General features: G+C 42.7%; 2 protein-coding genes across 3 annotated transcripts; both read right to left on the bottom strand.

The window, feature by feature from the left end:
• Positions 1-11,146: 11,146 nt before the first annotated feature.
• On the bottom strand, positions 11,147-140,132 carry SRGAP1 (SLIT-ROBO Rho GTPase activating protein 1). 2 transcript variants are annotated; one of them, XM_088522928.1, is made up of 22 exons: positions 140,033-140,132; positions 80,347-80,542; positions 78,519-78,681; positions 70,004-70,066; positions 59,048-59,230; positions 58,532-58,660; positions 50,797-51,018; positions 49,954-50,055; positions 46,982-47,179; positions 46,778-46,862; positions 42,372-42,399; positions 40,123-40,225; positions 36,870-36,930; positions 36,649-36,726; positions 34,975-35,109; positions 25,673-25,778; positions 22,931-23,155; positions 22,177-22,256; positions 15,169-15,349; positions 14,442-14,576; positions 13,966-14,311; positions 11,147-11,999 (listed from the first exon to the last, which is right to left on the bottom strand). In XM_088522928.1, exons 1-22 carry the CDS (start codon positions 140,097-140,099, stop codon positions 11,622-11,624), a joined length of 3,264 nt encoding a protein of 1,087 aa, XP_088379054.1. In that variant the 5' UTR covers positions 140,100-140,132; the 3' UTR covers positions 11,147-11,621. The 2 variants fall into 2 exon arrangements, with proteins under 2 accessions (XP_088379054.1, XP_088379053.1); XM_088522927.1 differs by lacking the exon at positions 40,123-40,225 and adding an exon at positions 39,591-39,624.
• Positions 140,133-176,982: 36,850 nt separating this feature from the next.
• Positions 176,983-179,865, bottom strand: RXYLT1 (ribitol xylosyltransferase 1). Its single transcript, XM_010211624.2, has 3 exons — positions 179,551-179,865; positions 178,515-178,685; positions 176,983-177,632 (listed from the first exon to the last, which is right to left on the bottom strand). Exons 2-3 carry the CDS (start codon positions 178,646-178,648, stop codon positions 177,215-177,217), a joined length of 552 nt encoding a protein of 183 aa, XP_010209926.2. The 5' UTR covers positions 178,649-178,685; positions 179,551-179,865; the 3' UTR covers positions 176,983-177,214.
• Positions 179,866-243,586: the final 63,721 nt, after the last annotated feature.

The raw sequence follows: 243,586 nt of genomic DNA, 5'->3' as shown, positions 1-243,586 counted from the left end.
GCCTTGCAGCACAGCATTTTTTGCCTACCTTATCAGTCTTACTAATGATAAAACAAACAAACAAACAAAAACTGTCGAAACTGTGAATAACTGTGGAATTTATAACTTGGGCATAGATCAGAAGATTTACGCCCAGACTTGCTGAGTATTTCCTGCCTCTGTCTTGCAAAGAAAAGGCAAGCTGGGCACCAGCATATCTTGAGAACGGTGAATCCAACTGTTTTCAGCTCCTGAAAAACTGTAAAGCTCATTGAGATGAGAGGTCATGTCTGAGGTCATGCTACAACTTCTTACAGCCAAAGCTTTTCACAGAATTACAGGACTTGCAAGCCCTCTGGTGAATGTATTTGTGTTTTATGACTGCCGAGAGGGCTTTCCAGTGGTGTCAAGCTATCAGATACAGACAGAAACTCCTTTTTAGGAAAGGGAAAGTTTGAGAAAAGCATTTGTTTGCAAGAACAATAAATGGCTCAGAAGCTTGTTCTTTTGGTAGAAGGAGGCTTTATGAAACTGCTGCAGATTCTTTAATGAAAAGCCCTGATGAATTAATGTTTATGTTAGAGATTTTCCTAAGATGTTCACCAAACTATCAGAGTTATTGGATGAGTGGGGGCAATATTAGGGAATAGTCAAACTCCTCTGGTCTCTTCACCACCGGTTCCTTAGCCGGCAAGGTGCACCAGGACAGCCTGCAGTACGCAGCAAAGGGCAGCAAAGCACTGCTGAAACCCATTGGCTTTGCTGCCCACATAAAAAGTCAAGCAAAAGACCACATGTTCCCAAGATGTTGCCATGAACCTACCAAAAACTGCTGCTCATGGAAAGTGCCAAGAAAATGCAGGAGAGAGGAGCCCATTCCCATGTGAAGGAAACTAGGTTACCTTCAAGCTGATGCGACGCCAGGAAACACGAGCTGTGTTAAAGAGAATTTCAGCTCGTGGCATTTTCCCCTTGGACACGTAGTACACAAATGAGGGTATATCCATGAAACACCTGGGGAGCGCGATCCCTCTTCCATGTCTGTTGACTAAGGAAAGGAAATCAGGGGTTTTACCCAAGCTGTGCGAGTGATTCACGAGGGCCTCAGGAGGAGCCTGCTGCCTTCTGTCTGCCAGATCTGGGGTCAGAGGAGTGTGAAACCCTCCCGTCTGTGCCAGAGCACAGCTCAGCTACTGTCCTTGTCCCCGCAGGGAGCCGAGAGCAGCGGGTGGCGCAAAGTGCGGCAGAAAGGGAAGATGTTGCTGCAGTTGGATCAAGTGGCTACTGGAAAAGTAAAGGGCTATTTCTCTATAAAATGTGCTAAGCGCTCACTGAAGGATAGTTAATGTGAACACATTCTTAAAAAAATAGTATCAGAACAGTAACATCTAAAATGCCAGTGGCTGTAGGAGATGTACAGATCATGAATGATTTACAATAAGAACGTAAAAGAACTGAGTTTGCCTTGTTTTTTCATGGCTTGTGTGACTTACGGGAACCAGGTAGGTAGGAGCTCGAGGTAGCCAACAGATAAGACTCTTGAGGTTGGGGCAAGACTTGCCACTAACACTAATGGACTTTTATGAAAACCTCCATTTATTTGACTTATCTGTTGCTATTTCAGTGGTTAAATTTGTTCTCCTCAGGGGCCAGCTTAGGAAGGGAGGTGTGCGCTTCTGGAGGAAAGGAAAACATTTGTGTTTCACTTCTCACGTTGCTGAATTAAGCTTCCCTAAATAAAACAAGCAGTTGCTAAATTTTTCATCTGCCTCTCTCAAACAGTAGCTCTTAGTCTTTACCTTCTCCTTTGCAGTCTTAAATATTATTTTAATTGCCATATTTGCTAATCGACAGCCAAGTCTGGGACTTGGTGTTTCTCCCAGGATCCTAAAAATTTCAGCTGGGCTGAAATGTTGTAAAGGTATTTTATAGAATTGACCAATTTTTCTGTAAGGTGTTACCTCATCAGGAAATGCCGATTTTTGAAAACTACAACATTTCTTGAACACATGTCTCTTAATAGTATTTCACTCTAGAAAGAGCATAGAAAAGTATTCTGCTTATGTTAAAATGGGCTTGTTTTGAACAAATTGTTATAGTGAAGTGCATTTATCTTATAAAAGTGAAAGAATTATAACCAAGTGTTTCAGCTTTATAAAAAAGTCATTTAGGTTGCAGAGGCTTTCTTCCATTTTTGTTACATGAAATATATTGAACTTCGCAGAATTTGCTGTGAAAAGGGAAAAGTTGGCTTTGATGTCTCTCTCTGCATTGCTTAGTATGTTGTTTTATGTCTTGTGTTACTGAGGTATTCAACTGTGCAAGAATTTATTTTCAGTTTGTGGTTGACCTTTTGATTGCTTAAATTTATTTATTTGCTGTATGATATCTCAACAGTGCAGCCTTCTGTAATTTATAGTTTGGATATAAAACTCTTCAGCAAAGACGCAATGTAGAGTTAATGTCTACTATATAGGATGGAACATGCAGTTGTAAATCTGCAGTGTCTGTGGAAAGATTGTGGGGCTGCTGACTTGGTGTTTTTGAGCGAGGGTGGCCAAATAGTTAGCCAAATTTTAGTAGAAACAAGTCCTGACTTGTTTCTGATTGTTGTACAGTTTATTTTGTGGTGTTTCTGCATTATGAAAACCCACATGGTGTATTTCAGAGCACAAGCTGGTGGGCTAAGTCCTACGTTTTCATATGGGCACGTGTAGGAGCTTTCCTCTCGCTCAGGGGTGCAGCGCAGCTGGAGCCAAAGCTCCAACATCTGCATTCATGAAATCCGCATTCAGCCCTTCTTCGGAGGCAGCCCTACAGAAAACCCATGCAAATGGTGAACAACTATCATGATTGCAGCATGAATTTTTAATAATTCTGATGCCCTCAGGCACAGGCTAGAGCTTAAAATAAATTTCTTTATAATTCATACTCTAGATCCTGCATGTAACAACACGTGAAGGGAGCTAAGGTTTCCAAAGGACTGTTTACTTTGGCTTCAGCAGGGTTGCTTTGAAAACAGTCACCTCAGAACATGTGTATGCAGAAATGTGAGCTCTGCGGTGGGGTGAGGGGATTCATTTTGGAGACCTTTTCTCTGCTGCTCTCTGTCCACAGTTTTGTCTCCTTCTTGATTAAGACTTTAGTCCACAAGAGACTCCCTTCTCCCAAACCTCCTGAATATAGCCCTTTCTGCAGGAGTTTTTTTCCTTCTGATAAACTTTTCTGCACGGTGGGCATCACTCTCTGCCCTTGGAGACTTGTCCCGGCCGCTTCCTTCCCGAGCAGCTCCAGGCCGTGGTTGATCTGGGCTTAGGAAGTGAGTCACGAACCAGCAATGGGGCACACGAGTCTAAGGGAGATGCAAAAGGGAGTAAACCTTTGCCTTACAGCTTCACTTCCTCTCCTGTCCCCACTCAGCCCTGGCTGGGCTCTTTCTTCCCTTTCCAAAATGTCGTGTGTTCAGTCACAGTTCACCCTTTGCTTTTTATCTGTGCTATCACTTCATTTTCTCTTCCAGTTTTTCTTCTGTGTGTTTTTTTTTTTCCCCTTCATTCTTCGCTCCTTGCTTTATCGTTTTCTTGCCACAAGGGACTCTCTGCCTCCTGCCCCTCTGCTTTCTACTTGACCTCTCCAGCCCTCCCAGCAGGGCTTTCTCCTCCTCTTTTCGGGAAGAGGTAGAAGAGTAGTGGCTCCTTTTTAAAAAACTTTTTCTTCTCTTTTTTTTTTTGAATTTTCTTTTTCCTCCGTTGATGGCCTCCCAGGACGTGGAGGAGCCTGGCTCCCTGGGGAAGCTGCTGGTGGCAGGACCTGCCTGCAGGACCTTCAGCCATGCACCTCTGCACCATGGCACGAGCCCCTTTGCACAGCCTGATCCGATTTCAAGCCGTGCAGCGAGTGAGGGGCGAGACAAAAAACAGGCGGCCCATGGGCTGCAGTGCCCACGCAGCTAGAGGGTCACCAGAAAAGCCCCATGGTCCATGGCAGGCACCACCATCACACTCCTTTGTGCATCGCCAGCCCCAAGCAATCATAGCCTGGAGTCCGTGCCTTGAATCATGGGCACAAAAAATTTGTTCTGGAAGCTTCTGTATATCTGGAATGCAAGTGTTGCTTTTCATCTGAATCATGGCATTTCTTCCATCCTGATCTTTCAAGTGTCAAAATGTCAGAAGACGCCGAGTTTGAAACATCCTGCATCTTCCTCGGGCTGTTGCTGCTTCCTTCCCCTCGTCCTTGTGTCTGGGAGCGACCGTGGACATCCCTGGGAAGGAAACCCTGGAGCGAACCCGCCCTGTGCATGCAGGGAGCAGATCAGCCTCCCTTCACCCTGGGGGACGCGGGAGGACGGGGAAGGGCAAGGCCAGCAGCAGCTCCGGGTGGCGGCCGGTCCCTGGGCACTGGCTCTGCCTTCGCGCTGCCTCCTTAGAAAGCGGCTTCTCCCCCCAGCCTTTCTGTTTCCCGTCTGTCTTTCCCTGAGAGGAAATGTGGAGATTAAGAAGGAAAAATCCTAAGCCGCAGCGGAATAAAGCAGCAGTTATAGAGGAGTGGCTTTCCACAGACTTTGGCTTTTCCAGCCCAAATAAGTGTGTCCTGTGCACCTTGTATGAAGTTGCATTTGTGGAGTTTCTTCTTTTTCTCTGCTAATACCTATACATCTTACTGTGCTCTTTTTTGCTTGTGTATGGGTTTGGAGGGACAGACATCATCCTGTGAGATACAGCATAAATCTCTGCGTCTAACAAATCTACTGGGGAGAGGCAGAGCTACTAAAAATAGTTACACTGCACCAGCAGTAGACGTCTACGCAGCATTTGGGTGCTTTATGAATGATGCCGAGAAGAACCGAGTTCTGACATCTTAATGACCATGAGTCAAGTCCTATTCTCAATTACGGCTTATTTTTACCACTCCAACAGAGTAACCAGGGCTACTGTCCTGTCACCAGCGCTCTTGCCATCATCTTAAGAGCATCCTTTATCCCGGTCCTTCCTCACTTAATATTTGCCTTTTGCAGAGTGGGATGCCTGTATCTATTAAATGCTGCTTGGTGTTTCTTCACCATAGTTTATGGCTGCAAAGGTGATTGATAGACATAAAGAAAAACATTTCCAAGGGATAGGATTGAATTACCAATGCTGGAGGAGCGGGAGCACCTATCTTACTGGAGCACTATCTTGACAGAAGTTATGAACAAATCAGATGATTATCCTTGACTCTTGCTCACTGTAGGACAAGCCACACTGAAAAATACTCCTGCACATAAACTTAATGACAAAGAAGTGATTTATATTTTCCTTTGCAAAATTGTACTGCCTTGTTCCGGGAGGCTTCCTGCCGTACACAAATGTGGGTTTTCTGGCGAGTGTTTTTACTTGATGCTGGGATCCTTCCTTTAACCAGCCGAGACAGAGCTGCTCCCGGTGCTTTGAGCGAGCAGATGTCTCACACGCAGGGGCAACCGGAGCCGCTGCGGGCGCTGGAGGCTCCCGCGCGGGGGCTCAGCAAAGGAGAAGAGCCGCGGGGACAGCTCTGCCCGCGGTGGCTTCACGGGGATGTCACAGGTCCGGGCGAGCGAGGGGCTCAGGACAGGGAGCGGGCTGGCTGCCGCCGCATCCCAATCCCGGTTCATTCCTGGTGATCTTGCAGCGCTGGAGATGGGTGCGTGCGAGACCCGCGTCTCCGTTAATTTGCAGCAGCAGCTGGCGGCGGCTGGGAGTTGTGTCATTCCCAAGACAGCCGCTCATTTATTGTCTCGAAAAATTGAAATATTGAGGGAAAAATGCAATAGCTGCAGGAGCAGCCTCCTCATCAAAATTTTATTTAACTAAAAATGACAAGCACATTGCCTGTAACTGGATTATTCTATGAATAACATTGCTGGGTATATTCATGAAAAAGTTGCGTTTACTGTAGAGTGACAGTAAATATACCTGATATTATAGGTGGAACTGCATATAGGCAGTGTATGCAAAAATCATATGCAAATACTTGGGACTACTGATATACCTCTCAAATAGAAAAAAGTACAAACTCTGAAACAGCAATTACCAATAGCAATAACCTCTAACCAGAAAATCAAGTTATTCCTACAGAGGTCAAAACTGAGACTTCATATTACACTACAGGCACAAAATAAACTTAGTTTTCTATAGGAAAGCTTGTAAATTGACAACTGCTTCCCTGCACATATAAATTGCATGCACTGTATGAATCCTGTGCACTGAAATATAATTACCCATTGATAAACACAGATAGGAGCGACATTTAGGTCTACAGGACATGAGAAATGTAATTTTCCCCTAAGCTTCTAGTGTTTAATAAAGTACTGTCATCATGATTTATATATTTAATTTTAGAAGGAAAATGGAAGATTGGTAGCCTCTGACTGGCAGTGTTTTGGTCTCTGCTTGTAACCTTTTATATAAACCTATTTCGTTCACAATAAATTCAGCCTAACCATAACCTAAGTATTATGTTGTGTTTAATGAAGAAAAAAAAAAAAAAGGTCTTGACAATAGATCTGAAATGAAGTTTGCACAAGTTCTTGGAGCAACAGTCAAGAAAAGCCAATAACAATAACAGTACCTGTCAAGGTACTGCTCAAATGTGAAAGCATTGGTAGACAATTATTGTATATTCACCTTGCTGATTTTTAAGTGTCGTGTTGGTGTGCCTTGGTGATCAGGGAACATAAGAGGTAGCAAACAAAAACAATTAAAAATGAACCTAAAAGTGAATCATTTTCCAATATTCAGCATGATTTCTTAGTCAAAGTTGGGAGGGAATTTTAGATGTTTTCTGCCTTTGGCACGCTTAAAATGCATAGCTCATAAGTGCAGTAACCACCTCTGTACTAATGCTATTTCACTGCAATCAAAAAGTCCCTATTAGAAAAATGACTATTTCAATGGCTGTTTTATTCCCCCATAGAGCTCAGTTGGTCTCGGTGATTTGCCTCTCCTGGCAAGTCATTCAGTCAGACAGAGGGAAATTACTTTTTTTATGTTTCATGGTCACTGTTTATAGATTCAAATGTGCGATGCTGAAAATGCGCACAGGAGATATTAAGCGAGAAATCAATATGCTCCATGGAATTAAGACCAGACAGTGCTTGGTTTTGGTTTACCCATGCGGCCGTGCTGAGCGTAGACAGTATCGATTTCCCTCACCACAGGTGTGTGACCTCCTTTCAACGGCATAAATTTTTATTTCGTTGTATTTTAGACTTGTATTTGTTTCACTGGGTACTTTGCCCTGTTATTCTGTTGCTACACTCTGGGAAGCAATCAATACAGTTTGTTAATTAAAAATGGAAAAAGAAGGAAAAAAAAGGAGTTATGGCATATATGTGTTGAGAAAGGTGTGAGGAAGAAGCCCCTGACTGTCTGATTCAGTTGTGCCAAGTTTTGAGGACCAGGTGCTCAACTAAATGCCGAATTCTGCACATCCCCATCCGGGACACGGACCTGCTGGCTCTAATGGCAGGCAGGAGTTTGCCCTGGGACCAGGATCCATGTGCTGGGGCAGTGGAGTCAGTCAGGGGCAAAGAGAAGTCCCTGATTTGCAGTTTTCCTCACCCAAGTAGCCACTACTTGAATCAAATGACCATGGCTCCTTCCGGGCAGGCCAGGGGCAATTCCCCATGGAACAGGAATTCAAAACCCGCCCCCAAGTGCCTGAGTTTTCCTTACCCCTTTGAAAGGGAACTCATGCGGGGTGGAGCAGGGCCGTGTCCCTGAGCTGGCGTGGGGCTCAGAGCAGTAATTTTCGGAGAGGTGACCTGCCTAGTTTCACCTTGAGAGCTAAGCACACCCTTTTCACTGCTGCTATTGGCTTTCATTGCTGATCGTATTCTGTTCAGTTAATACATTTCACTCAGGAAAACAAATCATCCCCTTTGCTTTTCTAAGGGCTTGTAAAGTCAATGGGTCCCTATTCACCTGCCAAAACCTTTGGCTGCTGCTGTCAAAGCTAGGCTTTTTTTTTTTTCCTACAAAAACTGGAAGCAAATTAAAAAGTCATCTAAACTTAAATATCAGGTTAACCATCAGGCAGCTACTCTTTTTCTCATGTTTTCTCATTTATTTTAAAATTGATTGAAGGCTGCCCAGAAGCCTCTGTCCCCGCCACTGTATGGGCTGACAGCAGAAATTAGGTTACGCTTGCTCGGGAGTCCTGCAGGACCTTGAATGAAGGGTGACCTTTGCCTTGCCTGCCTCCATTTCGTAGGCTGCTTTTGTGCAGCAGAGGACAAGAAGAAACGCCTAAAGTAGGTCACTGGCCCCTGAAGCACAAAGGCTGTCACCACGGCCTGAGGGACGAGCCCACAAGCTGCTGAGGCCCGCAAGGACTTTCGCGGCCACCCAACGCTTCACCGCGGGTGCCGGCAGCGGGGCAGGCGGGAGTGCTGCGGGCCGATGCCCTGTGCTGCCCCCACAGCGGGGTCGTCTCCTTGGCCCCCTGGCCAGGAGATACCACAAGGCAGGGGTCGCTTGACAACCCGACCTTTTATCTGCCGCCCCTCATTGCTTTCTTAAAGCAAGGATTGGAAACCTTTATCCACGCTGGTTTTCTTCCCCCAAAGCCCTTGGCTGACTGAAAAAAATAACTTATTCCCTCTATGGCTCTTTTCCATAGTATTCCCAGGTTGAAAAGAAACTCTTCTGAAGGCAGGTCCAGCTGGGTGGGGGTATCCCAAACCACAGAAATCGCCTTTGACAGCACTGGGTTTGTGGCCGACCATTTGCTATGTTTTGGTCAGTACTGGGAGAGCGCCCTGGCTTTGCTGGGGCAGTGGCGTGCGCGTTGGCTCCGTTATTTGGGTCTACTGCAGACAATCTGTGCCTGTGACCCTTCCTCCGTCCAGCCCTCCCAGGTTTCCCCATCAAAACTACACTCACAGACAGAACTAGCTTCTTTATTATAAAGATACACTATGAGGAACAAACCTGAATGTATACGGAAGCTTGTAATGGTACATGCCAAAATGTACAGTACTATACATAAAAGTGCATTGTCACAACAGATTAACAGTACATTTCTCTTCCAGAGCCGTGAACTTTCTGTGTTGGTATTTGTTCTTTGCGAGTGGAAGGAATGCAATGGGAATGCAGCCATACAAGAACAGGGAAGGGTGCAATGGAAATGCAACAGTACAAGAGCAAGGCTAAAGCTCCTCTAAAATTTAAAGGCACTTTCACATGTACATACTACAGATGTACATTGACACAATTAGGTAACAGTCAACAAGCAGGAAGCTACCAGTACTGCAATTTATCAAACTTGACAGTAAAGGACAATACTGATTTCATTAGGTGTGCAGGAGTTACCCTTTAGTACGCCTGTAGTTGGATCAGTCTTTCCTGTTACATATCCACTTACTATACTTTTAAGTAGCTATAATAACCATCAAACTACACATTTAACTGTGTGAATGCACTAAGTGGATGCATTCACTAAATGCACTGTTTCTAATATTTTCTTTTGCTAAACAATTTCTAATATAAGCATTATGGAGTCCAGTACAGTTATTTAAACATACAAAATTCCCTATGTAATTTAAAGATACAGGTATCCATCTCAATTATGCCAGGTAAGTTATTTTAAAAATGCTAGACTAAAACTGCACGTAAGTGAAAGCTGAAATTCCAGTTTGTTCCACCGATTCTAGCAGACCTGGGAACTACTCGAAAACCTTTTCTGAGCGAGCGGTCAGCCCTAGGGACGAGCGTTGCTCTGCGCCGTGTGTCCCCACACGCGGCGTTACCGCTGGACGGCACAGCCCGGAGGGACGCAGCGGCGACGCGAGCGCAGCCATCCCGCCCACGCCGGCACCGTCAGCGTGTCGGGACTCGCTGAGCGGTGGAGCACGGCCCAAGCAGCCCACAAGGCACCCGGTGCAGCTGCAGCCACCGTGGCGGGGTTGCAAGTACCGGGAAGAGCGGGAGCAGCCCGGGGATGCAGTTCATGGGATGCTTCTCACACCACGGGCCTCGCATTACCTATCTACAGAGCGTAAACCAGAGCAGGAACAAGCAGCTCCTAAATAACGACAGGAAATTGCTCCTGCCACCTTGGTAATTATGTTGATCCAGTTTTGTGGCTACTCTTCCCCTCCCTAATTCAATTGCTTATGTATAGTGAGTGGTACAACTTAGAGTTTTCCACTGATGAGATTTCAAAATAATTAGTAATTTGAGGAAAGACAGGTCTTAAAGCGAGTTGTGCTCCTGTAGGTAGACCTCAACTGATTTTTCCTCCCCCTCTTCTTCAATTAAATTTATTTTATGGACTGGATGTTGGCAAATACAGTTCACAGAAATAATAGTATGGCTTCGTGTTGTAATGTGCAAAACAGCTGTACACTTACTTCACATGTAACAAAAGTTAACAGCAGAGCGCCAAGCAAAGCTGACAGTCCTCACTCACACACAGACATGAGACAGGAATCGCCTTTCGTCAATAAAAGGGAGAAAAAAAAGGCATGGAAAACTTTAGTCAGCCTGAATCTAGGTGGCAGAAAACCAGCCGTGCGTCCAGCGCCTGACCCCGCGCAGCCGGCAGGAGGGAGCCCTTCTTCAGAGAGGCGCCTCCTGCCGCCTCAGCGCTGCGGAGGCAACGAGCGCTGCCTGCGCCGGGTCACACGGGCCGCGGCGCTAGGCCAGCCCCAAGCGACCCGACTGCCCCGCTCACATGGCGGCTCGGGTCGGACGCTGCGCAGGGAAGGAGCGGGGCCCTGTGCCGAATTTCCGTGCGGCTGATCCTCCCGATCTCCTACGGACCTGCCAACGGGACCAACGCGCTCGCACGCGCTCCAGAGCCCGCCTCACTCGGCTGTGAACTTTAAATGGATTCAGCTCCTGTGGAAAATGTGGTATCAGGGAAGGAAATTTCCACGTTCATGAAAAAGGTACACTACTACAGGGGACAGCAAAAGCAGCTTCTTCACACTATCCTGGAGATATGCTTTGCCTACGGCTGGGAATGATGCTTTTTATTGGTGAGAGTAATGTGGTCTCCCTATCTATTTAGCACTTGTCTCTAGTAAGATTGCCAAAAACGATGCTAAAACTCGGTGCCAGTTTTGAGTGTGTGAGGGTTTTCTTTTGGTGTGTTTTAAATTAGAAAATGTGGCCTGGGATAAATTAGACCTTCCACAGCGGCCACTTAATCCTCACATGCTAGATTTCAGTTCTCACTAACCTAGTTGAGACTTGGTTTGGTGACCTAGAAATAAGAGGTTCCATGTCCCTTACGCTCCCCCCACCCCTCAGTTTTGTGCAGGATCCCTTATTATGTACCTATAGTAAGACTGTGAAATATGGTACAACGTGGCAAGCTAGTTGTGATCCGTGTTGGTTTTATTACAAATGGTGCAGCATTAAGTTTTCAAGTAAGTCTATGTTTGTATTTTAAAATGATGCACAATTGTCCAGTTTTGTTTTTAATTGAAACCATACAAAATACAAATGCCCATGTTAATGTAGCTAGTTTCAGACAATACATTCAAAAACACAGAAAAACAAAGCCTCTCCAGTTATAAACATGAACAAATGATGTTATGGAACCCTGACTTCTCTCGTTGAGCCATTCCTCTCCCTAGCATAGCTCAGCCGTGCGCTGCGGGTAGCTGAGCTTTTTTACATTGTGCAAGATTTGTCTGCTGGCCCCTGGGAAGGAGGGGCAGGTCCTATGCTAGGATTAGTTTTTGGAAGAACAATAGGTTTAGGCCTAAGAGCAGGAGGTTTCAGCTGCACTCCCATTCTAGGGGCCACCATGGGCTTGAACGTGCTCATGGTGTCACTGGAAGAACTCGTGCTCCGGCGGATCTGGGGCTCGGAGCTCCGCAGCACGACGCTGTGCAGCGGGCTCAGGGACTCCGTGGAGGTGGCCGGCGTGGGGGTGGTTTTCATCTGCTCCAGGGTGTCCAGCACCACGTCGGGGGCATGCTTGGCCGAGCTCTGCCGCTCCAGCTCGCGCAGCTCGTTGAGCGCCGTGTTCATGGTCTCCTCGATGTCCTGGTGAGAGCACAGGGAGAGCGGCATGTCAGGACACTCGCAAGGGGCACAAGGCGCAGGAGGAGGGAGCTGGAAACGCCCCAGTTGAAATGCCATCCATCTCCTCTTTAATGCACACTATAGCGTTAGAGCCAACTACAGCGTTCCTCTTTAATGCATATTACAGCATTAGAGCCAATTTCCACCAGATTCATTTAAGAAAAACTGTAGCTGGCACGATGGCAGCTTTGGCTCAACATTATATTATTATTTTTTTCCTCTTTACCTGATGCTTGAGTGTCAAAATTCAGCTATAATGAAACAAACCCATTTTACTAAGCGTCTGTTAAGAGAATGGACATTTGCTTAGCAGCATCTTTTTTTTTTTTTTTCAATTCTGATGATTTCTGTTACTCTTGGGTACTAATAACTGTTAAGATTTTACTCCGTTTGCTAACTCTTAGTTGGCTGCACCCCTCATATAGAGTCCCTTGGGTGTTCGGGATCAATAATCTCTCACAGAGGTGATAAAATTGGTTGTCTAAGGAAATGAAGCTCGTGTGTCTGTCAAGCCCTCTCTGTTTCTCTCTGTTAAATTTTAAGAAGAAAAAAACTACAAGACATTTTTCAATGAGGTCACCTAAGGAATTATTTTTCCTATCAGTAATTCTGATACAAATGCTAAAAGAATGAGCCAAGATTGATTTTCTACTTTTAGTGGTACTGAGATATGGTTAAACACTTAAATGGGGTTAAATATCCCTGCTTGCTCACAGTAACTTTCATGTAGGTTAATCAAAATTCAAGTTCTCTCACTGCCAAATAATCACTAGTCTAGGCATGAAAAACATCAGCTTCAGCCAAACAGCACTGTGTGTAGTTCAAGGAAAGTAAATAAATAACTTAGAGTAAAAGAAAACAGTAATAATGTTTACATTTTCTAATTCTCCAATATGTTGTTCAACTTGCTGAACCAGCCATGACAGCCCCTTCTATCCCTCATTAGAAGCAGAGTTTGAAAGCAAGCATTATCAGTACATTAAATTTTTAAAGCATGAATGACAGCTCTGTAGCAGAAATACTTTCATAATCACATTGTACCTTCAGGATGCCCTTAGTAATCATGTTATACTACCTAGTCAAAATTGAGTTTTGAAGACAGTGATATCTATTTGCTCAAGACCTGTTACCAGCTTTGTACAAGAGAACAATCTCATGATTTAGTGCTCTCTATTCCACCCTTCCCAACCTTTCCCTACCAGGAAAGAGATCGGTGACTGTTCCCACAGGAATAAGAGGACCCATGACTTAGGTAGGTGTATGTGCTCTAGGTGTCCCTGTTTGAGCGGGGAGGTTGGACTAGATGATCTCCAGAGGGCCCTTCCAACCTCAGCCATTCTGGGATTCTGTGTGATTCTGTGTGACTTCTTGCCCCTTGTGTTCCCAGGCACAAATATAAGCATTAAATCAGCAAAACGATATGAAACTTAGGCCTGAAATAGAAATCTGTGTTTTCAATCAAAAAGGTCAGTGCTAGCCAGTCACAGCACTTTTCTGTATACTGTAACACTATAAATAGTGAAAATAAAGTAAAATAATTGAACACTAATTATGCAAGTTAGATTAGGCCAGCTTTCATCAGAGGACGGAGGTTTACATAACTGTTGTAATCATATATTCTCCTAGTGTTCCAGTGGCAGAGGCAATTTCATTACAGTGTAACGGGAAATAATTTCTTTTTATTATTTCTGTAATGTCTATTCCCCCTTGTGCTTCTTCCACCCAGGATGCCTTAATGCATCGCCTTTCCCATGTTCTCTGTTTAGAAAGCTAAGTAAAATATTCCACACACATCCTCCTACCAGTGCACTTTTTCCAAGAAAATCCGTATGTGCTCTGGGCTACGCTGTTTACTGAGACTTGCTTCTCAGAAAAGCAGAGTGACAAAAAAAAAAAGAAAGAAAGAAAAAAGGAAATAGACACCAACCTGAGCTATTGACTCTGGATCCAGTGGTTTGTGGTCATTGAAGCCTGTGTATTGACCAGACGACGTAGATCTTCTAATTGGAGGCGAATCAATCTTCTTCAGCGAGTCGTGCCTGCTGATGTTGGTGAGGCTGCCGTGGCCAGGCCGGCGCCTCCGCTCAGGGCTGTCTGCGTTGAGGCTGCGGTTCTGCAGGAGGGCTCGGGGGCTGCAGTGGCTCGCCAGGTTGGGGGATCCCAACTCCAGGGATGAATTGGAGAGCGGGTGTGGTGGGTGCACGGGGCAGTGGCCATCGCTGCTTCTGCCGGGACGTCTCAGAGGCGGCGGCGGTTCTGATCTCTTTCTTTGCCTGCCCAAACGGAGAAGTGCTCATTGGGTAAGTTGCCATGACCCACCATAAACACATGAAGAAGTAACTGCTGTGTTACTTGAGAGGTGAGCTCTGAGTACTGCTGCAAACCTGTTCTGCTCAAGCTTACCTGCCTGAATACACATCGGAGTGACGGTCAGTGGGAGAGTTCATGTCCTTTGATGATGACTTATCCTCAGTGATTGGCCCACTGCTGGCTTCACTGTCTGCTTTCTGGCTCAGGGTATCTGAGAAGGTATCGTCCCTGAACAAAACACACATGGTGAGGTGAGGAGTGAGTTAGGTGTGACAGAGATCATCTCAGCACTCACAGCTTTAATCCCCATAAGAAACAAAAAGCAGGAATGTTGTGATGCACTGTAGTCCCTTCTTGTCTCCAACATTTGTTGGTAATCCTTCTGTTTACTGAGTTCTTTCCATTTTGACTGTAATTTTCAGTAAGCAAGAACTTTGTCGTCTTTGGCAAAGCACATGCTTAATACTATAAAACAAAAAAAGTTCAGGGCTGCATTTCTCCAATCCCTGTTATTCTGAAGTTAAAAGTCAGCAATTGCTAAAAAGAGATAGTCTAACTAAAATAGGTGCAACAGCAGCTGCCTGCTGATGTGCTGGGAACACATCCATAAAGAAAGCAGCTTAGCCTCGCAGTAGCTTTTGGTTAAGAGCTGTCAATTCAAAGCAATAAAGACAGAAACAGCCTGTTTAGAGGCAAACCTATCTAAACCCTTAACCTCTCCAAGCCTTCAAAGCATGTTCAATTTGGGAATTACTTTGTTAACAGCTTCCGTATGTTTTTATACCCCACCAAGAACATTGTCACACTGGACACTGCTTACATATCCTGCACCACTATGTACTGGTGAGGAACAAGGCCATCAATCCCGTTGTGCCTGCCTTCCCACCAGTCTTCGGATGCTCGGTGATACAAAAGAAGGGAAGCTCCTTTTTTGAAAGACAGCTCTCGTGCAGATCTTCCAACGTAGTCAAACTTGGCTATAGCTTCTATAGGCTCGCACTCTGGGAGGGGGGAGGTAAAAAGAAGGGTATCAGATTCCAGATAGGCTTATCTGCTCCTTTTGGTTTCACAAAACTCACATATCACTTTCACTCAGCACTCATTAAGACACAGAAGTGACAGCGATCAGCTGAGCTAAGGCAGACTTCGGGCAGTGGTTATAATACGTCCCGTACAGAGAAATACAGTCAGCCTGAGCCCAGCTGGGCAACGCCTGGGTTGCTCTGGAAGCTTGAGAGAACCGAACAGAGCTGCGATGGCGACTGCAACGGCTGGGGCACGAGGGGCCCTCTGCCGCCTCACGCGCCGGCTCATGCACGTCTGGGGCAGGGGATGGAGGCGACGGAACAGAGACCTCTGACAGTACCAGCACATTCGGGTGGATAGACAGCGACCTGAGGAAGCAACGTGTGGCCCAGCAGAAGTAAGAGCAGCGCCTTTTAGCTGCTGCAGTGGTAGGAGTCATGAGGAGGGATGTGCTACCTAACCGGGCTGCGCTGACAGCTCTCATATCCTAAAACTATGAAATTTCTGTCTTTTATGTGATGACAGTGCAGACCCAGTGAAAACCTCTTATTTTAAACAATGCTGAGCTGAGTACTTGAATACGTGTAAGCTTCTCCTGATGCTCTCTTGGGTAAGGAAACAGATCCAGACCGCCTAAAGACGACTCCTACGCAAGGGCAGTCCCTGTGTGGCCTGAAATTGCTTAAGGCACTGCTGGCTGTTCCAGCATCCCACGTTCCTCTGGTTTCTTCTGGGGAGCTCAATATTTTTTGAAGTCAAACATTGCTTACAGCAGACCTAGCCTGTTTCCACACAGTGTGGAAAAGCCTTTCCACCAAGAAATAATAAAAGAATTTTTTTTTTGAAGGCCTGTCTTTCAAGGATGAAACTAAACCCACATTTTCTTCCCTCAGTATTTTTGTAAATTCAGGCTTACACTGGTAAAGGATGCCAGCTTGCAAATTGATGTCAGTGAAGGGCCCCTGCTGAACATCTCCTTGCAGGTAGCATCAGAGCTGTCAGAATATCCCCTTGACATCAGTGAAGCAGCTGTGATTTTAACAACATCTATCTTCTGCACAAAACCAAATGCACCTGAGCTCCAATAGATTCAAACTTGTCATCACTGTCCCAAAACATAAAGAAAAACCTGCAAAATACTAGTTTAAAAATCACACACTTTGTTGATCTGAATAACTCAAAGTAGAGCCCCCTGAAATGACAAATTTCTTTACGTAATTAGAGCAATATTTAGATGGAAATTAACATCTGGGCTAATGACTAGCATAGCAGCTTCCTGTCTGGTGCAAATTAAAATCGCTGAGGCTGTAATTCCCCAGAGAGCCAGACTTATAATAAAAAACCCCTGTCCCTTTATGACAACATTTTGCGCAGGAATGTCTTTTTAAAATTAACCTCATCCTGCAGCATGAAAACATAATGATCGCACCTTTGGTGAGGTTATAGTTTGCAGCTGTTTTTTAATAACTTGCCCAGCCTGCAGAAGGCTGCGCTGTGGTTTGCTGCTGTGCGGTCAGGTTAAGAACTGTCGCTGACAAACTGCAGCCCATTTTGGTCAGTCAGCTGTTGCAAAAACAGGATATCTCCAGAGATGGCACATAGTGGTGTTTTTGGAAAATCGGGAGAATTTTAATGCTGGTACATGCAACAGTGGTATATTCTAAAATATGATCATGGTTTCATTTCTGGAGAATATATCTAAAACATATTTCTGACAGAAAGCATAGATGTGACAAAGTGAGAAGAGGCATGGAAAGAGATGCCATCTGAAGAGAAAGTAGATTAAACATGCCTCTTTATCTTGCATCACACCATAAGAAAATGACATTAAATCAAATGGCAATAATATAAGCTGATAAAAGGAAATGCCGCTTTTGCAAACATCACACATGTAGCTTGTGGAATTCATTATTAGAAAACACTACTGATCTCAGGCAGAATTCAGAAGAGGACTTAGACACTTGTGTGCACAGACATTTGCATTAGATGTAAATTAGGGCTTATGAAAGAGTGGAAGCACAAGCTCCCAGGTTTCAGAGCCCAAGTCACCCACTAATGGGTAGGAATTAAAAATGCAAGCAAAGAAATAACAAAACCCCCTCTACCACAAGCAGGCAAATGCCTAAGTGCCTGCATGTGTTTTTCACGGACCTTCTCTGAAGCTAACTGATAATGTTTATGGACACTGGACTGACTGATAAACCCTACACTGAAAAGCTATGGAATTTCCTGTTTGCACATTGGTTTTAACAGATGATAGAGTATCACACGCGTGCACACAGGTCTGAATCTTTTTGTTTGCAATTTAATGAACAAAACTAGGAATAGTTCCATCCCCCTTGGTGGAATTACAGTAATGTAAGAGCAGTACAAGGTAAGAGTCTGTTCTTTGCGTTCTCCCATGTCCTGTGCCTCACTGTAGATTTCAAGACTTACTCAGCTGCCTCAAGGAAGCTGCCCATTGGAAACAGCTGTATGAGCTGGTAACGTACTGATAACGGACGTGACTTCTGAGACATATTTGTTAGATTTCCTGGGTAATAAACCCTACTTCCTCAAGGAGCAAACCTTGGTACCTCTCACACAGTCTTCTTAATAGAAGTTCAAATATAAATTCAGAAGGATTTTATTACTTTTAAAGGGACCTTTTGCTTGGTTGGGTGCTACTTTTACATGGACAACTCCTTCCTATCACAAACAGTATTCTGATTTTATTTCTTAAATACTAATTCACCTCTCTACAAGTCAAACTTGAATAGTTAAAACCAAAATAGTATGACAGTCACTCCCAGTAACAAATGCACTTTGAAAAGCTAAGCCATTTAATACCAAGGTTACTGAATGACAGACAAGCATTTTTCACAGAAGCAAAGGTGATGAAAGGTGAAATTTGGTAGCTTAGTCTCAGATTCTGCATGAAACTGAACTGTAATGTCTAGCAGTAAAATTGACAGCTTGGAAGGAAACATAATTGCATTTCTCTGCCCATACCCGAGGGCATTTGACTACAATGTCAAGAAGTACTTGATGACATATATGATCTCACCAGCTATCATCCCTGGTGTTTCAAGCAGGGATGTCCAAGTGCAAATCTAGGACAAACTGAAGAACGTTGGGAAAAGCTTCAGGGACTCTGTTCTCACTTTTTTACTCATTCCCAATTCTGTTAATATTTTTACTATATCTGGAGGCACATTTCCGTGCCTTGTGCTTACAAGCCCAGGTTCGATGGCAGGTAGGTCTGTGCAGAGCCACCAGCTCAGTGTGCACAAACAGAGGTGCCGCTTTCACACCTAGGACCAGAGGGCTGGATGTGGGACCAGATGGCTCCCTGCAAAGGAGGTGCTGGCTGCACCCCAGGAGCTCAGGGAGGAGGGGAGGCCACCCCTGCGCTTCTGCGAGGTGGTGGCACCTGCCCTTGCTCGGTGCTTCCTCAGAGACCCTGTGTGCGCCCTGCCTGCCTGGAAAACTCTGTGTGCTGAGTTCCCTGGGAATGCAGTGGCTCCTGATGGGTTTAGCCGCTTCTGCTCCCTGCCCAAGAACACTGGGGCTTGGCAATTTTGAGGTCTGGTTCTCAAGACAGCAGTTCCCTGACTAGGGAACAACACAAGCAAAGAAACGGTGCCAGGTGTCAAAAGAGCAGAATTTGCCAAAATGTTGATCCCAGCATGAACTACTAAAAAGCAGTAAAAGTAGCACATGCTGGGGACACAACAGCAGCCTAAAACCTTACATGGACCTGTAATTTTTGCTTTCAGCAGAAAAACTGTCTCATTTTCCCCCCCTTATTTTTGACATATCTATGAACTGTATTATACTAATGGTATGTATGTTTTTCCAGCAGAAATAACCCATCTGTTTAACTTCCTCAGGAAATTCTCTCTTACTTCCTTTGGAAACAAACCCGTTTTCATATGCCTCCAATGAGAATAAAAAATCTCCAGTAACTTAAAGAAAATATTCTAAAAACTGCTTGAGCAAGACATAAATAATATCTAATACTCTTTGAATCCTTACATAAGGGACATTATCAGGTAAGGATTTTCAGCAGCAAAATTAGATATAAATAAATTTATTTGTGCCTCAGCTTGAGTCCAAATGGTCTAAACCTCACAAATTCAATTTAATTTCATTCAATGTCATAAGACATTATAGCGAAACATGCCTCTTTTTCCCTTTTTCTTCCCTCTTTTCCTTCCAGCCCTTCCAGTGATCAAGAGAAATATACAAACATGAGAATAGCCTTAGGGAGGAAAAAAAAAAGATGTTTAATAGGTATAAAATTTGGCAGTTATATTTATATGCTCAGTTGTAAGCCCCAATCTTCTTTTCCACGAGCTTCCAGGTTTTACTTCTGCTGACGTACTCTGCTCTTTTTTTAATTGAAAAAAAATCTGTTTGGTTTGCAATTTGTAATTAAACATACCTAGTTCTGCTCAGCCACACACTAGAGGTGGGTTTATTCTAGTAGGCACAGAGTGACTCACTTGCAGTTTACCTTTATATAGCAGATAGCTCTTATAGCCACAAAAACTAAAGCAGAGGAACAAATCCTTTAGCTTTTGACCACGGTTTCTGGATTATGTTTCAATAATGTAGTAGTGGGGTTAGCAACCTGGTCTTGGGAACGTCTAGGACACTGTAGCATAAAGTGAATCAGATTTTTCTACATTAAAATTCCTGCATTTATAGAATCTGCTTCACCTATCTCCTAACAGAGCGAAATCACCACGTATCCGATCAATGCCACCAAGCTCAGAATGACAGTGCTGGGCCTCCCTTTCTCTCTCCCCACATATTACTGGCACTGATGCATCGAACCCATGATCAATGAATCAATCATATTAAAATGCCAAAATGCCCTACACCCTTTAGCAGAAGCTTTCTCTTTGTCTGCCCAGGTCAGTCGGTGGCTCTCATGAGATTCAATATTCAAGCTGTAAAATTATCACCTCGTCTCATATCAGACACCATGAATATTTTATGGAAGGAATTGTCCAAGGGACAGGCACATGAATATACATGCAAAGAGATGGTGAATGCATTTCATTTAATGCAAGTGTCTGTAGCCTACATTAGAAAAACATCCTATTATAATGGAAAGTCTTTATCAATGGAAAGAAAAAAAAGGATTAGAGCTTGCAGGCTGAGAAGGGAAAGCGAACGCTGGTTTGTATGCGATCCAGGCTTCGTCTCCGCAACAGTATTTCCCTAAATCACAAATATTTCTGTGCTAACCACTATTTCACTGTAAACACAACTGCCTGCTTCCTTTCAGAACCAAATTCATTAAAAAGGTGTGATTGGGCAACTACAATTAAACTGCTAGGCAATCTGGTGAACAAAAGAACCCAACACCTTCTGAGTAATTCAGTCTTTCACCAGAGAGGCCCCTTACAAGTCAACTTCCCCATGCGGAGTTCAGGCATGGGGAGATGGATACCCTGGGTGTAAGACAAACTACTCTCATATCCCGAGTTTTGCCACCAGCCTGGGCATGGCTGCGCACACAAACGCACCCCTTTCCGACGGCTGCATCAAGAGGCTCTGCCTGCCCCTGCTCGGCTGCATCAAGAGGCTCTGCCTGCCCCTGCTCGCTGCAGCAGGGAGGACGGGACGGGCGACCCGGCCCTGCTGGCCCCTCTCCGTGACAAAGCAGGCAGTGGAACAATGGGTGACATTGTTCTGTGCGCAACGGGACCAGCACAGCCAGCTCGCCTATAGGTGCCCCTTCCTTTTGCCCTTTCTATGGCAAGCCTCCCAGCTCCTCTCTGGTGTTGCTTTTGACATCCTTTTACTTTTTTTTTTAGAGTATTTTGCTCCCCTGCTGCTGTAGCTCTTTCCCCCTGCTCCCTCCCTTTCCGTCTCCTCCTCTTCCTCCTACGCATCCTCCACGGTGGACAAGGAGCAGCTTTTGCTCCTGCTGCTTCTCAGTGCACATGTGCTGGACACTGCGGTCTGGGCTGTGGTGCCCACATACTCGGTGAGCTCACATGGCAGTTCTTCTCTGCAGGGTGCAGTATTTTGCAATCTTGATCTCTAACTAGCTACTAAATGACAGGAAACGTGTCAGTATTTAACAGTTTTGACACCTCTTTACATCTGTTCATTTGACTGAAGCTGGCCAATGAGTTCAGAAGTTCCCCAGTGAGATATCTGAGGGATGACCCAATCGACATAACCCAAAGTCAAATAAACCGTATTTATTTAGGAGATCTGGCTCAAAAGAATTAACCTAATAACGATGCATCAGCTTCTTTATAGCTACTTCCCCCCACCGCATCCTGAATTGTCAGAGTGAATGAAGTTAATGTTTATAGGGAAGGCCTATTCTTCAGAACTCTTACTGATGGGGTATCAAGCTTTTCAACATCTATAAACCCTTAGGAAGGCATAGCTTTCAAATTTGGAACTGCATGTGGCATACAGAGTAGCAATTACCTCTTAGTTAAAATATTCAAAGACACACTTTTGATAAGTTTAGCTTTTTCATAGAACAGAGAAAAGATCACCAAAAATGAAACACTATATCAGAAAATAGTATATGCTGACTGAAACAGTCTCTCTCTTGCCCTTCCTATGACTGGGCAAACCAGGAGAGGACAAGGAAACAGCTGGCCAAACACAGATAGATCAGAGCGAAAAAGCACACAAACAGGATTAAAAACAGTGGCTTTGCTACAGAACAGCCAGTCAAAAATCCTCTTCTCTCAAGTAACACACAATGAAGAAAGGAAGCAGATCTCCTGCATGAAACACCTGTAAAACTTCTATCAAAGGCACAATAAAGCCACAGACATACCGTCTTCGCTGGTGTGGGGCTCTGTACTAGCATCCTGGTCCACTTCCTCTAAGGTACCATGTTCACTGTATGGACTGTCACTGAAGAGAAACAAAAGGTTGAGCAGAAGGAGAAGCCACGGCATGAAATGGGTGCTTCAGAGGGCGTTAAACCTCAGTCACCGTCCTTCCCAGGCCTCAAGGGCAACTGAGTTTTTTTCACAAATATCCAGTATGTCACCCCTCCGTGCCATTATTTAACATTATCATTATAATGTCATAAAGTTATTTGAAAAGTAATTCTTGTGCCCTACGACAAATATATAATTACTGAAGAAGTCAACATACTTGTCCTTCAGATAGCAACTTCCTTCATATCAGAACTTTCCGGACTTTTCATTTAAGAGAACTGTGTGCAAGTGGCTAAAAGTGGAGAGGAGCAAGGGGAAGAGTCCTGCATCTGCCACAAGCTGGAACTGGTTAGGGCAGTTCACCTCTATGAGCCTCCTGTCTGGCTGTGCACTCTGTGCACCTGGCAGCCCACTTGCCTCTGCCTGAGAGCTCCCTCCACAAAACCTTGCAGGTAACATCCTGTGATCATTGTAACTGCCTCTTCTTCATTTGTTTTACAATTGACACTTCCCTTATGAACCTAAGTACTCTTCTTATTTACCTTCGTACTTCTATAGCTTGAGAAAATCATTATAGATCACAAGAGTCAACTGGAAAATCTGAAGGTTTTGTTAAGAAGATAGAAGGATAATACTCAGACTTACCAGTAGTCATCTCCAGCCATACATTTTTCATACACTGGGCCATCGAGTTCCTTAGCATCTGGAAAAATAGCTTCATGATGGATGATGATAGTTTTTATTATTTCATTTACATGTGCCTGACAAGACACCTGGTCTTGTATGTCTGGAACAGGCATCAGTGTTGGCCCAAAACAAATGGCCAGGTTGTACGGATCCATCATGTTTTCATCACTGTACTGTGAAAGGCTGTTATAACAGAAAAAAAAAAAAAAAAAAGAAAATTTGACTTATTCACTGCAACTAACCTTATTCTGAAAACTGGAGAAATTTTAATTTCCTCACGAGATTTCCCATTCTTCTTGACATTTACTCCAGCACAACATAACAAAAACCAAAAAATATATATATATATATATATATAAATTATGAAGTGAGCTATATAAATTACAAAGTGAGCTTCTGGTATGTAATGTACGTGTGTGCACATATGTGCTTCTGCACTGCTGTGTTTAGCATACACTGAGCTAATGGGCTAATGAAAAATGCATCAGCTGCTACTGCTTCTGTCTCATCAGGGCTTATCCTCAAAGGCCCAAGTGGAGTGGATCCTAAATGGGTTTACGTACTTACCAGTTCTCTTTAGACCTTGATGCATCTTTCCCATCCACTGGCTATAAAACTTAGGCAGATTGAATTGTCCTCTGGAGGTAACTCAGTTCCTGGATCTTATAAAGCCTCTTGTGACTTCTAGTTTCTGTTTTTATCAAGCAACCTAAAATCCCTGAGCACCTTGTCTTCTGCCCAGAAAATTCCATGGGAGGTTCATCTTGGAATCACCCGAACAAAAGACTTAGTTTTATTAAACAATTTCTGTATGCTTTTCTTTCCCCCCAGAAAAATCAGTATTATCAGTTATCAACTTGCTTTTTGAATGAAAAGTCGCTCTTTATTCCTCTACTTCAAATTTCTCATAAGAGACTCTCGCTTTTGATTGTATCTGTGCAGAGCCAGACAAACATAAACTGAATCCCTTGGACACCCTTTACCTCAGTACTGTTCTGCGCCCTGAAGCATTAGTATGTTTGCTTGTGCTTAAATACAGCAATATCTTCCCTTTAGAAGGGGAATTTTGGAGAGAGTTTGTCACATACAACAAACACAAGCTGAAGAAGTAAACATTCTAAATGTGTTAACTGGAGACATCCTGTTCTTACAGATTTATAAAGGTGTTTCTGTTTCATCCTTTATATACACAAGGTAGTGCCACAAGGAGGATAGATAGTGACGACTGTCATGGTGAAACATGAGCAGTCCTGCTGGTGGCTGGAACGTCACCATTCCTCAGGGGCCACGGCTGGGCTGACACCATTTAACACATTCATGAACAACCTGGCCAGGGGCTGGCAGGCACGTGCAGATGGCACCACATTGCAGGAGGCAACAGGCATGCTGAAGGACATGGTCACTGCTCAGAGCAACCTTAACAGGACAGGGCAATGGGCTAATGGGAACTTCAGCAAATTCATCAAGGATGAAGGCAAAGCCCTGTGTCTGGGGCAGAATAACTGCATGAGTTACCCCAGTCCGGAACTGACTAGCTGGGTAGCAGCTCCCAAGGGAAAGCAGTGGGGTCCTGCTACACAACAACCTGGACGTGATTCAGGACATTCTCCCTAGCAGCAATGAAGCCTAATTGTGTTCCTAACCAATTTAGGAAGAACATAGCCCAGCAGCTCAAGGGAAGGGATTATGCCCCTCCACTTGGCACTCACATAGATATATTTGGGATGCTGTGTCTAGTTCTGGGCCTCCAGTACAAGAAAAATTAATAAACTGCGTAGAGTCCAGAGAAGGACCACTGAGGGGGTTAGGAAGCTGAAGCACAATGAGTACAAAAGAGGGAGAGGGAATTTAGCTGCAACCTTCAACTACCTAAAGGGGAGGCGTAGGCCAGATAGAGCAAGACTCTTTTCGGAGGTGCTCAGCAAAAGGATGAGAGGGAACAGACACAAGCTGCAGCAAGGGAGATCCCTACTGGAAACAGGGAAAAAAATCTTCACATTGGAACAGACTGTCCAGAGAGGCTGTGGATTTTTTGGAGAAAGCTTGACCTGAGAAATCCTTGAGCAACTCGATATAACTTTTGAAGTTTTAAGCAGGAAACAGAAGTCTACTTGCTTGCATATCCTTTTTTCAGAAGTTGCCTTGCTTTTATATCATGAAAATCCAACTAGTTTGTATCAAAACATACATACATGGGGCATTCTCCTTAATTGTAGACCCATTATTAGAAAATACAAGCAGAAACATGGAGTCTCTCTCTGGCTGAACTTGGCGTCAAGTAAATAGCTTGCAGTGCCTATGTTGCTTGCATTTATTATTTATTTTTCCCATCAGGATATTAAAATCATCTTGGGATGGGAAAAAATTCTACTTCTAAATTATGTGAATTGTTTTTAATGTAACTACAGTTTGTGTATGTTATTTTTCTTGCTTTACTGGATTTCACTTCCACTCTCCATTTCAGACAACACTTTAATCTGTCTTCTTAGAACTTTACCCAGTTTGGGACGAATGGAATTCTAATCTGCATGAAAACTGTTTTACTTCTACTTTCTTTGCCAAATAAAATATTATCTTTTGTGTTCAGTGAAGCTTCAGTGTAAATTCTCCACTGAGTATGAGTAAACACAACAAATCCTGATACCCACAGAGGGAGGTAGATAAAAGGTACAGTATCTTGAGGAATTCTAAAGCACTTACTGGTTGAGGAAGGCAAAGAGGTATCTCATCACTATAAGGACCGACCTGGGCAAAGTAAGGAGGAGTTTGCGGATGTGAAGAGCCCTCTCACAGAGATTGTCTATTCCTGTAAAACATAAGAAGATACTTTAAATTATCTTTCCCATTATGGTCCAAAACAGCATTCAGTCAGTTCACTCAAATGGCATTTGTCTCTTTAGTATTACGTGTCCCTGCCAGCACCTTCTCATTTGGGGCAATTAAAAAAAAAAAGAAGCCCTAAAAGTCCCATCCCTCTCATTGAAATCATATGCACTTTAAAAGTAATAAATTCAAACACACCGTGCAGATCTGCTGAAGTCAAATTCTCTCCCACCTGCTACACAGCTCATAAAGCCACAGTATTAGTACAAAAGTAATCTGAAGGAACCAGGAACAGAAGTTTGTCCTCAATTTCAGACACAGATTCATTCTCTTTATTTGAATGTGGATATTGGAAATAACACTCCACTCACTAAGGTTCTCTAATCAGTATTTTTTATCACCTCTCCATTTGTAATTCCAATAATAGCAAAGCAGCCAAAAGACTTTATGTTTTTCAACATGTAAACAACAAATCCAAAGGTCACATGTACCTTCCCCACCAAAATTCTTCTGAGGTGAGCAAAACAAAGTCAGCTGAAAAAAAAGTCACTTTCTAATGTAGAATAAGAAGGATAAATTATTTTTTCTTGTGTTGGTCAGAAGCATGTGCTACAAGTGCAGGCAAGGATGGGGAAAGAAGACAAACTATCTTCCAGAACAACCGGTCTCTGAAGTTTCTAATCAGTGTGTTTTCTATGTAATTTAACACTGCTAGAAACAATCTATAATGTCAGCAATGCTCCTTATGTCAACAAGAAAGAATGCTGTAATTAACGTCATGTAGGGAAAATCTTACTAGACTACAGCAGACGTAGTTGCTCTGAAATGGATGTTCAAAAATTTGGAAATGAGAAAGAAGAGCTGATGCCAATCACCGATAAGCCATTTGTATTAAAAATGTGACATTTAACAGTAGACACTTAAAATAATTGCTCACATAAAAATGTGTTAACTGTAAACAGAGCTCCTCCTGCTTATTTGTGCTTTTTTTTTTCTATGCCTGTTTCCTACAAATCAGCACATATTTGTAGATGCAAAATGTGTGTTGTTCTTTCTCAGAGGAACAACTGGTCTCCAGTAATGAGTATTTTTCTACCATGACCTGAGCATAAGCAGAACATCTCAGCTGAGAGACATTTATTGCAGCAGCAGCAACATGAAACTCTTGCAGAAAGAGAAAAAAAACTATTCTACTGGGGGGCTGAATGCTGGAATAGCAGCATTGGTGAGCCCTGCATCAGGGCTTATATGGGAAAAGACGGCTGCCAGGCTGTATAATTTATAACCTAATGAGCCCATATGAACCGAGACTCTGGCACTGCACTTCTTTAAGCAGAGTATGGGACTTGAAACTTACTTTAATGTTTCTGCTGAGCTGTATGAGCCCGAAGGAGGCATTTCTGGTCCCTGGTTGCGGCCAGCAGTCTGTGACAGGGATGTGCCGGCCTGGGAGCGGTTTGCACCGCCAGGACGTGCAGAGCGATGGCCATCCTCTCCCTCTCTTTCCCCTGGGAATCAGGGATGGGGCAGCACCACAGAGCCTCCCTGCTCCCCGCAGTGCAGCCCAAGACCGTCTCAGCCTGCTAAGCCAAACTGCCTCATGCAGCCTTCAAACCCCTTCTGCCATCCAAGAGCTCCCGCTACTGCTGCTGGTGCCTTCTCTCCTGCGGTTCCCCCCAGCCAGCCGCGCTGTGTATCTCTGTACACAGAGCTATAGGTTGGGATGCTTTTCAGCCTACATGTATGTGTGCAGGTGGGTTTTCTGTGGAAGGTCTAAAGAGGTGTCAGTCACTTCGTTAGGCTCTTGGTGCCAGCACAGTGTGAGGCTCAGCTCGTCTCTAGCCTTCCAGCGCTGCACCCTGGATTTGGGAAGCTGGGGAGCAGCTGTGACACAGCACCAGCGCCTGCCCGATGCATGAAAGCCTCTCCTGGCTAACACGCTGTGCTGCGGCCCTGCCTCTGCCAGGCGGTCTGAGAAACCTTCACTGCCCTAAACCAGGACAGGTTTCACCCTAGCTGAACTCAAACCAGAGCTGAACCAAGAAACGGACTGGTTCAAGCCCCAGGTGGTTCCAGCAGCTCCTTCCAGGAACGTGCTGACTATCTGGGTACAAGAGCTTTGTCTAAAATAATAACCCAAACCAGGACAGGGCACAGCCTTGAACACTGATGCAGTCACCATGCTGGGGCACCTCTGCTCCGGGCCAGCTACAGCTCTCCCAGGCAATACTCAGGGGGATGCATGAGCCTGGAGCGAGCCCCAGGAGGAAGCCTGGACGAGGCAGGGACACAGAGCCTGGCTCTATGTCCTTGTGTAAAACCAGCTGTGCCAGCAGAGCCATAACCAGCACGGGCAGGTCATGTCTACAACAAAGCTGTTGCAAGCTATATGTACTAGAATGAGGTGTGTGTATTTCTAATACCTTCCTGCTAACCCAGTCCCAGCTTCCATGAAAGCTTCTTTATTGAAAATCCAAACCACTGCCAAGTGGTAAATTTGGCTGCTTTCCATACTATTCCAAAAGGCTTGTTTTACTTTCTCAGCACTGGTCTGTTTTAAGGGAGATAGGTAATAACATTTTTTATTTGCCTGTTGCTTTTAAATGAGGAGCCAAATTTTATAGCTGCAGGTATGTGCGCGGTGCATGTGTGTTTGTGGATATGTAGGAAAGCAGGAACGAATGCCGGGAAATATTTCTGCATCCAGGCGGGAAGAATGTGTTAGCTCTGCTGCTTCCCACACAAAGGAACTGAAGGCATCGCCGGGCCTCCATGGCCTTTCCCATGCTGGTATGTGAAGGTTAGCTGCATCTTCCCTTCTGGTAGAGACCCTCTTTTTATTTCTCTGATTTTTAAGAACTGTAACTAGCCCTACCTCAATGCTCAGTGAGGTATTTCCCATTTTTCAGCTGTGAAATCTGATGTACTGATGCCTATGCCTTGCCTAAATAATGCAATTAGCTGCTAAACAGAAATGGAGAACAGGGAATCCGAGCACTTGTTCATTACTCTAATGATAAATGAGGCTTCCATCCTCAGACACAAGCAATTGGATAAGCTTATGGCAAAGCCAAGCACGCTAAGAGCTAATGCACATTCTCTGATTGTGCAGGGAGGCGGGGAAGGAGATCCCATGTGAAGGACACAGGGATATAACCACAAATCAACGCTATCATCAGGCAAATATTGCAAATGGAGAAGGCTATTTTGTAGCCTCCATTCTGTAGCTTTGGAGCCCATCTGATACTGCTGCATTCCAGACCTGTCTCAGCCAAGGGGAACAAACTCGCCACTACGAGAGTTTCCTACCAGTCAGAAGGAAAAAAGTTTCAAATTGGGAACTCTCTGTGCTCTGCTGAAAACTACAGTGCAGCCCCCCAAAACACAAAAGAATAGCTGTGAGGCAAAAGGAGAGAAGGAAAAAAGGTCAGGTTGGTTCTGGGGTTTCATGATTAAGGCACTGGGCTGGAGACCTGGTTCCCAGAACTATTACCTCATTTGCATCAGACAGTAATTTAATGTACTTCCAAATAACTTAAGGAGCTTGGTCTTCTATGTACCCACAAAATCATCTAGACATCTAACATCAAAGGTGTTTTGGATCTAGGGAACATTCACCAGCTACTATGAAACATGAAAAAACAGGGGTTTGGTGGGACTCTCCAGATTTATTAGTCCACCTTTTTCACCTGCCTCTTCACCTCTATCACCTCTGAGAGAAGTCTGTCCAACCTGTCCATAAATCCTTCAAAGCCTCTCCAAGACAATCTGTTCTAGTGCAACCTCACCTTGCTCTTGGAAATTTTTTATTTAATGGTTCTTCCAAGGACGTTCTCTCCAATTGGTCCTTGTGCTTAAAATGGACAAATAAATCCATCTGAGACTCACGCTGTTGCCTCAGTGAAGGAATTCCTTACGAGCTCCCTGTTCCATTGCCAGCCATTGGCGTGAGTGAGAGAGGTGTAAATCTGGCTACTCAAGCCTTACACGAAAGATGTGAGTCTCACCTTCCCAGGAAGATGAGCACTGGCACTTGCTCCAGAGGCCTTTGCCTACTACAGTCAGTGAACATGCACTTTTCTCTTCCTTGAGAAAGAGCACATTTTAACTGCCCATTGAATCACCACGAGGCTTTATCAAACAGACTCTAAAGTGAAAAGATGAACAATCTGCTTCAGAAGAGTACAGAAAGTCAGAGAAGGAGGAAACACAATTACTACCAGAAAACCCCAAACATAAATAAAACAAGATTAAATTATAAATGAAGACAGGGATATATTCATGCTAAAGTACATTAAGAAAACATAAGGCAAATTGATGTTTAATTAAGTAATAATCCTGAAGTAGTGGAGCATCTAACAGGCAATAAATATTCAAATACATAAACTCAAAGCATTGGTGACTGAGAACAAAAGACATTTGCAAGAGAGCAATTGCCGGTGGCTCTCAAATGTTTTGGGCCAACTGAGCAGCTACATGTCTTTGTCATTAAAGGTTGGTTAGAATGCTATAAAAGCATTTTTTTAACTGCACTGTCCTGTTCACCATCTTGGCCCTACACATATCCTTGCCTGTGCTGGTGGTGAGAGGCGGGTATCCCATGAGGAGAGAAGTAGTCAGAGGTCAGAAATCAAACACGCAAATTCCGGTTTACATCTCTTCTACCATCCTGTTAACATCTTTCGTTGGCCCATCTCAAAAGGAGCAAAAGAAAGGAAGACATTTTGCAAGGGGGAGATATTACTGATCAGCCCATGTAGGAGGAGAAACCTGGTGTCAGCACTGAATTAACTGGGCTAACGCAACAGCCAGTGCTGGGCTGTGCTAGCGAAGCACAACCCCAGGCAAGAGCAGCATGGAAGGAGAGCAAGAAATCAGCATATATAAGGGTGAACTTAAGCCTCTCTCCACTTTTAGATAAATCTCATCCAAATCAAAGGTGTATATATATATGTATTTTAACTCAGCAATGCACTTATGGCCCTGTGAGATCTATTTAAGAAGACATTACAGATGGGCAAAGACAACCGTCTCCGCTATTACTTGGGGAAGGGAAACAGCTGTAATGATTGTGCTGAAACATCTTTGGGAAGAGTTGACAATTCACAATACAGTTTTTGTTTTTTTAAACTTTTTAAATAATGGGCCACAGACTGGAAAAACAACAAGATAATTTCTTGACATAAGATATTTATATCTGTAGAGAAATGAAAACTGCTGACTGCAAAGGATCAAAACGATGAAAGGGAAAAAAACCAAGTTTTTATCCATCCTGTTGTGTTAGTATATCAAATTAAAGGCAAGGGAGATGACAGCAAGAAGAATTATAATGACCTAAACAGTAGCTGAATTGTCTGGATAGCTTAGGTGTGTCTGGGGCTGCATCGCACAGCTGTGTATGTAAAACTCAAGTGTAATTCAGATATATAAGAACTCACACTGAGAGAGAAGTGCTCATGCAGGGAGGATGAAACATGGGGAGCCTTGAGGACACGACTTCAGGACCCTCTGCCTGCACATGCAACTCCTGTTCCAAACATCTCGCTTCTGTGTGGGGCAACCAGCTATAACTGGAGGGCAGAAAAGAAGCACAGCACAATTCTCCTCCTTCCCCTGTGTTTTACCCTCTGGACTATTCTGTGCTGCTGTCAGCAACAAGAGCCACGCTTTTTGCTGAGAATACAGAATTGTGGCTGTGTGATGCACAGAAACCCATAATGAGATGGAGTTTTCACATGTTGTCCTACCTTGCGTGCCTCCTCTGGAGCCACTATAATTTGATTCCAATTTTATCTAAAACATATTATAAACCCAAACAGAATAACAATGTTCTCATGAGTCTAATACAAATTACCCTAAAAGTCACAGTCATTTTGTACTGTTTCCAATGTACAAAGGGGAGAGCATTAAGTCACAATGCTCTATTTCATTTGAAAGTATATGCATAAATGCAAAGGAATTCCTCAGTGCAGCCATTGAGGAAAGGTTCGTTTTACAGCAGTAGCCTCAATTATGCTTGACATCCATAGCTAAGTACTTCTGTTTCAAGGGTTTTTTACACTAGCACCATTACATTCACATATAAAATGTGTGACATTCTGCCCTTTTATAACTTTACATGAACATTAACTTTAGGAATTTGTTTTTTCTGTTCCCCCTCTTTTATAAAAATTTCTGCCAACGTTAACAAAAATGCACTGGCAAATTTGGTCCAACAAGCTGAAGAGGTTTATTCCTTTCCTTACTGTTTTATCAGAAAACTAATGCAACAAGAATTGGAGTATTCACACCCGCTTAGTTAAAACCACTAGAGCTTTCTGGTCTTTGCATACTGAGCTGTGACATACAGAATTTACAGTGACTTTTCTTCTCATAGAGGAAATGCAGCCAGTGCCTGCTGCCATTAATATGAAGGACCATATGAAGGAACTATTTAGTGTAGCAGGGTCACATGAGCACAGAAAAAGGCACTAACGCAGCGATGACAGGCTCAAAGTCTGCACTGGGACAAAAGTCTTGCCTAGCCTGTCTTCCCCTTTGCAGGACGTACAGAGTGATGAGGGCAAAAGACGGCAACGGACCCTAGTCTTCAAGACAAGACAGTTCAATTTAGACTGAACCGTTCCAGGTCCTGTATGCGGAAATGCCTGTTATTTTTTCCTTTCACAGGAGCGCCTCGTTCCCCGCAGCAGCGGAGGGGTCAGTGGGGCACCCAGGGCTGGCGGGCTCCGCGGCACTGCAGGTGCAGCGCGCTGGCCGGCGCGGGACACGAGAGCTGCTGCCTCCTCGTCCTGCAGCACGCTCAGAACCCACCCTGTGCCTACAGAAAATGAAGCCATGCCAGCACGCCCCAAAAGATGCCCCTTTTTGTCCCGATAGAATCCAATCTTCTCCATCCACTGAAGGAAGCATTGACAGGACTTTCAGTGCAGCCCTATAGAGAGTGTTGTGGAAACCCAACCAAACAACAGCCTCAAAGGAAAAAAAAGTTTAAAAACAGGATCAGATGGCAACAAGTCATTTCCCAATAACTGTCCCATTCTAAAATGTATCTGGGAAAAGCAGTGCTTTGCTCAAGACTATTGCTTATGACTGATTTCAGTTCTACTGGATGATGCTGCTATAAACACAGGTTGTCAATTCCCCTTATGCAACAAATTAATCTACATCCTATCCTGAACTTGCAAAACTTTGACCTCTTCTAAGGAAACCACAACCCAGTGCTAGAGATCTGGTATTCATTGTCACTTTTCTTAAAATTTCTTTGTAACAAATGAACATTTTGGATAACTGAATGGGACCCTCCGGAGAGGCTGGCTAATCCTTTGTGTACAACCTCTGCCTCTGCTCCAAATATCTCAGTCTGTCTTAAGAAGCACTAATGGTCAACGGAAACATTTTGAAATCATGTAGGTTCCTCTTCTTCAAAAGGCTGTTTGGGGCAGATATTTTCCGTCTCCTAAGCCCTCACATGTGCAGTCTCTGTAAGCTGAATGCTCACTCTTGGCATTTCCCAATTCTATTTAAAGCCATCCAGCACAAGTGGAGGAATCTGCAAGTAGGGGGGCAATACTACCTCCACATATAAGACTACCAGTCCTCTTGTTCCTAATGGTTTGTCAAAATAAGAATCCCACAAAGAGATCTAAAGGGCAGAATCTGACAGCAGAAATTTTGAAAAGGAAACCTGGCACACATATGTAATGATTAAAGTGATTAATCATTTTAACAGTTTATCCAAGGATAAACTGCTTATCTGTCAACTGAAGCCATTGAATCAATATTTTTTTTTTCATCGGATGGTGCTTTAATTCACTCACAAGATAACTCCCATAAAGCAGTGCAGGAATGATTATGTAAAGTTCCAGCATCCCTATCATGCAGAAAATCAAACTCAGCCAGAGTGATCCCTCTTCAGCTTTCATTTTTACCTGACTCTCAGACATCTGCTGCGCTGTGGCACAGCAGGTACCTGAAGGTGAATCCTGGCTTCCTATGGACACCGTGTCCCCCTTGGGTATCATCCCTTGTGTGGGATCAGACCACTAGCCTGCAGTTCTGAGGTCCTTCTCAGCACTACTGGGCCTGTAAACAGTGACAGCTGCAGAAAACTGCCAGGGTCTGTCCTGACAGCCCCAACACGTGGTGCACAGAGATGGCTGCAGCGACGCAGACCCGTAACGTCCGTGCTGAATCCCTGCAGCCCTCCCCACACGGAAGGAGAGGGCACACGCGGGTCTCCACGCGGCCTGCGCGGACACGGCGCGCACATCCCTGCATCCCTGCTCTCCTCTGCCAGGGCAGCTCTCTGCAGAGCGCCCGCCCTCGCGCGCGTCCCCAGAGCCCTCGGCACCTGCGCGACGGCCTCCTGCTCCTTTCGGCTGGAGACAGCGATTCCCAAGGAAAGGGTTCTAAGGAGGAAATTATTCCACAAAGTCAGCAGCTCTGCCTACATCTGATGGACCCGCAGGAAACAGTGAAGCTATTGATTGCTGGCTTGGCCTCAGCCCTCCGCAGGCATCTGCAGGCATCTGGGCCCTGGAAGGGGGTTTGTGCATTCCAGTGCAACTCAGCCATCCGCTGGCACCTTCCTCAATTCCTACAACCCCCCGTGCCCAGCTGCAACCAGCAGCAGCAACAGACCGGCACGCTGCTCCCGCGGAGCATCCTGCTCCCATGGCCTCGGTGCAGAGCAGGCTCTTGCACCCCGTGGTGCCTGTGCCCAAGAGTCGTCCCAGCAGCTGGACATGGGGGTTTAAGCTACAGCCCAGAACCACACAGTGTCCAACAGTCAGTTACTTATTCACCAGCACTGACTGCAAGCTGCAGGGCATGAAAACCTTTGTGCAAAGTCACATACTCGCTTTGCACGGTCATCACTTCATCCCCCTCCGTCTGCCCCAGCGGGCCGAACAAAACAGCAACGCGTGTCAATTTAACCATCTCGGCTACACCAGGAGATGTTCTTCCTGCTGGGCTAAACAAAGACGTGTACTGTGCATTAATCCTACTGGAAAAAGGCAATGACCACAGCTGCGAGGATGACTAATAACTGACCCAGACTGTTGCGGATGGCAAATTGTCTCAGAAAAATCGGTGAAGTTAGCTCTTTTTCCAGGCAGCTACTGTATATGTGAAAATACAATTCTAAGGAGAAAGAAATAAGAATTTCTACTTACTGATACAAGAAATAAGATCATTAAATCTTTCCTTAGGAAAGACAGGATTTTCCAGCCCTCGGAAATAGAGCTTCAGTACTCCAGCAACTGAGTTAATGTCATGGTTACTTTGGTCATCTGCCAAAGGATTTTCACCTAAAAAAAGTAAATAAAACAAGTAAAACACACATACAGGAGAATTCTTGCATGCAACATTTGTATAAGGGAATGACATTTTGGGGTTTTTTTTTGCTTGTACTGTGTGGGAGGTGGCAATACAAGCATTCGAGTAAGATAACAAACATTGATCTAGAAATCTCAGCCTGTGATTAAACTGAAATAGCAGAGTGAAAAAAGGTTTCTTTAAATGACATAACCTAGTGATCTCTTAGACCCTGAAGTTCCCACAGTGCATTTCTGGACATGTAATGATTTGTCATTACTAAAATAAAGAGCAAATGTTCTTAACTGAAGAGGACTTCTGGGATTATTCTTTGGGACCTTACATAAAGCAAATGGAATAAAATAACTCTTCAAACAGCAAAAAAAACCTTTCAAACTGCAAATTTTTCTACATTCATTCTAAAAAAGCCCATAACATTCAGAAATATGTTCAACAGTTTTGTGGTACAATGTAGGGAAACTGAAACCCTCAAGTCCATGACTGGACTATGTGTATTTTAGAGACTTGATCTTCATTTTGAAGCACTTTGAAACGTGGACATCTTCCAGACTCATGCTACCTAGGAGAAGTAGTTAACAATAAAGCAAATTTAAAAATAAATAGAGAGCGTGGCTTCACTTAGCATGTAAAAAAAGCTGCCTCATGTATTTTGTCAAGGACTAGATCAGGTTTAACAACCTACATAACTAATACAAGGGAGAAAAACCTTGTATGTATTTTTTCATGGTATCAGTCACAAGACTTATTGCTCCAAGGGTTTTTCCATTAGCAGACAATCTGCAAAAGATCTGGAAATTAAAACCCAGGTTCTAAAATCCAAGGAAGAGGACATAAAACTGAAAAACAACGTAATGGGTATTGTTTAAACACAATTAGAGGATTCCTGGATTGTGGCTGCACTAGCAGAGCAATCCTAGGCTTGGTGTTGCCAGTTATTCGTGCTTAAAAAGCTATTTTCACTTCCTGGTATCTCTCCCATGATTCCGTCTCTGGTGTTGAAGCTCCTTCAGGAATGAAACCCGTGGCTGAACACGGACATGGCTCTTTCCCAAGCTGTGACTGCACTGACCGTGATGCTGCTTTGGCAGAGGGACTCCGAAGTCGCCGCTCATATTCCACAAGATCACATATCAGCAGTCTCAAATTGCACTAAGTAGTCTCTTGAATCTAATTAAAAAGATAATCTTTCCTTTCTGAAGATCTTCAAAGTACAATACAGACAAAACTATGCCTTGCAGTTTACCATGAACAAAATAATGAAGTTTGCAGTTAAGTCAAGAGCTGTATGCCTTGGCTACACAAAGGGTAGAACATAACCTCAAGCTCCTGAGACATTACAAGGGGAAAATCAATTACATTACACTTTATTAGGAATATGATGGTGCAAAGTTTTAGATGCAGTACACAAAGTGCACGGCAAATCACTTAGAAAGCCAAGAGGGCAATTAGAATTTAACAGATTTTTTAAGTGTCAGATATTAAGGTGCTTGAATATCTGAAAATGCAATTACCTCTCTCAAATGAATTTTTAATATCATTGACTTCCACCTGGGAACCAGACACTCTAAAAATTCCTTGATGCTGAAGACCTGAAGCAAAGATGGGGAAGAGTGGTGAGAAATGAATCTATTTTAGAAATCAGCTAATTTGACAAAGCTGTAGCAGTAAATGCCAAAGACACACAAAATAGCCAGGGGATCAAAGAAATGTCACAAAGTGTTTTAGAGCTCACCATATAAATTGATAAATCTGATACAACTTTCCACAATGAGAGGAATGACTTGTCCTGAATCCTGGAAAGACAGAAGCAGAAACGTGTACTGCAAACTTGAAAGAGGAAACTTCCCTACCCTACACTGAATGGGAAAATTAGTTTTCTTATCAATCCAGATGGACATACAGTGCTGACAAAAAAAACCCACAACACCAAAGAAAGTATTTCTAACAGAATTCTCTTCCTATTAGAGGGAGGGGGAGAAGGAAGAGGTGAAAAGAAAGGATTAATGTTCTTAATGAAAAACAGTGAATCAGGAAATCTGCAGCCTTCATTCTCTGTCTCTACCACTGTATCTGCCTGACACTGTATGTGACACCTAAGCTCATGCATTCAGCTTAGACTTCGGAAGCCAAATGAGTTAAAGCAGTGAACTTTTCTTTTGAATTTAATGTTAATGATAATAGTCCATCATGAAGATGACCTTTCTGATCTGATTCATCTAACTTACCTTTCTTCTCCTGGCAGGGAAAGTCTTACATGCTAAGGGCCTAATTCATGGGGATGATGGGAGGAGGGGGGAGAAATGTGCTGACAAAAAAACAGGTGACACTGCTAAAAAGAGGTGTTTTAATGTAAGAAATGCTTGCAGTGGTAGGGGCATGAGTTAAGCATACACTGATTTTCACTGAATGATTAGCCTTTTTTTTAAAGCACCTTTTTTTTTTTTTTTTTTTTTTTTCCAAAAGAACTTCCATAGTATTTTGGATGTATGTTGGGCACTTCAAGAAACAATGTTTTACCCAACGCACATTAATAACTCTCAGTCATCAAATATCTATTAGAGACACAAACCACATGATTAAAAATTATTTAGCAAAGCTAGTGCTTATGCTAGAAAAAAACACTTTTTCATAAATAATAGGCACCTTGAAAATTCTTGTCTTGAAAGCTATAATTTTTCTTTCCAAGTTGAATTTCAAATATGTAAGCACTCAGAGAAGTGATTAATTCATCTGTAAGTTTAATATAAAACCAGTCCATACTACAAAATTATGAATTTGAAAAGTACCTTGTAACTCAAAACATGCTTTTTCACTTATAAACTAGTCCTTCATTTTCATGCCGATTTACACGAATGGGAGGATGATGAATTAAGCCCAAGCAGAGAGGCCAACTATTTTTATATGTTTGAAAAAATAACACACACCGAAGCCCTGAAGCAATGCACTTCCTGAGATAACTTAACCCCTGATCTTCTGTGTGCTCCATGTTGCTTTAGTGGGGCTTATGGAAGACTGGGTTGGTAACTAGATTATTTAAATTGTGGCTTGATTGTTTGTCGTTTAAATCTAAACCTAACAAAAATTGCTTAGCCAAAGTCAATAATATCTGGACCAAAAATTTCCATTTGGGTTGTGTCTTGATTCAGTATCAGTTGAATAAAAAAAAGAAAAGGAAAAAAAGGTCAACTTTTAAACCAGGAATTTTGTCATCTTTACATACCCTGAACCCTCTGACATCCAAAAACCCTCCCCAAAATATTAGAACACATGCACAACATGCACTTGCATCTCCTGTTAGTACTGATTCATGCAGAGGGAGTAGAACCTCTGAGAAGATAGTTTGCAGTAAGAAATTACCAAAAAGAAAATTGCTCTCATCTGTTCAAAGCTATGCACTGATTTATAGCTAGCCAAGTCTCTTCAGTAATCTAAACCACCAGCTTTGGGTTTTGGATCTAATGACAGGGACATAGTCTGAAGTAACAATCTGCGTGGGTGAGATGTCGAGAACACAGACCCTGCTGCTGCTGTGAATTTAATCTGATGTAATTAGCCAACAATCAGTCATTTACCAGTGAGTATTTTGATGCAAAAATGTAATGCAAAGCAATGTGGTGCAATGCTGGATTTTAGTAGCTGTCATCCTTCCATTCCTGTCAGAAGGACTCATCCCTATGAAGAATGACACGATCTTTGGCCACAGAGGGTTTCTAGAGCTTCTGGGCAGGATGCTCTCCACTCGCAAGCCAGCTCACACCTCTGCTGCCAGGGAGAACCCTTCTCAAGGAGAGAGAACACAATGAGGTAGCGTTTCTTCCCACATCATTTGTGCTTCTCTAATAACGGGATTTTTGTTGTGGGAGTTTCTGTTTCTTTGCTTACTTTCATCTTTTAGCAGGAAATTGCTTATGATATTCATCTCTTGCACCATGGTTTGCAGCACTGCATAACAACAATCGTTTTTCACAGTTTTACTGAGGCTGGCTGCAAACTCCTTTCAAAGACAACTAAACTGGTATGGTGCCACAGAAAACAGAACATGGTTCTGCAAATACTTGCTGCCAGCAACACTTCACAGCAAGAAAAAAAAAAATCTATGGAACATGCAAATCCAGTTCACAGAGCTTACAGCTAGGATTCAGTCACTTAATTTGTAAATGTATTGTTACATACTTTTTGAAGATTTTTTTCTCCTTTAACATAGTATTCTGATCACAGGAACACTAATTGACTGTGGTGAGCAGGTGCTTGTTAGATAATAAGGATACATCCATCCTTTAAGACTTCAATCACTCCACAGTCATGCTCTGGCTCAGTTTTGCCTGCTACAGTCATATACTCGTTCCTTAATGCAAACTTCTCCTTTCAGCTCAATGAAAGAACTAACGCTGAGCCAGGCGTGAATGCAACCCGACAGCGAGGCGGGGAGGGTTCTCTTTTCACCACACTATACCTGGTGTCTTGTGTGAGAGTTCCTCCGGCCCCGGCTAGAAGCATTATTAGAAATAAAAGTAGGAACAAGAAGAAGATAGTAAATACAGAAAAGATACAAGAACCAGAATAGTGGTGATCACAATTTCACACAATATAATAAATTCCCAAAGTCACAGGAAATCTAGAGCTGGATATCAAACCTGCTTCTCCACAGACTTTGAATACCGAATGTAACTGAAATGGCAAGCAGGATGTTGCACTAAGCTGTGGGATACACTGCTGTTTCCTAGATCTAAATGAAGCTGCGGTCCCTAAATAAACCCAGGTTGCCAAAACTATCTCTACTTGATTAACAAAATCGTAGTGAGTCTAATGTGAGAAACAAAACCTCGGCTTTCCCTCTGACTTCAGGAAGTATTATATTGATCAACTGGGAAAGAAAGAGCCCCAGGACAGACTCAAACATAATGATCTGCCTCAGGCCATATGAGGTCTTGACCATTATAGTAAGAGGTGTTGAGATCAGCCACTCCGGTGGCTGGTGCCAGTACCTTAACGAATGTCTCCAAATCACCATTAAACAACTTAGCACTATACTGTGATCGGGGTCTGGGCTTCCTGTGTTTCTGGGGCTTAGGGGGAAGATTTGGAGGCCTAAGGGAAGGGAATATAATTACTGAGCAAGGTATAATTAAGTCACACAATAAAACGAAACGTCTGCAAGCTCATGGCAAAACAACAGAACATTGTAAAGGGAGAAATAACCACAGTACTTCACAAGCAAAGACATTCCATCAAATTCAAGCGTAATAGTGATTAGAGAACCCTTCCATTAAAAGTACACTCCTTATGGATAACTATGACATTCCTGGTGAATCCCTGGTATGTTGTTTTATCATATACATTTTTTCCCAAACGCTGCACAACTGGAATGGCCTTTTGCTGTTGCTGTCATGCACAAAACATGCAGCACCCCTGGGCTCCCCGCTGCCCGCCGGGGCAGAGCCCAGGGCCTTCGGAGCACCTCCTCCACCAGGCAGGAGGGCTGCTTCATGCTGGAGAAGCTCAAATGCAAAGTAAAGCTGCTCAGCACACTCCTCGGAGGCTTCCAGAACAAACTGTCTGCATCCCCAGCTAGAGCCAATAAGGTTGAAGAGCTCTAGCCTTTCACATTCAATCATCAACATCTTTACACAAGAACATAAACACTTTGCAAATTAGCTAAAAGAATTTTTAAAAAGTCATCAATGTAAAACAAACAAAACCAGCACAACTCCCAAAAAAACACACAGAACTTTGGTCTGCAAAATGTTTATCTAGTATGTTACACGTTACACATGTCATAACTATGACTGAAAGAGATTACAGAAAACAAATATTCTTCTCTAAGTGGTGATTTATTTTGTGAAGAGTGTGGCATTTTGCATGCCAACAGTTTCCCTAATTCCCCTGCATCAGCAGTCCAATGTTTCTATGCCTCTTCTAGGATTCAGCAAAAAAAAATCAATGATTTTGGAGGATGGGGTAAGGAACAATACTTCAAAAACATTACAGTGGTGGGAATCTGGCCCATCATTATAATACCTACATCTCTTCCCTTCTATATTTTCACTTTGGCTCTGAAGAACATTTCCATTTGCTTGGCTCGCAAACGGGAACCCAAGCTGAACGGTGGGGCAGGAACGGGGGCAGCGGTGCTGAGGAGGGGACAGGCTGGGCCTGCTCCTTCAAGGCTTCTTTCCAGACCTTTAGAGCTGTGAGGAGACGGATGCTAAGATGGCTTCAGGCTGTTCCCTCACTTCACTAGTGTAAAACACTACCTGGGTACCCCATTTTCCTCCAGCTGCTTGCAGAAGAGGGAATTCAGGATGCTTTGAACCTGATGTGTCACCTGCTGTGAGGTCAAGAAATAACTTTTTCTTGTTAGGTATAGGCTTGGTGACCTCCATAGGTACCCGGTAGCATCCAGGGGCAAGTTAAGTGTACAGGCACATTAATTGCCAGCAATAAGGATGAATACTCTGATTTGCCACCAATTTTCAGTTGGAATTGTGTAAGGGAAGAGGGTGACAAAGTCCAGTGGACAGAGTCAAAATGGACTAGGGACCTATAGAAGGAGGGGAGCTCTGCAGTCTTTGTAGAGATGTTGCCAGGATAGAGGGACCAGGCAGAAAACACAGTATGAAACCATGTAATCTAGAACACAGAGCAAGAGTTGGACACAAACTTCTTGGCTGTGAGGGCAACATTATTATTTTTCTTTTAACTCAGAGTTGATGGATGGGACAGGGAATTCCAAAGGAGAAAGGGAAGGCATTGAACTGGGATGGGTGGAAGGTAAAAGGAAGGGAGGAGTGAGCCGAGGGCAGCGGGGCTGGATGCTCCTGCTGCCTGGAGGACGGAGGGTGGTGCCTGTAGCTGTGACGGCCACAAGTGGCAACTGCAGACCCGAGGGGTGGCCGTTGTCCCACACTGTGACGCTGCCGGCGCTGCACTGTGGCAGTGAGCCCGTCTGTATTGGCGTGGGGATGCAAGCTCACAGGAATAGCACTAAAAAAACTAAAAAGTATGTAAAAAAGTATGCACTGCACTAAGCAGTGTGATACAACACTCCCTCCCTGCCAGTCTGGGAATATACAGACCTGTTAAAATGCCAAATATGTTGACATTGGTAGAGGCAGGTTATTCAGTGTTAACTTAAAGATATATACCCATAAGAATTTGGGTTCTAAAATTTTCAGTTCCTCAAATTTTATTACATGCATAGCTCTCTAAAGCAAGTCAAATAAAAAGGCCTTACCTTGTTGTCATGTATTCAGCTCTGTGACCTAAAAAGAGTTCAATGAACAGGAAACAATCATGTGTAGAATTTGGAAATAAATACATTTTTAATATGTAAATTATGCTCAACAATTTTTATTTAACCCCAGCTTTCGGGTACTAGCAAAAAGGAACAATTATACAACAAACAGAGCTGTGCAATTATCTACCCTCTCCACAGTCCCATTTAAAATCCAACGCGTGCAGGAAGCGACCCCTCAGAAGCCTGCCCATAGGCTGAAGAGGCACTTGATGCTGTGAGCAATTCGAAGCACAGCTCCAAAGGGCTTCCACTGCCTACGCTCCTGTACTTAATGGCCAGGTCAGTATGGAAATAGAGATGTGTCAAGACAAGACTGCATTTCTGCATGTGCCTAAACCTGTTCAGTGCCAAAAGTGGGGAGCTCTGGGCACCAATGGCTTGCTAACAAAAGACTCCCTCTTCTCTTTTGGCTGCATATCACATGAAAAAAATTACAATGCTATCATTTGGAAGTTATGCAACACAGACTTAAGAAGAGTGACGACTGCAGAGCATTGTAGAGAAGCAAACATTGTCCTCCAGAAAGGTTCCTGGTAACCTTTGTGAACCAGTGAGTCAGGCATGTGCACTATGGAAACACACAATAACCAAAAGCAAAATAATGAAACAGCAGGAAGGTCATGATATGGTAAGTTCCAACCAGTCTAGTATCCCCAAGGGGTCTATTAGATGGGTCTAGATCATGCTCTATTAATTTATTAGAATTCTTTGAATTTGTCAGTAAAACAGTGGATAAAGGCAATTCAGTTGGATTAACTTATGCAGATTTTCAAAGACCCCTGACAAATTTCTTCACATGGGGCTACTAAAGTAACTAAACACGCATGGACTGAGTGGCAAAATATTATCGTTGATCAAAAACAAGACAAAAGGGAAACTAAGTGGAATTAATCCATGTTTTCATCACGCCAGATATAGCAGTCATTCATTTGAGCCTCCCCATTATGTCCTCCTACATGAAGCATTTATTAATGTCGTAGAGAGATCACAGCAGCAAGGGAGGCAGAAAATTGTGCAGATGACTAAAATATTTGCATCAAGTTCTGACAAAACTGTGAAGCACTTCACAGGAGTTTAATCAAATTAGGAAACAAGACAAAAAACAGCGCAGGAAATTCAGTATTGACAAGCTCAAATAAAAAATATGGGGAAGAAATAAACACTTATGCAGTTAACAACTACAGATAACAATATTGACTCAGAAAATCACTCTGAGCATCGTTTGGACTACGTGTGAGTAGACCACTCTGTTTCAAAGTTCAGGCAAAAAAAAGCATTATCAGACATCAGGCTGCAAAAAGAGTGAAAATCAAAGTGGTATGCAAAACATAACATCGTTATGTGGCAATATCCAGTTGCGCCTGAAATACTGGACTGCACTGAATACCCTCATCTGAAAATACATCTTGCAGTAGCAGAAGGGTGTGGAACTGCAAATGGTGACACAAAGAACAAGGTTTGGGAAGAAAATCTGGCATTAGTAAGACACGTAAAGACTGATGACATTTATTTTAGAGAGGTGAAAAGAGGGAACAAGAGTATGTAAAATCTATGTCCTGGAGATGCTAAGTCAGCAACTTCTTTCTCCCTACTCAAAAAAACCAAACCAAAACAAAACAAAAAAAACAAGGGAAATTCACTGAGATGAAGAATCTCAATTATGAATGCTGGGAAAACATAGGAAAGATGTTAAGAATTCCAGGTTTGGGGTTTAACTACACCTCTGATACGTAGGAGAGCAGGGCAAGACTTATCTGGAAAAACAACAACTTATTTTACAACTTCCTGTTAGCTTTCTTACCTTTCCCCTTGCCTTGTTTAACAGATGAGCTTCAGGTTTGAATTAATATGGCAATCCGTGTGTTTCCTATGTATACATCACTGAGAACAATCCTGACTGCCAGGTATCCAACATATTTCACAGAAATCCTGTTCCCTGCTTGCTAATGCTGTCCTCTGGACGATGACTCTGTCCACACCTTCCCTGATGCTTCTGAGAACCTCAGCTGAGCAGTTCTGAACAGGGAGGCCGGCTCAATGCCCCCTGCTCATGTCACTTGGCCCCCCAGTGACGGCACAGCCCGCTGGCCGCTGTCAGTCGCGCCGCCGGGGACGGTGAGGCCCAGCGAGGGCCTCGCTCATATTTAAGTCATGAGGAAGGACTGCGTAACCCTTAACCTCGCGCCCCACAGCTTGAGCTTACCTCATCCTGCACAGCAAGAGGGGAGAGATGATGAGATAAAAGCAAGAGAGGGTGCCAAAGAACAACCTCACAGATCAGCAACCCCTTCCTGCCCTTTCTCTTCTCTCTGTTCTCCCCCATGTTATTTAATACAACACCCTCTGTTATTTGATGCGTTGTTGTCTTGTTGACATGAAAGGCTCCAAAAGGCATTTTGAGGGAGCCAGGGTTAAGATCATTTCCTATAAATTCATTTCTATACCAGCTACAGCAGTAATGTTCTTAATTCCACTGCAAAAGTACTCTTTCAGCCATCTCCATTTGAGGCATGCACAGAATCCAGGTCTTCCTTCTGAGGCATGTACATTGCAATGCAAGACACACTTTCTCAATAAAACGGGATATTTGAACTTTTTAACCTGCAAGAATGATGGCTTTTGCTTCAAATCTCCAATCTGAAAATGTATGCATACATTTGGGGCATCATTTCTATGTGCCACGGTGTGATGACACAACAACCATTTGCAAAAACAAAGGGCAAAAGAGATCAACGCCCTTGGGTCAAAGGGAACTCCTCAAGCAGAAGGGTCCAAACCTGCCTGAGCATGGCAGAATAACCTGGACCCTGATGGCAGTTTAGCACTTTGGTCATCCTGCTGAGAAGTTTTTCTTTGATTTTCCTTTGCTACACTTCTCCCTTTGTTTTTTTCCAAACATGCATTAGGAGAAGGATTCTGTTGCTTTTTTTTTTCCCCTTCACTCCATGAAAATGTATTTTACTGGGCTTCCAAATAACAAACATTTATTTTATTTTTCCAAATATGTTTTCTGTAAATATTTGGAGGAAAAAAATTCCTTAGTTTTGGCTAACATAACTGCATGTTGTTTTGTGGGACTAAACTGCTGAACACATACATTTAAAACAGAACCCTAGTATATGAAAACTTCTACCAAAAAGGAGACAATGCAGTAAGTTGCTTAAAAGCAGTTATCAACTTCTAGAGTCCAGCCTTTTAGCAAAACACTCTTTATTTCTCATCCCCCAACTGCAGTCACTCTCTGGACTTGGGCTTTGAGTCACAGAAATGTTAACGGCTGTTTAGGCACCTCCACAACTGGATTTGTAGAACTGTCTTTTGCATTGCACGTAAGAAAAGACTTGATTAACAACAGGTTTTTGGCAGTAAAAAGAAAATAAATTGCCATATCCTATTGCTCTTGAAAGAACAAGTCTGCTTTCTTTAATCTGAACTTTGAATTACATACAGTCCTTAATCTTCAGGAGGGGTTTTTTACTCTGTTGTGTAACTCACTTCCTCTCAAGACTGTAACACACTGTGTGGCTACTCCTTAAGGCAAGTATGAATCTGCTTCTCCTCTGGGTCCATGAGGAAGTGCCTGGCGAGAACACTGGTGAGAGACTAGCTGGAACTGTATATAGGGGCTGATTCATTACTGTCATAACGCAGCTTCAGTTCATTTAATCACGGACATCTAAGTCAGCTTATGGACAATGGATAAGATAAAAAAAAAAAAAGTTTTGCATGAAACAACAGTAATCAAGCTTCTACTCATTCTGTAAGTAAACACTCTGCAGAATCCCACCATTAGTGAGGTTAGGTTTTCACCTGTTACCTTCATAAATACTCCATTGAGGAGTTAGGCTGCAAGAAGGACATTCAAATATGCACGTCAGGAAAGCTGCAGTAGCAAATCCAGTATGAGAGACTGGTCCTGAATAACTTGCCATGTTAAAATAATCACTTTCTTCACCTCTTAAAATAAGACCTGAAGACAACGGGAATCGCTGGGAAGAGCGAAGTATTTGGCACAGCTCTGAAGTCAACCTACACAGACTATGTCAGCTCTCATTTCAGAATTGAGATTTTTCACTCAATAGCTCCATTTCCAGATAGAGTCACTTGTCTAATTGTCTAAATGTTTGCACAGTGGATATGACTGTCTGTGGAGGAAATAAAATCAATTTGTAGTACATAGTCTTACCACTGCACCAAAACTATGACTGGTAAAAAAAAAAAAAAAAAAAAAAAAAGCAGGCCTCTGCTTACTGGACAGGTAAGCTTTAATTTTCCCCTTCAAACATTTGAAATATTCACTATATAACCTCAAATCATTTTTCACTTTATTGTGAGATATTTACCTTCTCCAAGTGTCCTCTGCAGCAAGTCGTGCTTTGCTTGAAGCTTTGTGATGAGATTACTGCCTTCCAGATACTCTCTGAATTTCTGTAGAGACGAAGACCAAGCTATTATTATGTATGTGACCTAAATTCCAGGAACTTCTGCACAACATTCACTTCAGGTGTTTGGCCTGTGTCACACGGACGAGGAAGCAACCAACATACCATGAAATAGAATTGCTCAGTTTCCTGCTGGTTAGCTCTTCTTTTTGCAATGCTGGGCTTACTCAGGTACGTCTCCGAGACCGTGGACTTCACCGACTCGGTCGAGCGGCTGTGCTGGAAACATTCTGACACATCGTAGTCCTCAATGGTAACCATGTCTTGGATTGTCTGCAAGGTGGCCTCCGTGGTTTTTTTAACCTGGTGGCAAAAGGCACAGTTTATCAAATGGGAAGATGAATAGATACTAGTACAGCTTAGAACAAAAGCTCTTTACTCAAATGAATCCTCTGGCACACTTTCCTACTGTGATGTGTTAATTTGAAAAGTGAGGTCCACTAGAACATATATATGTTCTCTCTCTCTATATATATATCTGAAGAATAACATTAGTAGATATTATGTTTAGTTCTCTGCTTTACTGTGGTGCAGCCCCCAAACACGGGTGTACTCTTGTGTTGTCTGTATGGTAGTCTCAGGCACTTGTATCTTGAAATGAGAATCAGAGAGAAATGTGGCATGATTCAATTCCGGTCCCTGTGACTTGGGACAACGAGCAATATGGATACGCTGCTCTGAATGGTCAAACCTCCAGGTGAGAGCGTGGCTGAACAGAGGTACAGCTGAGGATGTGGCTGTATGTTCTTCCATGGGAAAAACCCAGGTGTGTAGTGGTGTTTAGCCAGCAGAAGTGCAGCTGGAGGAGTAGGTTGGAGAAAGAGCAGTTTGCATCTCTTCCTATGGGTTGTGGAGCATGGACACTCACAGCGGAAACCAGGGCACAGAGGCAGCATCTCCACAGCACAGTAAAAGTAACTGTCAAGATCCACAAGGATGTGATTTACCTCCAAGCTCTGCTGGAAGGGTCTCTGGCAGAGAGACTCACAGAATTATATGCACTTCCGCACATGCCTCCAGCACAGGATCGGCTCCTTCTCATGCCTGTCAGCATCTCTCCTCCATGCCCTTGCGCTCAAATGTCAAAAACTCTTTCTCTTTCCTTGTGCGTTTGTCACCTTCCACCTCCTTGAGCTATTTTTCTGAATTTAGGTAGTTTTAAAAGGACTAGTTTACATGTCTAATGGACGTTAGCATTTGAGCTAGGCACTCATGACATAAAACAGAATGAGAAAAATTCTAATCTAAAAAGGTACGCCAAAAAACCAAGGAAATAACTTCTGTATTTTAACATAGGAATGGGTTCTCATTTAAATGGAGAACCTTTTACACTACCTTAAATTGGATAAAAGTGCAATTTGTGCCCACTATACAGCCTGCCTTTGCTGCCAGAATAGAGAACAGCATAGCTTTTCTGTTCTTTATAAAGAAAAGAGCACTTTACTAGGTGAGTTATTCCCATGATAGGCATTCACTACTGCCATTTATAAATAGCTCTAGCTGACAGCATAACAGATTTTGACTCAGCTAACACAAAAGATGGTCCGAGTTCCTTTGCCCTTCAGAAGTAGCAATTTGAGGATGGAGGCACAGAAGACAGTAACTCGGTGGCTTTTTTATCACAAAGCTTCAAAATATATTCTCTAGCAAGCATTCACTGTAATTCCTGTCAAATATAGAATTCTGTATGGTGACCATATGGACAGTAAATGATGGACTTTCTAAATGTCTATATTCAGGTGAGGATCTACCTTCCCTTGAAAGGAGACTACGGAAATTCAGTGCTTTGGATAAGTAAGTAAAGTACCCACACAGATACTCATACAGTATCTGAGGATAGTTGGTTATATCAGGATTTTTGTTGAGGTCTATGTACATCGTTCAAGAACGAACTAAACAACTTGCAAGACTTCCAGAAACTTAGACCCTGGTGACACTTTATGTCGCTTGCCAAATGCCCTTTCTTTTAGCATCTCAGGACAAGTCTCCACATCCAACACATTTACTCATTTGTAGCAAGCTGGGGTAGGAGTAATTTTATCCTGCTCCATGCACATCTATCTGATGCACGTTTAATCTTCTAACAGAGAGCTGAATATGTAAAAAAGGTATTTGCAGAATCTAAGGCTTTCCATATTTATCAGGTCTACAAAGGTGGCTGCAACAGGAGGCTCTACATTGACAGTGACCTTCACGGTTCAGTTCTAAGCTAGCAGAAACAGGTTTCAAGCAGTACAGCTTGCTGATGGACACACGAATGAATGAAGGAAAAAATCATCCTGTTTCAACTCTTCTCCGCTCAGTGGTTTCCTAAAACTGGACTGAGCAGCTGTGAGGAAAATACAGTAATTTCAACAATCCGAAAAAGAATTAACACTTGATTGTACGCAACCAAACATTACACGGTTTTACAAAGTACATATTGTTTAGAATATAAGAGCTTCCTTTAAAATTCAACTTATTATACAATATATATGTGTTAAACGAATACAAGAGTTAGCTAAAAAAGACTAAGCTTTTTTCTCTGAGTCAAAATATATTTACAGAACTGGTTTATTTTCCCAGAATTGAACTGACAAATAAAAGTTTGAACACACAGTAAAAAAAAAAAAAAAAAAAAAAAAAAAAAAAAAAGGCAGACTGCAGTATAAAAGCATGCAAATATACATATGTTTTCATCATTTGAAAATGAAAGATCTCAAATCTTTCCTGAAAGAACAGAGGCTATGTGAAACCAACATATGTTGGTGTTTTGTTCTGGTTCTATTCTATGCATGACTTGGGCAAACAAAGCCACACTTACTGCATGCCAAATCCCGCACTGATTTACATCCCCTGAAATGCCTCCAACTATCAGGAAAGGCAAGGGTGTATAAAGAGCTTTTTCTTATATACTTCCAGCTTAGCATATTTGCCAGTATTTGGTTTGCAAAATTAAAATAGCTCACACAGATTGAAGCCATTTTACTATCCTTTATATCTTCTGCCCAGGCAGAAAGCACTGCAGCATCCTGCAGTGTCCGACGCGCCGCTGAAAACTGTGTCCAGAGCACAGCTGGGGCAGACAAGGATCTTACCTCCTCGTTTTCGATCTTGAGCGTGGCCAGTCGCGACTGCAGCTGCTGATACCTCAGCATAAGCTCTGCTTGCACAGGTTGCTGGGCAGTGACCTGACAAACCTAACAAAGAATCAAAAAGGCCATAAGAGGCAAAGAAAAAAAAAATCCACGGTCTTGGGTTGCTCTTTGTAAAACTAGGTGAGTTCCTATCAAAGCTATTAAAATGTAACAAAGCAGACAATGAAATCTGTCTATATACATTTAAAGCACTTAAATGTTACAAGATAGGGAACTACATACCACATCCTATGACTACAGAGCACAGCCTTATTGTATGGCTGCTTTGTAATGAAAACCCTGTAGCTACCTTTAATAAAGATATACACAGGTGATTCTGTATTCTGTTTTATACAGGCACTTGGCACAGCAGAAGACGATGATAATGTGGGAGGAGGAAGGGGAAAAGGCTGCATTTCCCTGAGCGCAATTTGGAGCAGCTCTGCAGCTGCTCTTGAGTCGCTCCCACAACCTCTGCTGGGGCTGGGGCAGGTAGTGAAGATATTAGTCACTGCTTACACCAGTACGGGGCTGGCCATGGGTTGGCCAGCAGTGTGTTTATGGGGCAAGGCAGAATGGAGTGAAACATAGCTGAAATTCTCAAGCAGCTCAGTAGCTGCTGCCAGTTTTGCGAAACCTTGTTGCTGATCCGTTTGCTTTTGGGTAGCTTTTACCAAACTCCTTGTAGAAGGATAACATCTATATCCTGCTGAAAATAAATCAAATTTCAGGCCTGGGAAAGCTTCTTTATATACAGACACACAGTCACCACAGGGTTTCCTGCATTTGTCACTAACTACAGACCTCATCACCCATATGAGACTGGAACTCGAATTTCACCGGTGGACAAAAGGCAGTGGGGTACATTTCCATGAATCTCTGCTTGTCACTTCGTGGCTCCAAGCTGTCAACTGCATTTTCAATGATGTCCAGGCCCTCGTGCCTGGAGGTCTCAAGGTTATACTCTGCAGAGAGGTAAGTTCTCAGCGCTCTGTTCAGACTCGCGTGGTATCCAAGATCACAACACTAATAACACAGCAGAGGAAGAAAAAAATAAACTAAAAGGCAGGAACTCCATACTAATACCTCAAACCACAAGTTATCATTATAATTTTCTGTCCACACTTTTTAAATCTTCAAAATATTTTACAAAATACTTTGTAAATAAAAATGCAATATTGGCATCAAGATGTAAGTGTCTTAGTATCCTCATTCTATTGACAGAAAAAGAGAAGTGAAGATCCATGGATGAGCTCAGAAGACAGATCAGATACACAAGTATGGAAATGCAGGTACATTTGCATGTAAGGTACAGATGTGCAACTACCACATTTACATGAGAAGGTCTGGGGCTCTGCAGAGAAGTGGCATTTTCAATACTGTTGGCATAGATAAGCCTTGGATCATGTATTAAACCCTGTCTGAGAGACCACTACCATCTAAGTCAATAGTAGCACCAAACTGAAACCGTTCCTGCCTGTGCCTAAACAAAAAACCAAAACCAAAAGGCCTCACTAGTCTCTCTTGTTAGTGACCCATATAGGAAGCTTTTTGCTTTAGTGAGAATGGCTTAACATCCTTCCCCTGATAGTACAATGTATTGGCTGTAAACACTTTATTCCCCTTGCTCTGACAGAGCCAGCAATGTACATCATGTTACTAAATGCAGGAAGTCATAATTTATGATTTCTTTCTAGGGGTGAGCATAACACTGAAATGTATGAGAAATCTAATTGACATCTAATTGGTAAAATGTAAAGTTGTGCGTGTTCTTGAATTTTAAACACCCCTTGGTTTGCATTATTCATAAGCTGTTAATATTTCAGAGGAACAGCTGTATATATTCTCAAAATGTCACAGCAGGAGTGTACCCAGTGATTGTTTTCTTAATTTCCCCCCACATTGTGCAGGGAACAGCATCCTCGGGGGCTGCTTGGGGAGCTTCTTCCCTCCCCACCAAGGCAGGACGACCACAGGCCCCTCTCACCCAGCACCCGCCTGCTGCTCTGCTCACAGTTGCACACAAAACATTTCTTTTTCAACAGTGCTTTGAGGCTTGACCCAACCTGGCTCACAGCGACCCAACACCTATGGGGAGAAGAGCTCCTACGTTCTCCCTCTAAGTTTCTCCTAAGTATCTCCTTCTAACCCTCTCTCTTCTAAGCTTCAATGGGGAGAGAAACAACCTACTCGCATCTTGCCTTACGTTTAACACATTAAACACCAGTGATCAAGCTGCCCTTTTTAGTCTGACGACGGAGGGCTGTTCTATCCACAACACTGACAACAAAACTATGTTCATCAGCAGTGGCTTTCAGCCTTGGAGGGTACTGCAGGTCAGTGCTGCTGATGGGAATGTCCACCCAAATACAGCTCTTGAACCAGTTAAAATCTACCAGAGAAGAAAAAAGGGGAAAAAAATAGATGTCATGTTCTATCAAATGCACACAGCTTAACCTCTCTCTTTTGCATTTATACAATGGAAATTTGTTTTACACTTACTAAAACGATCACTCAACCTCTATACTTAAGCACATCCATATTTCAAAGCTCTCCAGCCTAAAAAAAAATAAAATTGTTTGCACATGTTTCTACAAGAAAAACTCTCTCGGTGTTTTTCTCTTGTTCCATGTCAAGTCAGATCTCACATTTAATTCACTATCTTGGATGAAAAAGACAGACTAAAAGTGATGATAAGAAAGTGCATCAGGACAGCTGTTTCACTTCATGTGCATTAGCTTTGGAAAGACCTCACAGAAGATTAAACAGAGAGGAAATAAGAAACAGAGGGCCACACTTGGTTTGGAGCGGCCAAGTATCCGTGTGTTAAAAACTCCGGGCATCTAGAGCCTGAATTTTGGACCAGAGAACAAACAGAAGCCGATTGATTTCAGTGATGGATACACGGGTTCTCATGCAGCTTTTTGGCAGGTGGAAATAAGGGGTTGCTGCCTTTCTGCTGTGACTCTGTCAAGAACTTCACTGCTTAACCCTTAATCCACGCTGTGGCTGTCACCTGCCCGTGACTGAAAGGCATGGGCATCATTTGTAGGCAATGACAGCAGTGCAGGGTGACACTGCTTCTCAGCCAGGCACGAGGACTCTCCAGAGAAAGCAGAATATCTTGCCAGAAGAAGGCATTTCTTAGTAATCTTAAAGCCTGTAAAGGAAACAGGAACTAAACCCAGAGGCCTCAGCAAATGCCTTGACCACAATGGCTCTTTGAAGGGAATTTAAAATGCTTGAATTTGGATTTTTGCTTCAAGATTATATGTAGAAATAAAATCTGTTTTAATAGCAAAAGATAAGAACTCCTAACCATATTATAACTCTTGCTTCTGCAGGAATATAATTCTCTTTCTCCAAAATTTGCAGGCCTGCAAATTCTTAACCTGAGAATGGGTCTGTTACCACCTCATGGCTACTCAGCGAGGAGGAGGGCCCTGTTTAATCTGTGATAGGCAAGTAGGAGATGATAGGAAAATGGAGACAGCACTTGGGGCATTTATCCATTTTAGGACCGAAATCAGAATTCAGGGCCCCTAAATTGCTGTCCCCACAACATGCAGTCTGGCCAGGCGGGGAACACAGGAAAAACAGCTCCAGAGCCTCAGGTTCACAAGAAGCACCCACGCACACGCACACGCGCGCACACCTGCATGATTTCCAGGGAAACTTTGTACATCCAGAAGATTTGTAAGGTGCAAATGAGAAACCAAACTTCTAGCCAAAACAAATATGAATCTGTGAGGTTCATTCATCAGCACATTCTGGCTACAGCTTGGATGCCTAATGAAATCTGCTGTCTATCCACGGGCTGGGAGATGAGATGTCAGGTGGCGCAGTAAGACTCGCAAGATGAAAAATGAGAGAGTGAAGTCATGGCCTATGTGTTTTATTGCATTTCAAGCTTCATAAAGACTTTTGGTTGGGCAAAGTAGAGGGAGATGAGTGATGCATTTGGGATATGTGTGAAAAATTAATTTTGTAATTTGCATTTTATTCTTATTTGGAATTAAATCTGAAGCAGTCTCAAGAGCATTTACTGTCTTTATTGCACCCCAGAGTCTATTTAGGCTTGAACAAAAAAAAAAAAAAAAAAAAAAAAGAAAACCTGCAGTGCTTAGCACAGAGCTTCAACCAAACAACCAAGCTGCTCATTTCATCTCATGAATAATAATAAAATTGTAATGCCAGCAGAAAGAGAAATTCATAAAAAAAAGTGCTAACCTCTAATAAGTCACTTTCTAATCATCCCTGTTACACTGACATCAACATTTAAATCAAAGGGACCTGGCTGTATATACCATATTTATGAGAACTTACGTAATAAAGATTGTGAGCTGCATACACTTTAGCTGGGTTTTAAGCTTGATTCTATGAAAGATTAACAAAGCACCTTAGAGAATAACTTAAGCTCACAACAGCTAGATGTTCTCCAGCTTCTCACCACACAAAGCATTACTGCAGCCTGCAAAATTTAGAGGGTCAGAAATACCACTCTAACAAAGATCAACACATAAATATTGTATTCATTCAGCAGCAGAACTACTGTCAAATTTCTTTTGATCACAACTTCTGAGCATTTACCTTCAGATCATGAATACATGGTAAGTCTGAAAAAGGGTCTCTGCCTTCCTCTTGTGCCCAGATAAATCTAGTAATCTCAATTACACAGAAACCTTCAAATAACTGAATTATAATGTGCCCCATATGGTCAGATGTTGTTAATAACAAGCAGATTAGCAAGGCTGTGCACTCCACCACTCTTCTGAAAGCAATGATTTTCAAATAATTTTCTACATACTATATGAAGATTATTTAATTTAGTTAAAAACATTCTTCACTAATTTTTTGTTGATGCGAATAAAGAAAAAAATAATTCTGCCCTTCACTTGAACTGGAGCCTGCTATATATTCAACAGAGAATAAATATCCCATTTAACAGAAAATTCAAATTCCCCTGCTACAAATATGCAGAGGACAGAAATAGACTATACATCAAACCATGTTTATCCCACTACTTCTTGGTAAAGGTTGGTCCAAAACCTCAGCTCACCAAGCACATTAAAACATCCAGCTAAGACTGCAGGAATATTTTTTATTTTGCTTTTATCACAAGGGTTTAGATTATGACCAACACATCATCATTTTAAATCAAAAGCACTGAGCTTTGTTAATGAAATGAATGAATTGAACAGTTCAAATGAAGTTCAGCTTATGAACTGCAATTCAGGATTTTCCATAGTGGCCTGACAAATCCAGCTGCAGTGGGATCCAAATGAAAAAACTATAAACATCTGTTTGTTACAAAAATATCTCATGATCCTCTCCAATATTGTTGCAAACACAGGCAAGTACATTGCACAGCTTACTGCACTCCTCCCTACATGTTCTGCATTCTCACCAGACATCTTTATCAATAAAACACGGGAACTATTCAGCTGAAAGTGTTAGAGACTGGAGCATCTCTGCAGTGCGGAGAGGCTGAGGGAGCTGGTCCTGTTTTGCCCAAGGAAGAGAAGGCTGAGAGGGAATGTTACCAGTGTGTATAAATGCCTCAAGGGAGGGTGTCAAGAGGATGGGACCAGACTCTTTTCAGTGGCCAGAGATAGGACAAGAGAGAGTGGCCACAAACTGAAGCACAGGAAGTTCCACCTGAATTTGAGGAAGAACTTCTTTTCTGTGAGGGTGACAGAGCACTGGAACAGGCTGCCCAGAGAGGTTGTGGAGTCTCCTTCTCTGGAGATCTCCCAAATGTGCCTCGATGCCACCCTGTGCCATGTGCTCTAGGTGTCCCTGCTGGAGCAGGGGAGTTGGACTAGATGGTCTCTTAGAGGTCCCTTCCAACCTCAACCATTCTGTGATTCTGGGATAAGCAAAAAGAGAAAGATTAGGAAAGCACAGAAAGGAAGGCAGCTGGGGACAAAGCGCAGAAGGTAAAGAAGGAAATCACCACCCCCACTCTGAGAACTCAAGCCTGTACCATTCCATTAACAGATTCACAAAATGAATCTGGCGTGTTGCAACATATGGTCAGTGGGAAGCGTGTCTCACATTCCAATGATATAAGCCCCCAAATTTGCCAAGACTCTAGGATTTACAAAAACTGTTTCCTTTGTCAAGTAGTAAACACGCTGTCTAGATACCAGTGCTTTCACAGAATATTCTGATTAAATACAACTGCCTGAAAGACACTTCATTTAAACAATTCCACAATTGGATTAAGTTGGCTCTGAAGCAAATTCTGATTACACATGTTTACAGCCAGCTTGTACAAAAATGTGATTTCTAGATCTTCCATTTAAATTCCTCAGAGTCATTTCTAAAGCCATTTTGCCAAAAGAATTTGTTATTGCCTATGTTAATCCACTGCTTGAAAAAAAGCACTCTAAGTAGTTATCCTTTTCTTGCACTACTGCATTTTGTAGAACTTACACTTCCAATAGAAAATAGCAGCTATAAATTCCTAGTCTTCGTGGCTGTGCAAATACCTTTTTTAAGCACTAATTCCACTGAGTTTTGTCTTGTATATACAGGCATGGAGAGCTTGGCTTCGGCTTCTCCTCACGGTTCTTTAAGAGGCTTCGGGGCCTTGGCTCCTCCTGCCAGCTCTCCCTGCTATGGCAAACTCCGTGGACGTTAGGGATGTCTAAAACAGCCTGAGACTGCTTTGACCAAGGAAAAACACAAACTGGAGACAACTCATCTCAGCAAAAATGTGAGTCACAAAACAGTAGACAGGAGAAAAGACCCAATCAACATCTTTCTGAAGGGGAGACCTCTGAAGGGGTGTTGTAGCTGGGAACAGAGGGAAAGAACAGCTTTCCCTTTCCCTTTCCCTTTCCCTTTCCCTTTCCCTTTCCCTTTCCCTTTCCCTTTCCCTTTCCCTTTCCCTTTCCCTTTCCTTTCCTTTCCTTTCCTTTCCTTTCCTTTCCCACTAGAAATCATGATGAAGCCTTTATCAGACATGCCTCATCTAAAAGCTACAAAACCAACAGCCTTTAAGCAACATCCACAAAAATTAGCTGATAGGTAGGGACAACTTCTCACTTGCGTGTTACCTAGCAGCTATGGCCACTTGTCCTTAGGTTTCTGCCCTAATTATCTATCAGAAGCCTGGTAAATGTTGCCTGGGCAGGACAAATGGGTGGAGCAGGATGTGCAAATGTTTGGATGTAGATTGGACAGGGATTGTATATAGTAGAGTAAGCCAGGAGAAATCAGAAGAGACAAAGCAGTGACAGATACAGAGGAAAAGGGGATGCTGAGATAGGGACAGCAAGAAATACTGAAAACACAGAAAATCATATTGCTACCTCACATGAGAAAGAAACAAGAAAAAAGGGGAGAAAAAAATGTGGAGGGAAAAATTGCAAGGAAAAAGAAAAAAAAAACACAACAAAAGCAAGCAAAATTTTGTAAGTTATAAGAAAAAATGACCAAGAAAAATGATTCTCAGTATTTCAATAAAATACAATAAAACAGACTTATGCAGCTGTTTTAGTTCATTCCCCTCAGTAAGTACTTTTTTATTTATTTATTAAGGTTTTCTTCTCCAGCCAAAAGAAGAGAGAAATTCTTGTCAAATGCTGCATTTATGCTATATAGCAAACCACAGCTTAGTTAGTTTGCCTTTGTGATGAACATCCCACCAGCGCAAAAGAAATGATTGTAAGGGAATGTTTACTGTTGTAAACAACAAATGCCACTGCCGCAGTAGAAAGCATTGCAGTATCCAGCGTTTCATACTCAGGATGAACCCACTGCCTTATTTAACACTACATCACTATTCACTGAATATTATTGAACCAGTGTTTATTATCTCCATATTTTCTGTATCAAAAGAGGTCAGCCTAAAAAGAGAGCATGGGACATGGCTGACCGTGGGAGATTCTCTCCGTTCCATCAATAACAGAGATTCTGCAGACCAAACACTGCTGAAGTCAACATCACTGTATCACCTCAGTCTCCTAAGATATCTTCACAGTAATAACTTACTGAAAATCGGTAACAAGTTCTCTTCACAATATAGAATACTGGATCGATTCTATCTATTTTGCAAACTACATGCAACAGGAATAAAAAGCAGCGTATTTTTGAATGACTGACTGAATAAAAACAAATGATTTTGAAGACAAACAGTAAATGCCTTATTTTGAGTTAAATACCATGAATATATGCCGTTTTAAGAAGTTTATCTTGTAAAAAAATCCCCTTTTTTACTGTGGAAATCCTTTTAAAGTATACAATGGAAATGTCTACTTTTGGTGTTGCTACTGTCAGATTTTCTTTTGCCACTTCAAGAAGAAACATAATGTTCTAACGTTAAAGCAGTAGGTTCAGCATCCTATTGACACCTTGTTTTGTGAAATATAAAGCTTAAAAGAAAACGTCCTAGTTATATTATAGAACATTACAGATGATAAGCATACTGTAGGAACTCATATCGCTAGTGTTCCCTTTGAAAATGAAAAGCAAAATAAAAATGCATAATATTTTTGGACAGAACAAACATAAAAACAAATGTGTTACTTACATCAATTAAATCCGAAAGGTCATGAATATAATACTTGAAAACAGAAGCATTGGTTGCTTCAAGGGTGAGCAGGTATTCATTCCGGGCCTTAATAGATTTCAGCTTGTTTTCAGAATATTTTGCTTGACGCTAGGAAGGAGATTGTATATTAATGAATTTGAGCTACTTGATTTTTGATAGATACCAAAAACAGTAACAATTCAAGCACGTATTCCTATTATCAAGAAAGATCCTTAACGGTCAGCTTGTTATATATATAATAAATAGACTACAAAGAGGTAACTTAGTACTTTATTTCAAATCATATAATAAGAATTCTACTAGGAAGCAAGTATTCCCCTCTCTGAACTGAAAATAAATCAAGTTTTCTGTAACTCATGAAGATTATTATGTTTTCTTTTTTTTTTTTTTTTAATTTTATTTCCCATCTGGACTCCTCTATCTAATATCAGGCTAAAGAATTTCAGAAACATGTTGAATTTACTTCAAATGAAGCAAAACAAAAACACTGTTTACTTTTTCCTTCATTTTTTCAATCTTCTTTACAGAGCTCCGTCTCTGGTGCCTTTCTTCTAGTCGAATATGAAAGACAGGGTCTCCTGACCTCCCAATCTGTTTTTCTTCTTGCTTCTCTGCCTCCTTCAGCTTGCTTTCTGCACTGATGCTCTCTGCATGATACATGTGGTAAGTTTTCATGACCTGCAGAAGACAGAGTCAAAAGAGAGTTGAGGGAAAATGAGGATACAAGGGTACCTACACAAAAAGAACAGAGTCTTTGAGTAAAACAGTCTTATAAGCACAGATCTTATCTAAATTTCTTTGCCAACACAGACTGAAGACTTCTGGTTCCATTTTCTTTTCCAGTTTATTTAATTGTATCCCAACAGCTAACTGCAAGCCTATAGACTTTATCTACATGACTGACTTTGTATGACTGCCTATGCATGATGCCAGAATTACCTAGTCTGTTTATAGACAAGTGTTTACATATGTAACACTCGGAATGTTCAGAGTGCTTTACCAATCGTTATGAATAAAGAAAGATGATGGACAATGAGCAATAACGTAAGCATACAGGCTTGTATTCTGCGTCATTTCTTCTGAGAAGGTCCTTGTGTTGCAGAAATATTTTGGTGGGTGATTTAGCCACAAGATAGCAATTGTTTCAGTTGAAATCAGGTAATATCTTTGGGGAATTTTTTTTCATTGCCTGGATAGGAAAGAACAAATCCTTGTCATTAAACCTCAGGCTTTTGTCTCTGAATGAAAACTTGAAACACGAGCAACAATATTAAATCTAGGCAGTGGCTTATCTCTCTGACTTCTTCCGTCTTAAGCAAACAGTTTGGCCGTGCCCCAGTTGAAAGCAACAGGCCCCCGTTAGCACGGAGGGAAGGGGAAGGCCGCAGGGAGAATAGGCAGCTTTAGTGTGGGAACACATGCCCAGTCAGCGGACCGGCAGTCAGGGGCTGGGGAAGCTGCTGCTTCCCGCCGCGCAGCCAGCGGATGGGGCAGCGCCGCGGGAGGGCTGATGAGTAACCAGCAAAGACGCTTCCCCCTTCCCATGCAGCGCCAAGTTACTGCCTTTATCTCCCCCTGCACACGCTGCTTCTGCAGCCAGGAGGGCTCAGCTGCAGCCACACGTCTGTGCGGACAACATGAGAGGGGCTGGTGCAGCCGCGGCCTCCCCTTCTTGTCAAACAGGGCCAGGCTCAGCCCCAGCCTCCATGGTGTGGGGATACAGCCACCAACGAGCCATGCCCGCTGGTGCCACAGAAACTCCCTTCCCGCCTTCCCCAGCGTTGGCCTTTTAAATCTTTTTGAGATCCAAACAAGAAACAAAGCAGGGAGGACTCTTCAAGTGGGCAGCCGGGCCCCCCTCTCCTCTTGACATGGTGCCAGAGGGCTCTCCCAGCAGATGCTCTCTTTGGACCTCGGCCACACGAACCACGAGCACCCCCTCCGAGGGCCATGGCCAGAAGGGAGGTCTATGGGCTGCCCTGCTGCAGCGGAGCTGTGGGCCACTGCTTCCAGAGACAGAGTAGCCTGGGGGGATGCACTGAGCTATCCCCTGGGGAGCATCCACAGACAGGTGCCACCGAGGGGACACGGCAGCGGCATGGAGTAAATCAGTCTTGGTGGCGACAGCTCAGGCAAGGCCTACGAGGGGCCCACACGGACTGGCTACCTGCCATGGTGGATACCAGCTGACGAGAGGGATGTGCAAAGTGCTGTGCAGCTGAAAGGAAGAAGGTTTTAGAGAGCTACAATTCTGCATAACGCACCTGCGTATGTTGCTGTGTAACACGGATGGTCTTGATATTAAAAATAAAACAGGCAACTCTTCAATGACTTCCCAAGTTAAGATAACAAAGTTGGAGCTCCGCACCAGAAAGAGTGCTCTTACTTCTATTTTTGCCAACATTTATAGCTCTCTGCTGAAATTCCAAACTGGGGAGCAGGGACTAGCGTTGCTGTTGTGCTTAGTTTATAGCCCAGTGCTCTGAGGCCCAGCCGAAGTGAAGACCTTTCTGTTCTAGGTCTGCTTACGCCCACAAGAAGCAGGCAGTGCCCTGAACAGCATCACAGTCTCAGCAGAAGAGGCCAAAATGAAGATTAAACAAGCTCACCTGGGACAGAGCGTGGGTCTGCAGACTGCAGATCTACACTGGTTTTGGTTTAACCAAATTGCATGTTCAGCTTCCTATATCCTGTACTATTTCCTTTACTACGAAAAGCATTTTTAGAGTTGTGCCCAGAAAATCCTACTTAGAGAATCCACATAGAAAGGATTATTTAGAAGAAATGGACTTTTTAAAGAATTGATTTACAAAACAAACCTGAAAAGGCACAACAGGTGATATAGCTCTATTAAAGTTGATGGGAAAAAGAAATTAATACCAAGAGCTGTGTCCTTCTCTTTTGTCTTCTTACTGCTTAAGTGCTTACTTCTTAAGTGCTTTTCTACAGGAGTCTGCAGTTGTTTTGCTCACCCCTCCTTTTTTAATTTTTATTTATTTCTATTCATTTTCTATTTATTTATTGTTCCAAATTCATCTCCAGAGTAAGAACTGAGACTCCTTAGCAGATGGGACAAGGCTAATCTGTCTGTCTTCCCAGCTAGGTACTTAACTCTGTTTTTCTGCCTGCAGGGAGTTTTTCTGCCTCCAGGCTGTATCCTGGATTTTCCCAACACACCTCAAAGCATCTAACAGCAGTGGTGAAGCAAGGATCTGCTCTGTGTGGCAAGGCAGTAGCCACAGGAGTTTTTGAAGCATTTTCTTCTGAGCATAATGGAGCCCAGCTGCCTTGGCACAAATCCCACTGAGGAAAGGAGCACGAGTGCCTCCCTACCGGCTCCCTCCCCGCTGCCAAACCCACATCACCAAAAAGTCTCTCTCTGCCTTGTGGTACATGCTACCAAATTCAGTGTCTCCCACTGACCCCCACAAACCCCAGTTTTGTGAGAGAATGAATGACACGGGAAGGTTCCCTGTGAAGAACTGAGAAGTCTACCTAAAACTCCTCTTCCCAAAATGCTCGTGCTATAGATGACTCTTAAAGAAGACAAAAATTGAAAAAGATGCCCTTCTAGATGTACCACGAGGCTTGGTCAATAGGCAGAGCTTGTCCTGCTTGAGCCACGCTCAAGATAGTAGTTCAGAAATTAATGCACAGTGCAGTCATTAGTCTGTACATTTGACTCTTGTCCAGTTTGTCATGTTGATAGCACTTCTTATCTCATGCACTAGTGACATCATTATTTTGCAAGCCTTTGGGGAAAAAAGGCCACAGCTCCACTCTTTTTTCAAGATTTGTCAGTGTTTTTAAGAACTGATATAGCAGTAGACAGACACATGCAGAAAATAAACGAGAATAAGTATTCCAAGTATTGCAGTGCATGTTTTCTCAATAAATTAGCCTATAATTTACATTCTAAATTACATATATGACTCTTTATTCTTAATATTATGTCATCCTTTGTCCCAGGGGTTCTTAAAAGACTGTTAAATACCGCAAAAGACAGTGACAAATCTTGCCTAATTCTCATAGATAGATTTGTAGGAATCATTCTGAGATTCACAGATTTTGGGTCTGTGAATATGTAAACAATCCACAGAACTATTATTCAAACTACAAATAACTGGATGAAAGGAGCAATACTCCTCTTCAAATTCCTGCCAAACTGTTGAATTGATGGACTATCCTGTGAGAGTATCCATCACTGTGCTGACTTTAATTAGTCCCCAAAGTGGTTATTGATCAACCATCAAGTATTCACTGCAAAGAGAGAGCAAGGTCGTAATTTTGCAGCTGGTGAACTGTCAACATGACGGATCTGCTGCACTTCTCTGTAGTGAACAGGCATCGTTCAATCCATACTACTCCCTCTTAAAATTAAACAATGACATTACCTCCTACTAATTTAGCACGTTTGCTACCAAAGCTCCAATGACATAAAATACATACTTCTGACAGACAACAAAACGAGGCTACAAGCAGTTGAAAAAGATTATGCTACCCCAATCCCATGCCCTCCTGCTCCCAGGGGATGGACTGTGCACAGAGACTCCTCACACAGAGCTGAAGACCCAGCATCATTTGCAACAGCTCCACAAGTAGGCGAAGGGCAGGACACCGCGCGCACAGCACAGGGAAGGGCACGCGAGAGGCAGCCCTCGGATAACTGTTGTATTTAAACCCACAATAGTTATCTGGGCAAATCCATCAAGCAGACAGCAATGAGTGATGCCCTTTTGTGGGGGAAGAGAGAGGCAGCGTTCCTGTAACGAGACTCTAGTTTTCGTTTTCAGAGCTCTAATGTGAACTTCTGTTTTAGAGAACTTCTCAACTCAAAACACTAAAATTTCACTTCAAAGTTAAAGTATATTGAAATTATCACATGCTGCCCACAGGAGCTTTATTTTTTTACTGAATAATTAATATTTTTTTCACAGTGTTTCTCAGGAAATAGACATTTAATGGAACAGCAGTTCATCTCTGCTGCAATTATTGTGTTTGAATTTTTTCAGAATTGTCTCAGAATTCTAAGTGGTGAGTTTTTACCAGAAACTGCAATTGCATGAGGTTCAATAAATCAGGTTAGTTGGTACTTTTCCCAAGAATTATGTAAAATCTTATGCCAATTTCACTGCCTCACTGGCTGCTAGCAGTTAAGTAGGCTCAGCACTATATATTTTCCTAAGTCTCTTCAGATCCAAACCAACCTCTGATGTGGTTCCAGGAATTGTCACTGATATATTATTACCAATACAGAATTACTGATCTCACCATCCTCAGATCTCTGGTGCTGCAGTAAATTAGGCTAAAGTCTTCTATAAAGTATCCAGATTCTGTGTTACTTCAGCAAAGAAAGAAGGAAATTTGGCAACAACTACTTTGCAAAATTAAACAGCCAAGATTTTTAATGACTAAGATAAGGCAATGGAAAATGCAAGTGGCACAGCTGCCCTAGTCTTATTTAATATCAAATTGTTTGCTTTGGACTGTTCCTACTTTTTCATTTTTTCAGCAAGCCTTAGATTTATATTGCTTGTGAAAAGTGTGATACCACGTACTGTAATTTGGAAAGCCAAATGGGAGACGTGAAAACATATTTTTATGACACTTGAAAAATTCCTGCTCCTTGATATTCACCATTTTTATTATTTTTTTTCTCATGGTCAATCTCTGCAAGAGGGAGCACCCGAGAGAGAAAGAAAAAAAAAAAAAAAGGCAAACAGATGTTCCAAGTCCTTAACAGGTCTGTCACTTAAACCATTCTTCAGCTGCCTTAGATTAGGTTTGATAGTGGAAATTAGATCACAGATGTTTGCAGTCCTGCATGATATGGTGAAAGAGCAGGGCCTTCCAGAGCAGTAACCAGCAGTTGTTCCCTTTGGCAACTTGAAGGCTCAAGGAATATTACAAGGCTGTATTATATGCAGAGGATGGTTTCAAGCCCCTCTTTCCCTAAAGCAGGGGCTGGAGACTTTGGGTGAGCTGCCTGCAGGCAGATAGGTACTTTTTAGATGTCTAAATGCCAATAAATATTGCAGCTGATTTACACTGGTATTTTTACTCACTGAACCCTTCGCAGTCCTTTCTCACTCCTCAGCAGTCTAGTGGGCTGCAGCTCTGGAGCAACCCCAAATTAGGCAGCTGCATTTGTGATCAGCTGCCTTTTATTCCACTGTCACCTCTAGAAGTGGCTGGTCTATTTTTGTTTCCTTGTGAAGTAAAAATGAAAGCTTAAAACCATTCATGATAAATAAGAAGGAATTTGTAGGACTGAGCAAAGAGGGAGAGCAAGAAAGACATAATCAGCTCTCCATCAGTGATCCTCTAACACATCATCTTATTAAAAGCATCTTCATTCCGTGACTTCAGGTGGATGTGTAAAACCACTGAGTTAGGTAAGTATAACATATTTCACTTATTAGAGCATTTGTACCAGTCCAGACACCACCGCCCTGGCCGGACAGCCTGTCACCGCAAGCTGCTATGAAGTGGTGGCTACTCCTGGGGTGGCTCTGCCCAGTGCTCATGACACCAACCTCACCACGACGGCTAAAAACCATCGTGTTTTTAACCTTTATACTGTCACCTTCCCTGCTTGGCACTCTTCACTTCTTGTCCCCGCCCTAATCCTTTGATTACTCCCTGTTTTTCCTGAGTCCCTCTCCTGAAGGAGGAACTGGTGAGAGGCAGCTCTCCCTCAAAACAAAGCAAAACAGGAGGAGTAGCTGTTGGATACCTGAGGAAATTCCTCAGAGATCTCTTTTACAAGTATTTGCCAGTTTCCCCTCCAACACTTGCAAATTTTGTTTGTCCAGAAAGCACAGGTGAAGTTAGTTGACAGCCACATTCCAGCAAGGGCATCTTAGGAGGAGAGTCTATTCACACATCCTCCCCCAGTCTTTTTACTTTAAATGGAGTTGGGAAAACAACTGGTGAAAAAAGTGACTTTTTAGCCAAAATCTGCAGAATTAGTAAAGTTAATCTAAGAAAGTCATCTTAAGTCTCTTGGAGAAAAAGTAATGTTTTGTTTTAAAATACTCAGACTTTTCTGTCTAAAAAAAATCCTCCTCCCACCCCCTTTTTTTAAAATACCCATCTATCTGAGTCTTCTAATTCAGAAACACTTTGAAATGCTCCATTTTGATACCTATTACATCTAACATGCAATGAGCTTTCTAAATCAGCTCACAAAAAATATCCACTCAACCCTCCAGGCATTTTTGGATTGATTAGTGTATGTGTGTGTATATTTATATGTATGTATGTGTGTATATATAGATATTTTTTGAATTGCCAGGAAATAACCTCTTCTCTGAGACCCCCCCACAAATAATCAGGCTTCCCTCCTCCCATCTCTGCTCGCTCCAAACCTGTGCCGAGCTCTAGTTCCAACAGTTTATATCCTTCTGTAAAACATGGGATTAATTACTAGTCTACACAGACTGAAAGAGTACTGGGGAGAGGAGCAAGAGATGAATGCAGCAGCTGGGATGCTGCAAACTTGAAAATAGTGATTGGCTGGCATGGCCATGGAGAAGCCATGCATAATTAAAAGTACTTGCCACTTATAATTTGCTGAACTTGCAAAGATACAGACTGAAGCTTAGCTATTTAATTATTTTTAGAATGATCTTTTGAATCATAATGTAAGTACTGGTGCCTAAAATACTGAGAACCGAAAATAAAATCTTAAATAAATAAAGTCTTAAAATCTTAAGTATGAATTTCACTAATCACTCAACTAACATGTAGAAAAGATATAAGAATATTTAACACAATGCGTGAAAAACCTCCTCTATGAAAAAGGATAAAAAATGAAAAATGCAGGTTTCCCTTACAGAATTCTGAACAGATCATTCCAGCAAAATAAGGCTTTTTGACTCAAGAGTTCTTGGAAAATCTTTGGGAGCCTTGATTCATCTGCTTCTGCTTTTATTTTTACAGCAATTCTGTTTATGATGCATAATTTTAATTAGGATGGCCCAAGCCAAAATCAACACAAGCCAAGGTATTTCCTAGGGAATAAATGAAAACCTCTGGTACAAATCTCCTGTTTTCATAATACTTTCTAGTAATGAAATACGAAAAGGAAGAAATTACGAAAAGTATAAGTAAGTAGAAAGGTCTAAGCAGACAACATTTTTAAAGAACTGTAGGAATTTAATAGTCCAGAGCGTGTCTTTTTTTCTTCTTTTTTTTGATATTTCATTGCAGTTCTGAGCACACTGAACAAGGAGCCAAATCATTTTGTATTTGCTCTCTCTCAGAAGACTGAAGTTCAAACTTTCACAAGCTTAATAATACCCTTGAGCAGAAAGAGGTTTTTTTAATTGCAAACCTTAGTAATGCACTTCCAATGGAAGGTGGAAAGTCTCTTCAGTGTTTTCTCTTGTTGTTCTTCTGGAACAGGTTCATCTTTGCAAAATCTATGGCACTATCTATAGACCTGAACAGTTTGATCTAAAACTTTCAAAACTAATGAACATACCTCCCTATAAGTAGGCTAAAAGGGATTTTCTGAGGCAGAAGTGCAAAACTAATTTTCAGCAATGAATTTCAAAATCATTTGTTTCTGGCATCTTAGATGACAGAAGCCAAAGACATCTGATCTAGCAAATAAAATCTGCAGTTTCTTTACGTTTACTCCAAAAGGTAGGTTCTCATTATTTTTGCTTCTTGCTTGAAATGATTCAGTTCTTTCATTCTCTTCAATCTACTTGTAAACACAACTGTTTGTTTGTTTGAATTCTGGAAGAATTCAATTTTACCTCAATTCATCTCAATCTTATTGACCTTTCTTGTAAGATGAGCAATGCTGCCATAAGAAGTAAACAGATTATTAAACTCTTCATCCATACACTCAGTTCATCAAAAACCTTTCTTCTCATTTACAGGCTTCAAATGTACCTAAACTCCAGCGAAGTTTCACATTTTGAGAGCTATGCTACATGATAGCACCATTGATTTAAAAAACACAGAATGGAGCAATAGAGAGAGGCCTCTCAAAATGAGTATATCATTCATTGATTTGAAACTCTTTTCAAAAAGAAGGTAAATTTCTTTTGGACACTACAACTTACTTACAATAGTAAAATGGAAATCAATGTTACTGTTTTTTTGCTTTTTTACCATAAGTCATGGGGCAAACAGAAAGATTATTTCTCCTTCTTTGTAAATGATTAAAATCAAGAACCATATCTACTTTTAGCAACTGCGGTCTTCCCCGTAAACATTAAATATTACACAGAACTAAAAGCCTAGGCATGTGACTTACCCATCTGTCCAGACATCTTCTTATGTAAACACACATTTATATTACATAGAAATGCTGATGATCATTCTAAAGATGCCAGCAGCGGAAGAAACACATTTTTGTATCCCTCTGACACTTTATTTAGAGCGCGGCCCCCGTTAGCCAAACGTGGCCCTTCCCAGCTGACCAAGTCCCTGGCAATCAGGGAAGAGCCGGACAGCAGAGTTTATGGTGCGGGTGGTTGCTTACATCTGGTCAGGTGAAGACTTCTCATCTCCACACATCAGACCTCCAGGGATTATAACTAGAATTCAGATTGCAAGCTGTTTTAGGCACTGCAGATGCCTAAAAATTAGGTGAAATGAATTCCATTTTTAGCATATCATGTTGGGAAATCTTCCACATCAGTAACTAAACTCAATCTGTACTTGCTGTACTTCATAAAGTCCAATAATCTTCTCATTTTACAAAAATCCTCAAAGCTTAAATGCTGAGAAAGGAGTTCACTGGAAGCCCTAACATGGAAGTTAAAATCTCAGTAAGCTTCTTGAGCCACCAGTGGAAAGAGATAACAGTAATGGAAAAAAGGGGGAAAAAAGGGGAAAATACTAAAGCCCAGGCCTGAAAAGTTTCATGGGTGATTCAGCAAAGTATTTCAACACATGCTTTAACATTTTCCTATCCTGGGAGCACAGAAACTAATTCTGTGCCTTGCCAGGCATGGGGGTTATGTAACTATTTAATTGGAACAAGACTGTATCCTGAGGGCTTGCTCAGCACTGCAGCCCCATTTGTGCAATGGCTCCTGCGGGCTCAGACCCACCGCGTTCGTGTGAGTCGTCTGAGGCCGTCCCTGCTTTGCAGAAGCTGATCCCATCTGATACCCCTGAGATATCCCTGAGGTTCCACTGACTGCAGCCTCAGCCCACCGCGTTTTGCAGTGCCACACTCTAGAACACCAGCTAGGCTGGAAAAAAAATCCCCAAAGACGAGCTCTGCAGAACTTCTTTAAGTATGTTTTGGGAATCTGCATCCACGCCTACACAGGGCAGGCAGACAGGTCAAAAGTGCTTTACACCTCTGGAAGTTTTTTCACCTAAGTGGTTCTCAAGTTTAAATGCTCTCCAACCCATCTACTGATGGTGCCTATCTTCCCGAGGTCAAAAGGAAAAACAGACAAGATGCACAAAGATCATATTTGACCAGGCTAAGAGAGCTAGTCTCTGATAATCGTCCAAAATTTCTTCTTCAAAAATCAAATAACTTTTTATTTTTCATATAAATATATACATTTTTTTTCTGTTCCTCCAAAAGCGGTTATGGAAAGAAGCAGTCTAGAGATTGTTGGATAGGGTACTGGAAAGTGGGATGCCTGGAATCTTCAAGAGGGGAAAGACAATTTAATCAGCAATGTAACCAGCAATTTAGTCAACACTTTCATAGGAAGCAAATGTCACCAGTTCCTCCTCATTCTATAGCTACCTGCTTTGTACCTTCTCAGAATAAGCTGTTTGAGCCTCTCAAACAAACAAACAAACGAACAAAGATTTTAGGTAGGTAAGATTCATCACTGTTTTAACACACTGTGTAAAGTTACCAAGAGGCAAAGAAAAGCTCTGACCTATTCTACCACTAGAATTTCCTGCAAGCTTCCAGCAGCTTGCCAGGATGCTCCCATTACTTTTGCTTGATCTCTCCGCACTCAGAAGGCCTCCCCGGTCCTCTGCTTTATTTGCTTGTTGTCGTCATTGTTTCGTTTTTCTCAGTATTTACTACTTCTAGTCAGTGAGTGGGGAGCACACATAACTAACAGTTTGGCACTACAGGACTGGACTTGCAAGAACCTATGATTTTTGCTGCATATATTTCTCTAGTCAAGCCAAGCAGATGGCAGCATGGGTAAAAACAAGGCACAAAAGGGATAAGCTTTGCTCTGGTAAGGAAACTTTTAATGAATTAGCTTAGCACAGACTGGGGGAAAACCCGTGGAAAGGTAGCAAGCAATCCTGAAAGCATTAGGATTTATGTTTTGAACAAATAGATAGTGTTTCCAGCTTTATGCAAGCTTGGCCTTGCATAAAAAGACAAAAATCGGTATCTCCACTGGCGGTAACTTGCTAGATAAAAGGATACTTAAAAGTTTATAGGACAGGTCTGACATGGGATTTGTACGAGAGAAGCTAAGTTACTGTACTTACTGTGTAAAGCTCGTTAAGAACTTTCATTAAGTCCTCATGCAGCTGAAATGCAATTTCTTTGCTCTGTAATTAAAAAGGAATAATTAGAAATAAACACAGAAATCACAACATACTTTTGCATCTATGAAGTATTCATTGCTTTTAATACTAGCTAGTGAATGCAACGGCGCTCACCAGGACACCGTTCCGTCAGAATTCCAGTGCATGAAAGCTATGGATTCAGGGATGCAGAGGCAGATGGACAACAGCTAGACTGAGAACTTCCACAGGGAAACCCAGAAGTTATATTACAGTGTGATTCCCAGGAAGCATCAGGAAACCAAGTGCCAACAGAAGGGCTGAGCTTTAGGATTAATATTATAAGCTGTTTTAATGGCAGGAATTCTTTACTGTTTTACAATTGCTGTGACACACACATAAACATAACCCCCGGCAGTGCAATATTCCAGCAGGATAACCTTCCCGATGTTTTATCTAGAATAGTTTTTGTTTCTCAGCACAAGTGACTACCTAAATATTTATGCGAGAAATAATTGTGGCTCCTCTCTGAAACAGCCATCTGCAAAATAACCCGCCGAGCGGGTTGCTGCTGCTGCAGCAGCCTGCTTCACTTTTCTGGACTGTGGCTTTCCTTTCCTTCTGACCCAGAAACAAGAAATGCTTGGCAGTGGTTATTAAAGAAAGTAAGTATGTCAAAATCGGACTATTTAATTGGAGTCTCATTCAAATATATTCCTTTGTTAGCTGTCCATAACAGTTCAATCAGTTGAAATTTGTGGCAATGGTGCAAGAGCTGAAGGCATTTGCACCACATCCTTTGGAAAACAACTATAGAATAAGGCTATAGGACTGGGCAGACAGCCTGGATATATTTCTTCTTATCACCATAACATCTAATCATGCTGAAAATGTCTTTTTCTTTTTTAGTGAATAAATTGATAATTAGCCCAGCTCCTTAAAATAATAATAATAATAACAACTTCCTAATAGATAATGGTCTTAACTGTGAAAAGTACTTTTTATTTGTACAAAAGCCAAAGAAAAATGAAAGAAAAATCTGCTGGGGCAACCCCTCTCCAAAGCCACTAACACACAGTTGGCCAGCACTAAAACACCTGCAGGAATGGGGGTTTCTGCACGAGGATTCCCAGCACAACACCCACATGCGAGGAGGAAACACACGGCACTTCCTGACACTTCACCTTCCCGGAGGACAACACACACACACTAGCTGAAACAGGCAACTTTGCATAAGGAGCCCCTGCTCCTGCTGTCCTACCTGAAAGTCCGGGCAATATTTTGAGAAGCTTGCCATACCATTGATCAGCAATTACTTCGATCCTTATATTTTTTAACTGACAAGAAGCTAGAAAGGTAAGATAAAAAAGGACTCATGCTTTTACTGCCAAGAGCATCAGCCTCAGCAAGGCACAGTAAGGCAGATGCTCTGAAGGAGAGTTACACCTGTCTGCTACACAACTTCCTGAATTCTTCATACTGCAGAGTTTGGTATTTTTTAACAGGTATGCTCGATTAGAAGTGTTTAGCCAACAAGGTTTACTACTTCCGTTTCTTGGCAAATATCAGGTGATCTTCATCTAGTATTATAATAATTACAGACAGAAAGTCTTATGCATGACAAAAGTGCTTGTAAAGAAACAGGATGGGAAAGGAATTGTGAAGTTGCAATCTGCTATAGGGAACACAGGAAGCTTTAACAAAAATTCTGAACTGCTTTTCATTTCCTTATATTGGCAGCCTGCCTTTTACCAGCTGTGGAGCTCCGACATCTCCTCAAAGAACCAAGAAAGGGGCTGCCTGCTTTCTCCTGGGTGGCTGATTCGATAGTGCTGAACATGAGCACTCTTTTTTTTTAATTACTGTAGCGGAAAGAGAGACAAATTGCACAAATAAGATGGTATACATTAAGACTGGAGGATGAAACCATGTATGGATGGAAACAATTAGAGATTAACTCCAACTCCAAACAGCCCATCCCTTTCAAGCGGCAGTCATTGCTGCCTCAAAGTTGGTAAGAACTCAAATAAATACCACAATGCTGAGCTTAAAACAGCATGCTTTAATCTGGTAGTGCAAAAAGCTTGTTTTGGATGGGAAACAGAAAGGCCCAGCCAGCCTTTATTTGTATCCCCTGCGCACTGTGTTGTAAGCAAAGCGCACAGCGGTTCTTCGAAAGACTCACCTTTCCTTTCTGCCCTTTAGTGTGACTTAATGCAAGCAGATACTGGATGAGCAAAGGACTAGGTTGAAAAGCCCCCTTTTCTAGGACATTCTCCTCCTTGCTTCTGTAGAGCTTTGTCCAGCACTGAAGCAGCCCAGCCCTAGGGATTTAGTTCTGGCTACCACACATGCACACTCTTCTTCAGGCATCACATGGATCAAGGATAAATTTGAAGGTGAAGGGAACAGATAACAACAGAGCGAAAAAAAAAGATGTTTTAATGAAAGGAAGATAGATTCTAACGAAATAAAAAGAAAAGCAAGAAGGTGACCATCAAAAAGAGTAAAAAGCAGGAAGACACAATCTAGCAGTTCCATATGATCACAGAGGAATAATCTTTCCACCAGCTCCCAGGAGCACTCCGACCTGCAGAGGGAAGCTTGTAAGGGAGCCTGCAGGGATGTATGATGTGTCAGTCTCTGTCTTCTTCTGATAAAAGATTTTGTGGCAATTCTCTGATAAAAATCAGGAAATTTGGTTAAGCTTAGAGAGCAATACAAAATGGATTTACTTTCAAGAACCAACACCTTTTACATTAGCATTTAAGATCAAGAAATACCGACTCCAGTGGCAAGCAGTACAGCTTTTAGTGTGTAATCTATATCCTGTCTGAGCACCCAACAAGAAATGCACTTATTTTCAGTGGTTAATGGCTCTCCCTATATCTTGTTTATGCTACCTACGCCCTGCAGCCATTCAGCATGTTTGAATGCAGTGCCTTGCTAGAAGCCTTTCCTCAGGGTTGCCCAACAACAGCAAAAAGATCCAGCACCTACTGCCCTGGAGCTAAGTTAATAGCTCTGTTCAGGCCATTAAAACCTTGGAAACAATCACAGAGACGCTTCTTTATTTACTGCTTCCTGGAGAAATTATTATTACCCTATTAATCTAAAGAAATAGGACCACAGCAAAAAATGGGTCAGAGTATATGTAAACCTTTGCTAAAAATACGATATTGGTTTTTCATTTAGTTCAAAGCATTAAGAGACAGCTTGAAAAAAATGCCTCAATAAACATAAAAGTTGCAAATTTATTTCCCCTAAATTAATGGTAGGTCACGCCTGTGCAACGGACACCAATAAGTGTACCTAGTAACAGCTTTTTGGTACGTGCTCAGCTTTCAACATATCAGCAGTCCAATTGATGTTATCTAGATTTATATTTACAGATTAACATCCGAGAAACTTAAAATTTTACTCAACTTCAACAGCCTTCACTAACGTTTGTAGGATTTTTTCCATCTATTTTACTTAGACCATAATTGGGCATCAAACCTTTCTGATTTGTCTTTTTTAACTGAAAAACAGAGTCAGTTAAGTTCTTCCTGGAACACTTCAGTGTCTATTAAGCACACACAAAGCTACTATCAGTTATATTATTTAGGAAAAAAATCTATGACTAATTCTTTTAAATGAGTCTGCTGTTTGTCCCTGGGGGGAGTTGTATTTAAGTTTCTTTTCTAAAAAAACCCACTGACATAACTAACCTACAGTAAAATTTTGTACCAGATTTGTCAGCTTATACCAACAAACAGTTTGCTACCTTTTTAACCTAAATGGCTTAAGAAAATAATGAAAGAAATCCCTATATATTCTCCAATCTTTATCATTTTAAAACAGATTTGGCAGGCAGTCACATTCACTGTTAATAGCCAGATTATGGAACTAAAATATTTATTGTGCTTGGCTTCTCCAGCGTCTTTTACCGTAAACACTGGAAGATATGTTCATTTTGCCTCATTAGGGTTTCTGTCCAAAGAAAATACGTTTTTATAAATTATAAATATACAAATCTGCCTAAGGATTTTGTGGGTATGTGTTTATGTAGTTGATTATTAATGCTGGGGTAGCCAGAATCACTGCATGAAATGTTCTGCATGCTACTTTTCCCTTCTGCTTGACATTTTTCCTTATTGCTTTATTCTTTAATTGTCCCCATGAGGCCATCTACCCCATCTGCCTGAAGAAACAGGCAAGGATGCAAGGTTTGAACTCTGCTACTTTATGTTTGCAATTTTCTGTGCAGCATGGAGGCCACGCATGATCAGCAATCTGTACTGCTTTTATATGCCAGCAACTGAAGAGACGCGCTAGTGCCAGTCTGCAAGTCTGAGGCCTGACATGGCATATCAGGCAAATGCCACAAAATCTTTGAACTAGATCCTATTTTTGTCCTGCATTTAGTATATTTAAACAGTAGCAGGTTCCTAACCCCTGGAGAAAGAATATCTGAGCTCCTGGGTCTACAAAAATGAGGAATATCCAAATGGTAGGTGGACTGGCCTAGAGAGGCAAACCCTATACAATCAGGTTCATGAATACAATATCTCTTGATCCATCAGAAAATTTAAATTAGAATGCAGAAGGGCCATTTCAACAAAACAAAATTAATCCAAATGTTAAGACAGATGTGTAAACACACACACATACACACACATCTGAGAGGAGGAATCAGAATGAGAGGGTATTTCATGGGTCAGGACGAGCGCCCGGTGAGGAAGCGCAAGGTGCAGAGCCCGCGGTCCCTCACAGCCGTGCGAGGCTCCCCTCAGCCCCTCGCTGGGAACCACACACGTCTTTTCAGAAGGGCCGCAGAGAGGATCCTGGCTCTGAGCTTTGCCACACAGCAGAGCTGTGCGCAGCAGAAGGAGCAAAGCCACCCTCTGCTGCTGAGCACAGCCAGCAAACGAGGAAGCTGATCCCTTCCTTGCCACGCTTCAACCGGAGCTGGGCTTGGGGTGGCACAGAAAGACTTGTCCTCTGGAGAATGTCGGCCTCGACACCCAGATCTGGGGATCTCACAGGAAGGGAGAGAATAAAAAAGAGGGTGCGGAAAGAACCAAAGAAGCTCAGAGCGACTTTCCTGCTGCCTGCATCTGCCTAGGGACTGTGGGGCAACCTGCCCCCCAACGCTCTCCCTTTCTTCAGGGAGTTCACAGCAGGACCCACGCAGCCAGCAAGGCCGTCCCACAGTCGTCCTCAGGCTTGAAAGGGATGTGAAGCATTGCTGAAAATGCAGAAGCAGCTGCTGCAAGACGCAGGCAGGACTATAACAAGGGGTTAATAGTGATGCTTAAAACTGTTAGGTTAAAAAACTGATAGACATGTATTTAATAATCTAGTTATTGAATATAGAAAAGCTTGTTTGGAAATTACTTAGAAAAATACCAAGAGCTCCTAAGTGAAATGCTGTGAGTGCTAGAGGGAGTGCAGATGTATGTAGGTATGGATGGATGGATGGATGTAGGTATGGATGGATGGATGCATGGACGGATGGATGTCATAGTCTTGACCACAGACATCATTATGGCTGCATCATTATGGCTGCACTTGTCAGTGTTTACTTTTGAAATCTAGGTATTACTACTGTTCCTGTTATTGATAGTTATCATTTAAAAAAGAGAGTACATATTCTACAGAGCAGTACAACCAGAATGGCTGCAAAGAACAATACTTTGGTGTAGAAATATCATTGGATATAATTTATTTTCTTTAATCTCAAACCTCTGAACAGTGAATAAATCCCACGTACTTTCATAGTGATGACACCCACTGAGACTGATTACTTTTTCTCTTACAGAATTTTATTCCAAATCCAATCTTCTAAAAACCTAACCTAGGGAAAGTGATTGAAACTCCTGGATATTTACAGTTCTCTAACAAATTCTATGTAATTTTCTTCAGTGGGAATACAAATTTGCTGGAGGAGAATATGGATGTTACCTTCTCCACTTCAAGTGTGCCTTCTCTGCAGACAAGCTGCAGTATATAACACATGCACTTGTGCACCTAATCGCTTTCCATTCCCTGGTGTATGCCCATTAAGCAGTTCGGAGATGGCCCGTAATGCACTTTTGCATCTTGCTCATCACATCTGACAGAAATTATGGCTGAAGCTGCCCGTTTGGACTGAACAGAGATGCAGGGGGCTTATGTTCTTCATTAATAAAGTAAGACAGCTTGCTAACAGCTTCGCTGCCCGCATAGGTCTCGTTTTTCTCCCTGTCCAGCTAGTTCATCTCACTCCATACCCCGCTTCCTTTTTACCCAGAGGAAGAACTCGGGGTTCACCATCATCAGGGCATGATCCATTCTGCACCTGGGAGCTGGCAGCAGCAGATCACCCCACCAGGACTCTATAGCAAGCACTACAGCAAAGATTGTGTTGGCTGGAGCTCAATGGGAAGAGGAACATTCTCCAGTGAACATTAATTTGTGTCACATTAAAGGCCTAAAAATAAGTGCTCACAATTAATATAGGTAAAGGACCACTGCCACATCCATGCTGTGTGCTTGGAAAGCTCCTACACTCTACTTCAAGGGGTCATGCATCTTCCAGCCACCCTTCCCCTCTTATTATTTGGCCTTGCTCAGATAGATCCCTGTCTACAGGCTTAGCTCTGCCTTTGCTCCAAGCTAATTAACAGCTGCTTGATCTGACAGTGTCACTCTGAGCACAAGCTAACAAATGGAAATGGAAACTAATGGAAAGTCTGGGATCTGGGCTCCACTAATGTGAGCTTCAGGTTAGGCACAGCAGTACTCCCTCTGTTTCCCTTTTCTTCTTTCCTCTGTGGAAGATCCAAGTTAGGAATGAGGAAAAAAAAAAAAAAAAAAAAAAAAAAAACGAAGTTCTTCATGAAGCTTTGCCAGAAGGAGAACATTTGAAATGCTACATGTTGCTGGACATCGTATAGGAGAAAGAAACAACTTTGTCAGAAGGCTGTGAAACCGTGGTCCCTATTAAAGTGTTGACAAAATAATCCACATTTTTTCCCCTTCTGAAATGGAAACTGCAGTAATCCCCATTAATTAATTATGAGTGGATAAAGAAGGGGACATACTTGTCCATGGAAAAGTTTATCCAGATATTTTTATCCAGTGTGTTCAGCAACAGTGCAAGCAAAGTAAGACTTCCAATATAAACAGTCTGAACTGTGCTGCAAGGGGATAGGCTAGTCCAATAATGTATATGCAGAAAAGAAGAGACTTCTGAGATAGCTAGGCCCTCACCAGCTGAAAAACTAGTCAGCTTCAATAATGCGAGATCCCTACTGGCCCAGCCAAGCCTGGGAACTCAGCACATCATAGACTGTACTGGGGCATGTTCAAACAGCCTTTCCCATTATCTTTTCAACCTCTACGATAATCTTCCTTATTAGTAAGTTTAGCTGTTTTTGAACTACAGCTTTATGCATTGGATATATATAATGTGAACAAATTATTACAGATTGAGAAACTATGAATTTAAATTCTATTGCTATCAAAGGTTTTCATGCACAGCAACAGATTTGATCAATGTTTTTACTTCTTTTCTTCCAAGTAGGGCCTCTGCACTCCCTAGATGATTCTTGTCCCTACCCCATTGGTATTTGTCTAGGACTGTGGTCAGGTGGATGTGAAATCAGCTCCTTATTTGAAAAGCATTGACCAGGTACCCTTGCACCATTTAGTCAGAGACTGTATATGCTTTAACCTTTATACATTTGGGATTCATTTCCGTAATAAATATGATGTTTACCCATGAGCAGTTCACTGTGACTGATGGTCCCCCATGTATATTCTATTTTTATTTCAGAACATTGTAACAACAACAGCTGTAAATACATTACGTAGATAGCAAACTAAGGCTCCCTCAGAACTCCTGCTTAACCAACGGGGCACACAGCCATGCTGTGTGACACATAAAAGACATGCACAAGGACAATCATGTGCAGAGACAAGGTTTAAATGACCTAATAGCAGTAGCTATGTTATCAAAAATACACATTCATATGCAGTATGGTGAAAGAAGGAAAATGGTTTTAGGAAAACCACAGTAGATGGCTACTATCTTCACACCAACTCATTACAAGGAATACCTTTACTTTGGCCTGAATCAGAGTTTCCTCGTGACAGAGTTATAACCAAATACTGTTTCTACTGTTTTAATAAATTATTAATAGAACATTACTATTTTGGGGAGACCTAGGTTAAAACTTTTTCTTTTCTGCATGGGTAGACAAACATCCTTTTGAGATAACAGGACTTTTTCCTTGCCTCTTGGAAATTTCCCATTCAACTGTTCAGGTCAGCAGCATATTCAGCAGGTTCACAAGCATTTCAGCACTAAAGGTTTGCTCCATGAGAATGGTCATGAAGGATTTATAAGTGTACTAAAACAGCTTTTATGCTACGTGTTCTGAATCTTCCTTTCAAATGCAACCAGTTAAGACAGTTTGGTCTCCCCCAGGCCCATTACCAGCCCCACTGGAGGTCTGAGGGCAGGCATTACCTTCTTGAACATCCTGGTGGAGTCCTCGCTGATCTGCATGAAGCGCATGATCACGTTGTTCAGGTAGATATCACTCAGCGTCGCGTGGTCTTTGCTTTCCCTTCTTACTTGGTTCAGGAGTAAGTACCAGCAATTCACCGGCGATAAGAGATTCTGATCTCTCCTGAGGAGGAGATACAAATATGTATCACACGCAGAAATGGAGAAGTTACATAATGAACACAAACAGCCTCTGACATTTACAGATAACTCATTATGTAATGAGCTTGGTAGGAGCCCAAAGTTTACACTATAATATATAAAACTACTCAGTTTTATATATTAAAGAAAAAAGGCTTAGACAAATCTGTCAGAACCAACAGCAAAAATCCAATGAACAGCCTGCCAGTACACACACGCACACACACACACACACTAGAAGTCAAGTCTTCCTGCCTTTGCTCATGCCAGCAGTCACAGCATAATCAATATTCTCACTCTTGTTAACAGAGTATGCTAGATTTGGACTTCTGTTTCTCAACAGCCCACCTATTCATGCTTTAAGACACATTTTACAAATCCCATGAGGCGCAGGTATAAAAGAGGAGAAAAAGGACAAGAATTCAGAACACTACAACTAGGCTGACAGTTTTAGAAAAGGCCCTGCCACAAAGCTCACGGATGGACTATATATAAATATTCAAAAGCTAAAAAGGCCACTGCTGAGAGAGTAACATTAATTCTTTTTTTGAAATTAGAAATAAATAAGGGCCACAGACACATTTCAAATTCTTCATGAACAAAATTGTAAGTGTGCTTGTCCATCAAAAAGCTGTTTCACTGTAGTTTTTTTTTTATACATAACTGCTATAAAATTACAAGGAAATGTCACAAGCATACGTATTTTGTGATCAGCATTCATAAATTCTATGCTAGGTGCTGCAAGGCACCAACGTTTTAATTACAGGACAAAGAGGAGGATGGGACTTTTTCCACAGTGGTCCAGTCCTGCATTTTCTTTGCAGACTTTGTGGGTTGTAGGCCCATTCCAAGTGCAAAGCCATATTCACAGACATCTTATGTCTTCTTACAACTTCTTATAACTTATTTATGTCTTTTACACACAGCAAAATAAAAATACATACATCTCGACAACTGAGAGTTCAACATTTAGAATTAGAGTAGAATTAGAAGTGAATTTAGAGTAGAACACTAAACGCGCAGTGGAAAAAGCACTTATTTTTCAGTTTTATACATAGATAGTATTGTTTTATACACCTAAATATAACAGCGCTGGGCAAATATGTTAATTAATCAGTTCAAGTCAGAAAAATAACGAGCACTATGTCAGCAAGTAATGCATTTGAAGCATTTTTAAAAAATGTGCTGTTTACCCTTTCTGACAGATACCACCCAACTGCATCTGTTTTGCACAGAAGTTCCTACACCATGAAAGGGATACATCCAATTCTTAGCAAACATAGTATCTACATCTCTACTTGTAGAAACAAGAGGGATCAAGCAGCAGCACACAATCACATGCAGCAACTAATCTGAATTCCATCTCAACACCTTTTTTTTTTTTTGCCAATAATTCTGGCCTTTTTTTGCAAGGGTGAGTGGCCTTCGTTTAGGCCCAATCAAATTTTGTCAGTCATACTGCAGCCGACCACGTACAGCCTTGCAGCCCACCTGGGCCCTTGCATGTCCCCTACAGGCTGGCTGTGCTTTGGGGTGGTTTATACTCTGCTTGGTGGGTAAAGGATAATACAGAAGCAGCGATGCGCCAGTAGCAGAGCACAGCACAGCACTGGCTATCGTGGGTGCACGGGAGGGCAATGCCTCTTACTTGTACTGCTGGTGGTCCTTTGTACTTCTTGTTTTGGCCATGAATCTCTCTGCCAGTTTTTCCAGGTTCCGGGAATACTCCATCTCTATTTCCGACTTCTTGCGGAAGAAATCCTGTAGATCTTGAAGAAGTTGCACTCTCATTTCAGTCTGCTGCTCCAGGCATTTTTGCTGCTCGATGAGTTGAGCTCGGATCTCTAAAAAAGACACATGCAACTCAAGTCAGTAAAAGCAAGTGAGGACTGAGTGTAATCAGGCACAACTACAAATGCTTCAGAGCACTTCAGCCTCTGCGACAGCACGAGCTGGATCCAATCTTGGGTCCAGTGGCGGGAGGCAGCAAGGGCAGTAGCTCATGGGTCTGCAGTACATGGAACCCCAGAAGGGTTGAGGTTGGCAGGGACCTCTAGAGATCATCTGGTCCAACCCCCCTGCTCCAGCAGAGACACCTAGAGCACATGGCACAGGGTGGCATCCAGGCGGGTTTGGAAGATCTCCAGAGAAGGAGATTCCACAACGTCTCTGGGCAGCCTGTTCCAGGGCTCAGCAGCCATGACCTGTTCCCATGCCAGGCCAGGGCATCGTTCCCCGCTCACCGTGTCCCTCTCTCAAAGCGCCACGTGAAGAGCGCAAGACTCTGCGAGGCTCCCGTGAGCAGAGGTCCTGCCTCCCCTTTCCTCTCCCATCCTCCTCCTCGCCTATGGCACTGGGACAACATCTGGCTCGGAGATGTCTCCTTGCACTTGAGCTGTTAGGGCAGCAGCTCCTTCCTCTCTGCTGGAGAAGGGCAGGCCAAGGGAGCGCTCCTGGGGCCAGGCTGCCTGTGGCCGTCGCGCTGCCACGTGCCTCACGCTTGTCGGTGTCAGCACATACAGCATCTAACTAACTCTGCAATAACCTCTGCGGGCATCGCCCACCATCGTGGCGCACAGAGTAAACTCCACTTCTGCCCCAGCTCTACCAGAGGGCAAACTGGTACATTATACCTCTCTGCACTAATACTTTACAGTGAATTTAGAGGAAAAGGCACATGTGTATACAGAGATACCAAAATATTTGCACAAGATTCCAGAGACTATGATATGTCTATAAAGATAAAACACAGTCAATTTAGAAGAGAATATACACTCGCAATGATCACACACAGAAAAGCCTCCAGATTGCTTACCACTGTATTGCATACTGTTTGCCATATGTGCAACTACTATGTGGGGGGGATTTTTTTATCACTTTTGATTCTTCAGTGTTAAGTAGAACCTCACATTGTGGGAACCCTTCGACTAAAAATGATCTCCCTAGTTCTTTTAAGGGACTGGTTCATTGGAGCATTACTAGCTGCCCATGCACACTGCAACAAGCACTGTGCTATGGTAGCATAAGCAGTTTACAATCAGAATATATATAAATATTTTTAAAACTGTGTTACACTATAACAAGGACTTTTGGAGAACAAGCCAATAAAGCAGAGGTGATGCCAATGTAAAGGCAAAAATGTTGTAGAGTTTTGCTTGATATTTAATGATGTAACCATGCTGATGGTAAACAGAGTGGAAATCTCAGCTGCCTCTCTGGACTGAAACAATAAAGTGTTCTAAAAACCACCACTAACACACATTATGGGGAACTGCAAACCAATGAGTAGTAATAGCATTGCAAAAACATTAGACTACAGCTAGAAAATAAGGCACCCTTATTCACCTTGAAGGAGCGATGAAGGCTGAGGTTTAGTCTGCTGGGATTCAAACATCTAAACAAATAAGCTCGGGTGAGCACTGAAAACTGTTAAGGCAATATATTTTACAGGAGGAGGGAGACACTGCAGTGTTTTCTTCCAGATCTCCTCTGAGCTACCAGCTGCTGCGTTAATCATTAATGAGACCATCCTCTTTTTATAGTCTGGGAGGTGAACCAAAAAATTCACGGTTTGGTTTTCATTTCATTTCAGATCAGCTCCTTGGAAAAGAACCCTGCCTCCAGCAAGGATGAGCCACTGTAACACAGCGCTGTATCCGTGACATTCATGTACACAGAAGAGAAAATCACATTGGAGCTGGAAGGTTATTAGCAGAAAGAGAAACCCAAGAATGGGTTCTTGGATGCTCACTCCTTGTAACACTTGTAATCACGGAAAAGCCCCGCTTAAGGAAACCAGTTGTGCAGATTCACTGATTAGAAGCAGCTATTCGGCACGAAAGCAGGAATTTTGACTAAATAAAAATGCAGGTACAATCTCCCTCTGCTTTGGTCCTCTCCCATTCCCATTACAGATATTCCACCAGTGATTTTAAAAGTAAAACTCTGCAGACAACTACATTCTGAATATTTTGTAGGTCAGTGGATCTTGCTGCTATAATTCTTCCTTTTTAGGCAGGTTTTTACCATAGCAACAGGAAAGAGAAAGATCTTAGAAACTGGAATGTATGAATAGAGATAAAAAAACAATTGATCAACCAGGGAGGACAGATGCAATATCAGACATGATGTTGGCTTTCTAATGCTGCGGATTTGTAGTGGACAGGACTGGTTCCCTTCCAACTTGTGCGTACACAAAAAATTGGGGCATGATCTCTGAATGCTGCCAGTGGCTGAAATCTCCACCTGGGTAAGGTGGCACGTCAGGGACTGTGAGGCTGGGGCCCGAGACACAGGTTGCCCAAGTGAGTCTGTACTGCCTGAGCTGCAGCAAGGAGAGGGAATGGGCCAGCTCCAGGGGGCTGCCCACCAAAGCAGGAAAAGGGAGATGGACATCCCCGCCTACCAGCACCCAGAGCCTTTTCAGGGGAGACTTCAACAGAGTTGTTCTCCTGATCATTCAAGTCCTTGAACGATCAAGTCCGTCCTCTCCTGTTCTTTTGAATTTCTCTCTTGTTTCTCTAGTATCATGTATTGGCAGGCTGGGGAGATGGCAATGAATAAGATCAGCAAATTTTATTTTCACTTTTTGATCAGAGAAAGCTGTGGATTTTTTTTTTTTAATATCCTGGCATAACAGCCAGCCAGCCTGAGTGGCTGTGTATCACAAATAACTGTCCAAGTACTTTTAATTAGCATAAGTTTTCCATTACTTACTGTTATGGAAAACTTCATCAGCACAGCAGTATCTATCTTCTTTAATCAATCCACATAGGCAATTTCCCTAGAGCTACAAAGAGCTACGTGGAATATTGCTGTATTTTATTCTAAGAAATAAATAGCCAAGAGGCTGGGAGGGTGCCAGTTTAAAAACTAGTGGAGCCCAAACTCTGTGCAGATACACAGAGCAGGTGCAGCAGGCACGAGCAGCGTGACTGTCCTTGCGCTGTGCTGCAGGCCCGTTTAAGCACAAAGCTGAACCCATACCAGCCGTAAGGGACAACGGCATTCTCCTGTGCTGCTCTGTGGGGTGGCTGATGTGAAATAACTGCCGGGATGTTATGTGCCAGGAACAGGCATGTTTAAACAATGGGTGAACTAACATCATCTCATTCCTTGTATAGCAACTTTGAGTTGTAATCACAGCTTTTCCAGCCAAGCACGGGTTCAAAGGGAATCCCATCCATTTACGGTGCTGCTTAAATACGCTGAATTTGCATCCAGTGAAAAATGCCCTCCTCTCGCCAAGCTTTGCACAGTGACCAAAGCCAGGAAGCAGCTAACGTGGCTGCCATTAAACCAACCACCTCTGAGTAGAAGTTTTATTGCTAAAGATTACCATATTAAAAAGTATTTCAAATTTATGCCCTCATTGACATCATCTTCAAGAATTATGTCCTTCCAGATACCACCTCTAATCTTTCAACAGCTCTTTCTTCCCCTCTGACAAGAGGTTAAGGCAGTGTACTAAGAACAACAAAAGGAGACAAGATTATGGCTGTTCTGAGAGCTAAGCACAGAACAGATGACGCTGAATTACTGACCTCATCTAAATCATAACCAGAAATAACCTTGCCACGGTTAGCTCTTTGCGCACAGGGTAGTGTTACAAGGCCGCCTCGCGCGGCCCCGCAGCGCGGTGCCTAGCTGGGCCCGCGCACGCTGCGTGCGCCACGCGCTGCGCAACACACGGCCACCGCCCCGGCCGCCATCAGCAACGGGCAAACCCGCCGCCTGCTCTGCTGGAGCTCCCTGGGGAGCCTCTCCCGACCTCAGCTGGATGCCTCGAAAATGCCCAGCATAAAGCGAATTCATGCTTGGGCCCATCCAGTGGCTGGCGCTGGCGCTGTATGAGGAGCACTGCCCATTGCAGCACTGCAGCTCTGCAGCCCCTGACCCTGGTCACACATGGTCGCAGTGTCTTCACGCACAGCACGTGCCCGTGCCATGTCTTGCCAGCTCTCAGGTTTCTTCCCAACCCCTGTGGACCCAGGCTCTCAAAGGCGCGGACGCTGGACGCTTTGCGGAGCAGTTTCCCTGAGGATGGCGGGTCCGTCAATGGGGCTGCTCCTTGGAGCTGGTGGCCCTCGCGCGCCTTCTCCTGCTCGGCTCAGCCGGGCCCCTCTCCCCGCGCAGGCAGCAGCGTTGCCCGCCTCCCTCCCGCCGCTCGCCCCATCTATATTTAAGCAACGATTAAAATACACAAGCGAGGCAGCCACATTAATCCAGCAGTATTAGTGCATAAGGGCACAAAGAGCCCCAGGGCCTGCTAACAATTATGAAAGCGAGTAGCTCCTCCGAACTATACGACGGTACAAACAGGCTGTCATAGACACACATTTGTTTTTACAGGTCTTTATTTGCTCCGAAACTTCAGTCAAAGCAATATCACCTACACATCTTTAAGCACACATTTCCTAAAAAAAATAAAAATTCAGATTACTTTTAAAACATTCAAAAATGTCTTACCAAAAGCACTAAGGTCACTAGACCTTATTGTTCTTACATTTATGATATCCAGATTATATTTACATAAGAAAAGATTGAGATCTTAAATTCAGTGTAGATATCATCATAGCATAACTGACATGCACTTAAAAATAAACAGATCCTGGAGTACTATTCGTCTATAGCTCTTCCCTAGATATGATCTTGTAAGATTTTCACTCCCAAATCTATTACTTAGCATGAAACTGCCTCACATCTTAATCAGTTGCTAGAAGTTGGGATGCTCCATCAAGGGACTGGTCTTTCCAATTTATCCTAGTCTTAGGTCTTCCTAAGAACTTGCTTTAGACCTGTACTTGAGATGGGCAGAACTTTGATCTAGCCCAGGCCGGCTGGTCAAGACCTGCAGGCTGTTGTCGGCACTGCCTGTATTTAGTAAAGGTGTTCCCCATTCCCGTGCAAGACCAACCAGGTAACTTCATTTATACAGCTAGATCTTCACCTAGATTTTGTGCTTCGGGAAAGAGCTTAGCACCAGCTCACTAAAAGCATCATCAACAACAGAACAGTAGCAGGGCATCCTTGAGAGGGTTTTAGTCCCAAAGAAAATTTAGATCCTAACTCTTAGTAACCCCTAGGATCGGGGGATTCCAAACATTCCTGGAACGTTTTCATGTCTCCTAGCAGACAAAAAGGCAAGGATTATGAGAAGTATCAGCCTTGTGCTGGTGCTTCACATTGTGCCGATACTCCTCTAGGAAATGCAGAGCTACCAAGGTCATCATACAGGACATGTTTTTGTTTCTCAGAGCCATGACTAGAAAGCTGTCACCGAGTTTCAGTGGCAATTAAGAGGGAAGCCTTGTGCTTGGCCGGGAGACTGGCTTACGCTCTGTTCCAGATTCTCCCTGCCATTTTCTAGGACCAAAGGCACTTCAATAGCCAGGAAATTCCAACAGCCGGACAGCTGGCAGGAGATGCTGAGGATCTCGCAGGCTGCCGGAGAAATGCCTTTAAATAGATCACTAGCCTGTTCACTCTCAGTCATACGCACATACGAAGGGTGGCTAATATACACAGTTTGAAGGTGATACTGTCAGGCTTTTGAAGACGAGCCTTTTGTGAACCTACTATTTCCTAGTGAATTTTACTCAGGACATTCAGCATATGGCTTATGCGTGCTCCCACTTGACAAAGTGAACCCTCCCCAGAGCACACCTCCGCTCTGAATTTATTGTATGGCTGCATGCCATTTCCCAGAGAATTTATTTCAGGATTCCTGTTTGTTTGGGTTCTCCTTGGGCCACCGTTGAGGCTGCCTTGTGTAGACCATGGCTACAGGCTGTAACAGCCTGTAGAAGTGGAAAGGGAAACAAGAATCATTTCTGGCAAATGAAAGGCCATTCGAACAGAAGAGGTCAATGAATCTAAAGTCCCAGTTGATATATGTACTCTCTTCCCTTTTCACAACTGTGAATCTAATTAATTCAAGCACTTCACTATGCAAAAAAAGAGTCTCTCTGTAGTCACGAGAAGGAACCATTTTCACCATGAGGAACATGTCCCTTTAATCGTCCCGCTAAAGCAATGAAAACAGATAAGGAATGAATTATCTCCTCAGTACAATGGCAGATGTAGTTTTATACATTAAGTAATATTATTTTAGTCCTAATTCCACCAGCCACAGCCTCAGCAACACACACACCCCCAACCACAATCACAAACGGGGGGGCTCCCAGTGGCTGGGATCCAAAAGGACGGGGAAGGGAAGGGGACTGAATTAAGGCACCTTCCAGTTCCTGCTGGAACGCAAGGACATGTTTGGAAGAGCCAAGAAAGCCTCTATACGCAGCCGAAGAAGCTTTTCTTCTTCTTGTTCTGGGGCTAAGGCCCCCCCGCCATGCACAGCCGCAGCTCCCTTGGCTGCTGCAGCGGCAGCGCTCCAAGGGCCGCGCTCCTCCCACCGCGCGGCCTCATGAACCTCGCACAGCAGCACCTGCCCTTGGCCACTGGCTGCCGCTCGGGCCTGCAGGACAAAAACTTCCACCCCGCAGAGGAGAAAGGCAGAACTTGCTTGTGGTCAGCAGCCAAACCCCGGCTCGTGCCAGAGCAGCCGTGAGCGGGCAGAGGAGCGCGACGCACAGGCCCTTCCTCGTGCTCACGGGCTGCCACAGGGAGCAGCCAAGCTCCGCTCTCGGCCTCCCGCCGTGGGAGCAGGCGCTCTCCTGCAGTCCAAGTGCCCCATGTCCACATGTACAAACCAGCTCTGCAAAACCGCAGGCACACAGAAGAAAAGCGAAGAAGCCACATCAAACAAGCCCCCAAGCACATGTCAAAAGAACAAAACAAACAAGAAATTATGCCAGTCACGGCATTCATGGCAAAGGCCTGTAGCCTCAGGGGGAAATTAAGAAAAAGAGATAGACAAGGAGTGTGTGGGCACCTTTGTGTGCCAAGCAGACAGGTTATAGAACAGTAGGTGTCTAAAAACTCACTTAGACCATCTAAACCGTCAAGATCTGCTTGACAACTTATTTTGAGGCTTCCAAGGTGTTTAGACCTTGCAAGTTTTTCTTATGCTTGCTCAAGATGCTGTAAGATTTCCCTTGAGGCTTAAAGTTTGGGCTCAAAAGAAAATAAAATAATAAAAAACAACAAACTCAAATCTTTCTCTCCTTACCAAAGAGGTACCTACCAGTGGAATAGAAAAATGACTCAAAACTCTCCATGGAGTAAATCTTTGCAGCATTCTACAAGAAAAAACATGCCCATTCCAGGCCACAGATTTCTATACATCTATTATTTAATTTGATTATTATAGCCTGCGGTGACTGCTCTAATCACTAGATGAGATCTACCCTTCTTTCTGCATGCTTTCCACACAGGAAAATTCTTTCTTTAACTCTCTAACTCTTCAAACAGAATCCAGCTGTTTTATATTCTATGCTGTATTTTCCTCTTACACACTGTACTTGCTCTTCAGCATAAATTGTAAATTCTACCTTTTAATGTTATTTCAGCTATACCTCTTCATAAACTAGAGCAAAAGAACCTCTCTATTTCTAGAGCACTAAACCAGTTACAGAACTAACTGATGGCCAAACTCACATTTGTCAGCAAATTCATGTCAGCAGAAGAACAAGACTTTAAAGCTAAATTCTGATTTCCATGCAATCAAGAGAGATCTGTCTCTAACTTTACCCATGCTGGGATGCCAACCGTACTGTTCATTGAAGCCTTCATCTTCAGCTTACACTCATCTAATGGACCCGGTGCTACCAAAGGAGGCAGCCTGGTGCCCTCCTGGGCCCTTCATGCCATCCTTCCAGATCGTGTCCCCATCCTCGAGTTTCTGCAGACGGAACCGCTAATCCATAGGGGCTGGAGGAGGTGTTTTCTGCCAGTTATGCTTCAGAAGCATAGGCAGGACAAGGGAGGGAGAGGGAGGTGCAGCTCAGGTGCCCTTGCCAGTGCCATTATAGACCAGCTTCAATCTCATTCAAAATCTCACCAGAAGTCGTTGGCTACGGCGAGTATTACCTGCCTTGCAGAAGCCTGCACTGGTCAATGAAATACTAAGTTGCAGCAGGCTTATCGGGTGCATTACTCTTTGAAGAGGCTAATTAAACTAAAGGGAACCATTCCCACCCGACACTTATCATGTAAGTCTGGCAATTCTGCCAGCAGTAATTACCAACTCATAACATGATCGCTGCAAAGTCCCTAGTTCTGTTGTGACACTTCTTTTCCTCCTCCTGACACTGCTAAAGCACCTCCCTGCATGCTTTTGTGTTGGCTATGAAATGCAGGGCCAGGCAGGCGAGGGACGCGGGGATCTCGGCACGCGGGAACGCGGATCCGGCCGCTGGGACTGAGGGAGGAACTCGGCCGTGCGAGCGGCGGCGAAGGACACCCTGGCATCTTCTATGTCCTGAAGCAAACACACCTTTGCTGTACAGACTGGGGCATCTTACTGCTCTTAAATTGCTGTATGTGGTTTGTAAATTAAATCTGGTTATAAGATGCCAAATTTTGGATGTTAATCCATTTTGCTGCTCTTCATAGACAAATTGCTGGGTAGTTTATTCTCTCTACATGAATAACATGTATGAACACTTGGAACTTTCAAAAAAAATGCTCCGTATTTTCACAGAAACTGTCTGCTTATGAATCCACTATCTCATTATTACTGAATACATAACATTTGGTGTTATTTTTTTCAGTTACTAGACTGATTTCTGCTTGCTTTGCATCTTATTACTTTCTTTTAAAGCCTGAATAGACTCGTGCATACAGTTAGGGAGCGTCATAACTCACAGTGCATTGTTTATAAAGCTATTTACCTGTGTAGTAAAACGCAATATAGCACAAGCCATCACTGAGCCTTTGCCAGGGCAAAAATGACTGTGGAAGTGCAAAGGATGTGTGAACTGAATCTTAGCTGCTGGATGTATGCACATTCATAGACCTTGGGATCTTCATCATAAACTTGCTCCTGAAATGACTTTCATTACACAACCTCAGTCTTGCCATGGAGTACTCCAGTATAATCTTTCCGTCCTCCTTATATACATATTTGGTGACTGCTATATCAGCTTTAGCAACTTCCCAGTAAGAAGCAGGAAAAAGGAGGAAATTGTAAGGAAGACAGAAGAGGCTGGAGTCCTTCTTTTTTTTCTAATTTGCATGTAGGAGACAGCAGTCTGAGCTTGCAGGAAATTATGAAGTGCTGGAGAACCTCTGTATCTTGCCCGACAGTCTTTAATTATCTCAACGTGACAGATTTAGGCCCACTTTTTGCACCTCTTTCTTTCTAGCAGCTAGCAATTATTTTAGCATTTTTATTAACTTATTCCTCCTCTAATTAAATTTAGATGGAAAAAAAATCTAAAGCCGATTTCAGATTTTTGTAATTGCTATGATTTTACACAATAATATCCAAGCACCAGGTTAGAAAAGAAGATCTATAGCCAAAGTTCTCAGTTACCCTGGAAATAATTCAAAGTAACTCCACCCTTTAAAACGCCAATCATAAAGGCCCTTTCTTCTCCCTACTCCCCTAGGTCACAAGAGTTTATTTTCTTGAAAAACACAATATGACAATGTAGAGAATGTTTGACACACATGTGCCTTGCTGAGACCAAGCCTCGCTGGCGCTTTCCCCACATCACACCAGCCTCCGAGCAAACATGGATCCTTCAGCTCAGGCCATGCAGAACCCCCACGACACACGGCTGCAACCACGATTTGTTTTTATTAAGCTCTGCTTCCATAAACCCCTTCATTCTTAATACTTTAGATGGACAGATGACAAGTAAAATTGGCTTGGGGTTTTTTCTGTAAGTTAAGTGTTGCAGGTTTTGTCTTATCTTGACCCCCCCAAAAATTATTCTGACCCTTCGGCAGGTTATCCGGCTGCTAAAATTAGAATTATGTTGGTGACAGTGCAACACATAACAGCAGGGTGACAACAAAAGCAAAGCAAACCAAAGTCACTATCTCTGTATGATCAGATGTGCTGCTCACGGTTTCTTGTTCTTTGCTTACCACCACTGTGATAAGACCCTGGAGTTAATAACTACAGAAGATGTCCTCCCTGTGTGCCACTAAAAGGACTCTTCACGCATGCACCATCTTTAAGAACTCTGTAAAGCATTTTTAGTTCGACCCAGACGCCTCCACATACCATAAATACGACTAGACATTTGACCCAGCCATGACTTTCAGTGACAGCTTTTTAAATTCCAAGGTAAAGTCACACTCCAGCTAAGGACGAAAAGGAAACCACAATTTGGGCTCTGCGTGCCAAGGTTTTACCAACGTGCCCTTCCCACCCAACCTGCCTAACACACCTTGACCAGTGTTCCTTTATCTTTGAATCATCTAACTCTGTTTTAATGATTAAGAATCACAGATATCTCTCTCTGGTGATGAAATGACAACCTTTTTGTCACTATGATGATGATCCTTTTCCCCAAGACAAACAGCTGTGCCACTGGGAGGCCTTTAATGCTTTGTCCCAGCCCGACGCTGTTCACTCACCTGAGCGAATCTTCCGCGCTACGGAAGGTCCTGCCCTGTGTCCTTGTAAGCAAAGCGGGGCCAAGACCCCACGCAGGGTACGGCCCCGAAACGGCCGCGATCTCAGCCCTCCCTGCCCCAAGCTGAGACAAGGCTGGGCTCTGCCAGGCCGGTTTTCAAGCGTGTGATTCCCATATGGCCAAGCTCCATGCTCCTAGCATAGACTCATTTCGTGGTTTCATATGCTAAACTTGGAGCAGAAAAAACGGGTATTTTCACTAATTAAAAAACGCCCAATAACAACTATGATGATGCAAAAACTTTTGCATGTGGGAATCGTACCAACATAAGATCATAATTGAGGTGCTGGTTAAATACAACCATCAAACAAGAAATAATCTCTTGCTATTCACAGCCAGGTATTTTTATGTCACTGAATTAATAAGATGATATAAATTTTGCCAAGCTTCAAATATATTTGCCTATGCACTGCTCTGATTTGCTCAAAGATATAATTTCTAAGTGAGAAAACAAAGCTTCTACCTCAAAGAAAGGTTTTCCGACAAGTCCAAACTCCGTTACTCAGAGTTCCAACTTCCACTAACAGCAGCTGGGAGAAAAACCCAAATCCTTTACTGTCACAGAGAAGATTCTTTGTTCCATCTTCATGCTATGGGGAAGCATAAATTGGATTGTGGACCACATTTAATTAAATCTAGCCTCAGTTGCTACAGTAGGATGAGAAGAAGGGCCCCCTGAGGTTCCCGCTAATGGGGATAGAAAGAAAAAACCAGGCTGCACTCTTGGACACTGTTTGTGTGTAACCCCTGCTCACCCACCCAACAGTAAGATGAAGAACAGTGACTGTGAATACGGGTGTCTGCCAATCTTGGGGTAAAATTCATCTGCGTATTCCCACTCCTGAAAACAATCTTCAATCTGTTGGAAATTAAAACATTCACCCACATCATTTTAAGGAGATGAAAACATCAGAGCCAGCAAAATCTGAAGCTGATGATTTGTAGGACTCACTATCTGCATTCTCTTCCAGCAATAACTCACTAGTTTAAGTCTATTGTGCAAATTGTCTCTTTTCAAGAGGCATATGGATGGTTATGGTTTCCAGCAGAGTCCTAATGACTGCACTATGGAAGTAGAGGCATCAAGAACAGCTGTTGCGAACAGATGTTTTCCACTTAGGACATTTTCAGTAAAAGACCAAGGGAAGAATCCTTCATGTGCTACTTAGTTCAGTGGCGTATAAAAGAAAGTAAAAAATGTATTATTGCCTACGTTATTAGGTGGTTCAACTTGGAGGTGCCTGTTTTGGTAGCAAAACCCTTGCAGCGGTGAAGGAGGTGAAGGAAATCCAAATACTGCAGGTTGCAATGGGCAGGGAAACTGATCTTCTAGGCCATTTCTGTAGGTAAATTAAACTGTATCTGAGCCCCTGAATTTTCATATGTATAAACTGTTAAGTTTGAGCCTGAAAACTGTATGATATTGGTAAAACATATAAATTTTAAACAATAAAGTCTTAGACAAAGTAGTCCTATCCAGAAGCTCTAAGATATTTTTTTTTCATTTATTTTTCACATATATTTTCTTGCAATTCAAGTCATGGGGAAGTAGCATAAGATAAATGGGACATGCTGAAAGGGCTTTGAATATCACTTGTTCTATTTTGAACAATTTTGTATCTATTTTGTATCTATTTCGAAGGAACAAAATTCTGATAGGATAAAAAAAAAATAGAGCTTCTCTTTCTTCCTATAATGTAAAGCAAAGATTGTGAGTAGATAATGCGTGAGTCCTACAGATAATGCGTGAGCCCTCAGATAATGCGTGAGTCCTACAAGTCGATTCACTCATGCTCTATCGGATAAAAATTCATTCCTTGTCTGTAAAACCCAATTTCATCCCAATTTAGCATTGGTTTTGATCCATCAGAAAACAAATGGCTTGATATGTGACTCCGTAACATCCCCAGGCCGCTGCACGGGAGCCAGCTAAGATCACCAGTAACGGGAGGTCCTCTTCCTGTCCCCAGACAGAAGTATATTTGCTGAAACATGAGTATTTGTTAACATAACGGAAACTTCCTGAGGAGATGCAACCCGAGGTTTCTTCTCCTAAGGCGGGATTCATGGAATTGCTGCGGCCGGAGCGGCGGGTAGGAGCCTGGCAGGTGGCTGACACGACAGGCCGCAGAGCTCTGTTTTGGTGCCCAAATGTGCCTAGTTTTTGAAAGCCATTTAATTCCCACTCTTTAAAATTCCCTCTATACTGACCCCCTTTTTAAGCCATTTTACATCCTGAAGATAAGCAAGTATCAAAGCAGCCACGCCAGTAAATCAGATACAAAGACCTGGCCGCAGGCCAGCTTGTTTGGAAACATTTTCTAGCAGACCTACAGGCATTTCTCACTCGAGCCTGTTTAGCTGCTGGAGCTGCTCGGAGTGGGTGTACAGCCACCCAGAACGGTAGAGTTTCCGACTGAAGCAACATGAGTAAACAAATGATTGAAGACCTACATCATGTCCCTTGAGTAAGAATTACATCTGCAACTGTTTACTCTTTCAAATAATTATTTGTTCCTAAAAAGCTGAATAAATGATTAAAGCTATGTATAAACATTGTATTTTGATAGAAACATATCAACTACCAATTTTAGGTTAGGTCATTTCCATTTTGAACCTGGAGAGCCCTTCACTCTCTCAGGAACATCCCTCCTCTCCCTCAGGCAGGCCGCCTGCCTGAGCTGTGCCCAGGCCTCGGAGAGGTCCCGGGGCACCCCGGCCCCGAGCTGTGTGGGGCAGCCCGGCCTGCTCCGCTGCAGCCTCCCTGGTCCGTGGGGCCGGGCTGCTCTGCAGCAGCCTCCCTGGCCCATGGGCCTGGCCTGCTCCGCTGCAGCCTCCCTGGTCCGTGGGGCCGGCCTGCTCCGCTGCAGCCTCCCTGGCCCACGGGCCCGGCCTGCTCCACTGCAGCCTCCCTGGCCCACGGGCCCGGCCTGCTCCGCTGCAGCCTCCCTGGTCCGTGGGGCACGCAGCACAGATACGGCAGGGCAGGCTGGAGCAGGGTGCAGGGCAGGAGGAGACGCGCTCGGGGCACAGCGCAGCCTATATGGTGCCGTGGGCAGAGCAGACAGAGATAATTTAAACAAAACAAGTCCACCTAAGCAAAACAAAAAGCCCCTAAGCTTTTCAGTTCAAGAAAAGGCAACAAATATCTGCTTCTAAAGCACCTAATTATTTTAATTAAAACTTCTCTGTTCAGCAAAGTTCCAGTGTTTTGATTTACTAATGCTTACAATCGAGGTATAAACAGAAGTCATTCCCACTCCCTGCAGGAGAGGCATTCAGATTTTTAAGCATGACATTGACCAGCATGCTTTAGGTAGAAATTTTAGAATTTAAGTCTCCAAATAAACAAATAGCAAAAAACACTGAACAACTGCGGCCACCTCAGCAGCCCCCATTCAAGAGCTTAGCGGATCCTCTCTGGATGCAGGGAAAGAGACGCTGCAAGCACCTTAAGTGCTTGGGGGCAAAAGAAATCCTTTCATTACGTATTTACGCTGACACTAGACAGACATGCAAAAAGCTGATTTGCAGGGCGCTTCCTCTCTATTTACCAATATGTTTTACTTAGCACGCATATGCTCACTCTGTATTCCCATATGTTTTGGGGCTTTCAAAAAATAAATCAGTAGGAGTGGAATGACTTGCTCCATTGCAAGAAACTTACATGAGAAATATTTTGGAGCAGTAGAAGAGGATAGAAACCCTACTTGATGAACTCGTAAGAAAATTTTTATCCTTCAATACATAAAGTCTTCAGCAGAAATGCAGAACAAGGTCTGCAATGCTAAGGGCACTCCTTACTAAAGCTGTAAACATCTAAATACTGGTGTGCTAGTTAAGAAAGAATAGAGTAAAGGTGAGGTCAACTCAAGGCCGTATCTTTTCTGAATAAAGCAAGCCAGAATATTGCATGCTTTTCAATAGGAGACATGTTTTGTTAAGGCCCGGTCAAGGAAGTCATTTATAGCTCACAGCAACAGCTGTATTGATTACATGAACTAATGGACAGTCACGCTTGCTCGTGTGTGTTACATAATGGTGAGCTTTCTATCAGCCACGAACATATAAACCTCAAACTACAGCTGGGAAAATGCTGCACGTACAGAAAAACATAGGGTTTTTTGTGCTGCATTAAGTGCACGACACAGATGCGGACTAGGCAGAGGCCGTATGGCCAAGGCCAAATACAACATCTCGGAAACAGGAATTTTATCCTCAGCTTTCATGAAACCTGTGTGTGACTGAAGGCCATGTTGCTTTAAATGCTTCTGTGACTGCTGTCATGCAATTTATTTACCCTAGTCATTTTTTTTGAATCTGCAATTTTTTATTAAGGAAAAGGTGGGCTGTTTTGCTGGGTTTTTTTTAAATAAATGGTTGGGCTTTTCAGTACAAAATTTGGACTGTTAAAAAGAAACCTAAAGCAGGCCATGACCTGCTTTTATGTTGCTTAAAAAAGTAGCTCTTTTAAGCTATGAAAAAGCATTACCTTTTGATAATGTTGTCTGTGAGTGGTCACAGGGAGCAAAGGCAAAATTTCGGCTTCTTAGGACTGCATTTGGCCATGTTTTCTTTACCACGTACCACTGACCATAGTTAAAAATCCAGTTCAACTCAGAGAGCAGCAGGGAAGCAAAACAAAGCTCTGAGCCAAAAAGAGCAATGCTGGGGAAGATGAGCCTGGCTTTTCCTTCTGAAACCAAGGCTTAAAAAATGCTCTGAGAAAGAGAAAAAAAACATACAGTAGAAAGAAAACGCAGCAGCTGTCCTATCTACCATATGTAGCAGCAAAACCCAGAGTTATTCATAATATTATAAAACCCAACTGCTATAAGCTATGAGGAACCTGAAGCCTGTCATTACACCTGTGGCTAAATGGCAATCTGTCTGACTTTGCAAACTGCAGAAAGAGGCAACTTAAACTGACCTAAACGGGATTAACAAAACACACCTGTGCTAACATGTGTGTTATGCCTGTTCAGACCACTGATTTAGCTATAAATCAATCCAGCCAAAAAGATTATCCTTCAGATCAGCTCTCTGAACAGGCACGTTGCAGTCCCCGCCCTGCCAGTGCCAGCGGGAAGAGAATCCCAGAACCACAGGATGGTTGACGCTGGAAGGGACCTCTGGAGATCATCTAGTCCAACCCCCCTGCTCCAGCAGGGACACCTAGAGCAGGTGGCACAGGGTGGCATCCAGGCGGGTTTGGAAGATCTCCAGAGAAGGAGACTCCACAACCTCTCTGGGCAGCCTGTTCCAGAGCTCGGTCACCCAAGGTGTTGTCTGGGTCCAGCTCCTGGAAGAGAAGGCAGGAACATCTCAGGTGGACTGAGAGAGTCGCTCTGTATCAGGCTGATCTGTCCACGTCAGTTCTCTTAGACAGAGGTACGCTACCTGGTTGGCCCAGGAAAGCTTGTCTCCCACACTACCACCCTTCACCAGGACATAAGATTCTTTTGGCCAGTTTTGCAGAGCAGCAGCAGAACTTCATGTGCTCTGATGTGCTCCCTGAGGAGCAACTCGCCTTTCCACTGCTGATGGAAGGAATCTACACAGCAGTCTCCCAGCGCTGAGTTCAGCAGGACAAACTGGTCTCCAGACCAAGGAACATACTCCAATATAATACTACATAGATTTGATGTTTTAAGTATTTGAAAGTCTCAGAGCACATCTGCAGTTTTTCTGAAAAAGCAAGAAAGACCTACTGTAAAATAGGCAAAATATACTGCCCTGGGGCCCCATTTCTGCACCGAAGTGAAATTAGAATGAGCATCATCCAGGTGGTATGAATGAAACCTTTTCCAAAAAATGTTTAATGACTATAAAACATTAGTCCTTGGCTAATCCACTTTTGCATTGGCAAACAGATCAGGAAGATGTGAAGGTCTGGCTAGCTGCAAACGGAGCCCTCTCCCCTGCCTTGGTGCTGGGAGTTGTTCACGATAGGACAGTAAACACCCCCCCCCAGATTCCCTGTGAGGAGCAGCTGCTGCACACAGCAGCAGGGGCACACAGACAAAAACCCACTGCAGTAGCTTATACAAGTGGTAACGTGCTTTAGGAAAAAAGGGTAGAGAAAACCTGCCCTTGCCCTGTGTGATGCATTTGTCATCTGATCAGATGGGATGTTATTTCCTGCACTGCCTGGCAAAGGTGCTGTCTTATCCGTCAACTGGGCTCTAAGCAATCCAGTGAAGTACTTTTTAGGATACACTTCTATAAAAGTGACACACCAACTCCGTGGTAGGAGGAATGGTGCTAGTGCCAAGGGCTCACTCTCTTCTAGTTCAAATTCTACTGCACTGGGGTAATTTCTATTATTATTAGCCACAAAGTGCAATGGGTATTGCACTGGAGTAAAAATGAGCGTGTAGAGCATTATCAAGAAGGATGAAGGACTCTGTTGCCCAAAGCCTGCAGCGCACACAACCACCTATTTCACCCTGTTTCCTGAGAAAGAATTTTCTTTTGATTCTGTGTATCAGACTGTCATTGAACACATCCACCTCACTAATGGATTTTCAGTGGCATAGAGGAGGAATCCATAGGATGCCATGATTCAGGAGAGCAGGTGTTAGATGTACACATCTCAGATGCCCACCACGGCAGCGAAGGTCAGGACCCTAATCCTTTGCTTAGCGAACCAAGACAGGAGGCCTCCAGCAGGAATTCAGAGGAGGTAAAATAAAGAGTATCTCCTCCCTTACCTTTGTGCAAGTTACTCACTTTCAAGGGGCACAAGACTTGTGCTGAGGGATTGATAGAGCAATGCTGAGAGTTCGCAGGAATGCAAAGAAACTGCATCACAGAGGAAGCCAGGGAGGAAATGGCATTTCATATAACTGGTTCTTCCCAGGTACATTAAGCCAGAGGCATGGAGATGTCAGGATGTTATTCACTGGTGAGGACAAGGGAATACGTTATCCTGTAGATCAGGTTATTTTTACTGGGGAGGAAGAAGAGCCTCCTGAAGGGACCCGGCCCTCGGAACTGTCAGTCCCAGCGAGGGAGGACTCCCTTCGAGGGCACTGCCCGGCTTGTCCCTCGCGTGCAGGAGCCACGCGCCACGCTCAGCCCATGCACCAGCGCGCGCAAGGGCCAGAGTGGCCAGGCAGGAGCTCGGCCAGGCCGCCAGCTGGCGGCAAGTCCCAGGCTCCACAGAGACACCCCGCTCCCCTCTGCAGCCTGGGGGCTGCAGCAGCCGCGCTCCCCTCTCGCTGTCAGGGCGCTCCCCTCAACTCAACCTCCTCTGCGCTACAAAGAGGGCCTGCGATGTATGCTCATGCCCCAAGACAACTGCAGATCCGAGAGTTTCGCAGAAGATACTCAGCAACATTATGGACTAGAGGAAGAAACTTTAAGTTCAGATGTTGGAATGCTGACACGAAAAAGTCCTATGAACTCCCAGAAGCTTATTAGTTAGGAAGGAGTGAGTTACGGCAATTAAATAATAAACAAAAACAAAAATCTCCTTGTTCAAAGGGACTTAGAACTATAAAGCAAGTGCATCAGAGAGGAAATGCTATAGCAAAACCAGTCACAAGAACAAAGCAAGGATTTGTCTCAGGAGGAAGGAACTATAATTATTATAAATGTCATATCAAGTGCAATTGATAACTTCCACCAAACAAATACACCGGAGGGATTCTACAAGGAGCTGAATCCTGCATTAATCCTTTCCAGGTGTAAGATGATAGCTAAAAAACACACTAATCACAAGCCCATAACCATGGCAGAGTGAGCTCTAATGGGAAGATAATCTTCCCAGAATTGCCTCTTTGCAAACCTCAGCTGCTCTGTCTCATCTTTTCCTCATCATCATTAATCCTAAGGACACACCACCAGCTTCCACTCTAACCAGTTTCCAAGGCATCGGAGTTGCCCAGGTGAACATGTGTGATTTCAACCTGTTTTTTCTGCTGCCATGTTTGACACCCCTCAAGGAATCAATGCTATAGAAGAGAGGAGGGGAGCTAGTCACCTGTGAAGTGCTCCAAGAGAATGAGAAACATTTTCCCTTCTACCCTTTTTTGCTGTTTCCCCTAAGCACTGCTGTTCCCAGGGAAGTGTCCTCACCTTGCGTTGGCTGCTGGTACTCAAAGCAGTGAGTGTCATGGAGCCCACAACACGTGATGGGACACCACAGCTCCCACTCACAGTTATTCCTTCTACCCCTTGGTCCTCTGTTTCCTGTGCTCCAAAGACAGGCCTGTCTTTCTTTCCCAAAGCTGCCTCTCAGTCCGTTTCTGCCTCTCCTGTCACACGCTATCAGGGGGGCCAAGACTCATCTGCCTCCTGTCAGTGCATCACACTGTTCCCCTCTCACCTTCAGAAATGCCTCCTTCTCCCTCATTTTCTCCTGCTTGGCTCTCCTGGGTTGTTGAGCATGGAGAGAGAGTGGGAGAAAAACTTACACACCCCATTGCTTCCTGCCTTCATGCTGGCAGGGAGGAAGGAGGAGACAACAGTGTCTCTCCTCTTGTTGCCATCACCCGCTGAGGGAAGTATGGTGTTGCCATATGCACCACATATGCTGCCATAGGAGAGGAAGGGTGTTGCAAGGATGAAAGGTGTTGAGAGGATCGGAGTATCGTCATTCATTCACCTGACCTTAATGAAGTTGGGCACACAGGCCTTAACAGGTTATCATACATTTAGGATGACGAGCAGCTAATGGAAAAATGCAACACGAGACAGCGCTGTGCCCTCATGGCGAGAGGGTCCCCCGGCTGCTCCGGAGCGGGGCTGCAGGGGAGGCCAGCGCTGCAGAGCTGGGTCCGCTCTGGGCCTCCGGTACAACAGAGCGACAGGCCTGCGGGAACGAACCCAGGGAGGGACACCAGGGTGATCGGGATCGGCGCGTCTCTCATATGAGGAGATGCTGAGAGAATTGCGCCTGATTAGCCTGAAGAAGAGAAGGCTCAAGGTGGATCTTCTTAGTGCTTATACACAAGTGATGGGAGGGTGTAAAGAAGACAGGATCAAACTCTTCTCAGGGGTGCCCAGTGACAGGGTAAAAGGCAATGGGCACAAGCTGAAACACAGAAAACTCCTTGAACACAAGAAAACACTTTTTCACTGTGAGGGTGGCTGAGCACTTGAACAGGTTGACTAGAGAGACAGCTGAGCCTTCATCCTTGGAGGTGTCCAAAACCTGACTGGGCATGACCTTGCATAAGCTGATCTAGTTGGACCCAGACGTCCTGTTCGAGGCCAACTATTCCCTGACTTTGTGAATCTCACTGTCAGAGTTTGCTACCCGTTCTCCTTCCGCAACTCCTCTTCCCCTCCATGACTCTGGTCTGTTCTCCTGTGGCTGACACAGGCTTTCAGGTTATGGATGTTTGGCTGTCACAGAAATAGCCCTTAGTAAACAAACCACAGCCAATAATACACTGCACTTGTACAGTGCCTTTATCCTGTACATCTTAACGTTGTATAAAGCAAGGCAGCTATTGTCACGCCGGTGCTGCAGCAGGGGAGCCAGGACAGATGAGGGCAGAACGGCTGCGATGCCACAATTCCAAGGCAGGAAAGAAAAGGGAAGTCCAGAGGAAATGGCCGAGTAGCCGGACAAAGAAGAGCTCCCAGTGAAAGCAGCGTCAGACACCCACGCGTCACCTCCGCCCAGCTGGGCCCTGACCACGTGGAGACACGCTGGGAGACACAATGTGCATGGCTGGTCGTAACGGAAATCCAGGAAGAGAGGCCTATTCTGGTGCACAAAGTCTATGGGACATATAGCAACATACTACTACTTTTAAAATAGCTTGCTTGAAAGCCTTGGAGCAGATTTGTATACTAATAACTTCTTCCTGATATTAGTAAAGAAAGCATTTTGTTCCAAGGATTAAGAAGCCCATTTCTAGTATTCAAGTATGTAGACACCTGTATGTAGACTGAAGAAAGGCAATTGCAGGGACCGCTGCCTTCAGCGTGCAGAACAGATTTCAGGCTGGCAGCCAAGACTATACAGATGCTTTGGAACACTAAGAGGTTGCTTTATCATTTTTTGTTTCCTGTATGAAAAGGACCATCTTTCCCTGGAAGTAGTAGATACATACATCAGTGAGGTGAAAAACAGCAGCTAAAGCCAATTTCTTGTTTAGAAATAAAATTCATTATTAAACCATCCTTCTGAAACTTGGCAACTTTTTTGAAGATACTCAGTGCAATAACTGCATTTAACAGAGTGGAGGAAATATTGCACAAAATCTCTTGGTTAAAATTCAAATCCTCAAAGTTGAATAAACCAAGCCTTCAGATAATACATTGTAGAAAACCAGAAAAGACTTCACTCTTAAGTCCTTCATGAGCCTGCAATCTCTTTTTTACATCTAGTTACTCATCTGCACCTCCATTTCGTTCCTCCTTACTCAATGAACTTCATCATGCCCAAATTCCTTTACCACACTGCAGGTCACCTGTCTACTGCCAAGGGACTGTCAGTCTTATTTCATCTATTCCTCACATCCCATATGACTGCAATTCCCTGAGCCTGTGTCTCTGTAGTGCTTTTACACAGCCCAAGCCCGTGTGGGAGAACTGGCCACCCAGCCTCTATGACTCAGCTAGTGACAGAAGAACCTTGTGTGACCGACTGACAATTTAAGTGCCTCTAAAATATAAGGCTATATCCTCATTGTCTTCTAAGAAAAAAACAAAACCACAACAAACAAACAAACAACCCGTATTAGCTTCAAATGAAAAACATACTTCTCTGATGACAAGTCCGCCTGGTGATGTGCCCTGTGCCAGGCTGGGAAGGTGTCCCGATGTCATTATACTTGGTCCTAAAAGTGGTTTTGGAGAAATAAACTGCCTGTTTACTCCCTTTCAAGCCTGTTGCGTCTGTGCATCCTAAAATGCATTGGTATTTTTCTACTATAAGAGTATATAATAATAGAAATTATCATACAAACTCAACTCCACTTCAATGCCACTATTTTTCAGAAGGGCTTCACACTCTAGGGCCCATTGCACTTCAGCAGGAATGCCCCAGGAACGCACGAAAGCCGAGATGGTTGAAAATACATTGGGATAGGTTTTCTATTTGAAAATCTCAGCCTCACTGAATAAATCCTGGGAGCAGGCTGGTTTGATTCCGATTTTATATCTTTCAAGCGTTATGTCAATTTTTGACTAGTTGTGCAAGGATCTTGTTCAGTCAATACACTGCAAAGCAAAATTACCTGCAGTGTGGCCACTTGTTCCTACAGACACAGCAGGATGAAGAAGGAACCCCCGGACCAACCCTCTCCTGCCTCCCCCCCGCAAGCAGGATTTTAGTCTCCTTTATAATAAAACTTGGATCAACCTCCAATCTCAAATTTTAGAGGCATGACACTGAATAAGCTCCATCTCTTTTAGAGTTATTTCATTTACACCTGCAGATGTGACATCCCAATCCTGCACATCTTTATGGCAGTACTTGCCTTAACCTGTGCCTGTGCAGAGGAAAGCAGAGCTGTCCTAAGTCTTGATAATTTTAAAGGAGAGACATGTTCACTCTAATTTCTTTAAAGGAAGGTGACCTGGATTTCCTGAGGGAAAATCAGTCAAACACCCTTCTCCACACAGCCTATTGACAAGAAATGGTTTACATTTGGAAACATTTACATTGGATTTGAATGGTTTACCCTACACATTTCCTTCCAACACTATTAGTTGTTATTAGCGTCCTTCCAACACTATCAGTTATGTTATTCAGTGTTTGCCCTCTTCCCTTCTCCCTTCTTAGAAAAGCTAGCAGGTTTCCCATATTTTTTTAGCATATAAATTTTGGGAAACATCTGTAGCTTCTCTACAGCTAAAACTATCATACAGCACACGGACAGACGGCTTCACGAAAGGTAAAGCTAAAAGATATTGCTAATGCTCCAGAAGCGTGGTGGTTTTATGGCTGTACAACTTGCCACTACAAAATGAAGACATTTAATACCCTTGAGCCGATATATTTTCAGGTGCCTAGAGCATTAGCGTGCCTGAAGGATTCCGGTCCGGTTTGGATAATTAGCAGCGTGCAGGACTTCGTAAGAGGCCGGTTAAGAGAGAGTGTGAGGGGAAACACTTGTGGTGAGAGGTGCAGAACTTTCCGAGCTCGCAGGCAGCTGGGGAGAATCAAGCAAGAGGCGAGGAGAGCGCGACCTGCTCGGAGCCGCGCTCGGACACGCGCGGGGCGACAGGGCCCAGCGGAGCTGCTGCCGGGTGCCCAGCTCAGGGCCGGCCCCCTGTAAAACTTCAAATGTGAAGAAGCTCGTTCTCTTCTATAGCTTTTTTTTCTCTGGCTTTTTACTTAGATCACATTAAGTGATTTAATTTCATTCCTGGAGCACAAATTTGAACCATTTAAATGTTTAGCAGGCTTGGTGTTGAAGGGTTTACGGTTGGACTCGATGATCTTGAAGGTCTTTTCCAACCATAACGATTCCGTGATTCCGTGATCCTGATCTTTTCTTTTAATGGCAGCAGAAGTTTTGGTAGCAGCAAGGCCACGCAGTGCTGAATGACACTGGGTGTCCCCGGTCTCCTCCGCGCTCAGTCACCAGAGGTGACTCTACGGTTAAGGGGAAGTGCTGTGGGCTCTGGGGGAACAAGCCAGTTTTAGATCTTTTTCCAGGAAGTAAATGCTGTGGAAGACGTGACTGAGAACCAAAGCCAGGATCTTAATTAAAAAGCCTTTGGGCCTTTCACCCCAGGGTAGTCCAGCCTCTGCATTATCAGCATTTTGCTACTAGCATTTCCTCTGGAGGACAGAGTGGTCCTATTCGTAGATCAGTGTGATCACTTGAGTTTAAAAACATAAAATGTACTTTTCAGACAAAGAAAAGAAGAGACTGTAAATGCAAACCTGCTGAATGCTGCCCATCTGGAGTGTGATATTTGCTCGTGTACGACTTATGTTTTACCATAATACACTTACAGAAATTAAAATCTATTTTTAAGCCACTGCTGTTGCAACCAGACCGTATCAGCTCCTACCCAAACACAGGGTTCAGTACGGACAAGAACCAGCCTTTCAGTAAGTTAATGTTGTAGCCAAAACTAGACCGACACTAGGACGCCACATTCCCTGGCAACCATTAAATATTCATACGCACTGTTAATATATTGCACCTGGAAGCAACAATCACAGCCCCAATCCAGAGTAAAATTGCATTTTTTCCAGCCAAGTGAAAATAATGTACAGTTGCTGCTACGATAACAGGTCTAATCATTTCCTTAGGCTGTCTCCATTCTCCGTATGTTGGCTGTGCATAATTCATAGGTTGTGCCATATGCTGTCTGAGGCAAGTGTCCCTGTAATTGTTCATGGTTCTGCTCAAAGGCTCGTCTTCATAAATTACATTGTGATATATCTGACATCGAAAAAATAAACAGGGAAAACGATTCGGCACAACATAATCTGCTTAAAGTTTACCACTTAGTCATTTGTTGAACGCTCAAGTGATTAACTCCCTGAAGTACCTCAGTTTTTCAGTGCACACAGGCTGCTTCTGCTGGCACGGATTTCAAAGGCGAGAAACAATTTAGCTGGCTCTCAAAACAGCATCTCGGTCCAGCAAGCCCTTACACACATGGGTAGGCTTCTCAGGGCGTGATCATCCAAATTAGGATTATTCACTTGAGTAAAAAATGGCAGGATTAGGTTTTGGATCATGAATGGCCTTGCAGCTAAAGGAAAAAAAAAAACCTGCAAAACTCAAGTTTCCTGTTTCCTGATGGACCTCTAAGCTCTCCGTCCTGTGTACTGTGACTCCCAGCTGGCCTCGCAACAGCATCTCTAATAATTTTTATGCAAGTAACGTTAAAAAGATAAGCAGCTGTGGAGCAAAGACTGGTCAAAACAACAGGATGACAAAAAACAGGATCTCCCAGGAGAGTAGCATTGTTCAAAGAGGGGAAGCAAACGGGGAAAAGTGCAGGCAAGGCAGGAGAAAAGGAAAAAATAAAAGCCAAAGTGATGAAACCTGTTTGCTTTTGTCTCCTGCCTGCACAGGCTTTCTGATAGCTGGTAAAAGATGAGCTATTTAGCACATCCCTCAGCTGGCACAGTAGTAAAACCTCCCTCCTGAAGCCGGCCACACATATTTTAGAAACTTGTAGGAAAATCCTGCCCTTCGGAGAGCTGACCCTTCGACCAGCTGAAATGTGCCCAGGAGTTCGCGGGGTGCTGGGGAGCAGAGGGCCAGCAGCTACGTGGGCAGCGCAGCAGGATCTCGTGGTACATGTTTCCGTGGAAAAACAGGTTAAAAAGCCCAGGGCTAAAGGGAATACAAACATGCATGTTCCTCTTACACTGAGAGAAAGAAGCAGCCACGGAAAAGACATGCAGCTCTGCGTATTTAAGACAGGTCCTCAAAATATCAACATAATTGCTAGTAAGTTCCAGTATATGGAGGAGGTCAGAAAACCAGTCTGAAATTAAACTGCGAAGTGATGCACATTTTCTAACCCATAATCTATGTCTCATGTTCACAGCAGCAGTGTCACCAAAACCCCCCAGCAGTCACCATAACAAAAAGTTTCGTGCATAATACACGAATTCCTCAAGCAGCCTCTACCCCGCGAGGAGCCACACGTTTCCAGCAGGAGCAAGGCCGCGCGGCCGGCTCGGAACCAGCACCACAGGCGCTTGGGGTCCCCCTGCGAGGAGCCGGGGCTGCAGGAAGCCCTGCTCACGCCGACCCCAAACCTGCCCTCGGAGCATCTAAGCCTCCCAGAGCCTTCATGTGCACGAGAACATTTGGAAGATGCAAGGTTGGCACCGCAGAGATGCAGGGGTCAGTATAATTCCAGTGCATCATTTCTTCAATATTTCAACTTGCTCATTTCAAGAATGGCTACATTTCTTGCCTGTGCTTAGTTGCTGGTGGTTTTGTGTTTTCTGTTAAAAACAAAGCTATGAATTATTTACTAGATTTAAAATGCCAAGTTCAGAAGACACAAGGAATGCTAAGGCCATGACAAGCAGAATGCACAGATCACAGCTCGTTAAAGATACAGTTTTGCATAAATGAAACTAACACACGTTCTGCTGGTGACTTGGCTGAAGAAGCATCAACTCCTTCACTTACAGGACTACAAGCTCTTTCAGAGCAGGTTTTCAGTGGATTTGGTAGGATATTTCTGTTCAAGGTTAATTTTTTAAACAATATTTGCTTAATAATTTAAATAAAACTATGCTATTCCTTAATCATAAAAGCTCCTATAAACTCCTGCAGCCCCACTGCACTAAGTGATATGCAAATACATGGCAGACAACACTGTCCCACAGCTCCCCACCATCAAGATGACAAAGAAAACACCTCCCCTGCTTTGCAATGTGGGAGCAGAATGAAGGGAGACAGGGATGTGTTCAGAACATTAAGGAAAGCTGAGGAAGGAATCCAGATCTGCAGAGGTCTGACGGAAAGGACTTAACCACAAGATGATGTCTTCTTCCAGCTGTGGTCAGGAGCAAACTGAGGTTTTGCCTTGCTGCTCTAAGAAACGCTTGGCATTTTTCACTCTGCATTGCTAACTAACCATTTTTTAATTGTATCCCACTCATTACTTGAAGTTATTGTGAATCACTTGTAAGGAGTTCAACTCAAACTGGCTGAATGCCTCATTAAATTCCTCCCTACTTACCATTAGCATTTTATACATTTCACTGCGATTTGGTCATGTTCTGTTCCAGCTGCGAATGTTTAAGCTTTTGTTCCGAATGGCTTGTTTTAATGGCTATGAATGTCCTTTTTGCTGGAGATGGGAAGCAGTTTACCCTCAGAGGCAGGTTTTAGAAAGTCCCAGTAGGTGCACGGAGATGGCTCTTTGTTTGGTTGAAGATAGAGCTGCTGCTTATTTTGCAAGCTACCTATAAAGAAAGACACGTCATGTGGCCTGACTGCTCCAACACACTTAATAGAAGCTCCATGATATCGGGCCATATTTCGCCCCTGGTGGAACTGCTCGATATGTCAGCCATGATTCAAAAGAAGGATGATGCCAGCTGTCATGGAAAGAGAAGTGACATAGAATAAAGCTGTGAATACAATAAAAGTTGCTGTGCTAAAAGAAAAACAAATAGCCAAGGCACTGCTGCATATGCAGGTTACAGAGAGCACATGCCCCATCACTAATAGAAGTTATTGTACTTCTCAAGGCCTACGCTCAGCAGGGCTGTGGGAAGAGCAAACATGGAGGCGACACAGCGGGTCCCCAGGTCAGTCCATGCAGGTACAGGGCTGCCAGACAAGAGGCCTTGCAGCTAGCGGCTGCCAGGAGCTGGCTTCCTCAGCCTCCAGCGGGTGCAAATCCTGCCTCGCAAGAGAGCTGCCACGAGCGGGCCCAAGACCTTGCAGACAGGGCAGCAGCACCTCGCTACGGAGGCAGGACGGAACCAAGAGAGCAAAGAGGGAAGCTCCGAGGACGGATCTGAGTCACCCAATGTTGGCTAAACATCTGGCAAGCAGACACTATGTTTAAACCATTTTATTGTTCCTAAGCTAAGGCCTATTTTGTATATATTTTTGTCTAAATCTAGCAAGTCCTCACTCCAAAAAAGAACAAAATTACACAGCGTAGGGAATAAACGAGGCCTGCTGAAGTGACCACAATCTGTATTTAGTGACCTGCAGCCCGGGGTACGCCCAGGAGCGGGAGGGTTTCCCCCTCGCTCCCCGAGGCAGCCCTGGGGCCTCCAGCTCCGGCAAGGCCTCCAGCTCCGGCGGGGCCTCCAGCTCGGGCGGGGCCTCCAGCTCCGGCAGGGCCTCCAGCTCCCACGGGGCCTCCAGCTCCGGCGGGGCCTCCAGCTCCGGCGGGGCCTCCAGCTCCGGCAGGGCCTCCAGCCCCGGCGGGGCCTCCAGCTCCGGCAGGGCCTCCAGCTCCGGCAGGGCCTCCAGCCCCGGCGGGGCCTCCAGCTCCCGCGGGGCCTCCAGCTCCGGCGGGGCCTCCAGCCCCGGCGGGGCCTGGCGTGCGGCCCCAAGCGCCAGGGGCTGCGTCCGTGCACAGGAACCGCGACGGCGCCGCGAGGCCGCTGCGGCCACGCGCCCAGCGCCAGCGCAGGGCAGCAGCCACGCTCTGCAGTAGCACCTCCCGCAGGCTGGACCGGCATGGAAACGGACCTGCTGCGAACACGTGTGCCTATGAGCCGCCCAGCAAGGCCCCACCGCAGGCCTAGGGCAGAGCAGCGGTGACACTCAGTTTGTAAGTCCCAACCAAACCGATCCTCAAACCCAAAGCCATTCCAGCTGTTGTCAGCACTTGGAACATGCAAATCATCGGTTAAGTAATTTATAATGTTTATCAGTGATTCAATAAGATGACACTATAAGTCCAGTCCTTTTGCAAATTCAGAATTACTGTGCTTTCCCTGTTAAGAACCAAGGAAGCACAGAATCAAATACTTAAAAGGAGAAGATAACGAATCGACCCAATTCTTTCCATCTTGAAAATCACTGAATCTTACAGACCAGGCAAACAAAGTGACAGCTTACAAGCAAATTAGTGAAATGAAAGATTTATTTCCCTATGTTCTGTGAGCCTGTCATCTCACAGGACATACTTCCATTAACAACAGCAAAAATAATTTTTCAAAAAAAGTCTCTTAAGTCATAAGCATTTCCACCTATTATTAAGGGCAAAGTGTATTCCTGTGCAATGCTGCATTCTTTTCAAGACCCTGTTATTTTGAATCCAAAATACAAAGCGGTGTACGATGTATTTCACAGCAAATGCCATGACGTTTATTTGCTTAGAATGGGCAGGAGTACCATTACCAGAGGGTATTATAGACATTTTTTGAAGTCACAGAAAAATACATATCCTGCCCTTGTGTGTATTACAGTTCTGCCATAAAAATCCAAGCCAAAGCAACCAACCAATCCCCCCATCCAAACTCCTGTGTTTGCTGACAACAGACCACACTGCTGTCTTAGTGGCTCCCTATTAGCGGAAATTTTTAAGGAAGCCACTACTGTGGGATCTGCTTTACTCTAGAATTTAATTCATAGAGCCCCACAGAACAAACCCCGACGACTTTCGCGCAGGGCTCCTCGGGTCGCAGGCTAGCGAGGCCGCTGACCGTACAGCTGCTGCGTCTTTCAGCTACTGCTACGTTGCATCAATACAAGCCAGATCTGCAGACCGAGGCTACGATCCAAAGGGAATTATTTGTAAACGTTACGTAAGCACGAGCTGCTGGCTGCACGGCTTCGTTTTTGTTTATCCGCACAAATTAAAAAGCGTGGTCATGCGTACGTTAATCAATAGCAGAGAACAGCTATCCCCACTTCTTAGGCCACATGGCCTATTTATTGCTCTCAATTTAAAAGGCAGCAATAAAAAGGCCACAAAAGAGAAGATATGTCAGACGAACGGAGGGCTGTGACGAGATGGAGAGCAAGCCACAGCATATGACTTCCATCAGGATGCTTTTCCCACATCCCAAGCGAAATATTGGCAGAAGTTACGGATGAATCTCAAGTCAACAATACATTTTAAAACTCACTATGTAACAGAGCAAAGTACTGGACACTGCAAAGCACACCTGAAAAAATGGGGGCAACTAACAGGTTTGAAACTTTAGATGCAAAGCTACTCTCTTTCAAGAATGCACTGTGAGAAAATAAATGGCAAAGCTCTGATAATTCCCACTATTCCCAGTGCTTTTACCAAAATGGGCCACTGGAACCAGCAGTCACTCTCCAGCAAATCCTGGAAAACCATCCACAAATGTGCTTAATACACACTTGGAATTTGCACTTTTGTACTTAGTATTTGCTATAGCATCATGAAAGATTTCCTCCCAATTTGCAAGCTAAGAACAAAAAACAAGCACGCATACGCACAGACACCACATCCTTTGGCACATCTCTAAGCTTTGCATCAAACGACTTTGCTTCCTGATACACGAAACAGAAATCCATCAAGATGCAGATGTTATCGAAACTACAGTCTAAGTTCCAGAAGAAAAATACACTGTATTTGTAGAGGAGGCCATTTACATATTAAAAAAGTAAAGATTCTTTAAGTCTGTGGACATAATTACCATGCGGAAAACTAGGCACGAACCCAGTGTCCATCATTTTTCACAGCCAGTTCGTATCCTCGCAGCTCACTCTGAGGTTTGACATCGTTAAGATGCCAACTCCATTCTAGCCTTGCTGGTGCTCTGCGCCTGCGTAACTTGTTTTCAGAAATGCAGGTCTCCTCTTCAGACTCAGTCATTCTAATTCCACCTCCCTCCCTCTGCCCCAGCTCCATTGTGCACTCCAGCTATTTACAACGTTCAGTTGTGGGGGGAAAGGCTTCGAGGTCCGAAACCCGGTTAATCGGGATGGAATTTCTCGTGGTGCTCACATCTGACCTCAGGAGCTTTCAGGATCACATTGGTCTCCTTGGTGATAGTTGCTACCATCACTTTCAGTATTTGGCATGAGTAGCACTGAAAAAGACATTTTGGGTGCCTTCACATGGTTGTATTCATTTTTAGTGCTGCTCTTACATCTACAAAACAAGTTGCAAAATTCTTTTCACTTTTTTTTTTTTTTAATTCCCTCAGGAATCTAAGGGTTGAATTTGCATTCAGTTGCCACAACGAGCCATTTGAAAAGTGTCCTGCATGAAAGAGCTTTCAAAACCTTCCCTCTAAGCAACGAGCTGGAGAAGGACCTGGTGCTTTTGGTGGCTACAGGTGAGGATATCCTGTCACTTTCAAATATTCCAGCAAGATAAACACATCAGGGCACCAAATTAAAGCCATGGAGCTCTGCCCACCAACTTCATACATAAGGATTTTATTACATGCCTCTCTTGAAGTGTCTGACCAACCTGAGCTACACTGTTCACAAGGCCGCAGTAAATCCTGCCATTTGATACTTCTTCCTTTCTGCTAATTTGAAAATACCAATGTACTTTATGTTTTCAGAAATGTAAGTCTCCAACCACTAAAATCCTTCTTCATAAGCTTGAGAAGGCACATCTCATTTAACAGTATTTCACATTGTGAGTGCATTAAGGTTCTGTTGTCAGTGTTGGAGCATGTTTGATTCTACACAGTACATTTTCAGCAATTAAGCCTAACTGAACTGATACTTCAGAAACATCAGCAGGACAGTTCCCTATAACAATTCCTCTTGTCCGTTTTGCCTGTGTTTGTGGCTTCGCCAAAGGAAGCCCATATTTAATATCTGAAAAGCACACAAAACAGAATTCAGACATTCATATTCTGCTTCTTGGTATGGAAGGAAAGAAAAAGGAACCAGCTATTAAGAAATGGCAGCAATTTCAAAAAAAAACCCCATAATCAATAGACCACTGAGTGGTCACTAAGTATGATAGAGCCTAGGCTGAAGTTCTTCTGTCTGAGAGGAAAGGGGGAGGTCCGGGCTGGCCCAGTACCCAAGCTGCAGGCTACCTGGAGAAGTCTCCATTCAGCCTGAACGACATCAGAGATTCGTTGCCTCAAGAGATTAGGAAAAACAAAAAGCAGCCTAGTGCTCAGACCTAGGTCTTCAGCAAATGAAAACCTTCACTGGGTAACATACCTCTTTTTATGGAGTCCCCATTTATTTTAGGAAGAAAACTCATTTTTAAGTAAAGTTTCTAAAGGAAGTCATTCCCTCTCCCAGCCAGACCCTGCCAGACCCAAGAACTCCAGGGAAGGTGAGACACTGCCAGCAAGAAGGCGGAGGAAAAGGACATCAAAACTGTTCTTTGACTGACAGTGGGGGCTTTCACACGGTGGAAGGGAACTATGAGGCAGGATCTGGTCTGCTGGGTTTTGGTTAGATACTAGCTACACTTTTGCATAGTAATGTCCACAAGAAATAATTTACTACAGAGCAAATCTTTTCCAGTGTCAAGAACACGGATTTATCTTGTATGATAGAGAAAGGAAGATATTTCTGAAGAATCAACTGACTGATATTTTTCCAGTGCCTGGCAAAAATAGCGAAAACACTTTCCATTCCAACTTCAATTAAAAATATTACGCAATGACATTTTAATATCAAGACTTCAGGTAAGAGTCAAAGTTCACAAAGTCCTCTTCACCTCCATAAGCCATCAAAGCTCCTTCCACCAGGTTGTTTCTGTTTTGTTTTTTTTTCCTCCCTCTTAATCCTGATTTTGTGTGTCCTAAAGAGACTACAATAGGCGTCTTTATCCTTTTAAAGAAGAGAAACTAAACATGGTCCGAAAGCCAAATAAAAAAAAGAATCGATGCAAGAAGACATGAAAGCCTGCTGTGAGGAACTATAGGAAAAGTTTCACAGTCTGATACTGAAACAGTTTTGGGGATTTTTGCTTTCCAAATTTGCTTAGAAATTCCTGTAGCTTTTTAACTTATGTAGCAACAAAGCAGAGATCCAGAAGGAGAAAGAATATTGGTGTAACAAGAGGTCATGTTGCTTTGTGGTACACGCACAACTTTCTGTCTAGATATCTAGTGATGCTCCAGGAGGCCTCCTGGAAAGGCAGGTGCTAAGCTACAGACATCCCCATACCCAGGCATGCGCAGCCAGGGCATCAGGTGCCTCTCTCATACAATCAAAAAATTACTTGCAAACTGTTTTACAGGCAACTGTTAGTTAGAACTGGGATGCAGTGGTGAAAGCGGCATTAGAAAGGAAACTATGCGGGTCTACTTGAGCAAGCACACAAAGAGCAGTAGCTGGGCGGGGAATTAGCAGCTGTTTTCATTGGCAGTAGAAATAAAGACTCAGTGAAAATGCAGAGAAAATACCAAGTATTGACCCGAAGTGTTAACCCAATGAAGTCCTGAAATCCTTTATGAGGTGCTTCCACATCAAAGATTTACTATTCTGCAGTGTAGCTTTTCCTATTCAGGATATGTGCTACACACACATTATGATGGAAGTAAAAGAGAATACCCCTTTCCTCGCTTCATCTAATTCTACAAGATACCCTCCAATTTTAATTCTGGCAATACAGGCTTACGAATCCCTGTGAACCAATTCATGGACATTCTCCTAGCTAACAAGGCAGGCTGTATTTTACCTGTGTGTAATTCCTTCATTTGCAGATAACCATGCCAGGGCACCCACCACAGGCTGGCAGGAGGAAGGAACTCCCGAACAAGGCAGCAGGGTGGCCTCCATCAGACTGACTTCTCCAGCCTCCACTGAGACTTCTTCTGCCCTCCAAGAAGAGGGAGGAAAAAAAAAAAAAAAAAAAACAAGGACAACTGGAACTGCCTTCATTAATGTGCCTTCTGGTGTCCTCGCTGCAGGCGTTACGAACGTCGTGGCTCAGGAAGCTAGGAAGAGCAGCAGAAGAGGGGCCGTCCCCTCCAGTCCTTCGTGCCCGCAGCCCTGCACACAGCAGGGCGCTGATGCTGCCAGGTTACAACACAGCTCTTGAGCATGCCTGATTTAGGCTGGTTTTTTTTTTTTTTTTTTAACTGGTTTTCTGGTTTACCACTCATGCAGTAAAAGCAGACCACGTGCATTTAAAATGCAAGCCTCACACCTGCAATATATCCATGTATTTAAAGCCAACACCAAAAGGAAGTGTGGTTAGGGTCTCTGAGCAAGCAGCATGCCACACAGGAAGGACCTCGTGTGAATGTGCAGGCCAATGCTTTATTCCCAACCCGCAGATGCAGAGCTGTTCTTGGCAGTTCCTGCATTAAGCAGCACTGAAAGAAAAGCCTATAAACAGAGGAAGGGGCAGTGGTGTCTTCCCTAGATGAATTCAGTGCATGTGGAAAGCAATATACTGCAGGATTTCCTTCCAAGCTGACAGAGCAAGGGCTTGCCATACTTGCTAACCACAAATCATCTCTTTAAAAATATTTTACTTCATCAAAGGCATTTACAGAGCACAGTTACCACTATGGAAATCACTATTTTCATATCAATTCGGAAATAGCTGGAAAGCTGTGCTAAAGTCAAATTTTAATTAATGGGAAAACCGTGTTTCCCACTGCTTACAGATTTCCACAGGAAGCCTCAAACAGAAGTCCAAGAACCAGAAATTTAAGAGTGATCAACTTGTGTCCCTCTTAGTGCAGCCCAATTTTAATTAAATGTAAAGGTTCAGAATATGTAGGATAAATACCTGATAACTTTCCTACGGACCATGTAAAATCCCTTACTAGGACGAGGCTGAGTCGAGCAGACTTATCTGTACTGGATTTTAACTCTGGTTGAGCTGAGCAAATCCATAAAGATTGTTCAGAAAAGGAAATTTATCTGATCAGTAGAAGTGTGCTTCCTTAGTGAAGCTTGTAAATGATGCCAAAACTAGTAAGATCCTGGGAAGAATGGAGAAAACTTTACTCTTATTAATGAAGTGCTTTTGGGATTTACTATGAGTTGCCAAACTGTTCCTGCTGAACCAGGAGCACCGATGGCCTTGCCTGGACTGAACAGCACATGCTACTGCCATCATCCAGAGCGGAACACCCAATACAGTGGGAAATCCAAACGTGAACAGAGCACATGGCTGCCACTCTGAAAGGCTGTGACACCTTCAGTTCTGAGTAATGTTTACTTTTAAAAGTTATGCTACTTTTGCCTTTCCCAAAATGTTTTAAAATAAAACAAACAAAAAAAATATCAAAAAACAAGTCTCCTCTTTGTGAACTATCCCAATTCCAATAATAAGTAGCATGCCTGTTAAAACGGTTATCCAGAGAGGATCTGGGAATGGGGGACGTCAGAGAGAGGAAAAAAATTGTTCCAAAGTGTATTTAAATTCTGCCTTATTTAACAGATCATCCAGTCAAGTAGAAATGCTCTGATCTACAAGTTGTGTTTGGTCCTACGTACCCATCTGCCTGTAGTGGCTCCAGGGTACTGTTCTCTCAAGATAAATATACCCCTGAAATGTATGTAAAATGGCACAGAAGGAAGTCCTCATGCAAGAGACATACAAAAACAAGCCCTTAACAAGGTGGCCTCTTGAGAGTTTACTGAGATGAAAGATGATTCAATTGGTTAAACAAGAGAGATGAGATTCAAGTGCTCCCAGAGTAATTTTAAAATAGAAATCTTGATTTAATTGATCAAGTAAAAATTAACTGCTGAGATGTAGTAGAGAAACAGCCAATGTGCTGGGTTGGTACATGTATGTGCTAAAAAGGGAGTTGAGTCCATCTATATCATATAGGCCCTTTGCATATGGCTTTTGTGACAGGGAAGGATGGCAGCACCCGGCTAGGAATACGCTGGAATAAAATGAAGAAGTACAGAGACTCTACTGAGCAGGAGAAATGTTCATGTGCCACAAGATGACATTTTCTCCTGTTGAACAAAGCTCTTTAGGATGGACAAATATCAGAGTTACTGAGAGAAGCAGAATCATTCCAGGTATAATAAAACATTTACTCCCTAGAAAAGAACTTGCACCGGGCCCAGGCAAATCCAAATAGCAAATAAATAAGTAAAAATCACTCACATCTTTGGATTCAAAGCAGACACTATCCGTGCTAGAGCGCCCCGCTTTACACCCAGCAGGACACGAGGAAACAGCCTCTCCCCCGCTCCCTGGAGACCTGCTGCAGGCCGGGGTTTGTTTAGGCAGGAGGAGGAAGGAGCGCCTGGGCGCAGCGCTCGGCTCCCGCAATGCTGCGCAGGACGCAGGACGCAGGACGCTCGGCTCCCGCAATGCTGCGCAGGACGCCCGGCTCCCGCAGCACCCCGCAGGACGCTCGGCTCCTGCAGCACCCCGCAGGACGCTCGGCTCCCACAGCACTGCGCAGGACGCTCGGCTCCCGCACCACCCCGCAGGACGCTCAGCTCCCGCAGGCCGCGCAGGACGCTCGGCTCCCACGGCACCCCGCAGGACGCCCGGCTCCCGCAGCACCGCGCAGGACACTCAGCTGCCGCCAGCGCGGCCGCGGCGCCGGCGTCGCCCATCAGCAGCAAAGGGGACGCGACTCCGCATTTTGAAATATTGTAAAGACTAAGTTTAATTTGAGGAAAAACAAGTATCTTTAATCCTCGAGCTTCAGCAATGCTTTCAGACTCAAAATTCAAGTGTTCCTTTGTGTCTTTCATGTAGCTGATCAATAGCTTAATTCACGCTGATTAGAGAAAGAAGTTTAACACCAAAAGCCCCTGAAGTCTAATGCAGCATTTTCTCTTTCCAAACCCCTCAGCGAGGCAGAATTCTTAATTACTGTAACATATATACTCATAATCTTCAGGAGTTCACCCATGCACAACTATTCTTTCACACGAGTTTAAAAATACAGTAAAGCTTCCATGCAGCTGATTGTATTAAAGGGAAACAACTTGGTCTTGCAGTCCTCTTGGCATCACAACGTACCCATTAGCAACTGCTGATTTAAGCTTTTACCAGTGGCTGCAGCCCTATCAATTCATGACGCTGACCTCTATTTTTCTGAATGAATTAAGAGGAAGAGAAAAACGTGGCTTCCACTGAGCTTCCATTCCAGCACAGGAAATCCTGTGTGGTTAGATACAGTATGTGTCATGCTCAGAGATTTCATTCTGCTCCCCTTTAAAAGCCAACACTAGCAGCATGTCACAGGAAATTCTTCCTTATTTTCAGTAGTTCATAGGACAAGGCTTCTTTGGAAACAAGGTCAGCATGAATAGAGCATTGCTTCCTTATCACTGCTAAGCAGCTGTGTTGAGGATGCAGGACACAACACTGCACCGTGGCCCTGAATACCTCTTTTCATAAACTTTAAGCATATTCAGCTCAAGCGCTTGGAAGCTCCTTTGTGCTTTTTGATTTTGAGATTTTTATATTGCACAATATCCAGAAATGTTTCTTTAAAAAATGTGATGAGTTAACATAAGGGTTAATCTCTGTCTAAATAATAATAATAAGGTCTATGTTAGACTGCTTTCCAACAGATAGCACTGTGCAGCACGGAGGAGAAAGAAAGGAGTTCTTGGTTGAGTCTAGGTGAGGAAAGACAAACTCAGAACTCCTGGGCCATCCATTTGCATCTCCCAACTCCAGCACTTCTCCGTAATTTGAAGCCTTTTACTCTGTGCTACTCCTAGGCTTGAGGTAAAGCTCCAGTTGTAATTAGTCCTTAACTTAATAAGCTACTTAGGAAGGAATCATACACTTAGGGAGAGTGAAAGTAAATTCCAGGTTTTTCCTGATATAAAGCACTAACTTCTAATTCAAGCCACTGATTTTCCCCAGTCTTTGTATCAGACTCAGAGTTAACTAGGCGACAGCAACAACACGGTGAGAATACTGTGAGTTAGACTCCAAATTATACTCTGCTGAGTAAGGTTTAGCTAATTTCCCTCCAAAGACGCCTTAAAAGGCTTGCAGAGATAATAATAGCAGCACCTGAAATATCTGCATCTTTTTCCACGTTTTTGAAAGCGAGCCATGGGAGGTGGGGAACAGGCTTTAAGAGCAGCAGCAGTTGCTCTGCCAGAGACGTGCAGGCAACGGGAGAGCAGCAGCTATCTCGGAGCTGCAGGAGTGGGTGAACGCCAAAGCAGCAGGGCTTCATGGAGCAGCCAAAAACGATTCTCACAGGTAAAATACGCAGCAGGAGGAGACACAAAGCAATACAGAGCACCCAACCTGCGGGCCGGGCTGGCACCAGGGCTGCTGAAGCAGCTCCCGCTGCCCCGACACTTGCCCAGGCCTCCTCCAAGCCTCGGTGTGGCAGCAGGACTGAAAGATGGCACGAGTGTCACTGCCAACGCTCTCATTGCACATCTTCAAGGTCTGCAGTCTGCAGCCCACACACAGGTTTCTGAACCACCTTTGGGGCTTGTGAAGTCTTGCTTGGCTCGTGTATGTTTTATGTCTCAGCTATTGGTTTGGAACTTGAGAAACCATAGGGAACAACTTCTGTCCGAGTCACACCGCACAAGTTACACAGACATCATCAACACAGACCCACTCCAAGAAATAAAGAGGGGAAAAAGTGTCAGGAACGCCCCAAGCTCCCCACCTTAAAAACAGATCAGCTTCCAGGAATGATTCCTGGCAAACTGTAATGACTGACATTATGTTTGTTTAGGAGGTATTTGCATGCAGTGTACTACAAAACAGAGAGGGGAGGATTCATACAGGAACTGGCACTAAGCAAGGCAGCAGAAAGCACCATGATAGAAGCAAGAGGGCATTGACTGAAGCCATCAGGAATGACCAGCTGTGCAAGTGTCCTGCCTACAGGTCAGTGCCAAATTCCTTGTAGTTCACAGCCATGAAAACCGTCAATATTCATCTCTTCTTTGGCAACAAGTTTCACTCTGTAGACTCCCTTGTTAACAGCATAATCCATGCAGAAAAAGTTTGGAAGTTCTGGGACCAGTCAGAGCCATCCCCCTGCAAATGATTTTCACCTTACAGGAAAAATAATCCTCTTTTTCAGTTCCTTCCTTGGCAAAAAAAATGTTTAGTTCTAGCCACTGTCATCCTGAAATCATGGAGGTCCTCAAGGGGGCTCAAAAATCCCACTGTGGCACATGAAAACCTTCCGCTCAATATGGGTGACAAGGCAGAAAATTAAATCTCACTATTAAAGCAAGAATTCTAAGTTATGGGGTGAATCATTCAACTAGTCTCCATGGAGGGCTGGTATTTCCTGTCCAGGAACAAGCCTACATTTCATCTCTGTGGTCACCTGAATTTTTGAAGCTTCCTTGCCAGAGGTAAACCAATCTGTTAGAGACCACAAGGCTCCCATACAAAAATCAGCTTTATGGCTTCTTATCGTTCTTCCAGGCAAGAACTGTTCCAGCCTTACAGGAACCTTCACTGGGCTGCTGACAAACTCACAGCTCAGCTCTATGGGGGCCCTCACCTCAACGGAGTAGAAACGGAGCAAAACAGTAGCTAGGACTAGACTTCAGAAGAAGCAGTTTATTTAAAGACAAAACCTTATCAACAAACACAAGGAAAACATATTCACGCTGTCAATAAGAAGGACTTGGAAGACTGACTTACCAGCTCCAAAACCTTACATTTTTCTAGCACAAAGAATATGGCATTCTGCCTTTATTAAAGTTACATAACTCAAATAGCGAGAAACTGAATTCCTTCGATTTACACAAGGACACTTTAACATTTGAGGATTAAACATGGAAAACAGCAATTAATGCTCCCAATGTTTTTAACAGTATACAGTCGAAGAGATTTTCCTCTAATGGCATTACAAAACAGAAGCATGCCTTGTTTAGCACATTAACAAGCTTGCATTTACTGCTGTCAGCATTAAGCCTCCCAGTACAGCAGTCATCCATATAATCAATGAAAAATAGCTTGCGAAATGCCACTCTGATATTAGTCAGACGGAATTATTCACCCAAGGAAAGATCTCCAAGTTTAGGAATAAGAAGAGCATTTTTAGCATGGAAACTGGTTTGTCAACAGCTATTCTTCCCCTGCACAAAACCTTCAGCAATGCCAGCTCAAAGCAACAGTAGACTCATTTACTGGCGGGAAAAAATGTGCCCCTTTGTACCACCAGTTTTGTGCCCTTTCAATAGCAGTGCCGGTGGCAGACTGGTGTGGACAATTGCAGTGACCATCTGGGACTAGGAGATGCTTTGGTTGCTGCAACACTAACTTAGGTTCAACGCCGCCACATCTTGCCCTGCTGCGTCTTTTATATTGCTCTGAAAAAACCTTCATGAAAATGGCTACATTCAAGGCTGAATAAAAGGAGGTCTCTGCAGGCTCGACCCTAAGTTGACACAATGGCACCATAACGCCACTGCCGTTGTAACAACGCGACAGATGTGGGTCGGGCTCCTTTCATCTCTAGCTGTGATGGATAGTTTGCAATTTAAGGACAAGACGGGGAATGTTTCCATTTTCACATAGCTTGTAGGCTTCGATTTGCAGGGGTTTGCCGGGATGTTTTTGTTCACAGGGAAATCCTTACAGAGCCTGTCCTTAGTGTGCCACTGACCTCGGGACATTCTTGTCCTCCGCGCATCCTGCAGACTGTGCACCTCTTGCAGGGCAACACTGACTTAAAGTGTTTACTGAGGAATATTCTTAGTTAACGAAAGAGGTTAATTCACAAAATCTTTAATGTCAGTATAGATTTTACCAGCTATGCACTAATATCTTCTCGGTTGCTTCAATTATGTAATCTAAGTTGCATTAAATTTACTCAAGTACCTCAATTAATCCATCTTAAACACATGTGTTTACATCTTCAGCACATGTTCTATTTGGATGAAGGTGAGGAAGTAACTTTAGACGAAGGGTCAGGGGAAAAATCTTCTGAACTATACAGATCATTGAAGAGCAGTCACAAGGGTCTTACATACAATATATTTTTTTCTTGGTTCTCTCCTCCTTGGAAAGATAAAGAGCAGTTGCAAGAACTACTCAACTGCAGCACAGCCAGATGTCTTAGAGTTGCCCCTGTGTGACGAGCATCCAGAGAAGCAATACAGAGAAAGGGAGCCCTAAAAGCAGGACACCGATTCATTGATAAACTCCCCTAAGTTTGCAGGCAACCTCCTTGTGCGTGGGGACGGAGGGCAAAAGGTTGGCAGACTATTGATTCAAGACACAGAAAGGCATCAAGAAAGCTTCCTGGGTCTTTCTTCACTGGGCAAATAAGAAGTGCCATCTTGCACCAAAAACCCCTTCCAGACTGAAGGTAAGCTTCAAGCCAGCTGCTAGAAGACCCAGGCAATCTTTAACCAAGTCATGTCATGGAAACATATTTACATTTCTTTTTCAAATAATATTATTAAAAAAATCTTCATTTTTTAGAAAGCCCTAAGGCCTTCTCAGAAAACTAGAAGCCCTCTTACATTTGCAGCTCCTGGTCTTCATGGGCAACCTCAGCCATTCCAGTATTTGCTAGAAGGGCAACCCAGCAGGCTTCTGGAGTGCGTCAATGAGCCCTTCCTGACCCAGAGGATCCCAGAGCAGATAAGGGGAGATGCTCTGTTGGACTTCATCCTTACAAACATGGAAGAACTTGTTGGAGAGAAGTAAGTTGGGGCAGCCTTGGCTACAGTAACTATGAGATGGAGTTCAGGATCCTGAAAGGAGGCAACAACACAAATAGCAGGGTCACGACCCTGGATTTCAGAAGGGCAGAACTATGGCCTATTCAGAGATTTGCTCGGAAGAATCCCATGAGACACTGTCCTGGAAAGTAGAGGGTCCAGGACACCTAGTTGATTTTCACAGCCAGATGGCTGTGCTGCCATTAAGAGGGATCTCAAAAGGCTGGAGAAATGGTCCTACGGGAGTCTCGTGAAGGGAAATGCAAAGGGAAATGCAAAGGGAAATGCAAAATCCTGCACCTGGAGAGCAATAATCCCAGGCACCAGTACAGGCTGGGGGACAACTAGCTGGAAAACAGACTTGCAGACCAACTCCTGGGGGTCCTGGAAGAGACTGAGTTGAACATGAGCCCACAATACACCTCAGCAGTGCCGAAGGCCAACAGTGCTCTGGCGGACTGTACTAGGAGAAGCATTGCCAGCAGATGAAGAGCACCTCTGCTCAGCACAGGTGAGGTTACGCTGGAACCCCTGTGTCCAGCTCTGCAGAAAAGCAGCCTCCAGGAGAATCCTGTCAACATGTATGAATAACTGATGGAGGGGAGTGGCAAAACTCTCCACAATGATGCCCAAGGAGAGGACAAGAGGCAACATGTGTAAACTAGATATCCATTCCAACATAAGAAGACACTTCTTGAGTGGTCAAAACTGGAACAGGGTGCCCAGGCAGGTTGTGGAGTCTCATCTCCATCCTTGGAGATAATTCAAAATCTGACTGGGCAGCTTGCTCTACCTCACTCCATTTTGAGTTAGGAGGGTTGGACTAGACAAACTGCAGAAGCCCCTTCCATCCTCAGCCATTCTGTGCTTCTGAATCTGATTCTAATTCTGTCCTTCTAGTACAGCTAGAAGGACAACTGTGGAAGACATTTTAAAATTTCCATTCTCAACTAACTGGTATTGCCTTTATAAGAAGTTATTGTTCTAATCCGTGTGACAAAGGACGAATAATGGTCAAGTCAGGCAACAAGAAAAGTTATCTAGTAGCACACTCCATAAACACTACATCCCTGCTTCTCTTTCCTGCTAACAGCTCCCACATACCAGAGAAGGTTTTTCCAAGGGGAAAGACAGCAATAGCTCTCTTCTGCAAGTTAATTATTTGCATGAGATGCAGCACAGGGATGTAAGATACAGCTCAGGGCAAGAGATTTAAAGAAACTCCAAGCATATTGCTACTGTGAAGCACCCCAATGCAGTTCCACAAGTAAAGACACACTGGGTTCAGCACTTGAACTGGAGTTTAACACAATTCTTTAATGCAAAGGGATATGCTTCTCCTCTCCAAAAGCCTGACTGAAAGTTCACTGCAGTCAATACCAGGTCTCCACTGAAGTCAGGGAGTTTTGAGTAGGTCCTATAAAGATATACTGTGGATTTTGCCTTGGAAAGCACTCTCTTGATAGAGAAGGGGAGGAGGCTGGGAAATGCATGAAGAGATAGGTAATCAGGGAAATGGACTATCTCAAGGCACGTTCAAGAGCTTTTCTGCCCAAATACATAAAACCAATCATTCCCTAGACAACAGCCCTCCTCTGACATTGTTAGATTTGGCATCTAAACTGGAGAGGACAGGCACAGGACAGATGGCCAAAGCTTCCTCACATTCATCTTTTTAAGGTGTTCCTTAAAAAAGAAAACAGAAAACTCATTTAAACCAGGAGATTATTCCATCATCTAATTGCATGCAATAAGCCAGTAAACATTAGATAAGGAAATAAAAACTGCTTCAGCTTTGCAGTGTCTCCCCTTTGGGGACACAGGAGACACCAGTTTTTGCCAGAGGTCATTTCAAAGAGAATTTAAGAAACCCTTGAACCTACTAAATATTATTCCCTAGGGGTCCCAGTTTTATAATTTATTGCATGCTGGCAATTTTCTGAGCCTGCGCAGAAGGTTATTGACTTCAAGACCTCAGCAACACAGAGCAATGTGTACTCTGCGACAGACCAGAAAAGATTTATTGTCATTTTTCATGTTTAAAGGAAATGCTGCATTGTATTTAGCTCATATAAACCAAGCACAAAGATGAGTAAGGAGGGATGCAATAACAATGCATGCACAGACATTAAAGAAATACGATAAACAGACTGCTATTAATTTTACTCTGCAATATAGATATTTCCTCTATTAAAAATTAAGTCAATGAAAACACAAATCCAAACACCGAGTAAGTTGAAGACTACTTCCTTAAAATATTTTTGCTAAGGGATGAAGAGAAGGGAATCTTATTTTAAGAGCTTCCCAAGCAAAAATTACTGGCTTATTATAAACTCAGCACTTAACTTTGTAAACAGATGTGCTTCTTCCGAAGTACCTCCACCCCAACCATTGTTGTATTTATTTATCTGATTTAATGCAAGTTTCTCTTACACAAAACAGAAAAGAATGCAACTGAAACTCCTATCCTAATTAAAGGTTTCTTTGTTCTATTATGAACGTTTCTTGACTGCTCAGTAATACTGCCCAAAAGAACAATAATCTCTAATTCCCACAAGGGAATAGAGTCCAGCAGGAGCTCTGGGTAGCTATAACAAACTTGCCTGCAGAAAAATACCATTTAAAAATATTTATTAGTCCAAAAGGATTACTTTTTTTTTTCTCCTTTAATCGCTCTGCACTATGCTCTGCACCAGCTCATCTTTACCTCTCTAGTATTTTGTACACCTACAGGTGAGTGTGCTTGCAGTACCAGCAAGCACACCAGGCTCATCAGGTTTGAGCTGTGGGGAGGCTGGAAGCAGAGACCATCCGGGTTCCTCGGGAAGAGCTGCAGCGTAAGAACACACCACCCGACTGGCACTAGCACTCAGAGACTCCTCCAGCAACGGCTGCATTTCTCAGAGATCACCACAGTTGGTTAATGATGAGAGGACATGGCACGGAGAATGGCAGCTTTCAGACAGGGCAGATCTTGCATACAGGGATAAAAATGACTAAGGACTTCGCTCCATTCAAATCAAAAGCAAAACTCACTTTTTCAACCCAGCTTTTCAAAGGCAACCTGCCCACACGAGCCTGTAGCTCACGGAGATATTTATCTTCCAGAACAATGAGGAAACAAGAGACGCTGTTTGTAAATCTAGTAGTTGGGAGCCACTGCACACAACAGTGACAGGGCTCCATATATCTTCCTGGTGTTAAATATCTGCAGATACCTACTGAAACAGTGGTGCACAGTGCTGTTAGGGGACACGATATAAGCGCTTTAGGAGGCTGCCAAAGGAAACAGCTTTCAATTCTTCTGTCTCCTGACCAAGCACGTTCCTTCTCACACGTTCCAGGCATGATCAGGCAACAGGCACATATGTATTCAGTGACAAGATGCCATTTGCAAGCGATTTCCAGCACATATGTTCCAATTATATGGCATATATTTTAGGTCAAATGATAACAGTATATCTAGTTGCTTCAGAAGGAGGGGTTGAAAGGCCATGAGAAAGGGGAATATAAGGCAGCAAGGAGGAGAGAAGAGGGGAGAAGAGATGGGAGGGGAGAGGGGAAGAGAAACAAGTAATAACTTGGCCCACTGCTTACCCCAACATCCTCCCTGGGTTGGCTCTGTGAATAGAGACTATTCTGACAAACTGGGTCTGGTCTGTGGTCCACAACTTCGACTACAGAGCAGCATGATTATGGATTCACGGGCTTATATAAAAAATAAAAATCATCACAACCTGGTTAGCGATGCCTATCACACACATAGACAATGTTTAGCAACACTGTTCTGTCATCAAAGTACTCTGTGTATGAAAGTGTCTAGGGAAATAGCATTTTACATCTATAAAGCAGTTCAGCAAACTTCTTTTAAACATGAGTACAAGGGTTTATAATAGTCACACAGCTTTTGTTTGCCATGCAAGAATCATTGTGCTCCTTCGCTCTTCTATGGAAACCTCATTCCATCAATATTGCAATTTCACAGCTAAACATATTAATAGGGTCATAAATATTCAGATTATGTAATAACGATAGTGAAAGCAGCTGATAAAATGCTGTTAACATTCATTTACAGCAGCTGGGAAGTCCCTGCCAAATGTTGCTTTACATAACCGGTCGTGATGCTCTGACTGCATTAAGCTTTCTGATCACTCTTCCTTTATCTGCTATGATTTTGAACACAATATTTGAGACAGCAGAAAAAAAAACTCACTCTCCAGTGGATTTAAAAGTCCTTTCATATACACAAGCATTTCAAAGGTTTAAAAGATTAAATATCAAAAATGGCCCTACAGTTACTATGTCTATACTTTTGCATTTCAAAGTGCAGACATGAAAGTGACACTCACATCATTTATCTCTATTAGTTCAACAATTCATTGCCTCCAAAAAGTCTTAAAATGAGTTTATTACAAGCTTTACTTAAGGCATATGCTCACATGATGAAAACAGCATTCTATAAATTTAAAACATCTCCAGCAGTTTTCAAAAAGAGAAATCTTGAACGGTCTTGATTCCATAACACATGTGCAGAATCCTGACAGCAATCTAAATTAATTTTTATCTTCAGCCTTGGATCTGAATGCTTTGTTTCAGTGCCTTTTCTGTTGCAGTTACTTGGCTTCTGTATAAGTTCCCTCGAGCCAGGACTCCCAAAGCACAGTCAGATCCCAGGAAGCTCTCAAGAGAGCATCAGTCTGGCGCGTGGACGCTGCGAATGGGTCAGAGCATTTTACTGTAAGTGATGAGTCACAGCTTGATTCATTTGCTTTGCATATTTCCATGCCAAAATTAAGCCCAATCCTGCAAACATTTATGGAGATTAGCAACCCCAGGAAGGTTAAGAGCCCGGGTGAGGTCAACAAATTCATGTGTGTAGAGTAAACACGGCTGTGCGTAACGGGACCCGCACGGCAGCCACTATACTGCTGATAAAAGCAATACCACTTTCATTCAGCCCTGCACTCCTGCATTCGTTAGCAACTATTCAGAGCAGTGAATACATCACAAAGCCTAATGCTTTAACTGTCTGCAAGGCTACAGCAATAGGTCTGGGGTTCTTCCTGCAGCCAAGGCTCATGAGAGAGCACTGACATGTCCACATGCGCTGGACCTCAGCTGTGCTGGGCAGCTCGGGCCCCTGCCTGGCAGTGCGGGCAGTGAGTGCCTCAGCACGTGGGAAACGAGGAGCTAAGGTGAAGAAGTCAGCCTGACTGACCTCTTGGCTGCTGGAAAACCTCTTGTCTGCAGCTGGAAAAATAGAACTCATGAAAGAAAACACGGATTCATCAATACTCCTTTGGTGCTGCTAGGACTGCACTAAATCATCAGGAGCTCAGCCCATTGCTTTGAACAACGCTACCTTCAGCCCCACAGGCCCCATGAGCACATTCGCTCTCCCAAAATGAAGATCTCTCTTCACCTTACATGAAGTGTACCTGATCAAGTCAGAGCAGAAAGACTGAAGGCATTTTTTTGCTAGATCAGGTATCTATTGACCAAAAAACTACAGAAGGGGCATAGCTTCCAAAAATCACAGATGTTTGAGATGAGATGCACAAAGATAACTCCAGGGTTATAAACATACCACAATATGAAGAATGACGCCTATGATCACCATAGCAAACCAGAAAACCCCACTGCACTATACGGTGTACAAATTATACCTTTAAAATGCCCGTTCCAAAACACTTGCAAATTGGCTTACAAGCAAGGTGAAACATGGTCTTCAGGGTCTCCAACCAGAGGTCATTACCAAAACTAATCCCATGATCTCATGTAATGCTGGCATCTTATTCACAGACAAAAAGGTAATTTCAAAGACACAATCTAAGCAAATTGCAGGTGGACTTAAATTTATTTTCAAATAGCCAAACATAAGCCACGCTAAGGAAGGAAAAAGCCACATAATGTAGCAGCACATATTCTGCAAGTCAAATATTACAACTCAGAAAACAACAGATTAACATGTGAATACTTCAAGTTAGGAAGAAGAATAATACTTGAAGTTTGTAAGAAAGCTTCCTCGTATGTTCTGACTCATTATTTACAGTATTTTTAATAAGCTTTCAAGTATCTCCTATCCAGTAAGCAGCAACTGCTAGTGATTCCGGATACATCCGCCATTCATTCAATATATTACTCATTTACAATATTTTTTAAAAGGAAACTGTGGATAACTAGATAAATTATCTGTTAACTGGGTGGAGCGCTAAGAATAAATTATTCTCAGAACTAAGAATAAATTATTCTTTTCAGTACAAAAAATGCCAGTGCTGAAATTCAGAAACATACCTGAAGGGTCTCCTTAAATTCATTTTTTTAAATAAAGCTTGAAGTACTTGGAACATTTCCATGGTTTCCATCTTCTTGTTGCTTCTGACACTGAGCCATGGTGCTTTGCATACAGCTGCTCAAACAACCTGACTTCACCATATGCAGCAGAGATGAAGAATAGGCATCTTATTACACCCAGGGAAAGCCCAATTTGCATTAAGTACCTTGGCTGTTTGAGGTAACTGGGTCCTATGAAGCAGTTCTGCAGGTGAAACAACTTGATCAACTGTCATGACTAATAAGGGATTCTTCAGGCCTTTTCTTAGAGATGCACTAAGTGCACTGTAGTCATCCAGCACTAGTCGCTTATAGCCAAATCAACCACTGTTACTGGCAACACACACTGTTACTGTCACTGCAGATTTGCCTCAGTAGTGTTTGCACTCCCATTCTTCCCTCCTCAAGCATTAGTTGAAGTATTTTTTCCAAAAAAAAACCAAACCCACTCTTCACTCAAATAAGTTAGGAATTTTTGCTGACAGCCGATGGCTGTCATGAAAGCTACCTGCAAATCTGCAGCTCAGGCAATTGAAGAGCAGAAACACCATGTGATAGACAAGCAGATATGCTGCACAAACAGAAAACTGCAAAAACAGTGATTCCAGCAAAGCTTCACACAAATATATTCATTTGTGAAGCTTTCAAATAACTCTGAACAAACATTTTTTCATAATTTTCTTCAAAACTAAAGGCAGTCATCAGAAATTGCCCTGCAAAGTGTTAAAATTAAAAATCAATACAACATGGTCTTTTTTTGACTCGTACAATGACTGTGAAAAATGAACAAGCAAGCTATCCTCTGGCTATTTCCCCCTCCAGGTTTTTAAAATAAGTATTTGTACTTTAGGTCATACAAGTATCTCAACCCTACAAGCCATCTTCCCTCTTTTTATTATTTATTCAGAAAAGTAAACCAGCAACACACTCTTGCTGGAATACACAGTGAAATCCATCTCTCTCAGGTGACTGCTGTAACCACGAGGCAATAGGTTCATAATCACTCTGTAAATAATTAAATATTCATTGGGTCTGGGAAAAAGCAGAGCAACTTCATGAACCAAGACAACAGAGGAAAACTTGTCCCGCTGCCTCTCAATCCCTGGCAACATGGGAGATCTGCATTCAAGACTCAATTCTGAGTAAGATAAAAGTAGCAAGGTCTGAATGCAGATGCCTCACGGGAATGCTCTGATTACTAGGAAGGAAGCACTGCTCAGGCTTCAATATCATACAGACTTCCACATGGCTTACAAAAAGAATTTTTTTACTTCTCTGGTGGCAACTCCAATTACATCAGCATGGATGGAGGTCAGTATTTATCTCCTGCCTATGCCAGCTGGAGGCAAGGCAGTTCTGGGTCTATAAATAAGGGAACTATGCTGGCGAGATGCTGTGCTTCAAATTATAACCCCTGCTAACAGTTTGCAGAATAAACATGTGGGCCAGTATATGCAGTCATATAAACATACCCACAGACACTGCTGAAGTGAGACAGCAGTGAAAGGGGAACTAAACATGGCATTTGAACGGCAAACACAGGAGCTCAAGTTCTTTTATGGATTTAATCCCTCGAGATATTTTTAACCCTAAGCCTTTTCGAGCCCATATGGAAGAGTGTCAAAACTGCTGTTGTAGCTGAAAAGTCTGTTCCCTCCAGCCCGAGCCAAGACCTCCCTCGCTGCACAGGGGCCGTCCCCGAAACGTTGGGGTTGGGATGGAGCTCTCCTGCCTGGGCTCCGCTGCCAGCTGAGCTGCTTCGTCCCTCACGCCTCCTCACTCACCCATCCGCCTGCCCACCCAGGAGCCCCTCACGCCTCCTCACTCACTCACCAGCCCCTCACGCCTCCTCACTCACCCACCCCCCTGTCCACTCACCAGCCCCTCGCGCCTCCTCACTCACTCACCAGCCCCTCACGCCTCCTCACCCGCCCGCCTGCCCACCCACCAGCCCCTCGCGCCTCCTCACTCACTCACCAGCCCCTCACGCCTCCTCACTCACTCACCAGCCCCTCGCGCCTCCTCACCCGCCCGCCTGCCCACCCACCAGCCCCTCGCGCCTCCTCATTCACCCACCAGCCCCTCACGCCTCCTCCCTCACCCGCCTCACGGCTGGCTAGGGAGCAACTGCCTGCAGGAGCTGCTCCTTGGCTCTTGTTTCAACCATTTTGCCCTCTCAATATGAGGAGGAGAACTTTATTCCCAGGCACTGTCAAAGCAGGCACCTGCGCTTGTCTAGAAATGTTTCCTTGAAAGATGCTCTGAAAAACAGGCAAAAGCTGCTAAGCCAATTTTACATGCATTAGCTGCTTGGTCTTGGGCGGTCAGAAGTACGGCGTACTCCATGCTTTCCTGCGGTCCAGGTGAGCTGCGTGAGCTAACTAGGCTTCACCAGCTTGTTTTTTTATGAAAAAACAGTCTCACATAAGGAAAATAAGTGCTCCAGTTTTCTGCATTTAAGAACAGCCAGCCACCACTGAACATAATTCAGTATTCACTCCTAGTTTTGCTGCGTTAGCAGGCACAAGCAGTGCAAGTGCCACCTTCAAACACTCCTTGCCCACACTTCTTCCATTAACTTCCTCCATCTTCGCATTTCCCTTCTTTACTTCTCATATGTGCCAAGGACATCTCCAGAAAGCCATACACCATGTCTCCCTAAGGTCCCTTGCTCCAAATGGTTCCTATGCCACTGCATTAAAGCCATGGCAGCAGACACCTGAAACAGCCAGAAGCCTCAAGCAGGACTGGAGCAAAACCAATAACTACCACCCCCCCGCCCCAAAAAAAAAAAAAAAAAAAAAAAAAAAAAAAAAAAAACCTCACACTGTCAACCTCAATCAAAACCTGGAAAAGTAACATGTTGTTCTATAACCCCAGTTCGTAGACCCTGGTTTTAACAGCAGTTCGCTGATATAGAGAGCTAACCTCCTAGCCTTCAGTCAACTTAACTTCCATTAATTTAAGTCATGTACAAAGAATGAGATGGTTCAGGATGCCCCTGGCTACTTATTTCTCAATAAAGCAAAAAGATCAAGTTTGTGTGGAGTAGGAAATGCCACACTCCTTCAAGCAAAGATAAAGATAGCAATAGTAGATCTGCTTAAGAACCACAGGATTTGACCTGTAGCTATAACATGACGGCTTCAGAAGTGGCTGGTAATTAAAGGATTACAATACGGGCGACTATAATCTGAGGACTAAATGGCAGCTGCACAGGGACTGCTCATGCGGGCAGCCGGGAGAAGCAGCAGTTTGGGTGCGCGGGTCGGCTGCGTGAGGCTCCTCTTTGACAGGCCCAGGGAGAGGAGCCCCTGTGAGTAAAGGGCCTTCCCTGGGCACTCGTGCACTTCGTTATAACTTCCATGCAAGAGTATCCGAGCAGATTAACACTTTTGTTCTATTTTCTATCATGACATCAAGAATCTGACTGATTTTATGCACTGTTACTTGGAAATTGGGAGGGCACAAATATATAAAGGCAGCTTTAGAAGAGTACATAATACATACAGCCCTATTACATTGGTTCTTAACCTTAAGTGATCTAATGTGCAGCAAAGCCAACGCACATTAGAAAAAAAAGCAAGTTCTTAAACATACGGGCAAACAAGCTAGCTCTGTTATGTAGCTGGGTCTTCACGGAGCTGACATTATGGTACCAAAAGCCACCTGTGAGCAAAGTTTTATACACCTTGACTCCTACAAATCACCAAATTATTAATTTCCAAGAGAAAGCTCTTCTAATACTTCATTATTACTTTATAACAAGAGTAAGAACTTTTTAATATATTTTTAGAATGCATAATACTGTCAAATGAATGTTTTTTATTCCTTTCAACATCACAGGACATTTCGATAGAGACCTGTACTGCAGAGTATCTAGCACGCAAGGGGAATGATGATTAGATGCAGTAGACAGCTCACAGTGCCGTGAGCTACTGCGAACATAAGACCTTCAGGAAAAGGACTGTGTAAGTTATCAAGTTCAGTCTGCTCTTGCAGACAGCATATCATATAATTTTCTTAGAAAATTACTTACTGGACAGTTGGCATACTCAAAAAAAAAAAAAAGTTAGTTAATGATGAAAGGATGAAGTTTTCCGCAGCTGAATGCTGTCTTCTTGTACTATAATACCCAGTAATTAATTAAGCACATTGCAGTCTTCTCCATTTCTCTACTGCTTTCCGAAGCAGTCATGTAACTGCTTTCTGCTACTCAGAAAAGTTTTGGTTTGTATGCCTGGTACCTGGTACCAAACGGACACACATTTCATCTTGTCTCTCACCTAATGCTTTAGATGGTCCCTCTTAAAAAGGGGAGGCAAAGTGGAAAAGGAGAGAAGCAAGGGCTGAAGGAAGAGAGGTTGTTGCAAAAACAGAGCTATACGAAAGCTACTACTCAATCTTACTAGCCTTCTGCTGTATTCTTGTAAACATGAGCAGATTCCTCTGAATTTCAGGAAGTCGATACTTTGGAATTGGCTAGAACATTAGAGAGATTTATTTTACCACACGAAAGTATTCACACTGGAAAGTTACAGGCGACAACAAATATCCTTATTTATTTTAACACACTGACAAAGAAAAGAAAAAAAAAGTGCACACTGCTCCATTTCTGACAGTTGGAGAAACACGATGAAGCAGCATTTTGAAGTCTCCCAATAATTCAGCACCTATGAACCACTAGTAGACCCTTCACATGAAGCAATTCAGATGAGCAAGCACTGTGTCAGCTAAGTGGTCTGGACAGTCCATTTACATGAAGCTGTAGTAGTCATCTGTGTTTCCCACAATAGCTAATTATGTAAAGGGTAACAATCATTATTTCCTGGAAGTCATCATCCGGTAAGTCAGCTGCATTTGTGTTTGTTATTCCCAATAAGGCTCACAAGAAACACTCTACCAAAAGCATTCTAAACATAGTTTTTGTAACTTTATTTCTGTATCACAATAGAAAAATTATTTTTTCTAGTGTGGTTAAAAAGGTTTTGGCTAATATACTGGTATAGCTCTCTTGCCTGCTTGTCAGTGTTTCTGCATCTGTAATGAAAAGACTCCGAGGTTGCAACTGAAACTGAAACAGGTTTTATTGATCAGAAATAAGCAATATATCAGAATTAATGAAGATATTCTGATCAATGCTTAACTGATGAATACATGACCATATTGGGCTCAAGAACATGCAAATTAAGCACCTGCACACCTACACAGGGACTTCATTAAAACCAGATCAGCTGCACTGGGTTGTCCTGGGTTGGGTAGAGTCAGAAAACAATGCCACGGCTGTACTAAACTCATTTCACAGACCTTTATTACAGAGTTAGGTCATAAAGCATATACTGTCTCCACAGCATTTTCTGGCAGCAGTTAGTAGTTTTGCTGGTGTTTGTTCCACGGAGATTTCTTTCTGACATAGGCTGGTCCCGCTTCTGCACAAATTTTCCTATGGAATGACTAGGAAGAGCATCTTCTTTCACTACCTACAACATCCCTCTCATTAACACACACAGAGCTGAGTAGTTTTATTATGCTAATCAGGCATCAAAACAAGCATTTTCTCCTTCTGTTGAGGACAAACTGTTCATTCTAATATTTGCACTCATTGACAAGCAGACAGCAAGTAATACCAAGTCACCACCCTTCACATACATAAGTGAGTTCTTGGAAGCAGAACACTAATTTGCTTGGAAACACTTCTGGGACATACTCCTGTTTTGTTATAAGGAGATTCCAACTGAATATCAGGATGTAGCAAGCAATCACTTTATCCTTCCAACAAGGTAAAAAACAGGTTTCCAGTTTGTTTGTAGTATTCAAGCTTGTTGATGCAAGCTTGAATACTAACCCTTGAAATTCAGATTATCATTCAAAGATATGCCAGTCATTTGAACTAAGGGGAAGGAAGGGACTAAGAAGAGGTTTTGTTGTTCAGTTAAACTCTAGATAATGGAAAATGCTCAGGAGTACTAGTATTCTGTCCCAGACGAGATGGATTAGTGGGGGGGACGTAGGCACCACCTTTAGTCTACCAGGTGGCTATAACAAATTTGTGACAAACTCCTGTGTCTACCAGGAGACAAGATGCACAGGCTGCCGAAACCGGCAGATTCCTGAGGAAGCAGCATCTCAGGGTTGCAGCTCCCAGCAGAGCGGTTCAAAGCGTGTTTGTTTGTCTCCGAGCTCTCCCACAGGACCAAGCCATCACACAAACTGCCATAACAGCCTCCGGTTGTTTAAAGTTTGGAAACAAAGGAAGAAAGAGCAGTGATAATCAGCTCCTTTGGTTCTTGTGCCAGATATAATCTTGGATATAATATATACATGCATATACATTTATAAACACAGATACAACATAAAAGATATCAGCTTTCCTGCCCCAGACGGTTGTGTCTCTTGCCAGGAGCACGATGGCCGCCCACTCTCTGACATGAGCCACCATGCTCCATCCCCCATGCCAGCCATCTCCCAGCCCGCCACCGCCATCCTCCATGGCACGGAGGCCAGGCACTGCGAGGAGTCCTCCTGCTGCGCGCCTGTGCTGACTGTCGGCATATCAAAGCAGGCCCCCACGCTCCAAAGCCTCATTTGCTCCATGAAAGCCGAGCAGTAAGAGTAGATTAGACTAATAAGGATTAATACAAGTTAAGGTAACACTAATTTCCCCCACAGAGACTGGAAAGGTCATATGTGGCTGGACGAAAAGGCAAAGGGCAGCCCCAGCATGGCGGGCGCTTCCACTGACATCTGCCTGGGCCACTCGCACTCGCCCCATGCCCGGCCGCGTCCGAAATGTGGTGAGATGTGCTGTGCTGTCAGGGTTAGTGATTTCTCATGGGCTGTGCAACGGTCAGCTGGGGATTTCTTATCCTGCCTCAACTGCACTGACCCACTTTCTTTCCAGAGCTACCATCCATCACCTCCGAGTGACAGGGAAATCAGCTTTCACAAAGACAAAAACTAACCCAAGCCCAGTTTGAAGCAGGGAAGGGGGTGAAGCCAGGACCCCCTTCTGTCTTGCCATACCACTTCCAAGCTGTAAGTTTAATTTTATTAGCAACTAGCACTTCAGTTCATAAAAAGTGACCAGTAAAATATAAAGGCAGGAAATTAAATGAACCTTAGCATGATTTGGGCCCTTATTATGCAATAGTGAAACATCATATAGAAGGCACATTTTGAAAGGAAAAAAGGCCCAAAGAAGCAATCCTAGAAGGATCCAAACTGCTTCAGATTCAGAGAAAAGTTAAAACCTTCTCAAAGACTAACAACAAGAATGCAAGTATATACAAGATGACAAGACTTATGCATTACATATGCACTATGATTGCCGTATTTACTGAACTTTTGAATGAAAAACATTTTTAAGAAAGAAATACTGGTCAGATAATCCATTCACTGCTTGCCCTCTTATGTGTGCTACAGCAGTTAGGACTTTATTTCAAAAAGAAATAAAGCATTAAATGTAGCTTCACAGCAGGACAGGGCACCATCTATAATGTGCAATCAAACAAGGAAAAAATGTTTTCCTGACTCTAGGCCATATTTTTAGAAAGGTATAGGGAGAACATTGCTTTTTTCTTTAAAAAATAGGAAGACGAAGAGATCATGATCTTTGGGAAGTAGCCTTTTTGCAAGGTTCTTCCCTTCAGTAACTTGGTGTGCAGTATTCAGCTAAAACAAGTTCCTTGGATCTCTTTCCAAAGCATCTATGGGAAGAGAAAAAACACTAAATATTTAGGCAAAAAAATAAAGAAACACTCAATTCATGACTAACCTTGCAGATCCTCTTTCAACTGAGCGACCAATGACAAATCATTAATATTTAGGCAGACAATTGAAGATTTATAGTTTGAAGGGAAGAATCAGAGACCAAAAAGAAAATAATAAAAACGGTAAGGAACTAACCTTCATTAATCCATTTCTCAAACATTTAAATCCAATAAAAAAATGACATGGAGAACAATATCCTTTTTGTATAAGTCATTACAATCATGTCCTTTGATCAGAAAAAAAATATCTACTGAGCTGTGATAGACTTGCAACACTGGAAATCAGCATTCATTCAGCAGATTTTTTGAAAGGAAACTTGAAACTTACGTCTTCTGCAGCATCCAAGGCATTATTAACATCTATTTTCTCATTATGAAGTTTTTTTTTCAAAATATTTATTTGATAATGTAATTAAAAAGTCAACATTACTTTTATTTTAGAATTCAGCATTTCTTCAGAGACATTTAGGCCATTGGTTTAATAATTGGATATTTTAATCTGGAATAAGATGAAATTTAGTTTCACAAATCAGAGTTTTCATTTTCCCACAAAAAGGAATTAGTCCAAGCAATACAGAGTTCTAATAAATTGTTACTTGTGGAAATATTTTGATCGGAAAAATCCCACATAAATACTGCTCTTAGGGAAACAAAGTTGCTTTTGACCTAAATTTTCAAAGCAGTATATTTCTGCTCAGTCTGTCACTTCCAAATGGAAAAGGAAGGTGGAAAATGGAAACATCTAAGTGGCTCTTCTCTTAGTCCTATTCAGGTAAAGATGCAGTCATGTGGCTGTGCTCAGCTGAAGACCAACTCCAAAGATCCTCAACATTTTAAACAATACAGAGGATCCATAGACAAACCTAAATGGGCACACTTCCCACTCATTTAAAGAATATTTCTCCTTTGCTTGGAAGACCAGTTACGAGTCTTACAAAGGCAGACATGTCTGTTTATCATGTGAATCATCTGAAAGCTATTGAGAAGCTTTCTTGATCTTTGCTCCTGCAACGTATTTGTCCTCCAGAGAGACACATTTCTAAAGTGAGTCAGGTATTCAAGATCTCACTTAACTCACCATAGCTGCGATAGCCATGCAGATCTCCGAGGATGCTCCAGCATTTCTTCACTGCTATGGCAGCTTACCAATAGGCACTGCTTTATATGAACAGCAAAACCAAGAACCAGATGGTTTTCAGGAAAAATAAGGAATAGCAACTTATAATACTCAACTGAGTGAATGAACAGCATTGAGTTAAGGAATGCTGTGTATAAATCTAAATAAGAGCAAATATTGGGAAGGTAATGCTGCTGGACTCCTAATTAGACAAGTCTACTGCTCATTTAAAGTGGATTATCCCCACCCTCTAGCTCCAGTAGGACTAACCCATTACACCTCCACCCAACTGCAAAGTTAGCAGGGCACCCATCTGCACAGAAAAAGAAAGAACAGCTTCTAATGACTTCAGAGGCCCTGTAACATTTTCACATAAAAAAATATATATATATATATAAATTTATAGTCTGGATGAATGAACCTATCAGAAGCTATTTCATCCAGTCATGCAATGTCTTCTGAAAGAGAGGTCTACAAGGCACATTGCCCGAGCCATCTGACCAATAATGTAAATTGTTCCTCAGAACTGCCAAAATATTCTGGAATACATAATGATCTTGATGCCCTTCCTAAGGTGTTTGAATGAGAAAGTGAAACATTGCTGAAAAAGGCTGTTCGTACAAAATTGTGAAGTAACAAGGTCATAGGGGAGCAGGAGTTACCAAGATAGCTTTTTTCCAACTAGTAAGAGTTACAGAATCCAGCAGTACTTCCCACCCACTGCTATGTCTTTACAAATTAAGGTCCCTGTGTTGTCATAATACCCCTGAATCCCCCAAAGCAATGGGTATAGTTATCCATCCACACAGATCTAGCTTCTCTGATATGTCATCATATCTCTGATATGTCATCATATCAGACATCAATATCAGACATCATATGCTTCTGCTTCCTAAAGGATGGGCAAGAAAGAAAGAAAGCTCAATTCTTTCAATGATGGTTTTTCTACTCTTCATGATAGACATTCCTCAAGAACAAGAATGATAAGCGACAAAAAACACATGGCAAAGTGTTCTGACCCTTAGTCAGAAGAACCTTCCCACTTTGCTCGACAAGCAGGTGACATTCGCAGACCTTCTACTGTTTCTATACGATCACTGCTATAGCAACTGCCACTCTACTTACTAAAGGTCCAAGGAGTAGCTGTCAGTTTACACCATCCAGGAAGTAGGCAGAACAATTAACATCTGTTACTGCTTCTTATTTGAGGAGCTAACAGCAGAGAAGCTATGTGAAGAATGACACTGTTAAATCCTCATTTCCTAATATGGCACCATATACATACTCTCCTAGCCGTGAACATTAGAGCCTCTTTTACTTCAACACCAATATTGACATATTTCATGTTACATTTGCAAACACACACATATATCAATCGGGTGTAGAGTCTGAATTGCCAGCACAGGTGTTTAGCATGCTAGACCCCATGCAGTGTCCCAGCAAGGTAAGGGATATATGTGGCCACCACGTGGCATGCACTTGTCCAGAAGACTTCAAATGACCAGTTTGCTGCCAAATTATCCACTTCCTTTAGGGAACTACATTCATCAGCCATAAGAAATCCATTGACAAGAAAGCCATTGCAAACACCACAAATCATAAGCAGCAAAGGCTTCTCGGCCACACCTATTTTCCTACCCTAACACATGAAATTGGAGGCAGTTGGTAGGGACCTGCGTTTCCTGCCTTTACATCACCTTTACCTTACCTTGATGGCTAATGAGCCAGCAGACCTCTCCAGCATCCAGAGGATCTTCAAAGTATCACACAATGGTATCACTACATTGTTATCATGCAAGCTAGCACCAAGGAAAACTATGAACAAAGAGCTCTTATCACCTGAAATAAAACGGAAGCGATACTGGATAAAGAAAGAGAAGCCCGGGCTATGATATCTTGCCCAGCATACATCTTCAAACAGCTGCTAATCAACAAGTTTAAGTGAGACAGTCAGGACCAGTGACAATTCACATCACAGAATGCCACAAAGGAGCAATGCAAGCCAAAATCCCCCAAATTCTCCTGCATACAAAGGCCGCTTCTGCCTTGATAGGGGACCCCAACACCAAAAGACAGACAGATTATTGGAGATGCTTGTCTTTGTTGGTTATAAAACCAGACAATATATGTAGCTGGAGGGCACAGTATTTTTTATTTAGAAATTCTTTATTCATGAGAAAATAATGGCAACTAGCTATAGGTAATGAACATCCAGGTTGTAACAGTCACATTAAAAGGAGACAGTCTGAACACCCTTCAAAGGGATTAAGATTTTGAACATTTTTTTCTGTTGAATGATCAAGACCACTCTGAAACATCTCCACAGAGATGTAGGAGCACCAACCTCAATGGTAGTGAATTTATCAGCTACATGAGGTCTGTCTCAGCTCTTCCCATTTCAAACGGACAACTGGCCTGTCACCTTAGAGAAAAGCCCTCACAGCTCATTGCCTACCTATCTGGAAACTCTCTCATTTTAAGCCTTAGTCCTTTCCTGGGCTCCAAAAGGCTTTCATTCACCAAATAGGTAAATTTAAAGAAAAAAAAAAAAAAGTTAAGCTTAGGAAGAAGGCAGAAAACTGAAAAACTATCTCCTTCTTTTAAAGAGAGAGAGGGGGGAAAAAAAGCTAAAGAAAGACTAAAAATTGTCTTGGAAATCTGATCTCACAGTAGGATCAAGGAGATGGAAAAAATACAATGAAATTACAGCAAGCCTTTGATCAGGTCTTTGAAGCCCCCTTCCAGAGGCGCTGGCCGGACGGCCGCAGCCCCATGGGCTCCGTGCGGGGCCACCCGCGGTCCCCACGAGGCACAGACCCCGGGCAGCCACACGTGGGACCCTCGCCCGGTACTAGCCATATCCTTTTAACAAGCCGAGTTCAAGCGCTACAGAGCTTTTCAAGCCTGCCTTTGGTGTCCCGTCCATCCTTGAAGTAGAAATTCCGCCTAGTGTGTGCATTATGCAACGTAATTCGCCGGAGAGCACCAAGAGGAGCAGGACGCGCACGCCCCGCCACCCACAGCGCTACTTTCCCATCCCCGGTGCCACCCAAGGCCGTTTGCACCGCAGAAAAAGCGAGGCGGCCGCGCGGCTCGGGGAGCGCGAGCTGCTACAGCCGGGCGCTGCCCTGGGCACAATAGTTGGACGCGATACAGCCAGGCGACGGGAGGCTGAAATACTTCCTGGCATTGCTGAAACGGCTCATTCAATAGCCGGCGATATTTCTTTATTAGCCGAACATCCACAGCCTCGCACAGAAAGTAAAATCCTAAGGGAGGGATGGGGGGGAACAGCCATGTGCCTCCAGAGAGGGGCATGGCTCACTATTGTCTCTTGCTTCAGTTTCACAGCCAAGCCCTTTTTTTTAATTCTTTTTTTTTTCTTCATTTTTCCCCGTTTTTAGCGTTATCGATGCCCACCGGCGGAGCCCAGGTGCCGCCGCGGGCGGCCGTTACCGGCCCCCGGGCGCCGCCCGCGCCGCAGCCGGCGCCGCCGGCGGAGCGGGGCAGGAGCCGCCGCCCGCTCCCGCCTCGCCCAAGCTGGGCAGCGGCGCGGCCGCCCGGAGCCCCCGGGAAGGGCCCGCCGCGCAGCCCGTGCCGGGGGGACGCCGCCCGCGCTCACCTTTCACTTGACTTTCATACTCGGCGATGATCTCTTTGTCCTTCTTGAATCTGCTCGGCGTTGACATTATCCGCCCGCTTCTCCCGCCGAGCACCCTCTCCTCTGCGTGCTCGCTCTGCCTCCCGCGGGGAAGGCGCTCAAGTTGTGCCGGGGCGCCACGAGCCCGCGCGGGCGGAGGGCGGGCGGCAGCGCGGGCGGGCGGGAGGCGGCGGCGGAGCGCGGCTGGCCCCGGGGGAGCCCCCCGGCAGCGGCGGCGGCGAGGCGGCGATCAGGCTAACCCCGGCGCGGGCACCATCGCCCCGCGGCACCGCCGCCGGCAGCGGGAGCAGCAGCAGCAGCGCTCGGGGTGGGGCGGCGGGGGCGCTGCCTCTAGACGCGGGCGGGGGCGCGGCCGCTGCGCCCCGCCATTGTTAGCGCTGCCTCGCCGCGAGCGGAGCGGAGCGGAGCGGGCAGGAGGGAGGCTCCGGCTCGGGGCAGGCGCCGCCACTAGCCGCACGCAGCGCCGCCGAGGCGCAGGTCCCGACGCCGCAGCGCCAGCAGCGGGGCCGCCCGCCGCGCTCCAGAGGTGTCTGCGGGAACGAGCCTCTGCCCGCCCTCGGCGGCCGCGCTCTCCTCCCTTCCTGCCGCCCGCTCCGCCTTCCCGGGGACAGCGAGGGAGGCAGCGAGGGAGGGCGGGCGCCGGCGGGTGGCGCGAGGTGGCGGCCAGGCCCGGGTGCCGGGCCTCGTGGGGGGCGGCCTGGAGGAGGGGTGGCTGCCGGGAGTCGCCTTGTGCGTCCCCGTCGGGGGCTTCGTGCTGCCGCTCCTCGAGCTTTCGGGTTGTGCCCCCTGAGCGGGCTGGGGCCACCCGAGCACCCAGGCCCAAGAGTCACCCCAGCAGCTGCCGCTTGCCCCTGAGCAGAGCTTAATGTTGTCCCCTTGCCCGTATTGTAATGGGCAGAAGAGCGTGGGTGGACACCAGAGGTCCTGCTCCTGTCCGCCCAGTGTGGTGGAGCTGCCTGCTGCTGGAGCCGTGTGCTGCAGACGGGGCCATGGGAGGTGTGCTGTACACCTGGGCACGCCAGGGTGGTGCAACACAGACAGTAGTCTGGATGGGCTGGAAAGGCAGGAGGAGCTGGTGCTGGAGCAACAGGCACTGGGCAAGTAACGCGGGAGGGGACGTGGCCCAGGCGCACTGCTGTGGTCAGGGTCTCCAGTCGGCGGCAGAGCTGGCTCAGTCCCTGTGGGTTTGCATGGCACGAGGGACCTCCCATTTTGGCACGCAGGGCCTGGACCCACCTGCAAGAGGAGTCGTATGTGACTTCGGTCACACAAAACCCTTCCAATTTCCTCATTGTCTTAAGTACAGCCTTTTCCTAAAAAGAGCCTGCCAAGAAAGGTGAACAGAAAGCATAGGGGTGAAGAAGGCTGCTGTCCTATGATGAGCGAGGAGCATGGCTGGCAGCTGTTCCTGGAGTCACAACCAAAAACTAAGGCCACAGATGCAGGTTTTGAGCTCCTCAGCTCTGAGGAGCTAAAGTCAATCAGTTCAGGAGGCAAACAGGGCTCTGGTGTCTTCAGATATGTCTATGAGTTTAGGCGAAGTTGCATCTAGTTGAAGTTTCAGAAGACAACCCAGGTGGCTACTGTGTGGTTGGTATGGCACAAGTGCCGGAAGAATTAAAATGCAAGAATTCCTGTCCTGGACTGCTAGTCCTGACAGGGCCAAGACTGGGCCTTTCAGATCAAACAGGAGAGAATGAAGGGATAATCTGCTCCTGGGAAAGTTTAAACCAGCTACCTAGTAATTTAATGGCACTAGAGTTTTACTGCTACAGGGATCTGGCCCTCAGCATTAAATGTCAATTACCACATTTTTGCTGTTTACATTTAATTCTTCTAAAACCGTTGCTTTTACATTATAGTTGCTCACTTCCACCCCTCTGCATTATGCCCAGTGCACCTCTATCCTCTGCAGTTCATCTTTCAGTTTCATTAGCTACTATGCTCTGTTGGGCTACAAGATCAAGCATAACAGGATTCCTGTTCTCCTTTCTCCTTTCGGTGTTCACTATGATTTTACTCCATCTCTTCCTCTTGCCCTCCCAGCACAATCTCTTTCCAGCACTGATCCCAGTGCAGATCACCTAAAGCAATCTCAGTGCTGTGTCTGAAGCCAATTTAGCCTTGAGCTGGGTGGTCAAATTACATCTCTTGAATAAGAAGCCCTGCCTCAAAAAGAGCAGTCATCTCCATAATCCCACCTAACTCTGATTTTCAGCTCAGCCTTTCACGCTTACATCTTGCCTCCTGGCTGCTCCGGTCCATCTGTTACGCTGGGCACATGCTGATTTTCATGGTGGTAGGCCAGATTCCCAAGGGACCTAACAGCGCTAACTGTAGATGAGCCACCAGTCTCACCCAGCCCAAGAATGGTGGAGAACAGCATTTTCACAGTCAATGGGGGGCAGGGGACAGAGAGCAGTAGTCAAGTCCCATTCCTCACCCTCCTGGGTGAGGCTGCACAGGGTGGCAACTCTAGTCAGGCCAGGCTCTGTCTCCCTGGTGTGGGAGCTGAATGTACAAACTGGGCCGGAGATGTGCTGGGAGCGCAGACATGGAGTTCCTTGCCTCCTCCCTTCCTGGTGGCTCAAGGACCTGGCCGGTCGGCCTACACTGTGATACTTCCCTGATGCCTTTCCCCAGGAGAAGGGTGCAGAGGGGGATGCCCTTTGCACCACCCCTTCCCCCTGTGCTAGAATACGCACCTGGCTCCGTGGAGTCAGGCAAGCCCTAGGCCACGCAGGGAGCATTTCTGTTTCTCTGCAAGGGCAATTGCCTGGGAAGATCCAGAAACCATCTCGTGCCTCTGGAGATGCTCTCTTCGTGTGCCAATACCTGCTAGCGCATTCAGCCCGCTTGGCACAGGTCTGTGTCTATAGCAGGCCAAGGATGGACCTGCCATATCCTGGATCCCTGAGTCAGGGCTGGCCCTCAGGACAACCAGGGTTGAGCTGGCTGAGAAATGTGATTCTCCCCCTCCTCCTTCTTTAGGGATTGCCAAGGGATTGAGCATTATTACATGGGTGTAATCTTTTAAGATGTTTGTGGCAGCTCAAGTCTCTGGACTCAATTCCACACTGATTTACACAGCATGCAATCCCACTGCAAGGATGGTGATTGCACAGGGACAGACCCTGCCCAGGCTCTGCAATGCCAGGTTTGAGGTTACTTTGCAGGAAATGGAAATTTATTATAGAAATTCCTGTTTTGGGAATCCTTTTCCCAAAAATGTCCCCACAAACTTCTCATCAGTTTCAAGAGCAGCAAATGCTACAGCAGAGGAACATCCCTGCACATCCATGGATGATTTTTGAAAGTGTTTTCCACAGTGTTGCTCTGTAGACTCTAAAAACTTACACATATACGGTGTGTTAAGGCCTTGGAAAGGAAGATGCTATAGACATTTAAAAAGTATCCAGATAAATCTGACTGAGAGCACAGATGTTGCAAGAGACAGAGCTGTATCAATAATACTGTGCAGTCAGGTCCTGGAGCAGTACAGTACTGGTGCAGGGTTTGTGTACTGCACCTCAGTGTATGGAGTTAGATAATCTGCTCCATCAGGGAATTGGAAATCCTGAATTATGTATGATAAAGCAGAGATGTGTTTATACAGAGAGCAGTTCCTGCAATACTTCATGCGTATCAGTGCAAAAAGGAGAGAACACAGGCGTGCTGGATTCCGCTTGCTTGAGAACTTGATTATTGCATTTCATTTACACAGCCTGATGAGCTCTGCTTTCGTGTGCTGCTAATAACAATAAACCATATAACTGATTGCTGGAATACCATCGAGCTACTCTCTGTGTAGCATGGAATGAAAAGCATCGACCCCCTTAGTGCAGACCCTGCACTCGTTTTGTCTAGGCTGAAAAGGAGACAAATAATTCATCATGCTTTGTAATCAGTCAATCGGTCATTTTACGGTTGGACAGTAAGTCTCTATATGAAAGAGCAAGCTTTAATTGAAACAAGGAAACATTGTTATTAAAAAAAATAGTTCAAATGTTTGTCACTGATAAGATGCACAATTCTATAGAATCAAATCTATTTGCTTGGAATGAGATTATTTTAGTAAACACAGTTGCTTATCTAAGATATAAAGCCAGCGAGGCTTTTTTCTCCCTCCCAGGCAGCGCAGTACTTACTGCTGCTCCGTGCTCATAAACTCCTGAGACACGGAGATGAAATCTGGGCTTATGGGGTTTGTCACTGGCCATAGAAGAGCTGGGAATTCACCTTGGCTGACCTGACAGTGAGCGGCTCTGAAGCACCCAAACTGGTCCCTTACAGTAATGGCCCAAGGCACAAAATGAGAGTTGCAAACTACCCAAACTTCCAGTACTTCAGGGAAAATTTGTTTCCTTCTCCTGAGCCTTGAGCCTAAGCTGCCACTAATCTTTCATTTCCAGAAACCGTGCTGTGCCTCTGAACACTGAGATAAGTATCTTGATTGTGGCCTGTCTACATAGGAGGTTATTTCAGAAGACCTATTCAGAAGTAAAAATTAGCTTGATCTCTTTTGGAAGAAGATGAAAGGAGTAGAAGGCATTCTTATTTCACAACAGGAGTGTCTCCATGAGGAGTACTGGTACACACTAGAATTGGTAATATGTGCTTTGAATTCATGCTATACCTGGATCCATAATCATCATCGTGTGTAGACAAGCCCCAAGGGTTGTCTGCTTTTTAAAATTACCATGTATGTCTGTTGAGCAATTGCTGAGTTTCTTTTGAACATAATGAATTCAGTTTCTAGTTTGTGAACTTCACACACCTAAATCTAAATGTCATTTATCCTCCTTGAAGAGTCAAGCAAGAGGAGTGGGCATGTCACTGGTAGTGAGCGGTATATTCCACTTATTTTAGACACTTAGTCTCAATGTTGATATAGGAAAGTTACATCCTTTCAACAAAATCTGGAAGCAATAATTTGAATGTTAGCAATGGTCTGTTACAAGTATAACTGCAAGCTTTAATACCTTCTTCCTGAATCAAATGCACAGGAAAATATTCTGCAGGCTGTGTTTGTTCTTCTACTGTTTGTAGTCGTGCTGGGAAGTAATCCTGCCAGCCTGTTGTTCCGAAGGAGGATTCAGGAATAGCACCATTGGGTAACGTGCTATCTCTAGGTGTGTGCGTACCCGAAGTTGCCATGTTCAAATGCATGCAACAGCCTTTAGTCCTTTGGCTTTACAATTGTGAAGTGCAGTTTAATGCTTCCTTGTTAACTTGTTCATTTTGACCAGTGCTAATAGGTCTAATGACATCACTAATATATGAAAACTGATGAGGCTACTTTATGCCTTCTACTGTTATCAGAAATGCTATCCTTTTTTAGATGGTGTTACTATTCACTTGCCAATTAGTAATTACAAGGAGGAATGAATTCCAGATAATACATTTCTCACTTAATGGGGACTGGGGAAGTCTTGCCATTTTAAAAGAGAAGAAATACATAGGTAATTGCATTCCCACTGCGCATTTTGCATTCTCTGTAGGGCTCCTTTCTGTCTCTTTGTAGCCTTTGGGAATCCAATATTCAAATACAATGATCTACACGTCCAGTTTCCAAGCTCCACACACCTAAACGTAGGTGATTAGATGTACCTTCCACCTGCCAGGTTACTTGTGCCAGCATTATTTTCAATCTTTATCTTATTTACTTAAATAAAACAGCTATATTGTGCAGGGAAGTACTAGTGTATTTTCTTGTTTAGCTTTTCATTCCAAGGCTGGTGGGGGAACATCAGTGTGTTTGAGAGAGCTCTTCCAAGTGAGCCTAAGGGGCCATGTTAGTGGTAATTCAAGTCTCTGATGAGCAGATAATTGCAACTCAGATAATTAGCCTTTGGTTTTACATTTTCCTTTTGCATTGTTTACGTTTGTTCCATCAGTTCTCATCTAAAAATGAAATACTTCTGCTAACTCGTTACTCCTGACCTTCCAATGCTAATGGTTTTGAGTGGAAAACATAAGGAGTTAGATTAAATTTAAAAGGAGAAGAGACTGTTCTTGAAGCAACACCAGAAAATTAAGAACGCTGTGTTTTTAAAAACCAACCCTGTATGCTTCATCATGCTCTTGCTACCTGGCTCTAACCACAGTACTGGCAAGAATAAGACTACTGGATCATACCCTCAGAATTTAGATAGGGGAGCCCAACTTGTAGCCAGCTCAGCCATATACGGTCCCCAGGGATGATCCAGATTTTGCAGAATCTCAGCATTCTGCTTTGTTTCAGCCCATGCCAGTAGTTTAAAGACTGAACTGCCCTCACTTATCTCAAAAGAGCATTCATTTTGAAGCCCAGCAGTGACACTTAAATGTCAGCCTGTTCGTTTAGCAGAGAGGTCTCGCTAGGGAGCTCACTCGTTCGCGTGGGCTACGAGGAGCAGCTGCAGCCTGGGAGGCTAAACCGGGGCATTGCAGTTACTGGTGTGCCCAGCACCCTGCCTGCTCTCTGCGTCAGCCCCTGGGCCCAACCTCGGACCGAGCCCCTGCCCAGAAGACACGCTTATGTGGAGAGAAACCACGGGGGAAAGAGGAAAGCCCTTTCTGTAGTATTTTCGCTTCTGATCATTGTTGATGGCAGCAAAATGCTGCTTTCCTGAGTTTTTCTTTTCCTTCTCTGCTTTTGCCTTTGACAAGACAGAATTGGTGCAGCAGGAGTATCGGATGAGCGAAGGTGGTATTAGCTAGGCATGTGGAGATGGGAATGGACGGTGGAGATGGAAGAAGCCACTCACCTGGCAGAGGGGCGACCGAGTGTTCATATGTCTTGCCCAGTGCCACTTGGATGTCAGTCAAAAGCACAGCTGTTAGCACAATCCACAACTGTTGCTGTGTGAGTTGGGTGCTGGCAGCTGGAGTAGTTTCAGTCTGAAGAAGGAATTGAATCCAGCCTTCCCACTACTAGAGCTGCTATTCCTTCCTTCTTCTGCCATAAGCTTTTAAAAGACAAGACTAACAGTAATGCTGTCCTTCTATGGACTTGATGTTCTGTGATCCTCTAGAGGGAGAGCGGCCCTTGCTGCACTCCCACTCTCAAAATGCTGTATTAAGCACCAAGCCATGGTGAGGGAAGATGCTTCAGATGTCTCTTTGTGCTTGGCTTGTCTTATTGCCTGGCTTTAAGACGCTCTTCATGTGGTGCGCAGCCTCTTGGGATGGGTTTGGAGGTGGCTGCGTTTCTTTGGGACATGCCTCGGGAGCCATGTGCCCTCAGTACCACATCTATCACTGCACCTGACTTCCTGTCATACTCTCGGCATGTGGCTCATCCTCTCGGCACGCTGCGGCCACTGCTTCACATCAGCAAGAGATGCACGGTAGCTCAAAGATGAAATATAATGATCTTATTTGCATAACTGGGGCTTAAAAGTAAAGCTTTTGTTCTGCTGTCCAAGAAGACATATGTTTTACATTAGAGGAAATCTGAAAGAAGTTTAAGATTTTTTTTTTTCATTTTTGGTGTTTGCTTGCACTTTCCTTAGTTTCAGCTTATTTCTCTTACTTGTGTCCACTAGCGTAATCTCACAATAACTGGGTTTGCAAACATTACAGATACTTGATTCCAAGTAAATAATGTCTTTATAGTCATCTCTATTTATCATGTGCATTCATATAACTGATAGCCTTCTGCTAACACTAACTGCCTGAAAAAAAATATTTTTACCAAGTTTTAATGCAACTGACAATAGCTGTTTAACTTAATCCATAGCTTCCAGAATTGCACAAGACAAAAGAGCTATAGAAAATATTTCCTATGGAGCTCTGCAGTTTTCAAATGAAGCTATTAATACATTTTAGGTGTCTTAGCTCCCTCAAGTGGCAAGAGAAGCAAAGTCGATTAATGCCAGGAAGAACTTTCTACAAACCAAATGCTTCCAAGCCCGAAAAAGAAAGTATTTATCACATATATATATATATATATATATACACACACACACATATATATATAGTCTGGATATGGTAGCTGATTTTCCTTTATGCCTTTACAAAATGATATTTGTCCAAAAGTCATGTGTAGAAGCTCAGTAAATTAAACTACATGGACCAGATTTTCATACAGATTCAAACCAAATATTTGCTGTTGATTATAGTCTAATGCCTAATTCATACTAAGCAGGGCTAAAAGGATTACATTTTCAAACCACTATTTCTGGGATATGCTAGGACAAGGAAGGTCTGGTACTACCAGTATCATCTATGGGGGCTACCATTGCAACAAATACAACACAAAACATATGCCATTCATTTAAGCATATGCAAATTGCTTTGGGTTTATTTTCCAAGCACAAATTACCAGTATTTCGAAGCTCTGCAAGAGCTGCTGTCTCCTTTTGTGTGCTTGCAAAGTGTGACACTGGCTGAAGCCTTGTTCATAGTCTAACTCAGGCTAACACGTTCAGAATGGAAGTAGATTTAGAAACTTTCCATGGAAAAATTCTTTCAGGACCTTGCCAGTATTTCTAATCCGCAATATAATTCCTTCTTTGACTTATATATCTCAGAAATCTTGGTGATTTCTGTGGAAAATATATCTCGTAGCATATACATTTTATAAATAGTTTATTTCCCCACATACAGTAAAAGCAGTGGTTTACATAAATAATTATTAGACTGGTAATTTAATATTATTAGATAATTTAATATTAAAATGATTAATGGAGTTTAATGCACTTCATTACTTTTCCTTTTTAAGCAATCTCTGCTTACGTTATGAACTATATTAAGTAGTGATGCAAGCTGTAGGTTTAAAAATGGGCTTGCAGCTGAGGGATGGTGCTGGAAGACCAAGGAGGAGGCTCAGCGTAATGGTTATAGCTGGGTGGTGGCTCAGCCTGTGAGAATTTGAATCAGATACAATGGTCTCAGCATCTGGAGACACAACAGCAGCCCCACATAAATCATGGGCATTGTTATATGTTCTCAAGGTACATAAGATGTTGCCTGGCAACTGCATGTCTCCCAGCTCTGCAAAGTAAGTGTTTTTAATTATGTCTCTGTGATACCGCATGACCACAGAATTAAGAACACCAAATCGGCCCGATCACTTTATTAATGATATTTATTAGAAAAAAAATCTTCTTTTTCCAGTCATCAGTATGCCTTGTCTTCATCAAGCATCCTATCCTGATGTTGTTCCTAAGTGCATGTTATAGTATTGCAGGGCAAGGAAAATTATGCAGAAGCAGTTTTCCTTTGAATATTTCAGGAGCTATAGGATTTCTAAAGCATCTTTCATGCAGCCACATTGTGCTGCTCCTTCTTTTTTCTCTATCATTCTCTACTCACAGAGATAAGAAATTGAGGCTATTTTGTTCTCTCATGGCTTGGACACCTCCTCTGTGTAAGGAAAGCTAATAACATGCAGACCTTCTTGTCTCTTATCAGTAATTTACAAGCATGTTTCATTTGGATTTAAGCAGGCTAAGTACATTTGAACAATTAGAGCCAATATTCGCTGTATTTCCAGGTTTCTGTGAACTGTAACTACTCTGTCTGAAAAGGGCTCAAAATGGAGGACATTAGTAAGAAGCATTTTACTAATCCCAGTTCTGTTGTCCAGTCCAAGCCATAGCCTTCAGTGCACCAGACTCTGTGAAGAATCTGGAGAAGAAATTGTAAATCTCATTAATTTTTGCAGGCCCAGCTTCAGCAGGAAAGGCAATGCCTACAGGGTCAACATCGCTCCAACACAGCAGCTGGGAGGCTCCTGTAGTCTTGGAGTCAGTCCTCTAGTCAAGCCTACTTCGTTGGTGAGAATTAAAGGCACCTTTCCTATTTTTGAGTGAATATGCTAACCAGAAAGTGATAGAAAGGCTGTCATGGTTTCACCAAATCTCTATTTTGTGAACTCCTAACCATCTGCAAACCTTAAGTAAACTCTGAGACCGCCTCTTGGATTAGACAATTTAAGGGATTTAGGAATTCCTTTGTCTTCTCTCTAGAACCTCATCACTTTTAGGCAAAAAGGGGTGCTGAGTTGGTCATCTATAAGAATCACAGATACATGTAGACATTCAGCTACATCAACCAATTTTCAAGCTACAGAGGCAAATTTCTAGAGATTAAAAATGCCCTCAGAGTTAGTAGCCAACTGACACATACTTCTTTGAATTGAAATCACCCAGTCATTCAATTCCACTCTAATTATTTCATCAAAATTCTAATCTTAAGATTTTTTTGTTTCTTGGTTTTTCTTTTTTTTTCTTTTTCTTTTGGATAGGGGTCTGAGTCTCTCTTGAGATTTTGTTCCTTTGGTGTCTTTACACCTACTTGACTATTAAGGAATTATCAAAAACTAATGGAGTGCTAGATTCCTGCCTTCTGAGAGAATAGCCCTGTGACGTGAGCTAGAAGAGGATGGTAGTAATGGAATTCTCTCATATCACACACAGCTCTGTGCTGTGTTGCCTAAGAGGCTATCCTGCCCAACTTGTCACTATATTGTTGCATGGAAGCCAGGGCCACATTTCTGGAGGCCCTATTGTTTCATACTCAGAGTTTTGAACCCTAATGTAGTTTTTAATATATTTTTTTCTAGTATGTGCGCAAAGTTCTCACATAATTTTCTAAGATGTAAAAATGTGCTAAAATTACTATGCATTTAAAGATGTACATGCTTAAACATATAGGAAGGGAATCTAATTAGAAGACTCCAAATTAATGTCTCTCTCCCTCCTTCCATCCTCCTAAACTTTCTCACCTAACTTGAAAGTACCTATGAAGAAATAGAAGTTGGCAGCTTTGATCTCTGGAGCAGTGGCAGCTCTTAAGCCTAGCGCCCTGTGGGCAATTCCAAATTCCAATACAGTGAGATGGGGGACTGGCAGGGCCCCATCTGAGCAGTCAGGACAGGACAATCTGGTGCAAGAGTTTTTCTGGAGGATTTTTTTTCCTTTGGATTCGAACTATATTAGATTGGGATGACTTTATATATTTTTTTTCTCATAAAGGGAGTTGTGAAAGATTAATATAGGGTTATCAGTGAAAAGTGTACTCCAGAGCATGTCTTCTACATACATCGAGCATTTATTCTTTTAAAGGGTAGACCTTAGTCCAATTTTCTGCTGTGTAGTAGCCTAATAATTAGAGCACTATGTGTACCTGCTATAGCTTGAGGGATCAACACCTGTTTCTCTCTGTGCCTAAGGAAGTGTCCAGGTCACTAGGCTGTAGGCCATGCTGGCAGGGAAAGCGGTCTTGCTCCCCTGTTGAACTGTGTGGCTGTGCTGAGACAGTAAAATGATTCACCAAAAAGGAGGCAGAGAGGACCACAAGAGAAAGAACGTGAGAGCAAGGCTCATATTGTCATCTGGTGAGCAAGTGAGGTGGGAAAGTCACATTTCCTTTATGGGGCATATAGGGAATAGGGGATAGAGAAGGGTGCCTCCAGGTAAAAATGCCTCAGTGCTGAGGACATCCTGTTTAACTCTGAAAAAAAAAAAGTGCCTTCTGTACCTACAATCTTTCTGCAGCAGCTAGAGAAAAATTTGAAGTTACAACTGAACATTTCCCTATTTTCTAAAAGTGGAGGCTTTTATCAGCCAGTCCTGACTGCACTGCTCAGTTCCTGAAAACAGGTCATAGAGACAATCTGCACTAATTAGGAAAAGTTGCTAAAGACAATCATTGCCAGTTAAAAATTTGGGCCAGACCCATTTTACTTGCTTAGTTGACCTGCAGATGATGTAATGAACAAGCTTTGTACCGAAACTGGCCATACTGAATAGTATGATTCAAATCCAGGAATCATGGCGAAGAAGTCAAATCCGGTTCACTTTGCAGAACTGCACCTTTTGCTGACTCCTCGAGGCCACCAGCAACTGCAGCTGCACTTCACCAAAATGCCCCACAGCATGTTGACAAATATCCATGCAGGTATTTTTTTTTCCTTCTTTACATACTGTGCTTTGTGTCTTGTGGATTTAAACTGCTACTTCCCTTGGCTAAATTCAACAGAGGATTTCAGGGCCTGTGAGCTTGATGATGCCTTTAGGCATTTGGTTTGCAAAACAGAGCCCCAAGGCCTGTGTCAGGCATTTACCAAGTTGGTACAAAGTCTGGCATGAGGCTATGTAGTGCATGGGATGAAAGACAGGCATCAGGATGGGAAGCTGCAGAACTGACATGTGATCAAGACAACATAGTAATAGCCTGTAGGAAACGGGGAGGGTGGATGAGCTGTTACCCTCCAGAAGTTGGGCACCAGTATCGATTGGTTTGAGATCCAGGGCTGACTGTCCTCTTGCTCCAACATCACCACCACGTCTTGCTCTTGCACGTCTCACCAAAGGCTGATTATGATGTACACCTTCATTTGAGGACTTGAAGGCAAAGCAGGTACCAGAATTACTCATCTCCTAGATAATATTCTACTACTCAGCTGGGAAGCTGGGCCGAATACCTATCCCTTAGCAAGGGAATGTAAAGTGATATCCCTCCCATTTCTTAGCTCAAGGAAGAGTGGATGAGCAAGCTGTATTCCTTTCCTTCCGGTGGGGTTGAGCCGCAGTGTGGCAAAGAATGCAATATTCACTGGTCCAGGTGAACAAGTGCGTATATTTCCATAGTCGACTACTCATGGCAGACAGTGGGAATCATAGAAGTCTAGTTTTTGCTCCTGGCTTCAAAGTCTATTTCCCTTTACTGCAAAACACTGCCTATATAATGTAAAATGTACAAGCAGAAATGGAAGCAGCACCCATTGCTTCTTCCATGAAGGGTGCAAGCGCCTGCTCCCCAGGGAGGCTCTTGGGGCCTGGGTCCTACCAGGAGATGGGTACCTCAGGTCCGGTTTTCCCAGGGGCTACTGGATCGTGCTGAGTGACTTCCTGAATCGCGTGTGGTGCTTTGGGTTGCCCAGGTGAGATACCCAGCGACTTCTCTGCATTCAGTATGAAGCTGCAGTCCCTTGTACAGGCTGCTGTGCTCAGACATCCAACATTAAACCCTGCAGCACTAAAGCTCAAGCTCATTGTATGAATTGTGGACCTGTGGACCTTAACTCTTTCGTTTCTTTTTTTCTTTCTTTTTTTTTTTTTTTTTTTCCAAAATAAGCAGCCTCTGGTTTCTGGGTCTGTCCAAGCTTAGGTACTGAGCTTTGCTGCTCAGACGAGTCTTATCCTCTGCATGTGTGAAAGCAGGAACTCCAGACTACCAGGTCAAGCAGACAAGTGTGCATGCAGCAAGGCTGGGTATCCGTCTGCCTGCACAGTGATGTTCAGGTCATACTTACAGAGACAGGCACCTCAGTCTGCCTGAGACCTCTTCTAAAATGTGACTGTGCCTGGATTGTTATCCAGAGTTAGATCTTCTCTTTTCCTTGATTTCTTTTTCTCTTTCCCTTTTTCTCCATTTTTAGAATCATAATAGGAGTAGCTTTTCTGACTTTAGTATTAAGTATTTTACATACTTTCTGCTAGAACAACGCCCTGAATAAGTCACTGCACAGAACAGGTACTAACATGGAAGGAAAATTAAAAATGGTCTTTTGGTACATGTTCCAAAGCTTCTGATATCATTTGGCATGATTTTACTGACTTTACTGACAAGCTGCAGGTCAGAATTCTCTATCTTGGTGAATGTCTAGATGGTGTAAGAAGCTGCATTTCTTTCATTAACTTCCAGTATTATTTCATTACATGAATCACTCCAGCATGCAAAGCTGTCATGAAAATTTACAAGCCTGGGCACACAGTCTTACTTGTCTTATATTTACTGTGATGAAAAAGACTAATAATACCTTACTCACACATCAAAAAGAAAAAAAAAAGTTTGCCGTGGGCAAACAGAATTTCAATCAGTTTTTATTCTATTAACTTAAAAAAAACCCTGGAGATACTGAAAAAATACTGTCACTATTTTTTTTAGTGCTCTGTCTGTTAGTTTGAGATGAGTCAATATAGAAACACTCTGAAACAGTGGATAAAACCTACTTTGAATTAGAAAGAAAGAAAGGTACTCTGAGTTGATATTGCTTTCTAGAAAGGAATGCAATAAATCTACATGTAATGCTCATAAAGCATCTGACATAGTTCTCTCCCAGCCAGAAATCTCATTCTCATTAACCTTTTTTTTTTAGCATGGCAACTGAAAATTTAATATGAGTGTGGAATAATTACTCCGAAAATGAACATTTCAACATGCACTGCTCAGACTGGATGTTTATTGCAGCTGACTATGTCAATGGAGTACAAAGCTAATGCCTTTTATTGAGAATAGACTCAAAGGTGAAGAGAAAATTATGTTCTGGTTAGAACAGTTCTCTGCTTGTTGATATTCAGTATTTTCTTCTCTGGGAAAAAATGCATTTTCCCCCTTCAGCTATGCTGTCAGTAACTGTTCACTAAGATATTAAATTAGACATTAATGGTAATCATAACATCACACTCGAACCTCTCAGAGCAAAACATGAAGACTGCAGCATTCATGAGGTGATCCTGGTGAATCAGGGCTCTTGGTGTGTTTAGCATCAATTCACAGTTATTTGAGACTTTATCTCATTCTCAACTGCTGTGTCCTGCAATGATCATACAATTTTCACTTTGCTCTTTGGAACTGTTTAAAAGTTTTGCAAGTCCAACTCTTTCAGCCACATAGGCCAAAAAAAGTATTTTCTTTCATCTTGTACCAGCAACCTAAGAAGTTTACATTTTTAATTACTGTTTTTCAAACCAGATTGCCGGTAGGTGAGTTGAGAGCAGATGAGGGGCTCATTTGCTCTCCTCAGGAGATAGCAGCCTGCGCAATGCAGACTCCAGTCTTCACAAGGCTGCACCTCCTCCCTGCTGAACGGAGGCAAAGCTGCCTGGCTCCCTGCGTGGCCAGAGGAGAGGGCAGGAGCAGAGCTCGCTCCGAGGCACCTTCCTGCTGCGCAGATGAGGAGCAGACTTCTTCAGCTCAGAAGACTGCTCTTCTATTCTTCTGCAACGCCAGGAAAAATGTCTTAGATAATGAAAACTGCAAGTCCCCTATTACTGAAAGTAATAACAAAAAGCTAAAAATACCAGAATCTATAACTTCCCCACCACCACCACCTTTTTTTTTTTTTTTTTTTTTTTTCGGTTCTCAGAACGTGGAAACCAGACTTCAGGAAGAAAGCACAGAGCAAATAGATGGTTATACTATTCCTGTACTCTGACCAAACCTGAATTAGTAAAGCATCTAGAGGGAGGCAAAGTCGTATTTTTTAAAATATATTTTGCATAACATATATGACTAGAAAAAGAAATGTGATTCAGCAAGATTGCTAACTTCAAGGAAAGACAACCCACATGCTTTAAAGAAAGAAAACTCCTCAAGGTATAAAAATAATTAAAAGCAAGCAGCTTCACCACAGTCCTATGACAAAGTTGTTAAGGATTATTGCATGTCATATTTAGTCCACTGTACCCTGTAATTTTCTAAAGATGAAGGGCTATTTAAAGCTCTCTGATGATAAAATGACGAAGTACAGGAGGAATAAAGTCTTGCAGCGCAATTAAGAGAAAGAGACAGCCATGACTGTTTCTGAGTGGGTGATATTCTAGCAGTTATATACAGAAGCACAATCAAGTCTCAACTGTGCTTTTGCATAAACCCACTGAAAGTCTTCATGAACAAATGTTAACGAAACCTTCTGAAATGAATATTTAATTTTTTTTTTCTTGCTTCTCTGTGATCTCAGGGAACTTGTAATGATGGAGTACATAGAAGAGAAAGGTAACTTTATTCTCTGCTGGTACCTGACCCTCATAAACAGCTTCAAAGCAATATAGAAATGCTTTCTGCTAAACCACCGATAAGTTTAATACCGCTGTTCAAAAGGATCCTTTGGCAACTTAAGCTTTAGTTCACAGGAGGGGCAAAAGTCTCATTCTATGTGCGTATCAATTAAGGCAAGCACATGCAATAAGCTCCTCTTTGTGGATGACTTGTGCTGTGAGGACAAATAAGATAATTTTCCTCACAGTGCCAGGTAAGTTAAAGAGATTGCTGGGTATTAGCTAAAAGTTCATTAGGATATTAGTGTAGATTTCCCAGCTGAGTACAAAGCGATATACTTTATCCCAGTATCTTTTCATGTTTTAATAAATATTTCTCTGTTGCAGGCTGAATTAAAAAAAAAAAAAGTTTCCTAAATGAAAAACAACTCCTCCTTGTCCCAAGAATGGGTTCATTTATGCCTGTCCAGCGTTCCCCACTGTACTTCCTCCCTTTCAATGGGTATTTGCACCTCCATGGGCAGACATTTGCCATTTTAAATCTCTGGAGAGATGATAAGGCCAGGCCATCGCCTAGTGTTTACTCCAAGGGTGGAAGCTCTGTTCAGGGAGTATTTGTTACCTCCACAATGGCAGCAAAGCAGCTGCCGTGCCTGCTTTGCAGGTACAGGAAGGATGAGTAGAGCAGTCTGTCTGCAGTGTCCTACACGCTGGACTAGTCTGGTGAGCAGAGGCCAAGCTGGCACTGTCAGGTTCACACCTGCAGAACGGGGTGCCTCTCCTGCCTGGGCCTTTGAACACACGTACAGGCCAGTCCTGCTTTCCACTAGACTACTTGAATGTGACTGGCAGTAAAACCAGTTGCCTCACTCCAGACTAGGGCAGTAAGCGAGGCGAGACACAGCACGAAGTACCACGGAGCTTTGGCTGACTGCGCACCTCTGCTTTGAGCTAACATGGCAGTGCAGAAGAGCCCAAAGGCTCCTCCAACGGCCTGTCCAAAGACCACAAGCACAGGGTTTTCCACAGCACAGCGTGCTTTACTCTGAGAGATGCGGCCTTTGGTGCAGCCTGTGGGAGGGCAGGGAGCTAAAACAGGATGATGCTAGCCAGATCACTGAAGCAAACTCCATATTCGAGGAATAGTTCAGGTCAAGCAACAAACATTTAAATGTAAGAAGCAATTTGAGTGCTTTGTATCCACAATATGTACATAGACCCTACCGTGGCAGCTCCTGCTCATCTGAACACTTCTGTAAGGTCATCCTTGCCTGATGATTTCTGATGAAGTTCTATGATTTCCTCTTTAGGAATAGTGACCAGAGACACACAAAATGTCTTAGTTTTGGTGGGTGCTTTGCTTTCAGAGCAAGACTAAGCACATTAAGCCATTGTGTTGTGTTTTCTATCTGGACTAAGAACATGTTAGTCTAGCTGTAACATCTTTTCCATACTTAAGAAAAACTGATCTTGGGACTGTTGATTTAGTGGCCCGCAGTGTGCTTGTGCCAGCTTGGATGGCTTCATTCAGGCTGGGGGAGGAAAGGGCTTACTGTAGCACTTGGCTTTCCTTTCATGATGAGCTTGGAGATAGGCCCGTATCAGAGCCTTGTTGCATACTTGCATGTGAATAATGGCTGTGTCATCAATGCACACTTCAATTTTAAAATACAACATAGCAGGTCTTGTATCTGCATATAACAGTTTCTAGCTTGCTTTCTGGCAAGAAAATTAAGCCATTGCCATCATGATCAGAATCCTCTGGCAGGGTGTCCTGTGCCCTGGGGTGTGAACACAAGTCCTGAGCAGGAGCATCTCTTAAGCAAGCAGTGGTCACATAAAAGTCAATGTTGGAAGCCAGGATTAAGTAAAGAAACTATTCCACCAATGCTCCTTGCTCAATTTGTAGATGACTGACTCTCAAATTCAATTCCAGTGGTTTTCCGGAGCTCTGCTGATTCAGCCTACATCTATTGCCACCTACTGTCTTCTGGTTTGTATTATTCAAAATGGAATATAAACATGCAAATTTTATCCTTTTCCACAATCTTCTTTCCAAGGATGAATTTACAAATTTTCTGATGAGAAGCAACAGCTCAGTCTTCATTGCCCTTATACTGAAATGCAAATGCATTGTGAAAGAGCAGAGAAACGAGAGCCTGTGCTTTTAAATCTCCCAGGACTGTGTGCTCTGGAATGACCTCACCTTAACTGTGATCTTGACAAAGACAATATAAATATAATCCAACTCTTGTAAAAGGAACAGGAAAGATACATTTTATATATTCTTCAGAACTAATTGTTTTAAATTGTTAAGAAAGCTAGCCCACTCTTCTAGCTGTGGATGCTTTTTTCCTTTCATGTTGGCAAGGCTTGTTTTGATCACCTTAGCAAAGTCGGGCTTAGCAAAGAACTGCACATGCTAATTAGGAACAAAATGTCATCTCACAAGAAAACCACCTGCCATATGGAAGGTTGTGCTATAAAGCAACATCTATAGCGTTAATGCAAATTTAGCTGTCTTGAAAATAGAAGCTGAGGGATAGCTGGCACAGTTGAATAGCTATAGCTTATAGCTGAATTAGCAGTTCAGCTAGAGAATCTACGTTATGGGAAGTCTGTGGCAGAACAGCAAACTGCAGCCAGACCTCCCAGTTTATGGGCAGGGGCTCTGTGCCCTAGCCTAGCTTTCCTCACCTTGAAAAACCTGCTGCTTTCTTCTGTTGGTTTATGCTTGTGAAATGAGGTATAAAAACACCTCCTCCACAGCTGAAAAACTTATTTTTTTTCTGCAAACACCAATTAAGATTGGAGCTTTGCCTTTGCTTCTGTGGGAGCAGATCTGGGCCCTAGGGACCTAAGCTGTCAGGGAGTGAACATTATGATCTAATAGCAGCATGTGCTGGAGCTGAGATGCCCAAGGCAGGAGGCCAAATGCTGTTAAGCACCAAGGTGTGTCACCGTTACATTACACACATCCTGCTATAACTTACAGCAGTTTTAGACCTCTAATCTTGAAAAATATGCAACATGAGGAGTATTTCTAAGGTGAAGAAATCTACTAGATTTGTCAGCTTAAATCAGATAAGTATCACAATTAAAAACAACAAAAAATACTCCCTATAGCAGAAAAATAGTAATAATAAACTGATGGAATTTTCAGATTTTGTTACCAGCCTCTTTCTGTATAGAGGTACAACATTGATATAGCCTGGTATGTCCTCAACAGCCAATAGAAACTTGCACTCTCCTTTAGGCACAACTGCCAGTCCAGAGATTAGCTGGAGCTCAGGCTCTCTCTGCCTCCCTTTCCTTGAGCTGAATGTACACAGGATGCTGTCATCCATCAATTCCACCCTTAGGAGTTTTTCTTTTTTTTCTGTTGCCTCTGTAACTGAAATAACAAGTCTTCCTTGGAATATGGTACATTTTGCTTGTAAGACTAAAATGCTTATTTTATACTCTCAGCAGCAGTGCACACAGGTAGGGCTAAGCTTACTCATAACACCCTTTCCCAAAGACAGCAAAATCAAAGATAAGCAAAACAGTAAATTGCCTTTAGATGAAGCTGCAGCAATTTCAAGGGTTGAATCTGCAGTTAGCAGGACACTGTCTTCTTCCATTCTGCTAGACTTTTCCAGTCCCTCAAGTAGAACTAAAAAGATATAACTGAGAATCCTACTCTGCTCACAGCTCTCTGTTTCATGAGGCCTATGATTACTATAAATCATGGACACTCAGGCTCTGACTAGACTGCTAAACAAACCAGGTGCCACGGTTTGGAGTACCATCCATACTACATGGTACTCACTGTCTGGCCTCATCTGAGATCCATGCAGTTCCCTTCAGGCCTGAAGACAGTTTTTTGGGCATTTTTTTTCTTCAATTCAACCTGCATGAAACAAGGAGAGCTACACTGCAGACCAGTAGCATGTAGTTCTCATAGGATGAGAAGAAAGTTATATACTGCCTATTCTGGAACACAAAACAATGACAGACGGGAAGATCACAGAATCACAGAATGGTTGAGGTTGGAAGGGACCTCTAGAGATCACCTAGTCCAACTCTCCTGCTCCAGCAGGGACACCTAGAGCACATGGCACAGGGTGGCATCCAGGCGGGTTTTGAAGATCTCCAGAGAAGGAGACTCCACAACCTCTCTGGGCAGCCTGTTCCAAGGCTCTGTCACCCTCATAGGAAAGAAGTTCTTCCTCACATGGAGATGGAACTTCCTGTGTTTCAAGTTGCACCCATTACCCCCTTGTCCCATCAGATCAGAGGTTGCAAAGCTTGTTGCATAGGACTGCAAAACTGTGTAGGCTGGAGAGCGTAAACCTGTTGCCCCCGCAGCCCCGCTGCCACCGAGACTGGGCTGTGACTGTGTCCTGTCCCCCCACCATGTGCAGCCATGTGGGGGCATCACCAGCAGCTCGGATCCCAACTGTGGAGCCCAGGAATGAGCAGTATCCTCATGCGGACTCGCTCCTGGGCTGCGCTCAGTTCACAGTGCTGACCTGGGTTTCCAGTCCCAGAATATCTTGGTTCTGTGCTGAATCTGGAATAGAGGCTGTTCTTTATTTAGGATTTGACTATATGGTTTCAACCACCAAGAGGTATGTGAAAAGATAACGCTCCACACCCCTACAAATATATGCCCATGATCAACTTACTTTATATGTATGGTTTAACTGAAAAAAATAACATTAATATTATTTACTTGCTTGTTAATAGGACTGACCTATGAAGATATTCAAATTGGGAAAAGCTCTCTCAAAACTAATGCAAATAAGTTTTTAACACTACCATTATGAGGTTTAAAAATGTTTCCAGGGTTCACAGATTTATTTCCAAACTTATTAGCTGAATGAGAAGAGCAGTGAGAGAGAACTGCAAGTATCACAGAGGCTTATATTAACTAATTAGAAAATGAGATAAAAATCAATGCACTGTTACATACACTATCACTTGGATTCAAGAAAAGCTTCTTCTGAACAATGTTTCTACCAGACAGGACTTTTTTTTTTCTCTACTTCAGAATAAGCTTACTTTTCTTTTTTTTTTTTTTTTTTTTTTTTTTCTTCCCACAAACATCATTCAAGAGACCCTGCTGAGTAAGAACTGAGTTTAAATGTACTTCACTGCAATCTTATCCCTGACTTTCCTTATGCTATAACCTAAACACTCCCGGTTATTTCAGACTGGCTCAATAAAGGTTGTTTATTAGAAATCTCTGCTTTATTTTTTTCCTCTGACTGAATTAAAATAAAAATGCCTCAGAAAGTATGGCTGATCAGAAATCTGGAAAATGGCGCTTTTAAAAGAGTCCAAGCAATATTTTTCTCAGAAAATTGCCACTGACTTTGCATCTTTTCAAAGAAAGTTTAAAGGTTACACAAAAGTGAAAATCCATTTGGAATTCTGACTTACTGTTCTGGCTGATCGAAACCCACAGGAACCACGTTTTGCCAGCAGAATGAAAACAACAACCCTACTAATCTTTCAAGCTCCTTTTGATTTGTACCTGCAAGAGCAAATCTCACATGCAATTAATTTTATGGTACTCTCTAAAATCTGGAAGGCCTAATGACAAAGCAGAGTGATAACTAACTCATCTCCAGAGGGTTAAGCCTATAGTGTCAGACTACAGCTTTTATTTTTTTCCAGGAAAAAAAAAGTTCTAATTTCAAATATCTCAGTGTCATTATTTTAACATTGTTGTAATCATCATTATTATTTTTAATAATAACTATATGCTCCTACTCATCTATGGTAACACAGAAATTTATAATGCCTGCATAGTTTCTAAATATTTGCCTTTGACACATGACATCTTGCCTTGAGCAAAAGTACAAAAAGAAAGCTGGGGAAGAAGATGATGAAAAGTAAGCAACAAACCAATATAGGTTTTAGATAAGTCACTCACTCACAAGTGTTGCCATATTAGCATTATTCTGTCCTCTGGAACTTCCCGGCCCATGGCATGCAGTGTTAATTTTAAAACACATTATTTTAAAAACACAGATGCAGGAGTTACTCTAATAGCTTGTTCAACATATTTTCTTGCAGCTAATGCAGCTTATGATTCTTTTGAATTTGAAAAACTCATTGTCCCTCTCCAAGTCTGCAATGCTGCCTGGGATCCTGCCCTGTAACAAACAGACCTTTTATGAGCAGGACTTGACCAGTGCACCCTCAACTACTTCTACTCTTTTTGCTTTGTTTTGCTTTTCTCTCCTTTTCAAGAAAGGCACTAAAACAGAATTCCCTTACAGTAGGTGCAGTATTTCACTAGACAGCAAGATGCCACCTGTAATATGGAAATATTTCAGTGTCGTTTCGGCTTCACGGGCTGCTGCTGAAATCCCCGCTGCTCAAATCCCTCACAACGCTGCTTTTTCTCCCTGCACGTTACAGACTCCTGTTTATGCGCTGGTTGTTGTGTTTCCCAACGTGACATGGCAGTCTGTAGCAAACGCCGACTTGTGCCTCGCTTTCTGCTTCTGCAGGGGATGGGTCCAGATGTAACCATGGCAATTCCTTCTCCAGCTGCTCCTGACGCAAGCAGAAGCAGCAACATGCTGGACACAAAGACTTACTGCATTTTCCTTCTTGCCCTTTCTGTATTTCCTAAGCAGGTTATTAGCAGTATTTTTAACAGTTTAATTGTCTGAATCATCCTATAGCTCTGTGAAATCCCAGGGAAGTAGAATTTACGCTTTAATGGACCAGTTTTAGTTCTTGTTTTTACCAAACTTCCTCAGGTGGGTGCACAGGCAATTAATACTTTTTGATTCCCTTTACATTTGGCATTTTCGTTCTTGCCAAACTGTTCTGTAAAATGTGTGTTCGTTTTTCTCATCCTGGTGAGAACTAGCCAAGCCTACGATGCCCTCAGGACACGATACTTTCCACATCGCACAGGTGGCTTCCAGTTTCTTATTTCAGTCATCACGGCCTGTTTGGTTATTGAGCTCGTATGTCCTCACAGATATAGCCTGGGAACTCATTCCCAGTCCCGCTAAGCTGGAGCCAGCAGCAGGTCGCCGGACGCGGAGCATTGCTCACTCCGCTCTGGAAACTTGGCTTCACTGGTTCTTGGGGAACCTTGAAGAACCTTCACTGGTTCTTGGGGAGCAGCACAGCTCCTGCTCTCTGCTGAACCCTTACACCATAGTAATATCCTAAATAGTCAGGATGGAAATGCTCTCTTTTCAGATTTTGGAAGAGGAAAAAGCGAACAAGCAAGCAAACAACTGCACCTCAATACTGCATTTGATAACAGGCCATAACCACTGCAAAATGGGCCTTTTGCCTTTTTCTCTATTTATTCCACTTGGAGGAAAACAAACAACAACAACAAAAAAAAATAGTAGTTCAATATCCTACTAGTTATCAAGCCTCTCCAAAAGAAGAGGATAGTATAAAATTATGCCCCTTCCACAAAATCTTCTCCTGTTATGCCTTTCATTATCCTTATAAATCCTCTTCAGAAAATAGTCCTGAAATTACTGTTCATGTGTTGATGTGATTCCAGGGCGAACCCTCCCATTTGAGCTGATCGCTGTCAGGGTCAGCTTGTATTTCAGCTGCTAAGAAATAAATAAGGAGGCCGAGAAGAGCTCTGCCAACATTTTACAGGGTGCTCTCAGTACAGCAGGCCTGCCTTTCATTAGCGTCTCGGGAGTTAAACATTAGTAAATGCAATCACCAGAGGAAAATTACTGGAACAAACATGGCGAAACGGTTCTAGCCACCTGATGCGCTGAGGAAGGGATCATGCGTATCAAAAATTAAGGCACAAATTCACAATTTTAAAACACTGCCATGGACAAAACAACCTTTGAGAACACAAGGTATTGCTGCAGTTGTCATGTGTATGTATGATCAAAATATAATATTCTTGTGGAAAATCAGAGCTATTCAAGGCATATTAGAGGAAATATCGAGACTTATAAGTACAATGCTTTTGTACTCATACATGTTTGACCTTGTATGTAAAGTCCTTTTCTTGTCTCATTTATAGGTGAGTTGCTGTTGATGAAATACCACAGTTTTGAAGCACAGATCACCACTATGTCTGCAGAATCTTTGCTATGTAGAGTTAACTTATGCATCTAGGACCATGCACTGAGGCGATTAGGAGTTTCAGAAAGCAGAGCAAAAGAGGATTTGAGAAGCAACTCTATAACTGCATAGTCCAGTAGTTCAGATTTGCCAAGTACTATTGCAATACTTGTCTACAGCACAGCAGTTTATTATCTGGCATGGCTAAGATACTGGGGTGGAGAGAGGAATGGGATAGGTGCCATGGAATAGCGGCACCAGCTCCATGCCTTCTGAGAATACTTCTGCATAAATACCCCTCTACCCCACTCACTCAGAGGCACAACATAGTACCGCAGTACTACTCAAAATGTCCTTAAAATGGAGAACTCTTTACTGCTTTATGGCCTTCATTACTTACTGCTTTCACTGTGAGATAATCTAGATTTATTCGCCACTTGCCTCTTGCAGAATGTAGGACTTCTTTGAAGAAGAAAAGGCTCTACTAGGTCATTAGACTACATCATTGTATCAATTTTCCTCTAATTAAGAACTGCACTTTGCTTTTTTATTGCTTGCATAGAAACTAGCTCTGCTCTCTACAATCTCTCTTTATTCAGGTTCTCCAGCAAGCCAATCCTTTCTATGAAAAGTCTAGGAGGAAAACCCAGTGAGCAAGTGCTCATCTGCTTCCAATGAAAAGGAAGGAAATGTGGCATAAAAAAAAAAAAGCCATCTCTGAGAAGTTTTACTCATTCTCAATTCAGCTTTCAACAGGAGAAGCATAAACCAGAATTACCAGCCTCAAAGAACAGCAAGCTCAAATGACAAACAGGGAACTGATGCGGGAGCACAGCTGATTTCTTGTTTGAGTTTGTATCACTTGGTCAGCTACTTGCAGTGAAGGACGTAGACGTATGTGGTGTCTACAGTTCTATCCAGACAAACTGTCCAACCTTTCAATATATGCACTGATAATTTGGACTAGGTACCTTGCACTGGAGTTCAGAAAGGTCACATGCTACCCAATACCTGTTATAACTTTTCCTTTGTCGTTCCAAGCGTTACCTGTCCTTCGTGTGGCTTTCAAAGATGTACAGTATAGACTGCAATAGATTTACTAGAACTGTGGGGCAGACGTGTCTGTGAGTTGGGCCAAGTGCAGTTGTATGTGGTGACAATCCAGTAACACCTTGTGTGAATCCCTGGCTTTCTTTAGGTGGGCCTTTATCTGCACTGTGGCTGGTCTCAGTGAACTGAGTTCTTTGTGAACAGCAAGGGGTGAAAATACATGGGTAAAACTAGTCTTGTGAAATTAAAATAAGTAGAGAAATTCTTAGAAAAGCCCAAGCCTTTCTGGTGTGTCTTCTCACCAGATTCTCTTGGAAATCAAAGGTAAAGTTCAAGTGATAACTGTGTTGAAGAAAAAGCTCCTCAAGTCTGGCTAGCTGAAATAACATGAAATAACAGGCATAGCAGTCAGAGATGAAAAGACACCACTGACCATGCAAGTGAAACATGCTGTTCCAGAAGGGTTGAGAGCCTGAAGTATCCATTTCTGTTGCTCTCTTCAAACACACTTATTAGGGAGTGCCTGGAAGTACTTAGCTTGCAGGGATCAGCACTTGGTGGTATCTTGGTGTACATCATGCAGCTTGTGGAGAAGTAAAAGCTAACAATGGAGTTGTAGGGATGATCAAAAATACCTGTTCATCAGTAACCCACCTAGTACCCCAATGTCCACGTTCCCATTACACTCTCTAATCAGTGATCAGTTGATGTTTGATTCACCAACCAGCAAGTTGATCACAAGTTGTTGGCTCGCTGAGCTGATTCAGTTTCAGCTATGACATTGCTTTAGGCAAGTTCTGTTTTGTGACTAGTAAAGCAGCAAGGACTGACTGCTGCAATTTCTTCTCCTCTTGATTACAACTCTTAGGGTTCTTCATACTGCATCTGATACAACCAGATTCTTACAATATGTATGAAGGATCATACATAAGTACAGACCCACTTATGAATATTGATCCAAACCAGTAATCAGTCATAAAATATTGATGGATATATATTTGTTTTGATTCAAGGTATTTCAGAAAGAAGATGTCTTGCAGTCATTTTTGCTGGATACATTGAAGTCTACAGTGGAGGTGCAAAAGGATTATTTTAGAAAGCACTATCACTAGTGATAATAAGGCCCCAAAAGCAATATGTTGTTTCTTTGAAACTTACATTTGCTATGCTTCAGGTGAAGTATTTGCAGTATTTTTCATAGGAAGATGTTACCAGTTTTGACAGCAGAAATAGGGACCAGAGTATTGTAAAGTTGGTAAAATATCTCTTCCAGGTTTTCCAACACATGACTTTTCTTTCTCTGAAAGATTTCAGATGCTGAGGAAACAAGAAGCAACCAAATCGGAATTATTATCAACAGTAGAATTTGCCAAAACCTGAAGTTTGGCACTGAGCTTTCTAAGCCAGCCGTGGGGGTCAGATCTTATTTGGGAGAACACATATATTTTATATTCTTCTTGAACTCCACATCATCAGTGCAGATATGTATGTCTCCAATCACTATGGCATTAGTCAATCAGAAGATTTATTAGCTGATCAATAACTCTAGTGGACCATGACTTGTAGCTTTTTGTTGACAGCCTTCACCGAAGGAAAAGGAATTATGGCGTTCTGTGAATTGAAAAGGTTACACAGAGATTTGGCCTAATTCAGTGTCTGAATCAGGCCTAGTTCTTCACTTCTACTGCAGTTCAGCAGTGATCGTTTGGGGTCTTTAACACAACATTTTTATTGCTACTCCTTTTTGAACATCTTGATGATATGCAGGGGGTCTTTCTCATCCAAAATGTTTCTTGCCAATAGAACAGACCTTAAAATGATCTAAAATAGATTTATTCAGCTTCTCAGCTTCTGTCCCTCTGTCAGTCTTGAAGTGTCTGAATGTCCAGGCCCAGTGACTTGGCACAGGTCTGTATGCCAGACTTATTTATAGGCAGGTGTTGGCAGAAGTTAGATCTGTGCTGTGAAATCAATCTTCCTTCACAAAACTGGTTCATTTTATGACTTCTGCTCCATGGCACATTCTTAGAGGGCATTCAGCATAGGGATGTCCTTTATACCAACACCAGATGCATGCAATGATTTGGGATATTGTTTGCTTACCTATAACTGTTTGGTTGCTATCAGGATAACTGTGTTGCCCATTAACAAAATCATGTGTGTTGTTTATTTAAGGATCAGTGAAGGGCAGTAATATAACAAATATTGCCCATGGGATTATTGGGACTGCACAGAATCTCATTACGTCCTCACATTGTTGGCTTGCTTAGCCTCCGCAATCACCTTCACCAAACCTGTGTATTTAGCTGTCCGAAGGCTGGGCACGGGGAGTCAGGTATGTCCTGGACGGACCCAGAGAAGGTCTGCCCAGCGTCTCAGTGCCTCAGTTGCTGGCAGTCTTTTGTCTCTAGCAGGAGTGTATTTACACTGTGTTATTGAACAGCAGTAACCCCATCAGAAACAATGGCCTTTAGGATAACATGGGTAATAATAAACCTCACGCTACCAAGTTACTTAGAGCAGACAATGAAGCCGGTCCCCAGTCCTCATTTCTATGGCATCTTGTCATAGTCTCATGTTGCTGTCCTGCTTGTCCTCCAGGCTTGTCTCCCAGTTCCATCCATGTGAAATGTAAGCCAAAATCCCCAGCACTCTTGGAAATAAAATACAATTATAATGCACATTATAATGAAATAACATTATGAAATATTTAATAATTAAAAACAACTAGGTTTATTTCTACTGCTACTGGAATATGAGTGTTCTGACATGAGCTGCATGTGGCTGCTACTCAGCCCAAGCAGCCTGTGTCCCACTACATCCGTTATTGCACTTAGATACCCTACATGGCCTCTGTGAGATGCTGGGAAGAAACAAATGGCTACAACATTTATGAGATTTATTTATAAATATAGTATCCGAAGAGGAATGGCTTATTAAGTAGCATGACTAATGAGGTTACCTGAGTCAGAATAAAAAACAGGCTAAGGAATTCTGTGTAATGCAAGGAGTCTCTTTTAGAGGAGAAGGGGTTTGCTAGGATCAGAGGGAATGAGCAGGCAAACCAGGGGGATGGCGTTTCCTCTTTTGGTGTCTGTGCTGCCTTGTGACAGAAACAGGTTTTCAATATTATTTCTGCATAAACATCAAGAAGGTTAGGATAGCCAGGAATATATATTTCCTTAGAAAAGGAATGAGATGATTAGAGGGAGTTTTGTAAGAACATAGTTCAATTCACTATTCCATGTGCAATGGAAAAGCTGGACAACTCCTTGTTTGGCAGAGAGTTTTAAATTTTATTAATTTATTTTTTAAGGCAACCCTGTGAGGATGCTGCTGTGTGAATAGGCCACTCCTTGCAATAACATCTTGCAACTGTGTCCATGGAGCAGCATTTTGAGAGGGCAGGTGTCCAGGGGCTCTGCGTTTACCACGGCCTTCTAACAGAAAGCTCGAAGGAGGCCTTGCTGGGAACAGGGGAGGCTTTCTAGGGAGGTTATTGAGGCTAATTCATTTTGTTCTTCTACCTTTGACAACTTAGTTCCCTGTTCTGCAATCAAGTAATCAGTCTTTTATGTGGATAAATGAAACGATCTTGACTATTTGCATGACTGACTTTTTGTACTAATGAATGAGTCAAAGTGATCTGACAAACAGATGGCTTTCTCGGAGCAATTTTATATTACTGTGACTGGCATAATCTTCGAGTGCCTGCCAGCTTGGTCTCAAGATCTGCAGTGTGCATTTACTCAGCTGTAAAGCCTCATTTACAGGATTTATTGGCACACAGCAGGAAGTGTTCCTTGGGAGATACAAAGCAGAACCTGTCTGCAAACAGGAAAGGGCAGAAGGAGAATTCTGAAAATATTGATAAACATCTATGCTTTTCATGACCATGCTTTCTTTAATACGTCCCCTTAGCTAACATTATCAGATATGCAGGAACATTTACATTGTGAATAAGGTCACCAGACCTCAGACTGCTAATGGATTATAGGTGATTATTAAGAAAATGTGAAGGCGAAACCTTCATTTATTTTGGTTCAGTCATAGTTGTTTCTTAGCAACTTGAATATTTTTTGTCAAGTACTGCTGCAAGTTCATAAAATATGCAGTAAGTGTATTTGTTTCTCTCTCTTTTCTGCCTACTGGGCTGTTATAAGTCAAACTTGTTTGCATTCTGCCCTCTAAAGCACCCTGCACGTGGATGTTACATTATGCTTGATTCATCAAGCAGCCGAGAAACTGTTAACAGGCTTTGAAAGATTTACACTTCTCATACTGAGACTGAGTATATCAAAATGATGTATAATCATTGTAAGACTCCGAATCACAGCAGAATCATGGTTTCCTTCGGAATCATCTCTTATTGCTATTTGTAGCAGAAGGCAGAATGGCCGTGATTATGATTAGACTGTTGGAGGTGACTAGAGCATACGGCTCTGCAGCCTGAGGATCCAAAATTAACCGAAGCCTAGAAGGACAACAGTGGCCACTAACAAACGATCAGAGCAATCAAGACAACAGAGAATAGGGTGTTATTGTTCGGCTGTGAATTCAGCAAGGAGAAGCTAAAAACCTTTGATAAAACATTTAGTGCTGAGTTCCTGTAACAGGATGTGCTCATTAATGTGGACAGTGAGAAAGGGGGGAGCTTGATAGCTGCTATAGGCAGCAGGAATATCTTGTTGATTGTAGGCACAGAGGCAGGTTAAGTGCTTCGTGTACGTATTAAACAGAAAAGCACTGTGCCCAGCTGACAGCTCTGTTTAAGGAAGATCATCTTTAATGCATTTGTAAGACACATATAAAAACACAGCCCAAAAATACACGTTGAAGTAGAAGTTGCTGTGATATTGATAGAAAGGCCATTCTCAAACTCCCAAAGCTTAAAAGTATATAGTCATCTATATTTTATTTAATTTGGAGAATAATTTGTGTAACAACCTGAACCATCAGGCTACTGAACAAACACCAACAGATCAATACAGCTTCCTGCAGGTGGCATCCATAAGAAGTGGGAGAAATACCATTATTTTATAGGGGAGCTGACACAAGGGGATTTGTTTTCCAGGCCAAAAACATATCAGGGACAGAGCCATAGCTGAAACTCAGGTGTTCATGAGTCACTGTTCAGGCACAGTAGTCCAGTTGCTCTGTTTCTTTCCAAAATATTTATAAACAGATGTTCATTAACTTCTGCCTAATTGATCCCCCATTCCCGTTGTGTAACAAGTACATGAGCCAACCGGGAAATGGTGGCATACCCAGTGCTCCCGCTCTAGAGCCCATCCGAGAGGCTTCTGGACTTGTCGCGGCATTTGGATGCATAAGGGATGCAGCGCTGCAGCTGGCAGAACTCAGCTCATAGCTCTGCACTGCACTGTTGCAGGCTGTATAGACGAAGCAGCTCACGTTTGTACCAGGCCAGAGGCACAGAGGCTTCCTGAGCTAGGCTCAGCCTGGGGATTTAAGAGGCCTTATACTCAGCATTGAAATGATTAACTTAGGGGGGTGTCGTCTGGAGTGGAACACACAACACTGAGCTACATGTCTAAATCCCTGCAAAACAGAGGGGGGTTGCAATAATTGACACCTACATCAGGAAGGTGCTCTTTTATTTAACAATAATTCGATCAATGCATGAACATTGGAGCCCTAGAGCAGAGAGGGGAACTCAGGATGCCTCTGCTCTGGGTGAACGTCGTAACCAAAACGTACAAGAACCTGCTGGATGCAGGTGAACACTGGAACACTAAATAGTGGAGAGTGTGATGTGTTAAAATGGAGAAGAGCCCACTCTGTGCTCACACTTTTGACATTTTTCATCTATGAGTTGGAATAGGTGAGTTCAAGTTTTCTCAAGTGGAAAAGGGAACCAAGCCCAATTCTCCCACAGCCTGGGGACATGTTCTCTACCTTGAACAACTACATAAAAGAACAGCATTAGCATCTCCTACTTGGGTGCTGTTCTTTAAAGAAAACCATCTGCCTTTGCCTTTTGAGGTGTGTAGTAGGCAGGCTTGGAAAAGTATAATGGATTGGGACCCCAAAGGAGCTATACATGAGAATACATAGTTTAATGTTCCCCCTTGGCCCGAGAAAAGTGTTAGTCATTCAGCAGTGACCAAACTGGGGAACTCTGGTGCATGTAGGAGAGCAAAACTGAGGAGATTCCACTGGTGAGAGTGGAAGAAAACAGGAGATTTTAAATCAAAAGAACAGATAACTTCCTTTAGGGGGAGAAATCTATCCTCCATCTTTCATCATACTTCTCTTTGATGTTGGAAGAAATTGTAATAAAATACTTACCACATAGATAAACTTTTAAATAAAGTTATAGTTTACTTTTTTAAACACTTCATTAAAAATCAGTAGCAAAGTGATCTTGTTTGACAACAAATACTTGCATACAGCATAAGACTCATGATTTAGATGAGAAAGAGGAAAGAGAAATGAAAAAGGGAAGAAAACCCAATTTTTGTGCCAGAGGCCTGTTGAGAGGTTCAGAAAGAATTTCCTCCTCTGTTGATGTTTTAAGTAAACAAGTTTCTTCAGGCAGAGATGCTTTACTGTCTCCCATAGTAGTTACTCTGTTCTCATAAAAATATTCAAGATTTGTTGTTCCTGGCTCTCCATCACCACACAGGAAACTCCCATTTCCAGGCAAAATTAAGACCAAAGAAACTCAGTGCAGACCTCACCTGTGCTCAGGATTCTCAAATGACATGTGGCAGACCAGGGCCTGCCCTGTCCAGCTCAGAGCAAAGGCTTGAACCTGAGTAACTCATATCTGGGAACAGGAGGGACTTTTTTGCATCTCCCATCTTGCAGTGTAAATATTACTCAAGGTGGATCTCTTCTCATGTCAAGGGAGTAGCCTTAATCTTCAAAAAAGAACACAACTGAAGAAGAAAACAAAATGAAGAAGAAATATATGTACAAACTTCACATTTTGGACTCTAAGCGCAACTTCTGATATCTGGCAAACTTCAAAGTAGGACATTTGTCATTGTTACGTTGTCTGAATAACGTAATCTGGAAGAATCAGGCTATTTGCAGTCATGCAGAGATTCATTTTTCTTTATTTCTGGCCACCTGCAAAACTAGCTTTTTTCAATGTGCTCGGTGTCTGAGTCTTAGTGAATGACTCATCTTTGTTTGGTGCATTTATTTTGCTTGCTGCATCTTTTGAAAGCATCCATTTCATTGAAGCTGTGTGTGATATTTCAGTTCAATTATGCATGCTTGAGAAAACAGCTAGAGAAAAATGCAGCTCAAGCTGCAAAAGACATATTCCTGAAGATAAAATAAATAAATAAATAAATCATAGGAATGGTGAAAGCTGTCATCTGAAAAGCACAAATTTCAGATTGTCGGACTGAGGAGTATCGAAGAGGAAGCAGTTTGAGCATATTTTGCTAAAACTGCCCTTCCATGATTGGGCTGGTGTCAGAGTGACTGAGAGAAGGCATCATGATGCAGCATGGCATGGTTTCCAAAACACACCAGTGCTATGAGACTACGGAGTAGAAACATCTTGTATCTGAGTATAACAGCATTCACTGTAATGGCACTAAAATCCTAGGGGTGTTCAGGGAAGAACAGCAATGTACGTGACTGCTGGGGCACTTAAGACAATTAAGAAGATATGTTAACATAATATATACAAATGCCTTGCTCTGTGGCTGTTTTTTTTTTTTTTTTCAAAACCGGATACTGTCTTTTGGATATTGAACTAAAGAAATCACAAATCATAGAATCATAGAATCATAGAATGCTTAGGGTTGGAAGGGACCTCTAGAGATCATCTAGTCCAACCCCCCTGCACACGCAGGGTCACCTAGATGGTTCTTGATTATAAAATGTGTAGCATTTTCTGAAGAGTGGGGTCCTTTTATGAAATCTAGATTAAGTAACTCTTAAAATACGGGTGCATACTAAAACACCAGATGTTGGAGGACTTATCGAATAACTTGGCCACTGAATTTTACTGATCTGTAATCCTAGTACTCACACGCGTTTTCTCTGAGGAAATAAATCCGAAATGGTTTAAATGAAATACATCAGAAACTTTTATAGGTATGAATCTTTTTTTTGATTAGCCTTCTTTTGGCCTTTGGATTTTTTCTCTAGTTCCGTTTCAGCTTTTAAGTTCCTTAAAAGTAGTCACATGGAGAGATTTTAACATTCAAGCAGTCCTTAGTGTTCAGATTTGTATTAACAATATGGAAAGTATTTACATTAATGAGCTGAAAGCACATACTCATTTACTGGTTTCTACTTGTTCCAGAGATACTGAAGGAATCCTGAAATTCAACCCACCCAGGGAATTTAAGTGCCAGAGACTGATAAATAAGCAGCAGCTTGACCTTTCGCAATCTGCTTTCCTAACTCTCTCATCCATTTTATATTATATTAGTATTTTTATTTATACTTATTTATATCTTAATAATTACCAATCATGATTTATGGACTGGTAATTAATAACAAATCCATGTAACTGAATAAACTTTTGGGATGAGAAGAAATAAAGGGAGTTTAGACTAATTTCTGCTGTACAACATAGCTTTTATAGCATCAAATTCCAAACTGACCCCAGGAAATCTTATTGTACAAACTATCTAACTTGTCCTTCTTGACTCAGAAAGCAACAAAACAAATATAAAGCCCTGGAATCCAATGTAAACTCTTAAGTCATCCTTTAAGACATGTTCTGGTCAGGTCAGGCATTTTTGGTTTTAATTGATTAATGAAACCCTTTGTGTAGGATTCACAGCTACATGTAAACATTACATTCCCTCTTAATGCTAGAAAATTGAATTTTCAACTTGCCTGATGTGGTCCTGTGCCACATGCTCTAGGTGACCCTAGAGGGGTCACCAACCTAGGGGGGTTGGACTAGGTGATCTAGAGGTCCCTTCCAGCCTTAAGCATTCTATGATTCTGTGATTTCTTATGGTAGCAGTTTTCTTGGAAACAACAGTTTCTTAGGGCACTGCTGGAATGGTATATGAAAGACTTGTCTCTCTCATTGTCAGGCTACATGAGTATGACAGAAATAATTGTAACTTTGTTCATCTATCGTTCAGTTCTCTCACTCCAATAGGAAGAAGGCTTAGCAACATTTCAGGATGCTTTAGTATGGGAGCTGCTTCTGAGTTTGCCCACCTTTTGGAGGCTACTACTACATGCAGTTTTGCTGCAAAATAACGGAGTTTTATTTCTGTGCTTTCTCAAGTATTCTGGTGAGGACAATGGCCAAGAAACCAGTGATATTGGCACATAGGGTTCCTAATGCATATTTAATGGTTATTGTGACAAAGGCTTCTACGGAACTTCTACTTGCATCACTTTTATTTTCAGACGCTGAAAGACAATATCTAAAAATACAGAAATACCAATCTACTGCAATATCGTATACCAACTGAAAATGGTAGCGATCAACAGCTGGATCTTTTACCAGCTACTTCCTTATCTAGGGGATTATCAACTATTACAAAAGCTGGTAACCTTTCTTTGGAAACACACTGCTCTTCAGCGGCTGGGCTTGTTACCAGCTCTCCATGGAGGGGTTAGTTATCTTTTTGTCCAGTAGCACTTGACTACTTCCCTTCTTTTCAGTTTCCTCGACCACTGATCAGACCTTAGGTTTGAGTCCCTGGTTAACCTCTTTCCTTTGGTTTTGTCATCTGTGGGTAAGGCCCCTCCGAGAGTATTCTCGCATTTCCTGGGAATGTCTCCAGTTCTCCCAACACACATTTCACTTTCTTCCTCTGTTTGTAGTAGGCCAGACATAATGCCTGGGCCACCTCAGCTACTTTCTCCCCTTAAAGTCTTCACTCTTCCTTTAAAAGTTCTTCCATAGTGATGACCCCACTTCAGAACGTCCTTACAGTGTAACAAACAATAACAACCAGAATTGCGTGAGCTTTCCCTTTCCAGATCATAAAATGCCTCCTTAATAAAACATAGTGACCATACGGATAATAATTTAGCTGACAAACAGATGCAGCTAAAATCCAGCAGAAAAAAAGCTGATATTTCTGACCCATCAAGTCTTTGCAGACCAGCCTGGGCAATAGCCCAAATGGCCAGAAGGTCCTGCAGGAGGGGAGCATTTAGATATACGATGCAGATAAGGCAATTGTGGTCATGGGGTATGAACAAAGTGAGAATCTGGATCCAGGCAGAACAGAGGTGACACTTTTTTCAAATCAGAAAAGATGTCATCTCACTCGAGTTGGACTGTGAACTAAGGAAGCAATAAAAATATTAGCAACCTGCCTAATGTGTTAAGAACTCTCCCTGTGCTCCAAGATGTTTTCATTCTCTGCTCAATTAGCACTGAAAGTAGACTGAGCAAGAAAAAAACCCAACCTTCTAGCACCAATTTCTGTTGAATTGAAGCAGGTGAATTAAAATGTCCAGGATTGTCTAAATATAGATACAATGTGAATTACTTCTGTTTGGAGTCTAAGAGCCGGTAAGCTGCTGCAAGGTGACATTCTGCTAACTCTTTTGCATGTCTTGGCATCCTGTAATATTTACTTGCCACATGAGAACTTAGAAATAAACTTGTATTTCCTCAGAAATAAATGTAAGTGACATCATGTTTCTAGCTTTGGTGACTGTGTAGAACACTTCTTTTTCTAACTTTTTGATTTGCCTGTCTTTTAAAATCTTCTGGAGGTGCGGACCCTTTTATAAGAATTTAATGTGACTGAAAGAGACTTACCTATCTTAGCTGTCTTTTGCAGTTCCTTTAAATCCCTTGAGGAAAGCCTGAAGATCTGCAGCCTCCAGTTTGAAGAACGCTGCTCTAGGTCATTGCTCTGCAGTGCTGCAGCTAGATTCTAGCAGAAAAAACAGATCACAGCAGTGTCTACATGCGCTGCGTCCAAGCGTAGAGGGCCACAGGTTTCCCCTGGGTGCTGCGCACGACGGTGCAGGCGCCACCTCAGCGGCTGTGCAGCACAGCGGAGCGCCGGGCGCGTCATGGAACAAGCTGCACCGCTCCGAGCCTGGTGAGCCCGGCCCAGCCGCTGTGCTGCCACGAGGCAGGCGGCCCAGGCACCAGAGAGGGGCACGGTCATGAAATTAATGCCAGCTGTGTGATTCAGAGAATGGGCATTTGTATTTCTGTCTTCTGGGAGCATCTGTTTCTCTCCCCGACTACATAAAGAATAAACTCTGAAGTGCACCGTATACCAGATCTAAAGCAGTCACTTTGAGTATCACCCGTTTTCAGAAAAAATAAAATCCACTGCTGGTATTTTATTTTTCCACAGGATGGGATGTAAGTAAACAAAAAATTTCACACAAGCCCTTCCTGTACGATATATTCCAAAACTAGATGGTATCCTTAAATAATGAATATTATTTAGCAGCAGAGTTACGCTGGCTCTCACTGCACACATGCACTTCTGATAAACAAGAGTAACAGATTCCTTTGGTCACATTTCAACATGTTGAAACTGCCATACCAGCAGTACCATGACATGGAATATTACACTGCTACCACCCTCTGGAGGTGAGGGGTCCAGCAGATTTTGACATTGAGGCATGTGCAGGATCATGCAAGACCTAATCTTCAAGCCATACAGCTGTAACCGCAGGTAATGAAGGTGCCCTCAAAATAACATCAGAAAGATACTTCCTAAAATTAAACGGAAATGAAAAGAAGATACTTTGATAACTGATATTAAAGGAAAAACATCTCGCTATTAAATGCCATTAAGAAATGATACTCAGTTTCCACCTTGAAATAAACATTTTTATTCAACATGGGTGTGTTGAATTAGCTTTATGGCTCTCTTCTTGGAAACGAAATATGTCAATCAAATAACCAGGTCTCATTTTCAAAACAATCGCTTACCAGGATACAGCCTAAGGATTGTGCTACACCTGACATATTTACAATAACCACACTTTTTATGTCTTCATAATACATTATTCTTTACCATTCAGCTTTCATGCATCTGTTTTAAACACAGATGTTGTTCTCATGTTGCGTTTAACAAGTTCGCATGCTCAAAATTCTCCTAAGAATTTTTTTTAGTAAGTTGAGAGACAACATGGAAATTGTAAAATTAGTGATAAAATTACTGCTGTCATCCTTGCAGGCTACTACCCTTCCAAGTCAATAACCCCTCTGAAGATGGCTAAGGATGGAGGGCCAAACTTAGCTCTTAGTGCAACTCTGTAGACATCAAAAAGAATGGCTTGGGATTTCTTTTTTTGTAAAAAAGAAAACTTCATTGGAAGGTTAATGGAAATTAAGCTTTCAATCTAGTTTAGATTTTAAAAACACAATTTATCCTTTATCACTGGGTAAAAATGAATTTTCCAAAGTATTAATGAATTTCTGCCTCATCAATGCTTTGAAGTTTTGATACCATTCTATGAGCTTTCTTCTCCTCTGAATCTTTTCTTGTAAGCTCTTTTTTTTTTCTTCCTCCAAAAGAGAAGGAAGCTCTTTCCAGTCTTTAATAAAGATAAATGGAGCCCCCATGGTCTTTAGTAATTGCAGCGGAGCACTGTGATGCACTGATGAATTTCCACAGTCACCTGGTGTCATTACATCTTCTACAACTGGCACAGATGCATACGAACAAGCTTCGTATATTCTATAGCATTCTGTATTTATTCCCACTGGGCACAATGTCAGATCACTCTGCAGCAAAGCATCTTGATAATTTCTGAAACTTTCATTTGTTTCTTGAGGCTGCCACCTTGGAAAACAAAGGGGTTGAAAATTAACAGTTTTCAACAGGCATGAATACATTATAACTAGAGGGAAAGTTATGAACATATGGAAGCCAGATTTTTGTGCAAGTAAAATGTTAAGTATTATTAAATAGTCTTCTAAAATATTTATTAAAAATTATTTCAGAAACAGACATGTTGGGAGACATACGATGGACTTTTTGATGAAACTCTTGCCCAATATTTTAAATCAGGAGAGGTTTGCTCATCAAAAACACAACGTAAAGCGGTCTGCTGCTCCGCCACTCTGCCTGGAGTGCCCTGGAGCTTCTGTGGCATAGTTTACAACACAGGTAAAACCTGAGGTTCTTCATCAGGAGAGTCAAGGTCTTCTTCAGCACTACTGTGCCTATTATCAAATATTTGACAGATATTGTTTGGGAAAATTAAAAAATACAATCAGAACATTACACCTATTAGTCAAAAGGCCTGTCTACTTAATTGAAACAAAATACTAAATCCACTCTTTTCTATAAAACTAACTAAACAAAACACAGTTGTCTCTTCTTCTTCTGGTAAGTCACTAACAGGCACAATGTGCAAGACAAGCATTTTTTCTCCCACCATAAGCAAATGTGTCTAAGAGCAAAATGACTGTCTTCATATATAGCTAGTAGACGCAGAACATTTTTATATGTATTTAAAACTATACTTTCTGAAAGACATTGCAACATCAAGGCTTTTAAGTTACTGACAGCCTACACAAAAAGACTTTGCAATGTTCTCCATTTCATTTATGGCTGTTTATCTACTATTTTTTTAAACGCTTTCTTTTAAAAAGAAAAGGTTAGTAACAGTGAATGAGGAAAGAAAGTCAGTGCTTTCATGAAGTAAATCAAAGCACTTACTGTTCTCTGGCTGCAATCCAGCAAAGTTTATCAAGCCCATCCTGTTTCAGAATTTCCAACAGGGTTTCCCTAGAAGAGTTTTTATAAACTGTTCCTAAAAAGTTGCACAGATATGATCGCGGATTATGTAGCATTGCCCAGCTGGGTTCCACAACTGGAAAATTTCTGTAGCTGTAACAAGAACATACCAGTAGATAATGATATGCTTTATGTCAAAGAAAAAAAAAAAAAACATTTTACCAGGTTAATGGTTATTGCAGAGTCAACATCTCAGCGACCTGAATCTCTGAACATGCCTCTCAGCTGCATATACCACTGGTAGCCTCTCAAAGGAACATTTCACTTTGATCTTTGTGGACTACATCCACTAATCTTCTGGCTATCCCTAAATCATTCATTTTCCTTGTCATGACAGCCAGTGAAACACTACTTTAGCTGAGGAGCTGGTACAAACTTTTTCATTGTTCTAGTTTCCTTATAACTGAACTAAACTTGTTTGTTCTTGCTTCTGTGAGGAAGTGGTGAAATGAGCTTAGGCTACTGGAGAACTAAGTCCTACTGCAACCCTGCACCATGCCAGTTACAGAAAGGAAGCAGAGGCAATTTCTTCTTATGAGCCACAAAGGGAAGAAAAAAAACCCCAAAACGTTATCACCTGCACTAAGCCCTTCCTATTCTAAACAAGTGCTACTTGAAACCTGATTATATAAAAATTTTGAATCCCCATGTTATATCAGCAGTTACAATAAACGTTGAGAACAGATCTACTAAATCAAAAAATAAACAAACAAAACCCACTACTAGGCAATGGCTCAATTTTCACAGAGCTCCCTAAACCCAGGAATTTTCATGTACTATTTTAAATTCAGAATGTAATTTCTAAATATTCTAATGCTTGATTTAGGAAATTGCATAGAGGCATGTTCCGCAACCTACAATCATTCTGGAGAGCGCAGTAACATCCAGGGGTATTTTCCATTCCTCATGCACGCACAACAAGCAAGTCTCAACTATAAATTGTGTCTAGGGCACTTACGTAGCTACTCCCAAAGGCCACTGGAAAATATCTTCTTCGTTGGCCAGCGGATAGTCATACGTTACAAACAGCAGACTCACAAACCCTCCGTTTCTTTTCAGGTACGGCCGTATCCACTCGTTGTGGCACTGCTCATTTCCAAGCAGCACAACAGCGACGTGCCGGATCCGGCGAGTGTGAATCAGGGTCTGGGCATAGAGCAGCCACTGAGCGGCATGGGCCACCTTGGCCTCTTCCCTGCCGTTCAGAACCAGCACCACGTGCTCAGCTTCCACCGAGAAGTAGCCAGGCACCACAGACGGGCCAGTGATGAAGCTGTGAAAAACAAAATACCAAGACCAAACGCCTTTAACACAAATTATTAAATTATCTCTTCCTCTAAGGATCTTAATTACACAGCCTGTACTCGAGGGACTTTTTCTTCTATGAAGCAAATGCAATTCACTGTCATGCAACAATTCCTGTTGTTAGTGTCTACAGTTATAGCACAGGAACAAAGTTTGCCTTCAGTTTTACTCTGAAAAACAAGGAGATATAGACTTCAATGGAAATAGGGTATTTTGTCAATAAATAAAAATTAATACCATATTCAAACATTATCATGTGAATAAAGCAAACTACTTAAAAAGGGATGTGCTCTCTTAATTCATGAAATGACAAACTTATTATTCATTCCAGAAATAGCCAAAAATACTGTACAAGACAGAAGACCCCTCAAAAACCTGCAACAGCATATAAGAGACACTCTTATGAGAAGGAGTTGTCTGGATGGCCTGATGTTTTACGGATTTTTTGTGTAATTCTGGGTAAGTAAGTCAGGGCCAGACCAGCAAAGAGATCGAGTAACCTGATTCTGATGTAGAATCTCTTAATATAGAGGTATTCATCTAAAGTTAAACTCATGCTGCTTGTATAATCTGGATCAACCTCCAGGCTTTGATACAAGCACAAACATTTTCATTTTTCAAGGCACTTTATTCTATCAGAGGCATTTCAGTCATAGAATAAAATCCTAAATGCCATTATTAATGCACTGCCATGAAGTAACCAGTGTTTGCTGGCTCCTGCTCCATCCAACTGCTGTGTTAAGAATGCTGACTGAACTCAAAGCACTAGTGATTACACATCTTGGGGAAAAAAAGAGTGATGAGGGGAAAAATGCAAGCGTTTTTTTAAGGAATCCATGAAGTGTTAGTTTCTTTTAGGTCTTCTGCATTACTACAGGCTTTCAACTTCCAGTTAAACTTAACACACATGCTTATTTTAAATTAAACATGAAGTGACTATGTTTATAGCTAATTTCAGTTCAAGGATAAACATGCTGGGTGAGGAAAAGAAAATGCACAGCAAAAGCAGAAGAAACTCCTCCCATGAGGATACCTGAAACAGATTAGCCTTATGCAGGCGTATTCTAAACCTGAGCTAAGCTGACAGTCTCTCTGAGCCAGAAGCCTGTTGTCCTGAGAAGGCAACAGCATTAAAAGAGACTTTAAGAAGAACAGAAATTTAGGCATGTCATTACTTAATGGCATGAATGTTGACTCTATGATATCCTCCTGCGTGAGGAAAAAGATGGATGAAGTGTGTCAACAAGATGGAGTCACCTCTTCTCAGTAGTGCCCAAAGACAGGACAAGGAGCATTGGGCACAAACTGAAATACAGGAAATTCCATCTGAGCACAGAAGAATCCTTCTTCACTGCGAGGGTGGCAGGCGCTGGAACAAGTTGCTCAGAGAGGTTGCTGGGCCTCCATCTCTACAAATATCCAGACTATCTGGGCAACCTGCTCCAGCTGACCCTCTCTGAGCAAGGCATTGGACCAGATGATCTCCAGAGGTCCCTTTCAACTCCAAATAGTCTGTGACTCCATCAGACAAGAGGTCAACAGTTCCAGAATAGGCGTATAGATTTGTATGTTTGTGTTGCAACTTGGAGCGGGTCAGGAATGCCAGACAACAACTTAATAGAAGCTGGAACCAACTTCCTTTATTTCGCGTTACGTATCACAATATATAGCAATTCACATAGCAACATCTCAGTAGAGCATCAGTAATTGGTTACAAGTATTGATGTGCTAACATATCATAGGCTGCTAAGCCGTATCCAAGCGCCTAACTGCAATAACCACACTGACATCTCGAGGCGGCTGTACTTCCTCAAAGTTGTCTTTCACAATGAGTAACTTCCTCACTTAAGGAAAAATTTCTTAACAGTGAGGGTGACAGAGCACTGGAACAGGCTGCCCAGAGAGGTTGTGGAGTCTCCTTCTCTGGAGATCTTCAAAACCCACTTGGATGCAGTCCTGTGCCACATACTGTAGGTGACCCTGCATGTGCAGGGGGGTTGGACTAGATGACCTCTAGAGGTCCCTTCCAACCTTAAGCATTCTATGATTCTATGATTTCCCACCAACTTAGCCCAGTCAAGGACTGGTCAAGGACACCCTCATGTCCTTGTCCTCCACATTTCCCCCTTTTTCTTTAGATTAGGTGACCCCGGGAGGCAAGCCAGCGTTGAGGTGTCAGATTCAGACTGCATGAAAAGCCATGCAGTAGGCGGGTTAATAGAGCGCGAACAGGTCCAGGCCATCATCAGCCCAACTACCTGTAACAACCCCCATAACAGCAACATCAGCAGGGACCTGAGTACAGATTTTATCCATCCCCCAATTCCTAACCAGTCCGCTAGACCGTCTAGACCGAAAAATCCCACATCCTTGTTGACCTTCTCTGTATGCTTGATCAAATCGTGAATCTGGCGGTGTATGGCTGCCGAATGGTCCTTCAAGTCCATGCAGCACATGCCGTCAAAGTCCTGACACCCACGTCCGTGAGCAAGAAGCAGGAAATCAATAGCGGCACGGTTTTGCAGTACAGCATGTTGTACCTGGGTTAAATCATCTGACAACTCACTAAGCACAACACTAGTTGCATTTGCTTGCTTGACTGCCCAGCATGCAAGGCGTTCGATGTTTCTGTGGGCTCAGGCGGCTGATATCCCAGGACCGAAGAAAGACGCCACTATCACTTCCCAATCACTCCATAGGTCAACATCATCATTGCCATTACTACTTACAGTAACTCTTGTACTTCGTCGCCTAACTGCCATTTTCCTGCTCCCAGGAGGGCCATGCGGCCATATCATACTAAGGCGACCGATTGTGCATGGTCCTCCCATAGGCTGGGCCGGACCACCAGCCCAGGCTCGATTTCCGTATATAAGAAAATATCCGGGAGGAAGTTTACGAGGCAGGGCATTACCTTTAACCTCAGGGCCTGACCCGGCACACCAGTTTTCCCAATCGGATCTACGGGGGTGGTATTATTAGATAAACGCATTGGCCAAGGCAGTGGCACCGCCTTGGCGCTGGTATTCAAAACAGCGCAAGCAGAAGCATTAAGAGAATCTAGCAACTCTAACCCTTGCGGTGGGTTATCCATATCGTTCATGCCGTGAACCCATTGGTCGAATTTCAATATTACGCTAGACATGTTCTTATAGTCACAGTATTGGCTACTCTCGTTCTTACAAGTATCATCATAGTGAGCCGCAAAAACCGCAACTTCACTGTCATTAAGCGGGACCCCCACCAAACAGGTCACGAAAGGTGTACTGGGTGTCGCCAAGCTTGCACAAAAGTGTGTAGTATTTAGCTCTCTGGCTAATGTTACCCATATATTTTGTCGAGGGTCGAACAGCCGTGGGTGAAGTAACGAAGCCCCGCTGTGGACTCAAAGCCATTCTGCCTCCTGAGTGGCAACGAAGACACTTGGGGATTAATGGTTCCCAGCAAGTTCTGCAAAGGAACTATTGGAGCCAATTTACTACCTTTAACAATAGTTACCAGTGGAGTCAATGTATACTACCATCTCGATTACCCCTTCCGAATCCGAATCAATAATCCCAGGGACTACAAAGACACCAGACATTCCTGTAGAAGATCGTCCTAATACCAACCCCCCAACGCTCTCCTCTGGCCAAGGCAGGCCCTTAAATTGCGATGGAACCCGCACGGGGGAGGTATCCTGCAAGCACACATTTACTGCGGCCGCCAGGTCGATGCCCAGGCTGCCCCTTGCGGAGGGCAGCCAGGACCTCCGCTTCCCGCTACTGTTGTCCTCGCGCGGCTGGGATTCCCGCTCTTCTTCCCGTTTCCCGAACGGCACGCTGCTGAGGCATGGGTGTTGCTCTGGCAGCGGGGACACCACAGCCGCTCCTCACTGCAATTTTTCCGGATATGACCCTTTCTCCCACACCTAAAGCACTTAGGGCCGTTCACATTTTCCCTTTTTCCTTGAATTCCTTTCCGGCCCACCAAAGGCTGCAGCACAGCGGCCAGGACACGAGATGCTTTGGCTTGCTGAGCCACTGAATCAAGCAATGCCTGCTCTACCTGGGCTCCTAAAAATGCTCCTGGGTTTCCCACACCTCGACGGGCAACCTCTTCAAGCATTTCTTCAAGCGAGACCCCCTGTGGCAAGGTGATTAGTACGTCCCTGGTACGCTTATTAGCATTCTCAACCGCTAAGGATTGAGCTATAAGCCTCCTAGTCCTCTCATCCAGCATATCCATTTCCTCCAGGGCCTTAAGCAAGCGGTCAACGAACTCACCAAAGGATTCGTTTACACCCTGCTTGATTCCCACAAAGGAAGGACCTTTCTTTTCCTCCGGCAAGGACATGAAGGCTGACAAGGCGGTTTGTGTTACCAACCTTAACAAGATAGCTGGGTATCGCATCTGTACCTCCACACCACCGTAAGGCCCCTGTCCCAGTACTGTCTCCACCCGCAGTCCCTCCAGTGGATCTCCCTGAGGCCGCGGTATGGCACATTCCCGCGCAGCGTGGGCTGCCCATTGCCTCTCCCACAGTAATAATTGACCAGGCGTCAAAATCAACTTAGCTATCTGCTGACAATCACTAGGAAGGAGCAGATCGCTATTAAAGATGTAGGAAAGCAATTGTCTAGACGGTTCCCCTTTAACACCCCATCGCGACACCGTATCCCTTAGTTGACTCATGATTTTCCAATCAAATGGGTCCCATCTTGGGACCCGATTACCCTGACCGTCTGGCTCGAAGGCCACTGGGCAAGCCACTCGCATGGCTGGCTCCCACTGACCCTCTAGTATCACATCCCTAATAACACCGGACCAGCGCGATGAAACCTGCGGACCCGACACCCCACCCAAAGCTCCCGACCACCCCTCAGCGGCCCCTTCCCCGGCCGTAAGACGCAGTTGATCAATGTCCTTGGAGATCTTCTGGAACAAGCAATCTGAGGGCCAATCCCTGAAACGTTCTGGCGGTTGCTCCGATGGTCGATCTCTGGTCTCCCACGCAGGGAGCGGCGGTGCCGCGGGCTGTACTGGCGGCTCAGATGTTACAGCCGACGCAGAAGGATTCGCTTCCGATGGGGGTTCTACGGGCGGTGGCGGCGGTGGCTCCGCGGGTCGGCCAGACGACTGCTGGTGGCCCTTCTCTACACTTTCCACCAGTTCACGGTAAGTTTTACATGGGATTCCCACCGCTCCCCGTCCTGGCGCGCCTCGCGGTGCATGGTTACCGATTGTCGCTGGCTCTTCTCCCTGCAGCATCTGCGTTGCCGCAGCTGCCATTTCCTTCTCCGCTTGCATACCCTTCAGGTGATTAACCACCTCTCGCCATGTGTGCCCTAGCTCTTCAGCCGATTTACTTCCCTCCAGAGTGGCTTCCCAGAGCGAGTCCCCTATTTCTCGCCGCTCCGTCACGCTAAAGGCAAGCTGCGGCTCCTTTAAGTGGCCCCTTTCTCTTGCCCACTTCATCAGCTCATACAGCTTCTCCGTGCTCACTGCTGCCTCCCTTTTTGCTAGTAAGTCCAGCAGCAGCTGCACAGCAGCTTCTCGCTCCATGTTTATGGGTACACCCCGGGTCCCGGCTTCTTCACTCCCCAACGCCGTCTTCTCCGTGTGCGCAATCACGGCCGGCTTACCCGCTCCGGTCCACCTTCTTGGTTGGATCACTCAGCTGCACTCGTACCTCTCGCTCGGGTCCCTGTTCGGGTGCCACTTGTTGCAACTTGGAACGGGAATGCCAGACAACAACTTCACAGAAGCTGGAACTGACTTCCTTTATTTCGCGTTACGTATCACAATATATAGCAATTCGCATAGCAACATCTCGGTAGAGCATCAGTAATTGGTTACAAGCACTGACGTGCTAACATATCATAGGTTGCTAAGCCGTATCCAAGCGCTAACCGCGATGGCCACACTGACATCTCAAGGCAGCTATACTTCCTCAAAGTTGTCTTTCACAACGAGTAAGTTCCTCATTTCCCACCAACTTAGCCCAGTCAAGGACTGGTCAAGGACACCCCCATGTCCCTGTCCTCCACATGTTTGTACCAGTCTGTCAAATTATAACATCTGCTATGTTAGTAACCAATATAAACTCTTTTTTTTTTTTTAAGGAGCTGGTGACCAAGCTGAAGCTAAAAGCAAGAAAAAACTCCTCAGGTAACAAAACACTATAAAACTAAGGAATTTGCAACTGAAAATGTTAAAAAAGGAATTTTGAGGAGATGGATAAAATAATGCACCTGTGTATTTTTTAATACTCCTTAAGCTTCCAACATAGCGATTGAAGTAAACACAAAGTAAACAGATATCATGCAGCTGGTACCTGAAACGTGTTTTTCCTATATTTTGGCTTCCTTCTCTCCACTGTGCAGTTACATCAGCTGGTTCAAGGGGCCCCTTCAAGAATATGTTGCCAGAGGTAAAGACCTACATAAATGGTAGAGATATGATGGAGAATTTGAAGGCACACATTATGCATTTTGCCTACTTTAGTTTCTGCAAAGCATTTTTTCTGGGAGATTAAAAAAATGAATATAATAATTTAAGAATTTGACAAAGAAATGGCAGAGCTTCCTAAATAAAGTAGACTTTGCTCACCAAGCTACATATGATTTGGAGTTAATTAAGATGGTATTTTCACACACATCTAAAAGGATTCTCTGGCAGTCACAATAGCCTGCATATCACACCACCACTCCAGTTAGCATCTCTTTCTACTACATATAGCACTTAAAAATGAGCAAATATTAATCAGCACTTTATTGAGTAACATAGGCTTTAAAAACTCTTCTGAAATGCATCAGATGTTTAGGATATGTTTGGTAATGCCAAATAAAACTTCAACTCGAGTTGAAAATTTTGCATTTCAGAAAAGCTGATGAACAATGAAGTGTCTTTGGCGGTTGTCAAAGAGGCCAGGAGGAGCCTGAGCCCCAGTTTCTCAGTGGTAGCTGTGTATTATGGCACACAAAATGCCTTACTCCCTACCACACAGTGTTTTATTTCCCAAAACAGACATGACGGGGAAAATAAGGTATTATTTGACTTAAATACGGAAGAAGCTCCTATATATGTCATACTGCATGCCAGACAATTTAAAATGTAACAGCATTTGCCTGCCATTTGTGCCACTTTGACAAACGTAAAAAACAGTCTTTAAGAGAACTAATGTTAAGAACTATTTGCGGAAATGTTGCTATAGTGGTGCTTCCAGCACGCTACTGCTTCCTCAACGCTTTTCATCTGCAGACGCCACCTCAGCCCCACACAAATTATAGTCACGTAAAGACAGAAGGATGGAGAACAGCAACACATAAGCGCAGGCAATGGGGCGGTAAGCAGCTGCCGGCAGACCGCGTTAGTCGCAGGGCTTACCCAGGGCGGCCTTGCCCCACACGTGCACGCGCAGGCGGCCCGGCCCCGCGCCAGGCCGCGCGTCTCGCACCCGCTGCCGCAGGGCCTCGTGGCGGCGCCGCGCGGCCGCCTGCTCCTCCCGCTCCTCGGCCTCCCAGGGGTTCCAGTCCTCGCCCGCGGCGACATGTTCTGCACGGGGGACACACGCACGCGGTCACTGCGCTGCGCAGGCCAAACGGCCCGGCCAAAACGCGCGCCTTCGCCTGGGAGAGGGGGGAAGCGCAAGGGCGGTTTCGCGGGCAGGTCCCCAGGCGCAAAACCAGGCCCGGTTTTGCAGTTTCGCTCCCGCGAGCTCTAGGGGGAGTTTCGGTGCCTAACGCGGTCGAAGGGAGCGGGGAAGCGGCGCAGCCCGCGGGCCGCCATCACCGCGCGACGAAATGGCGCCAGCCAGGCCGCGCCGCGCGGGGCGACCCCGGGGAGCCCCCAGCGTCCCGGCCTCGCCCCCTGCCCGACCCCGGCCCGCGGCGGTGGCAGCCCCGGCCCCGCTGCCGGCGGAGGGGCGGCTCGGGGCGCGGCGCGGGGGGCTCGGGGCGCCGCCGCTCTCACCTCGCGGGCCGCGGCGGTCCCTGCGCGCCGCGCGGCGGGGCCGCAGGAAGACGCTGTAGGCCGCGTAGAGGGAGAAGAGGCCGTACGCGAGGAGCAAGGCGGAGCAGAGGCGGCCGCGGGCGCCGCGCATCCCGCCCGGCCCCGCGCGGCGGCGGGAGGGGCCTGCGGCCCTGGCGGCCTCGCCGCCGAGCTCGGAGCCGCCGCGGGGTGCCGCAGCCTCCCTCCCTCCCTCCTCCCCATCGTCGGGCTGTGGCGCGGGGACGGGGCTGCCCGGAGGTCTGAGGTAGCCCCCTGGGCACCGTGAGAGGTCGGCAGGCGGGCAGGAGCCCCAGCGCCTGTCACCCTGCCCTGCGGCGGCAAGAGGATTTTGGGGCCTGTTTGTCCATTCTTTCAAAAAATCAGTGTTAGGGGTTTGCTGAGCTAATACCAATCTAATGCTAGATACAGTCCTCATGCAAGCCAAAAGCATAGTGACCTTAGCATGCTCAAAAAATAGTTGGCTATAAGATAGATTTATACATAACTCTGCAGCCTGCTCTGGAGCCAAGCCTTTTTTTTTTTTTTCTTGATTTTTCTTTACCACTAAACTTGCCTCTGACGCTGGTCTCAAATTTATTCTGTAGGTCTCTGCTTGCTCCAAACCAAGATACAACATTTTGCCTTAGCAAAATTTATGAAATAGGCTCACAACTAATACACTACCAATCCTAAATGTATTTTACTGACCTCTGCATTCACCAAAAATGTAACCTGCCGACCTACCGTGGCAGCAATGGTTGCCTCGTTCTGGCCTTCCTTTCTGAATATCTGCCTTGGCCTCACACATCACTGCCAGCAGAGATGCTAATCCCACAGGTAGCCCTGGTGTTAATCCTGCCATTTAAAATCTAAGCATAATCCAGGTGGCTCTTGTCAGTCCTAGAGGAAGTCTGTTGTAAAGTGAGTGTCATATGCTTGTTCCAGCTTTGCATCATGACCACTTAAATTCAGTTAAAGTCTAATTTCATGGAAAGAGTGGACCAGATTAATGCTTTCAATGAAGACTGAGATTGTCTTTTGCTTTTCTGGTTTACTGAATGTGTGTGAATGCGCAATGAAGTGGGATAGTCAATAACCTTTGGGAGGTTCAAGGCTGATGTGACTGATGTCAAACCATTGACAGCTTTGACTGCAGTCAGGTTTCTAGGCTGTATCAGTATCTAATAACATGTGCTGCCAGTTGCAAAAATTCATAGGAAACATTTGTACTAAGAATTTATTATATAATTTCGGACAGGATATAACAATGAAAGTAGGTAAATGGTATAACCAAAAGGGGAGAAGAGGGCAACAGAACTGAGTTAAGAAGGGCAAAGCAAAAAGTAAAGTGTTAAATTGTTTGAGAACACAGGTTTGTTATTGCACAACTTTGCGGCTTTGATTGATGATCAGAATATTCTGTCTTCTCCCCACACAGATGTAGTTAAGTATATCCAACAAATGCTCATTCATTGCAACAAGTAAAAGTTACCATAGAATTTCAAAATTATTACTTTGAAGATTGCTGGGAGCTAAAGTCAAAATGCATTCTCCCGTGCATCAGGTAGCTGTCATGTTGTAAAAGGTCCTGCAAGACTGATGCAGATGGTATTAACCATCATAATGGAGTTTGCTTTTGAGTATCCTACCAGGCACTTAGAAAATAGTTGCCCGCTTAGATTAAACTGTTTTTTTCATACCATTTCCAGGCATAGATTAAACTAATCATGTGACTCGACTGTTTTTTTTTTTTTTTGTCAAAAAATTTGTTTTCTGTACATACTGTGATAAAAACAATGCTTCTTGCCATTGAGTTTTTCTTCTCCTGCCTGGCCACAGAAGATTGTTCCTCTGTCTCCTTTACACCTTTCAAATTAAAACCACTTGTTACTTGTCTTGCTTAGATGTTGCGTAGTCCCTGCTCATGAGGCCATTGACAGGTTGAAACGGCTTGTTCCAGAAAGCCATGCTGATCAAGAGCCAGCACACACAGATCTGAACACAGCTTGAGGATGCAGCGAGGCATGAGAGAAGATGTCAGACAGACATCTAGTTGTTGCTAGAATCTCTCCAGAAAAGTTGTGGAGTAAAATTCCTGCTCTGTGGTTTGTTAGTCCCGTTTTCGTCCAGAAGTTTGTGGAGTTTCGTGCTGCCACCTGCTGGGCCGGGGAAGCAGCTCCTGGGACATTTTCTCTCCTGCAAAAGCGGGATCTGCTGTGAGTGGACACGTGGGAAGCGTGGAAGGGAAGAGTCTGCAGGTGGCAACTGAGGAAGCGTGGGCAGAGAGGGGGGCTGCTCCAACAGCTGCAGAGATGTGGCGGAGGGGCATCTTGTGGAGAAAGGTGACGGCCCCAGGTGCTCATTACAGCTCATGGACATGGGGCTGTGCTTTGCTGGCCCTGGCTCCTAGGAGTCCCCCTGCCAGGCTCCTCCTGGTGGGAGTCAGGGCGAGTTGGCTTCCCCTCTCCCTGGGACTGGCTGCAGTGCCCGGGGTGCTGCTGCACTGGCAGGAGGGTCATGCGCCCGCTCACTGCGGGGAGCAGCCAAAGGCAGTGGCCTGCTCTTCTAGCTTAGTATTGTCTATAGAAAGAGAGTAGTCCTAAAATGAGAATATCCTCCTTGCAATAAAATAATATAATGCAGGAGTATCCAATTGAAGCGTAAGGTAAGAACTCCGTAGTTAATTTGCTCTTGCATGCTAAATACGTCCTCTTAAAAAACTCGTTTCCGGTGTTTTACAATTTTAACTACAAATCTAAGCCAGATAAATATGTTTAAAATATTTAGAAAATGAATATCAATACATCATCCATTTGCATAATTTTCCAAGATTTTTAAGTAACATAAATGACTGCTTTGTGGATAGCAGAGATCATAATCGTTCCTCCCCCATGTGGTACCTCTTCTGTTTGTGTTTTGTACCAGCACAATTTTTGCTTTCAGCAGCATAAGCACATGCATTTGTAAGTCACATTCATCTAAACAGTTCCAAGGCAAATCATTTATGCTTACAGGAGGAACTATGGTAAGTTTCGTACTAGCAGGAATTTTAGCTGTGTTCTGAAATAAAACTATATTAGCGTATCAAGCTGTGATGTGAGTCACTCTGAGTTCCTGTATCACCTGACCTCCATGGAATGATGGGATCATTTAAATTATTCAGCATAAATTAAGATGGTTTCAGTGCCATTTAAAAACCCCTTGAAACTGCAATTTCTTTTAAAACGAATTTCTGCAGAGCAAGGAAGGAATGTAATCTCCCGTAGGGGGTTGCTGGAGCTGTGCTTTGTGGTTCTCTCTGGCACACCACTAGTTATGCTCTTGCTGCATGATCAGAATATGTCATAGGATACTCATGGATGTGCCTCTTTTAGGTGGCAGTTATGCAGGCTGAGCACTTGGGAAGGGTGTGAGCTGTATGAACAATTCAGAGGAGCCGCAGTTCGTTCGCTGTTTATTTCTGTTTTTATCAGGAAACAGAGCAGGTTTGTGTGTGAACAGTTTTGGTTCCAGGGTCTGCAGTGTGGTTGTCACTGACTTTGTGACTCGCTGTCGCTAACACTGAAATTGCCTTCCTATCTGGCCTGGTCAGAATCTGTGGATTTTGTGATCCATTTTTTGTTTATCCAGTAACTTCAACACTGAAGATGTAAGACTAGTCTCAAGTTCTCTTGATATGCCCCTTCCTCCACAGTTACAGCTATTTAAAAATATTTACAGCAAGGAGTTGTTCAAAAGCTGTAAGAAGGCTGGGAAGGAAAACAGTGGAGTTAGACTTGTGTTTGTATAGGAAGTTGTCAGACAGAATCACCTGGGAAACTGCTATAATATGGAGAGATGCCTCACTACAGCAGGTTAATTTTTAAAGAAAAATGTACTGAGAGCTCAGGAACAAAGCGTCCTGTTGTGAAGGAGGGCTGGAAAATTCAGTAGAAAGCCTAAGCAAATAAGTTTTTGATGAATTAAAAATCAAATAAAAAAGGAGCTTTTAAGAAGCATAAGCAAGAGTTGATTACAAAGGCCAAGTATTAAAACATTGCTCATATGTATGGAATTGAGATCAGGAAGTCCAAGGCTCAGCTAGAAAAAAAAAGCTAGTGCAGGACATAAGGGGAAATGAGGTGGATTTCACGAGGATGATGCCATAGGAATCAGAAGATGTTGCTCTGTTGTCAGACAGTCCTGATGGACAAGAAGGAAAATGCTGAAGGGCCCCAAACCCCACCAGGCACAGAAAGGGGAGGAAATTTTCCACCCAGCTGTTCTCCTAAACTAGAGCATTTGTCAAACCTGTCAGTTGTGTTTTGAAAGGAGCTACATGCAGGTCTCAGGCTGGGAGTAAATTTGCTTTAGTGATGCTGTTCAACTTTTCCATTTTGGGTGCAAAAGGTGCTATGATAGTTTTGGTCTCGAAGATGTTAACACAGTGCATAACTATAGAAGAGGATTTTGTGCTTTTACTGCTAGGCTAGAGTCTAGGCCAGAAAGTGTTTGATATGCAAAGTATTAAGCATGGGTTAAGTTTTAGGTAACATTGCCTAGTCCCTGTAGTAGCCAAACAGTTGTATATACCGACCTTTCAGATTAACATCTCTCTTATAGCATTAAATAATGGTAGTTTTCCAGTTTGGGAGAGGGAGAGCAGTGAGCTGATATGGTCAGAATGTGGTGTTGCTGGAATGTAACTTCACCTTTTGAGAACAGACACAGGGCTTTTATGTATGCTACTGTCTCTTAGCCCAAAGCTCAGTTGCCAGAGTTGAATGAATTGAAGTCTATGGGGTCCCAAGAAGGGCTAATGGCCTAAAAATAGGCTGTTTTTGCCATCTCAGCCCTGAATACAAGGTTCTGTTTGAGGACTTTTATTTCATTCTTCTTGATATCACTTTGCTCAGTCTCTGGTGAAAAATTATCATAGAAAAAGTTAGGTGTTCAGGAACTCCCTACCTCCTTGTTTTTCTCTCCTCAGGTAAAAGCAACATTCTGTTTAAGCTATTTTCTTTGTGCTTAAATCAAAATTGTCTGAACCTCATGACTTTGCTTCTTCCAAATCTTGTTTACTCGTCTAGGAGGCTGGTATACAGTTTGGCTCATCTGAGGTTTCTGCAAATAGCATCAGCAACTGGAGATGGTGGATGTGAAGAGTCCTTTGAACTCCAAATCATTTTGCTGCTTCTGTTCCATTTCTGGTGTGTGATAAAGGTCAGAGCCCTTGTCTTGGACTCTTGCACAGGACTGTTTATGAGTAGTGTTGTTTCGTGGTTGCATATAAATCCAAACCTTTTACATATAATCTTTTCAGGAAATAATCCCTTATTAGCAGCCATGGAAGTGCTCAGACAGGCATCACATTTCTAAAACATGACAAAGAGCATAGCATGAAGGAGTGCTATCGTGCGGAAAATCTCGTTGTCAAGAACTGAATGTCCAAAAGGAGACAGAGGAGTCCTAAAACTTTATTCGAATAAAGGGAGAGTCCACCGGGCATATCCCTGTGGGGTCTCTCAAATTGCTGGGGGACGCAGCCCCGCTTTTATCCTAATTTCCTGACCGAGGGACGCCCTCTCCTTTTCCCCATTGGCCAAGGTACCTGCTCAATTTTGCAGACAATAAGCCACCCCTTAGCCACTGGGTCTAACATTTTAGAAAAATAAGCTATTGGTATTTGCATGCCTCCATGCCTTTGCACTAAAATTCCCTTGCCATGGCTCTGTTTGACATCCACATATAATTCGCCTTCTCATGTCCATACCACAACATTGGGGCTGTTTTGGATTAAACCCCCAGCCAAAATATGCCCCAAATATATATATAATATACATATATATATATATATATATTTTCCTGACACCCTAAGCCCTTTTTGGGCCAAGAAATTGAGTAACTTCACAGCAGTTTCCTTCACCACCCTCACCAAGTGTGGAACTGCCCACACTTCTGAGTTCACTTCATCCTAGCTTTGTCAGGCATTTTGCACAAAGTTACAGTAGTGCTAACTTCTTTATCATCCCCCACAATATCAACTGACATTCCCAATCCAGCCATCAACTCCAACCCCTCAGTAGATTGCCTCTCTCTTTTGTTACATAGATTCCTCTAGATGTTGCCCTTAACCGTATTGACACACATTCTTTCTCGATGAGACCCTTCTCAGTATCACTGAGATACTGGCACAAAACCTGACAAAGACTAGGATCGTCATCCGACCCTACAGGGGGCCACCTAAATCTCCCTGGTAACTTATATTCTGGCCAAACAAAACAACAATATTTTATCATTAGTTCCTTAATTATTTCTAGGGGAATGCATAAGTTATCCCAAACCCTCAAAAGTCTTCCCAAGGGACTATATGGGGATAAGTCGAGGTGGTCATACCTTTTTCCCAGCACCCTCTTTTGGCTTCCCTTTGCTGCCCTCCGTGGATGTCCATATCGGGGTCATCACCCCTTTTGTTCCCCAGTCCCATAGTACTCACCAGTGAGATTTCAATGGTCCTTTCCGTCAAACCTGGTCCTTTCCGTCGGACTTTAGCGCTACCCAGAGGTCCTTTCCGTCAGACCTGGTCCTTTCCATCAGACTATAGCGCTACCAGAAGGTCCTTTCCGTCAGACCTAGCCCTTTCCGTCGGACTTAGCGCTACCCGGAGGTCCTTTCCGTCAGACCTAGTCCTTTCCGTCAGACCTAGTCCCTTCCGTCACACCCCTTGAGGACCCCCTCCCGGTCCTACCTGCGGATCCCCCTGATCCGCTTCTCGTCTGTCTCCGGACAGTCTTGGGAACCCTATCAGTCGTCCGGTGCAGGCTGCCGTCGAAGGGAGTCGATCACCAAAAGCTATGGTGAGGCGCGCCGTCGACTCCAATCGCCGTCTGCCATTCCCGGAAGGTGGAAGGATCCCGGACGAGCCCCCAATTTTGCGGAAAATCTCGCTGTCAAGAACTGAATGTCCAAAAGGAGACAGAGGAGTCCTAAAACTTTATTCGAATAAAGGGAGAGTCCACCGGGCATATCCCTGTGGGGTCTCTCAAATTGCTGGGGGACGCAGCCCCCCTTTTATCCTAATTTCCCGACCGAGGGGCGCCCTCTCCTTTTCCCCATTGGCCAAGGTACTCAGAAGTTACAGCCTTCCCGGCCCACCTACACCGAACTGCGGCCTCCCGCCATCTGTTCCCACCTGAGCTCACCAACTCCTTTGTCCCCCTTGCTGAAGAATGTGGGGGAATTGCCCTATTTCCCTCCTTTGTAAAGGGCCCATCTCCTTGCAGATGGCGCTTTTTGTCCCACTCGGCTCATGGCTCCACTCAGTCTCCCCTCCCTTTGTCCTGCCCTTCAGCCAAACTGTGCAGAAACCCCCTTATTGATGAATACAGAAACTTGAGCATTCTGCTCACTATCATGCTGCTGTGTTCTGAAGAATGACATGCTGCAACCAGTGTATATTTTTCCTGACTTATGTGAAAGATATGAAGGAAAGCTGCTTTCAAAGATCAAATTGGAGAAGTGAAGGAAGGAAAACAGAAAGATTATCCTTGAAATAACCTTTCCTATGCCTGAAAGAATAGTTTCGGAAGCAACTACAGATATGTTGAATGGGAAGAGGTTCTCAGCACGAGGTGTCATTATTCCTCAGCACAGATGTTCTCATGCAATGAACCTTTCAGGAGATGCAAGTAGAGTTGCATCTGTTCGAGGGCTGTTTGCAGGGACTGAATTTGCAACAGAGTTCAAGCTGCACTTCCCTCAACAGGGAGTGTAGCAACATGGTGGCTTTATTCATGCTTGAAATCAAGCAGTGAAAAGTGCGTGCACCAATTTGTCCCCATATAATTTACAACAATTTTAAGGTGATCTCTGTGGAGCTCAAGGGCAGTTCTGGTACTCTGTGCTGGGACAGCATGGCCAGCTCTGCATGTAGGCAAAACTCAGTTTTGCTCACTCCAGAAAGGGGACAAATTAAAATAGCACAAGTCAATTTTGCATTGGCAGCACAGCAGCTTCTAAACCAGTCTCCCCAAACAGATTCGGGTAACAACTCAAACAAGTTCTTTACCCTCTCTGTCCCCTGGCAAATAGCATTTCTTTCTGGGTGCCTGGCCTCACTCTACCTTCTTGGCCTCCCCCTTGCCAACACTAAGTATCTTGGAAAAGAATGAGATCTTGCCAGCTGGTTGGAGGGGAAATTAAAAGGAGAAAGATCAAACATCCTATTCCCTTTCAAGGTCTTTTCCTGCTGTGGAGCCCATTGCTCTCTGCACAGCGTCTCCCTGTGCTGGGGTGCAGCCTCATGAGGTAAAGCACAGGCAGCTGTGGCATCCATCCGCATCAGAATTAGGGAAGCTGCTATCAGAGAAAGCCCCTCCTTGACCAAACTAGTGCTAATGTGACCATTAGTGATTGCTGCTGTGATGGCGCTCCTGCAATGAATGTGGCCTCATCAGCTGGGCATCAGCCTTTGGCTGTGCCTTGGTCCTCTGCTCCCTTTCGCAGTCCTCCTCTGAGATGGTGTGTGACTTCTGGCCGTAATGTCATCCATATTCTCCCTGTACTGGAGAAGTCAAATAGCTCCTGTGAAAGTCTGAGACATTGTCTGTCAGTCTTCCAATGGAACACAAAGAGGTGGAATAGTGTATGAACGGTGCAACATCTTTTAAAGAATGGTTTGAATCATCATTTCAAAAATAACAGTATCAATAAATAAATTACTTTTTGGAACACGGTTGCTTCATTCTGAGCTCAGTTTAAAAAAAAAATGAAGAGAAGCTTCTTACTTGTTTTCCTTGTCTGTAGTGATAAAACAGAAGAAAATGCTTTGAGATGAGCCCAAAACCTTTCTTTCTCAAGCATGGTTTCTTTGCCAACGACCAAGAAGAGTTACTAGTCCAAAGGTGGCGTAAGTGAATCTTTTTATTTCCCAGTGTATGTCTCAGGAAGACACGTGTAATCAGTTACTGTTTCTCAGCTGAGAAGAAGCAGCTTCCAGAGGAAGAAAGGCTGATGTTTAAAATGCTAGCTCATCGCTTTTTTCTTATTTCTTTCTTTTTTGCTAGTTGTGAACATTGCTCTCAGTTATTTGTCCCAGAGATACCTAAGGAACTGCAGCTGTGTCCTTTTTATTCATGCCATCCAAATGAAATCCTTTGTGTATATTTTATCTTCCTAATTTTTTCATGTTTTCCTACTAGACATGGAAAGCTGTAAGCTTTCTGAATATATCTCAGTAGGAAGTGAGTTAAAAGAGCTATAAAGAAGCTAATTATGAAAGCTGTTATGAATAACAAGGTTTTATATTTAGAAGCCACCATTTTATTTTTGAGTATCTGATTTTTCCTGCTAAGATCTTTCTTCCCATAGAAAGCTTTTAATTATGTTGTGAATTCTTTTAAGTCCCTTGGGAGATTATAAACAAAAGATATTAAAATTGGTATTTCACTTCAGAACTCCCACTCTTCCAAAACTTTCAATGTGAGCTTCTAATGACATTCATTTACTACTATATCTGGAGATTTATTGGGCCGTTTACTTGTCTTGCCATCTACTGTTGCCTTTAAAGTGAGTTACTTGACATCAAGGCATCTGCCTGTGTTTTGGGCTGAGACGTAGTGTGGATTATACTTTAAAAGTCTGCTTCCACCAGGGTAATTTATTGCTTGTTAGGGTGGAATTGCAAGATACGTTATCTTTTCTCATCATTCTCTCAAATGTACCCTGCCAAACGGGAACAAATCAAAGTCACTGCAATGTTTATATTCTGAATGGCATCTATTTATGCAATCTCACATTTCCCTAATGATTAAGTAAGGTATGGGGGAAGCAGAACTCTTTAAATCAGAACAGAACGTTTCTCTTTTTATGTGACAGGTAGGAGAAATAGCTTTCTAAAGAAAAGACTGTTAAACAGGACCTTAAACCATGACTGCAGTCCAAACAGGGGCTCGGCCTGGCCTCACTAGCTCGAGGTGGGCCCACTCTAGCAGTTGGCCAAACCTGCAGTCCCACAGTGGTTGCTGGCCATCCATCCTGGTGAAGGCACTGATTTTCTAACACTGCATCTCTTGTAGCACCCGAAGGTAATCTCTTCTCTGCAAGGCCTTTATGGTCCATGCAGTGAAACTTGTCCCTCGGACTTCAGTGACAGCAAGAAGAGCATCTAGTTGAATGAACGGAGCTACCACGTTGCTAGATGTTCAAGGAGAAGTTTTCGCTCTCTGTTGCAGCCTCCTTAGAGACCTCAGGGAGTGCCTGAGCTACCTAGTTTCTAGTTTCAAAGTTTCTAGTTTTTCTAAATCTCAATTTCTTAAATCTATTTGTTGTTTTCCATGAGTATTATGGAACTGCTTCAAAGTGAGATCCTAACAGACCATCTACTGCCATACGGAGGTAGAATCCATGCCAGGACTTTGGATCTAAGGAAGGGCAGATCCAAAGGAATCTGCCCCTCTATGCTCTGGTGAAGAGGGCAGACGAGCAGATACTGCCCTTCCATATGGCGCAGGCAGCGAGCCGCATAGCTGGCACACAGCACCCCCCGGAACCGGGGTAGATGCGTACAAGCACCAGTTTTCAATCCACTGAAATGCTCTTATGTATGTGTGTACTAACAGACCAGATTTTAGTGTAGGTGTTGCTGTTTGTCTGATCTACCCCTTCTGCATTTTTGATCTTCGTATTTTAATCTGTATGGATTATTTGATCTATTTTTTTTATATCTAGTTGCTCTACTTTTAAAAAGCTTTCAGAAGGACATGTCCACAGTTTGTTGTGCAGATAGGACGAGATAGGGAAGTAGACAGTTAAGAATATTGCCTTTTGAATGGGTCTTATGCGTATTGAAATAAAACAAATTTTGGATACAAGTGGTTGATCACAGACCTTGATCTCAGTTGCTTATGAGGATTTCTATGTAAATATGTCTGACATTACTTATAGGTGGGTGTTTGCTGTAATTCAAAAAGGACGGTTGCCCTTTTCCAAGATAAGATTCAGCTACAGTCTGGGTGGAAACATCCTTCATTTCTGCTGGCTTTGAGTAATTATACGAGGAGAACTATAGGCTGTCATGTTGCTGATGTTGATGTCTCCAGTCCTTACAGGATAGGAAGTGCTCCAGAGAGGACACAGGCCACCACCACTGCTGCTGTTGGGGGGATGCAGATGATTCTGATGCCGTGTTTATGAAATTCTCTGTTGCTTCCCCATTTGGAAGACTTTGGGACCTCTGAGAATGCCACAGCAGCAGATTTGGTAAAGGAGATGTTTAATTGTGGTAAGAAATTAACTGATGAAAGATCAAGAAAAGTGAGCAGCAAATATGCAAATTAAGCAACTGAGATGGAAAGCAGACAAAAAGAGATTGCATTAGTGCTAAGTCTTCTAATGATAACATGCAGCATGATCAGGAATTTATTATTACCTACTTAACCTTGTTTTTTTCTCTATATCCAAACTTACAAATGATATGCATTGCAGCAGGAAGTCGTATTGTGCTTATTGACTTACCTGAGCTATGGCATTATTGAAGAGACATGAGAAAGAAGATTGGAGAAGTCATCTAGTGCATTATCCGTCTCTAAGATGGGAGCAGCTATACATCTCAGGAATTTATCCAGTCTATTCTGTGAAATTTCAGATGATGGAGATTCAAGCCATATATCCTAATTATTCTCACCATCTGGCATTTTTTCTCAGTATCCATCTTCTCTGTATCTGTTTTTGGTTATGCAAGTTCATTATTTTTGTTCTCTGAGTGTTTCTTTGGCATCAACCTTTTTCTCATCTTAAACTTGTATTATTTCTTCCCTTAGACTTTTCATCATTAGTCTAAATAATCACAATTCCTTCAATCTTTGTTTGCAGGTCATGTTCCCTAGACCTGACTGATAACTCTCATTCTGCTCTCTCTGCCCTGCATGCTGTCAGCATCATTCAACAGTGCAACATAAGAGGCAATATTTTGCATCATGTTTATGACAACTTAGTCTCATTGTTGGTTGTATGAGATCCTGAACAAAAAATATCTAGATCCTTGTGCATAGCATCTGAATTCAATAACTGAAGCCAGTTATAAAGGGAGTAAAATGTATAAATCTAAGTTTTTTTTTTTTTTAATTTAGTCCTTGTCAAATGAGGTGGTCACTCTTATTTGGCAAGAAGTATCTACTGGCTTTGTTAATGGCAAGTTCTTGTGATCATGTCAGGGATTAGGCTGAGCCAAACAACATATTGGCTTAAATAAGGGTCATCATGCCTGGATAAGAGCTCTTGACAGCAAGTATCCAGATCAAAGCCAAACTTTTTTGTGTTGAATTCTCACTTGATTCAAATGCTAACAACATTGCAGGAAAAAAAAATCTTTATTAAGACTGAGACTTGATTGTTAAAGATCTGCTTGCTGATTCTTCTGCTGATGAAAGTATGTTTGCTAAAAAAACTGAATATTGCCCGTCTCAAGAGTAGGCAACCGAGGACTGGAACCTGTGTAATTTGGTTATTCTCCCCCAAACTGGGGCTGTTAGTGGTGCAGTTTGTGAAGCAGTGTGTTGGAGACCCCCAAATTAGACTGGAGCATTTGGGTTTCCCTTAGACACTCCTTTCTAGGAGACTGGCCTGTATTTCAAGACTTTTTTTTTTTCCAAGAAAGGCTAAGGAAAGAGTCCACAGCAGTAGGAACTCCTAGTCTTGTGAAGAGAGAGGGACATAATGAATGTTCATAGCTTGTTCATCAGATACTGAGGCCCCACTACTCACTTCCCCTCTATAATAGTCCTGCAACGAACTCCCCCAAAATAGTTTTGTCATTTATTCTGCTTAAAATTAATCTTTTTAGTGTGCCTAGATGCTATTCTAAGCAAAGGTGACTTTAATGCAGTCAAAAGAATTTGAAACCTAACTTCCCCAAATCTCCCTAACACCACATGTCCTACCATTACCTCTTGTGGTGTCTGCATAAGAATGTGACCTCAGTTTCCAAATATACTTCCCCCAGGTCTCCAGGCCAGAATAAAAATTTGGAAAAGTCTCTCTTGTAAAGATCGTTGCAAAGTCCATTTTGCCCGAAGATAGGATTGCCAACATACGGTTCAGACTAGAGGTTCACCTTGCCCAATGTCCTGCCTGTGACAGGAGTCAGAAATGGGTGACCAAGGTGTCATAAGGCCCCACAGTGGATAAGACCCTGCCGGGTCCACATTGAAGAGCAGTCTGAAGCCTGGTCTGCTGCAGCCAAAAAACGTGAGTTCAGCCTCAGCCCGGGAGTGCCAGGGATGTTTGAGAAAGGCCTCTGTGTTCCCAGACTGTCTGATGTTGTCACCTCGAGGACACACAGGCTGCCCTGAGGGCCAGGTCTGTCTGTGGGGCAAGGAAGGCAACCCTGGGAGGGCCTCAGAGCACCTCTCTTGGCCTCTCTTCCTTTCCTGTGGTGTAAGCTTGGTGTAGACAGGTAGCAGAGAGTGACCAACAGTTTATTTGGCTTTGAGGCCGGCTTGGCTGCATTTGCCCCCACATTCTGCAAGGAGGCAGGCGCTGGCTCTAACAGATGTGCTCCACCGGTATGTGAGCAGGGTAAATGCAGGTAAGTGGAGTAATTTAGCAATTCTAATTGCCTAATTTAGCAATATTGAGTTTACAGTTGTTCCTGTATATCATGCAAGTGAGCTTGTCTCCTTTATTTATCACCACTCATGCACCTGCAGTGGGAACCTCTGTCAATATCTAAGGCAAATCCAGCAAAATCTTACTGATTTAAAGCTAGATAGCTTTACAGATTTCAAATCAATGTGCTGATCATGGGGTGACGCTCTGTGAAGGTATTCAGCAGGGGAATAAAAGCTTCCAAATTGCCTCTCATTTTTGTTAGTGTTGCTGACAAACTGTAAGAACACTATACACTATCATGATCTACTTGGTGGGAAATAGGCACCATTTTCAAACAGATTTTCCTGATACTTCAAGGTATAATTAGAGATGATCTCTTCTGTTTTACAAGTATCAATGTCTGTTATCCTGTCTAGACAGTCAGAAATTTTGTTTCCATTTAGATCATAATCCTAGCAGTATCCTCTCCAGGGCTGTTTTGCTCTTTCCAGCAATCAGATAAAAAAAAATTATCCAATATTGTTTTCCCCTAGTAAGCTTAAACATACAATAAAAATGATAAAAAATTAAAACAAGTGTTAGGAGTATGTATTCATAGCAGTGTACTTCTCTGCTGGTGTATTAACTTCAGTTCATTGTGCAAAACTTTTACAGAACCTGCATGCAGAGAGGAAAAAGATTTTGATAATAAATCGTGACATTGGACATTCACAGAAGGTTAAGCGCTGATGGAAATTTAAGACTTTAAGTTCTAGAAATACTGAACACGTAAGTCAAATGGTCTAGTATTTAGATGGCAAATGTCATAGAAATGTTTCTGGTGTAAAGCATCTACCCTCATACTTCGTAATACAGACATGCAGTTCATGTCAGATGCCCATGCAGCAACTGGAAGAACAGCATACAGAATGGACAATCATTTCCACTGCTGCACGTGTGGCAGCAGATCTCCCTGATTTTAGTCTATGTACCCCCAAACCTTCCCTTTTTTTTTGCATGGAAGAGCATAGGTGCTTCTTTGGATACTTGCTACTTGCTTCTCTTCTGTAAAGGGCTCAGACCCAAGCTGTCCGCACAGCTCTATAGTCAGTATTGTCTGAGGTGCCTCTTGGTGCTTGGCGGTTACAGCAGTGGGTGCAGAGGCAGCACCCCTGCCTGTTAGCTGAGGATGGTTTTCTAGGAAATCCAGCACCAGGGCTTGCAAGGCACGGGCTGTTTTGCAGCCTGCACTGATGTAAGAGAAACTTCCCTCGTAACCAGCAAGGTCCAGAAAGGGGATGAATTGAGAAAATCCACTTTGAAAAGAGCTAGATTTCACTCCTTTATGTCAGTGCTATTATGATTTTCTACCAGATTTCTGTTCTTTGTTTTCTCTCTACGCCCTCTGTAAACCCATCTCTTCTAATGTGACACATTCATTTAACAGTATCAGACAGAAAGGAAAACAACAAATACCCTTCCCAGTCCTGCACCACACATCTTGCAGAGCCACGCAAGCCTTCTTGCAGACAGGGCTGCTTTTGAATTTATTACAGTGATGAGAGCCTGTTAATTAATCTTTGCTGTGGAGGCTCTGACCACTGATGAGAGTTCCTTGCTGAAAAATGGACTTGTCAGTGCAGCCTGCCTACTCCTGATCCCTCGTGTGCTTGTGGTGTGGTTGTGAAGCACTGTTGTCTCTGTCTTTCCTATGCCTTTTCTGATGGAAAATATCTTGGGATAAATGATGGAGGATTTTGATTTTAAAAAGAACATTGAACTTTTAAAGACCCTTAAATGCCCATGCATTGCTGCTTACTGATTCAATTTAAACTATTCAGCTTTTATGAATCCACAATTGGGCTTTTTTAAAAAAAAAAAAAAAAAAAGCTTATGGCTTTTTAGTGCATTATCAAGATATCTAAACATTCAGGAGACATATGAGGATTATTGTACAATGGAAATAAATCATTGCTGTGGTTGAGACTGTATATGGCACTGCACTGTACAAAAGGCACAGAAGGAGGGAAGGATGTTTCAGAAGGGCACCACACACTGCAGGTACCAGGGACTGAGACTACCTGAAAATTTCTTCACAATTTAGTTTTACACCTTGAGTTGTATTCTGCACTGTTGCAAAGGTACTTTCTAATTCATAACCGGCAGCTCATACAGCAGCATTAGTCTTTGTTTCACAGTGATTTATCAGCTGGTTTAGTGATGAGGAAATGAATTGCCCCATCTTACCAAAAGATTTCATTACACTATCATAAAACACAAAGTCATTCATCAAACTAAATTATATGAGTCTCCATGAGTCAAAACTCACAGATACAGAGATTTATAGTTAAATGGATGGAAAGCAAAGATAAAGCTTTTGTCAGTAGGGACCCATAAAATTAGTCAGGCACAATGTCGTCCCTGTATGCTGGGAGGTCCTTTCCTCCCAGGCACCTCTGCTTAAAAAAAATATGTGATATACCAAGTAGCTGTGTTAATGAAGCATGTTCTGTGAGTCAGGCCACAATGAGAGGTGTCTGCTCCGTGTGCCTCAACCCCGTCACCTTCGGCAGCCACACAGAAACCAAAGGAATTGTGAGGGACACAAACCGTGGGGGCTGGTCCCTGGTTCAGGTCCCAGAGCTGCCTTCCCAGCAAGCAGGATTTCTATGGAAGCCTTATTCCAGGCTCCTCTCTTTGCTCAGCTCCTCTGGCTTTCTGTGGACTTCTCGTGGTTTCCTGCCTTTCTTGCACATGGACGTGCTCACGGGGAGAAGACTCAATTTCTGCACTTGAGCACAGAAACCTCCCTCCTTGTGTGCATGCAGTGAGCGATAGGAAGTCGTGGGTGAAACTGAGAACAGTCTGGGCCAGCGTCATCCAGGGAGCAACTGAGCAGAGCGGGTCCATGTAGGCGAGTGATGGTGGGACTGGGAAGCTGCTCTTCTGCTCTGACAATGCAGTGGCAGATACCGTGAGGACAGAGGAGGGGTGGCAGCTCACCAGGCTGAGCTCAGCCACCCGTCAGCTCATACAGAGCAGTGCTGTGCGTGCTGGGCCTCAGCGTTTTAACCCTGCTGAGGAACCAGCTGGTGAAATGGCAATGACACTTTTTCTGCTTAAAGGATTTAAATAAATAAATAAATAAATAAGACAAACAGCTGAGGAACTGACACATTTTAAAAATGAAACTTAGCAAATGCACCCGAATTGCAAGTTTAGGCTCTGGCTAATCTGGAAATACCATGATTTCTCTGAAGTTGTCTGTGGCCTCAGATGTGGATGTTTATTACCTTGTTACTTTTACCAGACTGGTAGCAGTGGAAGAATATATTCTGAGGACGAATTGGGGTTGAAGAGGACTCCTGCTTCGCATGCCTCAGACACGGAAGGTCTGTCCCGATCAGCAAAGAGCATTTCAGAACAGTTTTGTGATTAAAACTTTGACTTTTTCTCTGTGGTACTAGATTCTGCCACTCAGTTCCCACAGTTCTTCCCAAACATTTGAAACACTTTTTCAGGAGGAATGGTCTTTCTAAGCTTCAGTGTGAACTGCCAGGGTCTGAAATGCAGAAGTGCTGAGTGCTCAGAGCTGCGACTGAAGCCAGCAGGAGCTGTGTGTTAAATGTGTGAAGTGCTCAGAAGTGAAAGGTGTTTTCAAAGATCAGGTGCAGGCCTTTCAAATTCTACGTTTGCAGCTAACAGATACTTTTGAATTAATCTCACTTTGGTGTTCTTTCTCTAAAATACCAGTAATACCACTCCACGGTCTCGAGCAGACATGTTGTACAAATCAGTGTTGGTGCAGCACCTGGACAATACAGTGAAAGAAATCTTATGAAAAAAGATATTTTTATAATCATATCGGCTTTTGAATAATGTACAAGAAAAAAGACCTGGGGCCTTCCTCACAGCCTTGTACATGAAACAGTATACCTTCTGTTTACGCAGGTCAGTTCTTCCCCAAATTAATTTTTGTTTAAAAGTCTACAGAACTCCTTTAAAAAAGATAGAGAACCTCAATTGAAATATCTGCAGTAAGGACGACTTATCTTTTTTTTTTAATTATTTTTGAAGTGGTTAATTTTCTTTATGCACCTAATAATTTCTATTTCTGAATGTCTCTACCTTCTACTTCCAGTCTTGTTTTGTTTGTTCTTTTCAGACTAAAGAGCCATCAACTTTCCAGACTAAAGACATCTCTACTACACCTAGAAGCAAATAAAACCTGTGATCAAGGCACTGCAGCCTTTTTTCTTTAGATAAACTGACTGAGTGTGTCAGTTTTTCACTAAGGCAGGTGTTCCAGTCCTTTAATCTTTCTTCCTGTTCATCTCTGAACCAGAGAGATCCAATTTATTCCTCCTTGAACTGGAGGTGCTAAGACTATCCATGGCATCTCAAGAAGATTTACTAGTGCCAAATACAGTTTACCCCTTTTCAATATTGCTTCACTTATATGTCCCAGGCCTGTTTTTTTTTTTTCTCCATGATTCCCTTTACATACTGCACAAAAGACTCGTCTCCAGCTGACTGACATGATGCCCCAATCATTTTGGTTACTGCTCCGACAGTAGTGTCTCATTATATGAATAATTCCTGAATTCTGTTGAATTACAATTAGCTGTATCGATTCACATATCATTTGCTTGCAGCAGCTTATCAACTCATTTGTTTCAGTGTATCATTTTCATGTGTCACACATACACTTTAATCAGTAAGGATTCTGATTCCTTCCAGATCATTAATAAAATTTAGGTGCCAAGAACTGACCTCCACATGGCCTTAAGAATACATGCCCTTAATGATGCCTTCTTGTTTGCAAATGCATTTTGAGCCTTGACAACCCCTGTTTAAAATTCATTTTCCATGTACTAAGATAGCTTTTGTTTTAATTATCAAAATATTGTACAACGACAAGTTTAATTCTGACCATATACTGTATAACTGCTGTTATACACCTCACCGTGTAACCAGCAAACAAAGGTTTGCACAGAGAGCACAGCTGGATCACTCAGGAGGCTCTTCCAAAGGAAAAAAAACAGCAGGGAGAATGAAAACGTAGGAAAAATCTGAGAGCCATAGGATACATGCTCCCCTAGGTTTTCTAAAAGAGCTCATAAGAATCCTTTGATGAAAAGTTAAAAAAAAAAAAAGAAGAAGAAAAGGAGAGATTTGAAATATCTCACTTTGTCTAATCTGCAGATAATTTCCTTTTTTTCTGACTGGATTTTTTCTGACTGTCCAGTCCAGATTAATGACTTTTTCTGAATTTTCCTTTTTTCTGTTTTCAGTAGCTTGACTGTCACATTTGATGGAATGACTCGAACAGACACATTTGCACATGAATACAGGGTATGGCATAGAAACTGATTAGTTTTGTCTGCCTCACAAGCCTGAACTTGCTAAGAGCATTTAATTTATTAAGGTTTTGACTTGGTGAGAGAAAAAGTTAAGTGATAGAGAACTTTGTTAATCTTTTGGGAACTTTTTGAGTTTCTTCCTCTTTCATTTTGAATAACAAAGGTATTTTCTTCAACTTAGCTATGGTAGTTTTCACATTCCTAGAAGTAATTATCTTTTAATAACTTATGCAGTTATAAATGACATGAGGAAGATTACAGTGTTTAATGTTGTGTAACGGTGTTTACGATGGGAAGATCTGTGAACATATCTCTGCTTTTCCGTTCTTGCATTTAGATAAGGCAGTCAGTAGGAGTAGGGGTAGAATGTTTTTCACATGCATTCATTTTTCAAATACAAGACAAAGCAAGTTATAATTTTTAAGCTCTGACAGAGAATGCTGAGGAGTTGCATTCAATCTTTGACAGCATGATCATTTGATACTAATTTAAACTCTCAGTATTTTGCTTATTCAGGCAAAATCAGCATAACAGCTGATCCCAGTATGTGTACATAGACATACATCCTACTCCATTATGGTGCCCTTTGAGTTTGCTTCCTGAAAATTCTCTGGATAGGCTTTAGAAGAAAGACTTTGAATCCCAGGTAAGGTCAGCATCATGTTTAGATTCATACTAATCAAATAAAATGAATTACACGTGACTTCGTACATGCTCTCTTTCACTAGTGATGAAATTTTCTCTTTGCAGGGTGTGCCATGGAGAGGGCACCTATCCTGATGGAGGTAAGTCCTCATCTGTGACTTCTGAGCTTAGTCTTCCAAGGCCTGACGTGTTACAAAAGGCCTGATGGCCACTGGTGAATTAGAGATGGGCTGAGGCCAAAGCAACCCATCTCACCATCCCTGAAATCCAAACTGAGATACATTCTCAGCAGGCAGCCCTCTCTCTGGGTGAACTGAAATCCTGGATTCAAACATCTCACATGAGAAAATTTAGATAGAGCAAAATATAGCTGCTCAGAAGTTAGGGGTAATGAAAGGGAGGTTAACTGTGAGATTTTTCTTTCTCTAGGGAAGGTGATTCTTCCATCATGGCTCATGTCTTATGCATAACACTAATGGAGAAAGATTTTGTGGTCATCAAGACTCTTCCACAGAAATTACTATGGCCTGTGGAAAAGTCTCTTTACAATTTAACTAACATATGTCCAGCCTCTGTCAACACTGTAAAGAAGGAAATGTCTAAAACATGCTTAAAATGGAGTTTTGTAAAACACAAAGCATTAACAATGTTTTTACAGAAGCAATTGAGCTTATTTTGAGTGTAACTGTGTATGTTATTTACTTTTTTATTCATCTTTGCAAATTGTAGCTGTCGTAGTGGTGTTAGAACTTCCATTTCTACTTACTTTTGAAGGTTTTGGTTTCTTTAGTGCTATTAAACTTAAGTAGTCACTTCTAAAATAAAAATACAGTGTGCTGTAATAAAGTAAAAGGAATTAATACGGTGTATAGTAAATCTCCTTTCTAATACCTTAAAAGATAAACAAGATAGAAGGTAATGTATTTTATAAACATACTTCTTTTAAACTATTACCCAAACAATTCATTTTAGAAAATAAGTAAGGATCTGGTCTTGTTACTTCACTAGCCATCACAAAGTGGAAGGTTACTGATGCAATTATAGTACTATAAAAAGCCAATTCTCCCCCAAATATTCATCTCTTCTTTTGAAACTTGTCTTGTATCCTTTCATTCATGAACACATTTACAAATATTCCACCGAAGCCTGGGAATCCTTTCTGGACCTCTCTTCTACCTGGCCTTTCCATGGGTTAACTTAACAAAAAGTGTTGGACTGCTCAGGGGAGTAGGGCAAAAGCTACTATGCTTAGACCATTTTATATAAACTTTTTCTCTAACCATTTTGACTGCGTGAGTGGATTACACAAGTCAGGCCTCTGAATGAATAGACTTTCCATTGCTTTGTCACTCCTGTGAACAGGATGACAGAGAACAAAAAAATGCAGAGAAAGAGCAATTAATGTACAACCTTGTGACTAGGGATCATGGATAAGTCATAGCATATTGTATTTTTATTTAAAAAGTGACAAAATCACACACGTTACCTGCCGTGTGGCAGAATATTCTTTTCATCTGTATCTACATGTTGTTAGCTTAGTCCTGACAATTCCATCTCCATTTTGGCACTGTAACTGTGCTGGGAGCAGAGGGTAAATGTTTAGTGCAGTGATTAGGTTTTGCTCCCACTGAAGTCTTTGGTACTTCAGCTAGAGCCTTAAATACAAAAAAGAGCAAGCTCAGAATATTTTGACTCCTGCTTTGTGAGATGTATTACACAAAGTCAGACTTGGAAAATGACAAAAACATGCTTGAAGTTACTCTCTGAGATAGTTTGTGATGTTTGAAGCTTTATTTGTACATCCCCAATGGGGATTTGAATTCGTGAGGTAGCCAGGAGGGTGGCAGAGCTAGGTGAAACCTGGCATGTTCAGCCTGGCCACTGCGTCCTGCTCCTTAACGGGGTCACCAGCTCCCAGAGGAATCTCATACTGTGCCTGAGGGAAAACATCGCACTCAGGGAGCAAGCTACGCTCCCTGAATTCGAGTAAATGTCAATCACAGTATCTCCTGTGCAGAAGGGAGATGTCTTCAGAGAAATTAATTGCATGAAAACGGACAAAAATAATTTAAAAATGAGAAAAGCTAGTCAATTTATTTTCTTTGTCCCACAAATCCTGTATCACACTCAGGATACAAACTTGCCATATGTGTTAGAATGCTGTAAAAAGAGTGATAATGTTCAAAAACACTCTGGGTGAGCTCCTGTGCAGTAGCCTGAAGCCTGGGAAGACGAGAGGCCCACTGTGCTGGCAGCTCTGGGTTGTTCCAGCACCTGGACGTGGTCTAGGTGTGAGTTATGCAGCTCCCTTTGTCTTACTGGATTTCAGCAATGCAGAATATTTTTGCAGCACTTTATGACCCTGCTGTGGCTGGGCTGGACCCATAAAGACGTTCTTGACAGGCAGCTTTAGACTTGGCTTTCACAAGATGCTGCCAGGGGAAATTTCTCTGAGGGCTCCTTTGCTATCTACATCCTTTTACATACCATAAAGGCTAGAGAAGTAGCAGAGTTTACTGTGAAAGCTTTCTTATTGTGAAAAGAGAAGTTCAGATTCTTCTGGGTGATTTGACTAAAACAATAGCACAGCCAGAGCAGTGCAGACTGCTGATAGAATAACAAACAGAGCTGAGGCAATCATTCTGAAAATTACATGGAAGTGTATGACCCCGGACATATCCCGTAGCCCTAAAATAACTAACAGCAATAACATGGTCAATACATTTCTCTGGAGTGTGAAAATAGTTAGTGCTGAAAAGCATATGCTCACCCCCAGGACAGTATTTTCCATATTTCCCTGGAAACCAAGAGAATGAAATAGTGGTAAGTGACAGGAATTCGTATGTGCTGTGTGTGTACTGCTAGGTAATGAGGGCATTCTGATGAAGCATCTGAAAAAAACACATATAGGGATAACATTTGGAGCAGGCTCTAACTGGATATAGGCCACAAAGAAATTTGAAGGCTTCGCAATGGAAATGCAGACTGCATTTTTATGTACCACCTTCCCATGACCCTTCCCCACTTTCTTCTCTCCTCTCCCTTACTGTCAAACGAAGTAATTTGAACAAGCAATATCCAGGACTAGCAACTTGCCAGGGCTAATGAAGGAACTCTGAACAAGAAATCTTGCACACTTTTTCCAACTTCATCCCCTGCTTAAAAAAAAATAGAATGTTTCTCCTGGCATATCCTACTTGAATGACAAGAAGCAGTTTGAAAGAGGAGATATTCTATCCTATGAATAAAAAAAGGTGGTAAAACTGGAACTCCTTTAGGCTTGTGTATGTGCTGTTCAGTCTCTCACCGCAGCTGCTGTGACATTTAGGAGTGGCATCCCCACTTCATAGAAGTCCTCACAGTGCAGAGAGCCGTATTCTCTGCCCTTGACTTTTCTAGTATGCAAATGAGGGAGAGGACTGGAACCATCTCCTTGCGTGGAGGCTGAAGCACGTATGTGTTTACGAGAGCTTCTCCTCCGTCTCACACCAGCACCCCTGGTCCCATCCTACTCTCCTGGAGGCAGAATTGTCTGGGGGAAGCAATGGGAGCTCTTGGAAGCTTCAGGAGTCCTGTGGAATCAGATAAAATCTAATGTTTTTCCTATTTTCCTATTTGCATCTTTACGCTTGAGCAAGTCTGGTAGTTTAACTGAATAAACTGCACTTCTTGGCAGGCTGGGGTGATATTTTTTTTTCTTTGCTACAAGGGATATGAGAACTTAGCCGCGACTTGAGATGGCTACATGAATCGCTTCCAAAGACCATCATGTAAACTGTAGTATAATGAAATATTCCAAGCCATCTATTTTTAAAACAGTAAGGTTTCTGGCTCATAACAGTAAAATTGTCATTTTTTTTTTCAATGCTGCACTATGCCATGATCCATGAAGCAAATGTTGCTTGTTTTATTTGACTCCATTGAACTGGGCCCTCGTGAGAGTGACCCAAACAAGATTTGGCCCCTGGCCACAGGTTACATGCCCTTTCCACAAGCCATACGATGTGACCGAGGGGCTGAATCCTGATGACATCAAAACTGATTTACATGTGTCTAAAAAATGGCCTCAATGTAGGCTGCCTTATTGATTAAACATAGTGTATATTCATTAAAAAGCAAAGAAAGTTAATAATGGTGATGTACCTCAGCGAAAAGTGGATGTCCAATAAAAGGCAGCAAAAAATCACTCTAAAATAATCTCTATGTCAAAAATATATGTGCAAAATGGACTCAAAGCTTTTACCATGGTAGACAACAGCATGAAGGAACCAGTGACTCCCAGATGGGCTTTCTCTCCTCCTGCCCTTGCCACAGGTACTTCTATCCATCCCCTTCTCCTCGGTGCTTTTACCAGGAAGACGAGAGCTAACGAAGAGGCACTGAGGTTCATTGCAATGACTTGTTCGGCTGATGCTCTTGCTGGTTGCACTGTGAAATGGGCATTGATGGTGAGTACTCTACATAGCTACTTGGCTAAGGATCCTGAGGGAAAGCTCAGTTCTCATAAACTGATACATTTTAATTGCACCTCTGTAAATCACTGTGTAAAGATTTTTAATTAGCTGCCTATAGGTAGTGGGATTGTTACTCAAGCACATGGCAAACAGAACCCGAACATAATTTGCCCAGCGTATCCCCCTTCCTCCTCCGAATAACATAGCTATTGAAAATGAGGGGAGAAAGTAGAGCTTGATCTGACCTTATTTGAGAAAACTACAACTGCTGCCTGGGGGGATTATGCTTCAGAAAACAGTATGGGACCTAACTGGAAAGCTTCAGTGACTACCCAAAGGCTTCAGCTCCAGTGGGCTGCTATCAGCATTCAAGACTGGCATGGATTCTTACCAGACGCTTTCCATTGTTTGAGAAATACTGTCTTAGATAATACAGACATGAACAATATAGCAACTTCGTTCAGCTGCAGCGGAATAATATCATGCCTGCCTTCAGGAAATGAACAGTGATCCTTACGGTACACTCGAGAAGTCGGAGAATGATGTGGAGTAGAGAGGAAAGGCGAGTAATGGTAGACAGGGGACATGACGGAAATGGGGTGGTTCACAGAGGCAGTTTTCCTTAGAACAGAAAAGAACATTGTGTATATTTCCCTTTCTTTCTTAAATAATTGTGGTGATTTTCATTATTCCCAGGGCAATAGAAAATGTGCCTACAGAAATTCAATTGTAAATAAAACCAGACAAGTTGTCGCCTCATAGTACCTTGGCATCTAATTATGCATTTCAAAAATGTATGCGAGAAGAGGATGCATACAAAAATATGTAGCGAAAAAAAAAAGAAAAAAGAATAAAAGAAAAGGAAAAATCAAAATAAGCAAACACAGAATCACACAGAATCACAGAATGGTTAAGGTTGGAGGGGACCTCTAGAGATCACCTAGCCCAACCTCCCTGCTCCAGCAGGGACACCTAGAGCATGGGGTACAGGGTGGCATCCAGGTGAGTTTGGAAGATCTTCAGAGAAGAAGACTCCACAGCCTCTCTGGGCAGCCTGTTCCAGGGCTCTGGCACCTCACAGGAAAGTTCTTCCTCACATGGAGATGGAACTTCCTGTGTTTCAGCTTGTACCCCTTGTCCTGCCACTGGCTGCCATCAAGAAGAGTTTGGCCCCATCCTCCCTACATTCTCCCCTCCCCTAAGGTACTTATACATACTAATCAGATCTCCTCTCAGTCTTCTCTTCTCTAGACTAAACACAGAAGAAAACAGTGCAACACTTATGTGGGCTGCCAAAGCATTTATGTATCCCTGACATCACCTTCAGAATTCATATTTAAATGTGTTGTAAACACAGTGAGGGAATAACGTGGGGAAACTCAAGACATGTAACCCACACAGTTTCTGCTGGCTTGCAGCATGGACTGCTTTTCCTCGCAAAATTCAGAATCCAGGTTCCATCTCTCTCAGATTTCCCCGATGCATACAGGCATGTGCTATCCATAGTATCAGCCATGCATCGACACTGCAACAAATCCTTTTCAGAAGCAGCATTGATCCAAAGCTGGAATTAACTCCCACAGGCAGATTTTAAATAGTCTGTATCTGGGCTTGTCATTCACGCTGTGGGTGAACTATTCAGAGAGCTGCCTCTGGAGACCCTTTCCTCACTTAGCCGTGAGCAGCATTAGTGTGGAAGGGAAGGTAGGAGGTGTGAGGGGGAGCAACCAGGCCCCAGGACAACGACCTACTCCTTTTCCTTCAGCCTTTCCTCATTGAATCCAGTCCTAAATCCTGAATCCAGTCCTCACTGAATCCGTGTTGCCCTAAAAAGATGGAAACAATGACCACACTTCAGCCAATATTTTTAGGTGGAAGTTAGAAGAACATGTTGACTGCAGACAATAAACTCATGGGTAGTATTCGAAGAACATTTGGAGGGGGAGGAAAATTAATGGAGATTTTGTGTTTTTAAGGTTGAAAGTATTTGTTTCCCAGGCACTCACTGGTCACTTAAAATGTAGGCAAATCTGGGTCTGATCTGAATTCAAAAGTTATTATTATGTTTTTGCCTCCATTTGGCCTTACACCTAAATAATTTTAACAAAACAATGTTTGAGGACAAATTATTTTTCAAATATTGGTCAAATCAAATGGCATTTTGTGTCCTGGCTGTTCAAAAGTACATTCAAAAAAAAAAAAAAGCACATATAGTGAGTCACTCTGATGCTTTTTTCATATGTCAGTGGGCATGACAAAGAAGAAAATGCTGCAAGGTCTGAGAAATAGGATAAAAGCATTTGTTAGTGGTCACTTCACTGCATTTTAAAATGTATAAAATCTAGGCATATTTGACTTCCACAATACTACTCAACTTACAGAAACATCACTGTGCAGAGGAACTTATTCATCACTACAGAGAGGGAGAGCTGATACATGTGAAATCTTTTAACTCATTTACAGTGAAACTGTCTTTTGACGTTATACCATCAATTATATGTCTCATCTATTGATAGATAAAATATTTTGGGAGGGCAAAAGACATGCCTGGCAAGATAGTATAAACAGTGCATCATGACAGATTTGGTTTGGGTTTGGATCTATGACTGTACAAAAAAAGCATAATATTCATGGAGACTGAAGAAGGATAGGCAAAATGAAGCTTTCATCAGATGCATCAGATGTTTTTTGTACCTTCCAAGCATTTGAAAATATAATCTCTATGTAGAGTGTTATCTACCACAAAGAGGAATCACTCTCTTGTTACCAGCATTTTTAAAGAGATGGAACTAGATAAGTTGCCACTGCAAAAGAGGAAATTTCCATTGACTTTAGAGAGAGTGCGAAGAGAAGGAGCAGCCCCTTAAAAATGTTGCATAGAATGAACTGAAAGAATTTTCTGGCTGTGTGAATGACAGATAAAAAGGAGGAGGTTAGACTGCAAGGTATGTGATACGGGGATCTAGCATTTATTTGATGTGATTTTGCCATTTGGGTCTATGATCAAATATTGCCTGTAAAAAATGAGTGTGATGAGCACTGACTGTCCATAATGTCCCCTTCTGACACTGCAGTGTGAATCATCATTCACAATCTATAACTTGAAATAAAAAATTCCTTTTTTTTCAATAGTTAAAAATAGTCTGTCAGATATGTAACTACTGCTCATTGGGTGAGCTCCATTAAACTTACTGCTTCTTATATGCCATGTTGCCTTACTCATTTCACTGTAAAAGCCACATTTCCTTCAATGACATTGCCTTTGTGGATCACTGCAAGGTTTGACCTTCATCTTGCTTTTCAGGTATGTAATGTATGCATACAACTACATTTGCACTGCAATATTTGGGACCGAACCGAGCTCTCACTTCTCATACAGCTGGAGTCGTTACAGTAGCTGGCCCTGATTATGGGTTGTACTGTGATTTTGGTTTTTTCATTTGTCTCTGAGTAGCATGAGGGTACAGATATGGGAAAATATTCTCCATTTCATTCAATTGAAATAAAACCTTCAAACACCCAATAGCTTTTTCTTAAAAAAAAAATGCAAAGCTAATGAGGACATTTCCCATGTTAAAAGTCAGAATATCCAGCATGTCTGAGCAGAGCTGGGAGGTCCTGGAGAAAGGGAGCCTAGAGGAAGAGGAGAGACTCTGGAATTTGCTACCTCCTGCAGAAGCTGTGCTCGTTCTCCCTCATGGAGGTGATGTCCTGACTGCCCTGTTGTATCCAGCATGGAGAGAGCAAATTAGAGAGTTAGAGCAGCCGGTCAAAGGCCAAAGCAGAAGAGCAGGCTCTTCCAGCCTACGCTGCTACTTACATGACAGCAGAAGTATCTTACATGGTCAAAGGATCTTCTCTACATCTTAAGAAAGCAAGGAAAAGATGGAAGCAACACGAGGCAGTGTTGCTTCCATCATAAGATGCTGGCAGTGTTTTCCCCCCTTTAGAAGGGAAGAATAACAACATTAGTTTTTAAACCAATGAATTAATCTCTCTCTAGTACATGGTCTCCATCTCTGAAGTTTTTTGAACATGATCTGTTTGCTCACGTTGTACTACAGTTTCCTCAAGCCAGGAGATGGAGCCCTAGAGCCGAAAGCGACCACCAATTGCATCCTCCTGCACCCAGCAGAACTGCGCTTAGCTCCAGCTGTATTTGAGAAGAGCATGTAAAAACTCTTACTTTGGATGATGAGATATTGCATGCCCTTTCCCCCAGCAGTTTGGGGGCTGCCTGTTAAGGAAAAGGGCTGAGGAGCATCTTCTCTCAGAAGACAGACGGAAGAAATGACAGAAGGTGGCAAATCACTCACATGGTTTTACACAAGTGGCGCTTGTCGGTGTGGATAGGGGCTTCAGGACAGCATTAATGGGATTGCTCCAAAGCTCTTTGCCCCAGCCAGCACAGGGTACGAGCAAGGCGCTGCCATCTCCACTCCTGCCTGGGACTCGTATTTAGCCAGGCAGCTGTAGTTTAGTCCATTAGCAGGGCAATCAGGCTAGGGAAACCTAGCTGCAACGAGGGGTCTAAAAGCTCTCTGTGTACACAGCACTCAGTTTACTCAGCACGTCGCCGCCTGTGAGAACTTGCCTCTGCTCTTTGCCTGTTGTTAGTCGGTCATTAATGAAAGCAGTCCTTAGCAACTTAACCGACCAGCACTCCCCCTGGAACTGAGGTGCCCACTTCCCATTCATCATGGGCATTGCTTGATGTCACTCTGAGTTATGTCCCTCAATAGGTAGGTGTTTGCTGCCTTAATGGTGGGATCAGCAGGGAGTTTTCAAGGAAAATATATGCATATGTACATGAGTATGTCTACACAAAACAATATAGACATATTTGTGAATATATAAAAAAGAAAATGAACTAAGGCAAACCATTCACTCCATGGAACATGTATATACAAAAAGACTATGAGCCAGAGAAGACCACTGACTCCAGGTGCTTGGGTTTGTTTTGGCAACACAGAAAGCAGGACCTCAGCTGGCTCTGCTGCCGGTTCAGACAAGTGTGGGGCTGCCAGAGCAGTGATGCTTCCAGGCCGCAGGAGGAAAGGCACTGCCCCACTGCTTTTAGATTTAGGTATTAGATTTAAAACCACCTGGGAAGATTTCAGCTAATGATTATTCTGTTTGAGCTAGGTCTTCAAATTCCGAATGGTCCAGACATGCCCTTTGAAGATTTTACTGTATTATTTGCATTATATGTTCTATTAATTAATTCCTAAAGTATACTACTTCCCTGTATGGCAGCCTCCGTTATGAAATGAGAAGGAATCAGTGAAAGATAAATCAAAAGACTGAAGCTGCAACTGCAATGCCAGACTTGCAGGCAGACTTGCAAGCCCCACAAAATGTTACCCCTTGAGCTGGATGGCAACGAGCACATTCTGCATTTGCTAACAGAGTTAAAGTGCACATTGCTCCCTTAATGAGATTAGTGCTTAGCTCCTGAAACATTCGCCAAAATGACATAGAATTAGGATGTGCCATGTAGAGACACTTCCAGAAAATAGTCTTTTAACACACAACGAAACATTACATTCTGTCTGCCGGTGTGGAGCTTAGGTGCGGAGAGCATCTGACAGCAGAAGCACAGCATGGCCAATGATCAAGGCTGTTCTTCATCCACCACTATTAATTAATATATCCATCTCCGCACCAATGAAAAATGTTTGAGAAATGAATTGTTTTGACCTGCGCACAGGTGTGGCCTTGATTTAATTGTTTGGAGATTATGGTATTGCATAACTTTGCTATATAGAAAGGGTGCTTCCCCTACAACCTCACTATCAAAAATGGCTTAAGCATTTAAAGTGATTCTTTAAATGAATTTGGGAATGGGGAAGCAGGTCAAATAATAATGCTTGAAAGTGTTCAGCACAACTGCCCTCACATACCAACCTGTATCATCTGACTAGAGAATAATTAACTCAATAATCAGCTCATGGATCTACACACCAAACTAATATGCAGGAACGACTAGTTGCTTGTGGTGGTCCCTTGATGCCTCTTAGAAACCAGGAGGATATCCTCCTGTTTGCTGTTGATCTTGGCTGTTACAATAGCAGCTGGAAGGATAAAATTCCTTGCGTGAATAGCCCTAACATCTAATCCCAATAAACTATATGGATTTATTAGCAATAGCTCTGATCATCTTCAGAATGAACCGAGTAGGATTTTTCACCACCTTTTTCTGAATGTCACATTAAATATCAAACCTTGAAATGATTTTCTATTCAAGGTGGTCATTAAAATGGATATTTTTTAGTGTAATAGGATACATTTTCGGGACTGAACTTATCAGTTTGAATTTCTCTGGCCAAATATCTCTATGTCTCTTTGTGAATAACTAATGCCTTTACATACATCCATTATTGAATGTGAAACCTGAGCATAAGCATTTTCACACAGTATTTCTCGGGGATCGTGCTAGTAGGAAAAAGGCAAAGTATCAAAAGCTGTAAGGGATGAGAACAACAAAGCTCTGCAAATTTTGGGGAACGCTTTACACCAAAACAAGATCCCAGCCTACAGAAGATTTCAAGGTGAGAAGAGATGATATCAAATCATATGATATTACATCTCTCTGTTGTTCAGAGAGAAGGAAGACATGAGCATTGCCACTTACTACTTGCTAATATTAATTCTCCACTGCAATATAGTTTAGATGTAGGAGGACATTGCAGGGACCTGAAGGAAGGAGCATGAAAAATAGTGGTCCTGGGTTACTAGATGTGGTCCTGATATGAAAGGACAAGTGTATTTACTCTATGTGCAGTGAAAGCTTATCTGAAATTTATAGTAATTAATGGTATTTATTTATTTGTTGTTTGTTTGTTTTAAATTTCATTCATGGAAAAAGGCAATTCAAAGTTTCCTCTGACACAAATTTGGGCAGAAGACAGTTAGAAAAAAAGGTGCATTAAGTTCCCTTCAGCTTCTTTGTTCTCAAATACCTCCCTCCACTGCACTCAACCCACTTTTGGTAGCCACCATAGCTAACAGGGCAGGAAGGACTTGTCCACCCTTACGTGGCTGAAGGTCTAGGGGGGAGATGAGGGACTTGTCTCCAGGATCAGTCTCTTGCCTGAGTGAAGTTGCAGACCAAGGTCTAGACGAGCTGGCTGGGGAGTCCTGATGGAAGCGATAAGGGCAGCAAGGCCCCAGGCTTATCAGGCCTAGCGCTCTTCCCAGCCCTGCCGAGCATCTGATGGGAGCTGCCGATGCCTCTTCGATTTCTTCTGTGTCCATGCCTGCATATACTGTGCAGGTGAGACGTTGTGATGGTGGGTCCTTCAGCACGCAACATTAATGAATCATTAACAAATTCCTCCACCTTTTTTGGCTCTAATTTTTTGATTTTTTTTTTATTCTTTGGAGTGCTAGGGATGGTAAGAGAACGTTAAAGATAAGAGTTGGTCTCTCTGTACAGTGGAGACTGTAGACTATTTCATCTACATGCAGTCTTTAAATGCCCACGAGGTTCTATATTTAGTATCCTACTATTATGCAGTGAATGGGACATTTAGCAGCACTCTCTAAATATTTCGTGTGTACACTAAGGAATAACACATGCTGTTCTGAAAAATTTTAGCTTAGTGAAAATGTTCTTTTTTTTTCTAATTGTAAAAATCAAAGAATAATTCATTGACTGTGGTCAAGATGATATGGCTCAGAACAGTATTTTTTTGGTGATGACCAATTCTGTATACATGGTCGCATTGTAATATGTACTTGTTTTGATATATTGCCTTCCAAATTTGCACTTGGCTCTGCTTATGTTGATTTCCTTCTTGCTCTTGATTTCTCATCATTGCTCTGGCACCAATCGCAATATGAAGAAAAATGTGCGGAGCAGTGATATGTACTAGTATTGAAAATTTAACAACAGTTTCTTTAAAAATGGACAAATGGAGAAAAGTCACTCTAGTTCCTAGGAGAAAGTACAGCAACGTTTCACTTACTTAGGTTTGTCCTTTGGCCCTGCCAATAGAACATATTCGGAGCTACAACATGACTAACATTGACACAAGGTTGGTAAAAAAACACACTAGTTCTCAGAACCATTATTGAGCATTCATTCTCCAGGTCAACGGCAAAATAATTTGATTTTAAAATACGAAAAGTCGCATGCTTAGTTGTCTGACAAGTAAGGAAAGAACTGCAGAAAAGGTCTTGCACATATCAGCAAGGATCGTGTAAATTATATGCATCACTTGATTAAATGCACCAAAAAAAAAAAAAGAAAGAAAAAGAAATCTGCATATCTAGAGTGCTGGTGCTGGACTGCCAGTTTCAGGTGACCTTTCCCAAGGCATTTCAAACACCGTTTGAGGTGCGGATGGTATAAATAATCCCTTCTGTTTACTAAACTTTCTTGGTTTGTTCGTAAACCTGGAATTCATTTCCAGGCCGTAGCGGACCTTGAGAGGTTCGCGGATAACTGGAGAGCCTTGCAGGAAGGCAGGGGAGAGGAGAGGCAACATGGCCACAGGTGGCTGCAGGAGGAGAGCAAGGGGCAGGGGTTTGGGGGGACAGTCTGCACAGGGGGACATGGCGGGGAAGGACCAGGAACCTCCATGCCAGATAGTTCTGAAGTTTCCAAATCACTCACGCTGTCCATGTAGGACAAGCTGCTGGCCAGAGTTTTGCAAGGGTCACTGCACAGACAGCAAGGACTTCATTCTGTCACAGTCCACTTATTTTTTATTTTTAGGGTATCGATTAATCCCCCCTAACTAGATCTCAACTTGACTGACTAATTTCGGAAGAGTTTCTCAGCTACAAACTGGTAGCTGGAGGAACTTTCCTCTTTTCTCTGTTCCCAGTAACAGGGTGTTCCCAGCAACTCCATCTCCCCAGCCCTGTCTCCAAACAGTGTTTTTGGTGAGCATCAAAGATGCACCATACACAGCTTTTAAAAGTACCTCAAAAACAAACCAACCAACCAACCAACAAACAGACAAACAAACAAAAATCTGTACACAGTTGTCACATTTTGCCATTTTGCTTGTGAGAAACGTCAAATGCATGTATGCTTGAGGACACCGTCCCAATTTTGGCATTGTCAGTTGGTTACAGCTTGTCTCATGCCAAGAAACACTTGCCGGTTGTCCTCAAGAGAGGGTGGGTTTTGAGTGCAGATACAGGCTTGGAGGCATTGAGCAAAGATCTGTCTCCAGGTGTCCTTGGCTGGGAAAAAGGGGCTGCTCAAGGTCCAGCGACCAGGCAGGAGCTGTCACAGGTATCTGGCAAGGAGCTGGCCTGGGGACAGGCATCAACCTCTCTGCAGCACTGGAACTGCAGGTGATTCATAATCCAGCCTAGGAAATGATGTTTGGGATATCTTAATTTGCTTCAAGAAGCCTTAGTCAGGGAGAAGATGTGGCTTGTCCTTCATGCTGTAGTTGTTAATTTTTGAGATTATCTAGTTTGAATGATGATGACCTAAGTTGAATCACCTTTTAAATGAAACAACTGAAATAAATGGACACATTACATTAGCACTTTAGGAGATGCCAATCTATTCAAACTAAACCCAAAGACTTCCATCCTTTGTAAAGGATTATATTTGTTGGCTGCAAAAAAAAAGTTCTACAAACCCTGCCTCCAACTAGCAACAGTATTGCTGAAGGAAGGCAGTGATTCTAGTTAAAGCTACTCAGCTTCTTAGGACATTCTTCATATTTTATGGAACAAATCCAGTCATACACCTAATAAAAAAAATACTCAAAGGAATGAAATGTTATAACATGTTGCAAAACCAGTCTTGTGCCTGTGAAGTTTAATGAAGTTCAGCCACAGATTTAAACAGAGCAAGAAGTACATTCTATGTACCCTATTGAGAGGATAGGGATAATTTCTACCATGATGGTTATCTTCAAATGTATTGAAACAAGAAAAAAGATTGTATTTAATTAGTATATTTGAGAATCAATTGACTTCAAATAGTGATTTATTGTTTAATCATTATTACTCAAGAAACACATTTTAGAGGTAATGAGGCATTTTCATGTTCAGAAAAGTTTAAATGGTAATTTTCAAACATGGGCTGCAATTTTTTTTCTTAAGGGCGTACTCAATCAAATTAAGCAGCTCAAAGAACTGTACATGATTTATTTAACACAGAATTAAATAAACATGGTATATCACTAAACTCAAAAGACACAGATGCAGATTCATATTCTAGTAAAAATGCTGAGTCCCTGCTTCATGAAAGGAACTTTAAAGCTGGACTAAATAGTGATCTGTACAGTTAAGTTTTATAGCTTTTTTAATTAACCCTAGATGTTGAAATATCATAAAACAAGTTTCTACATTGGGAAATTTCTGTAAAAACTAAAAGGCTGAAAAGCAAAAACCTGATGGGCTCTTTTTTTTTCTTTGTATTTCTCAGTCAACAGGGTGCAATAGGGAACTGTTTGCAAATTACTCTACTCAAATGCTATGATGTCACTAATGGGACTGGTAATATGCTCCCGAGTGTACTCTGAAGGCTGGGATCCTCAGGCAGTCCTTTAAATCAGGAGCTGAGGCATTATGAAAAATCTGTAGCATTGCTGAAAGAGTAAAGATTAGCTACAGCAATGACCAGGTTTCTATAACCTTTAGGAATAGCAATTAAAAATCCAGTCATCACTGGGTCTGATCTGATTTTGCCCTTGATCTTTCCTTGTATTTCCTTATACTAGGAAAAACAACTCACTCACAACAACTAGCAATTCTCCTACAACTTCAAGATTTTCATCAAAATTCACACTTCTATCAGTCCAAAATTACTTTGAAAATCCTGGCTATGCTGAATATATTTTTGTTAAAATACTGATGCACAAATCATGGAATGAGTAAATTAGAAATTTATGAACTTCTAGTGCATTCAAAAAAGAAAAAAATATATATTTGTCATACGAAAGATTACACATGATAGGTAAAGTTAAGATATTTTCCCATTTCAAATGATAAATTTAGGACAATTAAGATGGGATAAAAATATGAAACAGTATCTAGCAACACAGATTTTCAGGAATGTTTCCTGACTTAGCCCATACTCTTATTTTCCCTAGTGTAAGTAGAATTCCAAATAAACAATTAAATCACTTTGTGATGATTAGTCACTGGCATGAAACAGTGCTATTTAGCACCACATCAAAGGCATTGAACTTCAAAGTCATAGATCCTTCAGATCCTTCCCATTCTGGCACATTTCTTCTGTCCCATCATCTTGTGTTTGCTTGCTCTGTTTTTGAAAAGAAAAGTAATATTAAAAAGAAAAAAAATCTTGAAAATATTGCTGTTTGGATGAACTTGCCTTTCTCTTGACATCCTGAATGCAGTACTTGCATTTTGAAAGCAGCATTTTGTAATTCTTTGAAGTCACTCCACCCAATCTGCTAAGTAGGGTTGGTTCTGAGGGATGCAAACCACATCCATGAGCGCAGAGAGACCCTTATTTTCTTTGATGAGCTTATAAACTTTCTTGCTGCCTGATGAAAACAGTTGTATAATGTCTTAGCTTATTTTGGTCCTTATGCAGCAGATGGAATAGGATACAGATGCAAAGACACGGTCAGATGAAAACACATAAAAAAGAGGATAATAAAGGCACACAGAACCAGACAGGACCAGAAACTGAATGTTATGATCTTGGTCATCAGATCCCATATAAGTAATATTCCCACCAATCTGAATGGTCTTTTGGAATAACTCAAGCTAGATATTGTGCCAAAAAATAATATTTGAGATATCCTTGAGCTGAAATGATAATAACAAAGAGGGATCTTTATAGTGAGAGAGAAAGATTTTCATTATGCTCTGTGCTAAGATCCACAAGGGCACTATTTGAGATATTTCAGACTGTTTGCAGCCTGGGATCATATCCAGACCTGCCAGTCACTGTAGCTGAGCTGCTGTCTCCTGCCTCTGCTATTGCTACCAGTTCCACCAACCTCTGCTTCTGTAAAGGCTTTCCAAAGAGACTGTCAAACATTTTTACTAGTATTTTGATTGAGGTCAAGATTTTGTTCAATGCTCAGCCAAATCACAAAGCTGCAGGACATTTTTTGGAAAGCTGTCCCCAGAAAGCTCTCTTTACTCACTTTCTTTGAGGGGTTTGTGTTGGCGAAAGACGTAAAAGCCCAAGGGATAGAGGCAGGTTGCTAAAAGCTCAAGGCAAAACAGGAAATATTTTGCACCTTCCTACTTCTATCCCATACTGTGGACAGTATGGGACTTTAACTTTTCCATAGCACATCTACAGGGGTGTCCCTTTGGCAGCAAATCTGGTAGAGACCCATTTGGGTAGGCAAGGATGGATATGGTTGGGTTTCCGTTCTTCCTCACACAACAGAGAAAGAGCAGGACTGGGGAAAAAATAGCCTGAGGACAGGCAGACCTTCTTCCATTTCTTTCAGGGGAGTAAAGCAAGAGCAGAATGTTGGTCATGGCTTGCTGTTGGCTTGTGGTGGCAGTTGATGTGGAGCAGTGGGTGTAGTAAGGTCCTGTCTGCAGTGAGGGATACAGTAAAGGCCTTTGGGGAGATTTCCTACCTCCTGCTGATACTAGCACCATGAGCACTGGAATCTTCAGGCATTCCCCACTCATATTGCAAGAGACGTCTGGGGAAAATACACATCTGTTTTTCTCCTCATGAAGAAATGTTCAGCAAATAAGTGCTGGAGACACAAACTATGAGATGTACTTACAAACGTCTCTCACTACCCTGTCCCCCCCCAAAAAAATAAGTGAGAACCTACTACCTCCTTCTCTCAACAATAATCTATAGAGCAAGAATCATGGGACAAAATGACAATTTGGATAAACTCTTTCAGACCAGACCAGAAGTTGAGAAACCTAGAAAATCTCCAGTTACTGCAATCAAGGTGCAGCTACATATTCCTCCATGTTAGGAAATCTCTGTAGAGGATTTTCTGCCCTTAACTTCCTACAAATATCGGGAAATTTTTGTGCTGCTGTTCTTGTTCCTGCAAATGGTTGCTATGTACTTAGTGCTCCCAGCATTGGAAATTGTCCGGGCATAAGCAAAATAGCAGTCAGTAAAGGATATACTGCAACAAACCATCCAACGATTGGGGGACATGAGAGCCCACTCCCCATCCTTTCTCTAGTTACAGAAAGCTATGGAAAAATGGAGTAAATATCTATGTGCAACATTCAAGAGGAGGCTTGCCGATTGATTTATCAAATCAGTTGAACACTTTAGAAACCCTGGGGTTTTGCTGTGATTTGCTATGGTTGTAGAGCAGCTTCTAATTAATAACACGAAGCAACCTCTGACATACTGTTCCCTTCAGTGAGCCTGGTACCAATAAGGATAATTCTGGAGGCTGACAGAAGGTGGAAACTCGCATCTGAACATTTGAGATGCAGAACTTGTTAAACTACACAGTCTGGGAACCAGCTCCCTTCCATTAAGCACTGCACTATTACCTCTAGCTGGAGTAAGGGGCCCTGGATGACCCTGCCTTGTCTCTTGCCTGCAGGGACCTTGCTGTGGTGGAGCATTCCTGGTCTGCACCACTGATTTTGTTCAGTCTCCTCATTTGTAAGAAGTATGGATTGTAATTAGTCAAGGATCCTAATTACCCAAAGAAAGAAAAATAAGTTATACACTTATAGGAGCCTTCTAAATTCTGTCATGACTTGGTCCTGCCATCGCATTTTCTGTGTAACTAAGAGAGAAACTCTTAAGTGTATCTGCACTGCCACAAGTGCCCAGTGGCCTAGGGAGCTCTTAGGCTTTTCCTTACCTGTGGGAGACACAAGTCACTCTGACATTCATAACAGAAAGGTCGAGTGGCTGTCCCATGAGCACAGTCCCACTGGATACAACACTTCGCAAATGAATTGCAATTTGATTTGATCTAAGTAGGGAAGCAAGTGCGTCAGAATATTGATGAGAGAAAATTGCCATTTGGTTATTTGCTGCATTTATTTCTGACATTCAAAGGATGACAGCTTATCTTCCCAAAAGGAACTACTAATACATTAAATCAATATAAAAAGAGAAAGTGTCAACCTCATTATTTGCTTTTACTAATAATAGCTTGGCTGAGGTTAGCAAACGAGTCAGTTTGACACAGTTGGTATCAGTCTCTCATTTATGAATATTTACTCACGATTTCTAAATACTAGGTATTGGGTTTCTCTCTGTAATGAGACAGCAATAATCCTAATGGCTGACATATCAGTATTGGTAGGTAGCAATAATTATTAAATACTGGCTTTTTTAATTTTTACATAGTCAGATAACTAGACTAAATGGAATGAATGGATTGATGAGGGTTAAATTTAGAGTTAGTTTCCAGAATAACTGTGCACTTGCGGTACAGTGAGCCGCACAGCCACTGAAATCCTAAGCATCCACAGCTATAGCTAACAGAGAAATAACTTCAGGCTGGAGAGTTCAAAAGGTTGGATACAAAATAAAAAACTGTGGGGAAATGAACCTGTCTTCAACAAAGCAGTTAGTTATTTCGCTGACCACGGGAAAAGGATGCTGATGGGAAAAGGATGCTGAATACGGCTGTCAGCACCCATCTCTATCACCACAACGAAAATACATAATCTTCATAACTGAAACTGAGATGGGTCAGTACCAAAAGCCCTGCAAAGAGGATCCATCTACTGTGATGCCCTGCAAAGATGCAGGCCACAGGCTCTACCACAAAATGCTGTGTAGCTCCCATTAATTTCTGACGGATTATTGTGTAGAATTTAGGCTGTGTAATTAAGGCAAAATAAAAATACACACTCTTAAATACTTTCAGTTGCTTAATGCTGCATGATACACCTGCTTTGCTACTCTGTGTGAGCTGGCTGACAGTTTTTGTTTAGGCAAGTTAATGAGTGAAATGAGAAATTTAGTTTTTATTACTGACTGTTTTTTTTAAAAAAGAAAGGTGCTGCATTAACAGTCAAAATGTCTGTTTGTTGAGTTTTTGGTACTACTCATCTTTTTGTTGATTAATGGAACAGAGGTCTGGTACTCTGGGCCAAGTGCTGGAAGGAAACTTCAGAAAATTTAACTGTATTAAGGAAAAATATGAGTTTATAGAGAATCGGTTAAACTACATTAAGTTCTTATGACGGCTTTCGTACAGAAATAAAATAGAACTATTCTATTTCCAAAGCAAAAACCAAATTAATTCAATTGACCAAAATTCCCAATAGAAGCATAATCTCCCTAGAGGATTCAGAGCATTTTAATCAATCCATTCTAAAAATTAGCTTTGACCAATTTTATTAAATATCTCCATGCAAAAAAAGAGCTCTGCCTAATCTTAATGAGCAACAAAATAAATTGAAATAATTAAATCTACCTGCATAATTATAATCAACAAATGCATGTTGTAGAATAATATTGCCTGGTAGTAACATACTGTAGCAGCTCAGTGACTCTAACTTCCATGGATTTTAAGCCATCACTGTGCTAAATAGTGACAAAATGCTGGAGAACCTTGATATACTGACAGAATCTATACTGCAGGTGTACCACCGAGGCTCTCAGTGCACTGGCTATGACTGTTGAATCGAACGGGTTGTAATTCTGTTCCCTGAGGACACTATCCATCTTCAGAGAACAGGCTCTTCGGGCCAAGACAAGAATGCCCCAACAGTGCTCAAGGCCTCATGAAGAGCCAACGTGGTGAACTGTCAAAGAAAGGATGAGAAAGGGAAGTTCAGGACGACAAAAATGCATGCAAAATTGATTGCCAACTGGTTTATTTAGCTTTGATCAGGGAAGTTCTCTTCATAAAAGCAGGGCTAACTAATCTTTTGTTTCCTTGGACTTCTTCAGAAGCTGGGTGCTGTTGTTTTATCTGCCACTGTTACAGTCCTGAGACGTCTACAGATCCATAAGTCGAATGGTTTATGCATCTTATTGATGAAAGCATTGGCTTTGGTGCTGAACATTTGATCTAGGATCAACAACTGTTACTTGATATCACTTTTGCTACCGTTTTATTGAGATTAACTACATCCAAACTGCACCAGAAAGCTCCCTAAGATCTACTTAATCCAAGCGAAGTAAGACAAACTTTCTGTAGTCACTGTAGTGACTGCAAACTTTCTGTAGTGCCCAGTGTTCACTTAATGACTCACGATCTGTTTATTTTTGCCCTATGAACTTCTTCATAAAGACAAATGATTATTGCATAACATCTTGCTCATAACAACATAATATATCACCTGCTTTTATGAATAACTTCATTTTGGTTGCACCCTGGTGGTTTTGTTCTTTCTTTAACTTCTTCTAATGACAGAGCTGAGAGCATTGTATCTGTCAAAGCATGAGAATGACAGCATTAAGTTATTAGTTTTCTAAAACACCTATTTATAAAATAATTGTATTATTAAAAAGGTAACTTATCTGTTATAGCTACAGATACCAATGCAAAACACTTTGATCAATTTAAGACTTAAAAAATATTTTTGTATTTTGATAAGGGAAAAGTTGCATTAGGAAGTGTATTAGCATACTTGTTTTTAACCTGGCTTTGGAGTCTAAAAAGTTTTTGTCAAAATGTAGAGGTCTAGTACTTCTTCCTGTTAAAATATGGTAATCCTCCAAAGATACATACTGTGGTTCTTAAAGCTCCAGGACACAAGCATTATGACATGGGCTATGGAGACCATGACTTAAATATATTAAATAAATGAGATGATGCTTGGGTCAATGAAAGAACATTTTAGCCCTTTTTATTAAAAGGGGGGATCAAGCAAGAGAAAAATAGAAAATTTAAAGTATTTCTGTTACGAGGGTTTCTGAAGTCCACTTTTTTTTGGACTGTTGGGGGATCTACAATCCATGATGGCAGCCTGAGAACAAAGCCAGGTCCATTCTCACTTTTGTGGCTCTGGAAGATGCTTAAATGTGGTGGCCAGCCAGGCAAACACTCTCTGGTTGAACAACAAATGATATGTACTGTTTACTCATGTGACTGAGTTGCCAGATGCAGCTCTGCAACAGAGAAGCCTGCAGGAAAAAAAAAAAAGAAAGAAAAAAAGGGATCTTAATTTTTCAGACCATTTTCTTAACTGTTTTAATTACTGCTGGGAAATGTGTACTGCCAGGCCTTGCACAGCCTCTGCTGCTGCTCAGTGTGAGGACAACAGGACTCACAGTTAATTAATCTCACTGCTGTGGAGATGGTGGGGATTGAGCGTGCAGCATCCACCTGCTGAGACAGTAGAGAGGTTAGAAAAAAGCAATGTCAGGAGATTGGGGAGGGAAGTTCCTCCTCCTGTGGTGCAGGCTCTGCAGCATGGGCTGCTTGCTGCCTCTGCGTCAATCTGGCTTGCAAGGGCCTTCACCAAAACTACTTCTTATTTTTATCTGAAGGTTTTAAGGTTGATGCGGAAAGCCAGCAGCAGTGCATGACATTGCTCCCTACTCTGTGCAGGGGAACGGGGATCAACCCACCAACACCAGCCGACACAGGCAGCTCTCCCATGGGCAGCTATCGATGCGGCCCCTTTCTCAGAATGATTACACTGACGAAGATGTATGTTTGCTTGTTAATACTGAGCTCCCTGAGATCTTCTCTATTATTTTCCCCTTCAGAATACTGCACTGTACCCTGGGCAGGAGGTTAGTGGCTATTTTTTGTGGATGTTGTCCAAGCCTAGAAGCAATCAGAACATAATAATCAAAGTTATTGACCATTTCACACCATAAAACTTGACAGACAAAACAAAGCTTTGACAGTGCTTGTATGCACATAATACTGTAATACAATTAATTTTTAATAACTTTGGAATGAACTCAGCTTCAAGAACTTGTTTTAAAGTAATGAATTTTTCATTCCTTTGTGTATCACACTGTGGCACAACTGGGCCAAATAATTGGTTCAAAAGTTCTGTTATTTCTCTTTTTAGTGTATTCTGAAGCAAATATTTGTTGCAGAAAGCCTCAGAAGATTTATTGGAGCATGTCTGTGAACCCAAAGAAGAATACATGGCATTTTGTGATAGATGATTGAACCAGTCATCTGGATCAAAGTTAGTTTAAAGAAAAAGTTTTTAAAAGTTTAAGAATTCAATGACTTGTAGGAATGCCATATAAACAGTAACAGTCTGTGCATGTACTGACTTTGCAAATATTATTGAAAAGACAATCTGTTGCCAGCACAAACAGGATGACAATAACGGCCAAATTTACGAAATTATAGGTAGGATTTCACTTTTTTTTTTTTTAGTTGTGCATGACATTCTGAGCAGAATTTCCTCCTTTGGTGGCATAAATTTAGTAGGGACATGGAATATGAAGATAAAGAGGTAATATGTAATTGATAAATGTTCATAGGGAGCTGTGAATTTCAGCAGCATATTTCAGGCGTGTTAGTGGAAGATGCCCAAGGCTGGTGGCAGCCAACTTCTCTGGCCAGGAAAGTCTCAATGGGTTTCGGTGACACAAAAGCGTCAGGCACCACAGGGCCTCTCTGTGGCAGGAGCTGGTCCTGGCCAGTGTTGCCTTCAGTGTGGCCCCTGAACACCGAGTCTGGCCTATTGGAGGATACTGGTCCTATCAGAGGATATTTTTTGCATATTTTTTTTTCCTTATCTTGCCTTGCTTGATTGCATGGGTCAGAAAATCAGAGTGGGCCTTCTAGTTTGTACTGTTACCTGTACTAAATTCATACTATTTCTTTCCATAAGGAGACTCCTTAGGGCAGTCAGAATATTTTTAAGCAACATTTTCTTATATAAGCAGGAGCAGTAACAAAATGGGTCTCAAGGTAGCCCCTGAAACAGTGCTTTGAATAATCTATGTTGATTGGTTTGCTTGTAGAAAAAACCTCTTTGCTATACCAGAATGAAAATATCAGTGCTGTAAAACTGCATTTTGACAAAGAGCTGCTTTTCAGCTATGCCTGTGCACAGAAAATTCAGCAAGCAGAACTCAGTCCTGTGATATCAGCAGGCATGGTGCTGGGGCTGTGAAATACAGAGCAGGGCCCTTATCAAAGAGCCAGCCTCTGAGTGTATCTGTGCACGAGGCCCGCTGACTGCATTTCAAAAAACATCAAATTACAATATCTAGCAACTTACTTACAAACATTTTTCTATGCAAGTATCTGAAATTTTGATTTTAACATAGAAAAAGTACCCATGTTTGACAACATTCAGAAATATATTAAAGAACATGCCTGAACTTAAGTACTTGTTTAGCCTCACTTAAGGCAGAGGTATTACTGTGTACATTCAACCAAGTACTTGCCTCTTTGAACCGAACACTCTGTTATTATTCTGTCTCACTGCTTTTCTGCCTTTTTTTTCATGTCATCTGTATTTTCTCAAAATCTTTATATGCATATTTGCTCCTGATGGTATTTATATCCAAACATTGATCTGGTTGTGAAACTCCCTCCTGTGTTATTGCCCATATAAGCAAAACTGGCCATTTCAGATTTAACTACAGATTAGTTTTGAATGACTGTGGTATAGGTGCTGGCAGGCAGATTGTTGCAATACTGCAAAATATTGAAGCATGTGCTTAAATATAGGAATGAATTTGGTATTTTTCTAAACTGGAATCAGAAAAGAGATTCACTATAAGCTTTTTAGATCAATTCCTTTTATGGTGAGTGTCTGGCTAAGCTACATAAGAACAGTCTGATTCTTATATTACCTCCTTGCTGAGCTAATAGTGCCACCTTTTTTACCTGGTTAAATAAGTACCTCTTTGCTCATTGGGTTTGACTAAACAATTCTCTCATCTACAGTCTCTGTTGAAAGGCTTGGAGATTTATCTCCCAAGAAAAAATTATTACATTGATCTTTCCATTGGTAGTCAAAATCAAGGTACAATCATTTTATTATTACAATTTACAGGGTACTTCACTGCTGAATATTTATTGCATACTTTAATCATCTTAAATACACTTACTTTCTAATAAATAGCCACATAAAACTTAGAGAAGTGTTTTATGAATTGCTGCATCTGTTTCCTAGATGATGATCATTTTTGGCTTGTGCACAGCTTTTTAGTCAATGACTTTGTAAACTTTTTATGCAGAAACCTTAAAGAGTTTCTTAGTCCTACAGATGATGTAATTTCAATTAAATCTTATTTTCTAGAAATGTTTACTGCAATCCCACAACTTGAGAATTAGTTATGTGAAGTGCATTGTAGTTGTTATGTCAGTTTTATCATTTATCCCTCTTGTCTTTCAAAATATACTGCTAAATGCAGTTAAAGTAGTTTGTTCATAGCTCAAGACCACTTTTGAAACCAAATCCTAGTCTCCTTGCATGAATAGTCCCATTCATAGGATGCATAGATCTTGCTCTCAACAAAATGTCATCTTAAAGCAAATACACTGTTGAAATTAATGAACTGCTCTTGAGAAATGGGTCCCAAGTCAGATATTGGCACCTCAGAACATTCTGTATGAAATCATGTACTCAGTCCATGGAACTTTTTATTTTAATGAATGGGTCACTGCAGTGTAACAAGGGCAAATATGTAATATACTGGAGAGATCTTCGGTTCTTTGAATACGTTTTTAGAGATGGTAGCTACTTGAGGTATAACAGCTTCTTGATTTTCTGCCCAGTGCATTAACTTAGTCTTTTCCTTGATTATTGTGGTTATTAAAACTGAAATAAACACAACCTTCCCCTAATCAGAGAGACTAATATTGAAAACTCTGATTTGGGCTAGCTCTCTTTTGAAACATTTCTGTGAGTGATGACTATCTAATTCCCCTGGGGAAAGTTGAGTCCTTCTGATGCTGGATTTGGATGCTGGAATTGATTCTGTCATTTTACCAGTCTGCAGATCTAGATGAATGATAAAAATAATGAAAAGCAGAGCTTATTGCTTCTGAAACTCAACAATAATCTGTCCAAATTACTATTTTAATTTGACCTATTAAAGGGAGGTGATGTCACTTGGCATCTGCTGACCCCATCATGCATGTGATAGAAGTCTTCACCTAGATTTCACATGTAATTATTACTCTCAACCAATGGCACCCTTTCAGAATAGGTGAGTTTTATTCCACAGGGTGGTCTCCTCAGCAGAGACCAGAGGTACATTTTTAGGGCAACACCAGGACTGTGCGAGACCTCTTGCATGCACATGTTCTTGGCAGGAAAGAACTTAGTTCCTGAAGACTAATGAAAAACCTACCGTCATAAAAATAGTTAAGTTCTTCTCCCTCCTTGTTGACCCACTGCGGGCAGTGGGAGGATGCTTGGGGGAAGGAATGTGGCCCAGCACACCCTGGTGACTCCTAACCCAGCTCTGCACCGCTTGCCCCGGTGCGCAGCAGCAGTGGGGGCTCTTGCACTGACCCTATGCAGATTTATTACTGCCTGACTCTCACTGCGGGGTAAGACAGAGGAAGAGAGATGCTTGCCACACATACCACACCAAACCAGGCTAAATGAGGTTGGTTGAGTACGTAGAATGTCATTTCAAAAAGATTTTTCCCCTCTAGGTTCCTTTCTGATAGTCATTTTTATGTGTTGCTTTATAGTATTGGAATGATGCAAGATCATGATGGGAAAGAGTAATGTTTATGCGTCATATTAATAAAAATGCTCTGAGACAAAATAGCTCTGGCTGTGTCTGGTGTTTCTCATATATCTTATGTATTTGTTCATGTATGGTCTGGGCTTAGGAATTTTCTGGATTTCTTTCTCCAGACAGGAAGAATAACAAGATCATGAAAGAGGCATTTATATTTTATTACCTCCTCTTCATGTAGCTGGAAGAATGGTCCAAAAATGCTATATACCTTCCACCTTAGGCACTGTTAGGCTAGGACGAGAGGCAGAAGGATCTGTTCTTCTGCATAATTATTAGAGGAATCATGATTTTACAAGCCATTTGAATTCATATAGAATTTTCCTTAATTTCATTATTGGTCATAATCAAAGCAAGCGTTTCAGATAAGCAGAGCTATTTAAACTGAATTATTCAGCGCTGTATTTTATGTAATCTGAATATAATTTAAAATGAAGTAAATGGAACATTTCCAAAATGAGAGACAGAAGCTATCTTCCTTGAAAAGCACAGAATTGCACACATTTACTGACTGGAAAAAAAAAAAAAAAAAGAAAGAAAAAAGAAAAAACCAAACAAACAGAACCTTAGTACAACAGTCTCAGTTCAACCAGTGACAGCTTCAGCCTTGACTGTGAATGAACTGGTATATATAAATCTTTGCTACAAAAACCTCAGTGAAGTTCCTGTAAATGCTTAGTGCTTGTAACTTAGTAGATGCTGAGTTCTAACACTGAAGAAAACCTCTGCTGAGCAACTTCTGCACAGCCCAGCCTTAGAAATACAATACTGCCTGCTTTATAGTGTCCTGATATGCATGGTAACTTGCACAAAAAAAATTTATGATCCCCAGTTCTGGGATTCTGCTTCAAAAGAGGTGATGCAATCTGGTACTTACTGGGTTAAGCCTTTCTACTGGTTTAGCTCTGCTTCGTCTTTGTACTCTGTGTTCAACTTCGAGTGAGAACTTCCCAGAATCCCAGAATGGTTGAGGTTGGAAGGGACCTCCAGAAATCATCTAGTCCAAACCACCTGCTCAAGTAGGGACATCTAGAGCATATGGCACAGGACCTCTACCCATGCATGCACATTGTGGAATTGGGTAGTGCTGACAAGTCACGCTGGCCAACCTGCATTCAGCTGGTACTGTGTTTAAGCAAAAAAAACCTGTGCTTCTTGCTCATGTGAGTACAGAGCTACTTCTCCCAGGCCCCAGTGACCAGCCCAGACATCCCCATGTAGTGCATGTAGTGCTCCCAATGTGTCAGACCATCTTTCTCTGTCCCAGCTAAGCAGACATGCCCTCCCCCTTGGTTTTGCGCATTGACCATTCTGCAATATGTCTCAAGTCTCATGTAGGGTGATGTTTGAATGATAGATGCAATAACACAGCTGCATTCTCAAAGAGCCTGACCTGCATAGTTGTTTAAAGGAAAGCAAAACATTTTGCTAATGTCAAATTTCATTTTAACGGAATTGAATAAGCCTGTTTGTTTGCAGATACACTGAATTTGTCAAAAGTACTTGTTGGCTCTGACTAGAATTGCGATGGCTGGAATATTCACAAGGAAGATCATTAAATAAACTGCTATGTTTATAACCATCACTTGTCAGAAGAAGAAATTAGTAAACATTTGTGTCATGGAATGAATGTTTACAGAAATTAAACCAACAATATTAATTTGACTAAAAAATCAGTAAGTCAATAGATTGTACTTTTGTTGCTTTATCTCTCTTTTTTTGGTAAGAGCAGAGAATGTTTTTCAGGAATAGTAAAGCAAAGAAATTGTAACTGTGTCTGTTTCTCTTGCATGGGAAAGGAAGAATACCCTTAATCATCATTGGAACCCTCCCAATCTGTACTGCTGGATGCACCCTGGCTGTGTGCAGGTAGGCACATTGTCATGTGGATAAGGTTGGTGACCAGGAGATCTGCAGGGAAATAGGAACTGAGAAAAGACAAGATCTCATAAGAATGCAATTACTTTTAAGGAAGTCAGGAGGTCTTGTACAAAATGCAGCATTTTTTTTTTCTGAAAATTAAGTATTACTCAAGTCTTCCTACTGTATTCTGTCAAAAGTCTGCAAACTGAAAATCCTGGTTTTATCTTGCTGCATATAATCTCAATCTACTTTCTTTTCTTTACTTACCAAAATATATTATCAAGAATCTCTGTGTCATCATTTATTAATAAAATCAACTCATGTTGAATATAGCTAGTTCAGTTTCTCCTCATCTCAACAATCCATGATGCTTTTTAAGAGGAATTAAGCTGCTCCTTAAATTTTGATTTGGTTAAAAAAGTAAATGAATATGCATATTAAAAGCCCAAGCACAAGTACAAGTCTTGCTTTTCTTTTCTGCAGTAGAAGCTACCCAGACTTTTTCTATCTTCTGACTTTAAACAAAGAAAGTTTGGGTCTTTGAGGTAGTAATTTTCCTCTTTACTAATATTGGACTAGGTATTATTCTGTGATATCAAGGTTTCTACAGAATTTTCCAAAAGCAGCCTGTGCCTCATTTGTGTCAGTTCTCAGCCTTCCCTCATCCCTATTGGCTTGTCATACTATCAGATTTTTTTTTCTTATATTTTCTGACTGTTTATATCAGGGCCAGCTCTTAGGGATCCTTTTTTCTTCAAGTTTCTCTATTTTCTCATGAAGTTTGAGTATCTGCCTAGTTCATTGCCTGCACATACATTAATCAGCCCAAGAAGTTACTAAGCATTGGTTAATTCTCAGTTGAATAATGATTAATTGGATCAGTTGCTCACTCTCTTGCAGGTTGTAATAAAGTGATTTTCTAAAGTGCTGGAGAAACAGGCTGTACTGATTCTGCAGTATGAGTCATGTAGTGTAACATGGCAAATACATGTTCAAAATTCTTCGTTTTCTAAACACCATTCAGAGCCTGTTGTTATAATAAGCTGTTAGGTAGGGGAGTCAACCTTTCCCGTCTCACTAAATTTCTTTCCTTTTTTTCTTCCTTTCCTCAAAATTTACTGTGAAACTGCAAAGTATTAAGAGGATGGTCTCTCTATGTGTGCATGTAGTGGTTATTAACTTTCCCTTCAGAGTACCTTTGATATCACACCTGCTATCTGTATCTAACAGGTTTTCTTTTAAGAGACAAATCAAATGAAAAAGATGAAGTGTTATTCCTTTGCTGCTGACAGTCTTAGGAATCCATATAATGGCTGTACCTGCCTCATCTTCAGGTATCTTCCATCAGTGATCTGCAAATCGGCTTATGGTAATGCGATATTATTGCATTTGTCTTTGCTATTACATATTACTGTTATTATTGTAAAATCTTATTTCTTTTTGACAGGGTCACTTAGTCCTTTAATTTTTATAGAAACAAATGTTTGTTATCTGATTCACTATATTGGGAACTACCAGGCTTTCTGCTTTCAGGATAGACTACCTGTTCTCTTGGCTGGCAGAGATGGTGGCTATAGATTGGTTAATACCCACATCTGTAAGAGCAAATGCATTGATTAAAATGGCACACATAACCAACATGCAGGTCAGTTTCTGGTGTATTCCACATATGACATTACTTTTGTTTATATGACATATGACATTACTTTTTGATCTCTATTTATTCAGTGGAAAGGGATGTTTCAACTCTCCTTATTTATGTAAGGAAGTTTTCCTTGCACTGCCTGGGTTAACTTGTGGCAACTTGGATGGATATTAATCAGAGATTAACTTCTCAAGAGCCTTGTTTAGGATCATAACTCAAGTCACCTGAGTTGTTGACCCAAGAGAAAAAACTAAGTACAATTCTTTTAAAAATGACATGCTTTTCTACCCTTCATGAATGCAATATTCCTCAAAACTGAGAAAAAAAAAAGAATTATAAGAAGCAATAAAAAGAAATACAAATGTGTAATTATTACTATTCAATCTGTTTGAGTTGTGAACACCTTTCAGCTGTGTTTGGATCTAGGCTGAGGAGAGAAATACACACCAGTGTATGTCCTGCAAACATCTCATTTCTCACAGATTTGATTTTTTTAGGGCTGACTGGCATTCCTGAAGTACTCTATGAAACTTAGCAAAATGTCAGACTTGAATGCTGCTACTGGTATATTTTGGCATTGAAGTATTCTTCTTTGATACGAAGATTTGTCATTCAAATGTCCTCCCGTAAAAGTCTTGGCATTCAATGGTAAAGTCCTAGGTAAGCGCTAGAACATCCCTAAAGCTACCGGAATGGTCATACAGATCAGGATCCTCTAATCTCCAAATTATGTGGGAAGAAAGACAGATGGGAGTTAGCTTCATGGTTACTTATTTAGATTAAATGTCCTGCCAAACTTGCCCTAATTGGCCCTTGGATTCATCTGAGAGATAAACAGTTACAGACACAAGCAGAAAGATCTCCTACCCCTAATTTCCTTAGGAATCAATGCTAAAAACAGCAGCAATGCCAAGAAATGTACCTTAAATTCTAGATGAGACCAACAGATAATCTTTATTATTTTTCTCAGAAGGGGGATCTGAGACATCTTTTCTGTTGCTGTTATTTTCCTCAAAACTCCTGCCCAAGAGCGGTCCTGCCAGCCACCTCCTGCAAGGGGCTTGCACGCTCAGCAAGGCTCCTGGGGTAGGGTGCACATCTGGCGGCACCTATTTGCCTGCTCCTGCAGGAGGATTCCTCGGCTTGTAACCTGCGAGCCTATTCAGATCGTACATGTGCTCAGTGAGACAGGAGCGGATGTAGAGCAGGGTTTTCTTTCTCACATTCTCATATTCTTTAAGAAAAACCCCAAAATCTCCTGTGTGGAAAAAACTCAAAGATCTGAAAAGACAACTAGAAACACTCACCATGTTAATTTAATTCAAGTTAGCTCAAGTCAGCAGAGTATCCCGGGCGAAGTGACGAAGCAGACTATTCTTCTGTGGGTGGTGGGGTTCAGGGGCCAATAGAAGCTCACAGAATCCACAGTGATTTGACTTTTTTTTAAAAAATTATTTTTAGTTTTGATTCATTGCAGTTCCTGAATTCACTATTAGAAGACAGCCATACTGTGGTTAGTATACAATCTGATGTAAATACTGTGCCTATATCATTTTTGACTGGGCATCTGAAATAAAAGCCTTTAGACTAACAAAAAAAATAGTTACATAGTAATAAGTTACTTTGACATTTATTAGTAATTTCATAACAAACTTCGCTAACATGCCTGACAATGCTTATCTATGTCTTATCTTTAGCTTTTATCAACATTATATCCAATGGGCTGCATATATTCTTCTTTCAGGCAGGATTCTCCTACTTCAACCAGGCAATAGCAAGATAGGGGTTAAAATATCTTTTTGTGGATTAAAGAACCTACTGCTGCAGCTGCGTCCCCCAGATATCATACTGTCAAGGTAACACCTGAGTTACTTGATCATCTATACAGGTCTCTAAGCCCAGCTTTTGACTTGATCAAGATTTCTGACTTGATTTGTGTTAAGATGTGTCTGGAGAAGGAAGAAGATGGTGATATGATAATTTTTTTATTAGATTTAGATTATACTGACATCTGCTTATTAATATAATTTACAAAACTGCTGAATATTTGGAACAGCTTAAAAAAACAATGCAACTAGGGCAAAATTAGGGTGGGCATTTCAGACACATAGGGCACCATGAAAGGAAGTACTTATCTTTTGAGGTAGGAGTGTAGACAATAACATGTCAGAAGACATTTTGTAGCATAAAAGAAGTCAGGTTCACCGACACAGGCGTATTCTGCAATATGATGAGCCTTTAAAACAGGGACAGAAAATCTGAATTTGATGTACGGGGCACTGGGGAGCTGGTAAAGCTCCTTAAAGAAGGAGTGTGGGGGTGAGTTTGGTTCTGTGTAATAATGAAAAATAATAATAATAATAATAATAAAAGATGACTGTTCAGTATTGGCCTCTGGAAAAAAAATATCACTTTAATTGGACTCTAAAGCTAGATGAACAAACTTTCAGTTTAATCACAAGACCTGGAGGGAAGAGATTTTCTCATTTCAAAGGTGATTTTTATGATAATAAAAACTGGGTTCTGATGATGCACATGCTAGTTTTGACAGTGTAGTCCATTACTGCAAGTCACAACTCACTTCTGTTTATATCTTTTTTTTTTTTTTTTAACTTGACCATATAGTTTGGTGGTGAGATGCTATGATTTTACCTTAATTATGCACAGGAGAGCTATGTATGTTTTAGCTGGCTACAGAGCTTACAAACGACTAGATATCCCCTCCATTCTGTATTGCAGCTGTAGGTCCTCTCTGGCTGGGAAAACCCAAGCTCCCAAAACATCTCCCCTTCAGATCTATGTAGTGTCTATACGAGGTTAAAGGTGCTGAAGAGAGGAGATCAAAGGCAGGCTCTCATGAGATGCGGGGCTGATGCATAAAGATCTTCCATCTGATATGCTCTATTTTTTTCCTGTTTTGAAAGCCACTGTTTGTGTGAAAGGTTATGGCTTTGCATTTACACAGTGGAAATGGCGTTTCCATAAAAGCAGAAAGCAAACAAGGGTCACTCAGGTGATAGCTGTATGTCTTCTCAACAGAGCTCTGAGTGAGTGAAGCACAGAAAAAAAAAAGCAGTGAATGAGAAGATCCAGAAAGCTGGCAGAGCCCTTCACTCATCAGAAATGGTGTGAAAAGATTGAGAAGATTTCTCAAAGTGTTGTGGGAATATCTCTCAGGGTTCAGAAGAATGCTTGCATCTCTACAATGTGCTAATGGAAATAAGTCTTGGGATTCTTTAATTCATGCAGAAATGGCAATAAGAGTTGCCTGTCTCTTTCCACCTAGGACCTCTCTGCTCTTCAATGTTCTGCAAGTCTCTTGGTGACTAGAGACACAGAGTCCAGGCAGAAGAAAACAAAATCTAAGAATGCAATTGGAAACGCTTCACATTTAGAAGGATCCAGAAAATTTTCTGCTGTAAAATGCTAGGGAATGAATACTGATTAATTCAGTCACTATTGCACAAATTGTCCAAATCTGCTGTGTAGAATGAGCAGTATATGCATGGCAGAACTGTATCAGTCTACTACATCCAGCTCCACACACAACTCTCTCTCTCAGGGCTTTTCTCTCTGAGGCCCTAGATCTTTCTGCTTAGGTTAATTTATCATATAATTTAAAGTAAAAGGTTCCTGACTGATGATGGTTTCTGGTCTCTTTCTACCATGTTACTACATGAATATAAGCACAGGGCTGCACTTTATGCCTGCCATGTCTGAGAGGATGCAAATCACACTTCTGTTTCTGAGATAAGAAATGGATACAAAACAATTTGGTCAAGATAAAGGGACTCTATCTTCCTCTTTCCATACAACACCTGGCACAAGGTCCCTTTACGTCCGACTCAATATCTTGATATCCAGTAGAGATTGGGTGTATAAAATCCTAAGAGGAAGGGAATCCTTTTGATTTTACACAAATATCAACGACATGACCAGATTCTACTGCTATGAATCAAGCTAGCATGGAAAGCTCAGGCTGAGCTTGTGGGCAGTCTTTAGAAGGAAGTTTGTCTTCAAAATGACTGGTGTTCTTAGGAAGATGAGGAGCTATCTGATCCCTGATTTTTTCTTGTGGTGATATATTTCCTCAGAGAGAAGAGTTCCCTTGTAATTAGCTCAGCTTTAACAAGGGATGGAGAGAGCAGGGGAACTCAGAAGACAGTTTTTATTTCCAATTTAGTACAAATATATCATAGGAGAATAACTGAGCAAATGAGAGTGGGTTTATGGAGACAGGAACAGCAGAGAGTTGCTGGGCATGGCTAGTGCTTGTGCAAATGAAGTAGAAATTGGGAAGCAATTCTGCAGGTAAAGGACCGTCCTGCTCTTTATGAGTTAAGATTTTTTTTTCTTTTATTCTTCGAGGAAGGCAACATCTTCTCTCTCAGGAATTGCTAGAACAGGGGCTCGGTGGCTTATACTCTGAAATCCCCAAAATGCTCGTTGATGTGTCACAGTCACAAACTTGTGGTTTTAATTCATTGGCAAGCTTGGGATATGGGCAGAGATATTCTCGAGGTTAGATATGTAGGTATCAGAGTATGTTTCTGCCTTGTAAAACGTATTCTGTAACAAGGGGTTGGTTTGTTCTGGGAAGTTTTTTTTTTTTTATCAAACCACACACACACAACATTTTAACAGATCAAGAGCCCTCCCGCCTCCTTCTTTCTCCTCTCATCTGTTCCACCTTGAGAATTCATGGAAAAATCTTCTATTCCAGTTTAACAGTTTTTCAGATCATGTTTAGCGTGGCAACCATAAGCACATACAAACATCAAACATCCTGCAATGCTCTAGTGGGTGAGTGGAATAGAAAAAAAAAACAAGTCAGGTAGAAAAGAAGTGGTGTTTCATATAGCTGAAGCTAAGACAGGCATATAGTGGATCATGAGCTCTACTCTAAGTACTTGAAAGCAATCAAGAAACTAATGTTGCTCTGACTCATCCCAGCTTTATGGAGTCAGAAGATTTTGGGAAATATCAATGTTTATACAGATTTCTGTTTGTAAAAATTATTGCTCTAAAATATTTTGCTCCTTAACTTGAACTTGAAAGTATGAGTTTTCAAGGGTGCAGCTCCAGAGAAAACAAGTGTTAGAAAGAACTGTTTTATAAAAGAACTTCACTGAAAATATTCATGATAGACTACATCAAGTCAGTTAAAACAAGGTTTAAATTACTACAGAGATTGCATGAGATCCGTAATATAATTGTTAGAATCTTAAAGCAACATTTCCATATTACCTTTTTTTTAAAAAAAAAAAAAATAGGGTATGAGAGAAGAATCATCATTTGGAATACATCTCACCCAAACTTCAGATGATAAGGTGCAAGGAAGAAAAAGTTTCTTTCTGTGTGTAGGCTCAGAGCGCAGAGAAGAGCTCTATATTAAGCCAGAGTCCTTTTGTTATTTTTTATTACTAATGAAGAAAAGTATATAATACATTTATGTCAAGGAAATGTATTTTATTTGGCTTCCTTCCTTTCAGAAGGGTAGAACTAGCCTTTAGCCTAATTTTCAATACCTGAATAAGTGTAATTTTCTGTGATCATTTCTAGCTGCTGATGTGAGAAGTTTATTGCTCTTACTGCCTGTTATCCCTGATTGTTTTTCTCAAGTCATCTTTATTTTTGGCACCCAAATTGCAATGAAAATTCTAACTTCCACGTAAACAAGTCTAAACCTGAGGACCCCAGAGCGTAGAGCTCCTCCAGATTCTTTCCTACCTCCTGGTTCTTTCCCTCTGAATAATGACATTGTATAACGTATGTACGCACTTCTCTAATCATTATTCTTATGGTATGTTGATAATAGTAATAATGTTAGTAATAGCAGTAATAAAATGGCAATACTAGTAATAATTGATTATAATTGTGTTTTTATTATATATTTATTTGTATTATTTATATTATAATTTTATTTTTATTATTGCTATATTGTTGCATTATTATAAATAATAAACTTCATATTAATTAAGCTAAATAACTAACAATAGTAAGCGTGATTTCCTCCTAGTCCCTTGGCAGTCCTTTTCTGTTCCCTAGCTAAGGAACAGCCCCAACTGCCCTTGAATCTCTGCTCTCCTTCTCCTTCACCCTTTCTACACTCCATGCCACTCTATTTTCTTCAAAATCTCTTAGGCTATGGCCATTCCCTCATGTCTTGCTTCTGATGTGTAGCCACTTTGCGCACCCGTTGCCTGCAGCTAGCGCCATGCCTGTAGCAGGGCCCCTCTCTTTGAGGGGCAGCTGGTGCAGATGGGAGAGAAGGCAACTGGCCCCCTCACCAGCTGAGGGCTGTGCCCAACTCCATACATGTTGGAGCACACACTCATCCCCACAGCCAGGGAGGCTTGGCCAGCACAGCTTCAGTGGACTGGGGTGGGCTGAATGTGTGAGGCCTTCACCTGCATGTAGGCCATGTGGAGGTGGTGGGTGCCTTATCTTGGTGAGCTTGTCCCTGCACTGGCAAGGAGGGATCCCTCTGGAGGTTGACTGGAGCAATTCCACCCATGTCTGATGCACCAGCAGCCCTGGCATCTCCTGCCCCATCGTGCTCTCCTGGAGTCACCACATGCTAGTGAGATGTAAGAGGAGGCGCAAGGTCTGCAAGGACA

Source organism: Tinamus guttatus, unplaced genomic scaffold, assembly GCF_059628265.1.
Source record: "Tinamus guttatus ecotype Peru unplaced genomic scaffold, ASM5962826v1 Tinamus_guttatus_pri_ptg000171l, whole genome shotgun sequence".
Lineage (NCBI taxonomy): Eukaryota > Metazoa > Chordata > Aves > Tinamiformes > Tinamidae > Tinamus > Tinamus guttatus.
The sequence above is the reverse complement of the archived record's forward strand: the minus strand, read 5'-3'. Positions and strand labels throughout refer to the sequence as shown.

Bases quoted from the DNA above. Each gene is read 5' to 3' on its own strand.
- SRGAP1 (XM_088522928.1), bottom strand. From the start codon at position 140,099: ATGTCAACGCCGAGCAGATTCAAGAAGGACAAAGAGATCATCGCCGAG. The intron at 59,231-70,003 runs GTAAGTACAGTA...TGTCTTCTGCAG, and splicing joins TTCTTAACGAGCTTTACACA to GTCATGAAAACTTACCACAT. The intron at 25,779-34,974 runs GTAAGTAGAAAT...TATGTTTTACAG, and splicing joins TGATCTTATTTCTTGTATCA to GAATAGACAATCTCTGTGAG.
- RXYLT1 (XM_010211624.2), bottom strand. From the start codon at position 178,648: ATGCTACATAATCCGCGATCATATCTGTGCAACTTTTTAGGAACAGTT. The intron at 177,633-178,514 runs GTAAGTGCTTTG...TTGTTTTCCAAG, and splicing joins TGGATTGCAGCCAGAGAACA to GTGGCAGCCTCAAGAAACAA.